The 288,358-nt window shown below is 47.6% G+C and overlaps 1 protein-coding gene across 6 annotated transcripts; it reads right to left on the reverse strand.

Annotated features, from left to right (window-relative positions):
* Positions 1-29,709: 29,709 nt before the first annotated feature.
* Positions 29,710-195,083, reverse strand: LOC119970409 (GRAM domain-containing protein 2B). 6 transcript variants are annotated; one of them, XM_038804983.1, is made up of 15 exons: positions 115,835-115,861; positions 112,544-112,566; positions 72,338-72,466; positions 61,224-61,305; positions 53,368-53,437; positions 52,596-52,699; positions 51,709-51,804; positions 51,547-51,618; positions 48,591-48,671; positions 45,952-46,057; positions 43,024-43,143; positions 42,583-42,673; positions 40,731-40,841; positions 32,031-32,124; positions 29,710-30,800 (listed from the first exon to the last, which is right to left on the reverse strand). In XM_038804983.1, exons 1-15 carry the CDS (start codon positions 115,844-115,846, stop codon positions 30,759-30,761), a joined length of 1,233 nt encoding a protein of 410 aa, XP_038660911.1. In that variant the 5' UTR covers positions 115,847-115,861; the 3' UTR covers positions 29,710-30,758. The 6 variants fall into 6 exon arrangements, with proteins under 6 accessions (XP_038660911.1, XP_038660914.1, XP_038660909.1 ...); XM_038804986.1 differs by lacking the exons at positions 112,544-112,566; positions 115,835-115,861 and adding an exon at positions 194,879-195,083; XM_038804981.1 differs by lacking the exons at positions 112,544-112,566; positions 115,835-115,861 and adding an exon at positions 157,690-157,817.
* Between the last annotated feature and the right edge of the window lie 93,275 nt (positions 195,084-288,358).

The raw sequence follows: 288,358 nt of genomic DNA on the forward strand, positions 1-288,358 counted from the left end.
AGATTTTACTCTAGTCGGGAATAATCGTTTTGACTGTTCATGAAGAGATACAGCCGCATCCTGTTCAGCATCACATTCCCAATAAAGTGAGTTTTTACTTATACTCTTACGACAATGTTATGCAAAAAGTAAATTGAATCTTTTAAAAAATAAATTTATTGTACCCAATTCACTTTTCCCAATTAAGGGGCAATTTAGCATGTCCAAACCATCTACCCTGCCCATCTTTTGGGTTGTGGGCAAAACCCACACAAACATGGGGAGGATGTGCAAACTCCATACGGACAGTGACCCAGAGCCAGGATTGAACCTGGGACCTCGGCGCAGTGAGGCAGCAATGCTAACCACTGCGCCGCCATGCTGCCCAAGTAAATTGAATCTTAAATGACTTCTCAGAATTGTTACTGAACACTTTGCTTCAACTACAATGCCATTTGATTTGCAGTCAGTGGACGTTTGGCTGGCCCACTGGATCCCCTATAAGTGGTCCCACCACAGCAGGGCTGGAAATTTCCAGCCCTTGTCAAAAACATAAGTTCCTCCCTTTTCACCCAGTGATCTGTTGAAAGTTTTATTAAAAGAAAAAAAGATTTGCACCATCCACAACCTCAGGACACCACAAAATGCATGACAGCAATTAAAGTATTTTTTAAGCATAAGGTGGGAATAAGGTTCAACCGCGCCCGCCTGGCAACTGAAAATTCTCACCCAAGGTCAATGGATATTTATATGATTCCCGTCCGTCTGTGGCGATCTTAGGGCGGGCGTGTCCAAAAAATCCAGTCCATAGTCATTGGTGTTCCATAGGAAGCATGCAGCCAATTTGCACACAGTAAGCTTTCACACACATGAGTGGTATAATAACTAGACATATTCTTGTAATGTTGACTGAGGGATACATTTGGCCAGGACATTCAGACTCATCATTAATATTTCACCGTCTAAATCAGCAAGGTGTGAAATTTTCACTGTAGCTTGAGTAACTGTGCCTGTGTCATTTAAAATCATGCATTCACTGAGTTAAGAACTTGCACTTTTCAAAAGTCACGGTCAAAACAATGGTCAAAGATTCAAGATTTTCCAAAATCTTCAATTTAAATGAGTGTTACAATAAGTAAACTTCATAATTAAAGTTTCTCTGTTAAAATGCAGCATGTTTGTAGCTCACAAAATAATAAAGTAGACTAAATACTACAGTATGCAAGTCTTGTGATTAGGTCATCATGTCAAATATAATTACATAATTAATAATAATGGAGATCTTTAACAAATTAGTTTAACAACCTTGAACTGGAGTTCAATGTCCTGCAGCTAGATTAACAAGATTACAGACTTTTTATGCTATTAGTTGGCCAGTGGCCACTAACCCCAAGAAGCTGCTGATTATATACTCTGGGTATGCACACTTCTTACAAATAATACACATAATATGGAGGATAAATACTATATTCATTTTCATTCCATGTGTCCTATCAATGTGTCTGGTACCTATACGTTCATAAAATAAGCACAACATATGGCTATGACTATGATGGACTGGGAAACATTACTGAAAGGCAATGGCAGGCATTCAAGAAACAAATGGGTGAACTCCAAAAGTTGTTTATTCCTATTTTGTGCAAGAGTAGAAAGGGAATTGTGGCCAAACCATGGCTTACAAGGGAAATTAGAGATAGTATTAGATTCAAAGAAGAAGCTAACAAGTTAGCAAGCAAAAGCAATAGCCCTGAGGATTGGGAAAAGTTTAAAATACAGCAAAGGCAGACCAAGGGATTGATTAAGAAGGAGGAAATACAATATGAAAGTAAACTAGAGGGCAACGTAAAAACTGACTGTAAACGTTTCTATAGGTATGTAAAGATTGATAAAAACTAATATAGGCCCCTTACAGTCAGAAACAGGGGGCACGACCCCCCCCCCCCCCCCCCCGGCCGGGACGGAGAATCGACCGGGGCTGGCGTCAATCCCGCCCTCGCCATGTCCTGAATTGTCCGCCACCTGAGATTTGGCGGGGGCAGGAATCGCGCCGCGCCGGGCCCCCGCGGCGATTCTCCGGCCTGCGATGGGCTGAAGTCCCACCGCTGACAAGCCTCTCCCTCCGGCGGGAATCAAAACACCTACCTGACTGGCAGGATTGGCGGCGCCGGCGGGCGTCGGGGTCCTGGTGGTGGGAGAGGGAGGGGGTGGGCGCGGGGCGATCTGACCCCAGGGGGTGCCCCCAAGGTGGCCTGACCCGCGATCGGGGCCCACCGATCGGCGGGCGGGCCTGTGCCGTGGGGGCACTCTTTTTCTTCCGCCTTCGCCATGGTCTTCACCATGGCGGAGGCAGAAGAGACCCCCTCCCCTGCGCCGGGATGACGTCAGCAGCCGCTAACGCTCCGGCGCATGCGCGGACGTACGCCAGCCGGCGATGCCCTTTCGGCTCTGGCTAGCGTGGCGCCAAAGGCCGTTCACGCCAGCCGGCGGAGTGGGAACCATTCCGGCGTGGGCCTAGCCCCTCAATGTGAGGGCTTGGCCCCTAAAGGTGCGGAGACTTCCGCACCTTTGGGGCGGCCCGACGCCAGAGTGGTTCACGCCACTCCAACACGCCGGGACCCCCCGCCCCGCCGGGTAGGGGAGAATTCCGGCCAGGGACATCATAACATGGAACAAAGAAATGGCTGAAGAACTAAATTCGTACTTTGCTTCTGTCTTCACAAAGGAAGACACGAATAATGTACCAGAGGTTCTGAGAAACACAAGTTTTAGTGAGGAACAGAAGGAAATTAGTATTATTAGAGAAATGTTTTAGGGAAATTAATGAGATTGAAGGCAGATAAATCTCGAGGGCCTGACAATCTTCATCCCAGATCCTTAAGGAATTTGCTCTAGAAATAGTAAATCCGTTGGCGGTCATTTTCCAAAATTCTTTGGACTCTGGAATGGTTCCTACAGATTGGACGGTAGCTAATATAACCCCGCTATTCAAAAAGGAAGGTAGAGAGAAAACAGGAAACTATAGATCAGTGTGCATAATGTCGGTAGATGGGAAGTTGCTGGAATCTGTTGGCAAGGATTTCATAGCACAGCATTTGGAAAACAGTGGTATATTTAGGGCAGCACGGTAGCATAGTGGTTAGCACAATTGCTTCACAGCTCCAGGGTCCCAGGTTCAATCCCCGGCTTGGGTGACTGTGTGGAGTCTGCACCTTCTCCCCGTGTGTGCGTGGGTTTCCTCTGGGTGCTCCGGTTTCCTCCCACAATCCAAAGATGTGCAGGTTAGGTGGATTGGCCATGCTAATTTGCCCTTAGTGTCCAAAATTGCCCTTAGTGTTGGGTGGGGTTAAAGGGTTATGGGGATTTGGTGGAGGTGTGGGCTTGGGTGGGGTGCTCTTTCCAAGAGCCGGTGCAGACTCGATGGGCCGAATGGCCTCCTTCTGAACTGTAAAAAAATCAGACAAAGTCAACATGGATTTATAAAAGAGAAATCATGCTTGACAAATCTACTGGAATTCTTTGAAGATTTAACTAGTAGAGTTGACCAGGGAGCCCTGGTGGATGTGGTTTATTTAGACTTTCAGAAGGATTTCTACAAGGTCTCACATTGAAAATTAATATGTAAAATTTAAGCACATGGGATTACCGGTAGAATCTTGAGATGGATAGAAAGCCGTTTAGCAGACAGGAAGCATAAAGTCAGAATAAATAGGTCTTTTCCTGGTAGGCAATGACTAGTGGGATCTGGGCTTGGACTGATCCCGCAGGGTTTGTGCTAGGACCTCTACTGTTCACATTATATATTAATGATTTGGACGAGGGAACTAAATGTAGTATTTCCAAATTTGCAGATGATACAAAGTTGTGTGGGAAGGTGAACTGTGAGAAGGATGCAGAAATGCTTCAGGGGATTTGGACGTGCTGAATGAGTGGGCATATGCACAGCAGATGCAGTATAATGTGGATAACTGTAAGGTTATCCACTCTGATAGCAAAAACAGGAAGGCAGATTATTTGAATGGGTGTAAATTGAGAGAGGTGGATACTCAGCGAGACCTTGGTGTCCTTGTGCATTAGTCGCTGAACGTAAGCACACAGTATAGCAGGCACTAAAGAAGGCAAATGGTATGTTGGTCTTCATAGTGAGAGGATTTGAGTATAGGAATAGGAATGTTTTACTACATTTGTATAGGATACTGGTGAGGCTACACCTGGAGCCTTGTGTGCAGTTTTGGTGTCCTTATCTAAGGAAGGATGTTCTTGATATGGAAGGGGTGCAGCAAAGGTTTAACCAGGCTGATTCCTGGGATGGCGGGCCTGTCATAGGAGGAGAGACTAAATCAGTTAGGATTACATTCATTGGAAGGGACGGCACGGATATGCAGTGGTTAGCATTGCTGCCTTATGGTGCTGAGGACCCAGGTTCAATCCTGGCCCTGGGTCACTGTCCTTGTGGAGTTTGTACATTCTCCCTGCGGTTCTGTGGGCCTCACCCTCACAACCCAAAAGCTGTCCAGGGTAGGTGGATTGGCCACGCTAAATTGTCCCTTAATTGGTAAAAAAAAGATTATATTCATTGGAGTTTAGAAGAGTGAGGGGGGATCTCATAGAAATGTCTAAAAAACTCTAGCAGAATTAGACCGGGTAGATTGTGAAAGAATGTTCCCGATGGTGGTGGTGGTGGGGGGGTTGTGGGCGGGCAGAACCTGGGGTCATAGTTGAATATAAGGAGTAAACCTTATAGGATTGAGGTGAGGAGAAATCTCTTCACCCAGAGAGTGGTGAATCTGTGGAATTCACTTCCAAAAAAGTTAAGTTCAGGCAAAAACATTGTGTAATTTCAATAAGGAATTGGATATAGCTCTTTTGGCTTTGGGGGGAAAGCGAGATAACGGTATTGAACTTGATGATCAGTCATAATCATAATGAATGGTGGAGCAGGCTCGAAGGCTGACTGGCCTCTTCTTGCTTCCATTTTCTATGCATGTTTCAATGTAACACCAATCTCATTCTTCACCTAGCAAACCACAGGCACACATTAAATTAAAACTAAATTACCCAATCTAATATAGAATATTTTATAAAACAAAGTTATTTCAACAACAGCTCAAGGGCTACAGAGGAAAATGTACTAAGGAGTCTTGCTAGCTTCAGTTGTTCTGTTTGAAAATTACAAAACTGTGCCTTCTTATGCATCTTTTATAGGATTTGTTCTGGCAACAGAACACAAATTTTAGTTACAAAGATCAAAGCAGTCAATCTGGCGTCTTTCATATATTTGCTAGCAACTTCAATCTGCATTGGATTTCATGACACTGAAAATATAGTCAACAAGAAAACCTCAAGTATCACAATCATTAGAACTTATCATAAAAAGAAATGTTACAAAGGGTAAGCTCAAAGGTATCAGGAATTCCCAGTGGCATCCATTACCTTTAAAACAGTAATGAGAGCATGAATACTAGTTGATAGAATACAAATCTTCAGGAATGATGTTTGCACTGCTGTGTAAAGGAGTTCTACGAATAAAGTATCTGCACAAAATCTTGGATTCGGTATTTGCAAAACAGTGTTAAGATTTGACCTTTTCAGTCAATATAGTTAAATAGCGCAGCCTCTTATATAATGCAGTAGCTTGAGGCTTGAAAATGGAGTGCATCCAATCTCAGTCCAGATTCACATTTAAATGAGTTTTGTATTAGTATGTTCTTTCATCAAAATGCAAATCACTGGAAATACTTGGTTTCTTCTCAGAACTAATTCACAAAAGAGGATGAAGAGGTGGAAATTATAGTTAATCATAGAATCCTTGCAGTGCAGAAGGAGGCCATTTGGCCCATCGAGTCTGCACCGACTATCTCAAAGAGCACCATATCTAGGCCCGTTCACACGCCCTATTCCCATAACTCCACTGTTGGACATTAAGGGACAATTTTAGCATGGCCAATCTACTTAACCTACACATCTTTGGACTGTGGGAATCGGATGAAACTCACTCAGACACAGGAAGAAAGTGCAAACAACATACAGACAGTCACCCAAGATCAGATTTGAACCCAGGACTCTGGCGCTGTGAGGCAGCAGTGCTAACCACTGTGTCACCCATAATGAAGAGTATGCAATATTGGCGAGAAAATACACAGTGAGAGGAAATATAAAGTGGTTTAATTGTTAGATCTGGATGAAATGCAGCCAAACTATTAAAATAAACTAAGGAGGCGATAGCAGAGCTCTTGACCATCATTTTCCATGCAGCAGCTGCAAAGACTCAATAGGGAAAGGACATTGTCTAAAGTCTATCTACTGTAGTGCACTGGAGAGGCTGGAAACTGCTAAACCGCTTGTGCAGTATCTTTGTCATGGAATGTAAATATCATGTTGAAATTAATGATATTTACTTATATGCAATTAATGAAATTGCAATTACATTAAGATACCTCAAGAATGCCATATACTTATGAGAAGAACGTGAGCTGTATTGTGCTTTAGGTAAAGTCCAAGTCAAATTGTTACTGATTACAATTTCACAAACTTATGAATGAAGTATTTGATCCTTTTTGCCTACAGGTGGACTGCTCATTTTGTCCATTGTTCAGAAAGGGAGAATGGGATATGCAGCAGTTACAGGCCATTCAGCCTAATCTTGATGTGGGCAAATTATTGCAAAAGGTGAAGGGACAGTATTGTCATTTAGAAAGGCATGGATTAATCAAGGACAGACAGAATTAACTTGCCATGGGTCTGTGATGTTTGATTAACTTGATTGAATTTTATGAGAAGGTCAACAGGAAGGGTCAATGCTGGTAGCACATTTGAAGCTTTCCACATTGATTTGACAAGGTCCCACTTGGCAGACAGGTCAGAACTGTAATAGCCGGGACCTTCGGTGATGGGGATATGCTGAGAGAATACAGGAAAGGTGACACTCCTCCTGGAAGTTGGGTTTTGACACTTTTAGCCCCAAAATAGGCTATTAATTTTCCAAACACAGCCACGGCAGCCCAATACAAGAGCAAAGTGCGATTTGGGATGTTGTACCTGGCCAAACACTGGGAAACCTTCTCGGGGAAGGACAATTATTTCACTGCACCAGCCAAGGTGGACGAAGCTGTAAGCAGGCATGGGCTGGGAAGGCAACAGTACTGATTATGAACTTCCTAAGGATAAAGGACAATTGACAAGGACAATTGGGGAGTTGAATGCAGGCTACGACAGATTGCACATGGCAACAGCAGAAACAAGTACACAAAGAACGGCCATCTTTGATTGGATTGGATTTGTTTATTGTCACGTGCACCAAGATACAGTGAAAAGTATTTTTCTGCGAGTAGTTCAACAGACCATTAAGTACATGAAAAGAAACTAAAATAAAATAAAATACATAATAGGGCAACACAAGGTACACAAGGCAACTACATAACACCAGCATTGAGTGAAGCATACAGGGATGTAGTGTTAATCGGGTCAGTCCGTAAGAGGGTCATTTAGGAGTCTGGAAACAGCGGGCAAGAAGCTGTTTTTGAGTCTGTTTGTGCGTGTTCTCATACTTTTGTATCTCCTGCCCTATGGAAGAGGTTGGAAAAGTGAGTAAGCCAGGTGGGAAGGGTCTTTGATTATGCTGCCCCCTTTCCCCAGGCAGCGGGAGGTGTAGATGGAGTCAATGGATGGGAGGCAGGTTTGTGTGAGCGGTGTTCACCACTCTCTGAAGTTTCTTGCGGTCTTGGTCCAAGCAGTTGCCATGCCAGGCTGTGATGCAGCCAGATAGGATGCTTTCTATGGTGCATCTGTAAAAGTTGGTAAGAGTTAATGTGGACATGCCGCATTTCCTTTGTTTCCTGAGCAAGTATAGGCATTGTTGTGCTTTCTAGGTGGTAGCGTTGACGTGGGTGGACCAGGACGGATTTTTGGAGATGTGTACCCCTAAGAATTTGAATCTGTTAACCATCTCCACCTCGGCCCCGTTGATGCTGACAGCGGTGTGTACAGTTCTTTGCTTCCTGAAGTCAATGACCAGCTCTTTAATTTTGCTGGCATTGAGAGATAGATTGTTGTCACTGCACCACTCTATTAGGTTCTCTATCTCCCTCCTGTATTCTGACTCATCATTATTCGAGATCTGCCCCACTATGGTCGTATCGTCAGCAAACTTGTAGATGGAGTTGGAACCAAATTTTGTGTGTACAGAGTGTATAGTAGGGGGCTAAGTACGTAGCCTTGCGGTGGTATTGAGGACTATTGTGGAGGAGGTGTTGTTGTTTATTCGTACTGATTGTGGTCTGTGGGTCAGAAAATCGAGAATCCAGTTGCAGAGTGAGCAGCCAAGTCCTAGGTTTTGGAGCTTTGATATGAACTTAGCTGAGATTATGGTGTTGAAGGCGGAGCTGTAGTCAATAAATATGAATCTGATGTAGGAGTCTTTGGCGTCGAGATGCTCTAGGGATGAGTGTAGGGCCAGGGAGATGGCATTTACTGTAGACCGATTGCGGTGGTATGTGAATTGTAGTGGATCAAGCCATTCTGGGAGTATGGAGGTGATGCGCTTCATGACCAACCTCTCAAAACACTTCATTACGACTGAAGTCAGGGCCACCGGACGGTAGTCATTGAGGCACGTTTCCTGGTTCTTCTTGGGCACCGGTATGATGTTGATCTTCTTGAAGCAGGTGTGGACCTCGGAGCGGAGTAGGGACAGGTTAAAGATATCCGTGAACACATCTGCTTCCTGGTCCGCGCAGATTCTGAGTGCACGACCAGGGATTCCGTCTTGACCCGTCACCTTCCGATGGTTCACTTTCAGGAAGGCTGATCTGACTTCGGAAGCTGTGATGGTGGGTATGGGTGTGTTATGGGCTGCTGGGGAACTTGACAGCGGTCGTTGGTTTCCTGCTCGAACCGAGCATAGAATGCATTAGTTCATCGGGGAGGAGTTCGCTGCTGCTGGAGATACTGCTCGGCTTCGCTTTGTAGCCCGTTATGGTGTTTAGGCCTTGCCACAACAGCCGAGAGACTGTAATGCTAGTCTGTGACTCTAGCTTGGTCTTGTATTCTCTACTGGCATCTTGGATGGCTTTGCGGAGGTGGTACCTGGATTTCTTGTATAGGTCAGGGTCGCCTGACTTGAATGCCTCAGACCTGTCCTTCAGTAGGGAGTCAATTTCGCGATTGAGCCATGGTTTCCGGTTGGGGAGAGTACGTACTACTTTCTTTGATGTTCCCCAAACAAAGGAAAAGTCTGGAGTGCAGGAGCCTGTCCACAAGGTGAATATGGCAACAACAACCATCTTGGATGACCCCTGGACAAAAAGAATCCCTGGAGTGCAGGGGTTCAGCCATTTGGTGAATATGGCAACAATGGCCATCTTGGATGGCCCCTAAACAAAGGTAAACCCTGGACTGCAGGAGCGCATCCACAAGGTAAGTATAGTTGACCCCGCAGGAGGGGTGGGGTCAGAAACCCCCCATTAGTGTAGTCACCTGGAAGGCTAGGGGACTGAGTGGCCCAGTGGAAAGATCCAGAGTCATCGCCTGTCTGAAAAGTATGAGGGATGATGTTATCTTCCTCTAAGAGACACACCTGTAGGAGAAGGACCGGCTGTGGGTAAGAAAGAGCCGATCATGTTATGGGACAAGGGCTGATGGGGGAGGAGAGGTGTTACTGCTTAAAAAGAGGTCAGCCTTTATGGTGACCAAGATGGTCACAGACCCAGGGAGATGGTATGTCATGATTAGCGGTGTCCTGGAATTCATAAAGAAAACCATGGCAGAAATCCCCGACATACACTCACACCGACTCATTAACTGTGTACTGAACCCACGGGTGGACAGATCCAGCCTGAATCGGGACAACTATCAAACATGGAGAGAGAGTTGAACATCTTCATGGAGCAGATGGGGCAGTGAACCCCTGGAGGTTCACTCATGCATGGGAGAAGGAGTTCTACTCCCAGGTATTCAGCTCCCCATGGAGGCTGGACAAGGCATTCTTTGAACAGATATCACAAGCCATAGACGGGTACGTTACCAACAACCAGAATGGAGAGGTCTCACCCTCTTATGTTCTGGGAGGCACTGAAGGTGTTGATAAGGGGGGAAGCTATTGTGTTCAAGGCGTGCAGAGATAGGAGGGAGAGGGCAGCTAGGCAACAGTTGGTCATCTCTATACTGGAGGTAGATCACTGCCCCGACTGTGGAACTACTGGCAGAGAGGAAAGAACTACAAACGAACTTTGACCTGCTGTCCACTGGGAAAGCAGTGCACAAGCACCGCCTGCCACAGGGGGACCTTATACTAGCCTGGAGACAAAGCCAGCTACCTGCTGGTCCACCAGCTGGGAAAGCAGACTGCTATGAGGGAGATAGTTCAGTAAAAGACAGGAGCAGCAAGCCAGTCACAGCACCAGAGCATGTCAATTAAGCCGTTGCAACCTCCGAATTGTACACCTCCGAACCACCGGTGGGGGGTCTCAAAGATGAAGCAGTTCCTCGCTGGACTGGACATGACGGTCTTGAGGGAAGACAGGGGATGGGGCCTGGAAGTATCATTAGAACTGGGGGAAGTCATGGAGAGAATTAACTCCATGCAGACAGGGAAGGCACCGGGGCTGGACGGATTCCCGGTAGACTTCTATGCAAATTTGCGCCAGCACTGGCCCCGCACCTGTGGGAAATGTTCGCAGACTCATGAGCAAGGGGAACTCTGCCACCAACGCTGGCTCAAGCCTCAATATTGATGATCCCCAAAAAGACAAAGACCCGACGGAGTGCAGGTCCTACAGACCCATCTCACTACTTAACACTAAAGCCTGGCAAAGGCCCGGGCAAGGCAACTGGAGAGCCACATGCCAGAGGTAGCTGCGGAACTCTGGCAGGCTTTGTCAAGGGAAGGTAGCTAACAGCGAACATCAGGCGCCTGCTGAACGTGACTATGACCCCATCTGGGGAGAGAACACCAGAAGGTATCATCTCCCTGGACGCAGAAGAAGCCTTCAGCAGGGTCGAATGGAAATAACTCATAGAGGTACTGAAGCGGTTTGGGTTTGGGTCAGGGTTCACCTCCTGGGTGGAATGACAGGACAGTGCTCCCGTGGCGAGTGTATGGACAAACACCACTCCGGATAATTCTAGTTGCACAGAGGCACGTGGCAGGGATGCCAACTGCCCCTACTGCTGTTTGCTCCAAATACAGATCCCTCACCTTGACCAGCCCCACTTCCCTCCACCTCCTGTACACACTATCCACTACCCCCCCAGCTCAAATCCATGATTCTCGCACAGCGGCGTTGGCACCGACATCCCTTAAACCCTAAAATGCCTCTTCAACTGATTCCATATCTTCACTGTGGACTGCACCACCGGCCTCCTTGAATACCTACTCGGAGCCATTGGCAACGCTGCCGTCACCATAGCCCTCAAACTAGACCCCTTACAAGATTCCGCCTCCATCCTAACCCACTCTACCCCATCTCCTTCCCACCTCCACCGCACCTTGTCCACATTCGCTGCCCAATAATAATGAAGCAAGTTCAGCAACGCCAACCCCCCTGTTGCCTCTGTAGCAGGGTCCTCCCCACCCTCGGCACCTTCCCTGCCTATACAAGGTCAGAGATGATTGTGTCTACTTTCCGAAAAAAGACCTTTGGTATAAAGATTGAGAGAGCTTGAAGATAACCAAGAACCCCCGCAGAATATTTATTTTCACCACTTGGACCCTCCCTGCCAATGTTAAGTGCAGTGTATACCGCCTCTTAAGATCCTACCTAGCCTCCTCCACCAGCTTTGTTAAGTTTCACTTATGGAGCCCCATCCAATCCCTCGCTACCTGAATCCCCAAATACCTAAACATATCCCTCGCTACCGTAAATGGCATTCCCGCCTAAATTAGCCCGCTGTGCCAGCTAATTCACCGGGAATACCTCGCTTTTCCTTACATTCGGCTTGTACCCTGAGCACCCTCCAAACCTCCCCAGCAGGCCCATTATCCTTTCCCTACTCTCCAACGGATCTGAAATATACAGGAAGAGGTCATTGGCATAGAGTGACACCCTCTGTACCCTCACAATCCCCCGCCGCTCTGCCGACCACCTGAAAGCCATCGGCAATGGCTCTATGGCCAACGCAAACAGCAGCGGTCACAGCGGGCACCCCTGCCTCATACCCATGTAAGTTAAAGCTTCATGAGCTCCTATCATTCATCCTCACCATTACCCTTGGTGCCACATACAGCAACCACACCCATGCCACAAATCTCGGCGCAAACCCAAGCCTTCCCAAAACCTCAAACAAGTACCGCCACTCCACCCAATCAAATGCTTTCTCCGCCTCCATGGACACCACCATCTTCGGTACCAGATCCAACGACGGATTAATCACCACATTCAACAGCCGTCTTATATTACTCGCAAGCTGCCTGTCCTTCACGAAGCCTGTTTGATCCTTTGCCACCTCGGGGACACAATCCTGCATCCTGCCCGCCAACAACTTAGCCAATACTTCCACATCCGTGTGCAATAGTGATATTGGCCTATACGACCTACATTCCATTGGGTCCTTCCCCTTTTTTGGGATTAGTGTGATTACTGCCTGCGTCATCATCTCCGGCAGCTCCCCCTTCTCCAGTGCTTCATTAAACATCCCCAACAGATGTGGTGCCAGGCCAGTCGCAAATTCCTTACAAAATTCCTCCGGGTACCCATCCGGCCCAGGGGCCTTCCCCGACTTCATACCCCTGATACTATCCAGCACCTCCCTCAGCCCCAGGGGCTCCTCCAACGCCTGCCTCTTTGCTTCCTCCACATAGGGATATTCCAGCTTGTCCAGGAATCGCCCCATGTCCCCTTCCTCTCCTCCCGGGTCTGCCTCATAAAGCTGCTGGTATTACTCCCTAAATGCTTAATTTCTCTTCCCTGGCTCTGACACCACATTCCCAGCCTGTCCGTATCTTCAATATTTCCCTGGATGCAGCCTGCCTCCGCAGCTGGTGCGCCAGCATGCGGCTCGCCTTCTCCCCATACTCGCTTTGCACCCCACTTGTCCTACGCAGTTGCCCTACTCCCTCCCTGTTGTCAGCCTGTCAAACTGCCCCAGCAACATTTTCCTACTCGCCAATCCCTCCACGGTGGGTGCCCTTGAATATTCCCTGAAAACTTCCACTATCTTGCTCATGAGACGATCATGTTCCTTTCCCTATCCACATGAGCCATAAACGAAATAATGTCCCCCCCGGACCACTGCCTTCAGTGCTTCCCAAAAATGGCCACCAACACCTCCCCATTCTGATTCAACTCCACAGACACCTGAATCGCGGCCCGCACCTTATCACAAAAACCTCCATCCACCAATAACCCCGAGTCAAACCTCCAACCCGACCTCTGCTCTCGTCCCGATCTAAACCGAATCTCCAGCCAGTGGGGCGCATTGTCCGAGATAACTATCTCCGCATACTCTGCCCCCTCCACCTCAATCAAAATCTCCCGACTCACTACAAAGTAATCAATCCTCGAATACACCTTATAGACGTGTGAAAAGAAGGAATACTCCCTTCCCCTGGGTTCTGAAAGTGCCATGGATCCACCATACCCATTCTCTCCATAAACCCTCCAGGCTCCCTTGCCATTCGGACCCTACCCATCGGCTGAGGCTTGACCTGTCCACCCTCGGCTCTCGGATTCATCAATGAATGAATAAGTGGAGGAATCAAACGTACTCATTTCTTCTTAGATCAAAGGATACAAAATAGATCCGGAAACAAATGTGGATACAGACAATTTCACTCTGTTTGCTAGCTTGTTTTGTCTGATTTTACTATCATTAAAAAAGCCCATGGGGGTAGCAAGGTGGCACAGTGGTTAGCACTGCTGTCTCACAGCGCCGAGGTCCCAGGTTCGGTCCCGGCTCTGGGTCACTGTCCGTGTGGAATGAATTGGGTACTCTAAATTTAAAAAAAAGCCCACGAACACCGTTTCTTGGTTTCTATGGTGACTGGTAAAAACTATCATGTCATCTCAATTCCACATTTTGGCCACCTGTGTTTAGAATGTTCGTGTTCTATAATCAAAAGACTGACACCTCAATTTTCACGAGTTTTATGAGAAATAATTTTGGTTGGATTGAAAATTGTTTAAAATGAAACAATATCTTTATTTTTTTATTATAAATGTTTTTTATTAGGTTTTTGAACAAAGTATATTTGCCGTTATGTACACAGGATATGATATATATATATATATATATATATAGAAGAGAAGGGCACACACACACAAATCACAAAGGGGAAAAAAAAGTAACAACACGAGAGAAATGCAAAATCAAATAAAGTAACTGGTAGGGTATTACGCACCCGCTCAACAGCAGCAACCCTGTACACTTGGCAAAATTATTCACACAAATAAGCAGGCATCTGTTTGTGGGCGGGGGGGATGCGGAGACCGGGGGGGGGGGGGGGGGGGGGGGCAGATATACATTTGGATGCCGGAGAGACAATTACGGTGGGCAATACTTGAATGGGTCTGGTGCCGGTGTCGTCCCTTGCTTCTCCCGGACGGATTTTGCTGCCGTTGTCGTCTCGTGCTCACTTCCGCTTCAGCCGGCCCTCCCCTCTTCCGCCTGTATTCTCCTTTTTCTCTGTTCCTGTGGATGCCATGTTTGTTAACTTTTCCCTGCTTCCCCCACCCCTTGGCTCTCCTCTATTGTTCCCTGTCTCTTCCCTCTCCCCTCACCGCCGTGGTTCGCCTTTCCTTCCTCTTAGATTTCGCTGTCCCCCCCCCCCCCCCCCCCCCCCCTCCCGGTCTATCTCTCCCTCTCACGCTTTGGCTACTTTCCCCTGGTTCTTGGCTACCTGGCTACTCTTCTGCTTGTTTGTTGGCCAAAAACAGGTCCCGGAACAATTGGGTGAATGGCTCCCACGTTCTGTGGAAGCCGCCGTCTGACCCTCGGATGGCAAATTTAATTTTCTCCATTTGGAGAGATTCCGAGAGGTCGGACAGCCAGTCTGCAGCTCTGGGTGGTGCTGCTGACCGCCAGCCAAACAGGATTCTACGGTGGCGATCAGGGAGGCAAAGGCAAGGGCGTGCACCCTCCTCCCCAGGAATAAATCTGGCTGCTCTGATACCCTGAAGACCGTCACTTTCGGGCATGGCTCCACCCTCACCCCCACCACTTTGGATACTGCCTCGAAGAAGGCTGTCCAGTACTCCCCAAGTCTGGGGCAAGACCAGAACATGTGGGGGTGGTTGGCCGCGCCTCCTTGGCACTGTTCACGTCTATCCTCCACCTCCGGGAAGAACCTACTCATAGGGTTCTTGTTAAGTGGGCTCTGTGTACCACTTTTAGTTGTGTCAGGCTGAGCCCTGCGCACATGGAGGTGGAGTTGACCCTATGCAGTGCTTCACCCCAGAGTCCCCACCCTATTTCAGTCCCCAGGTCCTCTTCCCATTTCTTTCTTGTTGCGTCCAGTACGGTGTCGGCCCTCTCTACCAGTTGGTCATACATGTCGCTACAGTTTCCTTTATGTAGTATGCTTGCGTCCAGTAACTCTTCCAGTAGTGTCTGTCGTGGCGGTTGTGGGTACGTCCTTGTCTCCTTTCGTAGGAAGTTTTTGAGTTGCAGGTACCTTAGCTCATTCCCCTTGGCTAGCTGGAATTTCTCTGTCAGTTCATCCAGTGTTGCGATCCTGCAGCACGTGTATAGGTCCCTGACTGTCAGTGTCCCTCCGTCCTGCCTCCACCTTTTGAAGGTGGCATCAGTCAGCACTGGTGTGAACCTGTTTGTTGCAGATGGGAGCCTTGTCCGACATTTTGGTCTGGCCAAATTGCTGCTGTAGTTGGTTCCAGGACAGGAGGGTGGCTGTCACCACTGGGCTGCTGGAGTATTTTTTGGGTGGGGAATGGGTGAGGGCCCGGAGGGAGGTCCTCCTGCAGGAGGCCTCCTCCGCACGCACCCATTCGGCTTCTGGCTCCTTGATCCATCCCCTTATTCGCTCGGCCGTCTCCGCCCAGTGGTAGAATTGTAGGTTTGGGAGGGCTAGCCCTCCCCTATGGATTTTGTTTTTTGTAGGACCTTCTTCGGGATCTTAGCATTCTTCTCCCCCCATACGAACGCTATGATTAGTTTGTCTAGTGCTTTGAAAAAGGCCTTGGGGATGTAGATCGGGATGGATCTGAGTAGGAAGAGGTACCTGGGCAGCACGTTCATTTTGATCGTCTGGACTCTCCCCGTGAGGGAGCGTGGGAGTGTGTTCCATCTTTGCAGGTCCTTTTTACTTCCTCTGTCAGACTGGTGAGGTTCCATTTGTGGATCCCGTTCCGGTCATGGGCAATTTGGATCCCCAGGTAGCGGAATTCGTGTTGGGCTTGTTTAAACGGCAGCCCCTCTAGTGCTGCCCCCCCCCCCCCCCCTGCTGCCCCCCCCCCCCCCCTCCCTGCGGGTGTACGGGGAAGATCTCGCTTTTGCTCATGTTGAGTTTGTAGCCCGAGAAAGCGCCAAACTCTTTAAGGAGCGCAATGATTTCGTCCATGCTGCTTTGTGGGTCCAAAATGTTGGGGAGCAGGGCATCTGCATAGAGTGAGACTCTGTGCTCTCTGCTGCCCCTTTGGATCCCCCTCCAGCTTTTTGCTGCTTTGAGCGCAATTGCTAGTGGCTCGATCGCTAGAGCGAACAGCAGCGGGGCAGTGGGCATCCTTGTCTGGTGCCCCTGTGCAGCTAGAAGTATCGGGAGTTGGTATTGTTGGTCCGTACGCTCGCCATGGGAGCGTTGTATAGGGGTTTTACCCAGGAGGTGAATTCTGTTCCAAGCCTGAACTGCTCCAGTACCTCTATGAGGTATTTCTAATCAACTCTGATGAAGGCCTTTTGTGCGTCTAGGGAGACGATCACCTCTGGTGTTCTCTCCCCAGATAGGGTTATTATCACGTTCAGCAGGCGCCTAATGTTCGAAGTAAGCTGTCTACCTTTGACAAACACGTCTTGTCCTCTGCGACTACCTCTGACACGCAGTCTTCTAGCCTTTTGGCTAGAATTTTGGCATCTGCGTTCAGCAGTGAGATGGGTCTGTACGACCCACATTCCGTTGGGTCTTTATCTTTCTTCGGTATCAGCGAGATTGAGGCATGTGCTAGCATGGGTGGCAGTGTGCCCTTAGCCAGCGAGTCTGTGAACATCTCCCACAAGTGCTGTCGCAAATCTTTTGTAGAAGTCCGCCGAGAACCGGTCTGGTCCCGGCATCTTCCTCGCTTGCATGGAGCTAATTGTTCATAGAATTTACAGTGCAGAAGGAGGCCATTCGGCCCATCGAGTCTGCACTGGCTCTTGGAAAGAGCACCCTACCCAAGCCCACACCTCCAGCCTATCCCCATAACCCAGTAACCCCACCCAACACTAAGGGCAATTTTGGACACTAAGGGCAATTTAGCATGGCCAATCCACCTAACCTGCACATCTTTGGACTTTGGGAGGAAACCGGAGCACCCTTGGAAACCCATGCACACACGGGGAGAATGTGCAGACTCTACAATGACCCAAGCCGGGAATCGAACCTGGGACCCTGGAGCTGTGAGGCAATTGTGCTATCCACAATGCTACCGTGCTGCACAATGCCGTCCATGATCTCGCCCAGAGCTAGTGGTGCTTCCAGGCCCCGTTTTCTGCCCTCCCCCGTGACTGGTATGTCTTGTCCATCAAGGAACCATTTCATCCCGGACTCCCCCATTGGGGGCTCTGAGGTGTACAGCCCTTGGTAAAAGGCCCTGAAGGCTTTGTTGATCTTTTCTGGTTCTGTTTCTAATGTGCCTCTAGTATCGCTGATTTGTGCAATTTCTCTGGTGGCTGCCTGCCATCTCAGCTGGTGTGCCAGCAGACAACTGGCTTTGTCTCCGTGTTCATATAGGGTCCCATGTGCCTGACGGAGTTAATGCACTGCTTTCCTGGTGGAGAGCAGGTCAAAGTTCCTTTGTAACCCTTTCCTCTCTGCCAGGAGCTCTACAGTCGGGGCCTCAGAGTATTTACGGTCTACCTCCAGTATGGAGTCAACCAGTTTCTGCCTAGCCGCCCTTTCCTCCCTATCTCTTTGTGCTTTGAAAGCAATGATTTCCCCTCTTAGTACGGCCTTTAGCACTTCCCAGAATGAGACCTCCCCGTTCTGGTTGTTCTCCGTGTACTCTGCTATGGCCCACAAAATCTTTTCGTTGAAGGCCTTGTCAGCTAGTAGGGCAATGCCCAACCTCCATGTGGGGCGTTGGGCCCTGCCTGTCTCCAGCCTCACATCCATGTAGAGTGTGGTCTGATATCGCAATCTACTTTGTCTATCCCCGGAAGCACCGTTTTCCCTACCATAAAGAAGTCAATTCTAGTGGATACGTTGTGCACTGGGGAGAAGAAGGAAAACTCCTTCTCCGCTGGGTGGGTGAACCTCCAGGGGTCCACTGCTCCCATCTGTTCCATAAAGTGACTTAGTTCCCTTGCCATGCTTGAGGTTTTCCCCGTTTTGGGGTTTGAGCTGTCAGTCATTGGATCCTGTACACAGTTGAAGACCCCCCCCCCATGATTAGACGATGCGTCGCTATGTCAGGGATTTCTGCCATGGTCTTCTTGATGAAGCTCGTGTTGTCCCAGCTGGGCGCATACACATTAACTAGTACCACCGGTGCCCCATCCAGGGCCCCGCTGACCATGATCTATTGCCCCCCGGGGTCCGTAGCCATCTTTGTCACCCTAAACATCGTCCATTTGCTGATCAGTATTGCCACCCCCCTGGCCCTCCTCCCGTAACAGGAATGGTAGGTCTGCCCCACCAGCTCTTTCTTACCCACAGTTGGTCCTGCTCTCTCAGGTGCATCTCTTGGAGTAAGACTATGTCTGCCTTCATGTTTCTTAGGTGGTTGAGGACTCGGATCTTTTCATTGGGCCATTGAGTCCCCTTACTTTCCAGGTTACTATCCTGGTGGCGGGGCTTCTGTCTCCTCACTCCTGTGGGATTAACCATATCCACTTGGTGGATGCGCCCCTGCCCTCCGGGGTTCCCCTTTGTTAGGGGGCCGTCCGGGATGGCTGTTGTCACTGCTCTCTCCATGCGGTCGGGCCCATCCGCTCCGGGGTTTCCCTTCGTCCAGGGGGCACTCAACATGGCCGCCCGCTGTGCGACCGCCATGTGGGTAGCCCCCTGCACTCTGGGGTCCCCCTTCGCCCAGAGACCGGACTGGGTGGATGCTTGCAGCGATTCCTGTTCCCAGCCCTTGGTTGTGGCACCTTGTAGCCCTATTGCTGTTCCTTTTCTAGCCTTGTTTGTCCCATCATCCATGTGTTCCCCCCCCTTCCTGTGCCCCCCCCCCCCCCCCCCCCCTTCCTGTGCCCCCCCCCCCCCCCCCCGGTCCTTCCCTTCTCCTGTATATCCTTCCTTTGTCCCTTTTCCCCCCTGTTCCTATCCCCATTTGCTCTCCCGCCTCTGTTTAGATGTCCCCTCCCCCATCCCCCTCGCCTGGCGCCTTCCCCCCTGTTGGGGGCGTGCTGCGGCCCTGCTTTGTTGCATGTCCCCGGTGCTAGCTTTCTTGCTAGCAATATCTTTGTTTATTACTGCTGTACAAAATTTCACGACACATCGGTTGAAAAACATTGCACTTAGGGTACAAGTAGTTTTTTTGAAGATGTTGCAACTCTGGAAAATGTTTAATTACGGGGAAAGATGGAATAGGCGAGGGTATTTTCAAGAGGAAGCCAGGAGCAGATTTAATTGAGGGGTATAAAATTATGAGGGGCTTAGCTGGGACTGACTGCACAGGCTGGGTTTATTTTCCTTAGCCAAGAAGTCAATAACCAGGGATCATGAATGTCAAGTAATTCATGAAAGGATTATAGCAGAAATTGAGGAGAAACGTTTTCATCCAGAGGGTGTTAGGGGTGTGGAGCTCACTGCCTCATAAGGGCTGTAGATGCAGAAAACTTGTTACATTTGGAAAAATATTTGGGTATGTACTTGAAGTAACCCGGATAGAGAGCTGGAAAGTAGGATAGATATTATGGACCAAATGGCTTCCTTCTGTATTGTAAATTTCTTTGTTTCTTAGAATTAGAAGCACTATTCTACAACTTTTCCTGACATACAATCACTTCTTTAAATAAATGGCCTCACTCAACCACTTCTTAAAAATAAGGGGGGGGGGGGGACTGAAGTAAATTAATGTAAAATGGGATTATTCCAGTTAATAAGCGTTGTAAATTTGATTGTTTAGTCTAATCACAACAAGCATTTAAAAAGTGATCAGGAAAGACTTCAAACTTTAAATATCATAATTGCAGCTTACATTCAATAACTTAACATTCAATGAGCAGCTTTTTGTCACCATGTCTAGAAAGGGAGTTATTTTAACAGATGCCATTGAACAGGTATTTGATAACAAAAAAACAAGTGCAGCCAAAAGCTTCCTGCACAGAAATGTATGCCAGACGGTTGTCCTTCCATTTTCTCATTGTAGGATCTCTGTTAATTGTAATTAAGGAAAGTGCAGTATTTCCTGATCAGGTGTTTTTCAGTCAAACATCTGCTCCTGCATACAAATATAATCCTAATTCTGCCCTGCTGCCTGGCAGAAGGAGTCAACAAGCATTAACTACTCAATAATGAGATGCTTTCAAGGTTACACTAGTCAGTACTCAAACAGAAATTGTATTTTTAAAAAGCAAAAACTTGAACAAAATAACTTCAATCATTCACGACAGCCAATTTCTTCCATTATGTAGACAGAGATTGGTTAACAAACAGTAAGTAGAGGAGGGATAAATGGGTAATTTTCAAGTTAGCGAATAGTAAGCAGAGAGCAAGAATAAATGGGTAATTTTTAGGTTGGATGTTGTTAGTGGAGTGCCATAGGATCAGTGCAGGGGCCTCAACTATGTACAATTTATATTGGTGACTTGGATGAAAGGGCTGAAGGTACGGGTCACAAAGATAGTTAGGTAAATAGGTTGTCAAGTAGTCATAAAGAGTCTACAGTGTGATTTAGGTAGGTTAACTGGATGCTAAAAATTTGACAGAGGGAATATATGTGGCAAAATGTAGGGTTTGTCCACTTCAGCAGGAAGAATAAAAAAGTATATTAACCAAATGAGATGGCAGAAGTCATACAGTAGAGAGGGATCTGGGTATCTTGGTACATGAACCACAAAAAGTTGATATGCGGGTGCAGCAAGTGATTAGGAAGGCAAGTAGCAGGCAGCACGGTGGCGCAGTGGGTTAGCCCTGCTGCCTCACGGCGCTGAGGTCCCAAGTTCGATCCCGGCTCTGGGTCACTGTCCGTGTGGAGTTTGCACATTCTCCCCGTGTTTGCGTGGGTTTCGCCCCCACAACCCAAAGATGTGCAGGCTAGGTGGATTGGCCATGCTAAATTGCCCCTTAATTGGAAAAAATGAATTGGGTACTCGAAATTTAACAAAAAAAGGAAGGCAAGTAGAATGTTGGCCTTTATTGCAAGGGGGAAATAGAGTAATAACAGAGGGATATTTTGCTAGCTGGACAAGGTGTTGGTGAGACCACATCTGAAGTATGGTGTACAGTTTTGGTCTCATTTAAGAAAGGATATAATTGCATTAGTAGCAGTTCAGAGAAGGTTCACTCAACTGATTCCTGGACAAAGGGGTTATTAAGGAAACATTGAACAGGTTAGGTCTGTATTCATTTGAGTTTAGAAGATTGAGGTGTGATTTTATTAACACAAGATCCTGAGGCAACTTTGACAGGGTGCATGCTGAAAAGATGTTTCCTCTTGTAAGAGGATGATAAAAAGGAGGCACAGTTTGAAAATAAGGGGTCTCCCAATTAAGATAGAGATGAGGAGTAATTTTCTCTTGAAAGTTGTGTGATCCTTGGGAACTCTCTCTTCCCTTTCTGAAGCTTTGAATTGGTTTCTTAAACAAGGAGTTTTTTTTGTCTCTCTCTCTCTCTCGCAACTCTGCATGAAAACATATTAAAATTGTAAGAATCTTTTTCATCTCCACAGTTCTGGAGTGGCTATGGAAGGAGCAAGGAGTTATGAGGGGGTTTGGGCCTAACAGAGTCAAAAACAACTGAGACAAAATCATTCTCACCCGCCTGCCTCAGTTCTCATCCACCTCCCACGGCCACCTAAGATCGGCTTCTGGAGTTGGTGGGCTTGACTCTATCTTGTCCTTGCCTCCAGGAGCAAAAATAGTCTAACGGGCCCTTTAAACTGAGCCAGGTCTGCCGAGTTGGAAAATTTACCTGCCTCAATAGCCTTACATTTTGTTTTGTTTACCAATTCATTTTTTCCAATTAAGGGGCAATTTAGCGTGGCCAATTCATCTACCCTGCACATCTTTTGGATTATGGGGGCGAAACCCACGCAAACACGGGGAGAATGTGCAAACGCCACACGGACAGTGACCCAGAGCCAGGATCGAACCTGGGACCTCAGCACTGTGAGGCAGCAGGGCTAACCCACTGCGCCACCGTGCTGCCCACTCGATAGCCTTACATAACTAGTTGCAAGATAACAATGACAAAATTTGAAGTAAACAAAAAGACAATGAATAATGTCGGGCTCATTTTGCTGGATACAGTTTTGCAGAGTTATCATTTATATTTGCCCAACTTGTTCGAGCAAGAACTCATCAGATTCAACTGGAGTTCCAAAAGGGGGCAGTATGTGCTACAAAGATTGAGCACTTAATTTCTCATTGCTTGCAAATCTTTATTTCAGCTTTTAGTGAGATGATAATTTCTATGAGAAGCTATGATTAAACTGCCATGTCTGGTTTATTTATATGCTCCTTTAATATCTATACTTGCCCATAACCATCACCCAAGTACCTTTGGGATACAGCAATATTAACAAGGCAAACATATTTCTTGGTACAAACACACACATGCATGTCCGGCAGAGGTTGAAGTGTCGCCTGAAAAACATGAGCTGGATTCTCTAATTTGGAGACTATGTCCCCACTCTGGCTTGGGAACAGTGACGTTTTATGCCAGGAAAACTGGAGCAAAATGGACACCGATTCCCTGTTTTGCTGGGGGTTAGCAGGTAGGCAGCGTAGAGCATCCGGCTCTAGCTGCCGATATGGCCTGGAGAATTGCCGGGAACGTGGCCGCGCATGCATGGCGGCGGCCTGCAGCGGCCGCGCATTTCTTCATGGTGGATGCCGCTTGCAGACCTGGCCCGTGAAATAGTTCCCTGCTTCGGCCTGCTTGCACGCCCCAGACCACCCCACCACAGTGCACCCAGCCCCTGATGAAGCTCCCCCCCTGCCCGTGGATCGGCCCTCCCCGACTGTGGCAGCGCTGTTCTCAGTCCGCAGCCACCACACCGAGTTCCCAACGGGTGAGACCACACATGTCCCACGCCGTCTGGAATTCGGTTGGTCGGGGGCGGGCCTCAGGCAATGGTCTGAGGCTGTGGATACGAGGCACGGCGGAGGGGGCGGTGCATCAAGGAAGTGGCGCTGCCCCAGATTCTGTCGGGAATTTGGATTCTCCGGGCCGTCGCCGAATGTCATTTCACCCTCGGATCTGCAGCAGTCAACAGATCCAATACCATTCTCCGCTCCCCATGCCAGCAGGAAAATGCAGATTCATGATAAGCATGCAATTAATGGACTGGAGGCCCAATTCTTAACCCCCGTCCTGGGTTCCATCTCTGGTCTGCCCTTCCAGCCCATGGCAAACTGAAGATCACCTTGACATGGTTATCTCAGGCAGCCCTCTGCTCAACAGCATCCTCCTGGTCTGGTTCTTTTTAATTCTGCCTGACAGCTGAAAGAGCAGTCCAACAAAGAATCAATGCAAAATCTGTTTCCCTTTCCTAACATCTGCTCCCTCAGTCAAAAACCTTTAAAACAGCAGATGGTACAAGTGTTAGAGACTTCCTCAAAAGCCAACAACACTTGTACTGAGTGTAATTTCTGGTCGCCACATTAGAGGACGGATGTAACTGGACTGGAGCGGGTGCAGAGAAGATTCACCAGAATGTTGCCTGAGATGCAACATTTAAGTTATAGAGGTTGGATAGGCTTGGGTTGTTTTCTCTGGAGCAGAGAAGATTGAGGGGTGACCTGATTGAGATGTACAACATTATGAGGGGCATGGACAGGGTGGATAGGGATCAGCTGTTTCACCTAGTTGAAGGGTCAGTTACGAGGGGACACAAGCGATGGTACTAATGAGGGTGGGAGGTTTAAGGGGTATTTGAGGAAACACTTTTTATCCCAGAGTGGTGACAGTCTAGAATGCACTGCCTGGAAGGGTGGGAGGTGGGATGCCTCACATCCTTTAAAAAGTACCTGGATGAGTACATGGCACACCATAACATTCAAGGCTATGGGTCAAGTGCTGCCAAGTGGGTTCAGGTGGGCAGGTCAGGGCCTTTCACACCAGTGCAGAGTTGATCGGCTGAAGGGCCTCTTCTGCATTGTAGTATTCTGTGAAAAGGCTTTAAATCCCTGACAGCCTTTGAAATGCTAAGCATCCATTCAATTTCAAAGAGCAATACCTCACTAGTCTATGATTGACAGTTTAACGGTTCAGGCACAGCTGGGGAGGCCGGGGTGACCAGTTGTTCCCATGGCTGAGGGCGGGGGTTCAGGATCTGTGTTGTTGGGAGGGGGGGCGGGGACACTTTCTGAACAGGCCACCCATTCAAAATGGTGGCCTGATACTGGGCTCCCAATGAAATCTGGCGAGCATACATTTGCATGGCTAAGGAGTGAGAATCGCACCTGGGCACCGCTCCTCTCACCAGTGGAGACCAGTCCTGATTTTTCGCTGGTGGAAGCACTCATAGCGGGATTCTCCGTTCTCCGGTGGCAATTTCGTAATTGCCGATCGGGTGGAGAATCCCTTTTGACACCGGGGGGGCGGCACCTGTTTGACGCAGGTTTTATATGCTCTGCCCCATCTGAAACGGTGTAATCATGCGCTTGGCATACGCCATTGGGACGGCTTCAGCACGTCAACTGAAGGCCTCTGCCGATGCTCCGCTCCCGATGGGCCAAGTTCTCAACCGTGCGGTTGATGTGTGGTCTCAGCAGTCAGGAACCCGGCATGGTGGCTGCAGACTGTGTCCAGTGCTGCCACAGTTGGGCGGTAGCCATGCTGTTGGCTGGGGAGAGGGAGGGGGGGCCTCCGCGAGGGCTGGAGGGCACTGGCCAAGGGGACACTATCTGGCAGGTCGGGTCCGCACATGGCTGGTCCAATGTTTTACGACGCGACCGTTGCAGTTCGTCGCCATGCACAGCCACGGACCCGACCATTCTCCATCCGTTTATTTTATGGGAGCTGGGAGTTTTATGGGGCACAGTTGCTAGCCCCTCACCGGACGCAGGATCGGTGAGGGGGGCACCGTCGATTTTCAAAACACCACAGATCCTCCGCACTTAGCCTCAGAAATGGAGAATACAGTCCCCAGAATTTCGGCCATGTTATCCCACCACTTTGAAAATATCTTCATATACAGTTGGGAAGGGAAAGATGGCAGCAGACATCAGATGGCGGGCCTGGGGGTGTTGCGTGATGTGGGCCGGCTCAAGAAGGAATATAGCTAATTGGCAGGGGAGGGTGGTTGGTAGTGCCCTGACCAGGCTGGTCACATGGAATGAGAGAGGACTGAATGGGCCGGTTAAACGGTTGCGTGTGCTCATGCATCTGAGGAGTCTGTCGGCGGGATCCTACGCTCCTCTGTCAATGCACTCACGCCAGCGGGTTTCCCGACTGCGTGGGCTGGCCACAATGGCTGGCTGCCGGATCGGAGGATATCACTGCTGGCGAAAGGGGCAGTGTAGGAAAACACGGCTGGTGGACTGGAGAATCCCGCCCTTGGTGTTTTTACAGGAGACACAGCGGAGGTTGGGGATCAGACGATGCTGAGGAAGGGATTGGTGGGGAAGGGAAGTGTTCCATTCAGGGATGGATATAAAGACGAGAGGAGGGTGGCGGCGTGGATTAACAAGAGGGTGCCTTTTGAGATCGGGAGCATGGTGCCGATCCAGGGGTGAGGGTAGGTATTTGGTTGCCAGTGAGAAACTGAGGGGATGCTGGGTGGTCGTGGTAAATGTTTATGCCCCAAGTTGGGATGATGTGGACTTTGAGGTGGATGGAGAAGATTCCAGGGGTGTGATTATCCGCCGGCTGGATCCTCAGTTTTGCCGGCGCACGGGGGTTTCTCGACGGCGTGGGCTGCCCCACAATGAGAAACCTCATTGACCGGCCGCGTAACAGAGAATCCCATCGGTGGGTTGAGGCAGAAATGTGGCGTGGCAGGGCGGAGAATCCAGCCCCAGACCTGGATACGCACCACGCCGGTCGGAAAAGAGAATCTCCCCTCTACTTTGTCGCATGCTTCCATCTCCCCGAATTCAAGGAAGGAGAAGGACCCTGTGTGGGTCATACCACCCGATATTATTACTGAATGGGAGGGCAGCACAGTGGTGCAGTGGGTTAGCCCTGTTGCCTCACGGCGCTGAGGTCCCAGGTTCGAACCCGGCTCTGGATCCGTGTGGAGTTTGCATATTCTCCCCGTGTTTGCAACCCAAAGATGTGCAGGGCAAGTGGATTGGCAACAATAAATTGCCCCTTAGTTGGAAAAAAATTGATTGGGTACTTTAAATTTATTTTTAAAAAATTATTGAATGGCAATGCCAAGCTCCTGGCGAAGGTGCTTGCATTGTGGATGGAGGACTGCATGCTAGGGGTGATTGAGGAGAATCAGATGGATTTTGTGAAGGGTAGGCAGCCATCAGCAAATGTACGGAGATTACGTAATGTGATTATGATACCCTCGGAGGAGTAGGAGGTTGAGGTAGCGGTAGACGGGGAGAAGATTTTCCATCGGGTGAAGTGGGCGTATCTGTTTTGGGGTGCTGGGATTGTTCGGGTTCAGGCAGGGGTTTGTGGATTCAGTCCGGCTGCTGTACAAGGTGGCGGTGGAGTGTGTGTGAATGAACCGAGTGAGTTTGGGTACTCTAGGATTCAACCCGGGACGTGTGGGTCACCTGCCCGTGCTCCCCAACGCTGTTCGCCTTGGCGATAGTGCCGTCGGCAATGGTGCTTAGGGCGTCGAGTAATTGGGCGGGGAGGGGGGTGGGGGTGCTGAACATAAGCTTTCGCTGTAAGCGGATGAATTGTTCATATATATTTCTGACCTGTTGGGCAGCATTGTGGCCGGTTTTCGGGATATAAATTGAACAGGTGAGGTGTTCCCGATCAATGCCAGAGGGCAGGAAAGTAGAGTTGGGGAGTTATAGTTTTGTGTGGTGGGGACGAGCTTCAGGTACCTAGATATTCAAATGGTGCGGAGCTGGGCCCATCTTGGCCTGATTGTGGAGGGGAGAAAGGCGGATAAGAGGTGGAACGTTTCGCCACTGTCGCTATGCAGACAGTGAAAATGATGGTGCTGCCAAGATTTCGACTCGTATTTCAGAACTTCCCTATATTTGTCCCCAAGTCTTTTTTTTTAAGTCAATGGGCTGATGTCTAGGATGGGAAACCCTGCGAGTGTTGTGGGCTTTTTTCCGAATAGGGGCAGGGCTGGCATTGCCAAATCTGACCAATTATTATTGGCCGTCATATTTTGCGATGGTGAGGAAATCGGCTGTGGAGGTGAGGTTGTCCTGGAGGCAGCATCGTATAGGGGAGCTAGTTTGAGGGCTTTGTTGCTGGCACCGTTGCCATTCGTCGGCCAGATACTCCACACGCCCAGTAGTGGCGTCGGCTTTAAGGGTATGGGGCAGCAATGGGTGGAGGAGATGGGAGGAGGTACTGTTCTATGTTCTATGAGAGGTGGGAGTCGGAACATAGGCTGAGGCCTTGCAGAGGGCGGACGCATCCTCAGCATGTGAGGATGCTCATCCAGTTTAACGTGGTGCATAGGGCCCACAGGACAGTGGAGAGGATAAGCAAGTCCCGGACAGCATGGTAGCATCGTGATTAGCACAATTGCTTCACAGCTCCAGGGTCCCAGGTTAGATTCCCGGCTTGGGTCACTGTCTGTGCGGAGTCTGCACGTTCTCTCTGTGTCTGTGTGGGTTTCCTCCGGGTGCTTTGGTTTCTTCCCACAGTCCAAAGATGTGCAGGTTAGGCTATGCTAAATTGCTCTTAAGTGTCCAAAATTGCCCTTTAGTGTTGGGTGGGGTTACTGGGTTATGGGGATAGGGTGGATGTGTGGATTTGGGTATGGTGCTCTTTCCAAGAACCGGTGCAGACACGATGGGCTGAATGGTCTCCTTCTGCAATGTAAATTCTATTATTCGTGGAGGTAGAGGATTGGAGTCGGGTGTGCGGGTTTTCGCAAATCACGTCCATATGTTTTGGGCATGTCCAAGATAGAGGGGGTTCTGGTAGGGGTTCTTGGACGTGATGTCAGAGGTATTGGGAGCGGTATGGTTCCTATTTGATGTGGGAGAAGACCGGGGAGGGGGAGAAAAGAGAGAAAGAGAGGTCGATGTATTGACCTTTGCTTCCCCCATAGCCCAGAGACAGATTTTGCTGGGGTGACAGGATTCGCGAGGGAGCCGAAAACCGGGGTGTGGGTGAGCGACTTGGTAGAATTCCTGAGATTGGTAAAGGTTAAATTTGCTCTACAAGGGTTGTTAGAGGGGTTCACCTGGAGGTGAAAACTGTTGGTCGATTTCTTCAAGGACAATTGAGGGGTCAGCAAGGGTGATTGGGGAGGTGGGGGTTGCTGTCAGGGAGGCTGGAGGGTTGATGTGTTTTCTTCTAATATTTGGTGTATATTTGTCAAATGCCTCGATTAAAAATATAATAAAAATAAAATCTCTTCATATTCAAAAGAAAATGTACACTGTAAACACAGCAACCGATTTCCACATAAGATCCTACAAACCCCACTCAAGATAAATGAACAGTTAAATCTGTTCATTGTTAGCATTGGGAGAAGAGATCCTTTATCTGCTCCCTTAAACATGTGAAGTCTTTTAATTTCTCTCTTTCCATCCCAGCTCCTGACCATCCAATGTTCCTCCCTTAGTCCCATAATTAAGATCAATCCATCCCAATCGTCTGTTGCAGATCCTACGTTGTTTGAAAAATATGAACATCTGTTCCTCAAAAAAAAATCTCAAACCTCTTCAACTTTCCAATTGACTTCTACCAAACCCTGGTTCAACACCTGACCTTCACTCCAATATATATCCGTGATCTTTTCAGTTGCATGTCCACCCTACTCCTCTCACTCCCCATTTTGGCTCCATTGTCAACAGTCAGCTATGCCATTGCTTTTGCATCCCTTTCTACAGAATCCTCATCTCAGAACACTTGAGGCTGGTTTAGCTTAGTGGGCTAGACAGCTGGCTTATGATGCAGAACAAAGCCAGCAGTGTGGGTTCAATTCCCGTACCAGCTGAGAATTCTGAATTCTCCCTGTGCACCCGAACAGGCACCGGAATGTGGTGACTAGGGGCTTTTCACAGTAACTTCATTGCAGTGTTAATGCAAGCCTACTTATGACAATAAAGATTATTTACATTTACATTTTCACTTCATAATCACAACTCTGCCATTTTAGTCTCCTAATCCTTCTTTTCTTGTTTTTCCTCCTGCCCAACATTCAATAGGTTGGAAATTGCTCAGGAATGTCTGTTGATGAGCAAGTTGCTGGAGGTCTTTTATTTTAAACCAGTTATCAGTTTTCAGACTTTTTCACACATTCCACATCATGAAAAAGCTGGAGTGCACATACAAATTAAGATGTCACACTACAAGAAATGAACCAAAAAATGTTTGAGTCGTTTAGTTTATGTGTAAAAATCATCTGGTTCAGTATATGCAACACCTTTTTAAGAACAGCATCTACATTTGCCAAAACAGAATTAATAATGGTTTAAGTATGACCCAAATGAAAAATTTCTACAGCATGCACTTACCTCTAGAAACAATATTATTTTAATGTGCTAGAATTTTATTTACAAAATTTCAAGTGAGAAATCATTTCATAGAAATGGTTTTAAAAGAACACTTCATTAATTACATTTTACATAAATAGCATCAGATTGCAAAAATTTGTAAATGCACTCAGTACAAGAACATATTTATAGTACTTCTAAAGTCATAATTTGCAATCCCCCTAGCTGGTCAAATTAAGCGGGGTAGATTTCCACCTTTAGCCCCTGGGTGATGCATTGCCTGGCCACAGTTCAAAGATGGAAATTTAGTGAGGGGGTGGGGGTGGTGATGGAGTTGCGTGTCTGTAACTATGCATGCTCAGTTTTATTACCATTTACTTTAATGGAAGGAAAATCTGTTGCACGCCAGTCAATTATATACCTTTTCCCAATTTTGTTCATAAACTGCTAAGACACCAAAAATGAAAACCTACTCCATTTTTTTTGAAAATACCACACTATACAATTGTTCAAATCAGACTATCGGGCAAGAAGAGAATACACATGTTCAACATATGCTTTACACAAAATATTCTAATAACTTTTAGATTATGGAGTGCTTTTAGAACCAATGACCAGACTACTCAGAGAAAGTAGTAGATTTCTTATACAGATCACCTATAAACCTCCTTGCATCACAAACCACTTTACTATTTTCCAAAAGTGTAAAGTTAATTTTTAGATATTTGCTGATCAATGGAATGCTATATTGCACAGATACGTGAAGAATACTTGCATATTTCTTTAGAAGGCCACGCAGAATTCTGATAAATGCAAGACTGAAGCTTAAACAATTGTAGACTCTGTCCTGCAGAGTTGACATTACATTCCAGAGATGTGTGACCTTGGAGAGCACAAAATGTACTGATGATCATAAGTAGAGCACCTCACTCTGTTCCTTCTAGAAGCTTCTGTAGATTCTTCTGTATCTGAAAGTAAAAGGTACAGAATTTGAGCAATGTATGGAGGAAAAAGTGCATAATTATTTTCTCACGATCTCCAATAGCAAATTTTAGTAGACAGAAATTGAATTTTGAACACAAAAGTAACCATAGCCCGAAGTTTTCAAAAAAAATCCCACACACACACGTGACTTTTGAAATACAAGTATACTAGACCCACTGGTTCCATCTACCTACTAGCTTCATCTCAAAACGAGGGATTTGTAAAACATGATTCTCTTTCATAAACAAGTGTCGACTCTGCCTAATCACAAGTGCCTTTTCCCAGGATAAACTAGCCAAAATATATAAAAATGGCCATTAAGTTAACCCATGAATAAAAATTTGCCACAACTCATTAGTAAATGTCCTAATCTGTTGTTTAAGCTCTGCATTCCATGGAAATGGTCTTCCACACAACTGGGGGCTTACGAGCTGGAATTAAAGCCACAGCATATCCTTCATGACAAATGCCAGCATTTTCCTTACAATTGCTGCCAGGTTAACTGGTCTATACAGTTCCCTGTTTTCTCCCCGTCTTTTCTTGGTTAGCATGATTCTCCATGAACATTGGTCTACACAGAATTCGCGACTGCAAAAAATCACCCCCAATAAATATTCCCTGTTGGTCAGAGAGACATACATTGTAGAAGATTGATCCAATTTTGGGCAAACTAACCAAAGCCAACTCCTCAAAAGACTCTTCAGAAGGAAAGATAATGCTAGTATTTCAATGATTACACAAATAACTCGCATTTACATTGTATTGTATTGATGTTTGTATGCTTCTCATCTCACTTCCATAGGATTTTCTTCATGTCCTCCTCTCCAAAGGGCAAAGATTTGTGACATACTGGCACAATGTGTTAGCACTTCACAGTAGCCATCTACAATGGAGTATTGCATTTAGCTGAAGTCAGCAGTTCATTTACAGGAAAATCTAATTCTATTTTCTATGGTGTCCAATGCCCATTCACCAGAAGTTGGAACCCTAACCCATTTCCCCCACCAGTATGTGTCACAGGCATACTAAAATCGCATGTTATAACCCCATTGCTGACCTGGCTGAACACAAACCACAGATATATTGCATTTCAGACTCAACTAGTCTGCCATCAAAAGATATCCCTTTTTCAAAATTCTCAACATTTGTCATTGTACTGTATAGTTTAAAGCATCACAATCCATACTCTGCTGCTCCAATAAATTCTAGCTCACCTTTTCCAATTTTGCAAGATTTTCTGACAATTCATCATAGATCACATCTGTATTAATGTGGAACTCTAATCCCATGTCCCGCTGAGCAAAAGAACTGTACAAAAGCAGAAGAAATTCATTGCTGAATTAATAAAACAAAGCAATTGAAACTGAAGACCAAAAGGCTGAATAGGGCACCTGGCAGAGTTTAAATTCACTCCTTCCACATACATACCACTAGTTACCAATAAACCAATGGCTGAGATTCAGCAAGGATATAAAATATAGTCAACATAATGGAATCACATGCTTACAGAAATATAAATCTTAGCTCATGGAAGAATTAAGAATTGGTTCAGGGAAAGCTTTTCATACCAGTTGAGATAATTCACTTATACTTTAAACAGTGGCAAGGGCCTAAATCAAACTTTTGCACAGAAAGTGCAATTTCACAAAATAGTCATTTAAAAGCCAATACGCTCCACAGTTCCAGCCTACAGACCTATATCATTTGCCAACTAGCTATTAGGGTGGGCCATATTCATGTTCAACAGGGGGAGAAAAACTGCCTATTATTAGCATGGGAAGATGCCTTTTCCCAGATAAGTCAACAAAAATATACATATGGGGGCGTGATTCTCCAAGCCCCGCCAAAGAATTGCTGCGACCGCGCCACCCGATTCTCCAAGGTGCGGAGAATCGGCGCTATTTGCAGCAGCACGTTTGGCGCGGCGCTGGCATCGGCAGGGTCACCGATTCTTCGGCCCGCATGGGCCGAGCGGAAATGGCAGAGTACCGCCGGTGCTGTTCACCCTTGGTCCCTGCCGGCAGGAACTCTGCGCGAAGGGTCAGGGGCGGCCTGTGGGGTGGGGAAAAGCGCGCCTTCACTGTGGGGGGCCTCCGATGGGGCTGGCCCACGATCGGGGCTCACCGATTGGCGGGCCGGCCTCCCCACTCCCCCACCTGGGCCTACTTTCTTCCACTTCTGGCCCCAGAACCCCCGCGCCATGTTGCGTCAGGGCCAGAGTGTTGAAGAAGTCCCCCACGCATGCACAGGTTGGCACGGCCCAACTGCGCATGCGCGGGTTGGTGCGGGGCCCATTTGGCGCTGGGAAGGGAGGCTGAAGCGGCATGAACCGCTCCAGCACTGTGCTGGCCCCCACAGCCCGGTGGGGGACAGAATCGGTCGTCTCCGTGCCCGTTTCCCGCCGTCGTGAAACGCGACAGCATTCACGACGGCGCGAACACTTCGTCTCCTTTTTGGAGAATCGCTCCCATGGTCATTTCAAGCTAATTCAGAACAATAACTCATTAGTAAATTTCCAAATAAAAACGCTATTCATTCTACAAAAAACAGTCATGGTCCTATACAATTGCCTGTTTGTAGCCTGGAATTAAAGCAATAGCAAATATAAAAGATTTTAAGAACTCAGACAGAGCTGGTTGGATTTTAAAACAACAGATGATATATTGTGCCAAGTAGTATTGAGGACCGCCAAATAGTATTGAGGACTATGGGTAAAGCTCTGAAAGAGCTGCAGGAAAAGTAGGTGAGGAGGCTAAAGGACTCCAGTTTACCAGCAATGAGACAATCTGGGATCCAACAGTGTTGAAATAGGTCTCAGGGTCCAGCAGCATCATCTCCAGATTTGGAAACACTTGTTGGTGTTGGATGGGGAGGAATCCTGGAGTATTGCAGAGGTGGTGGTCTGGAAGCATTGCATAGTGTCACACTGAAGTCCTGGATGTCAGAGTGTTCTGTGGGATAAAGACTGGGACAGTGTTGAGGAAATATATTTATGTTGGGGTGTGGGGTGGGGGTGGGGGGGGTGCGGTAGGGCAGAGCAGAGCAGGAGGACATTCATGAAAGAGTTGTTGGATTTGGCAGAATTGTGCAGCACAAAATTAACTGTCCTTCGCCATATTTCAGACCATTGGGTATTACCTTTCTCACGGTAAAAGTGTTAGTGCCAGCAATCCGGGTTCGATTCCCGACTTGGTTACTGTCTGTGCGGAGTCAGCGTGGGTTTCCTCCCTCCGGGTGCTCCGGTTTCTTCCCACAAGTCCCGAAAGACGTGCTATTAGGTGAATTGGACATTCTGAATTCTCCGTCAGTGTACCCGAACATGCGCCGGAATGTGACGACTAGTGGACATTCACAGTAACTTTATTACCGTGTTAATGTAAGCCTACTTGTGACACTAATAAAGATTATTACCCGGCACCCCACTTGTGCGCCTGTGCGTCCTTGGGCTGTTCCCACAATCCACTATACTATCCTTCACCTTGTCAAGAACAAGCTTCCTAGTGGAATGGAGGACAGAAAACTTTAACTTCATTTAAATCCAAGAGGAAAGCTACGCCGACATCGCTCGTCAAACTTCAGTATGCAGATGACATCACCATCGCCACTCTCTCAGAAGAGAATATCCAAGCCAATGCTCAACACCTTCGCAAAAGCATATTGAAAAATTGGTCTCAGCCTCAACATCAAGATTCAAGTCCTTACCAACTTGCCTCAGGGCAAGATCTGGTTACTCCCGCGATCAAGATGAAAGGAGCTACATCTAAGGTTGACATTGATGCGGGGATCCAACATTGCATCTAATGCAGAGATCCAACATTTTATCCAATGCGTGAGCACGTCCTTCACGCATGCCCGTGGTGAAATTTGCACTACACCAAGATCCTCATGTGCAAGGCAGTCGCTCAGAAACGTGGACTACTTACAGACGCCACCTCAAGGCCATGGAGAGGTAGCATCAACGCTGTCGGAGGTGGATTCTCTGCATCAGCTGAGAGGACAGCCATACTAACATCAGTGTCCATGAAGGAGCCAAGTGCAGTAGCATCGAGGCCATGATTGTCAAAACTAACTCTGTTGGGCTGGCCATGTGCTTAGTCAGACTCCGGACTGCCAAAGCAAATTTTCTTCTGTCACCTCAAAAAAAGGTTCCCAAACAAGAGGACAAAAGAAGTGCTTAAAGACAACCCTGAAGGCCTACCTCCGTGTTGGAACCAACAATTCTACGGACACGTGCTTGTAGGATTAGAATAGCGGTTTTAATATACTTACAACAGAGCCAGCCTGTTAGCCGTTGAACGTTCGGTGAACTGGCCGGCTGACCCTGTGGCACTGATCTTTATACAGCAGCTCCCGGGGGGAGGAGTCCTGGGCGGAGCCAAGGGAGAAGCCCCGTAAAACTCTCAAGCATTCCCAGAGCTACTCCCCCTGGAGGTCAGATAGTGCAACTGCACTTACAATATAGACATATGTATATACAGGTTATAATCCAGTGTGAATCACATTCACCACATTCACCCCCTGTGAAAAAAATAGAGTCCAGCGGGGGTGGTGGCTCGCAGAGTTAGTCTGTCCGGTGGACGAATTGTTCTTTTCGATCTGCGGAGCACCGGGGTTGCAGCCTCTTGCAGTGGCTGGGTGGGTGTTGAGAGCTGGGGTACGATGGCAGACTCCGGGGCGGGTCTCGTCCGAACTTTATACACCTCTGGCTCGACCGGAGACAGGCTGGTTCTGGCGCGTGGAACCGGTGGGGTGAGCTTGCTGGATCGTGGGCGCGAGGGGGCGGCAGCATAGGGAACGGGGTAAGGGGTTCCACAGTGGGGGTGGTGGGGGGGCTGGATCCAGCGGGTGCCAGGTCCCGAAGGGATACGGTGTCCTGGCGACCGTCCGGGAACTCCACGAATGCATACTGGGGGTTGGAATGGAGGAGGCGCACCTTTTCAACAAGGGGGTCAGTTTTGTGCCCCCCGACGTGCTTCCTCAGGAGGACCGGGCCTCGTGTCCTCAGCCACGCCGGAAGTGAGACTCCCGTGGTAGTGCCCCTAGAAAAAATGAAGAGACGCTCGTGAGGGGTTTGATTTGTAGCTGTACAGAGGAGGGATATGATACGGTGGAAAGCGTCTGGGAGGACTTCTTGCCATTGGGAGATTTGGAGTTTTCTAGACCGGAGGGTCAGTAGGACGGTCTTCCAGACCGTCGCGTTCTCCCTCTCCACCTGTCCGTTCCCCCTGAGGTTGTAGCTGGTAGTCCTGCTTGAGGCGATGCCCTTGTCGAGCAGGTACTGACGCAGCTCGTCGCTCATAAAGGACGAACCCCGGTCGCTGTGCACGTAGCTGGGGAAACCGAACAGGGTGAAGACACTATGCAGGGCCCTTATGACTGTGTGGGAGGTCATATCAGAGCATGGAATGGCAAAAGGGAATCGGGAGAACTCGTCGATGATGTTGAGGAAATAGATATTCTTGCTAGTGGAGGGGAGTGGCCCTTTGAAATCGATCGCAAGGCGTTCAAAGGGCCTAGAAGCCTTGACCAGGTGGGCCCTGTCTGGTCTATAGAAGTGCGGTTTGCACTCCGCACAGATCGGGCAGTCCCTGATGACCACTTTTACCTCCTCGTTGGAGAAAGGCAAGTTTCGGGCTCTGATGTAGTGGGCGAGCCGGGTGACCCCTGGATGGCAGAGGTCCACGTGGATGGCTTTCAGACGGCTGATCTGCGCGCTGGCGCATGTCCCGCGGGATAGGGCATCCGAGGGCTCATTGAGCTTCCCTGGTCGATATTTAATATCGTAACTATAGGTGGAGAGTTCGATCCTCCACCGAAGGATTTTATCATTTTTTATTTTGCCCCTTTGCGAGTTGTCAAACATAAAGGCAACCGATCGTTGGTCGGTGATGAGGCTGAACCTCCTACCTGTGAGGTAGTGCCTCCTGTGACTAACAGCCTCCACGATGGCTTGTGCTTCCTTCTCGACTGAGGAGTGTCGGAGTTCTGAAGCGGATAGAGTACGGGAGAAAAATGCAACGGGCCTCCCTGCCTGATTTAAAGTGGCTGCTAGAGCTACCTCTGAGGCGTCGCTCTCAACCTGAAAGGGAGTGGATTCATCCACCGCCCGCATGGCTGCTTTGGCGATAGCCTCCATGATGCAGCTGAAGGCCTGGCGCGCCTCAGCAGACAGGGGAAATCGCATGGCCTTAAAGAGTGGACGGGCTTTGTCCGCATATTGAGGGACCCACTGGGCGTAGTATGAAAAGAACCCCAAGCACCGCTTGAGGGCCTTGGGGCAATGAGGGAGGGGGAGTTCCAAGTCTGGGCCCAGGACTCCGTTCTCCACGACGTAGCCGAGGATGGCCAGTCTGTGTGTGGAATACGCATTTCTCCTAGTTATAACTGAGGTTTAATTTCTGTGCTGTTTGGAGAAAACGGTGGAGGTTGGCGTTGTGGTCCTGATGGTAACATTGTCCAGATACGGAAACGTGGCCCGCAGCCCGTACTGGTCTACAATTCGGTCCATTGCTCGTTGGAACACCGAAACCCGGTTAGTGACGCCGAAGGGAACCCGGAGGAAGTGGAAGAGGCGGCCATCGGCCTCGAACGCCGTGTAGTGGCGGTCCTCCGGGCGGATTGGGAGCTGGTGGTATGCAGACTTCAGATCCACCGTGGAAAATAGCCGATATTGGGCGATCTGATTAACCATGTCTGCAATTCTGGGGAGGGGATAGCGTCTAGGAGCGTAAAGCGATTTATGGTCTGGCTATAGTCGCCGACCATGCAAAACTTTTCCCCGGTCTTGACGACCACCACCTGAGCTCTCCAGGGACTATTACTGGCCTCTATGATCCCCTCACTGAGCAGCCGTCAGACCTCCAAACGGATAAAGACCCTATCTTGTAGGCTGTATCGCCTGTTGTGGGTAGCAGGAGTGAGATCGGCGAAGAGAGGAGGGGGGGGGGGGAGATGCGCAGCGTGGCTAGGCTGCAGATAGTGAGAGGGGGCAGGGGCCCGCCAAAGCTGAGGGTGAGGCTCTTGAGGTTGCACTGGAAATCCAGGCCTAAAAAGGGAACAGCGTCTTACCAGTTCTGGATGTATAAAGCTCTCGGTGCTCCCGGAGTCAAAGAGGCATGGCGTGCTGCACCCGTTGATCTGGACCTCCGCCATCGAACTTCATAGGTGCTTGGGGCGGGATTGATCCAGGGTGACCGCGCTGAGTTGCGGTCCGCGTGGTGAGTGCCCGAGGAAGTCGTATTCTTCAGATGAGCTTTCTGAGCATGCCGATGCAGATGGGGCCCGTGGATCGCACGTGGTGAGCGGCGAGGAAGATGGCGGCCCCCATGAGTCGCACGTGGCCGGCCGCATGGTGGGGGTTTGCCAAGATGGTGGCCCCCATGGATCGCACGTGGTGGGAGGGGGTGGTCGGGGCGTTGCGGTGTAAGAACCGACCGGATTCAGCTGTGTGGAGATTCTGTGGCTTACCCTCGCGTGCAGTAGGCTGAATTTTTGTTCCTCCGTTGTTCCAGCAGTGCTGGCTTCTGCCAGGTAGGCTTTAAAACATCTCAGCCAGTGGGAAAAAATTTCCTTAGCCTCTGCATCCTGTGGGTTGGGTTCTAGGCGTCCGGGCTGGAGGGCTGCTTCCATGATTTCTTCGACTGTTTCCTAAGTATAGTAAATTGTTGGAACCAACAATTCTACGGACACGTGCTTGTAGGATTAGAATAGCGGTTTTAATATACTTACAACAGAGCCGGCCTGTTAGCCATTGAACTTTCGGTGAACTGGCCGGCTGACCCTGATCTTTATACAGCAGCTCCCGGGGGAGGAGTCCTGGGCGGAGCAAAGGGAGAAGTCCTGTACAACTCTCAAGCATTCCCAGAGCTACCCCCCCCTGGAGGTCAGATAGTGCAACTGCAATTACAATATAGACATATGTATATACAGGTTATAATCCGGTGTGAATCACATTCACCACACTCAGGAAATGAAACGCTTGGGAAACCCTTGCTCAGAGGAACCCCCTGACTGAAGGGACATTATTCTTCAAGGGCACCCGATGGCAAGAGGAGACCTGGAAAAGAAGCCCAAGAATCCTGTGATCTAGAGTCCAATGACTGATCCCACCTCCAGGAAACACCTGCCAAGTGTGTGGTTGAAGATGCGGCTCTAGGATCGAGCTCATCAGCCACACAAGGATTCCCAGAACCCAAGACCAGTAACAGAGTTTCTGAAGTGGATATTCATACTCGTTAGTTAAAGAGTCATCACTACACATTTATTCATAGGAAAATGTCTCATGGGGATTCAGAGGTGCAAAGAAAACAGACAAGCCAAAAAAGATTTAGCAGGAGTGACCAAAAGGTTAGTGAAGGAGGTGGGTTTTAAAAAGGTCTTAAAAGGGGTTCTGTAAATGTGGAAAGATTTAAAGAAGTAATTTCAGAGACTGGGTCCTAGGCAACTGAAACCACTGTGACCACGGAGGAAGGGGAATCAGGGGTGCATTACAGGCTGAATAGGGAATGGAGGGATAATAGCTGGAGAATGTTAGTTTGGTAGGTGTGAGGCTATCTACAGATTTAAAGACATTAGACAAATGTACATCAGTGGTCAACTTTAATCTGTGTTCTGGTATGTGCCGAGAGCACATTTTAAATCGGTATTAGATTGTTATGGAGGTCAGTTTCATCACACTATGCAGTTTAGCTTTTCTTCCCAAGCAAAGTGGGAACTCATGTTGATATACATTTTCACAGGCAGTCCTCAAACCAGCATCTTTCTATACAGACCACTCCACGTAAAGCTATATTCAACTGCATTTGGTGTGTGTGTAAGGAAGAGGAGGAGCCCAACCACACTGCGCAAACACAGATTTCTGGTGAGTCGTCACAACCAGGAATTCTGGTCGCTTTTCCCCCTCTGTTCCATAACCCAGGAGTACAATTACGTGGTTGCATAGTAGCTTTGCCGGAGATTGGCTAACTCAGCACAGATCTTCCCGATTTGTATAGTTCAATATCAGGCGATATATTTGATACGAAGCAGCATCACATTTTAGCTTTGAAAGTTAATCACAAAAGTTGGAGGTGCACCAGTTTTGCCAGGTGTGCGCTTTTGTAGCTGCAATGTTGGCATGGTGCTCACCAAGCATTACACCATTTTAAAATGGAGTTTAACTGAAAAATTCTCTAATCACTACATGATTTTTTAAAAAACACACATTTGTGGATAGGCCAATTCTAGCTCTTCTGAAAACATGGGGCTGGATTCTCCAAAATTGGGGCTATGTTTCCACTCTCGACTTTCCTTAAAAAAGTCAAGGGCGATTCACTTACCTGCAGGGAGCTAGTAGGGCCCTGGAGTGCTTCTTGCAGCTCTGGCTGCTCTGGCTGATCGCTGCCCCGCCACCCATGAGGACACCCCACCCCCCAGTGCTCGACTCCCCCCCCCCCCTCCCCCACCAGAGTGGCCGTGGACTGTGTCTGCAGCCGCCACCCGAGGTCCCCGACCGGCAATACGTGGCTAGAACCACGCTGTTGGGAACTCAGCCAGTTTTGCCCCAAGAATCGCCGGGGGGGGGGGCCTCTGGCAATGGCCCCCCAGGCACACTACACGTGAGTGATTCTATGGGGACCGAAGAATTGTGGGAGCGACGCCGGCCATGATTCCCGCGTAAACATTGATACTCCACTCCCGCACTAAACGCGATTTTGCCGCGGGGCGGAGGAGAATCTTGCCCATATTGCTGGAAATAACCATTAGCAATATTTCCAACTGAAAGCTTCCAATTAAAATCTAGGCAGTGAAGAGAGGTTACAACAGTTTATCAAACATATCAACCCAGTTTACAGTCACTACAGCTTAACCAATGAATATCTCAATTACAAAAGCAGAGCAAATAAATTGCTTCGCCAATGAAAGCGAATACTTACTCTTTGTGATGTGCATGGTATTCTGGCAAAGCTCCCAGTGAGGCTAGTCGCTGTTCCAAAGCAATTATTTTTAAGCCCATGTAGAAGGATGACAGAACTAGCACAATGACTCTGTAAAATAAGTGGTTCTTTAGCAATCAGTTTCTGGTTCTTGGTACGAGACAGAGTCCCACATTTCTGTAGCCAGCTACATTTTCCAATGTGCAACGGCAAATAAATTCAATATTACATTTGCAGAAAGAAGTTTTCAACAGCTTCTATACCTAATGCATAATCACATTTTATGTAACTAAGATTAGGGGTGTGATCCAATAGCCACTCTGCGGCCAAAAAGCAGCTCGCCGCAGCCGATAAAAGCCAGGAGACCCCGCTCCTGGGATCTACTTGGCTCGCAATGCCTCGTGAGATCCAACGTGATCTTGTGAGATGTTGCGAAGTAAATCCTGCCCATTGTGGGCGGGATCACTTTGGCAAATCTGCATATTACAGCAAGACCGTTCATCTCACTCTAATGTGCAGATTAGAGGTACACGAGGCACTGGGATTCATCCCCTTTGCCTCGGAGACTTCGGGCATGAGCCATTCAGCACTGGTATCCACAAACCAATGGACCGGCACTCCTGGGGGTCTCCCAGCCGAATGCCCTTTGGGCAGGGTGGTGTCCTGGCACTGCTGGTGCCACCAGGGCACCCTGGCAGTGTCAACTGGCACCTTGGCAATGGTACCTGGGTTCCAGCTTGGCACTGCCAAAGATGCCATGTTGGCATTTTTTGCAAGCTTACGATCAGCTGGGGGTGCCCTGCGTGTTTGTTGGGGGGAGGGGGGGGGGGAAGAAAGAGAGAAAGAGAGAGAGAGAGAGAGAGAGAGAGAGAGAGAGAGAGAGAGAGAGAGAGAGAGAGAGAGAGAGAGAGAGAGAGAAATAAAGAGTCGCTTCAGGGGTCTTGAAATCGGGATGCTATTTAAAAATAATGCCCTGATTTCTTGCTACACTGGAGTTCCAGCGAGCAGAGCTGCCCGTACAAAACGGGACGGCCTCGACTGTGCGTTCCATGCGGAGGCCCCTTTTACAATGCTACTCGAGTTGTATAGCCATGTGTTTCTCTGCTCGTGAGCGCCAGGAAACACTCGGCTAAATGCTCACTGCATGTTCCCAATTAATTGAATCATGCCCTTAGATTTTGTTCTTCAACAATTTTAACTCTGCTAATTGTATGAACTGACTTCACCTTGTTTGAACCAAAGGTTATTTCTGTTATTGAGAGAATGGTCCTTCCTTTGGCATTAAAAAGACTCAAAATTTAGCAAGTTCAACTTAAATGTGAAAGATACAACTCACTTTATACACAGCAGCCATTCTTGCAAACATCATCGTCTCCCAAACGGGATGAGTACATGAGGAAGAACTTCCAGGGAGAATTAATAACCTCCCACACTAATTCTCACCACCATGGTCACTCAGCATTGACATCAAGTGCTCCAAGGTTGATACTGACTAAACTCCTACTCTATTACCTCCAATTACAGAAAATGTATCAGTTACTGCACAAATTTACCATTTACCCTTCAGAGGGAGATTTTTAGTTTGTGGGTAGCTGGGTATTGTGGCCTGAAGCCTATTGGAATGGAAAATGACCAGGTACAATAGGACCCTTACAGACAGAAGTACAAAAAGATACATCAGTCCAGGTTGGGACAAATCCAGGTCCCAGAGGCAAAGGGTCCTAATAAAATAGGACATCCAGTCTATGTGAATTTAAGGATGTCTGATGACAATAGATGCAAACCATATCAAATGTATCTATAAACGAGCAGCTCTTTCTATCGTCATTAAGTAATTCAAAACAATACTCACATAATCAGATAGAGCACCAGCAAGGTATTTACAGAAAGATACTGGACACCATTAGATTTCACTCTGTGCAATAAGTGTACCAAGGAATGTCCTGCAAGTGTAAAGGACCAGAACAAAACTCTCAAAAACCAATTGCATACCTATGCAAACGATGCAAGCAGAAATGAGAAAAACAAAGACCTGATCATTTTCTTTCTGAAATAGCAGCGATAATCAATGTCCAAAGCTGCAGTAACCAAAAGGCAGCTGCTTTTCAAGAATCAAGACAAGAAAGGAGCAAGTGACAAAATCTCAAATATTCTATTAAAACTTGCTCTAAGTTTATTATATTAGTGACGAAAACACAACTGAACCGCATTCAGGAACTTTCAATTATTGCAGGCGCTTTAAATTAATTTCTGGTCACTAATTTGCATATATCAACCAGATACCAATACTTACTCTTGTCATGACAACTTCTTCTCTTTACTTCAGGCATTTCTTTAATGTGAACATCAGCAAGCACTGGAATTTCGTCATTTTTTGCAATTTTCAATAAGGTTTGGGTTGAACTGGTAAACTCTGTTAATGACAAAGTTAATCATTTATATTTGGACATGTTGCAAAGAAACATCTGTGTTCTAAGAAAGTAGAATGGCACAGTAACCCGTATGCTCAACCTTATACAAGAGGCATTTTACAGCATTGATGGTGTTGTAATGAAGAATTTAAGTGAATGCATTCAGATCATTAATATTCAACACCTTGCCAGCCAAATTATTTAACATGCATTCTTACTTGCGCAGTAAATATCAGAGCTGTTCCAGCTCCAAGTGCTTGCTGAGCATAGAACTATTCCAGTTACTAGCTCTCAATTGCAACAGATATAAAAATCATAATGTTAATGTTTTCCAGCTCCTTGTATTAGTAATGCATGTGCTTTAAAATCATTCTAATGTTCACCAAGGTGTACTGCGTTTTTATTCCTCATTAAGTTTCAATAGATGTTTTAATGCTCACAATTTCTGCATTGACATTTAACACCATAATTACACTACGGTGCCTGGATAACGTCCATACATTTTTTTAAAATATAATTTTTATTGGAATTTTTTACAGAAAATATAAAACGTAACGACAAACAATGAAATGCAACAAAATAACCCATAATAACTGTATCACCCCCAGACCATATCGATGCATGTATCCCATCCCCCACCCCCCCCAACCCCAATGAACAGAAGAACTTAAAAATAAATTTAAATTAAATAAACAAACATAGTCATCGTCGTCCCCCCCCCACCTTTTCCCTCCCCCCCACCTTTCCCTCCCCCCCCACCTTTTCCCTCCCCCCCACCTTTTCCCTCCCCCCCCACCTTTTCCCTCCCCCCCCACCTTTTCCCTCCCCCCCCACCTTTTCCCTCCCCCCCACCTTTTCCCTCCCCCTTCCCCCCCGGGTTGCTGCTGCTACTGTCCCCGAACCCTATCGTTGAGCCAGAAAGTCGAGGAAAGGTTGCCACCGCCTAAGAACCCTTGTACCGACCCTCTCAGGGCGAATTTGATCTTCTCTAGCTTAATGAAACCCGCCATGTCATTGATCCAGGTCTCCACGCTTGGGGGCCTCGCATCCTTCCATTGTAGCAAGATCCTTCGCCGGGCTACTAGGGACGCAAAGGCCAGCACACCGGCCTCTTTCGCCTCCTGCACTCCCGGCTCCACCCCAACCCCAAAAATCGCGAGTCCCCATCCTGGCTTGACCCTGGATCCCACCACCCTCGACACCGTCCTCGCCACCCCCTTCCAGAACTCCTCCAGTGCCGGGCATGCCCAGAACATATGGGCATGGTTCGCTGGACTCCCCGAGCACCTGACACACCTGTCTTCACCCCCAAAGAACCTACTCATCCTCTTCCCAGTCATGTGGGCCCGGTGCAGCACCTTGAATTGGATGAGGCTAAGCCGCGCACACGAGGAGGAAGAATTAACCCTCTCCAGGGCATCAGCCCATGTCCCGTCTTCGATCTGTTCCCCCTCCCACTTAGCTTTCAGCTCCTCTACTGACGCCTCCTCCGCCTCCTGCATAACCTTGTAGATATCAGATATCTTCCCCTCTCCGACCCAGACCCCCGAAAGCACCCTGTCGCTCACCCCCCTCGCGGGAAGCGAAGGGAATCCCTCCACCTGCCGCCTAGCAAATGCCTTTACCTGCAGATACCTGAACATGTTCCCCGGGGGGAGCCCAAATTTCTCCTCCAACTCCCCCAGGCTCGCAAACCTCCCATCAATAAATAGGTCCCTCAGCTGTCTGATGCCCGCTCTGTACCAACCCTGAAATCCCCCATCAATGTTCCCCGGGACGAACCTATGGTTCCCCCTTAACGGAGCCTCCATCGAGCCCCCCACTTCTCCCCTATGTCGCCTCCACTGCCCCCAAATCTTGAGGGTAGCCGCCACCACCGGACTCGTGGTATACCTCGTAGGAGGGAGCAGCCACGGCGCCGTTACCAGGGCCCCCAGGCTTGTATCTCCACAGGACGCCCTCTCCATCCGTTTCCATGCTGCCCCCTCCCCCTCCATTACCCACTTGCGCACCATCGACACATTGGCCGCCCAATAATACCCCGAGAGATTGGGTAATGCCAGCCCCCCCCCATCTCTACCCCGCTCCAAGAAGACCCTCTTCACCCTCGGGGTCCCATGCTCCCAAACAAAGCTCATGATGCTGCTAGTCACCCTTCTAAAAAAGGCCCTAGGGATAAAGATGAGCAAACACTGAAAAAGGAACAAGAACCTCGGGAGAACTGTCATTTTGACGGACTGCACTCTACCCGCCAACAATAGCGGCCCCATGTCCAACCTTTTAAATTCCTCCTCCATCTGTTCCACCAGCCTGGTAAAATTAAGCTTATGGAGAGTCCCCCAACTCCTGGCCACCTGCACCCCCAGGTATCTGAAACTCTTCACTGCCCTCTTAAACGGGAGTCTCCCAATTCCCTCCTCCTGATCACCCGGGTGTACTACAAATACCTCACTCTTGCCTAAATTTAACTTATAGCCCGAGAAGCCCCCAAATTCCGCTAACAGCTCCATCACCCCCGGCATTCCCCCTTCTGGATCCGCCACATACAACAGCAGGTCGTCCGCATACAGCGATACACGATGTTCCTCCCCAACGTCCATACATTTTAACTAACCAAATCTCCTTTGCCCAGTTATTTAACAAAATCCTACACAGTTAAAAGAAGTCACCTTTTGAATTCTAAAAAGCTAGGCAGATACTCAAGGTGAGTGACTAGTTTCGTTAAAATTAAATACTGCTTTATTTGACAATGTGACCACTAAATTATCAAAATGACTCCTTATTCTGATGTAATAACAAAACAGACCAACCTTGAGAATTTTCTGACTCTGGAGTTTGAGATCCAGAGCTACTAGATTGCTCTAATTCCCGCCTTCTACATACTGCAAGATCAGACAAATCTTCTATATTGAACTCCTTTTTAAAAAATAAAGGACATTTTATCAATTTTATATTCGTTTGCTTTGTGATTGTATATACTCATCAATAGAAATCAGTCCGTACACAATTTTAAGGTCTAGTCTTCATATGTAGCCAGCAATTGCAGCACATGGAAACCACAGATTAACTACAAAAAGAGTCACCCAGACTCGAAACAATAGCTCCCCTTCTCATTCTCAGATGCTGTCAGATCGGAGATTGTCCAGTATCTTTTGTTTCAGATTCCAGCATCTACAGTAATTTGCTTTTAACTTCTGTCACTTTCATGTTCAAACTAGTGACGAGCTTCTTGTGATTTACTGTCCTTTCATCAATTTGAGAATACCTGGTTTAAAAATCAATAGCATATAAATAGACACCACTATTGCCAGTCAAATTGGAGATGGTTAGACAACCTCTGCCAATCTCAAACAAGATCTCACTGTTGAAAGTGACTGGGATTGATTTTATGCACATAATTATCCTGGGCTCACTAATTTTCTTGGGAAATCATCCCCATTTTCACTCATAGAAATTGCTGTAGTTTAAGTCACGGGTTCTGTTGCCTCAAGTTCCTAGAACCTTAGAGTCAGTGTTTGCTGCAATATAGACTATTTGCTGTGGGTACTGCTGCAACTCTTGCCCTGCCTCATTGGCTGACACTTGTCTGAACAGACACTGATACAAAACAGGATCCCATGATATTAAACAACTCACTATGTGAGGAAGCAAGGATTGAGATTTATTTGGGGGAGGAGGGAAGCTCTGGAAATCATTTGGACTATAGAGAGATCGCCTTGTATGGTCCTGAAAGGAAAATAATTGATAGGATTAATGGAATGGGGAAGGCGGAGGAAGAAAGTAGTTTCACAAAGTGATTAGGAACAGACCAGCTCCATTACATAGTAATAAAAATAAACCCATGTCTGGCAGAATGGATAAGCAGGAATGCACTTCCAGCCAATCTGGATTTGGAACTAAATAGTTTATTGGCACCTTCAGATGGAATACTGCTGACCTCAGTATAGACGAGCAAATCACAGTCTTAGCATTTTCTTGCTAATGGAGAATACAGCCAGGATTTACCATTTTTGGTGATCCACTGAAATTAAAATACATGTTTATATCAATTGAAAGTGACCAGATAAGGATTTGTAGGATCAAGTTTGTATGTAATCAGCTTGAATTTATTCAGAGAGACCTGCCCAGTCAAACATAAACGTTCAGTGTATACCATTTACTGTACGTGACAAACCACTAGTATTCACTCTAACTGCAGCTGTAATCTGTATACTCGGTTCTAATATATACAACCTCATAGCAATATAATAACTCAACTTCTACTCATTCGCCTGTGGGTAGCAAGATCATCAGTTTCTGTATAAAAGTTTGCTTTGTGACTGTCAGGTAAAATAACTTTCCAGATGGCATTCATCTTTGTCAAATACTTACTGCCTATGTAGGCAAATGAATGAATTATTATCCACTGCTGGCCGAGTATTTTATTTTCTAAAGGATAATTTATAACAAAAATAGCTGCAGGAGTGACGATAGCTTTTGCAGCAAGAAAGTCAGAGATCTTCAACCCAGAAAAGGCCCTTGGGCCATTGTGTCTGTCCTGGTCAAAAACAAACACCACAATATTCTAATCCCATGGGCACTTGGTCCATGGCATTGCAAGTGCACATCTAAATGCTAGGAGGGTCTCTGCCTCCACCACCCTTTCAGGCAGAGTTCCAGACTCCCATCACCCTGTGGGTGAAAAAGATTTTCCTCATATCCCCTTTAAATCTCCTGCCCCTTACATTAAATCTATGCTCCCTGGTCACTGATCCTTCCACCAAGGGGAATGTTTCTTTCCATCTACTCTATGCCTCATATAAATTTATACATCTTAATCAGGTCTTCACCCACCGCACCCCCCTCCAAGTCTCCTCGTTTCCAAGGAAGACAACTCCGATATAACCAATCTCTCTTGATAACTAAAACTCTCTTTCCAACATGGGATTCCTCCGGGTGCTCCGGTTTCCTCCTATAGTCCAAAGATGTGCAAGTTAGCTAGATTGGCTATGTTATATTGTCCCTTGGTGGGGGGGTTAAGGGGATAAGGTAGGGAATTATGTCTATATAGGGTGCTCTCTCAGTGGCCGGTACAGACTCGATGGGTCAAATGGCCTCCTTCTGCAGGGATTCTGTGTTTCTGTGATCTGTGCATCAAAAATGCTCTATGCTTAAAATATTTTGACTTCCTGTGATAATTTTTACATTTTACCAGAGTAAGGTTTGAAATTATTTTTACGAGGCTTCTCTGGAAAATTCCCTCAATTGGTTGTTATGCTACACGTCTCTCCAACTTAACACTTGAAAATATACACCAAAACACTCAAGAAAGATCTCCTATACATCACTGTTATTCAATATAAATGTAATAACCAGCTCCTTATATCAGTACAGCTAAATTTCACAAGTCATGATGCTCCGAATTAAAACATATAAAAGATCCATTCAGGGGGTATTAGTTTCCACTTACCAGAGGCAAAGATATTGGACGCTCAGCTCTAAAACTATTTTCAAGAGAGGATGGGTTTGGACTGAGATCATCCGATCTAACCTATGAAAAAGTACAACACTTGTCAGAATATCGTTGTGCAGAGATGAAACGGTTTTCCTCAAGCTAGATAGAAGAACACAATAGCATGTTTGTTTGTTCCGCAAAAGTGCCAAAATAGCAAGTACCCATGCCCTTACCTTTAATGGTACAAGTTTAATAAAATAGCAAAGAGCAAAATTTAATTTTTCCCAATGTTATAATTAGAAATAGGTATAATGGCCGGGATTACGTGTGAGCCTCATTCCTATCAGTGTTATTTCTATCAGCGTTCAGAATAAATTGGACTGTAACATCTGGCGCCAAACTCCACAAATAAATGCAGAAATCTGCAAGTTGCAGAGCTCCAGAAACGTAGCACATTATCAAGAGACTTGGCATTAAAATACACAAATGGTACAAAGATTCAGTGGTTACCTACTGACCAAACCAAAATAAAAGTTCTGTTTTGGTTGTATCAGCACCATGAACAAAAATTTGTATTTTGCCAATGTTTTTTATTATTACGAATGTGGTTAATAATGTGATAACGATGCTGCCTCATAACCCCGAGGACCCGGGTTAGATCCCGGCCCCGAGTCACTATCCATGTGGAGTTTGCACATTCTCCCCTGTCTGAGACCCACACAACTCAAAGACGCGCAGGGTAGGTGGATTGGCCACGTTAAATTGGGGGAAAAAAATGAATTGGGTACTCTAAAACTGTATTAAAAGCAAAACAATAATGATCAGATTATCTGTTTTTCCTGATGTTGATTGATGGAACCTTGGTTTAACTTCTCAAGTGCCAGCCTTGGTTTTATTGCACCAACCCTTGGAGTGGGATTTGCAACTGGGAACTTATAGTTCAGAGGCAAGACTGCGACCAGTTGAGCCATTGCTGACCCACTGGTGCCGTCACATGTTAATTTTTAATGACTTAAGCGCGAGCGAGAACACCAGTACCAGTCTCTATTGTTCACCACACAACTCACATTCACACTGAAGGAACCAGATGGAAGTGGATTTAAACGAGGATTGGAAGTTTTGCATACTTTTAGCCAGAAGAAGTAATCTCCAGAATAACCCTCACCATGAAATACTTTGATTGAATCAGCATCATGAGGTCCCAGTTGCAAATCCCACTCTAGGACTTGGTACAATGAAACCAAGGCTGGCACTTAGAGAAGTTAAATCAAGATTCCTTCAAATCAACATAAAAAAACCAGATAATCCGATTTGATGATGACCTCATGATGCTGATTTAAAAAAAAACAGTTTTAGAGTCCCCATTCTTTTTTTTCCAATTAAGGGGCAATGTAGGTGGCCAATCCATCTACCCTACACTATCCCACAGAATGGATGTCGGAACAGTCCTTGCTCCCAACTATATAGTGAGCAATTCAGGAGTGGAAGGCGAGCAAGGATGAGGAGCAGGAAATAAGACCTCAGGTGACTGCAACCTCATTCACCATGAAGTGTCCTGGTCACAATGCTAATATCACAAAATAAATACTCCCGAGTTTATAAATCAAAATCAATATTGCATACAAATATCACCTAATCACCCATGTGTAATCCTCAAGTGCCTGCCTTCTCTGTACCTTTTATTTTCCAAGTGCTCTTATGGTGCATTGCATGACTGTAGCGTGACTGAGAGGATGAGACTGCAGATGGCCAAGAAGGATGCACCTAGAAGACATGCCTGAACTGCTAGGTGGAAGCAACCTGAGACAGTGGCAGCCCGTCAGTGGTAGGAGGATGAATGTGGTCATCCTAAGAGAGGACAGCGAACCAAGCCACTGCCACTCCCCTGGATGCAGTGCCTCAGGTGAACCTAGTAATCTATTGCAGGCAATCATGTGACACTCTGCAAGGCCTTTTGAACACTAATCCACAGCCATCCTACCAGTTTGAGACTGCATGGCCCCAAGCTGACCTTGCAGGAATTCATTCGGAGCTTCCACTGCAGCATTCAGACATTTAGTGGAAGCTGCATGTGCTACAATGCAAGCTCCAGCATCATGGTTGGCTCCACAAGTACATTGTTGGAGTTGGCCACCACGTCCATGTTGGAAAGAACAGGTTCCAAGCTCTGAGCAAAGCCTAGTGCCAAATTAGTGCTGGACTGCTCTGTGCTCCTTGACACTGATCACACAGATTTTCTGGCAGGCTTCCCAAAGCACCAAGCATTTTGTTCTGCATTTTTATCAGCGTGCTTCTGCAGGATACCCTATTGAACAGCTCAGGAGTCCTTTTCAGCAAAAATGTGTAACCTCATCCTCCGGTGAGCTCATTTCATGCCTGCCGTTTATTCGTCACACTATTTCAATGTGCTCAGAAAATCTTTGGTACTGAACTCCTGGGGGTTGGTCAGAGAGGGCACAATCGGAGGCAGATGCCGAGTTCAGCAGGGCCTTTACATCTCGGCTGGAAATGCCGTTTTAAGGGTGGGCCTCTAATACTTGTCAATCAGGATCCCTGGATGAAAGTTCTTGAGGCAGTTCAAAGTTACAGACCAGATTCACAATGCAAATCAATACAAAAGGGGAAGTAGATGTTTTTTTATACACAGAACTATTAACTCAACCTTGTGGGCCCACAAACAATGCAGCAAGAATCTGCAGAAAATTTATTTGCTCCACTCTTGCTGGAAATGCACATGTGCCGGTCCAGAACTTCCAAGTTGCCCAACATATTAGGATATCTGATGGAGTCAGGAAGGTGCTCGATGGACAGGCAGCTACCAACCACAAGAATGGCTGAGTTAAAGGTTGAAAAGCACTATAGCCATGGAACCAGGTAATGAACCAGATGAAAATCCTGACATTCTTTTTCTGATACCCTCTTAAAAAGAAAAATAATCTGATCCATAATCTTATCAATTACTTGGACTCACCTCCAGATGCATACACACAGATTTCAGAAGCTTATAGGTTGCATCTCTGGACAGCAATGAAACAAACATAAACTGCAACAAAAAAAGTTTAAGAACATTATTAAGATCTTATTAAGACTTGCTGTACAAGTGGCAGAATTTGTTGCATGACTAGATACTCACCTTCTCGATTTCTGTTGATATGCATAGAGCATTTGGTACCAGCAAGGCAGTTTTCTGTTTCTTAATCTGAGTCACAGTAAAGGCAGGTATCGCAATCTAAAAAGCAATGTAAAAAAATGTTAGAAACTGTAAATTCATCTCATGCCAGCTTTCAATTCTTCTGATTCTGTGATACTTCATACTTCTCTGATTCTGTGCTACTTAGTTTTGTTTTATAAATTTAGAACATCCAGTTTTTCTTTTCCAATTAAGGGGCAATTTAGCGTGGCCAATCCACCTACCCTGCACATCTTTTAGGTTGTGGGGGCGAGACCCACGCAAACACGGGGAGAATGTGCAAACTCCACACGGACAGTGATCCAGGGCCGGGATCGAACCTGGGACCTCAGCGCCTTGAGGTAGCAGTGATAATCACTGCGCCACCTAGATACTTCAGAGTTATAGAAAATTACACAATTGCACTTTAAAATCCAAATACTGGAAAAAGGTCCCATCTCCAACCTGTGCACCGATCTAGCAAGGTTCCATCCCGGGAGCAGGACGGTTCAAAATTATTCCTTACATCTTTTGGGATTATTCAAAATTTTTGACAAGGCAGACAGCTATGGGAAAACCCAAAGCTAAGGAGCTAAGTGTATCTTTCCAAAGAAATACAATGACTTACCAGAATGCAAAGCTTAAAATGGAAGATAATGCAACTGTTAACAATTTTAGAATGCTAGGCTTAAATTTTCCTCAATGATCTTCACCCATTAAAAAAAAAATCTGATGCAGAATCAGGCCACTAAATTCCTTGCTCAAGATAAAGGTTTACATGACATTTCCAATTAAATATAGTCATAATGGCCAGGTCTGGCAAAGCCTTCTTTTCTCCCCGATATACATACCTTAATATCTCTTCCAAAAACTTTGGAATTAAAGCAAATCCAGTTTTCAGACACAAACAATTTCCCTTGGTATAGTATGTCCTTTTGTAAAGCACATGTAAAACCTACAAATAAAATTAGTGCCGGTATTTAGAAGAAAGGTTACTTTTGCTTCTTAAATCATCAAAAATGCTATAATTTGATACAGCATAGGACTTGGACTTTTTTTGCTTAAAAGAAAAAGTGCAAGCACTTCCAAAACACTTATACCCAAATTGATCAGGCTTTGTGTTGGTGATCTTAAATAGTTTTCCAGTTGCTGGCAGTGCTGAGTTAGCTGGTAGGCTGAGAGCTGCAGTAGCAACAGAGAAATTGGTTCCATGCCGCTGAGCTTGGAGTTAGCGGTAGGGGTAGAAAGAAGGGAAAACCAAGGTTTATAACTCTTGATTTATCCAATGACTCCAGCTGAAGTGCAGCTCTGCCAGCAATGAAAGGCAGGATTAAATTTATGTGACCCCACAATGATTGAATAGGCTTTAAAGTGCACTATTTGGATTCATAATAGTCACTTAAGACAAGGTACCTAGAAACACCCAGCGCCCATGGAACCAGATACTGTAACAAAAGCAGCACAGGGTAGTAATTATGCAGATTGTAAATTTGATCTTTTCTTAGTGTGAAGGGAGCGACCTCACCTTTACTTGGAAGGAGGAATTGTGCACGTGTTGAGCCAGTCACCTATTTGGGAATTTATAACAATTGGTCAGTTACAAAAGGGGAGTTGTCCACTTACTTTGCTTTAAGAATTCATCCTTTTCAACATGCTTAAAGAGCTTGTGGTAGGTTGCATTAGTCTTCGAAGGCTTAAAACAAAAGACAAAAAGTAAATAATCACATGTACATCTCCTCCTCTCTGCTCCTCCAAATTAAAGAGGAATACATGAAAGCAGTTGTTATTTGGTTATACTAATTTCCAATGTTTCCAGGGCAGCACGGTGGCACAGTGGTTAGCACTGCTGCCTACGGCACTGAGGACCCAGGTTCGACCCAGCCCTGGGTCACTGTCTGTGATACATTCTCCTTGTGTCTGCGTGGGTGTCACCCCCACAACCCAAAGATGTGCAGGTTAGGTGGATTGGCCACACTAAAATTGTCCCTCAATTGGAAATAATTGGGTACTCCAAATTAAGAAAACTAATTTCCAATATGTCCCAGTTTTCTTTTTCTTTCCATTCTACAAAGGATGGCAGATAAGCAGCTCTTTTCACTATTTTTAGTAATGATTTAGTTGGTAATTTAGTCTTGCACCATTTTGGCATTTAATCTCTGCCTGCCTTTCATCATATCACAGACATTGGGCAGAATCTTAATTTGGTAAGTGACAGTTCCAGTGTAAAAACCAGTGCGAATCCTGCCGGCGGCAGGAAATGGTAAGGAATATAGAGTTTCCTTAACAAATTATTTTCCCCCCTACATGAAATCCATGCTGTGCCCGTGGCAGCCTCCCACTGATTTGTTCGACCTGGGATAACAATCTCTGCAACGAGTGGGGATTTCCATACGAATGCTTGTCCAGCACTTGTTCCAGATCTATGAGGGGATGGCTACCAGGAAGCCTGTGCCTAGATTGTCAGAGGGAACCCTGATCAAACTTTTGGATGGTGTGCAGCAGAGGCAGGATGTTAGAACATAGAACATAACAGCACAGTACAGGCCCTTCTCGATCCACAGTCACGCAAACATCCTTCCAGCAAAGTGACCACCCCCACCTGGGAGGCAGTGGCAGCCTTTTCCAGTGCCAGCTCACTTCAGGGGCGAAATTCTCCGACCCCCCGCAGGGTCAGAGAATCGCCCGGGACCGCTGAAAATCCCGCCCCTGCTGTGGCAGAAATTCTCCGCCACCCGGGAATTGGTGGGGGCGAGAATCACGCCCCGCCGATCAGCGTGCCCTCTGCGCCGATCGGCGAGCCCCCCGCGGCGATTATCCGGCCCGAAGTCCCGCCGCTGAGAGGCCTCTCCTGCTGCCGTGGTTTCAACCACCTCTGGTGGCGGCGGGATTAGCGGCGCGCGCGGGCCACCCGGGGGGGGCCCCCACGGTGGCCTGACCCGTGATCGGGGCCCACCGATCGGCGGGCGGGCCAGTGCCGTGGGGGCACACTTTTTCTTCCGCTGCCGCCACGGCCTCTACCATGGCAGAAGAGAATCCTCCAGCGCGCATGCGCCGGTGGTGACGTCAGCGGCAGCTGACGCACCGGCGCATGAGCGAACCGGTGAAGGCCTTTCGGACAGCCCCGGGCGTCAAAGGCAGCTGGCGCCAGTTTTGGCACCAGTCGGCGTGGCGCCAACCACTTCGGCGTGGCGCCAACCACTCCGGCGCGGGCCTAGCCACCAAAGGTGCGGAGAATTCCGCACCTTTGGGGAGGCCCGACGCCAGAGTGGTTGGCGCTACTCCGCTACGCCAGGACCCCCCGCCCCACCGGGTAGGGGAGAATCCCGGCCCAGAAGAGCGCAGATCACCAGAGCTGCAAGATGATAAATTACCTTCTTCACATGGCCAGGGTAAATCTGCCTCCTCCAGTGTCTCGCTGCACCCCCTCACACATCCAAGGTGATCTCTAACCTAGCCGCCTCACGGTGCATACACCCATCATGGACTCTCTGCCCGCACCCCCTCCTCAATTCCCATTGTTCCCCACCCTCCACCAGTAGCTACTCTGCTCCTCACATCCCTGCTTCCACATGCCATACCTTACCACCATCTGAATTGGCAGGACACCCACCTACACTCTCCCCATCTGTCGCACTGCAGGACAAACTTGTGCAGAAACAGCTGTGAGCAGGCGTAGCCAGCCGGAGTCAAGCCGAAACCTAGATGCCTCATGCCCTCAAGGGGAAAAAAAGGTCCTTCTGTTGATTGGCACAGAGCATGACCACACCTGCATAGAAGGGGCACCAGACAAGAGGGAGAACCCTCAAGACACAGTCATAGTTCAAGCATCACAAAGCATTCGCTCTTCATTTATCCCCCGTCATGTGCTGATGCCAACTCCCTTCCCTTGCAGGGCAATCAGTTGACCAACTTAGACCATTCTCACACCCTCTGGACACTACAGACCCGAGTAGCTCAGAGGGAGAATTCTCAGACATCAGCATAAAAGAGGTGCCACATCTGTCACCCACACCCTCCCCCCTGCACCTTGATGAGATTTAGTAGGCAGGGTCACAGATGAACGGCGAAGAACGTGACCCCAATCAGTGGCATTGAAATTTAGTTCTGCTGATTTAAGTGGTGCAATTGACTAGTCAAGGAAGGGCGAGGCAGCTGATCAGGCAATGGGTTCCTTGTGGCAGACAAGGTACACCTGATTTGTGTAAAGACTACAATTACCAAGTCAAGCTCATCATAAGACCACAGAAGAAGAATTAGGCCACTCGGCCCATCGAGCCTGCTCCGTCATTCAATCATGGCTGATATTTTTCTCATCCCTATTCTTCTGCCTTCTCCCCATAACCCCTTAACAATCAAGAACCTATCTATCTCTGTTTTAGAGACACTCAGTGATTCGGCCACCACAGCCTTCTGCGGCAAAGAGTTCCACAGATTCACCACCCTCTGGCTGAAGAAATTCCTCCTCATCACGGTTTTAAAGGATTGTCCCTTTAGTCTGAGATTGTGTTCTCTGGTTCTAGCTTGCCCTACAAGTGGAAACATCCTCTCCACGTATACTCTATCCAGGACACACAGTATCCTGTAATTTCGATAAGATCCCCTATATCCTTCAAAATTCCAACGAGAACAGAGAACAGTCCTTAACCGTTCCTCATATGACAAGCTTTTCACTCCAGGGATCATTCTCATCAACCTCCTCTACACTAGTTTAAAGGCCAGCGCATCCTTCCTTAGATACTGGGCCCAAAACTGCTCACAATACTTCAAATGGGGTCTGACCAGAGCGTTGTACAGCCTCAGAAGTACATCCCTGCTCTTGTACTCTAGCCCTCTCGACATGAATGCTAACATTACATTTGCCTTTCTCACTGCCGACTAAACCTGCACGTTAACCTTGAGAGAATCTTGAACAAGGACTCCCAAGTCCCTTCGTGCTTGATTTCCTAAACATCCTTCCAAAGTGCATAACCTTTACACTTTTCCACATTGTATTCCACATTTTATTCCATCTGCCACTTTTTTGTCCACTCTCCTAGCCTATCAAAGTCCTTCTATAGCCCCCCTGCTTCCTCAATATTACCTCTCCCTCTACATATCTTTGTATCATTTGCAAACTTAGCAAGTGTCTTCAATCCCCTTCTTCCAAATGGTTAATGTATATTGTGAAAGGTTGTGTCCCATCACTGACCCCTGAGGCACACCACTAGTCACTGGCTGCCATCTTGAAAAAGACCCCTTTTCCCCACTCTCTACCTTCTGCCAGTCAGCCAATCCTCTATCCATGCCAGAATCTTACCCATAACACCATGGGCTCTTAACCTATTTAACAGTCTCCTATGTGGCACTTTGTCAAAGACCTTCCGGAAATCTAAATAAATCACGTCCATGGATTCTCCTTTGTCTAACTTCCTTGTTAATCCTCAAAGAAATCTAACAGATTTGTCAGACACGATCTCCCCTTGACAAAGCCGTGTTGAATCAGTCCTATTTTATCACTCACTTCTAAGTACTCTGTGATCTCATCTTTAATAATTGACTCTAAAATCTTACCAATGACTGAAGTCAAGCTAACCGGCCTATAATTTCCCGTCTTCTGCCTCCCTCCCTTCTTAAACAGTGGTGTTACATTAGCCACTTCACAGTCCTCTGCAATCCTCCTTACCTCCAGTGATTCGCGAAAGATCACCACCCATGCCTCCACAATTTCCTCAGCTATCTCTCTTAGAACTCTGGGGTGTAGTCCATCCGGTCCAGATGATTTATCCACCTTCAGACCTGTCAGTTTCCCCAGAGTGATGGCCACTACACTCGTCTGTGCTTCCGATTCTCCTGGAGCTCTGGCATCCCACTGGTATCTTCCACCGTGAAGACTGATGCAAAGTAACCATGGAGTTCCTCTGCCATTTCTTACTCCTTGCCACTTTGTATGCTTTTTCTTTTATGCTGTCCTTGACTTACTTCATCAGCCATGGATGCCTTGTCCTCCCCTTAGCATTTTTCTTCCTACTTGTGTTGAATTTCTGTTGTGCCTCCCTAATAACCCCCCCCCAAAACCTCTGCCATTGCAGTTCCACTGTTTTCCCTGCTGGGCTCCTTTTCCAATGAACTCTGGCCAGCTCCTCCCTCATGTCTTTGTAGATACCCGTATTTAATTGTAGTACCGTTACATCGGATTCCAGCTTCTCCCTCTGAAACTGCAAGGTAAATTCCATCATATTGTGGTCACTGCTCCCCAAGGATTCCTTCACCTTAAGTTCCCTAATCAAGTCTGCCTCATTGCACATCACCAAATCAGAATTGCCTGTTCCCTAGTAGGCTCTTTCAGAAGCTGCTCCTAAAAACATCTCAGACATTCCACAAATTCCATTTCTTGGGATCCATTACCAACCCGATTTTCCCAGTCCACCTGTGTATTGAAGTCCCCCATGATTATTGCAATATTGCCGTTTCTTTCTCCTCATTTTATTTTCTGCCTCACATCCTGACTACTGCTCGGAGGCCTGTACCTAACTCCCATCAGGGTCTTTTTACCTTTGCGATTCCTCAACTCTACCCGGAGATTCTCTGCCTTCTGATCCTATATCGCTTGAACTTCATTCCTTACTAACAATGCAACCCCACCCCCTTTGCCCATTCTTTTGAATAGGACACATATCCTTGCACATTTATATCTCTACCCTCTCATTCAACTTTGATTTTCTAATTCTCTATACGACTGAACCCGCCCCACCACGATTTAGTTTAAAGCCCTATCTACAGCCCTAGTTATATGACTCGCCAGGATTCTGGTCCCAGCATGATTCAGATGAAGAACCTCCCGTCGGACCAGGTCCCCTCTTCCTCAGTACTGGTGCCAATGTCCCATGAATTCAAACCTATTCCTCCCACATCAATCTTTGAGCCACACACTTGCCTCCTTAATCTTATTGACTCTGTGTCAATTAGCTCATGCCCAAAGGGCACCCTCATTCTTCCAGGTCACAAGGGCTGCAGAGTTGCCAACCTCCCCATCAGCTACAGCCATCCACCCTTAAACTAATTCCTGACACTCAAATCTTACTGACCAGTGGATTTGAACTTCCAGACAGCTTTCCCCCTTTGTCCTCACACTTGCTTCCCAAGTGTGGGAAATCGCACTGCAGGCATCCTCCTCCCCCCCCCCCCCCCCCCCCGGAGGGGGTCTTGGGCCTCATTACGCAGATATGCACCCCATTCCCGAATCTCCCACTCCACCCTTACAGAATGGTCACTCATGGAACTCAGTTGCTCCCAATGTGGAGCCTCAGCTTCCATTATGGAAGGGCACTCCCTCAGCAGCAATCTGGACTCAAACCCAGCAAGGACACGGGACGGGATGCCCATATGCCAGCCTTCAATCCTCTTTAAACCTAGGGACACCCCGACATGAAGGGATAAGGACTGCAAGTGACTCCCCACAAATTAACCCCCCCCCATCATTGCAAAACTGAACTCCACCCCGAGCCCAGAGTTGAACTTATCTAGGTCCCTCTCATTCTCTGTGGCCCCGGAGCATTTAATACCCTGGATGTTGATGGCCGCCTGAGCACTCGGTCCCCAAATGGAGGACGCCAGGTTCACGTTTATATCAACTTGTTGTAAATGGGGTTGCTGTGATATCACGCTGACATCCGCTGAATATTCAGTGAGCGGGAAGTCTCTGAGTGAGTGCTCGCTAATATATTAAAATGAGGTTTGTGGGTTCCTGCAGCATGTTTCGCTTCATTCCACTAAGGGGTTGAAAATCGGAAATGGTGATCTTGCTGGTGAGTTTTGCAATTTCCAATTTTCTCCCCGGATTCTGCGTCCTATTATGATCCCGGACCAGGCCCCAACAGTTGCTCGGATACTCGACAAAAACACTAATATTTTATTTTAATTGTGTAAGACTGAGGAAACGGCACCTTGCTCCAGGAGTGATTTCACACAAAATAGGATATGGTATATTAGAACAAACATTACTAACACAGTATAAAATATCTTAAACACCATACAAAAAAAAGTTTACAATAACAATGCTAATCAATTAACCCCTTAACTGTCATCTTTACTCCCATTCAAACAATGAAACCATCTCAGATCCCAATCTACTTTTAAATACAGTTAGCGCTCAGGAAAACATGTTGAACAGAAGATGAATATTCCACTTTGAGAAAGAGATATTTTGAGACTACTTTAAGGAAAGAGACCAGATTCCCTGTCGGAATAATGCAGAACCTCTGGCTGCACGTCTTCAGAAACTGCTTCTCAGCTTGCCTTCCACCCAGAATAACTTTGAACCTCAGAGTTCAAAGCAGCCAGAGCAGCGGCACCACTGCTGGCTCTGATGTTCAGCAGGGAGGGTCAAAGTGCAGAGAACAATAGTCATAGGGGACTCTATAGTCAGGGGCACAGACAGGTGCATTTGTTGAAGTGAAAGAGACTCCAGGATGGTATGTTACGTCCCTGGTGTCAGGGTGTCTCAGAACAGGTAGTGGGCATCCTGAAGGGGGAGGCAAACAGGCAGAGGTTATGGTACATATTGGTACTAACGACATAGGTAGGAAGGGGGATGAAGTCCTGCAGCTTCACGTTCCACGTTAATTAGTTTACTGACCTCTTACTGAAGTGGACATACCAGGAGGTACAGTTTGGAAAAAACTATTTGGTAGGTGTTGTCAGGTGGATGTACCTTTAAGAAATGGGTGTTTATCAAATAGCTGCAGTGATGTCAGTGTGTGGGTGGAGCTGGGTTGTGTCTGTCTGTCACTTTCGTTTTGAGCTGTGAGCTGCAGTGCGTTTAGTTTTGTTTTCAGAATTAGAGAGCTGCATTCACAACAAAAAGATGTTATGATCTCTCTCTGCAATCTAAAGAATGTCTCCAAATTACTTGATGATTTCCAAGTAATACCTGTTTCTGTAGAGAATTTAAACCTGCTGTCTTTATTTAAAAAGGGTTTAACTTGTGGATGTTTTTTTGGAAGGTTATTAAGGGTTATCTATAGAGGACTGTATCTTTTGCGGGGGGGGGGGGGTTATCAGGATTGGTAGTTGATAAAATGTTTACTGTGTGTTTATAAAATGTTAACTGGATTCATAGAATAGACTTTAAAAAAAATATTTATAAAAAATACTTTTTAGATCTCGGTTGCATCATACTTGTAAAGTGGGCCCTTGTGCTCCCCATAACCAAAATCTATTAAAAGTTGTGGGTCAGGTGAACTCTCATGATATACTTTGGGGTTTTCTAAACCCTGGCCCGTAACAAATGTAATATGGTGCAATATTGGATTCTCCGTACAAGTTCAAAATGTTTTTATGTAAAAATTGTCATCTCTGAGCATTTGGTATTTTAGCTCAGGAGTAAAAAAGTGGCAGAGGTCAGAAAAAGGTTAACTAGATTCCCACACAGCTGCATAATCTGGAGACACCAAAAGGGGAAGGAAAGACAAAAAAAGATTAGAGCACATTAAAATACTCACATTGAATGTGGACTTTTTTCGTTCAAGTTTTGTTTCATATTCTGTAGGGCTGGGTGGAAATACCGTATCATAAGTCTTTGATCTTAAAAACAAAATCAATTAAAATTCTTGATTAGCAGGTTACTGGTTTGTTTAGATCAGGGGTGGGCAAACTTTTCCGTGCAAGGGCCACATTCAAAAATTCACAATTTTAAAGGGCCGCATAGTATTAATAGTCCCGGTTGTAACCAATTAGCGTGCGGCATATACCTCAGCGCTTCCCCTGGCAGCATCCTGCCTTTAGCCCTCTTTATCTCTACTTTTCAAAAATGGCGCTTCACCCGGTTATGATTCTGGGCGCCTCATATAGAACATAGAACAGTACAGCACAGAACAGAACAGGCCCTTCGGCCCTCGATGTTGTGCCGAGCAATGATCACCCTACTCAAGTCAACGTAGCCACCCTATACCAGTAACCCAACAGCCCCCCACATTAACCTTATTAAAAAAAAATGTTAAAAAAAAATTTTTTTTAAAATATTTTTTTTTAAATGACTTGATCTTGGTGGGCCGCATAAAGACCTTTGGTGGGCCGCATGCGGCCCGCGGGCCGTAGTTTGCCCACCCCTGGTTTAGATCAATATACAGCTGCCTTCAAATTTTATAGCAACACATTTGCTTAGTCCTTACTGGAGAGCAGGTGACTCTTGCAGCTCATGTCATAATAATGAAGATGTCCGTTTAGAATAAATCTGTACTTTTCCAACACCCAAATTCTTGTATAATTAGAGCACTGTTTCACAAGGGTAAGAGCTAGAAGGGATATTGCTGGGATGGCAGGGAGAAATAATCTCCTCAGCCTTGAAAAGGCACAGAAGAGATTTTCTCAAAATTCAAAAGATAACAATAGGCATAGAATCATAGAATTTACAGTGCAGAAGGAGGCCGTTCAACCCATCACATAGGCACCGGCTCCAAAGAGCACCCCACTTAAGCCCGCACCTCCACCCTATCCCCGTAACCCAGTAACCCCACCTCACCTTTCTGGGCACTAAGGGGAATTTATCATGGCCAATCCACCGGACCTGCACATCTTTGGACCGTGGAAGGAAACCGGAGCACCCGGAGGAAACACACGCAGACACGGAGAACGTGCAGACTCCGCACAGACAGCGACCCAGTGCGGAAATCTGGGACCCCAGAGCCGTGAAGAAACTGTGCCAACCACTGTACCACCCACTATTAGCCAGCTATTGGCAATTTTCAGAGCAGCTGGTCTTCAGGAGGAGAGGAGGAGGACGCAGTTTGAAGGGAAAGTTTTGAAGAAAACAAAATAGCTCCCCACTTTCTCAGTCAGTCCCGACTTGCTTCCACTCCAAATTGATGGGTTCTGAGATGGCTGATAAATTAGTGCACGATCTGCAGACTCTGCCATATGCCCGGCAGGCGTTGCTCGAAGGGTTGTTTGGAAGTTTCTGAACTCCATCTGCTGTCTCTACTTCACCGTTGCACATTCCAAATGAGGTGTCGATGTGATCGATGCCTGCCTGAATTAGACTTCTCCATTTTAGTCAGTCATAGTCAGGACTCCATGAACCAGCAAGGACATTGGACTTCTTCAGGGATGCTTTGAGGACTTTCCAAAAGCATTTCCACCATCTTTGAGTCTCCTGTGCTGACCGAGCTCCAGGTAGAGTAACTGCTTAAAGGTGTCATGGTAGGAACATGTCCCACCCAGCAGAGCAAGTGGAGTGATTCGTGCCCAGCTGCTGGGCATATTGGCTTGGGAGAAGACACTGCTGTTGGACCACTTCTCTTGCCACTAGATTTGGAAGATCTTGTGAAGGCACCGCCGACGGTATCTCCAGTACTTAGAGATTTGAACATCCTACAGCAACACCTCAAATAAAAGAACCCACAGAAGCACGCGTATATGGGAACATGGGGATCACTGCCATCCAGTAACTATGACCGTAGTCTTGGGTGCAAGTTCCTGGTCCATGAGTACTCTCCTGCTCAGTTTGCTGAGCTGGCACACCAAAGGTGATGATGAATTATTGTCATCCATGTCTGCGTTCATCAAGGAGGCTCCCTAGATCTGGAAAATGGACCACATTTTCCAGGATCTCGACAATGATCTTAATTATCAGGGAAGGTGTGCTATGGGAGCTGGTTAGAAGAGACCCTTTGTTTTTTGGGTGTTTAATGAAAGGTCCATTTTGCCATACACTTTGGAGAAAATTTCAATGACCTGGAGCTCAATTTCTGAGTGAGCACACACATGACCAATTCCATCACTTTCATTGTGAACAAGGCGCCGAGGTCCCAGGTTTGAACCCAGCTCTGGGTCACTGCCCGTGTGGAGTTTGCACATTCTCCCCATGTTTGCGTGGGTTTCACCCCCACAACCCAAAGATGTGCAGGGTAGGTGGACTGGCTATGCTAAATTATCCCTTAATTGGAAGAAATGAATTAGGTATTCTAAATTTAACAAAAAAAAAGTCCCATGTTGTTGAACCAATACGCACATGGTGAAATGGACAATCACAAGTCAGAAGATCCAGGACTAAGTTGGTAAAAGGACGACATGGAAAAAAAAAATCAGAGGGTTCACATCTTGATTTTACATTCAAACTTCAATGAGAAAGAATAAAACACAGCAACTTACATAAATTCTGGCCTCAATATAACAAAGTGATACTTAAACACTAAAAGAAAAATTCTTCAAACTTTTCATTGAAATAAATAATTGCTTGAGTTTGCTGCAATTTATATAATGTTGGATAAACTTGTTTCATCCATTTTCAGTAACCTGGTGGCCCTTTAATGATCTTGGACTTTTATCACACAAAATATATATTCTGGCTTGCTGAGTCAAATTATCAAAGCCAAGGCAGCACAGTGGTTAGCACCGCTGCCTTACGGCGCAGAGGCCCCAGGTTCGATCCCGGCTCTGGGTCACTGTCAGTGTCGTGTTTGCACATTCTCCCAGTGTTTGCGTGGGTTTCGCCCCCACAACCCAAAGATGTGCAGGGTAGGTGGATTGGCCACTCTAAATTGCCCCTTAATTGGAAAAAATGAATTGTGTACTCTAAATTTTTTTTTAAATCATCAAAGCCAGATTTCAGCTGAGAATCAAAAGGCCATTATGCCACTAGTCCTTTTTTTAAAAATTAGACGAAACAATGAATTTGTATGGGTAGACATTACAGCTGTCCTCTCACTTAGCTGGCACTCATCTCATGTGTTTCAATTACATCGGGTGGAATTCTCCCATCCTGGACGGATTACCGCAGTGCAAAAATGGAGTGCTTCCCACTCTGGAGGCTGGTGGGAAAACACAATACTCCGGCTCAGATCTCAATTATGCAACCGTTTTGTGCCTATTCCATAACGGGGCATCCCATCAGCAGGGTGTAAATCCATTTCATGCCAGCCTCCCATGGGTTTTCTGGTCTTTCATGGTGAAAGTTCAAACTGATGCAAAACCGAATTCTGGGCCTCCCACCAAACTTCATGGGAGAATTCCCCTGGTCATTGAATCCACCGGCAGGGGCATGGGAAAATTCCACCCATAATCTACAGAAACTATAGATAGCAAGATGCACCGAAAACAAGGGAACCAATACAACTGCTGTAACACCTGGAAATGGAGTGCATCATCCTCTAACAAGACGTTAGTCATGCGGTGCAGCTTATAATGCACGTTTCACTTCAGCTAATTTAATTTGAGAAAAGGAAATGTTAAACCACAAGATAAATATGTACAACTGGACATTAACATGAAAGCTTCCAAATGAAACACACAACACTTGTCAGTATTTATTAAATTAGGTCTACAATTTGCTTATTTTAAAACTTAATTTGCAGCACTTTATTAATTCAGCAAGTTTCGTCACGTGCGCAGTGTTTGATCTTCTTCAAATTACATCAGTCACATTGTCTGCTCTGTATTTAATAAATGTTACTTATATTAATTAATAGTAAAATTATGTTGGGGTTGTGGCAAGTTTAGAAGTTATTTATATTTGATAATCCTCAAACTGACTGTACACCTATATGCAAATTTACATGCAACCATATCAAAAAAAAAAATCAGTGGTTGGATTTTCCTTTTTTAAGAGAATATTTTATTGAAGCATTTGTAATTTTCACAATTTAACATATTGACATTTCTAAAACAACCGCGCGGGTCGACGCACAAAATACCCCCCAACCACGTCCCTCACTTCTCACACCCTGTCCTCAATTACCCATATACTAAGCTCCCTGTCCTTATTTAACATTACCCTGCCTCCTGTTTTCCTCCCCCGCCCCCCACCTTTTCCCTTTTCCCCCCTTACTGCTGACGTTCAATTTTTGTTAAAGAAATCAATGAATGGCTGTCAACTCCAGGCGAATCCCTGCATTAATCCTCTCAGAGCGAACTTGATTTTCCCCAGACTGAGAAACCCTACTATATCGCTGACCGACACACCTGACTTCAGGGGCTCAGAGTCCCTCCATCTCAGCAAGATCCGTCTCTGGGCCACCAGGGAGGAGATACCAGGATATCGACCTCACTCCCCCCCCTTTGCCCCCAGATCAGACACCAAAAATATTGCCATTTCTGGACTAGGAGTTATCCTAACTTCCAGGACTTCTGACATAACATCCGTAAGTCACTGCCAGAATTCTCTCAGTTTCGGACATGCCCAAAACATATGAACATGGTTGGCCGGGCTACCCCCACACCAGTCCTCCACCTCCTCGAAGACCTTACTCATCCGGGCTACCGTTATGTGGGCCCTGTGGACTACCTTGAATTCAATCAAGCTAAGTCTAGCACAGGAAGAGGATTATTTACCGTTTTCAAGACTTTTTCCCCCCAGTTCAGTTTCCAGTTCCCCTCATAGCTCCTCTTCCCACTTCCTCTTCACCTTTTTGATAGGGGGCCCCTTCCCACTCTAACAATTTCCGGTATACCTCCAAAACATTCCCACCTCCAACCTCTGTTTTTGACAGCACTTTATGCTGTAGTCCCCTCGGGGGGAGGAGAGGAAAGCTTGAGACCTGCCTCCATACAAAGTCCCGCACGTGAAGGTACCGAAACCCGTTCCTACCTAGCAAATCAAACTCCTCCTCTAATGTCTCCCAAGGTCGGAAAGCCCTTCTGGATGAATATCCCCAAACCTCTCAATCCCCGCCCTCTGCCACACCTTAAAGCCCCCATCCAACCCCCCCGCCCCCGGACAAACCGGTGATTATCACAGATCGATGACCACACTGTCGCTAGTCTCATATGCTGCCTCCATTGCCCCCACTCTTAGGGCTGCTGCCACCACCGGACATGTAGAGTACCGGGCCAGCAAGAACGGCAGGTGTGCTGTCAGTAAAGCCTCCAAACTCGTAACTTTGCAGGATGCTGCCTCCATCCACTCCCAAACCGACCTATCCCCCACTACCCACTTCCTGACCATTGCTATGTTGGCAGCCCAGTAATAGTTATAAAGCTCAGGAAAGCCAAGCCCCCTTCTCCGCGGGTCAGTTCCAGGAGTGCCCTCTTTACTCTCTGGGTTTTACCCGCCCATATAAACCTCGATATCGCTGCATTCATACATCTGAAAAAAGTCTTTGGGACAAAAATCGGGAGACATTGAAAAAAGAAAAGCAGTCTCTGAAGGACCGTCATCTTCACCGTCTGAACCTTCTCCGCCAGCGTCTGTGGGAGCATGTCCAATCTACGGAAATCCCTTCTCATTTGATCCACTGCTTTGCCCAAATTTAACTTGTGAAGCTGCCCCCAATCCATGGCCACTTGAATCCCCAGATACCCAAAACTCCTCCCAACCACTTTAAAAAGGTAGCTCCTTCAGTCCCCTTCCCTACTCCTGTGCCTGGATCACGAACATCTCGCTCTTTCCCATAAAATAGGCTGAAGATCGCCCAAAATCTCATAATACCTCCATGATTCCAGTCATCCCCCCACCGGGTCTGTGACATAAAGCAGCAAACCGTCTACAGAGAGAGACCCTGTGTTCCACCCCCCTCCCCCTCACTATACCCGGCCAGGCATTCGCTGCTCTCAGGACCATTGCTAAGGGTTCTATGGCCAGGGCAAACAGTAATGGGGTGAGCGGGCATCCCTGCCTTGTCCCCCGACATAGACTAAAGTATTCCGACCGAACTCGGTTAGTTCTTACATTTGCCATCGGGGCCCATACAATAATCGGACCCACTCCACAAATCCCTGCCCAAACTCAAAACCTGCCTAAAATATCCCATATACTTCCACTCCACCTGGTCGAAAGCCTTCTCCGCATCCATGGCGACTACCACCTCAGCCTCACGCCCCTCCGCTGGCATCATAATTACATTAAGAAGCCATCTAATATAGGATGTCAGGAGCCTGCCCTTTACAAATCCCGTCTGATCCTCCCCAATTATCTCCGGGACACAATCCTCTATTCGAGTGGTCAGGATCTTTGCCAATAATTTAGCATCTACATTCAAGAGGGAGATTGGCCTGTACAATCCACAGCTCTCCGGATACTTGTCTCACTTCAGGATGAGAGAAATTGATGCCTGTGATAACGTTGGGGGGGGGGGGGGGGTTGTGGAGAAAGAGAGAGAGAGGGAAGCGAGAGCGAGAGAGAGTACTCCCAGCTCCTTGGACATGTTAAAAGCCTTAACCAGGAGCGGCCCCAGTAACCCAGAGAACTTCTTATAAAATTCAACTGGGAATCCGTCAGTCCCCAGTCCAGAATTGATTCATGCCCTCCTCCCCAACCGGGGGTTCCGACTCGTATAGCTGGCCATAACATTCCCGCAACACTTCATTCACTGCCCCCGGGTCTGTCACCATCTTCCCCCTTGCCTCCGGTTTCCTCAGTTGATGCGCCAGCATCCTGCTAGCTTTCTCCACAAGCTCATTGTTTAGGTAAAAATTGTACATTGAGAAGTTAAAATTAAGGGTCTCTCTGTTTTAATTATGCTTGCAATAATGTCATTGGGATTCTGCAAAGATCTGGTGCAGCTTGCAATGTGATTGGAAGATTCTGCAAAGTTCTGATACAAAAGTGCAATAAACTAACAGTTTACTGTTGAGGCACCTGCTATTTTTGTAACTGAAAACAAGGAGTTGTGGACATCAGTTATCGAATGTTTTCAGAGGAATGTGAATGGAAACGAATTGTTGCTAGGGAGACCTAACTGGTCACGTCTGTAACCCCTCAAGCTAATGAGGAACATGTATAAAAAAGGCTAACTGCCACTGTGAAATTGAGAAGGTGACTGCGAGCACTGTGGAGTGCCGGCTCTTCTCCAAAAAGCTTTTGCCAATAAATGGACTTGACGCAACTCTTTGGTGTGGACAGGTTATTACCCACTTCACTCAGATTGCCCATTTTACCCTCCTCAGCTGACCCTCCGCCTTACCTGTGGCAAGTAGCCCAAACTCCATTTGAAGTCTCTGACGTTCCTTCAGGAGCTCCTCATTTAGAGACTCCGAATATCTCCTGTCCACCTGTAAGATTTCTACTACCAGCTCTGACCGCTCAAGTTTTATCCCGGTGGGCTTGAATTGAAATACATTCCCCTCTTAATAACCACTTTCAGTGCCTCCCAGACCACCCCAGCTCAATCTCTCCCATGTCGTTGGTCTTTATGTACCCCCAAATGGCCTTTCTCACAGATCTCTTCATCCGCTAACAGCCCCGTATCTAATCTTCACGGTGGCCGCTGGGGCATTCCCGTGCCTGCCCGTAAGTCTATCCTGTGTGATGCGTGAACGGAAACCATAATTGCCGAGTACTCAGTGCCCTCAACCCTGCTATCTGTTTTATCTAGCACGAAGAAATCCATTCTGGAGTACGCCTTATGTACATGGGAGTAGAATGAATATTCCCTGCTCCTTGATCTCTCAAATCTCCACGGATTTACCCGTCCCATGCGCTCCATGAACCCCCCCCCCCGCAGTTCCTTTGCAACTGCTGATAGTTTCCCCGACCTAGCATTCGACCGGTCGAATCTCGGGTACAGGACTGTATTAAAGTCACCACCCATCATCAACTAGTGAGAGTCAAGGTCTGGGATCTTTCCCAGCACCTTCCTGACAAACGTGACATCATCCCAGTTTGGGGCACATACATTCACCAGCATCACTGCCATTCCCTCTAGCTTCCCGCTAATCATGATAAATCTGCCTCCCGGGTCTGCCTCTATCTTCCCCACCTCGAATGTCACCCTTTTGCTAATCAGGATAGCCACCACACCTTGTTTTAAAGTCTAGTCCTGAATGAAACACTTGCCCGACCCATCCCTTCTTTAATCCAAGTTGGTCTCCCAGCTTCAGGTGTGCCTCCTGTAACATGGCCACATCCACTTTTAACTGCCTCAGGTGTGCGAACACATGGGCTCTCTTAACCGGCCCATTCAGTCCACGATCATTCCACGTAAGCAGTCTGGTCGGGGGGGGCCCTTGCCCCTGCCCTGTTGATCAGCCATGACCTTTCCTAGGCCAGCTTCTAGCCCGTGTGCCGCACCTCGACGGCGACCACCATCTGATCTCCAGTATCCTAGCTGTCTCTTGCTCGTCAGCAGTACCAAACCGTCCAGCCCCCACCCCTTCCCCCCAATTTGTCTTTCCTCAGCTCTCACCCCACTTTGCTCCCGTGAACTAGCTATCCAGCTAGCCCATCAGCTCCCACCCTCTGGCGTCAAAAAACCTGCCATCTGCCAGATTCTATCCACCCTAAACATAGCACAAGTACTCAACACAATAACAACAATCCCCAAAAGCAAACACACCATCCCCCAACACGCAGGCAACAAGGCCCATCCCTGCCCCTTTAACCGATTCTTATCAGTCCCATCACCTTCAAACAGAATCAAACATAATAGAAGCTTCAAGCAGCTTAAGCAAAATTATGCATGCAAGAATCAACCATCTTTCTTACAGAAAAAACAACCCCCCCACCCCCCCCGGCGCAACGTAAAAAGTTTTTTCCTTTGTAACCCAGTACATAAAGCAATAAATCACAATCAAATAACACAAGAAAGAAAAAAAACCCCTTCCTAAACATCGCAACTTAACTCAGAATTAGAAAGACTGAAATTTTAAAGAAGACAAAATAAAACAGAACTATTTTTCTCTCTCCCCCACCTTTATCCCTTCCCCCAAACTCAATCCACCAGTTTGAATTTAAAAAGTCCTTAAACCAGATTATTGTCCTTCATAAAAGTAGCCACCTCTTCCGGAGAGTTGAAGTACAGCTCCCGGTTCTCGTAGGTCACCCAAAAACGAAGCGGATATAGCAGTCCAAATGTAATGTCTTTCGCAAACAGGGCCACCTTCACTTTGTTGAAACTTGCTCTCCTCTTGAGAGTTCTGGTCCCCAATCTTTGTACACCAGGATCTCTGATTCTTCCCAAGTGTACCGTTTCATCTGCCTGGCCCACTTCATGATACGCTCCTTGTCAAGGAATCAATGTAGCCTCACCACGATGGCACTCACGACCCTGGGGCTTATGTATGAGCACCCCACGTGCCCGGTCCACCTCCAGCGGCTTGTCAAACACATCGGCCCCGACCATCTCCTGCAACATCTTCCCTCTGGCAGCCAGATGATTTGGATATTTCGCCTGAGAGACCGGTTCTTCAAGTCGTCTACTTTATCCAGCAGTCGTTTCGTGCTGTCCTGTAGTATGCTAATTTCCAGAGCCATTGCAGTGGACTCCTCCTCTCATTCAGTCACCTCCTCCTGCAACTTTTGAATCTCCTGACCCTGGGTCATAATTTTCTCCTCAACCCGGTCACACCTTAAATCAAGGCTATCGCCTGGGTCATGTCTTCTGCACACTCCGTACGATGCCGGGCAAATTTCTCATCCAGGTACTCGACCCATTGCTCCATCGACCTTTGAGCTGGCGTGCTTTGTCTCGTTACCATTGTGCTCGATGGCATCGGAGCCTTGCTTTCACTCATCTTTTGGTTTCTTCTTTTTTGACTCTTATTTGGACACGATTCCATAAACTGAGGGTCACCTCCTTTTCCTCTCCCTTCGATCAGCTTATGTTGAGAAATTTCCTGAAAATTCCGGCTTAAAAACCATTAAAAAACCACTAAGGGCGAGAGCTGCTGAATGTGTGACCCTTTACTCCATTGTCGCCACCGGAACAGATTCTCCTTTTTTGGGACTATGTTCCCACGACATGGGAAAACTGAGGTCTTTTACACCAGGAAAACTGGCATCAAAAGACCACAGATACCTAGTTTTGCTGGGGGCTAGCAGGCAGCCGTCAGAGCTCGCAGCTCTAGCTGCCAATACGGCCCTCTGCACTTCCGGGTCAGACGACGCGTATGCGCGCGCCGGCTGCCTCCAGCGGCCGTGCCGTGCTCAATGATGTACTCAGCCTGCGGACCAGGACTGGCAAAATAATGCCCGCATTGGCCGCTCGCATGCCCCGGTACGCCTGCATTGCCCCCAGCCCCGAATGAAAACCCCCCCTGCCCGCCGATCGGCCCTGCCCCGACTGTGGCAGCCCTGGACTGAGCCCGCAGCTGCTGCGTGAGTATCCTGGACGGTGTGAGCACACGTAAGCCACGCCGTCGGGAATTTGGCCAGTCGGCAATGGAGCATTGCGGATTGCGGGGCGGGCCTCAGGCAATGGCGTGAGGCGGTGCATACTCAGCGCAGTGCACGATTGTCCGGGGGGGGGGGGGGGGGGGGGGGGGAGAGAAAGAGAATTGAAGAACTGGCGCCGCTCCCAATTTAATGCGAAACGGATTCTCCGACCTGTCGTCAAACTAGATTTCGGCGTAGGGGAGCGGAGAATCCAGCCCCAGATATTTTCGCAACCATTCTGGTCTTATATTGACAACTGGAGTACGACTTGTGGAAGTACACATTCCGTTCCAATTTTTAATTGGCAGTATGCCGATGTTAAAATCTTCCCTAATAAAATGAACATACTTGTATTGTTTTTGGTTGGTGGGGTAAGGGAAGAGATTAAAGTTTCTATAGGACACCAAAAAAAATTGGTCTAACATTAAATTGGCACCATGACAGAAATTTAAAACATGGAATAGAATAAAGTTTCTATTCTGCAAGTTTGGTTGTTTCCATGACTATCGTAACAAAATATGGATCTCTTACCTGGTTAGATAATTTCTCTTCTTGGTTTCAAAAATTTCTGCATCCAGATTCAGAGATTGGAGCTGCGGATTAAGCAGCTTCCCAGTTTTCTTTGTTTTTTCTTCCACCCCTGCATTTTCCGGCTCTGAACTGCAGACATATTTATAGTCAGATTACAGATTAGTCAGTAGAAAATAATTTTTTAATTAAAAACAAATACAGTTCTGTGCACATTACCATGGCAATTTCATCATCAGGCTCTCTAAAGTTCTGGTTCACAACTATCCTGTTATAATGCCATCCATTGGTTTCCTAAACAGTGCCGTGCTTTATGCATAACAAGATGAGCCACAATAAAATTCTTTTATAACAGCATGATTTTCAATCTGAGAAGTTGGCATCTGTGAGCCAAATGCTGACATAATTCTAATAAATCGGAGACAAGCTAAAAGTTATTTTTAATATGGAGACTCAAACGAATGGTACAAGCTTTGGTATATGGATCTTGCACTACCAGCCACACTCCAAATGTCCTCATCTAGAATTCAGACAGGTCTATATTGAGCAACCACTGCTGGAAAATTACCAGGAATGGAATCCCTTCCCATTTTCTTTCCATTTCCCAGATGTGTTGAGGAGATTCCATCTGTGACACCCCAACATGTTTGTGAAGTCAGCTTGCTCAGCACAGGCAAGTTCACCCTCGTTTTGAGTAATCACATGCATTTATAAACAGAGCAAAGGTTGGGAGTCCTGAAGGAGCTTCAGGATATCTAAAGTAGCATCTCACCAGCAATCGGATTTGATACTCATCAGATTTGAAGTCAAGAATATGCAAGCAGTTAAGCAAATATGAAAGCACAGAATAAAAAGTTTGCAAAGACTTCATTGATCCTAAAGGTAAAACATTGATGGCAAGTGGGTAAACTACACAACTAAGCCATAGGGACGAAGAGATCATGTGGTTGATTCATAGCTTTTGCTGAGGCCACAGTTGCAGGTTGTTTTACAACCTGGCTCCAGTGCCCAGGAGCACCGGATTAAAAAAGGGCTGATTTTCTGACTGTTCACCAGTGATCCTAAAATGAACTTCTGTGGATGTCAGGTTTGACAGTCATGTCCTTTGCATTAGAATAACAGGAATGCTGGAAAATATGACTCACCTTGAAAACTGGAGATTTAGCGAGGCATTTGAAGACAACTGCTGCTCTCAAATCACATCATTGCAAGTCAGTGGCCAAAGAAGGGTGGGGGTGGATTTTGGAAGAGGGTAAACAAAGGATCTAACTGAAGTAATAGAATTTTGCATGGAAATCATTTTCTGTAGTTATGTTGTAAAAGTTAATTATAATATTCCAGATTTTTTTTTTAAATGGATGTCTAGCCAGATATGATCAATCGATTTAGGGGAGATGGTGGCATAGTGGCATTGTCACTGGACTAGTAACCCAGTGTAATGCTCTGGGGACATGGGGTTCAAATCTCACCATAGCAGATTGTGAAATTTTGGGAATTAAAATTTAACGATGACCATGAAACCATTGGCATTCCTTCAGGGAAATAAATCTACCATCCTTACCTGGCCTGGCTTACATGTGACTCCAGACCCACAGCAATGTTAATGTCCTCTGAAATGGCCTAGCTGCTAGCAAATCACTCAGTTAGAGGGCAATTAGGAATTGGCAATAAATGCCAAAAAAATACAATAGCTTCCAAATAGAAAAGGTTGTAGACAATAGCTTAAAATGTATTGAAGTAATTATACTAATGCAAGGTTTTGTTCAATACTTGCTAAGAGAAAAACCTATCCATTTACTCCTGCTATTAAATATCATACCAGTTACAAAATGAAATTGACTATTGATTTTTCTTGAAAATGCATTGATTTTAATTATGCTCGCGAGTACCAGCCTAATTTTGTAACAGAACTGTATTGGCAAAGGGAGAAAGGACTAATAATCTCATTTACATTTAGCAGGAATGAGCAGCTGCATATGGCAACTATTTACAGTTGCAGTCTGAAAATGGAATTATCTGCAATACAGAGGGCAGTATGGTGATTAGCACTGCTGTCTCACAGTGCCAAGGTTCTGGGTTCAGGGGAGTGGACTTAGGTCAGATGCTCTTTCAGAGGGTTGTGTAGACCCAATGGGTCGAACGGTCTCATTCTGCACTGTAGGAGTTCTATGGTTCTAACTACATTTACTATCCTATCTGAGGTTCGTACAGACAAAAAAAATCCTCAAACGCCCCAAACTGCATTCAGTGCCACAACTATAACATAAATTTATTAATTTCTGTCATGAAGCACAAAAGTGCCAGCACAAAGGTTTTAGACGATCCAATACTCTTTATTCCATGGTCCTCTACTGTAATAAATCCAAAGTAAACTGCACTGGTTTTATAAAAGTGTTATTGGTATGCTGTGAAAATGATTTAATGACAAGTGAGCTCTTTTGCATAACAATAGAATTTAGGTCAGTTTGATTTCAGTACACTTCTGTAAATGATTTCTGTACTATTCTGTAAATGACAATCACGGCAGGAACAAAAACCTAATTGTATTTGCCACCATCTTAAGAAACATTAATGTGGATCTAATTTGGAAAATGACATCTCAGCTTGTTAGAATTTGAGTGTTGGCTTCAATCTGTTTCATCTCGACAATTCCTCAAGTCAGTAAAGCAGTTGAAAAACACCCATAGTTAGTTATTCCAGTCAGGCAGCTTTCTTGTTGCTGCTCATTCTCTCTCCTTCCTTTTCACATGCACACACCTTGACTAGCATAGCAACCAGCTGGCAAATGAACCCGAAAAAGGGCATTTAAAATTAAACGTGCCTGATAATTAATGCATCAATTGTCCCATATATGAATTCCCATTCCAGTGACACCCTGCGGCCCACCGCACTGCAAATTGCATTGACCAGTGGCAATTCTGCTTTCCAGGAACCAGTAGGAATACGGGGGGGGGGGGGGGGGGGAGTGAAGGCAGAAACTTGAGTCAACATGAAACTCTGACACGACCTCTGCAAAAGTACAGCTCTTCTCTCCTGGAGAAGTGTTTTGTTGCTTATAATGCCTGTCGAGAAAAAGGGCCGAGATGAAAGGAAACCTCGGCGCCTGTACAGTAGCGAGCGAGGGCTTCATGGACTGAGCCAAGTTACCGAGCTTTGAGCACAGTTCCTTCAACTTTACCAAAAGGATTATTTTTAAAATGCAAAAGATTAATAAAAAAAAGACATAATCTTTCTCTATAAATGGTTGTTGATAACGAAGGGGCCGCCGATTTATATTTGGGGATGTTGCAGCTCACTGCCTGTAGGCCTATTCCGCACAAACATCAGCAATGCAGACTTGCACCAATTTTACATCAGACACTCGCGCCGTGAGCAAATATTAGAAACAACAGCAACAAAAACACTCCCACCTCCCCGCGATCATTGAAGTTGCTCCGATCCAGGGACTTCAGAAGCAGTCTGCACTTCTAAAAGTTTGAAATTCGCCTTTACTTCCTGCTACATGCTGGGCACTGTTGCATCACATCAAGCTTCTGTAACCCGACACCACCTGACACACATCCTGCTTTCGGAGAGGTCACAGAACTCAGCAGGAATTCAATTAGGTCAAATGCTGAGGCCCCGGGGCTTTGGGCATTATCAGGCTGCCATCCCAATGCTGCCGGGAAACCAGCAGGCATTGTAACATTCCCCTCCAGGCCAGTCCCAGGCCCAGACTGCCTTTACATGACTAAGAGACACGAAATTCACACCATTCAACTAATCGAAATTAGAATTCTTTAACACATTTGGGTCGAAAACTCAATCTTTCATTGCGTGGATTTAAATCATTAGATGTTTTATGTGGGGGAGGGGTGGAAGAGAGAGAAAGAGAACTGATCCATTCTGATGAATAGACTACATTGTTTTGCTCATGTCTCTCTCCGCTCCCTTATAATTCAGCAAACATCTTCACAAGGCTGACTGACATGCAGCAATTGTCAAATCATCAGGCTATTTTACTGAAGAGTCACATGGACTTGAAACGTTAACCCGGTTTCTCCCTCCACAGATGCTGTCAGACCTGTTGGAGATTATCCAGAATTGTCTGTTTTTATTTAACTGGATGGGTTTTATAGGAAAATTGTCAACCTCTCTGGCAAAACGGGTGGCCACCGAACGTGCAACTCCTGCTTATACACATTTAACAATGCTGGCCGTGGACTGGGGTGAGCACAGTAAGAAGTCTTAGAACAGCAGGTTAAAGTCCAACAGGTTTGTTTCAAATCACTAACTTTTGGAGCACTGCTCCTTCGGAAGGAAGGAGCAGTGCTCCGAAAGCTAGTGATTCAAAACAAACCTGTTGGACGTTAACCTGCTGTTGTAAGACATGTAACAATCACAGCGACTGCTTTTCAAAAAGAGTAGTGGAGTTATCCCATGACCTGCCCAGTATTTAGCCCTCAACCCGGATCATAAAAACAGGTTATCCAGTCATTGTCAGATTGCAGTTTGAGAGAGCTTGATGTGTGTGCAAATTGCTGCCATGTTACCTATAGCAGTAACTAACTACACTTCAGCAGTACTTCTTTGACAACTTTCAGACTCTTGAAAAGGTCCTATATAAATGTAAATCTATTTTTCTTTGGTACAAAATAGCAGAGAAAAAAAATGTTTTGCTACCTGCAAAGTAACAATGTTAGGCATATAGAAATCAGCAGTTTAACATGATGTTTTCTTCCCAAATGAGGCAAACACTACAAGTTAAGTCGTGAACACTCAAAAAAATCAGGTACAGCATCTCTATTTTGCTACCAAATTACAATGAGAAAGATTGCAAACAACTTCAATTTAAAAATGATATTTTACTGCCCGGCTACTGAACAACAGTACATTAAACTCAATAATAACTTTCTATAGGGAAAACAGTTTTCTCTTGGCATTTTGCAGTATAGTGAATGTTCTCATTATAGATTGGGTTCTGATGATCATAAAATATTGAACGTTTTGTTGTACAAGGCTTGGCCAGCACTCGTCCTTACAGACAGCACAGAGACCCATTGTTGAAAATATACGTCCTTTGTCAAAGGAATTTTTTTTTTTTAAAAAGCAGTAGCTTCGGCTATTTCACCAACTAACTTGACAAAAGTTGACCCATTTCAACATCTCTTTCATTATAAGAAAACAGTCAATATTGCCCATTAATCAGGTAGAAAAACAGTTCGTGCAAAAGAGTTTGTACACCAAGAATACTAGTGCATTGTAAGAAAGCAATCTTAAGACAGCTATTTCAAAAATATATACTGAAGATAGAAAAAGGGTTTTTAATTGTTAGGCAGAAGATTTAAATAAGGAAATACAAAGATAATCTAGTGGTGGAAGTTGTGGGTTAGATCGGTTAAATCCAAATTTAAAATGGTCACACAAAGTGGAACCCTTGCAATTTGTAACACTATCATACTGGATTTAGTTGAAACAAGGTTAGCCCTCAGCAATTAAGGTCAAAACTCTTGAAAGAAACTGTATCAGGCATGAGTCCACTGACACGCAATCCCCATTGCTTTCTTAACAATCCCCATTGCTTTCTTAACTTCAGCCTGATATCTGATACTTTACCCCTAGATTTTGAACTCTTTGAACCTCCCATAAAATAACACATGAAATATCCCCAGACACGTCTCAGGAGTGTTACAAAACAGAATTTGAGACCAAGCCACACAAGTTATTTGAGCAGATGAACTGGTCAGGAGTAGGCTTTCAGGAGTGTCTAAAGGAGGAAAGAGACACAAAAAGAATGAGTGTGTTTCAGAGCTAAAAGCATCAGCAGCTGAAGGTTCGGCCACTAATGATGGCATGATTAACATAAAGATATGTGGAAGAGGCCAGAATTGGAGGAGCACAGTTGTCGCCAGAGGGCTGTAGAGTTAGAGGAAATTGAAGAAATAGGGGAAGGGCGAGGCCCTGGCAGGATTTCAAAATAAGGATGATAATTTTAAAATTGAGGCTTTACGTAGCTAAGTGCAAATGTAGGTCACAAAGAGCATACAGTGCAGAAGGAGGCCACCCGGCCCATCGAGTCTGCACCGATCCACCCAAGCCCCCACTTCCACACCACCCCCACAACCCAATAACCTCTCCTAACCTTTTTCGTCACGAAGGGCAATTTATCATGGCCAATCCACCTAACCTGCACGTCTTTGGACTGTGGGGGGAAACCGGAGCACCCGGAAGAAACTCACGCAGATACGGGGAGAACGTGCAGACTCCGCACAGACAGTGACCCAGCGGGGAATTGAACCTGGCACCCTGGTGCTGTGAAGCCACAGTGCTATCCACTTGTGCTACCATGCTGCCCACAATAAAATTACTGTAAAAAGACCCTTGTCGCCACATTCCAGCGCCTGTTCGGTGAGGCCGGTACGGGAATTGAACCAGCGCTGTTGGCCTTGTTCTGCATTACACGCCAGCTGTTTAGCCCGCTGTGCTAGCTCACTCAAAGAGAGGTGATGGACAAACAGGACGTGGTGGAAGTTAGAACACGGGTATTTTAGATGGCATCCTGTTTACCAAGAGAAAAATTGGAGGGCAGCCAGCAGAATATTTGAAGAGGCAAATCTAGAGATACTAAAAAGATAGAGATAATGGTTTTAGCAGAGGAGTGAATATAGTTGCAGATTCAGGAGACATGGAGGTGAAAATGTGTACGTGGCTAAGAGTTCATCTCAAGGCAAAATATGTCAATGATATGGATCAGCCCAAGGAAGTTATCAGGGAACAGGATGGATTCGGTGGCTCGGGTAAAGAAATTTGTGACAGGGTCCAAATGCGATGGGAAGGATTTTGTGATGGTAATGGCACCAAAACCATTGGTGTTCACCATCATTACTCCATCCAAACTCTCAGCACCTTTTGGAAACAAAAAGATTTAAATCCTGATGTGCCCATCAGTGATTCTTTGCTTCTCCAGCGGGTGTAATGGTGAAAATATAATTAGTGGGACCGCCCTGTACCAGTTACTGTCTCTGCAAAAACCTTCAGAAAAAGTTGGGCCTTACAATCATTCAATAGCATACGCATTTCATCATATTTACCACACGAAGCTTATTTTATATTTGTGGAATGTCACATTTCTCCATAATCATAAAATTCCACATCAACATCAAGTTTCTCTAATTTAGCGGTGAATTTAAAAATAATTGATTTCACTATCTGCAAGTTTAAATAAAAACTGAAGGATATTAAACACTTGTTGGCTTGATGTGCAACTACTTCAATGTAATTGGTTGTTTACCTGCTTGCTGAAATCACTGCCACTGACTTGGCACCAGATTGAAGCTAGTCATGGAAGGGAGGAGGAGTCCATGTCACAGAGACTGCTAAATATTTGTGGACATTTTCAACGAATGTTGTCATTTCACCACTGAATGCAAAATCTGGGGCAATGGCTTCAGCCAATATTTATCACAAGAAATTTCATTTTTTTAAATAAATTTAGAGTACCCAATTCTCTTTCTTCCAATCAAGGGGCAATATAGCGTGGCAATTCACCTACCCTGCACATCTTTTTGAGTTGTGGGGGTGAGACCCACACCGACACAGGGAGAATGTGTAAACTGCACATGGACAGTGACCAGGTGCCAGGACCTAACCCAGGTCCTTGGTGTTGTGAGGAAGCAGTGCTAACCACTGTGCCACTGTACTGTCCTGTGTACCCATACAGGCGCTACAGTGTGGCGACTAGGAGATTTTCACAGCAACTTCATTGCAATGTTAATGTATGCATACTTGTGACAATAATAAAGATTATTATTATTAGAATAAATTTCTAAGCACCAATATGGAATGTGTCAGGCAAGTGGTTAGAAAATTTAGCAATAGTGGAGGCATTAGAGAGTAGCTGCAGTGAATTCAAGCTGGCTGTTGTCAAACCGATGCCGACTGATACTCTAGCACAGCATTGAATGTTCTATTGTAGGAGGTGCGTGTGTTGTATTGCTGGAGTTGCTAACATTTAGATTAGCCATTAAACTGAGATTCCATCTGCCCAGTCAGAGGTGTGGACATAAAAGATCCCATGGCACAAAGTGTGCAGGGGACTCTCTTTCCCCCCCCGCGGTCAATATTCACCCCTCAAATCAACATTACAAAATCCAATTACCTGGTTTGCTGTGTGCAAACTGATTCCCACATTTCCTGCGTCCATAATTTAAGTACTTTCAAAGTCATTTGCTGTAAATGCATTATGGGACATCCTGCTGTCATGCAAGGTGTTATATAAATGCAAATCGTTATTTCTTGGTTTCCTCCTGTCACAGAAGCATATCCAATATAACCATGTCAAACTAGCCCAAGTTGCTTCCCGAGAGCTCCAGCCTCAAACTGGTTCCCTGCAGTATGGCATGGCTAAACTTCAGAGAGAATTCTGGAATTCTATGATAAATAGACTTTTAGCTGGCAGTATTGGAAAGCAGTGACTAAAAGATCATCAGAAATGCAATGAATAGTTTCTGCAACCTGGGAGAATATTTTTGATCCAGGTTTCTCTCTTAACTGAAGGGATAAAATTACTACTCGGAACTAGGTGTTTCAGTGGAGGAAATTCGGGTTATTCTTCATAACTTAGCCAGTAATTGTGTATGAGATTCTGGTCACGTTAGGTCATGTCATGTTCTTGGCAGAGATCACATTTCACGTAACACCACTGCCTCAATCTGATTATTGGCAGGTTAAGTACTTTCCTCTATCTATTTTTGTGACATTTACTATTTGCGGGTTAGGGCAATTTGACTTTCGGACTTTTTGCTTCGTACGGACTTTGACCGTTGATCATATTATTGTCAAACATTTATAAACAAGACAGCGTGACGTGTGTAAATGGCCATACTGAGACATGGCAATAGAAAACAGAATGTACACTGTTATTTTTATTAACAGCATCAATCTTTTCCAAAGTTCTTTTGATACAGTGGGGAGCTGCAAGGCAGAAAGTGCCAGGTACAATCCAAACCTGGAGACAGAAATGGCACAATCATCCCAACCTCGGGAAGGGGTAGCCCACAAAAACGCCAGGTTTCGTCCCTTGACATAGTTAACCTGCCCTTGTCTGATGCTATGTTATCTTCCAAAGTCAAAACCACGCCAAAACACTAAAAATAGCTACTTAGGCACAACAACAAGAAAACCAAATGGCATGAGTTAGTCCTCCAGGAAGAGGAGCTGACAGAAGATAGGCACGGGTGGAAGGGGGGGGGGGGGGGGGGGAGGGGGGGGAGGGGGGGGGGGGAAACACACACACACGACGATTGTCATAATATTCTTAATAGCAGAGTAAAGCTCGCCTTTATTAAGCTATGATATTGCACATACGTAGGATTCATCATTGGATTAGGAAAAGAAGCAAAGTATATTTTTACATTATAAAGCCTAGCCATTATTAAGTACATGGTAGCACAGTGCTTAGCACTCTGTTTCACAGTGCCAGGGGCCCAGGTTCAATTCCCTGTTTCGGCCACGGTCTGTGCGGTGTCGACAAGTTCTCATGTCTGCGTGGGTTTCCTCCAGTGCTCCAGGTTCCTCCCACAAGTCCCGAAAGACATGGTTCTTTTTTTAAAAATAAATTTAGAGTACCCAATAATTTTTTCCAATTAAGGGGCAATTTAGCGTGGCCAATCCCCTTACTCTGCACATTTTTGGGTTGTGGGGGCAAAACCCACGCAGACACGGGGAGAATGTGCGAACTCCACACGGACAGTGACCCACAGCTGGGATCGAACCTGGGACCTCAGCGCCGTGAGGCAGCTGTGCTAACCAGTAGGCCACCGTGCTGTCCATCGAAAGACATGCTTGTTAGGTGATTTGGACATTCTGATTTCTCCCTCAGGTATATTCGAACAGGCGCCAGTGTGGCGACTAGGGAATTCTCACAGTAACGTCTTTACAGTGTAAATGTCAGCCTACTTATGACATTAATAAAGATTATTATTCTTAACGTAAAGGCTAGATATCCATCTTTATCTCTTACGTTTGCCTCACAACGTGGACCGAACATTAATATCTTTCCATGAATGAAATTTACTGCACAGGAGGGAGCCTACACAGCCTACTGTATCTGCATCAGCTCTTTTACTACAAATAAAAATAATTTTGCTTCTCCACTCTCTCCCTAGTGCCCTGCATCATCCTTGGCTTCAAATATTTCTTTGACATCCTTTTAAGATGATCTCGTAGTAAATGGGGTTTGAGAAATCCGCTGCATAAAGAAATGCCTCAAATCAACTCTTGGTGTCTGTGACAATTTTTAATTAATTAATCTTTGTCACGAATTCTCTGCTTCAAGGAAAAGTTATTGTTATTTCAAGTTTTTTCTCCTAGCTGCTGTTTACTATTCCCGCCATTTGCTTGTTAAACATATGCTGCTTGCTTCACTGCAGCTTTAATATCTTTCTGGTAATGGGACACAAAATTGTATACAATACTTTGAAATTATGAGCTGACCTATGTTTTATACAAGTTTGTAATTAACTACCATCTAGGCCTTCAAATTATAAAACCGCATTCATTTAATTGCCTGGGATGTTAATGCCATTGGAAAAGCTGTAATTTACTCAGTCATTCAAGATGTTAGTTGATCATTTATTTGGACCGCTCCAGCCAAGGTAGTGAAGGAACCCCAATAATTCTGTTCAGTAAAAAAAATAAATTATAAATCCAGCCAGTGAAGCAAAAGCAAAAGTCAGGATGGTGTGGTGACTTGGAAGATGAAGGGTTTCCACGCTACCCTCATCTTTCTAGGTGGTGCCAGCAGTTTGAGGGTTTGGTGTTGAAGGAGGCTCAGCAATTTGCGGTTGTCCTTTTCTATGATTTGACCACTTGTACTCACTTTTGACGAATTATATTTTTGAATAGGTAGATGCTGTTCTTCCATCTAGAATGGTTAGCATCTTTATATTGAGGGTATACTCCAGTCTCTATTTTCTCCCAAATGTGTTAACTAATTTTTCCACATTCTATTTGTGTGCCAACTGTTATCTTTTGACTTCTTAACCCTCCTTATGGAGAATGAATGTGGATTCTACACTGATACCTGGAGTACATCACTTTCAAACATTCTCCAATGAACATCAACATCCATTTACCTAAAGTGTTTTTCCTGTGCCAATTAACTGTTTATTCAGTCGGCTATATTTTTGCTCAAACTCTCACTACATTCAGCTTATCGTACCAGTCAACTAAATATAAAAATTATTTTATTGACACCTTAGTGACAATTCATCCATGGCTAGAGGTGGCAGCTCAGTTGTTAAGTCAGTGAGGGGCCTCACGGTAGCATGGTGGTTAGCATCAATGCTTCACAGCTCCAGGGTCCCAGGTTCGATTCCCGGCTGGGTCACTGTCTGTGTGGAGTCTGCACGTCCTCCCCGTGTGTGCGTGGGTTTCCTCCGGGTGCTCCGGTTTCCTCCCACAGTCCAAAGATGTGCGGGTTAGGTGGATTGGCCATGCTAAATTGCCCGTAGTGTAAGGTTAATGGGGGGATTGTTGGGTTACGGGTATACGGGCTACGTGGGTTTAAGTAGGGTGATCATTGCTCGGCACAACATCGAGGGCCGAAGGGCCTGTTCTGTGCTGTACTGTTCTATATTCTATATCTCTGAACTTGCATTCTAAGCATAGAAGAAAAATTTAGGAATATTTGCTTTTTGCATGACCAATTTGTCGAGCAGTCAGTCTCGAGCCAGAGTGAAACGGTGCAAATCAATATGGAATAGTTTATTTAAGAACCACGAGCAGAAATGCCGAACTTCTGCAACTACTACTGGGTGGTTAACATAACCATGATTAGGAAGTGGTAATGGGGGAGGGGTCGGCATGGGAGTGGTTGGAGGCAGCGTCATGTAAAGGCACTAGTCTGGAAGCATTGGTAACGACACCTCTGCTGTTTACGCCGGCCCGATACTCCACAAGTCTGGTAGTAGTGGCGGCACTGAGGATCTGGGGGCAATGGAGGAGGTACAAGAAGGTGGAGGGTGCGTCGGTCTGGACCCCGATTTGCAACAACCACAGGTTTGTAACAGACAGGCTGGATGTCGGGTTCCAAAGCTGGCAGAGGGCGGGATTAGAAGGATGGGGGATCTGTTTATAGATGGGAGCTTTCCCAGCTTGAAGGCGCTGGAGGATAAATTGAAACTGCCGCCAGAGAAAGGTTTTAGATATTTGCAAGTGCGAGACTTCCTGAGAAAACAGGTGCTGGCTTTTCCGCTGCTACCGCCACGGGGGATACAGGATAGAGTAGTTTCTGGTACCTGGGTGGGGGAGGGGAAGTTGTCGGATATCTACCAGGAGCTGTTGGAGGCGGAGGAAAACCCGGTGGGGGAGCTTAAGGGCAAGTGGGACAATGAGCTAGGAGGAGAGTTAGAGGCGGGTCTATGGGCGGACACCCTAAGCAGGGTCCATTTCTTCTCTTCATGTGCCAGGCTTAGCCTAATACAATTTAAGGTGGTCCATCGGGCACACATGATGGCGGCGAGGATGGGCAAGTTTTTCGGGGTAGAAGATAGATGTGTGAGGTGCGTGGGAACCCCAGCAAACCATGTCTACATAGTTTGGACATGCCTGAAGCTCAGGGGTTTTGGCAGGGGTAATAAAAATTTTGCAAATACCTCAATAAAAATATTTTTAAAAAAAAGAACCAGGCTCAGAAGCAGACAATTCAGCCCCTCGAGCCCACTCTACCATTCAATACGACCCCTTATGAAAATTAAATGAAAATCGCTTATTGTCACAAGTAGATTTCAATGAAGTTACTGTGAAAAGCCTCTAGTCGCCACATTCCAGTGCCTGTTCGGGGAGGCTGGTACGGGAATTGAACCATGCATCTGGCCTGCTTTAAAAGCCAGCGATTTAGCCCAGTGTGCTAAACCAGTCCCTAATACTAAAACTTATACTAAAACTATGACCACTTGCTATAGATTACTTTACAAAGAGGAAACATCCTCTCAAGTCTACATTGTCCATCCCTTTATCGTCTTATATACCTCAATTAGGTCCCCTCTTATTCTTCTAAACTCTAGCGAGTATAGGTTTAAACAAACTGCTCAATCTCTCGTCACAAGACAAACCCTTCCTCTCTGGAATGAATCTAGTGAACCTCTGAACTGCCTCCAATGGAACTACATCCCTCAAGTAAGGGGACCAAAACCATACACCATACTCTAGGTGCGGTCTCATTAATGCCTTGTACATTTGCAGCAACACGTCCCTACTTTTATATTCTTCCTTTAGCAATAAATGCCAAAATTCCATTTGCCTTCCTTATACCTGCATACTAGTTTACTGTGGTTCATGCACAAGAACACCAAGATCCCTCTGCACCAAAGCAAATTTTCTCTCCATTTAGATAAATTGACTTTCTATTTATCCAACCAAAATTATTTAAACTTAAAAAAAAAAGACATTTCTGCATCAGAGCCATTCACCATGGGGCGCGATTCTCCCAGAGAGGGAGAAATCGTAAGGCTGGCGTCAAATCCGGGCGGGTTTGACGCCAGCCTCCCCCTCCCCGACCGGGAACCAATTCTGGTCCCCGGTCGGGGCTAGCATGCCGCCGCCATAAACTCCGGCATCGCGGGCTTAACGAATTTCGTTAAGCCCGCTTGCCAGAGTTTGCGCCGGCTGACGCGTCACATGATGTCAGCCGCGCATGCGCGGATTGGAAGACTCCAACCCGCGCATGCGTGGATGACGTCATCGCGCATTTGCGCGAAACCCGCGCATGCGTGGGCCGGGATGCCCCTCAGCCGCTCCGCGAAGTGATACAGCGGGGCGGCGGAAGGACAAAGAGTGCGCGGGTATCGGACCCGCTGCCCGCGATCGGTGCCCACCGATCGCGGGCCCATGGCACCGCCGTGGTACTGCCGTGCCAATCGGTGCCATGGTTTTAAAAATCGGCACTTTACGGCCGTTTTTACGAACGGCCAGACCAGGTGTGTTTGCCGTTCGTAAAAACAGCCGTAAAGGGCTTGGAACTCGGCCCATCGGCCAGCTGAGAATCGCTGCTGGCCGTAAAAAAAACGGCGGCAGTGATTCGTATCGGGAGTCGGGCGTGGGGGGGGGGGGAGAATAGCGGGAGGGCGTCAGACTAGCGTGGCCGTAAAATTTTACGAACCCCGCTATTCTCCGCACCGTCGTGAGTGCGGAGAATTGCGCCCCATGTCTTTTGTATTTGGAGAAATAAAGTTTTCTGTCAACTGGCTACTGGTTAATGATATGGTAGTAGTGGTTCAGAGGCTTATGGGTTCAAGTAACCGGTTAAACAAAGGGCATGTAATCTTTCCAACAAAATAAGCTGGCATCTGATGGGAGTTAAGAAGGCAGACAGCTCAGTGCATTTAAGAGTCCAGCTGGGAGCATATCATTTGGTTAGACATCAACCACTTAATGTACTGGCTTTGCTAATATATTTTGATCAGAAATATCCAGAAATCTACAATTGTAAATATACTTCAGGTGATCTACACAATTCCTGAATTGCACATTTCATTTGTTATTAAAAAGGGACACATTTTACGAACCAAATACTAAAAATACAAATCTACCTGGCATTTCTAAACTGAAAGATATTTGTTATCCTATCTAATCTAGATAGACACCTGATTAACTACTAATAACATATGGTTCTTCACCATCATCAGAAAATAATTTATAACACTAACCTTGAACTTATTAAAAATGACAACCAATACTGACAATATGGAAAAATGAGATCCAACATTGCTTCAATAACCTGGGCCATTTTTATTTTTTATAATTCAGTCTCCCTATCTCAGAAGTTAATATTTACTTCAGCATTTTATCTTTTCTGCTAGGTTTCCCCACAAACATTATCCCAGGTCCATTTCAAATGTTCTAGCTCCAATCCTTTCGTCATCAAAGGCTGTGCACTTGCTTTGGTTCTACACTCAGGACTCCAGTACTACTTACTGTTCCTGGCTGAAGAATTACTTCCAAAGTTAAGGTGATTCAGTGAAGAGATACAGCAGGGTGCTGCTGAAGACTGGAAGGACAACAGCTGAGAAATCAGATGTTCTGAGCTTTGCTCCAAAAGGTTAATGGGGAGTGGTAATACATATGCAAGTTAATTGAACCACTATTTTTGTTGTCATCTCAAAGGTCTCACCACTATTCTACAGGAGCAATCCAGTGGGTGTGTGTGATTCAGATGCCATGTTACTGCCCCCCTCCCCCATATCCATCAAGCCCCACCATTAAACACAATAAACAAAATATTCATTGACAACATTTTCCTTACAACTACAGTAAGCGGTTGATGTATATCACAGTTTGTCTTTCTTTTGGGAAATACTTTTGAAAAATACATAGTTCTGACATCACAGCTCTCCATCCCAGCTATAGATATGGAGAGCTCAGGCAGGCATATAAATTGGAACAAGGATCTAGAGGTCAAATAAACAGTATTTTATCTTCTTCTTCAGCGATCGCTTGCTAATGAGTATGTCCACCCAAGAAACCCTGTGTTACTGATCATGGGTCCTATGGGTCTTTCCATGACTGATGAGCCCGATCAGGGAGCTGCATCTTGGACCACACACTTGGCATGTGTTTAATATAGTAAGAAAATGTGAAGTTATGCACTTGGTAGGAAGAATAAAGGAACTGAATATTATTTAAATACTGAAAGACTGGAACACAAAGATTTGGGGGGGCTTGCGCATAAATCATAAAAAGCTAGCATGCACATTCAGCAGGTCATACGGAAGGCAAATGGATGTTGGCCTTTATTTAAAAAGGCATGGGGTATAAAAGTAGGCAAGTCCTGCTAGAACTATACAAGGCACTAGTTAGACTATACCTGGAATATTGTGAACAGTTTTGGTCCCTTTATCAAAAGGAAAAATATATTGGCATTGGAGGCATCTTAAAGAAGGTTTAATAGGTTGATCCCGGTTATGGAAGGCTGTTCTTACAAGGAGAGGTTAAGCCTTTATGTATTGGCGTTTAAAAGAATGAGAGATGACCTTATTGAGACATAAAGAATCTCAGAAGGCTTGCCAGGGTAGGTACTGAGAGGTTGCTGTCCCTTGTAGAAGAGTCCAGGACCAGATGGCATAATCTTAGAATATGAGGTCGCCCATTTCAGACAAAAAATCATAGAATAGAATCCCTACAATGCAGGAAGTCATTTGGCCCATCAAGTCTGCACTGACCCTCTGAAGGAGCACCCTAGCAAGGTCCACTTCACCGCCCTATCCCCATAACCCAGTAACCCTACCTACAAGAGTCAATTTAGAATGGCCATCCACCTAACATACACATCTTTGGACTGGAGGGAGGAAACCGGAGCACCCAGAGGAAACGCACGTAGACATGGGGAGAACGTACAAACCTAGAAAATGGGTGAGCCTCCACTACCATTCAATATGATCACAGCTGATCATGCAAATTCAGTACCCCACTCCCGCTTTCTCTCCATGCCCCTTGATCCCTTTAGCCACAAGGGCCATGACCAGCTCCCTCTCGAATCTATCCAACGAACTGGCCACCAACAGCTTTCTGTGGTAGAGAATTCCCAAGTTCACAACTCAGAGAAGAAGCTGTTCCACATCTCAGTCCTGAATGGCTTATCCCTTATTCTTGGGCTGTGACCCTTGGTTCTGGATGTCCCCAATATCAGGAAAATTCTTCCCGCATTTGGCATGTCTAGCCCCATCAGGATTGTATATGGTTCTATGAGATCCCCTCTCATTCTTCTAAACTCTAGTGAGTACAAGCCCAGTCGATCCAGTCTTTCTTCATATGTCAGTCCGGCCATCCCGAGAATTAGTCTGGTGACCCTTTGCTGGAACCCTCAATAGCAAGAATGTCCTTCCTCAAACTAGACCAAAAGTGCACACAATACTCAAAGTGTTGCCTCACCAATGCCCTGTATAACTGCAGCAAGACATCCCTACTCCTATACTTAAATCCTCTTGCTATGAAGGCCAGAATGTCATTAGCTTTCCTCACCACCTGCATGCCAACCTTCAGCGACTCTTCCACCATGACACCCAGGTCTCGTTGCACTTCCCCTTTTCCTAAATTGCCACCATTCAGATAATAATCTGCCTTCCTGTTTTTTCCACCAAAGTGGATAACTTCACATTTACCCACATTATATTGCATTAGCCAAGTATTTGCCCACTCAGCCAGCCTATCCAAGTCACCCTGCAGCCTCTTTGCATCCTCCTCACAGCACACATTGCCACCCAGCAGTGTCATCTGCAAAATAGGAGATATTGCATGCAATTCCTTCATCTAATCCATTAACATATATTGTGAACAGCTGGGGTCACAGCATTGAACACTGTGGTACCCCACTAGTTACTGCCTGCCACTCTGAAAAGGACCCATTTATTCTCACTCTCTGCTTCCTGTCTGCCAACCAGTTCTCTATCCACATCAATACATTACCCCACCATGGCCTTTAATTTTGCTCATTAATCTCTCATGTGGGACCTTGTCAAAAGCCTTTAGAAAGTCCAGATACACAACATTCACTGGTTCACCCTTGTCCACTCTACTGGTCACATCCTCAAAATATTCCAGAAGATTTGTCAAGCATGATTTCCCTTTGGTGAATCCATGCTGACTTGGACCAATCCTGCCCCACTTTCCAAATGCTCAGTTATTTCATCCTTAATAATTGACTCCAGCATTTTCCCATCACCAATGTCAGGCTACTCCACAGTGACCCAAGGTTGGAATTAAACCCGGGCCCCTGGTGCCGTGAGGCAGCAGTGCTAACCATTGTGCCACTGTGCCTCACTTCTCTCCGAGGGTAGTGAAGCTGCAGTATTCTATACTGCAGAGAGCTGTAAAGTGTGGTCATTAAGTATGTTCAAGGCAGAGATTTTTAATTAGTATGGGAATAAGACAGGAAAGGAATTGAGCATTATCAGATCAGCCATGATCTCATTGAATGCGGGGGGGGGGGGTAGACTCAATGGGCCGAATGGCCTACTTCTCCTATGTCTTATGGTCTCATTGTGGACTGGGCAAGACTGGAGGCGGGGTGTCACCGAGTATGATAAGTGAAAAGAACCTAAAGGAATCTGGGTAATCAGTCTACGTGTGTGAAAGTGGATGGAGCACAGACTGGAAGGATTAAGTGAAGTGCTGGAAGAAGCCAAAAGAGAGCAATGGAGCAGCAACTAGATCACGATTGGCTTGGACATAGGAGCACTGAAAGAGTAAGTCAAGCATCATGCTTTCATCATTGATGAGTGCGCTGGGCTTGGAAGAAAACAGGGCTGAAAGCACTGAGGGTACTTTGCAAACAGCAGTGTAGGACTAGCAGTTAGAAATGGACTACTCGAACAGGTTGTAGGTGTGAACAGGACAAGGACAACCCCATTCAAGTTGCTGCAGCAAAACATGGAATGGACAGTAGTGATGTGAAGCAGAAGCACTGAACCACAGAGAAGAAATTCTGTAGAGACAGAGTAGCTACAGAAGGATGTGAATCTGTTTTTCTAAGGAGCAGGCTGTAAGATACATAGCATAATCCAAGTGTAGGAATTGCATTTCTCGAGTAAATCCTGCTTGAAGTACAATGTTTGTGCAAGACCTCAGTGGAAGCATTCTCACCTTGGAATCAGAAGCCTGTGGTTTCAGGTTCTGCTCCAGAGACTACAGCACTAAATTTAGGTTGATATTGCAGCACATGATTGAAGAATGCTGCACTAGCAGAGGAGTGGTCTTCTTCAAACCAAAGCGCTTCCTGCCCTCTGGGGTGGATGCAAAAGATCTCAGGGAACTATTTTGAAGAGGAGTATGGAATGTCAAGCTCAAGTGGTTCTCTATAGCCTCCCCGGGAGGCCTCACAATGATGGATCAGTGTGAGAACAGCAGTTGATTGTGGAATTTAGTGAAAATAACTCACTTCTAGGCAACGGTTACACCTTTGTTAAAATTATCATACCCATGTAAATTTTCAAGGGTGGTGAAAAACTTAGTCTTCAATCCAACAATGCAGAAGGGCAAGTTTAATCCTATTGAAAAGGAATGTTTGTCTTCTAAAAACATCGAAGTCTATTAAGAAATACTTCATTAACAATATTACTTGCTTTAGACTTTGTTTTAAGTACACTTTCTAAATACCTCCCTTTCCTGGAAGCCACATTGGGAGTGTCAGTCAACTTATGTATTGGCCCTTTGTATATTTATAGAGGTGATCACGGTAACAGTGGTTAGCACAGTTGCTTCACAGCTCCAGGGTCCCAGGTTCGATTCCCAGCTTGGGTCACTGTTTTGTGTGGAGTCTGCACATTCTCCAGGCGTCGGCATGGTTTCCCTCCGGATGTTCCAGTTTCCTCCCGCAGTCCAAAGATGTGCGAGTTAGGTGGGTTGGCTATGCTAAATTACCCTTACAATCCAAGAAGATTAGGTGGGGTTACTGGGATGGGGTAGCATGCTTGGGTAAATGCTCTTTCCAAGGGCAGGTGCAGACTCAATGGGCCGAATGGCCTCCTTCTGCACTGTAAATTCTATGATCACCATGAAATGTATTAAGCAATAGGTGCAAGGGTAATTTTCAAGGCACCCAACCCCTTATTCATAAACACCACTTAAATATAAAACAATGTGGCATTTTATAAGGCACATGCAACTTATCTAATGTTATTTGAATGAAAAGTGATTTAAGCCAAAACTAAACTTGAAACTTAAGTCGACAATATCAGTGGGTTTATACATTATCAAGTTTTAAAATCAGACCTTCTTTGGAAACAATGCTGCCTTCAGCAACTGCAAGTTAACGCTTTGGAGGGAATAAGTCGTACTTACTTAAATGTAACGTTTTTAGAGTCTCTTTTGCTAGGAAACCTCGTAGACTTCAGTTCCTCCCCGGGAACACAGTTGTGGCTTTGCTCAATCATTAGGATTCTTTCTTGGGAATTATTTCTTTCACAAAGTGTCTTTGACAGCGTACAAAGCTTCCTTAGACTTCAGTGCGCGGGGAGGGGAGGGACGTTCTTTGTTCCAGGCGGACGTGAGTAGATTTAGCTAGTACTGCTGGGCCCTGTCCAAAAAGTGAGGGCCGCCTTCCCTCCGTAAAGCCGAAGAAAACTGCTCGGCAACAACTACGCGACTGGGGCAACTGTTGCAAACTTTCTCAAAGCATGGCCGGAAACTTTATTTTCGATGCAACTGCAGAATCCGCCTATCGTGCAGAGGGAACACCTCCAATTGTGCAGTATTAAGTACGCCCCCCCCCAAAAAAAATCAATCGCAAAACCAACTCCTGTTAGTTCCGCGGGCACACATGAATGCAGACAACTCACGAATCTCTTGCAGCTATCAATGATGTAGCACATACTGTGAATTATTTAGACAGGATATTACTTCACCAGGTGCCCACACATTTCGATAAATGAGACGGTTGATTGCACGGTATCAAGTAACACTGCGGGGAAATTGTATTGTGATCTCGCAAAAACAGCAATCCAACAAGTTCACAATCACTGAGCGGCAGTTTCCCCTATTGGGGCTCTATTAGGAGGTATTGACCCCCCCCCCCCCCAAACCTTGGAACAAAGGCACTTTTCTTGGGAGAGTCCCTTTGATGTTATCATGGCTTTCTCTTTCCGAGTAGTATTTTAGTTAATTGAAAATAATTTAAGTTTCTGCAGTGTATCAGCGTCATAACATTTGAGGACTGAATGGGGCCAAGTTAAAGACTTCATGCCTTCTTCCATTTGAAGAAGTTCTTTAATACCGCCTGAGGATTCGGCCTGTTCTGCAATGTCCCGAACTATTATCCCTGTGCAGAAAAGCACTGAAGGTAAATGTCACATTATTTATTCACCTTCGGCTTTTCCCGACAATTTGGAAAAGTAATCTCAAACCAGTAGAAGATTTCCTCAGCATAACATACACTGAAATGGCGGACACATTTATGTGTGAATGATCTCTTCATAGTTTTGGTACAGTGCGCAGAGGTATTCCCTCCACCTATCCTACCCAGAAATTCTGGGTTGGGGCACTGGAGTGAGCTGCTTAGCCCTCTAGTGGGTGGAATACATTATAACTCCTACTTGTAGTGCTTATTTTGGGAATGGCGGTTAAATGGGACATTTCTATTTTTCCTGAGTACCACTTGTGATGTTCTCGGTTTCTTGGTAAGGATGGCTTTGATGTGTAGTGTCCAACAAAGAACATCAAGCCACATTGATTAATAAAAGTTAATTTATTAGCACCGCTTATAACGAGAGTCTTCCAAAGTACAAAGGCTGCTAAATAAACTCTGCGATAACTACAAAATACACAACTACCCTCGGGTCTAAACATCTTCCTGAATCAAGGGTGTCACGTGACCTATGTGACTGCTCTTGATCACCCTCTGGTGGCTAGATGTATTTACATAAAATTGTTTACCCTTCGTATGCCATACAATATCCATATTGTTACACCGTTGTGAATGTTTCCATTGCACTGTTCTTAGTGTCCACCCGCTGCTGGTGAAGGGAGGAACTCTTTAAAAAATACCATCAGCAAGGAAGTGGTACTGAGGAAATTCTTGGATCTGTGGGTGACAAATCCCTTGGTCCTGATGAGCTTTTACTAGGGTCTTAAAATAAATGACTAGTGAGATAGTTGATGTGTTGGCTTAAAATTTCCAAAACTCCCCCCATCCGGAGAAGATTCCACTTGATTGGAAAATAGCAAATATAACTATTTTGTTCAAAAGGGAGGCAGACAAATAACAGGACATTGCCTTTACCTAACGTTTACCTACCAGACCATTTGGCCTAATATGTTTTGGGGAAAATGTTTGAAACAATTATTAAAAAAATTATAGCAGGGCACTTAGATAAATCCAATGGAATCGGGCAGAGTCAACATGGTTTTGTGAGAGGGAAATCATGTTTAATTAATTTATTGAAGTTCTTTGAAGAAGTAACGTGCTGTGGATAAAGAGGAACCAGTGGATGTCCTTTGATTTACTGTGTTTGGATTTCCAGAAGGCATTAAAGTGCCACATCAAAGGTTATTGTGGAAAATAAAAGCTCATGGAGTAACATATTGGCATAGGAGATTGGCTGACTAACAGGAAGCAGACTAGGCATAAATAAGTCTTTTTCTGGTTGGCAAGATTTAACGAGTGGTGCACTACAAGGATCAGTGCTGGGGCCTCAACACTTCACAATTTATATCATCAATTAATATATTGATACGATGCACCAGTGTTTGGGATGTATGGCTTGCATATCTAGCATCCACTAGCACTAATATTCATATACCACATTATGCATTTTTGTAATAGGTAGGCCATCTTTTTGGCTTGACATCAGCATCCTGGTTAGTGATGAATATCACTCCTGTTGCTCCTGCATAGTAGCAGCTTGAAAAAAATAGCTCCACCTGTTGCTCTTATCAAGCAGTATGCCCCATCTGCTGCTCCCACCAGCATTTGCTGATCCTAGCTATTCCTAGTCTCCACCTATGCTCATTCTACTTCCTGACTTTCTGCATCAGGATGTTTTCTCACTGATGCTATTCTTTATTAATAGGGTCACCCCTCCACCTTTTCCATTCCACCTCTCTTTTCAAAATGTTGTGAACCATGAAACATTTATTTCCTGACCTTGAACACCTTGTAACCACGGGCTTGATTCTCCGCTGTCGGGATGCTCCGTTTGGCCAGCAGCCCGGAGGTTTCCCAATGGTGTGGGCCTGCCTCACAATGGGCAACCGGCGCAATGGAGCCTCCCGCCAGCGTGCTGAACCAGAAATCTGGCACGGCAGGGTGGAGAATTCAGTCCCATGTCTCTCTAATGGTTATTAGATCTAAATCATTTATCTACATTTGTATCGTTAGTTCATCTATTTTATTGCGCAAACTCTGCGCTTCAGAGTTTTCTTTCAACAAATATTTCCTGAATGGACCTTATTCTCTGGTACACTATTATCATTAAACTCTGTCCCTTCCAGTCCCATTCAACTTGTCTTTGCCAAGATTGATATATTTCTCTATTTTATCCTTGAATTTTAAAATGTCTCTTTACCCTCCTCATCTTCTGTTAGTTTTAGGCCAGTTTTCTCTATTCTGACCATATGTTCTAGTATAATCATGTTTGTATACTGTCCCTTCCTAGCACACTATGGCTACCATTACTTATATTGCTACACCACACTATTACCTTGTCCTTTCACTTAAAGCCTATCTCCACAGCTTGAGTTGTACAACGTGTCAGAACACTAGTCCCAGTGTGGCTCAGGTGAAGACCGTCCGAACAGTGCAACTCTCTTTTCACCAGTGTCCATGAATCAAAACCACTTCTCCCACACTGATCTCTGAACCACACATTACATTTTTTGATCTTATTTACCCTATGCTAATTTGCTTGTGGTTCAGTAGGAATTAGAGATTATTACCTTTTTGGTTTTGGTTTTTAATTTAGCCCTTATCTGCTTTTACCTCTCAGTAGAAGAGCTTCCTTAGTCCCACCTATGCCGTTGCTACACTTGGGTACCATGACAACTGGATCTTTCTCCCTTCCGCTCCACGTTCCTTTCCAGCCTAGAGATATCCTTAACCCTGGCACGTTAGGCAACATAGCCTTTGGGACTCACACTCTTGGTAGAGATCAGGATAATAATAATGATCTTTATTGTCACAGGTAGGCTTGCATTAATACTGCAATTAAGTTACTGTGAAAACTCCCTAGTCGCCACATTCTGGTGCCTGTTCTGGTACATAGAGGAAAATTCAGAATGTCCAAGTTACCTAACAGCACGTCTTTTGGGACTTGTGGGAGGAAACCAGAGAAACCGGAGGAAACCCACGCAGACTCAGGGAGAACGTGCAGACTCCACACAGACAGTGGCCCAAGCCGGGAATCAAACCTGGGACACTGGAGATGTGAAGCAACAGTGCTAACCACTATGTTACGGTGCCGTCCTGTCCATCTACTACAATTACAGGCCTTTTTATTCCCCTCCCCCCTCCACACACTTGAATGGCTCCCTGGACCACAATGCCATGGTTAGGTTGCTCGTCCACCCTGCAGTCCCTACCCACATGCATACAAAATGCAAGAACTTCAAACACATTGGACAATTGGACAATTGTAAGAGCTGAGGCTTCTCCAATGCTACCTTCTGAATCCCCATACTAGCCTACAACTTACAGTTACACCCTCGTGTTTCTGAATACAGACCAAATCAGAAGTACTTCATCTCGAGACTGCCTCCTGGTACAAAATGTCCAACTAACTTTTCCCCTGCCTGATGCATTGCAGTGTCTGAAGCTCAGACTCTTGCTCATCAACTCCTTGAACTGTAGATGTGGTTGCCACAAATCACATTGGTGTCCAGCAGCTCCCACATACACCACCTGCCTTGTCATCTTTATGGTGTTTTGTTTAACTCATTTAGTTTCAACTTTAGAAATATCACTCCACTGTTATCTGTAGATATATTAAGCAGTTTAGTAGTTTATACTGAATGTATAAAATACATTTATACATTCAGTATAAATGTACTGAAATACTTATCTCACTGGTACAGTTTTAAACTGCCACTCCTGTTTTGAAGGATAAAACCTTTTTGAAAATCACCTTCCTGCTCACCTTGTTAATGTATTTGAACAGCTACCGGAGGCTGAACAAGCAGCACATCCTTTCCCATCTGCACTGAATTCCCACCTGCGCTAAATTCTTAAGTTGGCACTTGTTCCTTATCACACTTGCGCCTCATTGTCTCCACTTTATGCTCCAGTCGTGTGGATTGTAAAACCTGTCTGGTTTTATAGTGTTCGGAAAACAAAGGTAGCTTTAAGGGATTTATAGTTATATTGGTAAACATTAAAAATAAGGTACAGTTTTAAGTGCATTTAAATAATGTTTCTGTGCCTGGAAGGATAAAATGTGAAGTTAGATTATTTTCTTAAAAATTTCCAGTACCCAATTATTTTTTTTTCCAATTAAGGGGCAATTTAGCATGGCCATCCACCTAACCTGTAATTCTTTGGGTTGTGGGGATGAAACCCACGCAGACATGGGGAGACTGTGCAAACTACACACACACAGTGACCCAGGGCCGGGATTCGAACCCTAGTCCTCAGTGCCGTAGGCAACAATGCTAACCAATGTGCCACCATGCTGCCTGTGAAGTTAGATTCATGCTGGACAAAGGTGTTTGTATGTGTGGGGGTTGGTTAAGTTACAACTGTGTTTCTATTGTACTTAGAGTGGGCTACAACGTGAAGAATAAATAAACCAGCAGTGGTTGCTTAGCATCTAGGACCTTGTAAGGTAGAGAAACTTTGAAGTTTTAGTTTAGCTAATTTGATTGCAATTTGAGATTGGTAGTGACAGAGAAGGCAACTCTCACAAATCTACTAGAAGCTGTTGGTTTTAGAAGGCTATAGAAGGAACATCTCTCTCAGGCTTGCTAGATGAAAAGCCATACTACGGAGTGATGGTGAAGAAAGAATGCCTTAAATCCAAAGTTCAGCCAGTTAAGGGAACTAGAGAATTGAAGACAACTATGGAAGACGTCTGGTGTTAAGTGAACAGAAACAAAGGTATGTTTCAGCAGAATTCAAAGAAAAGTAAACAAAGCTTTCTGAGTTAAAGAGACATTTGCAGTATCCAGATTTACAGTGGGAAAAACTGGTCTGGATTTTGAAATGCAAACGACTAAAGTGTGTTTTGCGGAGTGAAGTTTGGAAACTTTCAGGTGACAATCATCTGGGGAATTCTAAGGAGACGTGCACAAACATTCATTTGGGGTTCAGAGTGTGTTTGCCTACAGTCATTTTGTATGTTTAAAAGGGACTTTGGGCGAGATTCTCCCAAAACGGGAGAAATCGTAAAGCTGCCGTAAAACCCGGGCGGCCCGACGCCGTAAGCTCCGGCAAGACGGGCTTAACGAAAATCGTTAAGCCCGCTTACCGGAGTTAGCGCCGGCTGACGCGTCATATGACGTCATCCGCGCATGCGCAGTTTGGAAGACTCCAACCCGCGCATGCGCGGGTGACGTCATCGCGTTTTTGCGCGAAACCCGCGCATGCGCGGGCCGGGTTGCCCCTCAGCCGCCCCGCGAATGGATACTGCGGGGCGGCGGAAGGACAAGTAGTGCGCGGGCATCGGGCCCGCTGCCCGCGATCGGTGCCCACCGATCACGGGCCCATGGCACCCTTGGCACGGCCGTGGTACTGCCGTGCCAATCGGTGCCATGGTTATAAAAAGCGAGTTGGTGACGCCGTTTTTACGAACGGCAAGACCAGGTGTGTTTGCCGTTCGTGAAAACGGCGGAAAGGGCTGGGACTTCGGCCCATCTAACAGCTGTGAATCGCTGCCGGCCGTAAAAAAACGGCGGCAGCGATTCGGGTCGGGACTTCGGCGGGGGGGTGGGAGAATAGCGGGAGGGCGGGAAAAATGTCGGGAAGGCCCTCCCGCTATTCTCCCACCCGTCGTGGGGGGCGGAGAATTTCGCCCTTTGTGTTAATGAGACCATTGTAGATTAAGATATACTTCATAATCCATGGTAATCCTGTGCATAATTGTTAAAATTGTTAAAATGGGGGGGCATCATAATCCAATTTTTTTCATCTTTAACAAATGTTTTTTCCTTGCTGTTCAAACTACTTAGCCATCCTGTGACTTTTTTCCTCCATGTTTTGTTTCAAGATGGAGGTGTCCCCTCTCCAACTTTTAAAACCTTGAACTTAAGAAATAGGAGCCCCTCTACAGGACACCTGTGGTGGCTTCTTCACCCAGACAGGCTACAGGATGTCTGGACCTGGCTGGTACCCTTGTTTGCTGCTAGGAGATTGTATCCAGGCACCTATCAGCTGTAGGAACCTGGAAGTCAATTAGAAAATGCCAGTCAGGCTCCTTTAGTTGGCCATAACTTGCTCTTGCTGAACCTTGTTAACTACCTGCTGCATGCGGGTTGGTAGCCCTGCTATTCCCTCGCATCTCCAATCCAGTCCTGGCGGGCAGCGAACATCATACCCCAGGTCTCTTTCACATTTGCTAATTTCTCTGTACCTTTTCTAAAATCTTAACATCCTTTCTAACAAAATATCCAAGCTCATGTCTCCAGTGTTTTATCTATGTTTAGCATAATTCACTTGCCACATATCTATTAATAAAGCCAAGGAGCCTGTATGGCTTTCCAACAGCCTTCGCTACTTGTCTTATCACCTTCAAAGATTTATCTGCATATATCCCAAGGTCTCTCTGTGCTTACACCCCCTTTAAAAGTATATCATTTATTTAATGGTGCCTTTCCCGATTATTACTATAAAATGTATCACTTCACATTCCTCTGCATTAAATTTCATTCACCATATCTCTTCCTATTTTATCAGTCTTTCTATGATCTCCTGAGGTCTCTGACTATCTCCTCACTGTCTGATCGCTTTCTGAGTTTTGTGTCATCTGTACAGCTATCCTCCCTATACTCAAGTCTAGGTTAATATATGAAATGAAATGAAAATCGCTTATTGTCACGAGTAGGCTTCAAATGAAGTTACTGTGAAAAGCCCCTAGTCACCAGATTCACAATAGTTCTAATAGCACTGCTTGGATGCACCACTATCTACTTCTCTCCACACTGCAATATAACCTTTCACCACTACTTTCTACTTGTCTCTGAACCAATTTCATATTCCCACCAACACTGTACCTTTAACCCCCTGGGTTTTCAATTTGTTAATTTTGCTGATTAATGTTGCTGGTAAGTATTAGCAAATTACAGACTTTAATTCCTGTTTCTTTTCCCCTAGATTACTATCTTTAAAATTCTCCCCATCACCACCATTAGACTGACTGGCTACTTTTCCCCTTTAACAAACAATTGCAAACCTTTAGCACCACCCACATATGAAGAAGATTGCAAGATTATAGCTAGCATGTCTGAAATTTCTATCCTTACTTCACTTAGATGTTGGAGGATGCTTCCCCTCTCTGGCAAATTTCGGTCTGGGATAAGAATCACAGGATAAGTGTACTTCGATGTGGAATAATTTCTTCGCTCAAAGGCTTGTGAATCTTTGGAACTCTATATCACAGTGTGATGTGGATGCTCAGTTGTTGAGTATATTCATCTCAGAGATGAACAGATTTTTAAATACAAAGAGGTTCAAGAGATGTGGGTGTAGAAGGTGTAAGATGAAAGATCAACCACGATAATGACAGAATTGGTTCGAGGTCCTGACCAGTTTTTATGTTGGGTTCAAATGCAGAGTACTCATTTAGTACCTAAAGTATGCCCTGTCTCCGCAGATCATTTTGGTCCTTAATTGCTGTACCACCCTTTCTTTGATTACTGTTTTACCAAATGTATGTTTATAAAAGAGGATTGCTTTTTATGTTAGTCGCAAATCTATTCTTAAACTCTCTCTTTGCCCCCTTATTTTCTTTTTTCATTTCCAGTCAGTTTGGTCCTCTACTGTATTATGAGCATTACAATTGCCATAATTTTACTTTGCTGTCTGATTTTAATTTCTAGATTTTCATTATCCAGGAGTTCTGGTTTGCACACATCACCTTTCACCATCATAGGAATGTATCTACTCTACCTGAGCTGCCGCACATATCTTTGAAGACCTCCCATTGTTCACTTATTTGTTTTGTTCACTTTAAAATACTTGACGAGGAGAATGATCATTTATTCTTCCAAATGATTTACACATTGAGTGAATGATATGTACAGGTTGGCAAACAGTTTGCTTAGTGATCCCATCATAGGTTAGGGATCGAGCTGAGTCTGTGCTGAAATTTGGGATGCTGAAATTTGGGATGCTGAAATTTGGGATGCACAGACAGAATCGAGATCCTCCCTAGAAAGGGAAATATCGTTCCAGGCACCTACCAAAAATAGGGGGCTCTTTTTTTTCTGCACCTTGGGAGCAGCAAATTTTCTTGGCCAATTAGTGACGACAGATTTCCCACTGAGTGGCAAAGAGAACATGTAACCAGCAGGAACCCCAGCCTCGGGTGTTTTGCCTGCCAATTTATGATTCCAATCCACTCCACTGTAATTAGCCCTCAGTCAGTGAAGTATTTCTTTGATCTTGTCCTTTTCCAAAACAATTTTAAACTTGTTGATATAACTGTTGTTCCCCGGATGCTTCCCAATTAAAACATTCTGCATTTTCCCCACACTATTCCACAGAACTAAATCCAGCATTCCTTTCTTTCTCATTGGGCTAGATTCTAGAAACAATTTCTACTTCCTTAGGAACACCTCCATTATCACTGCTCTGTTGCTTTTGCATCTTTCTGTACTTTGCCTGAAAATTTGCTCCTCCATCTCCTCACTATTTGGTACCCGATAGAATGCACCCAGTAGCAACGATTGTTCCTTAATTCCAACCAAATAGATTCAGTCTTCAATCCCTCACTATTTTCAGTGCTCTAAAGGTTTATTTGACCAATGATGCCCCCTCTTTTCTTGCTTTACTATTTTTCCTATATATCTTATATCTAAGATTAAGTTCCAGTCCTCCCCGTATTTGAGCCAGTTTTCTGCTTTTGCAACTAATCATAGTTTCAAGTGGTGCAGTTCACCAACCTTATTTACCATGCTATGTGCATTTATTTCCACGCAGTCCAAACTCATCTTAGTCTGCATCACTGCCTGATCCCTTTATTTCTGAACCAGTCTTTTTTTTTTTTATAAATGTTTTTTTATTGAGTTTTCATATTTTATATATGACAAATTACAAGTTATTAGAGAGGGAGAAAAAAAAAAGGAAAACACAAAAATTTAACATGAATATTTACAGGTAAGCATCTTCATAACAATAATTGTGGCCGCCCCCTTTAGCCAGCATACATATTTTACATTAGCCAATATGGCCGAGGCACATGTTTATAGGCATTTATTTATAGTTTGGTTTTGGGCCTTGGCTTGCCATCAAACCCCCATACCGAGCCCGTATCCCCCCCCCCCCCCCCCTCCCCCCGACTACCTTCCCCCGATTCCCGTCCATTTTCCCCTGGTTCTTGGCCACCCGACTATTCTTCCTCATGTACGTTGGCCACAAACAGGTCCCGGAACAGTTGCATGAATGGCTCCCACGTTCTGTGGAAGCCGTCGTCCGACCCTCGGATGGCGAATTTGATTTTCTCCATTTGGAGAGATTCCGAGAGGTCGGACAGCCAGTCTGCAGCTCTGGGTGGTGCTGCTGACCGCCAGCCAAACAGGATTCTACGGCGGGCAATCAGGGAGGCAAAGGCAAGGGCGTCCGCCCTCCTCCCCAGGAATAGATCTGGCTGGTCTGAAACCCCGAAGACCGCCACTATCGGGCATGGCTCCACCCTCACCCCCACCACTTTGGACATAGCCTCGAAGAAGGCTGTCCAGTACTCCACAAGTCTGGGGCAAGACCAGAACATGTGGGCGTGGTTGGCCGGGCCTCTCTGGCACCGCTCACATTTGTCCTCCACCTCCGGGAAGAACCTATTCATACGGTTTCTCGTTAAGTGGGCTCTATGTACCACTTTTAGTTGCGTCAGGCTGAGCCTTGCGCACGTGGAGGTGGAGTTGACCCTATGCAGTGCTTCGCTCCAGAGTCCCCACCCTATCTCCATCCCTAGGTCGTCCTCCCATTTCCTTCTTGTTGCGTCCAGTACGGTGTCGTCCCTATCTACCAGTCGGTCATACATGTCACTACAGTTCCCTTTCTCTAGGATACTTGCGTCCAGTAGGTCTTCCAATAGTGTCTGTCGTGGCGGTTGTGGGTACGTCCTTGTCTCCTTTCGTAGGAAGTTTTTGAGCTGCAGGTACCGTAGCTCGTTCCCCCCAGCTAGCTGAAATTTCTCTGTCAGTTCGTCCAGTGTTGCGATCCTGTCGTCCGTGTATAGGTCCCTGACTGTCAGTGTCCCCCCGTCCTGCCTCCACCTTTTGAAGGTGGCGTCGGTCAGTGCTGGTTTGAACCTATGGTTGTTGCAGATGGGAGCCTTGTCCGACATTTTGTAAAGGCCAAATTGCTGCCGCAGTTGGTTCCAGGATTGGAGGGTGGCTGTCACCACTGGGCTGGTGGAGTGTTTTTTGGGTGGGGATGGGAGTGCTGCCGTGGCGAGGGCCCGGAGGGAGGTTCCCATGCAGGAGGCCTCCTCCGCACGCACCCACTCGGCTTCTGGCTCCTGGATCCATCCCCTTACTCGCTCGGCTGTTGCCGCCCAGTGGTAGAATTGTAGATTCGGGAGGGCTAGCCCCCCCCTGGATTTTGTTTTTTGTATGACCTTCTTTGGGATCTTAGCATTTTTACCCCCCCATACGAACGCCATGATATGTTTGTCCAGCGCTTTGAAAAAGGCCTTGGGGATGTAGATCGGAATGGATCTAAACAGGAAAAGGAACCTGGGCAGTACGTTCATTTTGATCGTCTGGACTCTCCCCGCGAGGGAGAGCGGGAGTGTGTTCTGAACCAGTCTTTGGTGTTATTTGTGTCTCCTAGTAATCTAACCATCTTGTTTCTCCTCACAGACATTTCATCCCAGTGCTCATCTTTTGATTTTTCTATTAAAATGCGATATATTAAATGTGATTTAAAGCTGTACATTTATGTAAGTTTTCTTCATATAAAAAAAGAGACTCTTGAGATGTTAGGTTTCTAAAATTCATTCATAGGATGTGGTTGTCGCTGGCAAGGCCAGCATTTACTGCCCATCCCTAATTAACCTTGAAATGAGTGGCTTCGGCCCTTGCAAAAGGCATTTTAGGAGTCAACCACATTGCTGTGGGTCTGTATTCACCTCTAGGCCAGACCAGGTAAGGATTGCAGATTTTCATCCCTAAAGGACATTAGTGAACCAGATGGGTTTTTGTGACAACCAACATGGTTTCATGGTCATTAGACTTTTAATTCCAGGTTTTCATTAGGTGGGAGCTGAAATCTCGGTTTTCCAATGCCTATCTGGTTGAGCTTCAGATAAAGTTGGAAGCGTGTCCACAGCGGAGTGACCAACACATTTCCTGGTGGCGAGCACCTATTTATAATTTATTTTCTTACCATGAATATTCATTGTTTGGGAACACCAAATTAAGTTCTACCGTCAAGATCAAATCAATGGCTCATGGGAAACTTGTACTTCATGTTTCCTAACTGCATTAAGATGTGCTCCAGGCAAGGTTCTGAGGTGAAGTTTGGTTTTGTCTAAATCAGCCACAGATGGGCGGAATGAGAGGAAGGTGGAAGGTCTGATAGCAGGGCGAGGGGCTGGTGGAGACTGTGGCGCTTGGGCCCTCCAATGGCAGTTAGTTTGGCAAGAGGGTGGGGTTGGTCCTTGGGTCATTAAATGGGGACACAGCAGGCACTAATACATTTGGGGGTGGGGGTAGGTAGTCTCTGCAGGGAGCCAGGTTGCAGCCTACATATCCGTTGTTGCAGTGGTATCATCCTGTGTCCAAAAGAGGCAGTTGCACCTAACATGGCAATTCAACAGTCAAGGAAGATCTTACATGGGCAGAACGGTGGCCTAGTGATTAGCACAGCTGCCTCACGGCGCTGAGGTCCCAGGTTCAATCCTGGCTCTGGGTCACTGTCCATGTGGAGTTTGCACATTCTCCCCGTGTCTGCGTGGGTTTCGCCCTCACAACCTAAAAATGTGCAGAGTAGGTGGATTGGCCACGCCAAATTGCCCCTTAATTGGAAAAAATAATTGAGTAATCTAAATTTATTTAAAAAAAGGAAGATCTTACATTTGAAGCAGGGCAAGTCCAGCAGGTCAATTGTCCCTGAGGGGGCATCGAGGGAAAGCAAATGCAGGTGGAGGATGATAGAGCAAGAGGGAGGTCCCGGATGATGACAAGATGGGTGAGGATGGGGTGAAAGTGGAAGGTTCATGGTCAAGGCTGATGGTTGGATGCTTCAGGACAATTGAGGGAAGGAGCAGGGTAATGTTAGGAGGATTGAGGGAGATGGCAGGAAGCTTAACGGCGACTGCGGGAGGTTGGAAGTGGATGGGTTCCAGCTGCAGGATCATGATGTTAGCGTCCATTGACATAGCTGCTGAAAAGCTGCTATCTTTCTGGAGCTCAAGTGATGCTGGGAAACCTTTACCTTGTAGGAGATCAGGTTATTGTGGGAGGAGGTCATTGTTCAGTAGGAGGAGTTCTAGGTGTGACCCATGAAGGTTCATTCTTATTGGTCAACTGCAGCTGCTTTAGGAATGAAAGCCAAGTCACCACAAAAGCTCAAAGCGTTCCTTCCCTTCTTCGCACAGCGCAGTTTGTGGATTTACAACATGTCTCTTTCTGAAACCTTGGGCAATGGAAGAGAGAATTTGCCAGATTCGGGCATTGGCTGGACAGCAACATAGACTACAAGCTATCAGCCAGCACCAGCAATGGGGAGGGTGGCCAGGAGGGACCAAGCCAGGGCTATTTTTGTCTCCAAAGAGCTTCAGTAGATGTTCAGAATGCACACCAACTACCTCCAGATGTCTAGCGACAATGTCGGAGAAGGCTTGGTTTTCCCAAGAGACGGTTACTGACCTGGGCATGCCCCTACTACAAGGTCTGCAGCTCCCTAGATTTGGAGGGCACCTCATGCCAATTGCCCTAAAGGTAACTGCAGCCCTCAATCTCTACCCCAGTGGCTTATTTCGGGTCACCAAGAGGGATATGTATAGCTTTCTTCAGATTGCAACACATGGATTCCCTGTTCAGAAGGTCCAAAAAATTCATCAGATTCTCAACAGATGCTGATTGCGAAGCTGCTTTAACAGTTGGCTTTGGGGCCATCCCATGATTCCCACAGGTCTACTTTCAATGAAGTATTTATGTGAAAGATATGAATACCCAGTTTGGACCAGAAGGGCTACTAATGTTACACCCCTCGGTTATGCTATTCTATACAGTAGATATAAAGATATGATACAACAATATGATGTTTAGACTGCTTATGGGAGCAACTGGTATGAGTGAATTAAGATGATATAACTTAGATATTATGCAGTTTGTGCCTGGGTCTTCCAGAATACTAGCGCGCATGCCAGTTAATTGGATATCTTCCACAACCAGTTGATGCATTGTGTTTTTTTATTTTCATTACTTATTTTATTACCTTCATTTAAATTATTTTTGTTCATGTTGGTTTTGAAAAATGTGTCCCTGTAACTAGTGCTTCTTATGGAGGCTGTCTACATTTCCCACATGGAGTGGATTAAAAGGTAACTGTCCCCTTTGAAGTTCAACCAGTAGTTTGTTTTAGATGGAACCTCCCATCAAGTTTGATTACATGGCATAATCCAAAAGTATAAATGACCATATAAATTAACATACAAAAATAAAAACAGATAAAGCTGCAAACACTGCGCTTTTGTGAAGAAACAGCAGTCAATATTTGAAGCTGTTTTCCCTTTCTCAAGATAAGTTACAGTCAAAATTCAATTGGTAGGACCTGGGGTGCCAATTCAGATTAAAGCAATAAACACTTTAATAATGATTAAGGTTAATAAATTGCAAGCAACTATATGGATAGGTCCTTGAAATGCTATGTTTAAAAAAAAAATGAAGAAAACTTTGCCAACATTTTCCAAAGCCAAATCTTGCTGGTTCCAGTTTAAATATTAAATTATCCCAAACTATTTAAAACTGTGGGATAAGTTCCTACTTCTGTCATATTTTCCTACAATCCATTTAGTGCTGCTATGTATGGCAAAGTGAATATTTTGGAGCTTAGAATTGGCTTCAATTCATATATTACATGGAATTGAAGAAAATATCTGGTATGAATTTACAACACTCACCATAAAGTTCCAGAATTAATTTATTAATAGTATTGGGATTAATGCTGTGCTTACTCAAAGAACTTATTCAACAAGCCTGCCAGAGATTGATTAAGGATGGAAGATACATCTGAATGGTCATTAGGATTTCCTGCCCTCCTGTAACCTGGTTTAATTTTCCCACCAATGTTAGATTTTAACATTCATTTCTTTTTTTTAAGATTTAGAGTACTAACTAATTTTTTCTAATTAAGGAGCAATTTAGTGTGGCCAATCCACCTATCTTGCCTGCGCATCTTTGGGTTGTGGAGGTGAAACCCACGCAAACACAGGGAGAATGTGCAAACTCCTCATGCACTGTGACCCAGAGCCGGGATCGAACCTGGGACCTCGGCGCCCTGAGGCAGCAATGCTAATCACTGCATCACCGTGCTTCCCCTTTTAACATTTATTTCTGCTTCATGCTGCCTCTGATCCCTGTTGAGAATGTATCAGCATAACCAGCAGAAATTGCAACATGATGATAAAATGAAACAAAAGCTTCTGTCGAAATAAGGATTGGGGTAGGGAGTGATAGAAATTGACTATTCTAATCAGCTATACCCATGAGCGTAAGGGGAGATGATAGACGTTTAATTGAGAACTCATTAAGAATAATTAACTATAATCATATTAGGCATTACTTCAGTGCAACAAATAGCTGGGAACCCACTAAGGGTTAATCTAGATAACACTCACTAATTTCTTTCTCAGGTTTTAAATTTTGCAAGCAGCTTGAAACTGCAAGATCTCTGACGTCAACGAGCTAAAAGGCCCCATTGTTGTACAGTACAAGTAGTCCTGTTTCTATGGAAACAGCCAGTCTAGAGATATGTACCAGGATTCTCCGACACGGTGCTGGGTCGAAGAATCCCTGGTGGAACATGACAATCGCGCCCCGCCGCCCCAACGGCGGCTTCCCCATTCTCCGGCGCCGATTCTCGGGCTCCCGCGGGATTCCCACCACACCAGTCGGGGGCCATTGACAGCGCCCCCCCCCCCCCCTCCCCCCGGCGATTCTCCAGGCCCCGATGGGCCGAGTGGCTGCGAGTTTGGCCGAGTCCCTACGGCTTGGGTCACTCAGGTTCCACATAGCGGGACCGGGAAGGTGAGTCTGCAGGGGCCATCCTGGGGGGGGGGGGGGGGGAATGGGAGACCCTACGGTGGCCTGGCCCGCGATCGGGCCTACCGATCGGCTGGCGGGCTGGTTCTGTGGGTGCGAATTTTACTCCGTGCCGGGCCCTATAGGGCGCCGCCATATTGCCTGGGGGCCGGCGCGGGGAAGGGAACCCCCGTGCATGCGCGGAAATACGCCGGCCGTAGCGCACATGCGCGGAAATACGCCAGCTGTTCCGCGCATGCGTGGAATCATGCAGGCCGTTCTGCGCATGCGTGAACTTGCGCGGGCCATTCTGCACCAGCTGGAGCTGCGTGGACCACTCTGGCGACAACCTAGCCCCCTAGGAAGGGGAGCATTCCCCATTATCGGGAACCATTGATGCTGGAGTGGATGGCACCGCTTTATTGCCGGCGTGGGGACATAACCCCATTATTGGAGAATCCCGTCCATGATTTCTCAGCAAAAACTGGACCTTGACAACCCCTGCCCCCGGAAGCAGATGGGTGGTGGCTAACTGCCAAGACCTGCCTCACTTCTTTGGAATAACATCCTGGTTCTTTGCTCATAGTGAGACCACCTATCCCTGACCTCTCATCCACACCCTCATGCTCTATGCCCCATCCATGTCAACTCCTGCTGCCCACCAATTGCCATGGCCTATTATAACTCCAATGCTAACTTAATGCCAATTTATGCCAACCCACTTTGCCCTTGCACCCACCATGTCAACTTATCCAGTATCCACAATGGACAGGCCTCAAGAACCATTTTGAGATTAAATAAAATAAAGTTTTGAATATCTATCAAGGCCTTCACTAAATTAAAATAAAACACTCCCATTTGTGAAAGCCCATACAAAACTTTTAATCCCCCCCACATACTTAATCACTTTTAAAAGCACACCAACTTATATTCATCATTTACTTAAAAGAGAGCTGATCACTTAATATCCACTTGAGCTATTAATCAAATTGTAATCCTAGGACTCCTCTGGGATAGTTATAGAAGGTGGAAAGCAGGCAACCATTAGTAATGTGCGATAAATGTAGAAAATCCATATATAGATTGTGCTTTATATATATATATGGTGCAGCAATGTTATTAAAAGCCTGGGTTAAGATATCAACATCTGTTACAGTAATATTTAAAATAGATCATGGATTGACCTACAGGCAGGCGGTGTGTCTGCAATAGGTGCAATTAAGATGCCGTAAATTTGAGATCATCATTCATTCCAACCATGTATGTATTCACAAAGACTGGCCTAGTGGAATTTTGTTATGACTGCTGGAGATTTACTGGAGGGCAGATAATTTGAGACATTTAGCAGAATTCTTTGTCAGCGGGATCCTCTGGTCCACCGGCAGTGCATCCACACTCGCGGGTTTCCCATCAGTGAGGGGTGGCCACAATAGGAAAGCCCATTGGCCAGCTGCGGGAACAGAGAATCCCACTGCTGGCGGGGGCTCGCCATGCCAGAAAATGCAGCTGCTGGACTGGATAAACCCGCCTATTGTGTTTAGACTTAGGTAAGCAGGTCATGGGATCTGATTGGGATCAAGTGATGCAATTAATGACAAATGGCAAAACGTAGGGTGATGTCAACATGCATCTATTGTAATTGTGAGGCTAGCGGTGGGATTTTCCGGCCCTTCCCACCAAAGGGATCTTCTGGTCCTGTCAAAGGCGACTCCCCTCAGTGGGACGAACAAGCCACAAAACCGCTGTAGACGTCGGCAGGACTAGATTAATTTAGGGGATTTAAATAACTTCACAGTTTGCTAGTTCTACAGACCTCTCCCACCCTTCAAGAACATTTATATCCACTCTACTCTTGCAACTGTGAAAATGGTGTCAGCTTGATCTTGCCCCACTGAGTTCTGATTTCTTTTACGGGTCAGTCAAACCCTATGGTTTTATCCCTCCCGGTAAAAATAAGATCTGTTGGCAATGGGGTGCTGGACTTCCAGATCTGGGTCTTGCCCACCATTTTGGCAGGTCCATGGATATTCACAACTCAGCAAAAAAGCAGGCTCAAATCATTGTTCGATAAACTCTTTCAATTTCAGTGAAGGTGTTATGTGCACAGATGATAAATATCTAGTTCAGATCACAAAGGGATTATAACCCAGGGGGGCAATGCTGTTGCTAGTTAGATATTGGGTACTGTGGGGACAAAGTTAAACTTGTACTTTCAGGTAGCTGTACTTGTGAGTTTGTCTAAAATAAGGCCCTATCTCATTACAGTATTCTGTTAATTAAAGTGAATTAATGCAAAAGGCCCAGTCAAAGCTCTTTATCGACTGTTAACTAGGCAACCAAACTATTTTTATTGTTAAACCATAGGAAAAACCTGAGCCAGTCATTGTAGTTTATAATCTCTTTCTGATTCTGGACTCTTCAATCCATTTGTATTTGTGAGAAGGCTTTGCTTAACATTGCAGATGAAGTGTAAAGGCAGCATGAATCCAGTGTTACAATTGACCCCGATACCAGAATGAAGCAAAGCAAGGCTTCCTGGTGGAGTTAACGTACTCCATTCCACTCTCTGATTGACATGGCTGGTTTAGTGCAGTGTACAGCAGTTTTACTTTCATACTGACACTGAACTCGAAGTAGTTCAGTAGTGAAGCTTGTAAGGGCCAGTTATTTTCTAGACCTGGTTCCTAAACATGACCCGACACTATTATGAAATAGATGTTGTTGAAGCTACACCTGATGGTGTAATCCTTAATGCTACTAAGGTGGGGCAAAACATTTGCCACAAAAGACCCCATGGACTACTCCACCCACTCTTGTTTACCACTACAAAAAAAACTAATCAGAATTAAGGGGAAGAACGGCTCTGTTTTTGAGACACCAATGAGGTAATGACTGGCTCCAACTGGAGAGCTCCAGTGTAATGTTGGTCTCCGCATTCAGCCAGCTCTTCATCTTTGTTTACAAGCGCACAGGTGTGGAAAATCTGATTTTGCAATGTTTGTTGGACGGAATGCAAGCAACTGCTTCAGAGCTGTGTGGGCAAGTCCAAAATGCTCTGCTCAAATTGTATGTGGAGCCAAAGGGCCATCAAACCTTTCTTGTTGGATACCAGCTTAAGTCACCCATCGGATGCAAACTCCACAAGATAGTTTGCCTATTTTAATGGAAGTTTGTTTCATGTATCAAGACAGCTGTACTACTTTAGCGTTTCACAGTTAAAAATCTTAATTAAACTGGGGTCAGAAATGGCAGCCTACAGCAGTGTTTTCCAAACTTTTTTTCACAGGACCCACTTTTACCAACCAGCCGACCATCAGGACACACACCAGCCATCCAACCTTTGCGACCATGCCACGTTTGCTTACCTTTAATGCAAAAGGCGTGCCTGGCTTGGTCCTCGTGATCTCACATGAACCAAGTGTAAAGGAGGAGAGGACAATGAGCATATCAGGTGCAGACTCCAGGCAGTTCCTTTGTGACGTCTTCATCTTCACAGAAATGAAAAATCCAACCTTGCACATGTAGGTCCTCATAAAGGATAAAACCATACCTCAAGAAATCATATTTATACTGCTTTGTTCCCGGGTTAAGTTTCTTCTTTGTAGGCTGTTAACCAGAGGCTCTCGAGGAGGGGGCGGTGGTGGTGGTTGTGGGGGCGGGGGGGGGGGGGGGGGGGGGGGGTGCATATCTCAGCAGATTAACTGTCAGGTCCGCACAGGCCTCATTCCCTCAGATAAATCACTGAGAGGAGCCGTGCTGGGGACGGGGGATGGGGACGGGATGGGTGCGGTGGGGAGCAGGGGGCAACACACCAAGCCTCGGGCACAGGTGCCCCAGGAATTTGATCAAAATACCCACAAGAGGGAGACCTCCCAACCGTGGGGATGGAGCGGCCTCACCTCCCCCTCAAGAGCCGGGTCTCACTCACCCCGAACGCCTGCCGCAATACCCACCGGACACCAGCTGACACTCGGATATCTCCACACAAACGGGGGTGATCCCCGAGTCATGGACATTTAAGTTCCTCGCTCCACCCCGCTAATCACTCCCCATTGCTGACACACGCTCTAAATTGGAGCCGTGGATATTTTCAAACTTGGCCACCATTCTCAAAGTAAAATATGGGAGTTCTGATGAAAAAGTGTTCCTCCATGTCAAACACAGCTTCGAATAAGCACAGAAGGCACCAAGAACACAGAATGTACACTGGGTGGGGGACTGCAATGTCCATCAGTAGCACTGAGTTGGCCAAATCCTGAAGGGCATTGCTGGCAGACCAGATGTATGGCAGCTGGTGAGAGAACCAACAACATGAGGGGGGAAAATAGTTAACCATGTTCTCACCAGTATTCCTGTTGCAGGTGCATCTGTCCTTGATGGTATTGGCAGGGGAAACAAAGAACAAAGAACAAAGAAAATTACAGTACAGGAACAGGCCCTTCGGCCCTACCAGCCTGCGCTGATCCAGATCCTTTATCCAAACCTGTCTCCTATTTTCCAAGGTCTACTTCCCTCTGTTCCCGCCCGTTCATATACCTGTCTAGATGCCTCTTAAATGATGCTATCGTGCCCTCCTCTACCACCTCCGCTGGTAAAGCGTTCCAGGCACCCACCACCCTCTGCGTAAAAAACTTTCCATGCACATCTCCTTTAAACTTTCCCCCTCTAACCTTGAAATCGTGACCCCTTGTAACTGACACCCCCACTCTTGGAAAAAGCTTGTTGCTATCCACCCTGTCCATACCTCTCATAATTTTGTAGACCTCAATCAGGTCCCCCGTCAACCATCACACAGTATTGATAAAGATGAAGGTCCAGCTTCATCCCTCTTCCATATTGTATGGACTACCACCATACTAGTGAGGATAGATTCAGAAATGACTTAACAGTACAAAACCAGGCATCCACGAGATGCTTTAGGCCGTCATTAGCAGCAGAATTTGAATTAATCACAATCTGTAACCTCACAGCCCAGCATGCGCCTCACTCTACCATTACTATCAAATTTGGAGCCCTCCCTGGCTCAAGGAGCAGTGTGGAAAAGCATATGAGGAGCACGCGGTCACAAATATGTCAGGTATACCTAAAGTTGAACTGGCAACCTAGTAGTACTATAATACAGGACTAAATGTACACTAATCATTAGAAGCAGCATGTTATAGACAGTGTTAAGCGATCCCAAAACCAAAAAATGGATCTGATCAGCCATATCCAGTTGTGAATGGTGTGGACATCTTTAATAACCGAGGAAGGTTCCAGAAACAACCCCATCCTCAATGATGGTGGACCCCAGAACTTGAATGCTAAAGACAACGTAAAAACCAACCCCAAGGCTAACCTCGAGCGTACTGCCAAAATTTCACCAGCACATCTCCTGTCCCACCAGGGGCGACAACACTCTTGACCACTGCTACTCAAAAATCAAGGGCGCCTACCGTACCATACCCCGACCGCACTTTTGAAAATCAGACCATAAGACGGTGCTCCTTCTCCCAGAATACAAGCAGAAACTCAAGCGGGAGAAGGTCGTGCAGTGCTGGTCTGAGGAAGAGCTCTGATGTGACTGCTTGGAGACAGCGGACTGCTCCATATTTAAGAACTCAGCGACCAACTTAAATGAGTATGCCACCACCGTCACAGACTTCATCAGCAAATGTGTGGGCGACTGCGTGCCAAAGAAAGCTGTACGTACACTCCCCAACCAGAAACCATGGCTCAATCGCGAGATTGACTCCCTACTGAAGGACAGATCTGAGGCGTTCAAGTCGGACGACCCTCACCTATACAAGAAATCCAGGTACGACCTCCGCAAAGCCATCCGAGATTCCAAGAAAGAATATCAAACCAAGCTAGAGTCACAGACAGACCCTCGGCGGTTGTGGCAAGGACTAAACAACAAAACGGGCTACAAAGCGAAGCCAAGCAGTATCTCCAGCAGCAGCGCACCCCTCCCCGATGAACTCTATGCTCGGTTCGAGCAGGTAACCAACAATCCGCTGCCGAGTGCCCCAGCAGCCCATAACTCACCCATACCCACCATCACAGCTTCCGAAGTCAGATCGGCCATCCTGAAAGTGAACCCTTGGAAGGCGACGGGCCTGGACGGGATCCCTGGTCGTGCAGTCAGAACCTGCGCGGACCAGTTGGCAGAGGTGTTCGTGGACATCTTTAATCTTTAATCTCCACTCCGAGGTCCCCACCTGCTTCAAGAAGACTACCTCATACTGGTGCCAAAGAAGAAACAGGGAACGCGCCTCAATGACTACCGTCCGGTGGCCGTGACTTCAGTCGTAATTAAGTGCTTCTCGAGAGGTTGGCCATGAAGTGCATGACTTCTATACTCCCAGAATGCCTTGACCCGCAGCAATTTGCATGTCACCGCAACCGGTCCACAGCAGACGTCATTTCCCTGGCCCTACATCCATCCTTTGGGCATCTCGACAACAAGGACTCCTACACCAGACTCCTGTTTATTGACTAGAGCTCTGCCTTCAACACCATAATCCCAGCCAAGCTCATGTCAAAGCTCCAAAACCAAGGACTTGGCTCCCCACTCTGCAACTGGATCCTCAACTTTCTGACCCACAGACCACAATCAGTAAGAATGACCAACAACACCTCCTCCACAATAGTCCTCAATACCGGTGCCCCGCAAGGCTGCGTACTTAGCCCCCTACTCTTCTCCCTGTACACACACGACTGCGTGGCAAAACTTGGTTCCAACTCCATCTACAAGTTTGCTGACGATACGACCATAGTGGGCCGGATCTCGAATAACGACGAGTCCGAATACAGGAGGGAGATAGAGAACCTAGTGGAGTGGTGCAGCAACAATCTCTCCCTCAATGCCAGCAAAACTAAAGAGCTGGTCATGGACTTCAGGAAGCAAAGTACTGCACACACCCCTGTCAGCATCAATGGGGCCGAGGTGGAGATGGTTATCAGTTTCAAATTCCTAGGGGTGCACATCTCCAAAAATCTGTCCTGGTCCACCCACGTCGACGCTACCACCAAGAAAGCATAACGGTGCCTATACTTCCTCACAAAACTAAGGAAATTCGGCATGTCCACATTAACTCTAACCAACTTTTACAGATGCACTATAGAAAGCATCCTATCGGGCTGCAGCACAGTCTGGTATGGCAACTGCTCGACCCAGGATCGCAAGAAACTTCAGAGAGTTGTGAACATAGCCCAGTCCATCACACAAACCTGCCTCCCATTCCATTGACTCCATCTACACCTCCTGCTGCCTGGGGAAAGTGGGCAGCATAATCAAAGACCCCTCCCACGCGGCTTACTCACTCTTCCAACTTCTTCCATCGGGCAGGAGATACAGAAGTCTGAGAACACGCACAAACAGACTCAAAAACAGCTCCTTCCCCGCTGTTACCAGACTCCTAAATGACCCTCTTATGGTCTGGCCTCATTAACACTACACCCCTGCATGCTTCATCCGATGCCGGTGCTGATGTAGTTACATTGTATACCTTGTGTAGCCCTATTATGTATTTTCTTTTATTCCCCTTTCTTCCCATGTACTAATGATCTGTTGAGCTGCTCGCAGAAAAATACTTTTCACTGTACCTCGGTACACATGGCAATAAACAAATCCAATCTAATCCAACACAAAACCTTTACAGCCATCTTCAGCCAGAAGTGCAGAGTGGATGATCTCCTCCTGAGGCCCAAGCATCACAGAATCCAGCCTGCTGCCAGTTGTTTCACTCCCTGTGATATCAAGGAAAAAGGCTGAAAATACTGGATTCAGCAGAGGATATGGGTCCCACAACATTTCAGCTGTAGCGCTGAAGATTTGTACTCTAGAACTAGTTGCACTTCCAGCACCAAATTTATTACTGGCACATCCCCAGGAATTAGCACAGGCAGTTCACGATCACGAGCCCCAAGCCCAAAAAGCAGGATAATCCGATCTTTAGCCCTTAGCATGTTAAAAATTAATTATCAGTACAGGACCAACTTTTAGTATTTCTAGAAATCTGCATTGGAAATCTATTTTTTAAAATAAGAAAGATTCATGCACTGGCTACTGTATACCATTTCAATTAATATTCCCTCCCACATGGGTTTTTACAATTACAAAGATAAGCCTTAGCACATGATTTAAAACTGCTTCAAATAGTATCGCAGTAAACTGTGTACTGGGCATCAATAAAGAAAAAAATGCGCTCTTCAAAGAAAATGTTTGCAATATGGAAAACAAATTTCTTTATTCTTTTGTCATTTTACATGAGAGTTTAAGTTTTATTTTCTCATCAGAACCCTTGGTTCTTATAGCATCTGAACCTATGGTTGTTTGCATTTTAAGTTTAAATTTCACTAACTAATTTCTGGTTTGTGTGGTCCTCTCTCATAGAATATCGTGGGGGATAATTTTCGATCGCAATAGTCGTGGGCAGGATTGCTGATGCAGGTGTGAAATCCGGAGAGAATCCGGAAACTCTCCGGTGAAATCGTGCTTCCTGATTTTCCACACCTGTCGCCAGTGATGTCACAAGGTTCATGCCCACACAGAGCGAGAACCTTGTTTTAATATTTTTTAATCCATTTCAATGTAATTACCCAACCACCCCGGCACATGATTCTCCCCTCACTGAATCTTCAGCCCTCACCGACACAATGTCACGATGGTGAGATTCACAACAGCTATTTGAAGGTGGGAATCAGTTAAGGGGATCCCCTTGAGGGCGCATGAGTAATTATAGGCCCCAGGAGGAGAGGAACATATCCAGGCAGTTCACTGGTACTGTCCCCTGGCACGTCCCCATGGCACTGGTTGGCACTGACTGGATGGGACATGGCCATGTTGGTAGTACCAACCCTGCAGTGTCAACCTGTGCCGCAGAGCAGTGCCGGGGCTGACCCCCAGGAGCCACATCGTTTCAGTTATGTCTGGTGAGGAGGGGGGGGGGGGGGGGGGGTGAACGCAAAGGCCATAGATGGAGGAACTTGCAGGCTCGGTGAGTGGGAAAGTTCCAGTCACATGGGAAAGTGGGCAGTGAGGGGGGAACTTGCAGGCACGAAGGAGAGTGGCAGTAAGGGGGGGGAATACCTCTGTGGTGGGGTCAGGGTGCAGCTCCTGATGATTGTGTGAGATTGCGGGTGTGGGAGTATTGACAGCAATACCTCCATGGTTGGGGGGGAGTTTGGGGTTGGGGGGTGGAGTTGATCTTCAGTTCTGATCGGAGTGACCTTTAAAGATGATGTCCTGATCTCTGTGGAGCTGGCCTTGCCTTCTATCTCAGGCCCTGTCCCGCCAGACTGATGGTGCAAACGATGCCCAGAGAGGCTCAAGGTCTGGAGTGAGAACTGGTCTGTGCAGCTGGAGAGCCACATGGCAGTTTTCAGTTTAAGCCTAACATGAAAAAATATGGTAAGATTATGTTATATATATATTACCCTTTGAACCAGCTGAATTGATGAAATAAACAATAGTCTCCTTTTAAAGATGACTTAATTGAATGAGTAATATAAATAATATTTGTGAGTCCTTTGTACTTAGTACTCAAATGGTAAATTAAATAAAATACAGTAAAGATAACTGACTATATAATGTAATAATTAAATAACTTATAACTTCTCTCTCTCTTCTATGTCTTGTCTGTTCACTCTCCTGAAGCACACTCTCTCAGAAAGAGTGGGAAAGTCTTTCTTGTACCATCTGATAGTGAGACATCTAGTGTTGAATTGACTGTACTACATTTACATACATTGATCCTGTATATTAATATACAGAGATCACTACAGATTCCACCCACATTTTCTGTTCTCAAATATTTTTATGGTTTGACTTTAATAGGGTTGGTGCACGAGGGACCCAAAGCCAGTGACGTATGTGAAAGCCGGGAACCAAGTGAGATTTTTAACTGCTGGACTTCATTCACTTATTACCTATTGGCTTCCAAATGAATCCACTACCCGGCAGTGAATGTTCCACCTGGCCCACAAGGAAGTTGAAACATATTTGAAAGTAACTTAACCTGCTGGTCTTCCTCTAGCTCTCCATCCAGCTTCTGGCTGATTTGGCCCGGTGGGGAAGAAGCCATCACCGCTTCTCCACTCAAACTCAAGATTAACATTTTAGTCTGCCAACACCCTCATCGTCCCTCCATGGCTTTGGGCTGGTGTACTTACTGTCTACAGTTTAAAATAACACTTGGCCGGGTGCGGGCAGGAAGCTAGTGGGAAGCTCCTCAGGCTGAATTTTTGAGGAAAAATGGTTGACGTGACCCAGATCTGGAAGTCTCATTCCCGTTCCGGCAGATCTTATTGTGCCGACAAGGGAAAAGGGGTAGGGTATGAATCTTGTGTTGCGTTCAAAGACATACACTTTTCGTTGTTCCAAGGGTCTTATCCACAGTGTGGGAGTCACAAATTTATGGAGGAGGCTTAATCACTCGTGAAAAGTGAAAGGTCATTTTAAGTGTCATGATCTAAAGTTATTTAAAACCTCAGCCGCTTCAAAATGTAAGTAAACTTTCAGTTGGAGTAAAAAAAAAGGACTCTGCTTTTGGAGTGTATTGATTGACAGACCATCTGGAGTAGCTTCGAAAAATCGGTGAGGATCTGTTCCTGCAGTTTTACGAGACTTCATTGTTGACATTTCCCAAAGGTTGTAATTATGAAAGTTTGACTTGAGTTTCAAAAGCTCCAAAACTGCTTATCCCAGTGGGGGCTGAGTTTGAATTTAATTGAGGTTGGCCTTCTAACCTTTCCTGCCTCTGTGGCTGCCTCTATACTGCTTCTGGAAATGGCAGGCCTGACTCCATTCCATCCTGGCCTCCCTGAAGCAAATATATGGTGGGCAGAAGTCCTTTTCAATGAGACACGATTGACATGTTGGGAGATTCCCCGGCTTGAACTACCTGCCTCAGTGGGAAAAACCTTGCCCCACCATTCTATTTTAAATACTCCACCCTCCCACGTTCTACTGGGCAGGGAAATTTAAAATTCCCCTCATTCACAGGTCATCAACCCATTCATTTCTATTCTGTGATTGCATTACCTATTGATCTATTGATCCTCTCCTCCACTTCTTCCATCCCTTTTATCTGTTTTTCTCACTATTGATTTTTAAGTTCTGATGAGAAGTACAGTGCTGAATAATAGCCTGTCTTTTCTCATTGCAGATGCTGACTAACCTGCTCTGGATTTCCAGCATTTTCAATTTAAATTTTCTCTTTTGCAGTGCTGGGTCTCATTTACCTCATGTTTGTCTTTGCTGTGCAAATCTAAATTGTGTACTTTGAACTTTGCATAAGGCTTTTTATGTTGTTGCTTTTCTGTTTATGTGACAGATTTATCAGATGTGTGTTCATGCTGCTTGAACTATTGCTTCATAAAATGAACAGTGCAAATGACTAAATAACCTGAGAATGAAATGATATAATATGAAAAGCCACTTTGTCACGTATTACTGTAGAGAGTTTCAATCCATATTGCTACAAGTTGAGATCTGCCGTATGGAACGATTCAGGTTCAGTGAGGCCTGTTGCTTCTTTTGATTTGTCCTGTTACCTGCCTTCTTACAGAAGTTCATTCCCACTGCTCTGTATCTATCTGGTAATACAATAGTGGACTAAGGAGTGTAAATCTGACGGTAGAGGGGAATGGGAGCGCAATCCCCTGGTAAGGTTTATAACATGGAATGTGCGAGGGCTCAATGGACCGGTGAAAAGATCTCAGGTTTTTGGGAATTTCAGGAGTTTAAAGGCGGAGGTGGTCTTTCTGCAGGAGACGCACCACCGTGTGAAGAACCAGGTTAGGTTGATGGGTGGGTCAGGTATTCCACTCGGTGTTTGACTCAAGTCATGGTTGGTGGCCATCCAGATGAGCAAGAAAACGGGGTTTGTGAGTGCGAAGGAAGTGAGGGATCTGGGTGGGAGATATGTGATGGTGAGCGGGGTATTGGAGGGGACGCTGGTGGTGTTGGTGAATGTATACGCTCCAAATTGGGATGATGTAGGTTTTATGAGGTGGTTGCTGGCAGTGATCCCGGACTTAGACACGCAGCCAGTTGATCATGGGAGGAGATTTCAATTGTGTTCTACTGCCGAGAGGAGATAGGTCGAGCCCCAGGTCAATGGGTAGGATGCGAATGGCAAAGAAGCTGGGAAGGTTCATGGAAACAATGGGTATGGTGGACCCGTGGCACTTTAAGAACCCCGGGGGAAGGGAGTACTCCTTTTACTCACATGTTTATAGGATGTATTCAAGAATTGACTTTTTTGTGGTGAGCCGGGTGGTGTTGGTAGGGTGGAGGGGGCAGAATACGCGGGGACAGTAATTTTGGACCATGCATCCCACTGGCTGGAGATTCAAAGAACAAAGAAAAGTATAGCACAGGAACAGGCCCTTTGGCCCTCCAAGCTGGTGCCGACCATGCTGCCCATCTAAACTAAAATCTTCTACACTTCCTGGGTATCCCTCTATTCCCATCCTAGTCATGTATTTGTCCAGATGCCCCTTAAATGTCACTATCGTCCCTGCTTCCACCACCTCCTCCGGCAGCGAGTTCCAGGCACCCACTACCCTCTGTGTAAAAAGACTTGCCTCGTGCATCTCCTCTAAACCTTGCCCCTCGCACCTTAAACTTATGCCCCCTAGTAATTGACCCCTCTACCCTGGGGAAAAGCCTCTGACTATCCACTCTGTCTATGCCCCTCATAATTTTGTAGACGTCTATCAGGTTGCCCCTCAACCTCCGTCATTCAAAAACAGCTTCTTCCCCACTGTCACCAGACTCCTAAACGACCCTTTTATGGACTGTCCTCATTAATACTACACCCTGTCTGCTTCATCCGATGCCAATGCTTATGTAGTTACATTGTATATATTGTGTAGCCCTATTATGTATTCTCATGTACTTTCTTGAATTCTGTTCAATTCCCTTTCTTCCAATGTACTGAATGATCTGTTGAGCTGCTTGCAGAAAAATACTTTTCACTGTACCTCGGTACACGTGACAATAAACAAATCCAATCCAATCCAATCCAATCCAGTGAGAAGAAACCAAGTTTATTCAACCGCTCCTCATAGCAATTGCCCTCCATACCAGGCAACATCCTGGTAAATCTCTTCTGCACCCTCTCTAAAGCCTCCACATCCTTCTGGTAGTGTGGCAACCAGAATTGAACACTATACTCCAAGTGTGGCCTAACTAAGGTTCTATACAGCTGCAACATGACTTGCCAATTTTTATACTCAATGCCTCGGTCAATGAAGGCAAGCATGCCGTATGCCTTCTTGACTCCCTTCTCTCCACTTGTGTTGCCCCTTTCAGTGACCTGTGGACCTGTACACCTAGATCTCTCTGACTTTCAATACTCTTGAGGGTTCTACCATTCACTGTATATTCCCTACCGACATTAGACCTTCCAAAATGCATTACCTCACATTTGTCCGGATTAAACTCTATCTGCCATTTCTCTGCCCAAGCCTCCAAATGATCTAAATCCTGCTGTATCCTCTGACAGTCCTCATCGCTATCCGCAATTCCACCAACCTTTGTGTCGTCTGCAAACTTACTAATCAGACCAGTTACATTTTCCTCCAAATCATTTTTATATACGACAAACAGCAAAGGTCCCAGCACTGATCCCTGAGGAACGCCACTAGTCACAGCACTCCAGTCAGAAAAGCACCCTTCCATTGCTACTCTCTGCCTTCTATGACCTAGCCAGTTCTGTATCCACCTTGCCAGCTCACCCCTGATCCCGTGTGACTTCACCTTTTGTACCAGTCTACCATGAGGGACCTTGTCAAAGGCCTTCGGTTTAGATCGGGATGGGAATAGAGGCCGGGGTAGGGCAAGGGGGGTGCAGTACGAGTACGGGTAGAAGGCGAGTCGAATGTTAGCACATCAACTATGGAGGCAGGCCGTGTCCAGGGAAATATTGAGGATATGGACAGAGATAGGGGAGGTGGTGACGGAGCCGGGGAGGATTATGAGATGTTTAGGGAACACTATAAGGAATTGTACTGGGTGGACACTTGGGATGAAGAAGGGGACATGTGGTGTTTTTTCAATAGGCTGGAGTTGCCACAGTTGGAGGAAGAGAAGAGGCAGACGTTAGAGGAACCTTTGGGGCTGAGGGAGGTATTGGACCGTATAAGGGGGATGAAGTCGGGAAAGGCCCCGGGGCCTGATAGCTCCCAGCGGAATTTTATTAGGAGCTTGAGACGGACCTGGCACCGCATCTCTTGGAGGCATTTAATGAGGCGTTGGAGAAGGGGGAGCTACCAGAGATGCAGGCAACAATCACATTGTTCGAATCTGGATCGTACGAATCTGGATCGTACAGGGCCAATTTGGGCGGTGTGGTGGCACAGTGGTTAGCACTGCTGCCTAAGGCACTGAGCAACCGGGTTCGATCCCAGCCCTGGGTCACTATCCGTGTGGAGTTTGCACATTCTCCCCGTGTCTGCTTTGGTTTCACCCCCACAACCTAAAGTTCTGCAGATTAGGTGGATTTACCATGTTTAATTGCTCCTTAATTGAAAAAAAAATAATTGGGTAATCTAAATTTTAAAAAAAAGTACCGGCCCATATCGCTGTTAAATACCGATGTAAAAGTGTTGGCTAAGTTGTTGGCGGGAAGGCTGGAAGGTTGTGTCCCGGGAGCCGCGGAGGGCCTAACAGGCTTCGTAAAGGGATATAAATTAAATGTAGGGAAGAGTGAAGTGTTCCCGGTGAACGAGCTGGGTCGGCGACTCAATTGAAAGAGGTTACCATTCAAGGTAGCGAGAGGCAGGTTTAAATATCTGGGGATTCAGGTAGTGAGAGAGTGGGATCTAACAAAGCTGGGGGAGGAAGTCAGGGAAGATCTGAAGAGATGGAACAAGCTGCATCTGACTCTGGCAGGGAGCATTCAAGTGGTGAAGGTGAACGTTTTGCCGAGTATGCTCCCCGGGCTGTTTATGTTTTGTGACCATTTGTATAAATTTGGAATAAAACACATTTTAAGAAAAGAGTGTAACTCTGAACTTCCCCTGTGATATGGTCTGTATCTCTTTATCTTAAATATGTCTACAGAAACCTGACCTCATCGAAAACTCTGCTGTCCATGTGCTAGCATGCACCAAGTCTCAGTCACCAGTACCTGTTGTGTTTGCTGACTTATGTTGGCTCTCAGTCTACCAATTGCTCAAATTAATAATTATCAGTTTGTCATCCTCAGGTTCATATCATTTCATGGCCTCTCCTGTCCCGATCTCAGTTCCACAGCATTCTGAGAAGATTCTGTCCTTTCAACGCCTGTGCAATCCCTACCCCCTTCCCTTCCCCATTGGTGGATATACTCTCAGCCATCAAGGCCCACTGCTCTGATTACCTCCCCAGACCTCTGTACCTTTCACCAGTCTCCTTTAGGGCCCTCCTTAATATATCTCTTTGACCAAGATTTTAGTTGTTCCTCCTAATATAAAAGGCATAAGAGAAATAGGAGCTGTGGCAGCTTGAGCCTCTTCTTCCATTAAATACGGTCAATAGCTATTCCCATTTCTTCCCTTTGACTCAGTGTCAAAGCATAATCAGTCAAACATTGACTGAGTGTTTCTGGATAGTTTCCTACATTAAAGGTGCTGTATAATTGCAGATTGTTGTTGGTGTTTGAGCGAGATATCCTCTGGTTGGTTCATAAGCTTCTTTATTTCACAGTAGTTAACAAAATAAAAAGATGTAACTTTCTGTTTCTGGATTTTTAATGAACCTGGAAAGATAGATTTGTCTCTGCTCTTTGTCCTGCTAAAAGTACTAAAGTTATTTGTCACTTGCATTCATTCTGCTGCCTTGACTGATTGGTTTCTGCTATCTACTCCTAATCCTTAAAAATACTTCTTTCAAAGGCAGCAGAGATCATTAAAATGGTCAAAATCAGGATTCTGGCCAGTTGCAGAATGATCAGATATTTATTGCAGCATTGTTTGGGATATGTGCAAAATCACCCACTCCATCTGAATGTGACTTGCCTCTGATCTGCTGCTAAATGGACAATTTAGCTTGGGGGTGTGGTATATATTAGGTGATTTGTGGTAAGTCCCTGTACTACAGGTATGGGCCAGTAGGCGGAGTATAAATATGTGTGCTCCACGCACAGCAGCCATTTTGCCAGCTGCTGTAAGAGGCCACACATCTTAGAGTATTAAAGCCTCGATTGCATTCAACTCTCATCTTTGTGTAATTGATCGTGCATCAATTTAATACACTAAAGTTTTCAGAAGGTGGACCTCCGCATCAAGCCGGATCGCCTGCAGCTGGATCTGCAATCAGGCAATGCCAAAAAGGACTTTGAACATTGGCTAGCCTACTTCAAAGCTTACATTAAGTCTGCACCAGACCCAATTCCGGAAGCTCAGAATATTCAGATCCTCTACATGCGGCTGAGCTCCAACGTCTTTCCGCTTATCCAGGACGCGCCGATCTACAACGACGCCATGGCGCTACTGAAAGAAAACTACGCTTAGCGGACTAACACGCTTTACGCCAGACACATCCTCTCCTCTCGTAGTCAACTCCCTGGTGAGTCAGTCGAAGATTTCTAGCGTGCTCTAATTCCCCTAGTTAGAGACTGTGACTGTTAGGCCATCACGGCCATGGAACACTCGAACTTGCTTATGAGGGATGCTTTTGTTATGGGGATAGGGTCAGATTACATCCACCAGCGCCTTTTAGAAGGGGCCACGCTCGACTTTGCAGCAACCAAAAAGCTTGCGCTCTCACTGACAATCGCCTCGCGCAAGATCCAGACCTACACCCCCGGTGTGCGGCCCCCTCCTACGCATCATGGATTCCGCAGACGGCCGCCCCATCGGGGACCCCACTCAGCCAACCCCACACCTGTGCCACAAGCCTGCCAACCAACCCTGGGAGCCCCAGATGTTACTTCTGTGGGCAGCCAAAAGACACCCGACAACGCTGCCCGGCCCGGAGCGCCCTTTGTAAGGCCTGTGGCAAGAAGGGGCACTTCGCTGCGGTGTGCCAGGCCCGCTCAGTCGCCGCTATTGTTTCGACCCCCCCCCCCCCCATCGTATGGCCAGTGGCCGCTGCCATCTTCCCCTCCTCGGCCCGGGGACGCTGCCATCTTGTTCAACCCCCACCACGTGCGGCCCGTGGGTGCTGCCATCGTACCAGGACCCATGCCCCCCGGGCACCCCATCGCCTGCCACCATCGACGACCATCCGCGTCCCGCCTCAGTCACGATTGACCAGTCTCGCTCTCACAATCTAGCAACCGCCTCTACAAATGTGAAAATCGATGGGCACGAGATCCCCTGTCTGCTGGACTCCGGGAGCACTGAGAGCTTCATTCATCCCGATACGGTAAGGCGCTGCTCCCTCACAGTACACCCCGCCAATCAGAGAATCTCCCTGGCCTCCGGGTCCCACTCCATGGCGATCCGGGGTACTGCATAGCCACTCTCACTGTCTAGGGCATGGAGTTTACCGGCTTCCGCCTCTACGTCCTCCCCAGCCTCTGCGCTGCCTTACTGCTCGGCGTGGATTTCCAGTGCAAACTCCAGAGTCTAACATTGAAATTCGGCAGGCCCCTACCACCCCTTACTGTGTGCTGCCTGGCGACCCTAAAGGTCAACCCATCTTCCCGATTTGCAAACTTAACCCCAGATTGCAAACCCATTGCCACCAGGAGCAGACGGTACAGTGCCCAGGACAGGACCTTCATCAGGTCCGAAGTCCAGCGACTGCTTCAGGAAGGCATCATCGAGGCCAGCAACAGCCTTGGAGAGCCCAAGTGGTAGTGGTGAAAACTGGGGAGAAACACAGAATGGTCGTGGACTACAGCTAGACCATCAATAGGTATACGCAGCTCGACGTGTACCTCCTCCCACGCATATCTGATATGGTCAATCAGATTGCACAGTACTGGGTTTTCTCAACTGTGGACCTAAAATCCGCCTACCACCAGCTCCCCATCTGTAAGGCGGACCGTCCATACACTGCCTTTGAGGCAGATGGCCGCCTCTATCACTTTCTCAGTGTTCTCTTCGGCGTCACCAACGGGGTCTCGGTTTTCCAACAGGAAATGGACTGAATGGTCGACCGGTATGGGCTGCAGGCCACCTTCCCGTACCTTGACAATGTCACCGTCAGCAGCCACGATCAGTAGGATCATGATGCCAACCTTGCCAAATTTCTCCGCACTGCCACTCTCCTCAGCCTAACTTACAACAAGGAGAAGTGTGTGTTCAGCACGAACCGCTTAGCCATCGGCTACGTAGTCCAGAACGGAGTTCTGGGGCCCGATCCTGACCGCATGCGCCCCCTTATGGAACTCCCCCTCCCCCACTGTCCCAAGGCCCTCAAACGTTGCCTGGGGTTCTTTTCTTACTACGCCCAGTGAGTCCCAAATTATGCGGACAAGGCCCGCCCACTCATCCAATCCACTCTTTTTCCCCAAACGGCCGAGGCTCACCAGGCCTTCAACCGTTTTAAGGCCGACATCGCCAAGGCCGCGATGCACGCAGTCAACGAGACGTTACCATTTCAAGTTGAGAGTGACGCATCAGACGTCGCTCTAGCCGCCACCCTCAACCAGGCAGGCAGGCCCGCGGCATTCTTTTCACAAACCCTTCATGCCTCCGCAATTCGGCACTTGTCCGTCAAAAAAGAGGCCCAAGCCATCGTTGAAGCTGTGCGGCATTGGAGGCATTACCTGGCCGGCAGGAGATTCACTCTCCTCACTGACCAACGGTCGGTAGCTTTCCTATTTAACAACACGCAGCGGGGCAAGATCAAAAATGATCGAGCTCTCCACCTACAACTTGTATCGCCCCGGTAAGCTCAACGAGCCCCCCGATACCCTATCCCGAGGTATATGTGCCAGCACACAGGTGGACTGACAGGAAGTCCACCTCCGGGGTGTCGCTCCCAACTTGGCTTGCAGCTCCAGGACCCGTACTCCTCCGTAAGCACATACGACTCCACAAGGCAGACCCGTTGGTTGAAAGGGTACAGCTACTCCACACCAACCCACAGTATGCCTACGTAGCATACCCTGACGACCGCCAAGATACTGTCTCCCACAGGGACCTGGCACCAGCAGGTTTCACACACATGTATCCCTCCGGCCCGGCGCCACCCTCCTCTTCCCCGGCGCACCCAGCCACAACTCCCGCCCCAGGAGAATCCGTCCTCCCCCTGCCCACGCCCGAGGATGACGAGGATTTCGGCATGCTCCCCAAGTCACCGAGGACCAGACCGACACTGGAATCACCGCCAACACTGCGGCGCTCCCAGCGGCAGATCAAGGCTCCGGAACGACTGAACCTGAAACTTGATCGGGACTCCTAAAACATGTACTTGTATATAGTTCTCCTCCACCCCGCTGGACTCAAATTTTTTTTCTCTCTGTATTTTAAAACATGTACTTGTATATAGTCTCCACCACCCCCGCCGGAGTCAATTTTAACACGGGGTGAATGTGGTAGTCACCACTGATGTATATATTAGGTGATTTGTGGTAAGGCCCTGTACTACAGGTACGGGGTAGTTCCCTGCCTGCTGGCTCCGTCCAGTAGGCAGAGTATAAATATGTGTGCTCCTCGTACAGCAGCCATTTCGCCAGCTGCTGCAGGAGGCCACACATCATAGTGTATTAAAGCCTCGATTGCATTCAACTCTCGTCTTTATGTAATTGATCGTGCATCAGTGGGTATCTGGGAAATTATCTGCTTTCTCACAAACTCCTGCCCAAAACATGCAATGAAAGATATTGCACCTGGGTCTACTTTGCAGAAAAAAAAAGACGACATAATCATGAAATGGAACACTGCAGATCATGTTATTGTGGTGACTATTTAAGTTGCATTACAAAAATGCTTTCTAAACACAACTGTTACAGCGATCTGTCAAATTTCTAAAATCAGTCTCTCACTGGCAGAAGACATGATTGTTAGCATAAAGCAGAAGCTTTATATTTCAATGGACATTTCTTCACCAAAACTTACTGATCCTTGGCTAGTGCTATATAGAACAATGTTTTGTCAAAGTTAAGAATTACATTAAACAATGTTTGGTAAAAATTCTAATTTTGCTATTTCTCCAAAATCTCCACTCATTTTTGACCAGCGTTACAGTAGGAAATCTAAACAACCTCCTCAGATACATCTTTACAAAGGAAGACTTGATCCAGCAAGAACGCATTTTTTGAGCAATCAAAAGATATACAGTCCAACAGTTATTTTTAAATTTGTGGCCTTCATTTACATGTATATTTCTCTGAACGTCATTCAGCCCAAGTCCATTACTTCTACCTTCCTGTGCTTCTCTCATTTCCACCCCCACCCCCTCGAGTCCCTTTTGTCTGGCTTTTCCCCTTTGTTATATTTCTTTGTTGCCACAAAGAGAAAGGTTTGGAAGTGCCCACTCTCTGGATTCTTTTAAACCATGGTGAGAGGTTTATTAAGGGTGTTGCTCATACAATCACAGATGGTGATCTGCCCATAGCCCCTGTAAGCACTCTGCTGATATCACTACACATCACATGATGCTAAACCAGCAGGAATGTATTCTCTGCTGCACAACACCCTTCCTGACACTCAATTATAGCACATTATTTTCTGCTCATTTCCTGCCTCCACACTAATTCCTTACTCATCTGTCCCTCAGGAAACATTCCTCAAACTCATTTACTGCCAACTGTTTGGGTTTTGACCTTACATTGACTACGGTACATCAAATGTTTATCTAGTCAACCTGGAGATTTAACTATCTGTCACCAGTAACGGATTACATCAAGCTCTATCAAGCCTCACTCTCATCACCCTTATTCTAGGATTATTGTTTTTTAAAAATGTATTTTATGACAAACATGAATCAAAACCGGTTACAGCGAACAAACATCCTGGGAAACATGCTTTCCAACAATCAACTATACAGTCTGTACAGATTTTTCCCCTTTTTCACCCCGCCTCCCCCTCAGCGAATAGCCCCTCAAACACGGTCACAAACATCCCCCAGCTTTCCTTAAACCTCCCTGAAGAACCCCTTAACTCATACCTTAACTTCTCTAATCGCAGGAAGTCGTACAGGTCACACAACTAAGCCGCCACCCCGGGTGGCGATGCCGACTGCCACTCCAGCAAAATTCGTCGCCGTGCAATCAGAAAGGCAAAGGCCAAGACATCGGCCTTCCTCCTCTCCATGAGTTCCGGCTTCTCTGAGACCCCAAATATCACTGAGGGTCCGGGTCCACCTCCTCCTCCACCATCCTGGCTAAGACTGCGAACACTCCCGTCCAGAATCTTCCCAATTTTTCGCAACCCCAAAACATGTGCGCGTGATTCGCTGGCCCTGCCCACACCTATTCTAGAACTATTTTGGAGAATCTACAACCAACTGTCGCCTTCAATGTCTTCTCCAGCCTCACTTCCAAAAACATAGCAAGTCATTCATGAACTTCTTTGTCGCTCAGTTTTAGATTGTCTGGTTCGTTGTCTGTGCCCTGTCCCTCTGTGCCCAATTCCTGATCTCGTACCTTTCTCTAACTTTATTCTTATCTCCAACTCATAACCTCTCTAAGCACACTTTGTCCAGGAGACTCGCCTTGACACCAGCCTTGGAAATAGCTCTGGAGTTGGAAACACCAGGCTCTGACATTGACTGCCACGTTTCATAGTACCTTTATTGGAGTTGGACCTCTGTCTATCCCAGGCAGGTCAACAATAACAACTTATATTTATTTAGCACCTTTAACAGAATCGAATATCCCAGCAGCATTAAAAAACAAAATCTGACACTGAACAACATGAAGAGATATTGGGTGCGATACTCCAGTTCCCCAGCCATATGTTTCCCAACGACGCGCCGGTCGCTGGTGGCAGGATTCTATTTTCCCTTCATTTGCCATGAGAATTCCCAATATAACCATCTGACATCACTGAGAACCCGGTGGGCATGGATGGGCTGCCGGCAGGAAAAGTGAATTGCGACGACTGGAGAATTCTGGCCATTGGATCAAGTGACCAAAAGCTTGGCCAAAGAGAGAGATTTGGAGTGAGGCAACTGATAGCTCAGCCACCAGTGGTGGAACAATTCAAATCAGCCAGGTGTGTAAATATGTCACTGGCTTGTAGAGCAGAAAAGGATCACAGAGATGAGGGGCTCGTGTGCCGGCGTCGGGGCAGCAGCGGTTCCGGGGATTCTCCGGCCCGGCCCCGGGCTGAGAGAATCCCGCCAATGTTCCAGGCTGAAGAGTACCCATTAGAACTGGGAAAAGCCAGAGATGCAAAAGATTTTAAGCAAGTTCAGAAATATGGAAAGGGATGGGATTCCAAACTTGTTACATTTTCAAACCTTTTCCAGCTCTGATGAAAGGCCATTGACCGATAACACCAACTTTGCTTCTTTCTCCACAAATGCTGCATCAAACCCTGCTAAGCATTTTCAGCACTTTGTGTTTATTAACGGAGAAACCGTTAATGCAGCAGCCTGGTACATTTAATTATGGGAAAGGCCCTTTTAGTGTTAATCAACTTAATAAAATAACAGGAACAAAGTCAGGGACAAATTAAAAGTGCTCCTGGTAAGGGCACTGCCCAAAAATAACAAAGAGCAATGGAAACATACACAACATCAAATCATATCAAGAGAGATCGATAAAGCAATCCAACACCTGTGGCACCCACCAGACACGGAAAGCTTTGAGGGTGCTCCTGGACACCACATGCTTTCTCTCCAGGAATACCCGGCTGTGAACCCGGCCTTGGAAGAGGTGCAGACAGTCCAGCTGGACAACCCCCTCAGTCACCCGCTGCCTGGACCTATTGATGGCAAGTTTTGCTAGGCCCAGGAGCAGGCTCTCAAGGAGGTCCTCCGCCTTCCCCAGCCCTCTGGGTGCCCATAGATCAGAAGCGTGGGATTGAAGTGCAAACAAAACTTCAGTAAAAGAAAACCAAAAAGGTAGTGCAGCCTAGAAAATTCAACGTACACATGGTTCACAGACACCACAAGACAGCAAATATTGGCAAGGTCTTTGCAAGTCCATGAACCAATGCAAACCGTGATTGCAGGGTACTGCTGAGTGCTTGAAGCTCCACCCCAGGTCCCCAAGATTGAGGGGAGGAAGCTTCCGTAGAGGGACCCCCAGTGGGGACATCTGAGGCAAGACGGCAACGAGGCATGCCAAAGAGTGTCTGGAAACAGGCGAGGGCAAGGAGGTGAAAGGTGTGCAGCAGCCAGTGCAAAAAGGCACGGAGGGTATTTCCGCGACGTGGCTAGGATTGTGGAGCAACGGTTCCTGAAGGAGGCTTTGGGGCTTGGGGCCAATGTGGAATTCCGTCCGAGCAGGAGTCTGCTCAGACATGAGGCCACCACACACCTGTGCCTTCTCGAGACCGTGAGTGCCCTTGGGTTCGAGCACAACCATTTTGAGGCCTTGGATGACATCAGCGCCTTTTGTCAGCCTCCCGATGATATGAAAACTTCCTCTGATTAATGAGCCAATTTACATCCAATATCCTGCAGTTGAGTGGTGACTCAGGGATGAAATAGAATCGCATGTCTGTCCGGCAACTTTGGAAGGCTGCCAATGAATCCTATTGAGTTTGCCAGTGGCCTTTGGGGAGGGTACCTTGTAATCAGGCACTTTGTGCCCGATCGGCCTGGCATCGAGCAGGGGGATGGCCATTGAAATCCATTCAACTGCTCTTGCCTCTGATCCCACTATCCCCCACTCGTGACCTCCATGCTGTTGATTCTGTTGGGTCACCTCGTGGAATTGATGGGAGTGCATGGCTAGTTCGCCGTTTTTAATGTTGCAATCCTGGCACAACGAAATGCATGCTCTCGTTGTGAGCAAGAGCATCAATTACTAATTGGTGAAAGCTTCAGGCATTATTCTTAATAGGCATTATATGCAAACCAGTTTCCAACCGTGGTGGGGAGGAAAAGGGACTCTGTGCTTGAATTCTCTGGGTTTTTTGAATAAACCTATGTTAAAGAAAGATTAGCTCAAATCTCTTCTGTGCTCAGTGAATGAGAAGCATATTATAATACCCTGACAGGAGGGTGAGAGCCCTGCAAAATCCCGGCTGAGGTAACTCAGCAGAGATCAGAAATTAAACTTAGGGCTTTTCTGGTTTAGATGGTTCATAAACACTCTGGGGCAGTAAAATGATCCATTGGAACATTTCAACATTGAATTTTTTTGTTAATCTACTTGATTATGGTGTAATATCATGAATAAGATTTTAAAATCTAACTTGTGCAAAGGGTTCTTTTTGGCAGAATTGCAATTGAAAAATTGATCTGAAACTGTCAAAAGAAATTAAGGTTGACAGGAGGAGTGCTGATGCACATAACCCTGTTCTCCGTCAAGATAATATTCTTCAGAAAGATAAATATAAACACATTTATTTTCTTCAGGAAGAGGTGCACTTTTAATGACACTGATTAACTGCTCTCATTGGTCCAGAGGATTAATCTTGCTTAATTTTCCTTGTTTTTTTGATGAGTTGCCGACTGTTCAGTCTTCCTTATTAAATATTAAGAATGCTCATAGCTGCCTTGCAAATGCCAGGTTATTTGCATAAGGGAGTACAAACCAGTGCATGATTAAATACTGCCCTGTATATTTAATTTGCATTCGGGGAGCCAGACATGGTTTATTGATCATTATTAAATGATGTGCTGTGTTTATAAAAAGATAATTAGGTACATTTGCAAAACCACATACAATATATTTATAATCCATTAAATATCAATGTAAAAAAATATTTCTGATGGGATATTATGTCAGCAGTTTACATTAGAGCAGTGATTGATTTGTTCCCACACTGACTAAACGCCCATGAAAATAACAAAAATCAGTCTAATTCCTTTAAATGTTGCCAAGATGCATTTCTAAAAAGGAATGAAGCATTTACTTCTTCACATTACTAGTAGTTTTGCATCAGGTATATATATGAGAAATTTAGTGTACCAGCTGCTTAAACATATTTGAATAGAAACGGTTTAGCAATCTAAATACAAACAAGAGGAGCAGTGATTCCAAATTGTTGGATGCATACCCCTGTGTGTGTGCCATATATGTACACATTGCGTGTGTATAAAGAAAAATTAAATTACAGCGCTTCCTGATAGACTGGTGCAGGCGCAATAGGCCAAATGGCCTCCGTCTGTGCCGTTACAAATTCAGTGATTCTGTGCCTTGTGCTCTGACTTGTGTTCTATCTGTTGTATCTTTCCCAGGGACAGGTTGGCAGGTCTGTCCCAGAGGGAGAGGTCTATGTGGCTTTCTGACTCCTCCCGAAATGTGGAGCATGTTTGCCCCAGCCAGGAGTCTCTTCGACTGTCCTCCCTGCACTCTTTCTCCCAAGTACATCACACCTGTTGGGCAGGACTAGTGTCCGTGGACCTCCTTCACTACCTCTCATGAATCCCTACTATCCAGCTCCTTATCAATTGCACCATTTTGTTTCTGAACCTGTGTTTTCCTCAGGGATGTGACTGTATGCTGGATAAAACTGCCCATAAAATATTCTCCTCCTTATATGTCAGAGTCTCTCCAACTCAGACCTCAGCTTGCTGTAATTGTGAGCCGGAGAGATTTTAGATGGAAACATAGCCTGTAGACGTGTTCACTCAGGCCAGTCTTATTGTCCACAAGCTCCCACATTCTGCAGTACAGGGATAAATGACCAAGATTTGGGTATGCCTTCCTTTTGTGCTGCAGGATTCTATGATTCCAAGAGAGTGGAGTGATGTGACCATCAATTCACTCGAGACACGGGAGGAAGTGAACTGTGGCTTTAATAGACTTACAACTAGGGCAGCACAGTAGCATTGTGGATAGCATAATTGCTTCACAGCTCCAGGGTCCCAGGTTCGATTCCGCCTTGGGTCACTGTCTGTGTGGAGTCTGCACGTTCTCCCCGTGTGTGCGTGGGTTTCCTCCGGGTGCTCCTGTTTCCTCCCACAGTCCAAAGATGTGCAGGTTAGGTGGATTGGCCATGATAAATTGCCCTTAGTGTCCAAAATTGCCGTCAGTGTTGGGTGGGGTTACTGGGTTATGGGGATAGGGTGGAGATGTTGACCTCGGGTAGGGTGCTCTTTCCAACAGCTGGTGCAGACTCGATGGGCCGAGTGGCCTCCTTCTGCACTGTAAATTCTATGATTAACTGAGCCTGCCTGCGACCAGAAGAACTGAGGGCATTATACATTCACCACATTCACCCCCTGTAAAAAAAATTAATTCCGGCGGGGGTGACGGGTCTACAGATTGAGCCGGTCCGGTGGCCGAGTCGTCCGCTGGGATCGGCGGAGCACTGGGGTTGGAGCTGCTTCGGATGGCTGTGTGCTGGCGGGCGGTGTGGATCTGAGGGTGAACTCCGGGGGTGGTTCATTCAGAGCTTCATTCCTGACCAATGCGACGGATGAAGGGGGGCACAGGAAACCTGTAGGCGTGGGGGCGCAGGGCCTGGGGGGTCGGGAGCGGTGTAGTGTGAGGGGTACCTCGGCGGTGGTGGTGGATCTTGCAGGCACCAGGTCTCGGAGGGAAACGGTGTCCTGACGGCCGTCGGGGTGTTCTATAAAGGCGTAGTGTGGATTCGAGTGTAGCAGTAGCACCCTTTCTACTAGTGGGTCCGTTTTTTGTGGCCGGACGTGCTTCTGGAGGAGAACCGGGCCCGGTGTCCTCAACCAAGATGGGAGTGAAGCCCCCGTGGTAGTGCCCCTAGGGAAAACAAATAATCGCTTGTGAGGGGTCTGATTAGTGGCCGTACACAGGAGGGACCTAATTGCATGGAGCGCGTCAGAGAGGACTTCCTGCCAGTGGGAGGTCGGGAGATTCCTGGACTGGAGGATCAGTAGGACGGTCTTCCAGACTGTCGCATTCTCCCTCTCCTCCTGCCCGTTCCCCCTGGGGTTATAGCTGGTAGTCCTGCTCGAGGCGATGCCCTTGTCGAGCAGGTACTGATGCAGCTCGTCGCTCATGAAGGACAAACCCCTGTCGCTGTGGACGTAGCTGGGGAAGCCGAACAGGGTGAAGATACTGTGCAAGGCTCTGATGACTGTATGGGAGGTCATATCGGGGCATGGGATAGCAAACGGAAAGTTCTGTCGAAGTTCTGAAGCGGAGAGAGTTCGGGAGAAGAAAGCTACTGCTCTCTCTGCCTGGTTCAGAGTGGCGGTGAGTGCGACCTCTGAGGCGTCGCTCTCCACCTGAAAGGGGACGGATTCATCCACCGCTCACATGGCGGCTCTGGCGATGTCCTCCTTGATGCAGTTGAAGGCCTGGCGGGCCTCTGCTGACAGTGGGAAGAGTGTGGTCTTAAATAGTGGGCGGGCTTTGTCCGCGTACTGGGCGTAATAGGAGAAAAATCCAAGGCACCTCTAAGGGCCCTGGAACAATGAGGGACCGGCGCATACAGTCCGGGTCAGGCCCCAGGACTCCGTTTTCCACGACATAGCCGAGGATGGCTCGTCTGGTTGTGCGTAAAACGCATTTCTCTTTATTGTATGTGAGATTGAGTTTCTGGGCGGTTTGGAGAAATCGGTGGAGGTTGGCGTTGTGGTCCTGCTGGTTATGGCCGCAGATGGTGACGTTATCCAGATACAGAAACGTGACCCGCAGCCCATACTGGTCTACCATTCGGTCTATTGCTCGTTGGAACACCGAGACCCCATTCGTGACGCCAAAGGGAACCCGGAGGAAAGGGAAGAGGCGGCCATCTGCCTCGAACGCCATGTAGTGGCCGTCGTCTGGGCCGATTGGGAGCTGGTGCTATGTAGACTTCAGATCCACCGTGGAGAAGATGCGGTACTGGGCGATCTGGTTGATTTCGGGGTATTCGGGGTAGGGGGTACGCATCGAGTTGTGTGAACCGGTTAATGGTCTGGCTGTAATCACCACCACCCGGAACTTTTCCCCGCCCTTGACAACCACCACCTGAGCTCTCCAGGGGCTATTACTAGCCTCTATGACTCCCTCACGTAGGAGGACGTGGACTTTGGCTCTGATAAATACCCTGTCCTGCAGGCTATGCCGCCTGCTGCGAGTGCCTACGGGTTTGCAGTTATCAGTGAGATTAGCGAAGATTGGAGGGGGGTCGATTTTTAGAGTCGCTAAGCTGCATATAATGAGAGGGGGTAGGGGTCCACCGAAGCTGAGTGTGAGGCTTCTAAGATTGCATTGAAAATCGTGCCCGAGTAGGAGGGGGGCTCAGAGGTCTGGGAGTACGTACAGCTGGAAGTTATAGTAGTTGGCGCCCTGTATTGTTAATGTCGCAACGATGCGTCCTTGTATTTGAACCGAGTGCGAACCCGAGGCGAGGGAGATTGTTTGCCATGCTGGGAAGATAGGGAGCGAACAGCGTCTTACCAGGTCTGGATCAACGAAGCTCTCAGTGCTCCCAGAGTCGAAGAGTCACGGTGTCTTGTATCCGTTGACCTGAATGGACATCATTGAGCTTCTGAGGTGCTTTGACCGCGACTCACTCGAGACACGAGAGGAAGTAAACTGTGGCTTTAATAGACTTAAAAAAACACCATGGAATCGGTCCTCAAACCTGATCGACTAGATCTCGACCCGCAGGCCGCAGAAGCAAAGGAACTCTTCCTACACTGGCTTTGGTGCTTCAAGGCCTACTTGGCTGCGTCGACTACCTCCGCTACTACTGAAGAGCAGAAACTCAGTCTCCTGCACGCAAGGGTGAGCCATCGCATCTCTACGCAACTCGATAGTACCGACTCGTACACTGAAGCCCTCGCTATACTCGACCGCCTATACGTGCGGCCTGTAAATGAAGTTTACGCGCGGCATATTTTCACTACCCGCCACCAGCGCCCCGCAGAGTTGCTAGAGGACTATCTGAGCGATCTAAAAGCTCTTGCATGGGAATGTAACTTTCAGGCTGTAACTGCCTCCCAGCATATGTAACTCGCTGTCCGTGATGTGTATGTTGCAGGTGTCCGGTTTAACTACGTGCGGCAGCGTCTCCTCGAAAAAGGGGCCCAAAACTTGGAGGACACTGTAACGCTAGCAACCTCGCTGGAGGTCGCGTTTCAAAGTTTGAACTCGTTCCCCGCTGACCACGCGACCCCATCGTGGACCCCCGACCAGAGACTGCCCCAGGCCTGCGCTGCGCGGCGACCCGCCCACTATGGAGCGCCATCGTGCCATTTCTGTTGTCAGCCCCAACACCCACGGCAGCACTGTCCGGCCCGCAACGCGACCTGCAGCAGCTGTGGTCGAAAAGGACATTTTGCTAAGGCATGCTTGTCTAAACGTAAACCCTCTAACTTTCCCATTGTCCAGAGCAATGGCTCCTCCAACTCACAGGCCCGCAGACCCCGCAATGTTGCAGCATGTCTGCCGACTCCGTCTCCGCCCGACATGTGCGACTCATAGGGGCCGCCATCTTGGCAATCCTCCCCCACGCGGCCAGCCATGTGCGAGTCATGGGGTCCGCCTTCTTGGGCGCCATGTTCCTCGCTGCCCGCCACGTGCGATCCACGGGGCGGTCATCTTGGATGCCATCGTCTTCATCGCCCGCCACGTGCGATCAACGGGGGCTACCATCTTGGCCATCACCCGATGTTCATCTCGACGACTATGACATCTGCAGACAGTCATCACGGGGCCACTCCAGCACTGCTGATCAAGCCACCGACTACCCGCAACTCACGCAGTCACTTTGGACCAGTCGCGGCCAAAGCACCTCAGTTCTTCTGGTCGCAGGCAGGCTCAGTTGTAAGTCTATTAAATTGACCATCAATTCACTCGAGACACGAGAGGAAGTAAACTATGGCTTTAATAGACTTACAACTGAGCCTGCCTGCAACCAGAAGAACTGAGGGCAGACTCACAAGACTGCAGCACTTTATACTTCTGGTAGTGGGAAGGGCCATGGGCGGAGCCATGGGTGGAGCCAAGGGTGGAGCCCTGTACAAGCTCCTCATCTCCCCCTGTTGGCAGAGCCGTGCAACGGCTCACAGACGGAGCCCACAAGGACACAATGATACATAGTGTGAATTAAGCATTATACATTCACCACATGGAGTTTGGCAACTTTCATCTTTAAAAGTCCCCACAGCATTTGCACAATGATACCAGAATATGAGAAACTATTCTCATAGTCAGATAATTGACAATAATTTGAAAAACTGCAACAGAAAGACATCACCAAGGAGAGAAAGTCTGGGGCTTGCAGAGGGGAGGCAGAGGTTTAACAATAGGATTACTCACCCAAACATTGAATGCACAAAAATTTGTCATTCTGCTTCAGTGCCTAGTTTACTGAGCAACTTATGACTTAAACATTGGGCAAGATTTTCAGCCCCGCTGCAGGGGGATGCACTGCAGCAGATGCAGCGAGCTAGTCTGTGATTTTGGCTGGGCCAGAAGATCCCATCAGCAGGCGGAATTGGAAAATCCTGGCCATTGTGTCTATACTCAAACAAACAATCTAATCTCTCACCTTTATGGCAAGTCATGCTATTAAGTACTATTTAAATTGTATATGTGTATTATAATTCGTACATTTTAAATGATGCTCGGGCATTAATGAGGTTGAAATATTAAACATGTATGCTCATCGGGATACATGGGCATCTGGTAGACCTGGAAGTGGGTACACAATCTAACTATATAAGAATGAGGGCAGCACGGTGGTGCAGTGGTTAGCACTGCTGTCTCATGGAGCTCAGGGCCCTGGTTCGATCTCGGCCCTGGGTCACTGTCCGTGTGGAGTTTGCACATTCTCCCAATGTCAGCGGGGTTTCGCCCCCACAGCCCAAAAGATGTGCAGGGTAGGTGGATTGACCATGCTAAATGGCCACTTAATTGGAAAAAATGAATTGGGTACTCTAAATTTATTTTTGAAAAAGTATATAAGAATAAAGGGTGAGATTCTGTGATCCTGAGGCTAAGTGTTGACGCCGTCAGAAACGGCATCACGTTTCTTGTGCGTCAACGCGGCCTCAGGAGCAGCAATTCTGGCCCCTACAGAGGGCCAGCATGGCACTGGAGTGGTTCACGCCTCTCCAGCTGCTGATCCCGCACCAAATGGGCGCCACGGGATCCGTGCATGCGCAGTGGCACTGCTGCCAACGCGTGCATGTGCAGTTGCTTCCTTCAACACGCCGGCCCCGACGCAACATGGTGCAAGACTACAGGGACCGGCGCGGAAGAAAGGAGGCCCCCAACCAGAGAGGCCAGCCCACTGATCGGTGGGACTACGCCACATCGGAGGCCCCCCCCCCCCCTCCCCGGGGTCAGAACCCTCCTCCCCCCCAGGCCGCCCCCGACCCTTCCATGGCGAGTTCCTGCCGGCCGAGAGCAGGTGTGGATGGCGCCGGCGGATCTCGGTTTTTCTACTACGGCCGCTCGGCCCATCCCAGGCCGAGAATTGGCGTGTCGGCCGCGTAGAGCGGCCCCCGACTGGTGCCGCACCAACCACGCACGCCAATGGCGCCCATGCTGGTGTCGGGGCGGTGTGGCGCGATTCACACCGGTCGCAAGGATTCTCCGGCCCGGCCCCGGGTTGAGAGAATCCCGCCCAAAATGTCCAACTGTTGGCCAACTCCTCCTTGGAAGAATCTCAAACAAACGTGGTGAGATAATACCTTGGTTCAAGGCGCACATCAAATTACTTGAATTAAGTTGGGTGGGGGGTGCTCTTGCCTCCCAGAAGTAGATCCCATGTCCCTGCCTACACTGTCTTCCTGCCGAGACCATAACTCAGACATGAGTTAACCAACCTTAACCGTACGGTAGCACAAGTGGTTAGCACTCTGGCTTCACAGCGCCAGGGGCCCAGGTTTGATTCCCCGCTGGGTCACTGTCTGTGCGGAGTCTGCACGTTCTCCCCACTGTCTGCGTGGGTTTTCTCTGGGTGCTCCGGTTTCCTCCCACAGTCCAAAGACGTGCAGGTTAGGTGGATTGGCCATGATAAATTGCCCTTAGTTACCAAAAAGGTTAGGAGGGGTTATTGGGTTACGGGGATAGGGTGGAAGTGAGAGCTTAAATGGGTCGGTGTAGACTCGTTGGGCCGAATGGCCTCTTTCTGCACTGTATGTTCTATGTTATACATTCCAAGAAAAGAATGCAACAAATTTCCATCATAAATCCTCGATTTTATTCCATATTTAATTTATTTTCCGACTATATTTGTTCCATGTGAGTTATGTTTTGAGACACTACATGTTATTACTAGATAAGGAAAAATGACAAGCGCCACACAGAGCTTGGGGAAGATGAAGAAACTCGAAAGCAAAAGGTTGACAGCGTGAAAGAAAGATGGAAGCATCAGTGTAGCAAGTTGGAGACCAAGTTTCTTTGAGCAAGCTGTGGCCTTGGGTGGGGGTGGGGGTGGGATGTGGTGGGAGAGTCACTCATTGTCATACACTTTGTGTCTTACCAAGGGACCTGACAGCGGCATGTGATGTCTGCTGAATGTTAGCCCCTGGATTGTCCTCTCCGGTAACTCCCTGCAGCCTCACTCACATGTGTCCCAGGATCCACTTCAATCCTGCGGCTAGGCCTCAGTGTATTACTGGCAGCAACTACCAGTCCAGCTGGCACTGCTGGCAATGAGAAACTGCTGGCCTCAGATTGATCAGCGGATCTTGGGGTGGTATTTCCATCCCACTGGGCTTTTGATTGCATAGGCACCTAATTATATTGGGCTTCTCCCTCGGAAACAACATAGGATTTCTATTGATTCTCCAACCAGTGCCAGGAGACCTGCGTCGCTTGAACAAAATCCAGTCCAATGTTTCAGCTGGACAACTTTTCATCCGAGCTCTGATCTGGGGCAGGATTCTCCCCTACCCGGCGGGGCGGGAGGTCCTGCCGGATGGAGTGGAGTGAACCACTCTGGCGTCGGGCTGCCCCAAAGGTGCGGAAGTCCACGCACTTTTAGGGGCCAAACCCTAACATTAAGGGGCTAGGCCTGCGCCAGAGTGGTTGGTGCCCCGCCGGCCGGCGGGAAAGGCCTTTGCCACCACGCCAGCCAGGGCCGAAGGGACTTCGCAGGCCGGCGGAAGTCCACGCATGCGCCGGAGCATCAGCGGCTGCTGATGCCATCCCCGCGCATGCGCAGGGGAGGGGGTCACTTCCGCCTCCGCCATCGTGAAGACTATGGCAAAGGCGTAAGGAAAAGAGTGCCCCCACAGCACAGGCCCCCGCCGATCGGTGGGCCCCGATCGTGGGCCAGTCCACCGTGGGGCACCCCCCGGCGCCAGATCGACCCCCCCCCCCCCCCAGGACCCCGGAGTCCACCCACGTCGCCTAGTCCCGCCGGTAAGTTGGGGGTTTGATCCACGCCGGCAGGACCGGCATGACAGCGGCAGGACTTCGGCCCATCGCGGGCAAGAGAATCGACAGGGGGGGCCGGCGTGATTCCCGCCCCCGCCGAATCTCTGGTGCCGGAGACTTCGGGACATGGCGGGGGCGGGATTGACGCCGGCCCCTGACAGTTCTCCGACCCGGCGGGGGGCCGGAGAATCCCGCCCCTGGTTCCTGACCCAACAGGGGCTGTGCTATTCTGACAGGACTAAGTTCTCACGATTCCATCCATTAACTCTGTGACTGGGATTTTCCAGTTCCCCATGAGGCTGGAATCGTTTCATACCGGATGGAAAATTTAATGGATCAGCAAAAGGTCCGTTGACTTCAGGTGGGAAATCCCAGTTTGAGTTTCTTTCTCCACAGAATTGACCACTGAATGTTTCCAGGTTTTTCTGTTGTTTCAACAATCTTTGTTCATGGGAAATTGGTATTGTTAACTTGTGGATGGGTTTGCTGGTGCTGTTAGAAGATTTAACTAGTTTGGCAGAGGGAGGGGACACAGAGCGTTAGTACAATAGTGATTATATTAGGGGATTTCATCTTATAGAATCATAGAATACCAACAGTGCAGAAGAATGAAATTTGGCCCATCGAGTCTGTAACGACCCCCCCCCCCCCCCCCATCCCCAGAACCCCATCTAAACTTTGGACACTAAGGGGCAATTTAGCATTGGCAATCCACCTAACCTGCACATCTTTGGACTATGGGAGGAAACTGGAGCTCCCGGTGTAAACCCATGCAGACATGGGGAGAATGTACAAACTCCACAAGGGCAGTCACCCAAGGTCAGAATTGAACCCAGATCCTAGTGCTCGGATTTTCACAGTAACTTCATTGCAGTGTTAATGTAAGCCAACTTGTGACACTAACAAAGATTATTATTGTTATTGACTGAGGATTGTGCAGTTGTGGATCTTATCTTAAATACTTCCAGCCATTTGGAGTGGGTGGATACCAATAGTAGAAACATCGTGCCCAAAAATAGCCCTACGTAACTTATATGAACTGACACCTATGGCCTCCTGGCCATTCCCAAGAGTGTAGACGGGCGGAAGCAGGTAATGTTTGCTCTAACTGGCACTGATCGCAGTGCTTCACTACTCTCTCAATATCGGCATCAATGCCTCGCCACCAAACATAGCTTCTGGCAAGCATCTTAATTTTTACACATCCAGATGGATACTATGCAACTCTGCCAGGAGCAATTCCCTTCCTGGCACAGGGAGGATTACTCTCATTCCCCATAGGATGATGCTGTCCTCACAGCTTAACTTGTCTTTCCTAATGTGGTGTGGCTTCAGAAACATTTAATTCTGCCAACCCACTAATATTTTGTGTCTTATCTTTGATAACATCGGGTCTCTGCTGGTCCAGAGTTTTATTTGCTGTGCTGACACTGGCAAAGTGCCAAGAAAATTCTCTACCATCATGATTCCTTGCAGTACTGGGTGGTGCACTCTCTGGCAGTGGAAGGCGACTAAGGGCATCAGCATTGGTTATTTGTATCCCTAGCCAGTGAACAAATGTGTATTCTCAGGCAGATAAGATCAATACCCACCACTGAATCCTGGCCGATGCAATCGGGAGAATTGCCTTAATAATAATAATAATAATAATAATAATAATAATAATAATAATCAAGTAGGCTTACATTAACTCTGCAATGGAATTACTGTGAAAAGCCCCGAGTGACCACACTCCGGCGCCTGTTTGGGTACACAGAGGGAGAATTCAGAATGTCCAAATTACCTAACAGCACGTCTTTCGGGACTTGCGGGAGGAAACCGAAGCAGCCAGAGGAAACCCACGCAGACACGGGGAGAACATGCAGACTTTGCACAGACAGTGACCCAAGCTGGGAATCGAACCTGGGACCCTGGAGCTGTGAAGCAATGGTGTTACCCACCGTGCTACCGTTCTGCCTTGTCCTCCTTAAAAGACTCAACAGTGGCTTGTGGTGCGTTACAACAGTCATATGCCTTCCATAGACATACATGTGGAATTTTCTCACTCCGTACACAACAGAAAGTCCTTACTTTTCTATCTGTAGAAAAAATTTCTCAGCTTCTGAAAGGGTACTTGACACTTGCGCAATGGGCCTCTGAGACCCATCATCCATTCTGCGAGATAAAGTTGACCCAACAAGGTATTGGAAGGCATCACACGTCACACCAACCTCTTGGATGGGTCAAAATGTACCAGCAGGCAAGATGAATGTAATAGTTGCTTGACATTATTAACTGTTTCTCTCTGTGGCACTTTCCAGAACAATCTCTGGTGTTTCTTCAGTAACACGTGTAAAGGAGCCAATAGTGTTGACAGATTTGGAAGGGAACGCCTGTACCATTCCCAGAAATTATTTATGCTCTGAGGTGTTCCAAGGGGCCATTGCCTCCTTTATTGCCCTTAGTTTGTGCTCGATAGGATGCACTCCCTGGGCATCCACATTATAACTGAGGTAAGCTACTTTGCTGGCCTGGAAAGTGCATTTTTCTTCTTTTAGGTGAACTAGCCTTCAGAAATCTTCTCAGTAATTCTTCTAGATTAGTCAAGTGTTCTTTTTCGGTTGCACCAGTAATCAATACATAATTCAAATATGCAACGAGATGCTGTAAGCCCTATAATAAACTTTCTATGGTTCTTTGAAATATTGTGCAAGATGATGAAATGCCGTAAGACAATCATTTATACTGATATAATCCTTTATGGGTGTTAATAGTCCCCTTTCTCTGGAAGCATCATCCAACTCTAACTGTTGATATGCATGACTCATATCTAATTTTGTATATGTCTGTCATCCACCTAGTCTTACATATAAATCCACTATCTTTGGGGTAGGGTATCTGTCCAGCTTTGCTGCTTGGTTAACTGTTAATTTGTAGTATCTGCAGATGTGGACTGTTTTATCTGATTTTACAACAGGCACAATGGGGACTGCCCATTCTGCAAACTCAAGTGGCTGGATGAAACCCAGAGTTTTAGGTCAGACTCAACTTTATCCAACAAAGCATAGGGCACCTGTCAAGCCCTGAAAAATTTGGGGTGGCTTCTGGGTCTACATAAATTTTTGCCTCTAAGCCTTTAATTTTCCCATGTTAATCTTGAAAAGTGTCCTGATACTTCCAGATTGCTTCAGACAGGCCTCCTTCCTTAATTCTGAATATTTCCAACCAGCTGAGTTTAATTTCTTGGAGCCAGCCACATCCCATTAGACTTGGTACTCGGCCAGATTCCACGATTGACGAAAGTTGGGCAGATTGTTGCCCCTGGCGCACAGGTGTTTTGGTCGTCCTCACTATCCTAATGGCCTCCCCCATGTAGGTAGCTAATCTAGCTGATGTGTCCTTCAAACCCAGAGGCTGTACCCTTTCTTGAAGATATTTTTAGTTCTTCTCCCACACTACCTGGCTGGTTGGTGGCGATGAGCGGCCTGATGAGGTGCCCAACGAGCAGGGATTCTTGGGCGGGGAAGATGGCATGTGCCGTGTGGCATTAAATATGACGGCGCCCATGGGCCGCACGTGTCCTGAGGCGAGCAAAGTGGCGGCGCCCACGGGCCGCACGTGGTCTGAGGCGAGGAAAATGGCGGCGCCCACGGGCCGCACGAGGTCTGAGGCGAGGAAGATGGCGGCGCCCACGGGCCGCACGAGGTCTGAGGCGAGGAAGATGGCGGCGCCCACGGGCCGCACGAGGTCTGAGGCGAGGAAGATGGCGGCGCCCATGGGTCACACGTAGGGGGTGCAGGGACAATAGCGGCGATCGAGCGGGCCTGGCACACAGCAGCAAAATGTCCTTTTTTCCCGCAGGCCTTTCAGAGCGCGCTCCTCGCTGGGCAGCGCTGCCGGGGGTGTTTTGTCTGTCCGCAGAAGTAGCACTTTGATCCCACGGGGTTGGTTGGCTGCCACGCTGCGCAGGCTTGGGGTTGGCTGGGGGCGGTCGCTGGTGGGGTCCACGATGGGGTGTTTGCTGGTGGGGTCCACGATGTCCAGGAAGGGGGCGGTCGGGGGCGTACACCTGGACATTGCGGGAGGTGACTGTGAGTGAGATTGCGAGTTTCTTGGTCGCTGCGAGGTTGAGAGTAGCCCCTTCTAAGAGGCGTTGGTGGATATACGCTGATCCTATGCCCGTAACAAAAGCGTCTCTAATCAGGAGTTCAGAATGTTCAAAGGCTGAAACGGCCTGGCAATCACAGTACCTCGCCAGGGCATGAAGGGCACACCAGAAATCGTCCACAGACTCACTGGGGAGTTGATGCCGCGTGGACAGGAGGTGCCTGGCGTAGATTTTGTTGGTCTGCTGAGTGTAGTTCTCCTTCAGTAGTGCCATGGCCTCAGCGTAGGTAGGTGTGTCCCGGATGAGGGGAAAGATATCGGAGCTTAGCCGTGTGTACAGGATCTGGAGCTTCTGTGCCTCTGAGGGTGGTTCTGTCACAGATCCTATGTATCTTCAAAGCAGGTTAGCCAATGTGCGAAGGCTGACTTGGCTTTGTCTGCTTAACATAGAACATAGAAAAATACAGCACAGAACAGGCCCTTCGGCCCACGATGTTGTGCCGAAATTATTTCCTAGATTAAGAACAAATTAATCTACACCCCATCAAAAACACGCAAAAATTAACATGTATATTTACAGGTAAGCATCTTCATAATAACAACTGTGGCCGCCCCCTTTAACCGGCATATATATTTTACATTCCCCAATATGGCCGGGGCACATGTTTAAGGGCATTTATTTACAATTTGGTTTTGGGCCTTAGTTTGCCATCAGACTGTCGCTTGCGGCTTTGTCCTTCCGTTTTTTTTGGAATAATTTTTATCAAGTTTTCAACAACAAATTTTTATCACAACAGAGAAAAACAGTAACCCCTCCACTCCAATACAAAAACAATATATTAACAAGAAAAAGAAATAAGCGTAAAACCATGAGAACAAACCCCCATAACGAACCCGTAGCCCCCCCCCCCCCCCCCCCCCCCGGCTACCTTCCCCCGATTCCCGTCCATTTTCCCCTGATTCTTGGCCACCCGACTATACTTCCTCTTGTTTGTTGGCCACAAACAGGTCCCGGAACAATTGCATGAATGGCTCCCACGTTCTGTGGAAGCCGTCGTCTGACCCTCGGATGGCGAATTTGATTTTCTACATTTGGAGAGATTCCGAGAGGTCGGACAGCCAGTCTGCAGCTCTGGGCGGTGTTGCTGACTGCCAGCCAAACAGGATTCTACGGCGGGCGATCAGGGAGGCAAAGGCAAGGGCGTCCGCCCTCCTCCCCAGGAATAGATCTGGCTGGTCTGAAACCCCGAAGACCGCCACTATCGGGCTTGGCTCCACCCTCACCCCCACCACTTTGGACATAGCCTCGAAGAAGGCTGTCCAGTACTCCACAAGTCTGGGGCAAGACCAGAACATGTGGGCGTGGTTGGCCGGGCCTCTTTGGCACCGTACACATCTGTCCTCCACCTCCGGGAAGAACCTACTCATACGGTTTCTTGTTAAGTGGGCTCTATTTACCACTTTTAGTTGTGTCAGGCTGAGCCTTGCGCACGTGGAGGTGGAGTTGACCCTATGCAGTGCTTCGCTCCAGAGTCCCCACCCTATCTCAGTCCCCAGGTCATCCTCCCATTTCTTTCTTGTTGCATCCAGTACGGTGTCGTCCCTTTCTACCAGTCGGTCATATATGTCACTACAGTTCCCTTTCTCTCGGATACTTGCGTCCAGTAGGTCTTCCAGTAGTGTCTGTCGTGGCGGTTGTGGGTACGTCCTTGTCTCCTTTCGTAAGAAGTTTTTGAGCTGCAGATACCGTATCTCGTTCCCCCTGGCTAGCCGAAATTTCTCTGTCAGTTCGTCCAGTGTTGCGATCCTGCCGTCCGTGTATAGGTCCCTGACTGTCAGTGTCCCTCCATCCTGCCTCCACCCTTTGAAGGTGGTGTCAGTCAGTACTGGTGTGAACCTATGGTTGTTGCAGATCGGAGCCTTGTCCGACATTTTGGTCAGGCCAAATTGCTGCCGCAGTTGGTTCCAGGATTGGAGGGTGGCTGTCACCACTGGGCTGCTGGAGTGTTTTTTGGGTGGGGATGGGAGTGCTGCCGTGGCGAGGGCCCGGAGGGAGGTCCCAATGCAGGAGGCCTCCTCCACACGCGCCCACTTGGCCTCTGGCTCCTGGATCCATCCCCTTACTCGCTCGGCTGTTGCCGCCCAGGACTTGTCTATCCTTAAGTTTTTCAAAATGCCCAACACATCTTCCTTCCTAACAGGTATCTCCTCGAGCTTACCAGTCTGTTTCACACTATCCTCTCCAACAATATGGCCCCTCTCATTCGTAAATACTGCTTGAGGGTGCAGCTGCAGGCGATCAGGCTTGATGCGGAGATCCATCATTGTAAAATCTCTGCGTAATATATTGATGCACTATCACTTACGACAAGACGAGAGTAGAGTGTATTTGAGGCTTTATTACGCAGAGATCTGTAGCCTCCACAGCTGCTGCAGCTCGGAGAGCCCACACATTTATACTCCGCCTACTGGGCAGGGTGAGCCGGCAGGGATCTACCCCCATACCTCTAGTGCAGAAGCCTTACCGTAATACACCTCATATGCGATATATATATACACAACAGTGGTGACTACCACAAACAGGTTCTGAACTGATGATCAAGCGCGATTGTTGATTTTTTACCTCGTCGCCAAATGTAATATCTTGGCTCAACTAGTTATGAACGAGCCATAAGTGTTTATTAACACAACTATTTACAGGATGATGCAGATTCAATGCTTCTAGCCATATCTCCAGGATCTAACTGAGCAAAAGCCCGCACTCTGCTTGGATGATCCTGGGTGTTAGTTACTGAATGGATGTGCAAGTCACATGACCCTTCAGATGATTGCCCCTCACACACCCGTCCAACAGGTATTTTTCGCAGATGGGGTGGAATCTTGTGCTCTCCCTCGTGCTGAGTTTGGTGGACTACAGAATGTAATCAGGTGGGATAATGGTGGTGAGATCCTGCCACCTTCCCATCGTAACCTCGATTAAGTCTGTGGCAGGAAGTCCCATGATGGCCTTCCCACCTAATCAATTAAAGCGCTTAATGCCCATTTAAGGACCTCATCTTTTTGCTGTTGGTATTAACCCTATGGCAGGCATGGGGCTCACCAAGTTGGGAGCATGACAAGCAAGCCCTGATATGTTTGCTTGAGGGCTCTTGTGGAGGGAGTGGGTTCCCTCGGTCAAAGGAAATCAGTATCTGATCGGGGAAGCCAGCATCGAGTAAAGGGTGGCTTGCTGAAAGTCACCCCCTGCGCTTGCTGCTAACTACCCTCAACCACTCAGCCATGACCATCATCGCACGGCCTCCCTTCTGCAAGCACTCACCTGTGCCTGGATCCTGCCTCGAACCAAGGCCTCGAATGAATGTAGTACCAGCAGCAGCCACTGCCTCCTCCATGGAATTGCTGAGTACAAAAGAGCTGCTCGTCTCCAATTGGCTGACAACTCTTGGTGGTCGGGACTTCCACCTCTCTGGTGCTTGATCCCTGGGGTGGAAGACCCACCATTGATCTGTCAAGTGCCTGAGTAGCACACAATGTGGTGAGCCTTCCTGAAAAGAGGTGCTCGGAGTCCCAAAAGATGTGCTTGTTAGGTGAATTGGACATTCTGAATTCTCCCTCAGTGTACCCATTCAGGGCCAGAGTGTGACGACTAGGGACGTTTCACAGGAACTTCATTGCAGTGTTAATGTAAGCATGCGGGGGTAGCATGGTGGGGCAGTGGTTAGCACTGCTGCCTGCAACGCTGAGGACTCGGGTTCGATCCTGGCCCTGGGTCACTGTCTGTGTGGAGTTTGCGCATTCTCCTCATGTCTGCGTGGGTTTCACCCCCACAACCCAAAGATGTGCGGGGTAGGTGGATTGGCCACACTAAATTGCCCCTTAATTGGAAAAAAATAATTGGGTACTCTAAATTTATATATAAAAAAATAATTTTTTAAAAATGAAAGCATACTAGTGACACTAATAAAGATTATTATTGTTATTACCTCACTGGTGGCTGAATAGCTTTACCGCTCTGACAATGAATGTAGGCACCATCACAAGGACCTCCTGCTCGGACCTCAAAAGTGAATTGATGTTAGACTCCTGAATCAAAAACTGTAAGCAAGAGAACATAAGAGTGGGTGATGAGGATGACCCTCAATCGTCTCAACATCTGGGACAATGACCCATCTGCGAGCTGTCCAAGGCTGAGTGTTGCAGACGGGCATATTCCAAGGTCCAGGACCATGTGGTGAGGAATACACTAGAAACTGGGACAGCTGCCACAATGGTTCAATGGGAAAAAACCACTCTAAAAGTCCTCCCACTATACTGTACTAAGCGGCTATGAACCATGTAAAACCACTCGGGTTGTATGCACCAGATAATGCTTGACATGTTAATGTACATTGTAAATATAACCTGTCATGGCACATGTAGTGAGGGAGGTCATGTATTGCACAAAAGTAAATTGATCTGTATAGCACATTTGTATTGTCAAATTTGAATTGTTATGTAATGTACTTATACAAATCCTTTGAATAAAGTATCGAGGGGCAATGTTCTTCTAGGGCGAGGGTAGCCCATTTCAGGCCAGCGATGGCCCCAGATGTGGGGTTATCCTGACTCTGAAATTTGGGGGACGGGATTCTCCGTTCCACCGCACCCGCTTTCTGGTGCGGCACGCCCCCCCCGGCAGCGGGATTCTCCATCCCGGCATACAGCCAATGGGGTTTCCCATTGTGGGCACCCCCCATGCTCTTGGGAAATCCGCAGGCGTGAGTGCGCTGCCGGCAAAATGGAGGATCTCGCCGACGGAGAACCCAGCCCGTGGTATTCAAATTGATTTTACATTTCTTTCATGGGATGTGGCATCACTGAGAACGTCGGCATTTGTTGCCCATCCTAATTGCCCTCAAATTCTATGGCTTGCAGGGCCATTTCAGAGGGCAGTTAAGAGTGATTGTTGTGGATCTGGAGTCACATTTAGGCCAGATCAAGTAAGGTGGGCAGATTTCCTCCTTAGAAAAAGAAATGCAGCACAGAACAGGCCCTTCGGCCCACGATGTTGTGCCGAACCTTTGTCCAAGATTAAGAACAAATTAATCTACACCACATCATTCTACCGCAATCCATGTACCTATCCAATAGCCGCTTGAAGGTCCCTAATGTTTCCGACTCAACTACTTCCACATGCAGTGCATTCTATGCCCCCACTACTCTCTGGGTAAAGAACCTACCTCTGACATCCCTCTATATCTTCGACCATTCACCTTAAATTTATGTCCTTAAAGGATAGGAGTGAACCAAATGGGTTTTTAACAACAATCGACGACAGTTTCATGGTCACCATTTATTCAGACCAGCTTTCAATTCCAAGTTTTAAAAAAAAATTATCTATCCCTTAAATTTAAATTCCACAAGTTGCTATGATGAAACTTGAACACTTGTCCCAGAGTATTGGCATGGATCGCTTGATGACTAGTCCAGTGACATTACCACAACGCCATTATCTCCTTTTGTCACAATATTAGAGTTGCAGCAATGCATATCTTCATGGCAAGTGTAGTGAAGCACTTTATGTACTGTACTGAATGAAAGTGACCTGTATTACACTTATATACTGTCAAATTTAAACTGTTATGTCATGAATTTTAACAAAGCATCTTTTTGGGAAGAATATGGTGAGACTCAAATCCAATCTAATTAGTATGTCCAACATTAATAATATAAAATGTAATAAAAATCAAAATGGTATTAATTCTGAACATGCAAGATTACATTAAACCTTCATTAAAAAATAAGAATGACAGATACAGTATGCTTCTTCATTAGTTCCTGAGAAGGATTACGTATATCAATTTAGACTAATTATTTTTTCGATAATGTATTCTATGTGACACACCATGTTACTTAAATGGACATTATTGTAAAACATCTTCTTATGATTTTAGGTTAAAAGATTGATATTTGACTAATGGTAAAATGCTGAGCATACTATGATATTTATATCCATTACAAAATCCACACATGATTTAGGAGCTGAAATCAATTTTGTGGCATCAAGATCATGCCTCGAGCTCCATTCACATTCCCCACATCTAGAAAGTTGGCATGCAATAAAATCCTCACTTATATAAACTGCAACCCACTCCCCATGCTCCCCAATACATACATAGACCCCCCTCCACCACCACCACCACCATTCCTCTCAATCACAATGAAGTAACAGGTTCTGGATTTCAATAATATTTTTTGCTCCACGTCTTGTCTTCTGTTGCTTTTATAGCTTCAGTCAGATACAAGAAATGTAGATTGCTGAGTGAATGTGTAATAAGCATGCGATGACTGATATATGCCGCAAAGGAATGTAACTGATTGCAAGATTGAAATGTATCAAATAGTTTATTCCCCTTCTCTTTTCCCATTTCACATTCTGATGTAATTACTACCAGGTCAACTCCATTGCCACAACTGTCAGAAAGTTGCTGTACATCAAAAATATATTTTCATATCCTGAATCTTCAGAGGTGTAAACAGCTCAGATAATATTAAATCAGCTTTCGATCAGAAAGTAAGCATGTATGCACACCCTCGAGTAGGTGCCTTTGTCACTGCATGATGCCTTTATATGTGCAAAAGTCAATCTCAATTGCAGTGAAATCCCACTCTAATGCCCCTTCAGATCAGAGATCTATTTGAAGTATAAATAGGTTTGTAATATCCTGTAGCTTTTAATTCTTTGGAATTTTCCCCATAATATTGCAGGCAACACACAAACTACAGAGCTGCTATTCAAATTCTCTTAAATTACGATGCATTTAAAGTTTTCAATTGAATTGGTGCTGTAAATACTCCTCAATTTTATTGTGAATGCACGGAGGGTATGGATTGTTAAACATTGGCCCAGATTTTGCACTGATATTAATGATGAGGCAAACACTAATCAGGCAGCAACTTGTTTGCACATATGCAGTTAAATGCAGAAATTCAGAAGTTGTTGTCAGAGATGCTCCTTTCTTCCTCCACAGGGTGCAGGGTTGCCATGATGTGGAGATGCCGGCGTTGGACTGGGGTGAGCACAGTAAGAAGTCTTACAACACCAGGTTAAAGTCCAACAGGTTTGTTTCAAACACGAGCTTTCGGAGCACGGATTCACCTGAAGAAGGTGCAGGGTAACAGTTCAAACTAATTGACTTAACATTGAAGTTAATGCAATAGTGTGAACTTGGGGCACTTACTCATTAGGTGCATGCTGAACATACTAGGTACAGTTTGGGCTGGTGCACTTTTTTTTAATCAGCGTGGTAAGTTATAATTACTTAAAACAACCTCTCTGGCCCTGAAAATGTATTACTTCAAGAATGGAGAACAAATCCTGCAGAATTTGATTAGTGTTGGAGATATTTTTACTTTTCATGCCTATCCCTTTATTCTCTCTTACCCATCTTTCTTTTCCAAACTTTATTTTGCTCTCTGCATATTATTTGTAATTTCTGCTGGTAATTTGTAATTCCAAACTTTATTTTGCTCTCTGTATATTATTTGTAATTTCTACAGGCAGATATTTATCTAAAGATAAAGACATAGTTGAGCAAGGGTGAGGGTTTAAAGTCTTAAAAATCAGATTTCTGACCCATGCCTTATAGTAACTCACCTACTTCTGACTCTAAGTGAGGCTGGAAGGTAGGTAGGCAACCTTCTTGCTTCAAGGAGACAGATTGGCATTTAAAAATGATAATGAGACTGTGAGCCTCAGTGCAATTCATCTTTTCAATCTTAACTGTGCTCGGTTTTCCAGAGCTGGGAAACACAGCAGCTACTACATGAGGGATCCAGAGTATGAGCGGGTTTAGCCTACCTGCTTGATCCAGCTTGCATACTTGAGGAACCCCTGCAATCGGGTACCTTTTCCTCCTACCATACCACCAATTCACTCAAGCAGGCTTCTGAATTGCCTCACTGCTCAGGTCCCGGAGGTCTCTTCAGGCCTCAAATTCACTCCAAGGCCTCCCCACAGTCCTTCCCCCACTGAGGCCTCTGACCTGCATAGGATTGTCAGACCAACCACTTGCCTCCTCTCTGGCATAGGTTTACCTAGTCGTGTAGCCTTCATCAGATGGCTCCCCACCTAACTGGAAGCCAGCCTGTTGATTAGGCTTGACTTCTCTGTGGGCAACTGACTGCTGATGTCCATAAGACCATAAGACATAGGAGCAGAATTAGGCCACTTGGCCCATCGAGTCTGCTCTGTCAAACCATGAGATCAACCTGCATGGGGTGCAGGGGACTCCTAATGTCTGCTTTCTCTGTGGCTTTCAGTTTGCCAACGCCTGGTGTGTCATGAAGGTAATTAAGAATTCAGCACTGTGTTTCTCAGCAACGTTTCTCAGCGACGGTTCTTCAATCTGATTGGTTGAAACAACTCTCTGTATCTTTTCCTATTTTTGGACACTACAGCTCTGAAATAAACACCTAAAAACAGCAAGTTTATGTACAAAATCTCATGAAAACTCTGTTGGCATATGTCAGTGTACTAAACGGTAAGTATCGTTCCTTCATCACTTACTGTAAAGTCCAGGCCAATTTAATTTGTCACATGGTGATCACCACCACTAAGTGAATAGTTTTATATGCTATACAAATTATGTTGCTCTGCACTATTTCCAGATAAAAGAGCATTTAAATGCTTAGATATAACATATTAACATTAATGGCATAAATTAATAGTAATTTGCTAATCAATAACACTTGCAGTAAAGGTCAATTTATAATGAAGTTGCTGGAGCAATGTGACAGAATGATGGCAAATGGAGAGAAATGTCAACGAAAGCAGGATATTCACAGGGGATTGTAACCCTAGAGGCAGACAGTGTCTGAACTAATGATTTTTAGACAAGTAAGATGGTTGCTTCAGCCTTCGTCAATAAAAACATTGTCCTAGAGACAGGATGATTTTTGTCTGCTGTTTCAATAATTGCTACTTCTTTTGGAACATCTTTTTCTGTTGTCAAATTATCCGTTTAATGATTATAAATGATATTGATATTGGTTAGTACAACCCTGACTGACCAGGCAGCAGGGGGATTGCAGTTTCTAATATTAAACATATGTGGGCACTTGATGAACTGAGTCTTTTTATGTTTTGTAGATTCAGGACAGTTATTCAGTGTCCTTCTTCTATCACGTAATTAAGTGCAGAATGTGACTGGGAGAATCAATTAAAGATTGCATTCTGGAGGAAAATATGCGAACAGCTCATGAAATACCAGTCTCAAACCACTAGGAAACATCACCCCACTGGCTACAGATTCAGTATCAATAGTCTGTAATGTGAACAGACTGTCGAGTAGTTTTGTTGGCCTAAATGAATATTTATCATAAAATCAGCCTTTTGTCCCCCAGGTGCAAAGCATGCTGCAGTGTTCAGTAATTTTCAATACGAAAAAAGAAAACTCAACTAGATGGCATAGTGTTTGCCCCATTTGCCTTTCTTGATCTATCTGCTCTGCGTCTCAGGGTGACAAATTATATTTCTGTGCACCCACAAACCACACTTCTATGCCATCTAGATTTGCTTTATTTTTTCCATCCTTCAAACAACTGGACACAGAATAGAATCATAGCATCCCTACAGAGCAGAACCAGGCTCCCACCCTATCCCTGCAGCCCTGTAACCTCACCTAACCCTGGACATTAAGGGGCAATTTAACTCACCTTCTGACCCCCCCAAAGCCTGTCCACCATCGACATGGCACAAGTCAGGAGTGTGATGGAATTCTCTCCACTTGCCTGGATGAGTGTAGCTCCAACAACACTCTAGAAGCTTGGCACCATCCAGGGCAAAGCAGCCCACTTGATTGTTCCCCCTTCCAGAAACATTCAAACCCCCCACCACCGATGAACAGTGGCAGCCATGTGAATCATCTATAAGATGTACTGCAGGAACTCGCCAAGGTTCCTTAAGTAGCACCTTACAAACCCACGACCACTACCATCTTGAAGGACAAGAGCAGAAGATGGCTGGGGAATCTCACCACCTGGAGGACCTCCTCCAAGTCACTCACCTCCCCGACTTGGAAATACATCGCCGTTCCTTCACTGTCGCTGGGTCAAAATCCTGGAACTTCCTCCCTAACAGCACTGTGGGTGTACCTACACTTCAGGGACTGCAGCAGTTCAAGAAGGCAACTCACCACCAACTTCTGAAGGGTAACTAGGGATGGCAATAAATGCTGGCCTAATTAGTGACGCCCACATTGCATAAATGAGTTAAAACAAAAATTAACATGGCTAATCCACCTAACCTGCACATTTTTGGACTGTGGGAGGAAACTGGAGCACCCGGAGGAAACCAATGTAGACATAGGGAGAATGGGCAACCTCCACAGAGACAGTCACCCAATGTCCCTGACACTGTGAGGCAGCAGTGCTAACCATTGTGCCAAAGTGCTGCCCATTGCAGGATATATTTCCACCTGCAGCCCAGGATCAAATAATAAATTGAACATAAACTTGTGTAAGTTTATAAGGTCAATCAAACTATTACATAATAGCTGTGCGTAACGTTTACAAAACTCACAATTTAATTAATATAGAAAATTCACTTCCATATTAAAATATTGTTGTGATGGTTCCACAAAGTTATACCAAGATTGTATGGAACTACTGTATTATTTTATGTCACGTGGCCATTTATATTTTAAAGACTTATTCATCTGACAGAAAAAAAATGCGCAGAGCATAATTTAGATGCATTTTGCAGACTGTCACTATCGCATTTCTTTTAAAATGGAATCAAACCATTGAAAATACCAGTTGTTACTAAAGCAGAGAAGAAATAAATAAACTGACCTTGAAAATTTTCTGTGTAAATAAAAACTGAACTGACAGTAGCATACAGTAACTGGGAAAGATGTTTAAAGAATAGGATTGCTTCTATAATATGCCCTAGATAATGTTCACTGTTATTCTGGCAAGTAGCTTTCAACCCATTTTCCTCCCTTTTTGCTTCCTCGACTAAAGACAGTGAATTGTGCTAGTATATGGATTCACAGGTATTGTATTCACCCTACTATAATTCTCCACTCTTCACAAGAATCTAAACAGTGGGTGCAGCCATGCTTAACTTGACCCACAATGACACATGTGCGCACTCTCCTACAAGAGACAGGATAACAATCGAGGATGGAATTTCCCCTGCTTAGTCCTGGGACACTAAGGCTAATTTTCAGCCATCAACACCATGCTGGTTATGATCAGCTGACTTGGCACACACAAGTAAACAATAACTATTGTCTGTGCCGAAATTGCAAGGTGATCTTGTATACTCATGTTCACATAGTGAATATTGGGACACGGATTGCTTCCCCTTGAGTTTGCACGTTGCATGAACCTTCGAGCTGGTTGTCTATTAACAAATGGTGGAAGATTTCAACAGTGCTTTTTACAAAATGCAGTTATTCTTAACATGGATTGCTGTTACATAAAAGCTTTGAAGATTGGCTGGATCTATTTTATTACAAATGCATTGGGCATGAGAAATATAACTTGTTTCTGAACCTATTCAAACAGAATTATTGTATAAGGATGATGCACTATTAGCACTTTGCTGTCACTAAAGATAGAACTCATTGTTAGTAATATTAGCAGATAAATGCTTAATATTTTGTCAGTCAAGTCTTGTCTGCAATATTAACAGAAGTATGGGAGCGTTAAGTATTTGTTTAACATAAGCTGGTTAAAACAGTAGGAAGAGAATTGTCATACAAATTAGTTCATCCACTAATAACAAGTCATATCCAGCCATAAATGCACTTCTTAAAAGTTTTGTCATAATGCAAAATAGATTTCTTGCTGCAAGTACAGGGCCTTAAAGAATGTCTACTGCCTAGGTTCAGTACGAACACTTGTAATGATCCAGACTATTCTTTTTGTACTAAAGAATTTTCTCTTTGAATTCAGACTTTTCAGAAGGGATAAGCACTAGTGATTGGTTGAGTTATGCATTAAATTTGACATGGATTTGAAATATAATCTTGTGTTTAAGGTTGGATGCTAGAGTAATCAAAATGTGATGGCTTTGAACTTATTTTGATATAAACTTTTCAAAAAATGTGCAAAACTTACCTCGCAAACAGAGATTTTATACTCTCTGTTGGACTGAATTGGGAAGATTTCATGACAAAACTAGTTCCATCAAGACACAGAACAGGATCTTCCAAAGAAACACTTTTGACCATTTTCTTAAATTGACAATAGCAGGACAAAAAAAATGAGTACGGTCTAATTCCTGTTCCGCAGAAGGTTGGACTTCACATGATATCTGCATGGAACTTATGAGGTAGAACAGCTCAACCCAGCCCAGCCCAGCCTGCCCAGTCCAGCTGGTTCTTATCAGTTAATGCATGATATATTTATTATTCCTCCACTGTGACGGCTGCTTAGGTCACCTGATAAGCATGTTTCTATAGAAACCATTACTTTCTTCAGTAGTTATTTTGTTGTACATTAACTCTACATTAAATAGCAAATTAATCTTTATAAATAACCTTGAGCGGGTACAAAAAAATTCATGCCATCGTGGCCAGCAGTTTTCAGCCTTTTCTGCCTCTGTGAACGAAAACAATAGTACTTGCTTCTAACTAATTGGCTCAGTTCTTCTAACACAATGGATGTTGAGCGTGATTGCTACGCTCAAAATCTATAAAAGCGGCCACAAGCTATTTGACAGACAAAACCCTGCAGAGCTGACGGCTTCCAACATGTGTATTGAAAGAAATACAGGCAGCTCCATTTCAACATAAGTTGATGCAGCCTAGTAATTCTGAACATACAAAAAAGCTCACTGATCCATCCAGTCTGACCTGTGCAGGCAAGGTTCAGCCTATGTGCACCATCAATCCGCTCCCCAGTCACACAATCTCCTGGGAGAGGCAACAAAAGAAAAGAGAAAAAGTATCTTCGATCAATTCAGGACAAAAGCTCTGGGAATATCCTTTCCGGCATCCCAGAGCAATAGAAAAAACTCCAGAGGATAGTAATAATTGTGAACATTAGTGTTTGCTGGGTCCACATGTCTTCTATGACTTTAATTCAACTAGCTACCTTTGGAAGGCCAAGAGCAAATCAATACTCAGTGCATTTCTGCAAATCCATTCCTGAGTTTGCTGACTCTTGGAAAAAATAAATGCTTTCTGGAATGTAACCTAACTCCATGCCTCCATAGCTTGTATACTTCTCAGCCGTCCCTGTGTTATATAATCCAAATAACTAATCCAGAATCTACTCTTTTAGATTTACGCTTGGGCTGACAAGTGCCAGGCAATGACCATCACCAATAATAAAGAATTTAACCATTGTCTCTTAACATTCAATGGCATTACCATTGCTAAATCCCCCACCATCAACATTCTGGGGGTTACCATTGACCAGAAACTGAAGAGGACTAGCCATATAAATTCCGTGGCTACAAGAGCAGGTCAGAGGCTTGGAATCCTGTGGCAAGTAACTTCAAAAGATTGTCCACAATCTACAAGACACAAGTCAGGAGTGTAATGGAAAACTCTCCACTTGCCTGGATGAGTGCAGTTCCAAGAAGCTCAATACTATCCAGGACAAAGCAGCCCACGTGATTGGCATCACATCCAAAAACATTCACTCCCTCCACCACCAACACACAGTAATAACAGTGACTGGTAGTAACAGTCTCTGGTTGTTGCAGTTCAATTTTCCCGTCGGCAGTGCAGCCCCAACAATGGGTTTCATGGCACCATGGTTGGTTATAGTAGGAAATCCTATTGACAATCGGCAGGAAGATAGAATCCTGCCACCAGCAAATGGCGTACGGCTGAGTAACACACGGCTGGCAGACCGGAAAATCCTGTTCAGTGTGTACCATCAGCAAGATGCACTGCAGGAACTGACCAAGGTTCCTGAAACAGCACCTTCCAAGCCAACCACCACTATCATCTAGAAGGACAAGGACAGAAGACACATTGCAACCCCAACACCTGCAAGTTCCCCACTGAAACACTCACAATCCAGACTTGGAAATATATCGCCGTCCCTTCACTGTCGCTGGGTCAAAATCCTGGAAAACGCTCCCTAACAGCACTGTGGGTGTGCCTACACCACATGGACTGCAGCGGCTCAAGAAGGCAGTTCATCACCACCTTCACCACATTGGAACTCAAGGGCAATAAGGGATGGGCAATAAATTCTGGCTCAGCCAAAGAAGCCAACTTCCCATGAATTAGTAAAGAAAACGTAATTTTAAACAACCTTATCCTGATTTTAGCTCCCTCTGCCTCGTCAAAACTGAAGGAAGTGGTGAGGTGGACAGCTAAAATGAGGCCTGTTACTTCAAAATTCTGATCCTGCTGCCTTCCACTTTGGTTCCAATGTTGACATATTCTTTTGAGCAAAAAAGCATGAAAACTGTGGGAATGAAGCAGGGTCTTGTTTAAATATGCAGATGAAGTTCCAATATGTTGATTGGGACTCAACTGCAATATGAGTTGGAGGGTTGAGCTGGAGAGCATTAATTGGTTCCTTTCAGGCCACACTTTAATGAATGGATTCTGCAGATATTTATGCTCCACATGAACCATCTCCCTATTCAACATAATTTATTACTTTTTCCCACAGTACTTTTGATGAATTAACTGAAGAGAAAATTGAATAGCTTCTGTCTGATTGGGCTAAATCTTTTCTGGTTTGTTTTGTATAAAGTCGATTTAGGCGATATCGACTGACATTTCTGTTCCACGTTTTAGTGAAGAAATTGACATGAATGTGAAAACTGCTGTTTTTTGTAATTACGTTGACATGTTTGATAATATTATTAGGAGAAGGAATCTCACTTTGTTGGGTGTTTGCCCGGCGACCGGAGAATCCCGCCCGAGGTCATTGTATTTTTCCATTTCACGCGGCTAACCTGTGGTGTTCTTGCGGCGGGCGGGAGAATCCAGCCCATTGTTCTTTATGGGTCCCCATCAATAATTATGCACATGCCTTTAGAAAAAAATTAGATTCTATGCTGACACTTTTCAGAACTGAAGGAAGCAAAATTTCCAGGTAAGATGCCCATTTTCATCTCTTCTCATTCGCTAATGGTTAGTTCAACTGGAAAACCTTTCCCCCACTGGGGTAGGCAGCTTCCCCTTACGTGGGTTGGGGGGGGGGGGGGAGGAAAGAGGGCCATTAAACTGGTAAACAGCGGTTTTCCAGTTAACGTCGCCATTAGAGCTAGTGAATCGCGGGGTTCATTCATTTCATTTCAATTGGGCTCCCGCCGCCGGACCGACCATGAATCACTGGACCCGCTCCGCCGGCGCAATCCCGATCTCACGCTCACTTTGTGAGATCCAGATCTACATATTTAAATTACCTTAATGGTTCATTTAAATACCTTGACACCGGATTCACCTGACGCCCGGGACTCAACAGGCACGCCAGTGAGACCTCACCAAGGTGCCTTTTAATACTGATCCACACAAATGTGAACCAGGCATAATGGCACCTGGAAGGGCTCTCAGGCCATTGGAGGTCCTTGGCTGGTCTGGGATAAGCCAGGGTAGTACCCTGACACTTCTCCTGGTAACTGAGTATATTGGCACTGCCAACCTGGCATCCCCTGGAAGTGCCACTTGGGCAACCTGGCATTGCCAGCCTGGAACCCTGGCAGTGCCCCTAGCACATATGGGCAGCATTCTCCCCTACCCGGCGTGACAGAGGGTCCTGGAGTAGGGGAGTGGCGCCAACCACTCCGGGGTCGCGCCTCCCCAAAGGTGGGGAATTCTCCCCACCTTTGGGGGCCAGCCCCGCGCCGGAGCGGTTAGCACCAGAAGACTGGCGCAAAAAACCGGCACCCCCGGCAGCGGGGCTGGCCGAAAGGCTTTCACCGGTCCGTGCATGCGCCGGCAGTGACGTCAGCGGCAGCTGGCCGCTGACGTCACTGCCGGCGCATGCGCAATGCGGGGTTCTCTTCCGCTTCCGCCATGGTGGAGGCCGTGGTGGTCGCGGAGGAACATAGTGCAGCCAGGGCACTGGCCTGGCCCCTGATCGGGGGGCCCCGATCGCGGGCCAGGCCACCGTGGGGGCACCCCCCAGGGTTCGATCGCCCCCGCCCCCCCAGGACCCCGGGGGCCTGCTCGTGCCGCTGAGCCCGCTGTTCCAGAGGTGGTTTAAACCTCGGCGGCGGGAGAGGCCTCCCAGCGGCGGGACTTCGGCCCATCCCGGCCGGAGAATCGCCGCAGGGGCCTCTCCGATCGGCGGGGCGAGATTCCTGCCCCCGCCACTTCCCGGGTGGCGAAGAATCTCTGCCACGGCGGGGGTGGGATTTTAGGCGCCTCCAGGCGATTCTCCGACCCTGCGTGGGGTTGGAGAATTTCGCCCCTGTAGTGCCACTCAGGCACCCTGTTTAAAGCGATGGTGGTACAGTAGTTAGCACAAATGCATACCAAGCTTTAGAGGTGAATTTGATTCCTGGCTATTGCAACTTAATCCTTACAAACCCCAGGATTGGAATCAATATTTGGTGCTGTTCAAAGGAATTTTGAATTAAAACCACAAATGGATATAATTTATGTTGGTCACACTACTATGAGCATGCCTGACCTCAGCCAATCTTGGAAGCAGATCCTGGCTTGGTTAGTACTTGTATAAGAGACCACCAGGGGCTATATTATTGTATGTGAAAGTGTTTGTGAGATTGTGGAAATGCGTGGAAGAGAAAAGGCTGCTTACAATAGCAATGCGTCGGCTTGAATATTGAACTTTAAGAGAAGCCTTCTGGTAACATTTATGTCTGATAATTAAGCTAATCTATCACCAGATCTGTGAGGTGTGGTTATTTTACAAGAATACAAAGGTGTTAGTTTACTTCAGTGGTAGCACTTGTCGCTCTGAGCCACAACATTGTAGATTCAAGTCCCTCTCCGAGAGGGAGGCATTGAGGGAGCGCTACATTGTTGAAGCTGATGTCTTTCAGGTGGGATATTAAACCAAAGACCCATCTGTCTATCCAGGTGAACATAAAAGATTCTAGGGACAGAGATCTATCTTAGTGACTTGACAGGTTTTCATCCCAGACCCAACACTACCAAAACACACAAGTAGGTCTTAATCTCACAGTTGTAGTTGGTGAGACATGCAGTGTGTAAACCTGGCTATCATATTTGCCTGTAAAACAGCAATGACTATATTTCAAAGTAATCCATTGGCTGCAAAGCACTTTTGGAAATCCTGATGCTGTGCAGGGCAATGTGTGAATACAAATTTGTTTTCCCTCCATAGAATGAAAGTTCCAATTAAATAATCATTAGAAGACATCTTGGTAACCACTTCATGTTTAAAACCTGAAGGTAAAGAGTGAGGTTGGTTGTGTATTCTTGCTGTTCCAATTGCACCAGCTTATCTAATGACTTTCGTTAGCTCACTTGTTATGCCCTTTGTCCTGTCAGGAGACAGGAAACATTGACCTTTTGCTTTACTGCAACTCTCCCTCTAGGGTGCTGATGGAGACAAGTACAAATGTATGTTGTGTTTCTTTATCCATGCAGGGTCATACATATGACTGTGGCTTTTGAATGATGCATAGCATAAAGATAATAAATACAATGAGGGCAATTTTAATATACAACCTCAAGGGATATGGAAAATTGATAATACATTATGATACATGAAGCTGCAGGCAAATATTTGCCCATTAGAGACTAATCTTGTAGCTTGTTTGCACAAATTCTCCTTGAAATCAAACTGCAGTCACCTCGGAGTAAAAGAAAGATAACAATTCTAGCCAGCACTTATAAATAAATCACATGAAAAATTGTCTATAATTTAAAAATTAAGTTGTCTGACATAACTAAATTTAAGAGGAAAAGGATGCATTTTGTTTTGTTAGCATATTTTGAGCTTTTTCTTAACTTTTTGCTGTTATTTCTAACTGACCCAGTATACAGATGAATATTTTTGATTCTATACATAATGTCATGGTCACAGTAGAGATCAATAACTTTTTCTTTAAAGGAGACAAAATTTGAAATTCCCAGTATTTGCAAAAGAGTGATCAACAAGTGTGTTTGGTTTACAACAGAAGGATTTTACTACACAAGAATCAACAAAACAAACACTAAATACTATCTATTCTATACTCGACATTCAGAATTAACATGAGTTAAGCATTAATTAACAGGCTATTTGTGGTAGAATATAAATTATTGTTATGATCATAGCAGATGCTAGCTGCAAACCAAATCCCAAAGGAAAATTTTGTTTATGGGCCATATCCCTTTTTTTGTATTCTGAAAACAAGAAGAAATTTACTGATCTTAGTAGAAAGGAGCCGGGTAGCACTTTTGTGATTTTAAAAATTAAAAGTAAAAAGATTTACACACAAGAAGAAAACTTAAGCACATAAGATTACATTTGCACTGTTAAAATCGGTCTTACAAAAAACTCGGTGCTTGGCCAGACACACAAATGAACACCTTCCAGGCAACACTCTCTTATAGATGTTTAACTATAAAAACCCAGTAATATTACCAAAGGCAAACTGCTCACATTTTAATAAGGTATACCACACAAACTTTCAAAATCTCTTCTACTATGCTGTTGTCATACAAAAAACCTTTGGAAACAAGATTGTTATTTGCAGCGCCAAGACTTTTCTGGTTTGACTCATGGCTCATTTAAACTGCACCTTCTCTAAGCTCAGATCTGTATCTAGGAGATCATCCTCACACAACCAACTCTTAAGATCTCCATAGTAACTCTAAAATACCTTTTTTTCCATTTCAGTTCCATTGTACTCACACCTCTTTGTAACTCAAATCCTTCCAAATATAAAATCTTTCATGTTTCGTTTTTGTTTCTGATTCCAGGTCAATAAAAGATAGGAAATGATTTGACCAAAAATGTCTCATGGCTGGATTATTCCACCCCGCCTACTCACCATGGGCGAGTCGCAGACAATGGAGAAGTCCACTGACCTCGAGCAGGATTCTCCAGTTGCTGGGCGGAATTGCTTGGAATTCACAGCAGCAGAGCACTGGTCCATTAGCATAGACAACATTTTCTGCCTCTCGATGCTGGAAACGCAACAGCGATCGGGCGGGGATTCCCATGTCCGGCTGAAATCAAACTTAATTCCCGGCACCGAACCGAACGCCATGTTCTGGTACCTCATTGTTTTTTAAAAATGTATTTTATTACAAACATGTATCAAAACAGGTTCCAGCGAGTAAACACCCCGGGAAACATACTTCCCAACAATCAATGATACAGTCTGTACAGATCTTTCCTCTTTTTCACCCACCCTCCCCCGCGACGAACAGCCCCTCAACACGGTCACAAACATCGCCCACCTTTCCTCAACCCCCCCCCCCCCCCCCCCCCCCCCCCGAAGCGTCCCTTAACTCATACTTTATCTTCTCTAATCGCAGGAAGTCGTACAGGTCACCTATCCCAGGTGGCGATGCCGACGGCCTCTCCAGCAAAATTCGCCGCCGTGCAATCAGAGGCGGAGGCAAGGACAAGACATCGGCCTTCCTCCTCTCCATGAGCTCTGGCTTCTCTGAAACCCCAAATATCACCACAAAAGATCCACTCCCTCCTCCACCATCCTGGGCAAGACTGCGAACACACCCGCCCAGAATCTTCCCAATTTTTCACAACCCCAAAACATGTGCGTGTGATTCGCTGGCCACCGGCCACACCTTTCACACTCATCTGCTACCCCCTGAAAGAACCCTCTAATTCTTGCCCGAGTCATATGAACCCTGTGCACCAGCTTAAGCTGTATCAGGCTCATCCTTGCACAAGAGGTAGTCTCAATTACCCTACGCAGTGCCTCACTCCATACTCCCCAATTGATCTCCCCTCCCAACTCCGCTTCCCATTTTTCCTTGATCTTCACCACCCGCTCGCCTCCCTGCTCCCCAGCCACTTGTATATATCCCCAATTCTTCCCTCCCCTTCCATATCCGGAAGCAGCAGTGGCTCCAGCAGGGTGCATCTCGGCAATGTAGGCAACCCCGTCCAGACCTTACGCGCAAAGTCCCTAACCTGCAGATACCTGACCTCAATCCTCCTCGGCAGCTCTACCCTCTACCTTAGCTCCTCCAGTCTGGCGAACCCTCCCTCCAAATACAGATCCCTCACCTTGACCAGCCCCACTTCCCTCCACCTCCTGTATACACTATGCATCCTCACGGTTCAAACCCATGATTCTCGCACAGCGGCGTTAGCACCGCCATCCCTTCCACCCTAAAATGCCTCCTCAGCTGATTCCATATCTTCACTGTGGACTGCACCACTGAGCTCCTTGAATACCTACTCGGAGCCATTGGCAATGCTGCCATTACTTTAGAAGATTCCTCCTCCATCCTAATCCACTCTACCCCTTCTCCTTCCCACCACCACCCCACCTTGTCTACGTTCATTGCCCAATAATAATGAAGCATGTTTGGCAATGCCAACCCCCCCTGCTACCTCTGTAGCAGGGCCCTCCCCACCCTTGGCACCATTCCCGCCCATACAGAGTCAGAAATGATCGTGTCCACTTTCTGAAAAAAAGGCCTTTGGCACAAAGATCGGGAGAACTTGAAAGATAAACAAAAACCTCGGCAGAATATTCATTTTCACCACTTGGGCCCTCCCCGCCAGCATTAAGTGCAGTGTATCCCACCTCTTCAGATCCTCCCTCGCCTCCTCCACCAGCTTGGTTAAGTTCCACTTATGGAGTCCCGTACATTCCCTCGCTACCTGAATCCCCAAGTACCTAAACCTATCCCTCGCTACCGTAAATGGTGTCCCCCCACTAAATTAGCCCGCTGTGCCAGCTAATACACCGGGAACACCTTGCTTTTCCCTACATTCAGCTTGTATCCTGAGAACCCTCCAAACCTCCCCAGCAGGCCCATAATCCTTCCCATATTCTCCAACAGATCCGAAACATACAGCAAGAAGTCATTGGCATAGAGCAACACCCGATGACTCCTCTGTCCCCTCATAATCCCTTGCCACTCTGCAGAACCCCTGAGAGCCATCGCCAATGGCTCTATGGCCAGCGCAAACAGCAGCGGTGATAACGGGCACCCCTGTCTCGTACCCCTGTGTAAGTCAAAGCTTTGTGAGCTCATATCATTCGTTCTCACCCTCGCCCTTGATGCCACATACAGCAACCGTACCAATGCCACAAATCCCGGCCCAAACCTTCCCAAATCCTCAAACAAGTACCGCCACTCCACCCGATCATGGCCTTCTCCGTGTCCATGGACACCACCACCTCTGGTACCAGAGCCCCCAACGGATTCATCACAACATTCAACTGCCATCTTATATTACTTGCGAGCTGCCTACCCTTCACGCAGCCTGTTTGATCTTCTGCCACCAACCCGGGGACACACTCCTCCAACCTCCCCATCAACAACTTAGCCAGTAATTTCACATCCATGTTCAATAGTGATATGGGCCTATACACCCCACATTCCACTGGGTCCTTTTCTTTTTTTGGGATTAGTATGATTACTGCCTGCGTCATCATCTCCGGCAGCTCCCCCTTCTCCAGTGATTCATTAAACACCCCCAACAGATGTGGTGCCACGTCCGTTGCAAATTCCTTATAAAATTCCACCGGGTTCCCATCCGGCCCAGGGGCCTTCCCTGCTGATACCTCATTACTGGCGGCAGCTTGCAAACCGTAATTTAAATTCATTTACATTTCATTTGCTGATTGGATCTAGTTTGCTATGGGTCTCCATGATTCTCTGCCCCTGTTAGGCAGCAATCACGTAGGCATGGCTCACAACAGGTATATACAAGGCACGGCTGCTGAGCGGGTGAGAGGAGGTAAGCAAAGTTTTAAAAAACATTAAAGTTGTGGCACTTTCTAGGGGGCGGCTGCTAGGGCCGGGGGAGTAGCGGGGAGTGACATAGTGACAGCTCCCTGGATTCAGGGTGTCCCCCTTGGGATTGGGGTGGCCTGGCTCAGGCTGCCATTGCTGCAGTATTTGTTTTAAACACGCCCATTTGGTACACGCACCAGATTGCTCCATCTGCTGACTGCTCACTGTGTTCTGCAAATGTTCACAGAGCCTCTGGTCATTTGAGAGCCCATCCAGGTCATCCCTCTGTTATATTCTGTGCACTGGCCAAAGTAATTTATGAAGTACAGAACATCTATTTTAAATTATTTATTATTAAACAACTGCATGCTAAAGATAACTAAATTAAATAAAATAATAAACTACTGATATTAATTAACTATTGTCGAGCTACTGCAAAATACGTCCATCCCCCAGCAAGACCTACTCCCAACTCCCCAGCCACAGGGTCACATGGTGGGTTTATACCGCCACCTAGTGGTTGGAGGTCATGGATAACATTATGTACAAACTTGCTTTATGCATATCATCACACCCTCTGGAAACCCTCAGACCCCAGCTGGCCCATCATCGGGATGGGTGTGGCCAAACTCAATCAGTGGCACACCATGTGCTGTAACCCCAAACAAAGGAGACATACACCATGGCCTTTGGAATCCTCCCTGGCACACTCAGGGCAGGGACTTCACCAGTAACACTATCAACTAGTCCACTCCACAGGACCAGCTGTCTACAAGCCCTGCCTGTCTACCGCGCTCCTACTCCCATCCATCCTGCCCCTGGACAGGTTGTCACACCCCGGACCCACATCACACTGCAGCTACACTCCCAGAAGATGCATATTTCCTTGCCACATCCCCATCTGTAGGACCTGCCCACAGGCAAGTCTCTTGGCATGAAGGTGACTGGGGCACACGATGAGCCTCTTCACCGCAAAACCAGGAACCACCCTACTAGTGGGATAACATACGGCTCACCCAATGAGGACACCTATAGTTGACCCCACTGGGGAAACAGGAAAGGGCCACAGAGGCCATCGCGGCTTGGGTTGCGGCATCCACTGGTGCCCATGTTGCCAAGGATGGGTGGTGAGGATAGAGACTCCTCACATCACTGATGGGGTTATTCACTGATGTAGACAGGGGTGCAGTGTGGAAGGCAACATGCCGGGGGGAATGGCTGAGGGTGTGGGCAGGTTTGGGGTGCATGTGAAGGGCAGAGCTGATGTGCAACTCAGGGTCACCATGCAGCCTGTTAGATCTGGACTAGCAAGGGAATGCTCATCTTGCTAACATGTCTTCTCTTTTTCCCTCTGCAGAAGATGGATTTCAAACTTCAGTCAGGGAAGCTCACAGTCTGCCTGGCTGCAACTGCTGTCATGGATGCTCAGAGGTTGGAGGTACAGGGCCTACTCATGGAGGACCTTGCACAAGAGGAGCCTGCCCCAAAAGAGCAGGGGCGGGCTTTCAGGAGAGGTGGTCATCCAAAAGCTGAGAGGGAAGAGTGTGAAGGAGACACCACATCAGGCCACGTTTCTGCTGTCAGCACCTGTCATTTGAGAACCTGCCAAACCACATTTGCTGTCAAAGACTCAGGCTAAGCAGGAAGACCATGTGACATCTGTGCTAGATGGTGGCGCACCTGGCATCACGGAGGTATGTAGGATAACACCTGCTCCCTGTGGCCTTCAAGGTGATGGTCACCCTGTACGTCTTTGCCTTCGGGTCCTGCCAGGTGCTGAGCGGGGACCTGTCTGTGATCTCTCAGACATCTGTTCGCAGGTGCTTCTGTGCTGTTACGGATGTTCCATTTGCCCCAACAGTGGACTATATCCCCTTCAGTATAGACCAAGCCCACCAGGAGGATTCGCTGCCATCTCCGGCATGCCTTAGGTCCAGAGGGTGATAGACAGGTCACATGTCCTTCTACGAGCACCGGCCCATCATGGGGTGCCCTTCATAAATAGCAAGGGGTTTCACTCCCTGAACATGCAGATGGTGTGTGATCACCAGCTGCACATAATACTAATCCGCACCTGATACAGGGCAGTGCCCATAACTCGTACATCTTGATGCACTCATCAGTTCCCGGCACCTTCGAGGTGCTCTCTTAGGTGAGGGGTTGGTTATTGCGGCCGTGGATAATGATGTCTTTCCGGGTGCCCCAGACCTAGGTGGAGAACCACTGCAACAACACCCATGCAGCAAACCAGGAGTGTTATTGAGCATTGCATTAGTGTCCTAAAGATGTGGTTCTGATGCCTCTGGTGGGGCTCTCCAATATAGCCCCAGGAGGGTATCCAACATTGTGGTGGCCTGATGCGTTGTTCATAACATCACGCAGTAGAGAGAGTCATGCTGGAGGAGGAGGAAGAACGTCAGACCTCTTCTGACGAGGAGGGTGAGGAAGGTGTCCAGGACAATCCGGGCATGGAGCTCCGGCTGGCATGGCAGGCTGTCCAACGTGTGATCCAGGGCAGCCGCATGCGGGAAAATCTAATCACCATCAGATTTTTAGAGGCCTGGCCACCGGCCGCTCCATACGTTCCACAACGCCCCCCTCCCCCTCCCCCCCACCAACCTCCTTCCCCATAGTTTCTCACATCCTCCCCTGTCCCTCCACCCTTCACTCCATCCCACCACCATCAAAATGGGTGGTGTAAAATGGGTCACCAAAAATGATTCCCAAGGATCGCCTGATATTTTTTTCCATCTTTCCTCTGAGTAATTTTTGCTGCCTTGAACTGATCTGTCCAAAGAAAAACATTCACATTCTGAAATTTAATACCTAACCAATACACAACTACAATGTTTCATTATGATATTTGGAATGGCTGTGGGATCAACACTGATGTAACGCTACATATAGGTCTGGGTCTGCTCTGTTTATAGCAGCATTTTGTATAAGGCGGTATGACAATGAGGATCTCTCAGATGACAGAGCCAGCATAAGGACATTTGATGTGGAGTAAAAGCTTTGTACTGCCTCATACAATTCAAGTTACGTGCCCTTTATGAAAAGAAAAGGGTGTTGCCTTGGGGCAACACGGTAGCATGGTGGTTAGCATAAATGCTTCACAGCTCCAGGGTCCCAGGTTCGATTCCCAGCTGGGTCACTGTCTGTGCGGAGTCTGCACGTCCTCCCCCTGTGTGCGTGGGTTTCCTCCGGGTGCTCCGGTTTCCTCCCACAGTCCAAAGATGTGCAGGTTAGGTGGATTGGCTATGCTAAATTGCCCGTAGTGTCCTAAAAAAGTAAGGTTAAGGGGGGGGGGTTGTTGGGTTACGGGTATAGGGTGGATACGTGGGTTTGAGTAGGGTGATCATGGCTCGGCACAACATTGAGGGCCGAAGGGCCTGTTCTGTGCTGTACTGTTCTATGTTCTATGTTCTAAAAGGTAGGAATTGGTAGAGAGGTGTATTTTTAACTCTTCAGTGAATCCCGTTTAAATTGTGACTGAAGCAGCAGTACTGGAACTTCCCTGGTCAGTGGATTCTGCCCGACTCTCGAATTTCGTACCGTGAAGCCAGGCGATGGCTTCAGAGTTTGAAGAGTATCATCATTACCACATAACCCAACTCAGTGGGAAGCATTTACCAACCAACCCGCCGTGTGTTTTTTGGCAGTTGAGACGGCCCGCCAGCGGGATTTACCAACCTTGCCGCTGTTAACGGGAATTTCCGGTGACTGCACCGCTCGTCGTCAGAAAACGCGTGGAACTGGAATATCCCGCAGTTGTGAACAGCCGGCAGATTGTGCCCATGATTTTTTCCTATGTGTATTGAAATATTTTGCTGTCGATTTGATTTAAAATGAGACAATGCCTGAAAAACGTGGATGGCTGATGCACAGTGTGGTAGGCTATATTAGGGGTATCGCGGTACCTAGGTGGGATGTACCTTATACTGTAGTATGAGTGGTAGAACCTGCCTGCTGGTTCCGCCCAGAAGGTGGAGCATAAGAGTCTGTGCTTCACCCACAGGAGCCATTCTGTATCGGAGCTGCTGGGGTAACTACTTGTTTATTAAAGCCTTCAATTGGACTACAATCTCGCTTCAGTAGTGATTGATCGTGCATCACACAGTAAATGAGGTATTGTCTGATTTTGGACATTTATTTTGAATTTATATGCTGACGCGATAATAAGATTAATTATATTTCTTTAAGGCTGGATTCACGTATCTATACTGATAGAGCATTGGGGAATGTGTTTAGGTACGTGGGAAAGCACACAGCGTGTTGAATCCTCGGACTGATTCAGCAGCCTTTTGGTACTTTGGAACTCAGAGTTAAATCTCGGCTTCGAGTTGGAAACGTCCGATTGGACATAACCATCGATTTCACTGTTTTTTGTGAGAATTTACAATATACAAGGTGGAATTATTTTGTTGTCATGCAACATCATGGTTTTAAGTATGCAGAACTGAATACAATTTACCGTCATAGGTGAGGAAGATCAAATGCATTGGGAGGGATTCTCCGTTTGGCGACGCCAAAATCAGGTTCGACGATGGGCCCCTAAATAGAGGGACCCCGCACAGGGACCTCCTAAATAGAGGGACCCCCCCACCTCACAGACACCCCAGAAAAAAGACCCCTGTCTGGAAGCTAAAGACCATTCCAGACAGGGGCAGTGAAACAAATTACTGTTGTAACACTTACCTGGAGCCTCCACCTGTCTATTCCTGGAAAGAGAACAGCTGTTCTAAACCCCAATGTTTACAAACATCAACCACATCAAAGAGAGATGAATGCATTCCAGTCACTAAGTGCATTCCAATCACCCAGCAGACATGGCGCCCAGTTCCCGTTCGTAAATACTTGCAGTAAATCGTGCCCACATGACTTCCGCTTGAGAGGGGCCGGGCATCGCGAAAGGGCAGAGCATTGTGTGTCCAACCAGCTAAGTAGACTTAAATGCATGCAAATGCCAGTTTTGCATGTCCCCGCTGGTGTGGGGTGCAAACCATGTTTTCGTCGTCAGGGTGAGACAGGAGCATGGTGCCCGAATCACCACCGGTGCGAATCTTGATTTTTGCTGGACGCCTGATTCTTACACTGATCAAGATTCACGTTTCCACGGTCTGAGGCAGAGAATCCAGCTTTTCCAAACAAGGGTTGGAAAGTTGGCCTTACGGGTGAGAACATTCTCTACCTTACGTTGACAAAAAAGAACCCAATTTGCTGAACTCTGGCTAGAAGCTCTGTACTCGAGTGTCTGATCACACCCTTGATCCTGGCTTCACATCTTGAAGCTGATGGCATCTAATCTCAGTGCCCTGTTTCAAATCCTACATCCTACCCATCACTAAGTCTTCACAGCTTTATGCCTGTAATATTCATGGTCTCCACACTTCCCCACTCCCAGTACTGAAAATGTCATTGTGATCTTAAGATAAACATTTTCATGCATTCTAAATTCCATCCCACATAAACGCCAGCCTGATAAAATGCTGCATCCTATTTTGTGCCAAATAAATCTCCCCTATAATCTTGCAGCACTCACTGGCCCACTGTCAACCCCCACCCCCTCAGAACAAATGTTTGTCATTGTGATTTTACACTCTTTTACTTAAATCTCTTCTTTTTCTTCAGTCTAGTGTCATGCCCAGAGGTTTCTTTGAAACGAAATCTCACTGCCTTCAGGTGATGTCCCGGAGGACTGGAGAATAGCCAATGTTGTTCCTTTGTTTAAGAAGGGTAGCAAGGATAATCCAGAGAACTATAGGCCGGTGAGCCTTAGTTCAGTGGCAGCGAAATTATTGGAGCGAATTCTTTGAAACAGGATCTACTCCCATTTGGAAGCAAGTGAATGTATTAGCGAGAGGCAGCACGGTTTTGTGAAGGGGAGGTTGTGTCTCATTAACTTGATAGTTTTTCGAGGAGGTCACAAAGATGATTGATGCAGGTAGGGCAGTGGATGTTATCAATCTGGACTTCAGTAAGGCCTTTGACAAGGTCCCTCATGGCAGACTGGTACATGAGGTGAAGTCACACGGGATCAGAGGTGAGCTGGCAAGATGGATACAGAACTTTCTAGGTCACAGAAGGCAGAGAGTAGCAATGGAAGGGTGCTTTTCTGATTGGAGGGCTGTGACTAGTGTTGTTCCACAGGGTTCAGTGCTGGGACCTTTGCTGTTTGTAGTATATGTAAATGATTTGGAGGAAAATGTAACTGGTCTGATTAGTAAGTTTGCAGATGACAGAAAGGTTAGTGAAATTGCGGATAGCGATGAGGACTGTCAGAGGATACAGCAGTATATAGATCATTTGGAGACTTGGGCGGCGAGATGGCAGATGAAGTTTAATCCAGACAAATGTGAGGTAATGTATTTTGGAAGATCGTTAGGAATATACAGTGAATGGTAGAACCCTCAAGAGTATTGACAGTCAGAGAGATCTTGGTATACAGGTCCACAGGTCACTGAAAGGGGCAACACAGGTGGAGAAGGTAGTCAAGAAGGCATACGGCATGCTTGCCTTCATTGGCCGAGGCATTGAGTATAAAAATTGGCAAGTCATGTTGCAGTTGTATAGAACCTTAGTTAGGCCACACTTGGAGTATAGTGTTCAATTCTGGTCGCCACACTACCATAGCGATGTGGAGGCTTTAGAGAGGGTGCAGAAGAGATTTACCAGGATGTTGCCTGGTATGGAGGGCATTAGCTATGAGGAGAGGTTGAATAAACTTGGTTTATTCTCACTGGAACGAAGAAGGTTGAAGGGCGACCTGATAGAGGTCTACAAAACTATGAGGGGCGTAGGCAGAGTGGATAGTCAGAGACTTTTTCCCAAGGTAGAGGGGTCATTTACTAGGGGGGATAGGTTTAAGGTGCGAGGGGCAAGGTTTAGAGAAGCTGTACGAGCCAAGTTTTTTACATTGATGGTAGTGGGTGGCCTGGAACTTGCTGCAGGGACGATAGTGACATTTAAGGCGCATCTTGACAAATACATGAATAGGATGGGAATAGAGGGATACGGATCCTGGAAGTGTAGAAGATTTTAGTTTAGACTGGCAGCATATTCGGCACAGGCCTGAAGGGCCGAAGGGCCTGTGCCTGTGCTGTACTTTTCTTTGTGCTTTGTTCGAAATCAATAACTCCCCTGGATACCACCCCTAACTTCTCTCTTTGTGCAATGTCTACCTTCCCTGTGTTATCAGTTTTATCAGCCATGTCTCAGTTGATGCCAATCTTGCCTCTGCGTCTGAAAGTTGCGAGTTTCGGTCTGCTCCTGAACTTCAGCACAAGTGCCAAGGCTGATTTTGCATTATCAGAGATGCTGTCTATTGGATTAGACTTTAAACTCAGGATGCACCTACCCTCTCAGGTGGGTGTAGAAGACCCAATTAAACTATTCAAAAGAAGAGTTCGGGAATTATATGCTTTACCCTGGCTAGCGTTTCTCCTCAGTCAACATCACAAAAAAAAGGTTATTTGGCCATTAACATATTGTTTTTAGTGGGAGCTTGCTGTGTACAACTTGGCTGCCGGCTGTCTTATATTGCAACAGTGAGCGTAAAGCATTTGGGATGTGCTAAGGCTATGAAAGATGCTATATAAATGCAAGTCTGTTTTTTAGCCGCATTAGGGCATTTGGCGATGTTTAAGGTGCAAAATATTTTGTTGTTAACTGTTTTTTGGCTTTGTTCCTCCTGTGAAATTAGATCAGATAGCTCATTTTGATGTGCTAACTGGAATGTTCATTTGAGTAGCGCTCCATTCAATTTAGCTATCTGGCAGCAGTGTGTTGTGTGAAATAGTTTTAACAGCGTCGAGCCAGTGTTTTTTTTTAGGAATGTCTTTATAAGTACCTTGCTGCACATTGATGTTAGATAAGAATGGAATTTCTGAATTGCTACATTATAATGGCTGGTGAAAGCTAGATTTTTTCGCAAAAGAATTGGCTCCTCATTTTATCATTAATGGGTAATATAATTATAAGATCTCTCTGTTGCCACAGCAGTGAAATTCAGTTAAATTAAAGGTGATAAAAGGCGGGGATTGTTTTTCTCTGAGGCTCCTTCGTCTGATTGGTTTTCGTGAAAGTATTTCAGATTTAAAAAGCTGACATTCTTGCTGTAAATTTTTTATATCTGAGGCAAGATGTTACATTATTCTAAGTGAGAGGTTATTCAAGCAACTGTTCTAATTGGGAAAGAATGACTACTGAAAGTTCTGATGCCGTTGCCTGCACAATTTGTTTATTTTACAGTGTCTGCAGTGACAGGCAAGCATTTGTGCCCTGAAAAGTAACTCTCCTTTTCTTTAGTCATTACAGGTAGTATGGAATAAATTACCAGTATGGGTGATGGAACAAAAAGCCTCTGTGGGTTTCAAGGAGGAATAAGGCAGATTCTTGTCAACAAATAGGAATCAGAGTTATTAGAAATGCACTCAGGAGTACTATGGATAGGTGAGCTCGATGGATCAAAGGTCATCGTCTGCCTGAAATAAATACTGGAGATGCATAAATAGATTTTTGCATGGAATATATACAATGAAAACCATGAAATAGGTTGAAATGTAATATTAGTATTTGTTGCTAAATGATCTATTTTGATTTGTGATTCTTTGAAATGCATAATTGGTGGCTTTTATGTCCTATTTGCTAATCTATCTATGATTTGTTACTGTTATGTGAACATGAAATTGAAACCAATAGGTATACATGTGATACAGAATATTTTATGGATAGAGGTAAGCATGATGCCTGAGATGTAATGCAGCAAATTTGCCCTAGACATGCATGTTTTATGGATAATAAGATACCTCCTGACAGTGTTCACAGTGATTCAGGGAAAATGGTTTTCTGTAAGAATAAGAATACTATCAACAGAGTGTGATAAAATGTGAGAGGAAGTAAATCTTCAAGGAAAATTCAGAAAGCTTTTCCTATTTGACTAGCAGATCTCCTGTGACATTGTTCACACTGAATCTGAGGAGATGCTCTTCCAGAACTATAAAAGTGTTTATGTCATGTAGAGGATGACATTGGGCCACTGATTTACGATGAGTGGCAATGACTCCTCCTCTTGCATGTGCCAATCATAGTGACATATCTGCTATTTCCATTAATTGATACTGTCCTGACCCTGGATAATGAATCAAGATGAGGAGCCGGAATCACCAGCATCTGCCCCACTGCACTTACACTGAGGATTTCTGACCCTAGATTTGTCCCAGTTTTTCTAGTGATAAAGGATATATAACAAGATTCTATATCTCCACATAATGGCAATAGCGACATACGATAATATCCCAATGTAAGGGTCCTTCCTCTTATTTCCCCTTATTTCCATTTTCTTTTCTTTTGCTGGTATCATTTTGATCCATGGGCGATTAACGGACATAAATCTTTAAGTCAAGTTGTGGAGATGCCAGCATTGGACTGGGGTAAGCACAGTAAGGAGTCTTACAACACCAGGTTAAAGTCCAACAGGTTTTGAAGCACTGCTCCTTCCTCAGGTCCTTATCTTTGACTTTATATATATATGTTTCTGGAACCTACCTCTTCATTCACCTGAGGAAGGAGCAGTGCTCTGAAAGCAAGTGATTCAAAACAAATCTTTTGGACTTTATCTGGTGTTGTCAGACTTCTTTAAGTCAAGTAGCAGAGAGAATGAGGGATTCCAAAGTTACATGAGGGAACACTCTGCTAGTCTCTGCTAGTTTGAACAAGAGCTTCAGACTTTCCGGCACCAGAGCGAGAAAGATGGAGTAGGACTCGGTTCGATTGATTGGCCGAGGGGGCCAATGAATTGGCCCAAAATGCCATATTCTGCCTGGTAGCAGATAGTGATTAGATCATGTCCCAGTGGAATGGTTTTCAGAATCCCAAGGAGCTCAGTTTGACTCCTGGACACAGAAAGACAAGGATTAGCCTTTTCTTCCTCTTCAGAAAGGCTGTGAGTGCTGTAATACTGAAGCTGCAGAGAACCTTGTTCAAATCTGGACAAAAGAGATGAGTGCCAGAGGTGAGGTGAGAGTGACTGGCCTTGACATCAAGGCAGCATTTGACCGAGTATGGCATCAAGGTGCCCTAGCTCAACTCGAGTCAATGGGAATCAAGGGGGAAACTCTCCACTGATTGGAGTCATAACTGGCACAAAGGAAGATGGTTGTCGTGATTGGAGGTCAATCATCGCAGTTCCAGGATATCACTGAAGGAGTTCCTCAGGGTAGTGACCTCGGCAGAACTATCTTCAGCTGCTTCATCAATGGCCTCCCTTCCATCATAAGGTCAGAAGTGGGGATGTTTGCGGATGACTACACAATGTTCAGCACTATTTGCAACTCCTCAGATAATGAATCAGTCCAAGTCCAAATGCAGCAAGACCTGGACAATATCCAGGCTTGGGCTGGCAAGTAGCCAGTTGCGTTCACGCCACACAAGTGCCAGGCAATGACAATCTCCTACAAGAGAGGATCTGCCCATTGCCCCTTAACATTCAATGGCATTACCATCGCTGAATCCCATAAAATCAACATCCTGGGGGTAACTGTTGATCAGAAACTGAACTGGACTAGCCATATTAATACTGTGACTACAAGGGGCACTAGGGAAGGTCAAAGGCTAGGAATCATATGGCAAGTAACTCACCTACTGACCCCCAAGCCTGTCCACCATCTACAAGGAACAAAGTCAGGAGTGTAATAGAAACATCTCCACTTGCCTGGATGAGTGCAGCTTCAACAGCACTCAAGAAGCTCGACACTATCCAGTCAAAGCAGCCCGCTTGACTACTACCCCTGCCACAAACATTCAAACCCTCCATCATTGACGAACAGTGGCAGCAGTGTGTACCATCTATAAGACGCACTGCAGTAATTCGTCAAGGTTTCTTAGAAGCACCTTTCTACCACCTAAACTACCATCCAGAAGGACAAGAGTAGCACATACCTGGCAACCCCACCACCTTGAATTCCCCTCCAAGTCACTCACCACCCTGACTTGGAAATAAATCGCCGTTCCTCCACTGTGGCTGGGGCAAAATCCTGGAACTTCCCCCTAACAGCACAGTCGGTGTAGCTACATCTCAGAAACTGCAGCGGTTCAAGAAGGCAACACACCACCACCTTCTGAAGGGCAACTAACTGCTACATGACAGACTGTAGCTTTAACTAGACTTAGGAGATCTCAGGTAAACTGTTATGGGAGCAGGTGTGATGAATGAGGTAGAGGAGAGATAGGCAGCATTTTTGTCTGAGGAGAAGATCACTCCATTTTCATCAACTGATGTAGCCAAACCCATAGCTATCTGTAGGTGCTACTCAAGCTCTCTTACAGTAGGAGGTCTTGCTTTTCCCACCAGAAAGTTCAATTAAAGCTATGGTATTAGAGAATGGGATAGGTGGAGATTATATCCCAGTTCCATTGTATAAAGTACAAGCGGAGTTATTTTGTGTCAGGTCAGTGGACAAGGTAGACTTACTTTTGGGGAATGATCTAGCAGGAGTGAAGGTTGTAGCTTTACCCATGATTACAGAGAGCCTGAGGAAAATATTGCAGATCGCACATGAGATACCAACGGTAGTGCATGTGGGAATTCAAATTATTTGGCCATTACATGGCTCAAAGAAAGAAATGTTGAAAGACGTTAATCACATATCAAATGGCAATGGTAGTGAATCTGATTCTGCTGATACTGATTAAATTATCCCGACAAGAATGATTCCTCACAGAAACCTGTCAAAAATAAAATCTAGTAGAAATCAGATTCTGAGAACTCAAAGACCGAAGGTCGTCATAAGAAAGAGGAGTCCAAACTTAATAGTAATAACAGTGATGAAGAGTCAGGCGAGAGTTCTGAATTCAATTTTGGTTCTGATTATGAAGTAATGATAAACAACTGCACCGAATAGTTCTGTTCCTAACTGATCTTGAACAAATGGCAAGTAATTCTTCCAAAACTAGGAAAGAAGATAGCAAATTGGATGAAGAAAATTGTTCAGGATCAAGCCAGCAAGGACTATGAAGTGACTATGAATAGCTGATTAACCCACACTCTTTCAAAGTGCCTCTTCAAGGTAAAGGAAGGAAATAGCAAAAAAGTTGAAGTAATCAGTAATCAATTCCATTTGAAAATTAAGAGGAAGGTGGATGGAGAACCACTTCAAAATTCTGCCACCACATCTGTTAATAAAAACCAGAAAGTTCAAGGAGCCAATAACGTGCCATCCTCTGATCCTGAAAGTAAAGAAAAAAAGTTTAAATCTTGAAAACACAAATGTTTTCAGTCATTATTTGTTTATGTTAACATGCGGGCAGTTGTTTGGGAGTTGGTGGGAGGACGGGATCGTTGTTATTGATATGGGGATTGACATTACATTCTTTACTACTTATTGTTTATTGTTGGTGGGTGTAAATTTGGGAGAAAATGCGAAAAAGGAGGAGAATAAAAAAAATTTAAAAAAAAAGTATTTTCAAGACTGATATAGAAAGATTTAAAATCAGTAATGGAATCAAGGGTTACGGGGATAAACTGGGAAAGTGGAGTTGAGGATTATCACACCGATCAGTCATGATCCCATTGAATGGTGGAGCAAACGCGATGGGCAAAATGGCCTCTCCTGCTGCTACTGTTTTATGGTCCTTCCATGGGGCACCAATGAAACTGGAGATGGAGCATGGTAAATTTAATAAGCTCACGGGGAGTTCACACCGAGTAAAATCAGAAACAAAGTTTTATTTACATAAACAATATGTACACCACCCGGAAAATCTTTACTGAGTTCCACTCTGGTCGGTGTCATCCTGGCTGACCTTTTATATTTTGTTTAATTGAGATACTCCGCCCCTAGGGAGCTCGTACTCCACAAGGAGCATGGGGAAGACAAGCATTCCCACTCTGTATTAGTGGCATCTGGTGAGATTGTCTGAAAGGTGTACAGGCAATTTGCTCATCTTCCTTGTCAAAGGTTCAAAACTTTTCCAAAGGATGCAATGTGTGGTTGATGTGAACCTTTGATTGCCTGTACACCTTTCAGACAATCTCACCTGATGCCACTAATATCTTTCTAACATTCTGATTATAAACATTCTTTTTTGGTAGATGCAATTTACGATTAGATACAATTTACCCTGACTGGGTAAAGTGCAGATCCACTGAGTTTCCAAAAACAATTACTTTACTGTAATATTCCGCACGGGACCTACAGAGTGGGAATGCTTGTCTTCCCCGTGCGATCAACAAGGCAAAGACCACCCTGGCTGGTCCGGCACCCTGAATATGACCTCCCGAGGGCCCGGCTCCAGTTTCACGTGCACCACTTTAGAAATTACCCTAAAAAACCCCTTCCAGTAATCCTCCAGCTTTGGACAGGACCAAAACTTATGAACGCAATTTGTGAGTCCTCCCCACCCCCCGCCATGTTCACACACATCTTGTACCCCCTCAAAGAGCTGGCTCATCCTCGCCCTCGTGGGGTGCACTCTAACACCACCTTCAGCTGTATCGGCCGAAAGCTTCCATAGCTACCACAAGGCGATGTCATGATATGCAGACATGCACATAATGAGATACAAGCAGGCAGCTAATGAGTACAGAGAACAGTACATAACCAATCAACAGGCAGAACACTTGGGGGTGCTTTCCCACTATAAAAGGCATGAGGCACTCACACTCCGCCTCTTTCCACTGGTGACATCTACAATGTGAGTCAGGGTGTATATATCATATAACTCCTACAGCACGTGGCTAAGAGCTAGTCTGGTTCAGTCAGACAGATTAATCACACTAGGTTAGCAGAGAGTCGAACTCACGAGGTAAAGGCACTCGCTCTCCAGAGCACCTCACACCAGAACCCCTCCTCCATACCCTCTCCCACTCTTCCTCCCACTTTGCTTTGATCCCTTCCAGTGGTGCCTTCTCCTCTCCAAAATAGCTCCGTAAACCGCCGACAGTACTCCCTTCTCCAGTCCCCCTGTCGTAAGCACATCCTCCAGCAATGTGGAGGCCAGCTCCACTGGGAAGCTCTGTATCTCCTTCCTGGTAAAGTCTTGAACCTGCACGTATCTAAACATTTCCCCCTGCTCCAGCCCATACTTTGCATCCATCTCCTTCAATCCTGAAAACTGACCCCCAAGAAACAAATCTTTTAGCGTCTTAATCCCTGTGGTGAATGAGATTCGCATGGTATTATAAGTTACCAATATCACTCTGTTCCCATTGTATATATGTACCGATATTGCAAGTGCAGTTGCACTATCTGACCACCAGGAGGAGTAGCTCTGGGAGTACTCGAGAGATTGTACTGGGCTCCCCCCTTGGCTCCGCCCAGAACTCCTCCCCCTGGAGCTGCTGTATAAAGATCCGTGCCTCAGAGCCAGCCGGCCAGTTCATCGAAAGTTCAACGGCGAACAGGCTGGCTCTGTTGTAAGCATATTAAAACCGCTATTCTAATCCTACAAGCATGTGTCCGTAGAATTGATGGTTCCATCAATCCCCTTCTTCCTTTTCCGGAAATTTCTGTCCCACTTCCCTGGCTCAAACCTGTGGTTCCCCGAGTCAGCATTTCCCTTCACCCTGTCCCCAACCCGAAGTGTTGCCTAAAGTGCCTCCAAATTCTCAATGAAGCTATTATTACTGAACTCCCTGAGTATTTCCCCGGGGTCATCGGGGAATTTTTATTGAAAAATTTTGAATTAATACAACAACAACGAACCATAATAAATACCAAAAATAACAATAATATTAGCAATCATAAACATTCGCCCCACCTCCATGAACAACACAGCATATTAATAACAACGCAAATTAACACAATATTAAGTTACATAATAGAAACTACAATAAGGAACACCCCCCCTTGCCCCCCCCCCCCCCCCCCCCCCCCCCCCCCGGGTTGCTGCTGCTATTGACCAAGATACCTATCTTTGAGCCAGGAAGTCCAGAAAAGGCTGCCATCATTTATAGAACCCTTGTATTGATCCTCTCAGGGCAAATTTGACCCTTTCCAATTTTATAAATCCCGCCATGTCACTGATCCAGGTCTCCACACTTGGGGGCCTCGCATCCTTACACTGCAGCAACATCCTTCGTCGGGCTACTAGGGACGCAAAGGCCATGACACCGGCCTCTTTTGCCTCCTGCACTCCTGGCTCTACCGCAACTCCAAAAATCGCGAGTCCCCACCCTGGTTTGACCCTGGATCCAACCACCCTCGACACCGTCCCCGCCACCCCTTTCCAGAATTCTTCCAGTGCTGGGCATGCCCAGAACATATGGGCATGGTTCGCTGGACTCCCCGAACATCTGGTGCACCTGTCCTCATCCCCAAAGAACCTACTCATCCTAGTCCCGGACATGTGGGCCCGGTACAGCACCTTAAATTGGATGAGACTAAGCCTCGCACATGAGGAGGAAGAGTTGACTCTCTCCAAGGCATCCGCCCAAGTCCCATCCTCTATCTGCTCCCCGAGTTCCTCCTCCCATTTAGCCTTCAGCTCCTCCACTGACGACTCCTCCACCTCCTGCATTACCTTATAAATGTCAGACACCTTCCCCTCTCCGACCCACACCCCCGAAACCACTCTGTCCATCGTCCCCCGCGAGGGCAGCAAAGGGAATCCCTCTACCTGTCGCCTAGCAAACGCCTTTACCTGCAAGTATCTGAACATGTTCCCTTGGGGAAGCCCAAATTTATCTTCCAGTTCCCCCAGGCCCGCAAACCTCCCGCCAATAAACAGGTCCCTCAATTTACTGATGCCCACCCTTTGCCACCCCCTAAATCCCCCATCCCTGTTCCCTGGGATGAACCGATGATTGCCACCCAATGGAACCTCCATCGAGCCCCCTGTTTCCCCCCTATGCCGTCTCCACTGTCCCCAGATTCTTAGGGTCGCCGCCACCACCGGGCTCGTGGTAAACCTCTTAGGGGAGAGCGGCAACGGCGCCGTTACCATGGCACCAAGGCTCGTACCTCTACATGATGCCATCTCCATTCTTTTCCACGCCGCCCCTCCCCCCTCCACCACCGATTTATGCACCATTGACACATTGGCCGCCCAATAGTACCCCAACAGGTTGGGCAGCGCCAGCCCACCTCTATCCCTCCCTCGCTCCAGGAACACCCTCTTCACTCTCGGAGTCCCATGTGCCCACACAAAGCTCAAAATACTGCTAGTCACTCTCCTAAAGAAGGCCCTGGGATAAAGATGAACAGGCACTGAAAGAGGAACAAGAACCTCGGAAGCACCGTCATTTTGACGGACTGCACCCTCCCCGCCAACGACAATGGCAGCATGTCCCACCTCTTGAACTCCTCCTCCATCTGATCTACAAGTCTGGTGAAATTATGTTTGTGAAGAGTCCCCCAGTCCCTGGCCACCTGCACCCCCAGGTACCTAAAGCTCTCCCCTGCCCGCCTAAGCGGGAGCCTACCAATTCCTTCCTCCTGGTCTCCAGGGTGCACCACAAACACCTCACTCTTGCCTAGATTTAGTTTATAACCTGAAAAGCTCCCAAACTCAGCTAGCAGCTCCATCACCCCCGGCATCCCTCCCACCGAGTCCGCCACATACAGTAACAGGTCATCGGCATACAACGACACCCTATGTTCCGCCCCACCTCGCACCAAACCTCTCCACCTCTCTGAATCCCTCAACGCCATCGCCAGCGGCTCGATTGCCAGTGCAAACAACAAGGGGGACAGGGGGCAACCCTGCCTTGTCTCTCGGTAAAGCCGGAAGTACTCCGACCTCCTCCCATTCGTGGCCACGCACGCCATCGGGGCCTCATATAGCAGCCTTACCCATCTAATGAACTCTTCACCAAATCCAAACCTCCCCAACACCTCCCATAAGTACCCTCACTCCACTCTATCGAAGGCCTTCTCCGCATCCAGCGCCACCACTATCTCTGCCTCCCCCTCAATCGCCGGCATCATGATGACATTCAACAATCTCCGCACATTTGTGTTCAGCTGCCTTCCCTTCACATCCCCTGTCTGGTCCTCGTGTACAACCCCTGGCACACAGTCCTCTATCCTGGTGGCCAGGATTTTTGCCAGCACCTTGGCATCTACGTTGAGCAGAGATATGGGCCTGTATGAACCACACTGCTGGGGGTCATTGTCCCTCTTTAAAATTAACGAGATCAGCGCCCGCGACATCGTCGGGGGCAAAGTCCCCCCTTCCCACGCTTCATTAAGTGTCCGCACGAGCAAGGGGCCCACTAGGTCCACAAACTTTTTATAAAATTCCACCGGGAACCCATCCGGCCCCGGTGCCTTCCCTGACTGCATCTGCCCGTTCCCCTTAACTAGCCCCTCCAGCTCAATCGGCGCACCCAACCCCTCCACCTGCTCCTCCTGCACCTTCGGGAAAGAAAGCCCGTCGAGGAACCTCTCCATTCCCCTCCTCTCCACCGTTGGCTCCGACCGGTACAGTTCCCCGTAAAAGTCCTTGAAGACCTCATTCACCTCTACCCCCTTCCGCACCACATTCCCACTCTTGTCTCTCACTCCAGCAATTTCCTTAGCCGCATCCCGCTTGCAGAGCTGATGAGCCAGCATCCTACTCGCCTTTTCACCATGTTCATACACTGCCCCTTGTGCCTTCCTCCACTGTGCCTCCGCCTTTCTAGTGGTCAGCAAATCAAATTTAGCCTACAGGCTGCGCCTCTCCCCCAACAGTCCCTCCTCTGGTGCCTCCGCGTACCTCCTGTCTACCTCCAGCATCTTTCCCACCAGTCTATCCCTCTCACTCCTCTCCCTGTGTGCCCGGATGGATATCAGCTGCCCACGAATCACTGCCTTCAGGGCCTCCCAGACCACCCCCACCTGAACCTCCCCCGTATCATTCACCTCAAGATATCCCTCAATACTTGCCCGGACCCTCCTACACACCTCCTCCTCCGCCAACAACCCCACATCCAACCGCCGCAACGGGCGCTGGTCCTGCACCGCCCCCATCTCCAACTCCATCCAATGCGGGGCATGGTTGGAGATTGCAATGGCCGAATACGCGGCCTCCTCCACTCTCAGAATCAGTGCCCTACTCACCACGAAGAAGTCTATCCGAGAGTAGGCCCTATGTACGTGGGAGAAGAAAGAGTACTCCCGTGCCCTCGGCCTCACAAACCTCCATGGATCCACCCCACCCATCTGGTCCATAAACCCTCTCAGTACCTTGGCCGCCGCCAGCCTCCTACCCGTCCTAGAGCTGGACCGATCCAGTGAAGGATCCAACACCATATTGAAGTCCCCCCCCCCATGATCAGACTTCCCGCCTCCAGATCCGGGACCCGTCCCAACATACGCCTCATAAAGCCCGCATCATCCCAATTTGGGGCATACACACTAGCAAGTACCACCTTCTCGCCTTGTAGCCTGCCCCTAACCATAACATACCTACCCCCCTTATCCGCCACCACCTCCGATGCCTCAAACGACACATTTTTCCCCACCAGAATCGCCACTCCCCGGTTCTTCACATCCAACCCAGAGTGGAAAACCTGCCCCACCCATCCCTTCCTCAGACAGACCTGGTCCGCCACCTTCAGGTGGGTTTCCTGAAGCATTGCCACATCTGCCTTTAGCCCCTTCAGATGAGCAAGTATCCTCGGCCGCTTCACCGGCCCATTCAATCCTCTCGCATTCCAAGTGACCAACCGAATCAGAGGGCGTCCCGCCCCCCTCCCCCGTCGACTAGCCATAGCCCGTCGACTGCCCGCCCCAGGCCAGCACCCCCTGCCCGAACCACTCCCCACAGCGACAACACCTCACCTCTGTCCCCCCAGCCCCCACCCGCTCCTTCCTGACCCTACCAGCAGCAACCTGGTATTCCCCTTTCCCCCCCCCCTCCCTTCCCCCCCAGGCTGGGAACCCTCCTAGCCGCGAACCGTCCTCCATTGTACTTCCGTGGGTCAGCTAACCTCTGCTGACCCCGGAAACTCCCGCCAATAACCCGACCCCTCCCAAAGTGGGATCATCCTCCAATCTATCCCTCCTCCAGGCACCGCTCCAGCGCGGGGAGGAACCAGTTAAGGCCCCGCCTCCCCCGTCATCGTCTCCACCCCCCCAGCCCCGCAGCGCGGGAAACCAGAGGAAAGCCCGCGCTTTCGAACTGCCCCACCACACCCTTCTTGTGCAGCTCCCAAATACCAACCCCACTCCATACCCCCAACCCGACATAGAATACAAAAAACCCCCTCAACCCTCCCCGCAAGATACAAAACTCAAACAATGCCCCACAGCAAAAAAAAATAACAGAACAACACCCCCATAAATAACCATATCAAGATTGAAAAAGTACAAAAAAAGAGAACACAGCAACAGCAGAATCCGGCAATAAAGTATTACAACCGACACCCAACCCCTAGTTCAAGTCCAGATTCTCCATCCGCACGAAGGCCCACGCCTCGTCCGGGGAATCGAAATAATAATGCCGGTTCAAACAAGTTACCCACAGGCGCACAGGCTGCAACATTCCGAACTTTATCTTTTTCTTGTAAAGCACCTCTTTCGTCCGATTAAACCCGGACCGCCGCTTAGCCACCTCCGCACTCCAATCCTGGTAGATCCGTATTACCCCATTCTCCCAATTGCTGCTCTTCACCTTCTTGGCCCAGCGCAGCACACACTCCCGATCACTGAACCGGTGGAACCTCACCAGCACCGCACGCGGGGGTTCATTCTGCTTGGGCCTCCTGGCCAGTACTTTGTGGGCTCCCTCCAGCTCCAAGGGTAGATGGAAAGACCCGGCCCCCACTAGCGAGTTCAGCATCGTAGCCACGTAGGTTGTCAGGTCCGACCCCTCCAGCCCCTCCGCAAGGCCCAAGATAGGCAGATTTTTCCGCCTCATGCGGTGATCAAGCTCCTCGAAGCGTTCCTGCCACTTCTTGTGGAGTGCCTCGTGTCCCTCCACCTTACTCACGAGGATCCCGGCCTCCTCCTCTCGTTCAGTGGCCTGCGTCTGCAACTCCTTGATGGCAGCACCCTGGGTCGTCTGAATCTCCGAGAGCCTTCTGTTCGTTTCCTGCAGAGAGCTCAGTACGTCAGCCTTGAAGTCTGCAAAACAGCGCAGGAGAGCAGCTTGTTGCTCCAGGGCCCACTGCTTCCACTCCTCTGGAGCTCCGCCGGCCGCCATCTTTGATTCCTTCCCCCGTTTTTTCTGGGGAGCTGCTGCTGTTTTTTCCCCCTTTCCACTCCGAGTTCGAGTCATGGACTGTGGGGAAAATTGATCAGCACACCTTCTCCCACGGGGAGACGTCGAAAAATTTCCGTTTTGGGCTCTAAAAAGAGCCGAAAAGTCCGTTTAAAACGGGAGCTCCCAAATGTGCGGCTTCCTACGTCATCGCCGCCACCGGAAGTCCGTTGCTCGCACCTTCAATCTCGAGCTCCTAAACAAACTCTTCTTCATTTTGACCCACTGAGAATCAACCCCTCTGACCCAGCTCCGCACCTTCTCCACATTCACCGCCCAGTAATAATACATCAGGTTCGGAAGACCCAAACCCCCTGCTTGCCTTTCTCTCTGTAGCAGCACCTTTCTAAAACTGGCCACCTTCCCTCCCCACATGAATGAGGTAATCATTCCTTCAATCTCTCTAAAAAATGCCTTTGGCAGGAAAATCGGCAGGCATTGGAAAATAAACAGATATCGCAGCAACATGTTCATTTTAATCACCTGTACTCGACCCGGGTAGTGACAGAGGGAGACCATCCCACCTTGCCAGATCAGCTTCCACTCTCCCCACCAAACTAGAAATGTTGTACCTGTGGAGCACCACCATCCCCCCTCCCCGCCCCCCACTCCCAGGCAACCTGCACCCCCAGGATCTAAAGTGAGTCCCTGCCCTACGGAATGGCAGCCCCCCACCTATGCCCCCACCCCTGGCCAAGACACCACAAAATATTAGCGTGGAACAATTATTAGAGAGGAAGGAAGCCTCCGAGATGAAATGGCTTGATGGAAGTCGTGAATCATCTGATTGTTTCACAAAGTGAACTGCTTGTACCAATAAAGTATTGGGGGCTCTGGAAGAATGGCATCTTGTAATATATTACTATATATGTAGAATAAGGAAAATCATTTTTTCTTTCTTTTATTTGTTCTGAATTAATGTTGTGAGCATTGATTGTTAAAGTTTCATTTCGACAAAATAATCTGTTAATTGTATAAATTAAAGGGAAGGATGAATAGATGGAAGGCATTCATCATTTGAGCACATGTAAAGAGAGACGTATTGACAATAGCATGGTGAGTCGGTTTGGGAACTATACATTTGTAATGTTTCAGTTTACGAATAAAGTTAAACTGACCAAAGATTTACTTCTGGCCAGATAAAAACAAAATAGTGTGGATCCTGCAAATCTGAAATAAGAACAGAAGTGCAGGATAAACGCAGCCAGGTCTGGCAGTGTCTGTGGAGAGAGAGAAACAGAGCTAATGCTTTGAGTCCATATGACCCTTCTACAGAATTGAAGAGGGGTAGAAATGTAATGAATTAAATAGGTGGAGAGGGAAGATGGGACACAAAGAAGGTCAGAGATAGGTGGGGTTAAGTAGACATTTCTAAATGTGTCACGGATCCGTCACACTCCCTTTTTCTATATCCATGACACCTTTGCCAATTTCCCCTTCATTCTGATCTTCAATTCTGTCCCATCTCCCTCTCCAACTGTGTAATTCATTACATTTCTATGCCTCATCCGTTCTGCAGAAGGGTCAAATGGACTCAAAACATTAACTCTGCTTCTTGCTCCACAGATGCTGCTAGACCTCCTGCATTTACCCAGCAATATCTGTTTTTTATTTAACTTCTGGCCCCCCTCCTTCACCAAATGGTTGTTAGAAATTTAAGACACATTGGGCTGGATTCCCCACCGCCTGCCGCTGGTGGCAGAGTTGTCGATGTGGTGGAGAATCTAGCATCAGCCAAAATACAGGGGCGGCGCTCACTGGCAGTGGCATCGAGGTTTTTGCCCCGTCAGAGTGATGGGATGCAAATTGGTCAATTTGTCCCATTTGACCTATTAACGTGCTGGACACTGGGTTCTCCTCTGGGCCGGGATTCATGTGGGCGAGAATTGGTGCAGGTACTTCCTAACATTGCCCTGGCGCTGTGGATCATGGGTTGGCCCAAGGGGGTAACATTTTCAGGGTGTTGCCTCCAAAGTCCATCAGAGAGCCATATCAAAGACAGTTAAGTGCTCTCAGTTCCTCTTTTTCTCTGCAGAAACCACTTAACTGCCTTTGATGTGGTCCAAGAGCTGTCAATCATATCTCGATGTTTATAAACCTTGTGGTTAGTTTCATTGCAGGCCACTGGAAATGCATTAGAGAGTGAAGAGAAATGAGATTCAACATTCCAGACAATGAACAGTGTGTGCAAGCTGTCAATCACAGTTAGTAAAATCAATTTCACATTGATGTGAATGAAAGACTTGCAGATCAAAAAACTGAGGGGATAAAAACCCAGCTGATGCGGTTTTCCCTTTCTAGTAATTTACAGGTGTTGCTTTCTCTGCCTGAACCAGCAGGAGTATTGCACAGATATGTTTTAAAGCAGTGAATATCTTCACTGTCTCTGTCTGGACTGCTTTCTAGCTTCCAGACAGGGGTCTCTGTAATGGGGTTTCCAGGCCGGAGTCTTTCTTATGGGGAGGGCCCCCAGAAAGAGTAGTCTGTAATGGGGAGTTTTCAGGCGCTGGTCTCTCTTACAGGGTGGTCTCTGGTGGGGTCTCTCTTATGGGTGGGGGTCGCAAGTGGGGGTCTCTCTTATGGGTGGGTCTTTCTTATGGGGGGTTTCTGGTGGGATTTCCCTTCTGGAGGGTCTCTGTAATGGAGATTCCTGATGGGGGAATTGGTGGGGGAGGGGATCGGTAACCCTTGCACTGTGGCAAGGGGGGGAACCCAGAAAATTCTGTGCTGAGAGGGGGCAGAATTATGTTGCGGAGGGGAATGGGCCCAGCTGTCAGAACTCACTACCGGGCTGCCCGCTCAGATTGGTGGCCCGATGGCAGATTTTATGATGGAATCCTTCGCAATCCCCACCGTGCATAAATTTGCATGGAAGGGATTGGGAATCGCCTCTGATTTGTGCTTTCAGCACGAGCGCAAATCAGAGGCGATTCATCTCCGACGGGATTCTCCGAATGCCAAAATAGCTTTCTGCGGTTGGCCGGAAAATCCGTTTTTAGGCTGAAATCTCTGCCCCCTCAAAAACGCCATACTCGAGGAGTACGCCGCAGGAATTTGGGACGACCTCAGAAAGTCACCTGAGGCCCTCGCCCGATGTTCCAACTTTGATGGCCCAACTTCCCAATGGGGTCGATCACGTGCCCTCTCAATTTTCGGGAACCTTGCATGGCGGCTGCAGACTTTGTCCAGCGCCGCCACAGTCGGGGACTGGGGGGGAGCCATTCCGCTGGCAGGGGGGCTTTGGCGGGGACTGGGGGTACTGGTCGGGGGTGGTCCAGGGGTGGCGAAGGGGGTTACAGGGGTCAGTATCTGTCAGGCTGGGTCCGTGTGCGACTAGCACCATGTTGTATGGCACGGCTGCCGCAGGATGCGGCCATGGACCCGGCCATTCTGTATCTGTATCTGCAGGTAAAGCCGGGGGCTTTATGTGGTGCAGCTGCGAACCCCCCACCGGGTGGAGCATTGGTGCGGGGCCGGCGCCGACTTTTTGGTCGTAAGACCAGGCGCTTCCTCCGGATATAGCCACAAAATCAGAGAATCCAGCCCATAGTCTCCCAAACAGGGAATTCCAGCCATTGTGTTTAGTCAAGACAGCCAAATTGTCCAAACAGATTTCAGGTGACTCATTACCACACTGCCCTCTTTCCAGCAGGAGAAAGTGGCTCAAAACAGGCGGTAGCAGGAAATAACAAGAGTGGGGTAAGCCTGAATGTCTTCATCCCTCATGGACATAATGTTGACCAAAATGGAAAGGAGCATCACTGAGATGTTGCCAGCTGCTGGTTTTGAAGTGATTGATAAGAGAGTATTCTCACTTCTTTCTCATCTCTTCAAACTGAGTGACTGCAGATTTACATCTCCTACCCTTCACCACAATCCAACCCTTATTCCTTTTTCATTTCAGACACTCCAAACTGGAACCTGCCCATGCAACGGAGGAAGTGGAAGAGCAAAATTAAGTTGAAGAGACACCATCATTTGATCTCAGGCATAGTGACCATGGCATGGGTTGTTGGGGCTAAGACAGAGATAGCGTGCTGTGAGTTACTCATCAAGTATACAGGAGTTTAGTGCAGGGGACAAGCATAGCAGACCTCACCAGAGGGTGAGGTCACACTGTTATATTACAGAGGTGTAATATATATATTACTCGTTTGTCTTGCCGAGTTGTATTTAACTTGATGATAAACAGCCAAAGTCTTCCAGTTGATGACAAATTATTGATTGAGTAACAAAATAATATACTTGTGAGTTCTTTTACCTTAAAACTTTGACTAGTAATAGAATTAACTAAGATTAAGGGGCCGGATTTTCATGGAATCTGGAAGACTGCGCAAACCTTTAAAAATGATGGGTGGGACCTGGATGTGGATATCCTATCCCATTTCAGACAGATACAGTTTTTGTGAGTAATGATAGGAAATGGGCATGATTCACACAATAGGAGAACTTGAACTGAGCAGAGCCATTTGAAATTAGTGACGAGGTCAAAAAGACCCAATTTTGGCTGTTTCAAGGGGCTGGACCCACAATGTGGGAATCACACATTTATGGTGTAGATATAAATGCTATTGAAGGACCGGTAAGGTTTATTTCTGTGTCATGAGCTGAAGTTTGATTTTAAATACCCTGCTCTTTAAACCTGAAAAAATAGGCTTACACTGTCCATGAGAGTTTGAAAAAAATACTTCTTTGACTGGTCGGCTATCTGGTGTAGGTCTGAAAAACAACCACCTGTTTGGGACGTTTAAATAGGGGTCGTTGTCAACATTTCCCCATGGTAATTATATTAGCTGTGAATTCTGAGTTCACGGTTCTATTGACAGCCAAACAGGCTATTAAATGATTAGTTGCTTTTGATGTGGGGCTTGAAGAAAAGTTGCTTGCTAAAGAGATTAACCACTTGGGGAAATTTAAAAGTTTTGAATGGATTTCATGAATGGAAATTTTTCTGTGTGGGAATGAGAGGTGTATTAAATTGTTAGAAGTTTTTTTCCATTTCCATATGGTTCTTGAGTTCTACCTCTGGTGGACATTGGGGGCAGAATTCTCCGCAAGGCCCAACGCCGTCGTGAAACCCGGAGAGGTTTACGACAGCATCGGAGGCCGCTCCTGGCCCCCTATTCTCCCCCCCCCCCGGGGGGCAAGGAGGGCCGTGCCGTAAATCTCGGCTGCTGGGCCTTGTCGCTGGCGTCAAGGCCCAGTGCGCCGAGAATGACGCGGCCGGCGCACCTAATGACGCGGCCGGCGCACCTAATGACGTCAGCCGCGCATGCGCAGGTTGGCCGGCGCCAACCCGCACATTCGCGGTTGCCGTCTTCCCGTCCGCTGACCCGCAAGACGTGGCGGCTTGATCTTGCGGGGCGGCGGAGGGGAAAGCATGCATCCCTTTGCGACACCGGCCCAACGATCGGTGGGCACCGATGTGGCCAGGTGTGGTTGCCGCCAGCGTGAACCGGTCGGGAACGGCAGGCCGCTCAGCCCATCCAGGTCGGAGAATCGCGGGTCGCCGTGAAAAACGGCGGCCCGCGATTCTCCGAGCGGCGTGTCGCAAAACGCGATACGCCATTTTGGGGGTGGTGGGAGAATCGTGGGGGGTGCCAGAGCGTCCCTCCCGCAATTCTCCCACCCGGCGTGGGAGCGGAGAATCGCGCCCTGGGTGTGCGTCTATGGACGTGGCAGAAGGGACAGAAGGGGGCATGGGATCTGTGTAGGGGACTTGACGGGGAATTTGAGAATGGTGGGGAGCATGAGGTGGCAGGGGATTTTGAAGGGGTATGGGTGAGTGGGGGGCATAAGTTGGCATGGGTGGTGGTTGGGAATTGAGGGGGTGAGGAGTGAGGACTAGTGAGCCTAACAGGTTCTAAAACGGTAAGTCCCAGAGAACCAAGACAGGCCTTCTAACCAGCCCACATCAGTACTCAACTGCCCCCATTGCCATCTAGGGTCTCCCTACGGGGTCAGTGGATCTCACTCAATCCTATCCCTGCCTCCTTGGACCAAAAATAGAGCCCTTAAAATCGAGTTGGGAAACTTCCTGACTAGAGCTACCTGCCTTGATATCAAAACCCTGGCTCATGTCTTCAGGGGCCTGGAACTGTAACTTGCTTGAAATGCTGCTGTATTCACCATTGACACTTCAAAGTTTAACTTTTAGTATTCATTTGCTGCTGCAAATATTTAACTTGCACTTTTGAATAAAAGCACCACCTGAGATTATAATTACTCTTATCAATGCTGTAAGATCTAACGGGGCTTGTGAAAATAAAATGCAGCCCCTGGCAGTTAGCACAGCTACAATGTATAATATAGAATAATAATAATCTTTATTAGTGTCACAAGTGGGCTTACATTAACACTGCAATGAAGTTACTATGAAAAGCCCATGGTTGCCACACTCAGGCGCTTGTTCGGGTACACTGAGGGAGAATTCAGAATGTCCAATTCACCTAACAAGCATGTGTTTTGGGACTTGTGGGAGGAAGCCGGAGCACCCGGAGTAAATCCATGCAGACTCAGGGAGAACGTGCAGACTCCGCAAAGACAGTGACTCAAGTGAGAATCGAACCCGGGTCCCTGTCACTGTGAAGCAACAGTGTTAAGCACTGTGCTACCGTGCAACCCGCAAATATGATTTGCAATCTAAATGTCCAGTTAGCATTGTTTCATTTAAATAGGAGACCTCATGTGTTCTTGATTTTTGTCAAACAAAATTACCTTTTAAAGGGTGAAACCTAACTCTTATTGCAGAAATTAGGAAAAGCAATATGTAAAAAGAGAGGTCTTGAACAAATGTTGCATCTTAGCTATTTAATGTATCCTGGTATAGGAAGTATCTTATTAATTAGTTTTATTATATTGTGGAATCTTCATATTCTTATTGCGATCAGGACCATGTACACCGATAGCATAGTTATTTAAAGTGCTTATAGACTAATTAGGCCGAGAAGCCTTGCCAAATTAAGGATGCCTCTATTTAAAGGTATGTGAATTTCAGTTTCTATGATCTCTAAATCCTGAATTTCGTGTTTCGGCTAAATAAAGTATCCATTAATATTGAAAACAAACAGAAATCTATTTTCTGCTCATTATTATTTACCCCCTCATTAATATTTTCCCAAGCATGAGTTATAACTACAGAAATCCCTGTATATATGATAAACAAAAGTGAATAATTACAAATGTCAATGAAGGAATATTGCCTTGATGTAAATTACGACTTATTCCTGCGGTTATTGTAATTTAGCATTTTTCCTTCCCCTATTTATGCTAAGAATAAACCTCACCTGATTAAATCCTTCCTGGGTTTCAGAATAGCAAAAACTTTGCACTTTGCTTTGCAGTTCATCTTCTTCACAATGGCCTTCACTTTGGGCTTGCTGATCCCTGACAGTTTTATAATCAACGGTCCGTAATAAACTTCATAATAATTAGAGAGCGATACAGCAGCAGGTGACTGTGTCCTTGGCAAAGAATTTTCCACAGCTCCCTGATCTGCTTATGGCGTTGTAAATCCTTTGTTTTGATTCACACACAATGAAAAGTTCGTACGTTGCAAACTGTGAGCCTGTTTTCCAACCTCCATAGTGTGGTGTTATTTTAGGCTTCGATTTCAGTATTGCTATCCTTATCTGTGAGGTATTTGATTAATTGGTCTGATCCATATTTGTTGATATGCTGTAGAAATAATGTTGCCTGTCACCATTTGCGTTATCTTCTTTAATTATTTGCATCAGATATGTGCCTATACGACTGCTTGAACCGGTCCATATTCAAGACCTTAGTGGCCAAAATAAAACGAGTATGTCACCACTGTCACAGACTTCATCAGTAAATGTGTAGAAGATTGCGGGCCAAAGAAGGTAGTATGTGCATTCCCCAACCAGAAACCATGGTTTAACTGGGAGATTCACTCCCTATTGAAGCCAGGTCTGAGGCGTTCAAGACAGGCGACTCTAACCTATCCGAGAAATCTGCAAAGCCATTAGGGATGCCAAGAGACAATACCAGACTAAGCTAGAGTCACAGAATAATGACACGGACTCTCATCGGTTATGGTGCAAGGCTTAAACAATATAATGGGCTACAAAGCAAAGCCAAGTAGAATCTCTGGTAACAGAGCACCCCTCGCCGATGAACTCAATGCATTCTAATCTCGCTTTGAGCAGGAAACCAACAAACCATTGTTTACTGTCCCAACAGCCTCAGACACCCCATATCTACTGTCACAACCTCAGAATTCAGATCGGCCCTCTTGAAAGTGAACCCTCAGAAAGGAACGGGTCCTGACGGGGTCCCTGGTCGTGCACTCAGATCCTCCGTGGACCAACTGGCAGATCCAGCAGAGGGCAGCAGAGCAGAGCTACTGATCAGCTGTTCTGGGGAAATTTGCATACGTGCAGTGCGGTCAGCCTAAGTTGAAGGTGAACCTGCGAAGGAGACCCAAGGAGTTTGAGTGAAGGCAAGCATCCAGCAGAGGGCAGCAGAGCAGAGCTACTGATTAGCTGTTCTGGGGAAATTTGCATACGTGCAGTGTGGTCAGCCTAAGTTGAAGGTGAACCTGCGAAGGAGACCCAAGGAGTTTGAGTGAAGGCAAGCATCCAGCAGAGGGCAGCAGAGCAGAGCTACTGATTAGCTGTTCTGGGGAAATTTGCATACGTGCAGCGTGGTCAGCCTAAGTTGAAGGTGAACCTGCGAAGGAGACCCAAGGAGTTTGAGTGAAGGCAAGCATCCAGCAGAGGGCAGCAGAGCAGAGCTACTGATCAGTTGTTCTGGGGAAATTTGCATACGTGCAGTGCGGTCAGCCTAAGTTGAAGGTGAACCTGCGAAGGAGACCCAAGGAGTTTGAGTGAAGGCAAGCATCCAGCAGAGGGCAGCAGAGCAGAGCTACTGATCAGTTGTTCTGGGGAAATTTGCATACGTGCAGTGCGGTCAGCCTAAGTTGAAGGTGGTTTGTGGAGGGGCTGTTGGCAAGTGACAGTTAAACCCGAAACACTTCGTGAGTGTTTCCCACCCTACCTCCTCCTCTAACCAACCCCCCACCCCACGGTGGTTGGGAAGCGGGAGCAGGGGCCTGTCGTGAAGGTGAGTGAGTGCCTTTAAATTTGCTTAACTTTCAGCGGGAGCAGGGTTTGAGGTAATATCAGGTAAGCTCTTCCTTTCTTTTTCTTTTTCTTGTTTTTTTTTAAATCTAGAGGTGATGTCAGGGAAGGCAGTACAATGCTCCTCCTGCAGAATGTTTGAGGTGAGGGACGCCATCAGTGTCCCTGCTGATTTCATCTGTGGGAAGTGCACCCAACTCCAGCTCCTCAAAAACCGTGTTAGGGACCTGGAGCTTGAGCTGGATGAACTTCGGATCATTCGGGAGGCAGAGGGGGTCATAGATAGGAGCTTCAGGGAAGTAGTTACACCAAAGACTGGAGATAGATGGGTAACTGTAAGAGGGACTGGGAAGAAGCAGTCAGTGCAGGGACCCCCTGCGGTCGTTCCCCTGAGTAACAAGTATACCGTTTTGGATACTTGTGGGGGGGACGACTTACCAGGGGTAAGCCATGGGGTACGGGCCACTGGCACGGAGTCTGTCCCTGTTGCTCAGAAGGGAAGGGGGGAAAGGAGTAGAACATTAGTAATTGGGGACTCAATAGTCAGGGGCACAGATAGGAGATTTTGTGGGAGCGAGAGAGACTCACGTTTGGTATATTGCCTCCCAGGTGCAAGGGTACGTGATGCCTCGGATCGTGTTTTCCGGGTCCTTAAGGGGGAGGGGGAGCAGCCCCAAGTCGTAGTCCACATTGGCACTAACGACATAGGTAGGAAAGGGGACAAGGATGTCAGGCAGGCCTTTAGGGAGCTAGGATGGAAGCTCAGAGCGAGAACAAACAGAGTTGTTATCTCTGGGTTGTTGCCCGTGCCACGTGATAGTGAGATGAGGAATAGGGATAGAGAGCAATTAAACACGTGGCTACAGGGATGGTGCAGGCGGGAGGGATTCAGATTTCTGGATAACTGGGGCTCTTTCTGGGGAAGGTGGGACCTCTATAGACAGGATGGTCTACATCTGAACCTGAGGGGCACCAATATCCTGGGGGGGGAGATTTGTTAGTGCTCTTTGGGGGGGTTTAAACTAATTCAGCAGGGGCATGGGAACCTGGATTGTAGTTTTGGGGTACGGGAGATTGAGAGTATAGAGGTCAGGAGCACAGATTTGACTTCGCAGGAGGGTGCCAGTGTTCAGGTAGGTGGTTTGAAGTGTGTCTACTTCAATGCCAGGAGTATACGAAATAAGGTAGGGGAACTGGCAGCATGGGTTGGTACCTGGGACTTCGATGTTGTGGCCATTTCAGAGACATGGATAGAGCAGGGACAGGAATGGTTGTTGCAGGTTCTGGGGTTTAGGTGTTTTAGTAAACTCAGAGAAGGGGGCAAAAGAGGGGGAGGTGTGACGCTTTCAGGTGGGAGTTTTCTATAGGCCACCTAATAGTTCTAGGGATGTAGAGGAAAGGATGGCGAAGATGATTCTAGAAAAGAGCGAAAGTAACAGGGTAGTTGTTATGGGAGACTTTAACTTTCCAAATATTGACTGGAAAATATATAGTTCGAGTACATTAGATGGGTCATTCTTTGTACAATGTGTGCAGGAGGGTTTCCTGACACAATATGTTGACAGGCCAACAAGAGGCGAGGCCACATTGGATTTGGTTTTGGGTAATGAACCAGGCCAGGTGTTAGATCTGGAGGTAGGTGAGCACTTTGGAAACAGTGACCACAATTCGGTGACCTTTACGTTAGTGATGGAAAGGGATAAGTATACCCCGCAGGGCAAGAGTTATAGCTGGGGGAAGAGCAATTATGATGCCATTAGACATGACTTAGGATGTGTTGGTTGGAGAAGTAGGCTGCAAGGGTTGGGCACACTGGATATGTGGAGCTTGTTCAAGGAACAGCTATTGCATGTTCTTGATAAGTACGTACCAGTCAGGCAGGGAGGAAGGGGTCGAGCGAGGGAACCGTGGTTTACCAAAGAAGTGGAATCTCTTGTTAAGAGGAAGAAGGAGGCCTAAGTGAAGATGAGGCGAGAAGTTTCAGTTGGGGCGCTTGATAGTTACAAGGAAGCGAGGAAGGATCTAAAGAGAGAGCTAAGACGAGCAAGGAGGGGACATGAGAAGTCTTTGGCGGTAGGATCAAGGAAAACCCAAAAGCTTTCTATAGGTATGTCAGGAATAAAAGAATGACTAGGGTAAGAGTAGGGCCAGTCAAGGACAGTGGTGGGAAGTTGTGTGTGGAGGCTGAGGAGATAAGCGAGATACTAAATGAATACTTTTCATCAGTATTCACTCAAGAAAAATATAATGTTGTGGAGGAGAATGCTGAGACCCAGGCTTTTAGAATAGATGGCATTGAGGTGCGTAGGGAAGAAGTGTTGGCAATTCTGGACAAGGTGAAAATAGATAAGTCCCCGGGGCCGGATGGGATTTATCCTAGGATTCTCTGGGAAGCCAGGGAAGAGATTGCTGAGCCTTTGGCTTTGATTTTTAGGTCATCATTGGCTACAGGAATAGTGCCAGAGGACTGGAGGATAGCAAATGTGGTCCCTTTGTTTAAGAAGGGGAGTAGAGATAACCCCGGTAACTATAGGCCGGTGAGCCTAACGTCTGTGGTGGGTAAAGTCTTGGAGAGGATTATAAAAGATACGATTTATAATCATCTAGATAGGAATAATATGATTAGGGATAGTCAGCATGGTTTTGTGAAGGGTAGGTCATGCCTCACAAACCTTATCGACTTCTTTGAGAAGGTGACTGAACAGGTAGACGAGGGTAGAGCAGTTGATGTGGTGTATATGGATTTCAGTAAAGTGTTTGATAAGGTTCCCCACGGTCGGCTATTGCAGAAAATACGGAGGCTGGGGATTGAGGGTGATTTAGAGATGTGGATCAGAAATTGGCTAGTTTAAAGAAGACAGAGAGTGGTAGTTGATGGGAAATGTTCAGAATGGAGTTCAGTTACGAGTGGCGTACCACAAGGATCTGTTCTGGGGCCGTTGCTGTTTGTCATTTTTATAAATGACCTAGAGGAGGGCGCAGAAGGATGGGTGAGTAAATTTGCAGACGACACTAAAGTCGGTGGAGTTGTAGACAGTGCGGAAGGATGTTGCAGGTTATAGAGGGACATAGATAAGCTGCAGAGCTGGGCTGAGAGGTGGCAAATGGAGTTTAATGTGGAGAAGTGTGAGGTGATTCACTTTGGAAAGAATAACAGGAATGCGGAATATTTGGCTAATGGTAAAATTCTTGGTAGTGTGGATGAGCAGAGGGATCTCGGTGTCCATGTACATAGATCCCTGAAAGTTGCCACCCAGGTTGATAGGGTTGTGAAGAAGGCCTATGGTGTGTTGGCCTTTATTGGTAGAGGGATTGAGTTCCGGAGCCATGAGGTCATGTTGCAGTTGTACAAAACTATAGTACGGCCGCATTTGGAGTATTGCGTACAGTTCTGGTCGCCTCATTATTGGAAGGACGTGGAAGCTTTGGAACGGGTGCAGAGGAGATTTACCAGGATGTTGCCTGGTATGGAGGGAAAATCTTATGAGGAAAGGCTGATGGACTTGAGGTTGTTTTCGTTAGAGAGAAGAAGGTTAAGAGGTGACTTAATAGAGGCATACAAAATGATCAGAGGGTTAGATAGGGTGGACAGCGAGAGCCTTCTCCCACAAATTGGAGGTGGCTAGCACAAGGGGACATAGTCTTAAATTGAGGGGTAATAGATATAGGACAGAGGTCAGAGGTGGGCTTTTTACGCAAAGAGTGGTGAGGCCGTGGAATGCCCTACCTGCAACAGTAGTGAACTCGCCAACATTGAGGGCATTAAAAAATTTATTGGATAAGCATATGGATGATAAGGGCATAGTGTAGGTTAGATGGCCTTTAGTTTTTTTTCCATGTCGGTGCAACATTGAGGGCTGAAGGGCCTGTACTGCGCTGTATCGTTCTATGTTCTATGTGTTCGCAGACATATTCAGCCTCTCCCTACTCCGTTCCGAGGTTCCCACCTGCTTCAATATCGGTGCCAAAGAAGAACCAGACAACGTACCTTAACGACTACCATCTGGTGACCTTGACATCGATCATAATGAAGTGCTTTGAGAGGTTGGTTATGAGACACATCAACTCCATACTTTGAGAATGCCTTGATCCACTGCAATTTGCATGCCACTACAACCGGACTACAGCAGACATTAGCTCCCTGGCTCTACACTCATCCCTAGAGCATCTTGACAACAAGGACTCCTACGTCAGACTCCTATTCATTGACTACAGCTCCGCCTTCAACACCATAATTCTAGCCAAGCTCATATAAAAACTCCAAACCTAGGACTTGACTCCTCACTCTGCAACTGGATCCTCGACTTTCTGACCAACAGACCACAATCAGTAAGGATAAACTAAAACACATCCTCCACGATAGTCCTCAATACCGGGGCTCCGCAAGGCTGCATACTTAGACCCCTACTATACTCCCTATACACACATGGCTGTGTGGCAAAATGCGGTTCGAACTCCATCTACAAGTTTGCTGATAACACGACCATAGTGGGTTGGATCTCAAACAACGATAAGTCACAGTACAGTAGGGAGATGGAGAACCTAGTAGCATGACAACAATCTCTCCGTCAATGTCAGCAAAACTAAGGAGCTGGTCATTGACTTCAGGAAGTAAAGTACTGTACACACTCCTGTTTGCTTCAATGGTGCCGAGGTGGAGATGGTTGACAGCTTCAAATTCGTATGTGTGCACATCACCAACAATCTGTCCTGGTCCACCCACGTCAACGCTACGGCCAAGAAAGCACAACAGCACCTATACTTCCTCAGGAAACTAAGGAAATTCGGCATGTCCACATTGAATTTTACCAATTTTTACAGCTGCACCATAGAAAGCATCCTGTCTGGCTGCATCATGGCCTGGTATGGCAACTGCTCAGGCCATGACCATAAGAAACTACAGAGTCGTGAACAGAGACCAGTTTATCACGCTAACCTGCCTCCCATCAATTGACTCTGTCTACACCTCCTGCTGCCTTGGGAAAGTAGGCAGCCTAATCAAAAACCCCTCCCACCTGGGTTATTCTCTCTTCCAACCTCTTCCATCGGCCAGAAGATACAAACGTCTGAGAGCATGCAGTAACAGTTTCAAAAACAGCTTCTTCCTCACTGCACCTACTTGTAAATGACCCTCTTATGGACTGATCTGGGGCGGGATTCTCCCCTACCTGGCGGGGCGGGGAGTCCCGGTGCTGAGGAGTGGCGTGAACCACTCCGGCATCGGGCCACCCCAAAGGTGCGGAATCCTTTGCACCTTCAGGGTCTAGGCCCACCCCGGACTGGTTTTCATTCCGCCAACTGGCAGGGAAGCGGCTTGGCGCCATGCCAACTGGCGCAGATTTGCACATGCGCGGGAGCGCCAGCGTGTGTGATGGAACCATCAATTCACCAGACACGTGTTTCCGATATGAATCTAGGCTTTAATCGACTTACTTCAGAGCCAGCCTGTTACCTGTTGATGAACTCTTAGTGAACTCAGGCTGACTCTGGACAAGGGTATTTATACAGCTGCACTAGGGGGAGGAGTCATGGGCAGAGCCAAGGGTGGAGCCCAGTACAAGTTCCTGAGTACTCCCAGAGCTACTCCCCCTAGTGGTAGGATAGCGCTACTGCGCTTACAAAGACAGTGTGAATTATCATATATATTACATTCACCACATTCACCCCCTGCAAAAAAAATCAAGTCCGGCGGGGGTGGTGGCCTACAACATCAGTCTGTCCGGTGGTCGAATTGTCCACTGTGATCTGCGGAGCACCGGGGTTGCAGCCTCTTGCGTTGGCTGGATGGGTGTTGTGTGCTGGGGTACGATGGAGGACTCGAGGGAGGGTTGTACCCGAGCTTCATACTCTCCTGGTTCGACCGGGGACTGGGGGCGCTGGGGGCTGGCCGGCGCGGGAGCACGGAACTGGTGGAGCGAGCTCGTGGGCTCGGGAGCGCGAGGGGGCGGCAGCATGGGGTGTAGGGTGAGAGGTCCTTCTGTGGGGGTAGAGGGGGCACTGGATCCGGCGGGTGCCAGATCCCGGAGGGATACCGTGTCTTGACGGCCATCAGGGAACTCGACGAATGCGTACTGGGGGTTGGCGTGGAGCAGGCGCACCTTTTCAACAAGGGGGTCGGTTTTGTGCGCCCTGACGTGTTTCTTCAGAAGCACGGGGCCCGGCGCCCTCAGCCATGCCGGAAGTGAGACCCCCGTGGTAGTGCCCCTGGGAAAAATGAAGAGCCTCTCGTGAGGGGTCTGGTTGGTCGCCGTGTACAAAAGGGACCTAATAGCGTGGAGCGTGTCTGGGAAGACTTCCTGCCACTGGGAGACTTGGAGCTTTCTAGACCGGAGGGTCAGTAGGACGATCTTCCAGACCGTCGCGTTCTCCCTTTCCACCTGCCCGTTCCCCCTGGGGTTGTAGCCGGTAGTCCTGCTCGAGGCAATGCCCTTGTTGAGCAGGTACTGACGCAGCTCGTCGCTCATGAAGGACGAACCCCGGTTGCTGTGTACGTAGCTGGGGAAACCAAACAGGGTGAAGATGCTATGCAGGGCCCTAATGACTGTGTGGGAGGTCATGTCGGGGCACCGGATAGCGAATGGGAAACGAGAGAACTCGTCTACGACGTTTAAAAAGTAAACGTTCTTGTTAGTTGAGGGGAGTGGCCCTTTGAAATCAATCGCGAGGCGTTCAAAGGGCCTAGAAGCCTTGACCAGGTGGGCCCTGTCTGGTCTATAGAAGTGCGGTTTGCACTCCGCACAGATCGGGCAGTCCCTGGTGACCGCTTTTACCTCCTCGTTGGAGAAAGGCATGTTTCGGGCCCTGATGTAGTGGGTGAGCCGGGTGACCCCCGGGTGGCAGAGGTCATTGTGGATGACTTTTAATCGATCGATCTGCGCGCTGGCGCAAGTCCCGCGGGATAGGGCATCCGGAGGCTCGTTGAGCTTCCCGGGTCGATACTTAATATCGTAATTGTAGGTGGAGAGTTCGATCCTCCACCTCAGAATTTTGTCGTTTTTAATTTTGCCCCTTTGCGAGTTGTCGAACATGAAGGCAACTGATCTTTGGTCGGTGATGAGGGTGAACCTCCTACCTGCGAGGTAGTGCCTCCAGTGACGGATAGCCTCCACAATGGCTTGTGCTTCTTTCTCGACTGAAGAGTGTCGGCGTTCTGAAGCGGAGAGGGTACGGGAGAAAAATGCAACTTGTCTCCCTGCCTGATTTAACGTGGCTGCACGAGCTACCTCTGAGGCGTCGCTCTCTACCTGAAATGGGGTGGATTCATCCACCGCCCACATGACCGTTTTGGCGATGTCCTCCTTGATGCCGTCGAAGGCCTGACGTGCCTCGGCTGACAGGGGAAATCGTGTGGCCCTAAAGAGTGGGCGGGCTTTGTCCGCATATTGAGGGACCCACTGGGCGTAGTAGGAAAAGAAACCCAAGCACCGTTTGAGGGCCTTGGGGCAATGGGGGAGGGGGAGTTCTAAGAGGGGGCGCATAGGGTCTGGGTCTGGGCCCAGGACTCAATTTTCCACAACATAGCCGAGGATGGCTAGTCTGGTTGTGCGGAAAACGCATTTCTCCTTGTTGTACGTGAGGTTCAGTTTCTGTGCCGTCTGGAGAAAACGGTGGAGGTTGGCGTCGTGGTCCTGCTGGTCATAGCCGCAGATGGTGACATTGTCCAAGTACGGAAACATGGCTCGCAGCCCGTACTGGTCCACCATTCGGTCCATTGCCCGTTGGAACACTGAGACCCCATTAGTGACGCCGAAAGGGACCCGGAGGAAATGGAAAAGGCGGCCATCGGCCTCGAATGCTGTGCAGTGGCGGTCCTCCGGGCGGATTGGGAGCTGGTGGTATGCAAACTTCAGATCCACCGTGGAAAGGAGCCGGTACTGGCCAATCTGGTTTACCATGTCTGCAATCCTGGGGAGGTGATACGCGTCGAGGAGCGTAAATCTATTTATGGTCTGACTGTAGTCGACCACCATACGGAATTTTTCCCCGGTCTTAACGACCACCACCTGAGCTCTCCAGGGACTATTGCTGGCCTCTATAACCCCCTCACTGAGCAGCCTTCGGACCTCTGCTCTGACAAATACCCTATCCTGCAGGCTGTATCGCCTGCTATGAGTGGCTATGGGTTTACAGTCCTTTGTGAGATTGCCGAAGAGAGGAGGGGGGGAATTCGCAGCGTAGCGAGGCTGCAGATCGTGAGTGGGGGCAGGGGCCCTCCGAAGCTGAGGTGAGGCTCTTGAGGTTACATTGGAAGTCTAGGCTTAATAAGAGTGGCGCGCAGAGTTCGGGCAAAACGTAGAGTTTGAATTTCGAGTAGCTAGCGCCTCGGATTGTGAGTGTCGCGGCGGTGCGCCCCTGGATCTGGACCGAATGGGAGCCTGAAGTGAGCGAGATAGTTTGCAGCACGAGGAAAACAGGTCTGGATGTATGAAGCTCTCCGTGCTCCCGGAGTCGAAGAGGCATGGCGTTTTGTACCCGTTGATATGGACCTCTGCCATCGGGTTTCGTAGATTCTTTGGTCGTGATTGGTCCAGGGTGACCGCGCTGAGTTGCGGGTAGTCGGCGGCTCGATCAGCTGTGCTGGAGTGGCCCCGTGATGAATGCCCTCTGAGTTCATATTCGAATTCTTCCGCAGAGTTGTCCGAGCGCGGAGATGCCGATCGGGCCCGTGGATCGCACGTGGCGGGCGGCGAGGAAGATGGCGTCCAAGATGGTGGCCCCCATGAATCGCACATGGCCGGCCGCGTGGTGGAGGTTTTCCAAGATGGCGGCCCCCATGGATTGCACGTGGCTGGAGGGGGCGGAGTCGGGGCATAGGCCGCAGCGTTTCAGGCCCCGCGGGCCTGCGAGTGAGGGGAGCGATTACTTCAAGTCGCTGGGGAGTTGGAAGCTGGGGCCCTTTTTAGCGAGGCACACTCTTGCGTAATGGCCTTTTCGCCCGCAGCTGCTGCAGGTCGCGTTGCGGGCCGGGCAGTGCTGCTGCGGGTGTTGGTTCTGGCCGCAGAAATGGCAGGCTGGAGCAGCATAGTGGCTGGCTAGAGCAGCATAGTGGCTGGCTGGGGCAGCATGGTGGCTGGGCGGATGCGTAGCACAGGCCTGGGGGAGTCGCTGGTCGGGGGCCCATGATTGGGTCGCGGGGCCCGCGAGGAACGAGTTAAGGCTGCAGAAGGAGACCTCCATCGTGGTAGCAGCTTCCACAGTCATTTCTAAGTCCTGGGCCCCCTTTTCCAGCAGTCGTTGGCGCACATAGTTAGACCTGAGGCCCGCTACAAAAACATCGCGTACAGCAAGTTCCCTGTGTTCAGCCGCGGTAACCGCTTGGTAATTACAGTCATTGGACACATTTTTGAGTTCCCTTAGAAATTCGGTGAGTGATTCTGTAGGCCGCTGGCGGCGAGTCGTGAACACATGGTGAGCGTAAACTTCATTAATAGGCCTTACATAAATTTTATCGAGAACTGCTAGCACCGCAGTATAAGAACTGGCCGAGTTTAGTTGCGTAGAGATTCTGTGGCTCACCCTCGCGTGCAGTAGACTTAGCTTCTGATCCTCTGTCATTTCGGCTGTGCTCGCTTCTGCCAGGTAGGCCTTGAAGCACCGCATCCAGTGGGAGAAGATTTCTTTAGCCTCTGCATCCTGCGGGTCGAGTTTAGGCGTCCAGGCTTGAGGGCCGATTCCATAAGCGATCTTTATTGTTCTTAAGTCGATTAAATTGATGGAACCATCAATTCACCAGACACGTGTTTCCGATATGAATCTAGGCTTTAATCGACTTACTTCAGAGCCAGCCTGTTACCTGTTGATGAACTCTTAGTGAACTCAGGCTGACTCTGGACAAGGGTATTTATACAGCTACACTAGGGGGAGGAGTCATGGGCGGAGCCAAGGGTGGAGCCCAGTACAAGTTCCTGAGTACTCCCAGAGCTACTCCCCCTAGTGGTAGGATAGCGCTACTGCGCTTACAAAGACAGTGTGAATTATCATATATATATATTACATTCACCACAGTGTGCTAGCGTCATCCCGACGCATGTGCGGGTGGGTTCGCCTCCGCATAAGCCATCGCGGAGGACAGCGGCCAATGTGAAGGAATAGAGTGCCCCCACGGCACAGGCCAGCCCGCAGATCGGTGGGCCCCGATCGTGGGCCAGGCCACCGTGGGGGCACCTCCCAGGGCCAGATCCCCCACCCCCACCCCGAGAACCCGGAGGCTGCCCATGCCGCCAGGTCCCGCAGGTAAGGACCTACTCTAATTTAAGCCGGCAGGACTGGCAAAAAATCAGACGGCCACTCGGCCCATTGCGGGCTAGAGAATCACCGGGGGGGCCGCTGCCAGCGGTCGCCGACCGGCCTGGCGCGATTTCCACCCCACCAAATCCCCGGTGCCGGAGAATTCGGCAGCCGGCGGGGGTGGGATTCACGCCGCCCCCCCCCCCCCCGGCAATTCTCAGACCCGGCGGGAGGTTGGAGAATCTCGCCCCACATCTCTCCACGCACCTTCTCTGCTGTGCAGCACTACACTCCGTATGCTTCACCCGATGTCTATGTATATGTATTTACATTGTGTATCTCTCATATGTCTTTTGTTTTTCATGTATGGAACGATCTGCCTGGACTGCACACAGTACAATACTGTATCTTGCTATACGTGACAATAAATCTAATTCTGAATCTAATTAAAACTTGAATTCAGAATGCATTCATAATGTCATACCTTTCAATGGAGTCACAACTTTGGAACAGCTTCAGAAATGCCACATCTCAATTTACAGTACCTGGATGGGGGAAAAAATCATAACTAGCTCAAATAATAATTTATCAGTTAAAATGTTAACAAGGTAAATGTGAAGAAATTAAAAGTCGAAACCAATACAGAAGAAAATCAGGAAAAAAACAAAACAATCGGAACGTTAGCCAATTAACTTTCTCAAAGGATTTCTTCACTGTGTTCGTTACTTCCTCAGATTAATGTATACAGTAAAACATCTATCAATACTGAAAAAGAATCATTAAGTTTGCCCAGAAAACTAATTGTTTATCCTTGCTACATTCCCTTGAGAAAGCTTTTCAGTAGAGAGTTTCGTCGGTAAAATGGGTGGATTAGCTCTCTAACATAATTCTTTCCTTAAATTAGCCATCACAATCACCTCCTGTGACCCTGCAATGAACCTAAACTACCTGTCCCTGAGATTTTCCTGTAAAGATGGTAATGCTAAGCATATATGGTGATCCACAGACAGAAAGAGATTGGGACGATGAAAATCACACAAAGATGTAATTCTGCAATGCACTTTTACTGAGGATTGTTTCCACTACTTGAGAGCTGACCGTTATGAGTATTTAAAGCCTCTTTATCAAATAATGGATTTCCCACAAAAATGTCATACTGTAATAGAATTATTATACAAAAGAAGCTATTTGGCTCAACATATACACGGGCAGTAATCCTACCCAATATGCCCACCATGTTCTCATTTTCCTTCATCTCCCTTTCCTTTAACCATCTATCTAATCTATTCTAAAATATGAATTTAGGGTTGAATTTATTGCAGTGTAGAAAACATGTCAATCAGGCCTAATTCATAGTATGAATGGCCCCACGCCAGTCTCCAAACCCAAGGCAACCTTCCCCAATTAAGTGGGAGGGTGACATAGAATTCCTGCCATTGGTGCCATTAGATCCATTTAACCAATTGACACTCAATTTAGTTAGTGGTGGTGCAGTGATTAAATGGAGGCTGCATGGTTTTCCTGTTCCCTCAGAAGGCCATCCGGCAATCCCTGTCATATTTACCAGTCATCTCCTGTGGAGTTCCCCTGTTATTCGGCAGTCCATGCCCAATTGAAGGACCTGACATTAGATAGGGAGTGGCTAGCACCCTTTCCTTGCCTTCAACCCGCTTCCTCCTCGGGTGACCCCCCCAACCTGCTCTCACTCATTTTTGGTGTGGGGTTGCGTGATGATCCTGGGCCTCTGGTGGGTGCAGTGTTGCCAGCAGTCACCATTCCCGCTGGCAGCTCTTGGTGGGAGTGACTGTCAAGGACCTGAATTGCCATTAAGGAACACATGTGGCCACTTGCGTGCCTGAAGGGCTCTTGAATCCGATGAGCTTCACCCACGAAACACAAGGATTCCCCACTAGTTCTCCGACCTATGTGCAAGACTCCTGTCACCTGACAAAGTACCAGCCTCTATTTATTTTGCAATCAGTAGAACGGATAATATGAAAGCCTCACAATCCTCAGTGTAAACTGAAATTGCTGTTCTTCATCCTCAACCTTTTACAACTAATCTTCTAGCTGTGTTTTCTTGTTTTCTATGTAATTCTCTTGCTGATAGAATGGGTCTGCAGCACATGGTGAGGGAACTAACAAGGGGAAAGAACATCCTTGATGTCAGCCTCACTAATCTACCTTTCACAGATGCATCTGTCCATGAGAGTGTTGGCAGGAGTGACCACCATACACTCTTTGTAGAGATGAAGTCCGGCCTTCTCATTGAGGAGACCCTTCATTGTGTTGTGTGGCACTATGACCATGCTAAGTGGGATATTATTTGTATAGATCTAGTAACTCAAAACTGGACATGCATGAGGGACTGTGAAGCATCGGCAGCAGAAGAATTATATTTAACCACAATCGGTAACCTCATGATCCGGCATTTCCGGGATCAACCCTAGTTCAATGAAGAGTGCAGGAGGGCCTACCAGGAGCAGGATTAGGCATACCTAAATGTGAGATGTCAACCTGGTGAAACAACAACTGCCACCTGGATCCTGCCACATCCAGTCATGAATGGGGGCAGCACGGTGGCGCAGTGGTTAGCGTTGCTGCCTCACGGCGCCAAGGTCCCAGGTTCGATCCCGGCTCTGGGTCACTGTCCGCGTGTAGTTTGCACATTCGCCCCGTGTTTGCGTGGGTTTCCCCACAACCTAAAAATGTGCAGGCTAGGTGGTTTGGCCACGCTAAATTGCCCTTTAATTGGAAAAAATGAATTGGGTATGCTAAATTTATATTTAAAAAAATGAATAGTGATGGATAATTAAACAACTCACTGAAGGAGACGGCTCCACTAATATCCCCATCCTCAATGATGGAGAAGCCCAGCACATCAATGCAAAAGTTAAGTCCAAAGTATTTGCAAAAATCAGTAGCCAGAAATGTTGTGCAGATGATCCATCTTGGCCTCCTCCGGAAGTCCTTAGCATCATAGATGAAAGTTTTCAGCCAATTCGATTCATTCCAAGTGATATCAAGAAGTGGCTGAAGGCACTGGATATTGTAAAGGCTATGGGCCCTGACGATATTCCGGCAATAGTACTGAAGACCTGTGCTCCAGAACTTGCCACACCCCTGGCCAAGCTGTTCCAGTACAGCTACAACACTGGCATGCCAATGTTGAAAATTAAGTATGTGCTGTTCACATAAAATAGGACAAATCCAACATGGCCAAGTACTACCCCATCAACCTACTCTCAGATAGTGTCATCAAGGGGCACATGCACAGCAATAACCCGCTCACTGATGCTCAATTTGGGCTCTGCCTGGGTCACTCAGCTCTTGACCTCATTGGTTCTAACATGGACAAAAGAGCTGAGCTCAGGAGGTGAGGTGTGAGTGACATGCCTTTGACATCAAAGCAGCATTTGACTGAGTGCAGCATCACGGAGCCCTTGCAAAACTGGAAACAATGGGATTAAGGGAAAAACTCTCCGCTGGCTTGAGTCATACCTATCTTAAAGGAAGATGTTTGTTGGTGGTCAACCATCTCAGTCCCAGAACATCACTGCAGGAGTTATTTTTTGAGAAAAAATTAGAGTACCCAATTTTTTTTCCCCAGTTAGGGGGCAATTTAGGGTGGCCAATTAACTTACCCTGCACATCTGTTTGGTTTGTGGGGGTGAGATCCACACAGACACAGGGAGAATGTGCAAACTCCCCATGGACAGTGACCTGGGTCCGGATTCGAACCCGGGTCCTCAGCGTTGTGAGGCAACAGTGTTAACCACTGCGCTACCGTGCTGCCCTATCACTGCAGGAGTTAAAGAACAAGGGTAGTGTCCTAAGCTCAGCCATCTTCAGCCACTTCATCAATAATCTTCCCTCCATCATAAGGTCAGAAGTGGGGATTTTTGCTGATGATTGCATCAGCAATTCTCAGATATGGAAGGCCATATACAACAAGACCTGGGCAATATCAAGGTTTGGCTGATAAGTGGCAAGTGACATTTCCGCCACACAAGTGCCAGGAAAAGACCATCTGCAACAAGGGAGAATCCAAACAAGGGGGGTGGGGGGTGAACTGCCAGGGCCGGGGGGCGTAGGGCTGACGGGAGAACGGGGCCAAGGTGATCCCACACGGGACTGGGACAGAGTCCAGATGTGGACCACCATTGCTGCACCCTGCAAGGCAGCCACCTTGCTGCGCACCACAGTGACAATCTACCCACCCCCGCACCCCACCCTCTGCCATACACCCCCACCCGGCTGCTACCCGCTGGCGGGGCATCAGGCAGCCCACCCAGGGCAATGTCCACTATAGTCCCTATGGGGCTGCTGGATGGGGACCATGGAGCTACCGCTGGCAAGGGCAGACGCACTGTGAGGCCTCCTGTGCCAACCTGGGCCACATGTCATGCCCATCCTGGCCCTCTTCCACATCCTCCTCATCGGATGAGGCAAGGCATTCATCCTCCTCCTCCGGCACGTTGCCCCTTTGCTGCGCGATGTTGTGGAGGATGCAGCAGGACACCATGATGAGGGAGACTCTCCCAGCACAAAATGGAGGGCCATCCAGAGCGGTCGAGACACCTGAACCAGGATCTTCAGGATGCCGTAGCACTGTTCGATCACACCCCTGCTCGTAGCATGGGTGTCATTGTAGCGGGTCTCCGCGTCGGTCTGTGGCCTCCGGCTAGGCATCAACAGCCACGACCGCAGTGGTTAACTCCTGTCACCCAGGAACCAACCCCTCACCCGGGTTTGCGTCCCAAAGAGGTCAAGAATCGGTGAGTGTGCCAGGATGAATGCGTTGTGCACACTGCCCAGGTATCGAGCGCAGACATGTATGATGTGCATCTCATGGTCACACAACAGTTGCACATTCATCGAGTGGAATCCCTTTCGGCTTGTGAAAACTGGCCTGTCATGGGCTGATGCTTGTAGGGGGCATGCATCCTGTCGATCACCCCTGGTCCTGGGCAATTTGGGTGATGATGGCAAACCCTGTGGCCGGGCATCCTGGTGGGCTTGATCCACATTGAATTTGATATATTGTGCCGACCGAGTATTTAGGGCTCCCATGACAGTGCGGATGCACCTGTGCACTGAGGTCTGTGAAATTCCAGACAGGTCTCCACTCGGCACCTGGAAGGACCCCATGGCGTAAAGGTTCAGGGAGACCATCACCTTGACGGCCACCAGGAGTGGGGTGTCCTCCCCACATCCCTGCGGTGCTAGGTGCGCAATCTGGCAGGTATATCGCACTGTCTCCCTGCTCAGCGGGAGTCTTCAACGGTCTGCCCGGTCCTCTAATGACAGGTGCTACCGGTATACTCGAGTCCTCATGCGATGCCTCCTTCCTACTTCCTCCTCCTCGACCTGTTGGGCGGTCAGCTCTCCATCCTCACTGGCTTCCCCCTGTTCCTCTGGGGCAGGCTCTGCTGTTGCAGGTTCTTCCCAAGCAGCTCCTGCTTGTGCAAGCTTGTTGCATCCCCAAGGCTGTGCCGGCAAGGAAGATGGCAACCATTCCAGGTTGGATTCCAGAATCCCTTGTTTGCAGGGGGTGAAATGCAGACATGTTAAAATGGTGCATTCTCCCATGCTCAACCAGGTCCAATGGGCTACACTGTGGCTCCGGCCTGTTGCCTGTCCCTCTCCCCCCCTCTCTCCTCTCCCATCCCAACACCCACCTCTGGTTTTACCCATTGGCACTCTGCCTTCTACACCACAACCCTAGCCCTCTGGCGGTGCCCGGGGACCTTTGGCCTCAGCACCCATTCCTTCCGGCAGGGGTACTGGTAGCTAGTACTGCCCTTGCGAACAGTAATGTGGCCCCCATCAGGCACCCTCTGGTAGGGAAGACCGTGGGCGTTGGGTAAGCCGCGTGATGCCCTGCCGATGGGTTCGACTGTGTGTAGGGGGGGTTTAGTGGGGTGGAGGTGGGGTGGAGGGGGAGGGGTGGGGGGTGGGGTTGGGTGCATCCATACGGTCAGTGTCACTCTGAACAGCCATTGCGCCTGTTTCCTGATTTTTAAAAACACAAGTGAAACTCGGCGTCAGTAATCCCTCCTGGTGGATTCATATTATCACGGAAGCTCTGGAGGATATTGGGTCGGGCCCAATAATGATATGCCAATGGCGTTTACTGTACGTGCAAAGTAGAATGCATTGACGCCGCTGTCAAGGCACCGGTGCATGGCATTCTGTCGGGCACTTGCCGCGGCCACGATTTTCGGCTGACGCGCGATTCTCCGCTTAATCGTGTTTTGCGATTCCAGCACCGCTGGACAGAGAATTTGCCCAGTGTTCTTCATCCATCAGTCCACTCGTTACCCCATTTGGCACCAACAGGAGGAACGCAAATGATAATTGCCTCCTGTTTATTTGTCTAATCAAGTGGATGCCAGGGAATTAGTTAAAGGCTATGTTTAATTATTCTCTATGTAAAGTAATAAAGTAGAATCATACATTTTCCCAGAAATAGTTCAGGTGCTATTTGCAGCTAAATATGCATGTATAAAGATTTCTACTGTGGTGTTTATGAACCAGATATCTGTGATTTCTCTATCCAGTGGACAAATGTTTTAACAAACTAATTTGTACCAGAGAATGTGTTGTATTTGAGAGAGGAAAACTAATCTTTTACTCCCTGTCACATAATTTTAACCTTTCCTTGCAGCTCTTAGTAAGAACCTCAGGGACATACTGAAGTATCTGGATTAATGTGAAGTTTCATCACACATAATCAGGAAACAATGAGCTCTTGACTTCCTTCCAACTGTTCATGCACAAACAGGCTGCTGTAAAGGGAAAAACACTTGAATGTTTGACAATAATAGTAGCTTTGGCACCAGAATGGCAAAGGATCAATTTTGTACCTTGATAATTCTGCTGTTCCAGCTAACCTAGCCAATCAGCGACTCGTGGGAAATTAGGTCATATGAGCAGCAGGCATAATCCTTTGCTTTGGCTCCGAGCAGGTTGATGAGTCAGCAGTATGATCTTCCAACCAGCTGTAAATGAAGTTTGCTAACCCCGCACAACATGATTATGCAGTTTAAAATACATTAGCTGCTTAAGAACTGTGAGGAAATCCACCATAATCCCAGATATCAAAAATTATCAAATTGCAACAGGTTAATAGGGAGGATAATTATCTGTGAAAAGGTTATTGAGGTATTTATTCTTTCAAAGACAAAATGTAAACCATTTTATTGACTCTCCTGCTTTGTCCATCATGCTGCTCTGTGTGTTCTATTTATCTCTGTCTAATTGCAAACGATGTTAATAAGATTCTTGTTCAGGCCAATCAATTAATCCAAACATACAGTAAATGTTTGCCAGATAGCTAATGTCAGACCTGCAAGTATCAGGGATTTGTTATGAAAGGGCACGTGGGCAGGTTTTCTTTCAACTTATATCATGTTTTTTTTTTATAAATGTTTTTTATTCAGTTTTCATGTTTTATATTGAACAAATTACAAATTGTTAGAGAGAGAGAGAAAAAAAAAAGAACACGCAAAAATTAACATATATATTTACAGGTGAGCATCTTCGTAGTAATAACTGTGGCCTCCCCCCTTTCGCCAGCATACCTATTTTACATTCCCCAACATGTTTATTGGCATTTATTTAGTTTGGTTTTGGGCCTTAGCTAGCCATCAAACCCCCGTAACGAGCCCGTAGGCCCCCCCCCCCCCCCCCGCCGCCGCCGGCTACCTTCCCCCGACTATTCTTCCTCTTGTACGTTGGCCACAAACAGGTCCCGGAACAATTGCATGAATGGCTCCCACGTTCTGTGGAAGCTGTCGTCCGACCCTCGGATGGCGAATTTGATTTTCTCCATTTGGAGAGAATCCGAGAGGTCGGACAGTCAGTCTGCAGCTCTGGGCGGTGCTGCTGACCGCCAGCCAAACAGGATTCTATGGCGGGCGATCAGGGAGGCAAAGGCAAGGGCGTCCGCCCTCCTCCCCAGGAATAGATCTGGCTGTTCTGAAACCCCGAAGACCGCCACTATCGGACATGGCTCCACCCTTCACCCCCACCACTTTGGACATAGCCTCGAAGAAGGCTGTCCAGTACTCCACAAGTCTGGGGCAAGACCAGAACATGTGGGCGTGGTTGGCCGGGCCTCTCTGGCACCGCTCACATCTGTCCTCCACCTCCGGGAAGAACCTACTCATACGGTTTCTCGTTAAGTGGGCTCTATGTACCACTTTTAGTTGCGTCAGGCTGAGTCTTGCGCACGTGGAGGTGGAGTTGACCCTATGCAGTGCCTCGCTCCAGAGTCCCCACCCTATCTCCATCCCCAAGTCGTCCTCCCATTTCCTTCTTGTTGCGTCCAGTACGGTGTCGTCCCTTTCTACCAGTCGGTCATACATGTCGCTACAGTTCCCTTTCTCTCGGATACTTGCGTCCAGTAGGTCTTCCAGTAGTGTCTGTCGTGGCGGTTGTGGGTACGTCCTTGTCTCCTTTCGTAGGAAGTTTTTGAGCTGCACGTACCGTAGCTCGTTCCCCCCAGCTAGCCGAAATTTCTCTGTCAGTTCGTCCAGTGTTGCGATCCTGTCGTCCGTGTATATGTCCCTGACTGTCAGTGTCCCCCCGTCCTGCCTCCACCTTTTGAAGGTGGCGTTAGTCAGTGCTGGTTTGAACCTATGGTTGTTGCAGATGGGAGCCTTGTGCGACATTTTGTTCAGGCCAAATTGCTGCCGCAGTTGGTTCCAGGATTGGAGGGTGGCTGTCACCACTGGGCTGCTGGAGTGTTTTTTGGGTGGGGATGGGAGTGCTGCCGTGGCGAGGGCCCGGAGGGAGGTCCCCATGCAGGAGGCGTCCTCCGCACGCACCCACTCGGCTTCTGGCTCCTGGATCCATCCCCTTACTCGCTCGGCTGTTGCCGCCCAGTGGTAGAATTGTAGATTCGGGAGGGCTAGCCCCCCCCTGGATTTTGTTTTCTGTAGGACCTTCTTTGGGATCCTAGCATTTTTACCCCCCCATACGAACGCCATGATAAGTTTGTCCAGCGCTTTGAAGAAGGCCTTGGGGATGTAGATCGGAATGGATCTAAACAGGAAGAGGAACCTGGGCAATACGTTCATTTTGATCATCTGGACTCTTCCTGCGAGGGAGAGTGGGAGTGTGTTCCATCTTTGCAGGTCCTTTTTTACTTCCTCCGCCAGGCTGATGAGGTTCCATTTGTGGATCCCTTTCCAGTCATGGGCTATTTGGATCCTCAGGTAGCGGAATTTATGTCGGGCTTGTTTGAACGGCAGCCCCTTTAGTGCTGCCCCCCGCCCCCCCTTGCTGGTGTACTGGGAAGATCTCGCTTTTGCTCATGTTGAGTTTGTAGCCCGAGAAGGCTCCAAACTCTTTCAGGAGCGCGATGATTCCGTCCATGCTGCTTTGTGGGTCCGAGATTTAGAGGAGCAGATCGTCTGCATAGAGTGAGACTCTGTGCTCTCTGCCTCCCCTTCGGATCCTCCTCCAATTTTTTGCTGCCCTGAGCGCAATTGCTAGCGGTTCGATTGCTAGTGCGAACAGCAGTGGGGACAGTGGGCATCCTTGTCTGGTGCCCCTGTGCAGCTGGAAGTATTGGGAGTTGGTATTGTTGGTCCGTACACTCGCCATGGGGGCGTTGTATAGGAGTTTTACCCACGCGGTGAACCCTGTTCCAAGCCTGAACCGCTCCAGTACCTCTATGAGGTATTTCCATTCGACTCTGTCGAAGGCCTTTTCTGCGTCCAGGGAGACGATCACCTCTTGTGTTCTCTCCCCGGAGGGGGTCATTATCACGTTCAGCAGGCGCCTGATGTTCGAGGTGAGCTGTCTACCTTTGACGAAGCCCGTCTGGTCCTCTGTGACCACCTCAGGTACACAGTCTTCTAGCCTTTTGGCTAGGATTTTGGCCAGTATTTTGGCGTCTGCGTTCAGCAGAGATATGGGTCTGTATGACCCACATTCCGTTGGGTCTTTGTCTTTCTTAGGTATCAGCGAGATTGAGGCCTGTGCTAACGTGGGTGGCAGTGTGCCCCTAGCTAGCGAGTCTGTAAACATCTCCCGCAGGTGCGGGGCCAGCGCTGTCGCAAATTTTTTGTAGAAGTCCGCCGGGAATCCGTCCGGTCCCGGCGCCTTCCCCGTCTGCATGGAGCTGATACTGTCCATGATCTCTCCCAGTGCTAGTGGTGCTTCCAGGTCCCGTTTCCTGCCCTCTCCCACGACTGGTATGACCAGTCCATCAAGGAAGCGGTTCATCCCAGCCTTCCCCGTTGGGGGCTCTGAGGTGTACAGCTCTTGGTAGAAGGCCTTGAAGGTTTTGTTAATCCTCTCTGGTTCTGTTTCCAACACGCCTCTGGTACCCCTGATTTGCCCAATTCCTCTGGTGGCTGCCTGCTTTCTCAGCTGGTGTGCCAACAGGCGGCTGGCTTTGTCTCCGTGTTCGTACAGGGCCCCGCGTGCCTGGCGGAGTTGGTGCACTGCTTTCCTGGTGGAGAGCAGGTCAAAGTTCCTTTGTAGTTCTTTTCTCTCCGCCAGGAGCTCTACGGTCGGGGCCTCGGAGTATTTACGGTCTACCTCCAGTATGGAGTCGACCAGCTTCTGCCCAGCCACCCTTTCCTCCCTATCTCTTTGCGCTTTGAAGGCAATGATTTCCCCAACTTATATCATGTTTAAGCATATTAGAGAACACAACATTTACAATACAAATTTAGGAGTTCGTCTTCCTTCATAAGGATTACAGTCCATCACATTTCCCTCTCCTGTCCCAATATCTCAGAGTGCAAATAATGTGAAGATGGCATCAGCCTTCCTATATTTGTCTCTTGCATCAGTGCACCGATTGCTGCTGGCAAAAGTCTCAAGAGTCCGACACTAACCTCTGAAGAGGAAGAGGAAACACCAGAGGGTGTAGCATCATATCGTTGCTCTGCATCCAGCACCAGCTCAGATACTTACACCTTGGTGAGGAAATCGTGCCGCGGAATTAAGGGAGCCACACACTGGTGAGGGTACCTAACAGTGACTGTGTAGCTGCTGGAGGCTGAGGTGAAACATGCCTGAGGGGGCTACACTGGGCCCTCACAGCTTTAGGAGATCAGAGGACAGCTGCCAAAGTCATTTTAGTAAAGCAGGCATAAGGAACAGCAGCCTGTCTCCACTGCAGCAGCAAAAGAGAGTGGCACACAATATCACAGCACCCACAAAATGATTTCTAAAACCCTCACTGGTCAGGTTTCAGTGCATATGGGTGAATTCATCATTTTTATTACTTGCGAAGGACAATAAGGTTCTATGTAAATAAGTGATGTGCTGTTTGAACATCCCAGAGAAGAACACTGGCTTATTTGCTGTGTGTAATAATGAATGAAGATGGGTTTCCTGGCCGGAATTTCTTACCTGTCTGGCGTTCGAGGTGATGGGACCGGAAGCACTGCCAGGGGAGATTGCTTTGTAAAGGTAATTTTGTGCTGGATGCCCCCCCCCCGGCATGAAATGCATCCTCTGTTGTCCTGACAGTATGGGTGGGGTGGGAATGAACCGGGCTTTGGATCCTTAGGAGTTGTGGAGGAGGCTGAGAGAGCTGGTTGCAACAATGAAAAGAAGGATTCTGTTATTCTGTTCTATGACAATGGCCTCAGCGCTTGTTGGGCACAGGAAGCTGGTTGGCATGGGGAAGACCAGTGAGCCTTCTGCACACCTGCTCCCCTGCACCATGTGCCTGGTCATGCTCATAGAGGAGGTCAGTGCCAAAGGGATGGCAAGAGTAGACCATCACGTGTGAACAAGAAGATATGGGCTAGTTTCAGTGTCACAAAAAGTTTAATGTTTGATATACCATTAATTCAGACACGAGCTGTAGAGTGAGTCCAAAAACTTTGGCTTTAATGAGCTAGATGTTAACCCTGCAGTCGACTTACACAGAATGGCCGACTGCCAGGTGCGATGGTACTTATACCCCTCCCCATGGGAGTAGCCACCAGCCTCTCGTCAGCCAATTGGCAGAGAGGCACATGACCAGCCAGAGCCAATGGGCAGCGAGTCCTCTGCCCCAATAGTAGCACACCTCTTAAGGTGCTGCAAGGTCTGCTAGCCATACCACCACATTCACCCCTTGTGGAGAAAGAAGCCGGGGGGGGGAAGGAAAAGTGTGGGGGGGGGGGGGGTCATCGGTGGTATGACTAGAGTGTGAGGTGCACTGGGATGACAGGTCCCTGCCCACTGGCCTGTAGTGGGTCATACAGATTGTCAAAAGGCGAAAACAAACTTTAAAACAGTCTAACAAACGTGAAAAACTCTGTACCGCAGCACAAGAGTCCAGTTCAGCACAGGAGTCCAATGAAGGCCAAATCTAGTGAGGTGTCAGATGGACTCTATCAGTCTGGCGGGTGCCCTCGGTGTCCTGCCGGACCGTCGCAGCGGTGCCGGTGAAGCAGAGTCGACGGTGGTCCGGGACTCCGGGAGCGGCAGTCTTGATCCTTCGTCCGTACCCCTGGTCGCTGCTAGTGATGCTCTGGCCGGGGGAGGGGGTTCCTGTGCGCTGGGTCGCGGGGGCGCCAGGGGCGCTGGGGGCGGTTGGGGCAGAAGGGGGGTGTTGATGGTGGGGGCTGTGGCCGCACGCCGGCAGGTGCCAGGTCTCGAAAGGAGACCGTGTCCTGCCGACCGTCGGGATACTCCACGTATGCGTATTGCGAGTTCGCGTGGAGCAGCTGGACTTGTTCAACCAGCGGGTCGGACTTGTGCACCCGCACATGTTTCCGGAGCAAGATGGGCCCAGGGGTGGCAGGCCAGGTCAGGAGCGGGGATCCTGAAGACGCCTTCCTAGGGAAGATAAGAAGACGTTCGTGAGGTGTTTGGTTAGTGGCCGTGCAGAGGAGTGACCAAATTGAATGGAGGGCATCTGGGAGTACCTCTTGCCAACGGGAGATAGGGAGATTACTGAACCGTAGGGCCAGTAGGACGGTCTTCCAGACCGTACCATTCTCCCTCTCAACCTACCTGTTACCCCTGGGGTTGTAACTGGTCGTCCTGCTAGAGGCGATGCCCCTGCTGAGCAGGAACTGACGCAGTTCGTCACTCATAAAAGAGTATCCCCGGTCGCTGTGTATCTACGCGGGGTAACCGAACAGGGAGAAGATGGAGAGGAGGGCCTTGATGATGGTCATTGTGGCCATGTCGGGACAGGGAATGGCAAAAGGGAAGCGGGAGTATTCGTCGATGACGTTAAGAAAGTAGATATTGCGGTTGTTGGAGGGGAGGGGACCCTTGAAGTCCATACTGAGACGTTCGAAGGGTCGGGAGGCCTTTGCGAGGTGCGCTTGCTCGGCGCGGTAAAAGTGCGGTTTGCACTCAGCGCAAATGTGGCAATCCCTGGTCACGGTCCTGATCTCCTTGATGGAGTAGGGCAGGTTGCAGGTCTTGATAAAGTGATAAAAGCGGCTTACCCCTGGATGGCAGAGGTCCGTGTGGAGGGTACGGAGGCGGTCTATCTGCACGTTGGCGCAGGTACCGCGGGACAGGGCATCAGGAGACTCATTGAGCTTCCCAGGACGATACAAGATATCGTAGTTGTACGTGGACAACTCGATCCACCACCGCAAGATCTTGTCGTTCTTGATCTTGCCCCTCTGTGCGTTGTCAAACATGAAGGCCACTGATCGTTGGTCTGTGAGGAGGGTAAACCTCTTGCCGGCCAGATAGTGCCTCCAGTGTCGCACATCGTCGACTATGGCCTGGGCCTCCTTTTCCACTGAGGAGTGGCGGAGTTCGGAAGCGTGGAGGGTCCGGGAGAAAATGGCCACGGGTCTGCCCGCTTGGTTCAGGGTGGCCGCCAGAGCAACTTCAGACGCGTCACTCTCGACCTGGAAAGGGAGGGACTCGTCAACAGCACGCATCATGACCTTTGCGATATCCGCTTTGACGCGGCTAAAGGCCTGGCGGGCCTCCATTGACAGTGGGAAGGACGTGGATTGGATGAGGGGGCGGGCTTTGTCAGCATAATTCGGGACCTACTGGGCGTAATAGGAGAAAAAACCCAGACAGCGTTTGAGGGATTTGAGAGTGCTGGGGAGGGGGAGTTCCATCAGGGGGCTCATGCGCTCGGGGCCTATCACTCCGTTACGCACTACGTAGCCGAGGATGGCTAGACGGTCGGTGCTAAACACGCACTTATCCTCATTGTAAGTTAGGTTAAGGAGTTTTACGGTACGGAGGAATCTTTGCAGATTGGTGTCATGGTCCTGCTGGTCGTGGCCGCAGATGGTGACGTTGTCCAGGTACGGGAAGGTTGCTCGTAACCCGTACTGGTCCACCATTCAGTCCATCTCCCTTTGGAAGACCGAGACCCCATTTGTGACACCGAACGGAACCCTAAGGAAGTGGTAGAGGCGCCCATCCGCTTCAAACGCAGTGTACCTTCGGTCACTCGCGCGGATGGGCAGCTGGTGATAGGCAAACTTGAGGTCCACCGTGGAAAAGACTTTGTATTTCACGATCCTGTTGACCAGGTCGGAAATACGGGGGAGGGGGTACGCGTCCATCTCCGTAAACCTGTTGATGGTCTGACTGTAGTCAATGACCATGCGACTTTTCTCCCCGGTCCGGACCACCAGCACTTGGGCTCGCCAGGGACTGTTGCTGGCCTCAATGACTCCTTCCTTCAGCAGCCTTTGGACTTCGGACCTGGTGAAGGTCCTATCCTGGGCGCTGTACCATCTGCTCTTTGTGGCGACGGGTTTGCAATCTGGGGTGAGATTCGCAAACAAGGAAGGGGGGTCCACTTTAAGGGACTCGAGGCCGCAGACAGTAAGAACATAAGAACATAAGAACTAGGAGCAGGAGTAGGCCATCTGGCCCCTCGAGCCTGCTCCGCCATTCAATGAGATCATGGCTGATCTTTTGTGGACTCAGCTCCACTTTCCGGCCCGAATACCATAACCCTTAATCCCTTTATTCTTCAAAAAACTATCTATCTTTACCTTAAAAACATTTAATGAAGGAGCCTCAACTGCTTCACTGGGCAAGAAATTCCATAGATTCCATAATTCCATAGTAAGGGGGGGAATAGGGCCGCCGAATTTAAAAGTTAAGCTCTGCAGGTTGCACTGGAAGTCCAGTCCTAACAATGCCGGTGCGCAGAGACGGGGACAGATGAGGAGTTTGTAATTTTTGAAAACTCTCCCCTGGACCGTGAGGTCCGCCACATAGCACCTGGTGATCTGGACAGGATGCGAACCTGAGGCTAGCGCGATTTGGTGTTGGACTGGATGAACAGGGAGCGCGCAGCGTCTTACCGCTTCGGTGTGGACAAAACTTTCTGTGCTCCCAGAGTCCAGTAGGCAGTCTATCTCGTAGCCGTTCAACAGGATCTGTGCCGTCATCGTGGAGAGCGTGCAGGGCCTCGACTGGTCCAGCTGGATTGCAGCGAGTCGTGGCAGGAGCTCGGAATCTTCCTCTCCTGTGAAGTAATTGTTGTTGGGGCCCCAAGATGGCGGAGCCCGCGGCCCGCACTCGGCGTCAGGATCCCAAAATGACGGCATCCACAGGGCACTCGTGGTGGCTGGGAGCGGCGGCAAGGAGGTCCGTGGACGATCCGGGGCCCGAGGGGCGTGCGGGGGGGGGGGGATCCGTGGCCGCTGCGCGGGACAGCAGCGACTGACTTGGACTGGCAAACGGATGCATAATGGCCCTTCTTTCCGCAGTTCGTGCACACTGTGGTGCTTGGCCAGGCCGCAGGAGTAACACCGGGGCCCCGTGGGCTGATCGGGGCGCCCCGCAGCGCAGGCCTGGGGGGGGGTCGGAGTCGGCGGGGGCGAGCGGGGCAGCATGCCACTGATTCCAGGGGTCGCCATGCAGCCGGGGTCGTAAGTGCGGACGTTTCGATCGGCGACTGCTAGTCAAGATGCGAGGGTCCGTGCCTCGGTAAGACTGATGTTGTCCTTTTCTAAAAGTCTTTGGCGAATTTGCGCAGATTGCATGCCAGCAACAAAGGCATCCCGAACCAAAAGTTCAGTGTGCTCAGCCGCTGTGACCTGTGGGCAGGCGCAATTTCTCCCTAGGACAGTGAGAGCCTCATAAAATTCATCGAGTGACTCCCCGGGGAATTGTTGCCTTGTTTCGAGTAAATGCCGTGCGTAAACCTGGTTTACCGCCTGACGTAGTGTTCTTTGAGCAAATCCATCACAACGTCATAATCTTCTTCATCCTCGATGAGAGAGAACACGGTGGTGCCCACGCACGAGTGGAGGATGTGGAGTTTTTGCTCCTTCGTAGGTCGGGCGTCTGAGGTGGCGAGGTAGCTGTTTAGACACGCGAGCCAGAGTCTAAATGTTGCAGCGGCGTTCGGAGCATGCGGGCTGATGCGGAGGCAGTCTGGCCTGATGCGAAGCTCCATTTAAAAAAAACTAGCTCATTAAATTGATATACCATCAATTCAGACACGAGCTGTAGAGTGAGTCCAAAACTTTGACTTTATTGAGCTAGATGTTAACCCTGCAGTCGACTTACACAGAATGGCCGACTGCCAGGTGCGATGGTACTTATACCCCTCCCTGTGGGAGGAGCCACCAGCCTCTCATCAGCCAATTGGCAGAGAGGCACATGACCAGCCAGAGCCAATGGGCAGCGAGTCCTCTGCCCCAATAGTAGCACACCTCTTAAGGTGCTGCAAGGTCTGCTAGCCACACCACCACAATGTTCTCCTGCAATTGGCCATGGTGAGTACAGAGTTGGCATGGAGCAGTGTGAAGATGTGTATTTGGGAGGTCATTCCTCATCACACTCGGGGTGTAAGAATGTGTTTGCCAACTGGCACTGAAATCTGTGCCAGCCAAGGCTGAGAGATCTGCTTACTCGGTCCGAGTGCATTGGAGAGTGAGGTGTGCCACTCTGTTATCTCCGTAACCTGGCCAATGGGAGGGTGGGCCAGGCTGGATTGATGCTGCAGGGAGAGGGAGCACTAATGCTGAATTCTCCTCTGCCCTTTCAGGAAAAGCGAAGCCATCATTTGGCAGAACACTGAAGAACAGGCAGTGGGGAGCCCAATATCCTGGTCCTGACCCGCTGGACGATGAACACCCAACAGCTAGAATGCCACTGTGGAGTTTTTTCCACTGGCTGTGGTGAGGCAGGTCTCTCGGTAAGAGTGCAGTGCACAGATAGAAGAGGAGTACAAACACGGTAGGATCTCTCATCTTAAACAGAAATATAAAAACAAGAGGGGCCTACAATCAAGATGGTGCCACGCTTCAGTTCTCCATTGTCTCAACAGCCTGCTTAGCATGCACATTGACTGTGTGATGATTGAATGTACTGACATATTGTCCTCCTGCAGATGTGCCATCTACACATGGCTCCAGTGACACCGAGGACCCTCCCTTTGATTCTTGAGGTGGAGACACTGACATCTGCATCCATGTCACATCCTCTCTCTGAACCCAGGTCACACCCACTCTCTGAATCCACATCACACCCTCCCCCTGAACCCACGTCACAAACTCTCTCTGAACAAGGCACCAAAGCAGATACAAGTATGTTGGTAGGCATTAGTTTGTCAGCTCTGATTGTATTGCACAGTGGTTAGTGCACATCACACTTGCATGAGGAGCTGGCAGAGGCAGAGAGTGTTCAGAGTGGTGGCAGTCAGAGGACTGCTGGAGACTGGGACCATGCTGAGTTCAGCTAACATGCAGGGCCTCAATTGCAGTCGATGGCACCCTGGATATGGGGAAGCCAATAATTGCCGTGAAGCCTGGCTGACCTCATCTGTCGGAAATGAATGAATGTCATTAACCGTCTGAAGAGAATGTCAGCAGCTGCACAGATCCCCCTTAGAGCCCTGAAAATAACTGGAGGCCTAGACGTTGAGGCTTACTGTGACCTTAAGAACGATTAGCTTAGGGTGGTAAGCCGCAATGTTGGAGGTGATCTCCGGCCCAATCATCTAGCATATGGTGATGACAGTTCCCTACAGACACATAGCACCCTTTGGCACTAGAACTCGGATATGTTAAGGTAGTTGGACTATTGCAGACTCTGACTGCAGGATAGTGGCATCTTCTGTGGATCATTCTGCCTTGAACTCCCTGCTGGTCCTGGACCACCCACGCCTGTGCCTCTCCTCCTACAGCTGTTACAGACTCCTGGTTAGATCCCATCAGTAGCTAAGATAATGGGCCAGAACAGCAAAGTGTATGTGTTTGTTTGTGTGAGTGAGAGAGATATGAGTGTGGTGTGTGTGTGAGAGAGAGAGGGACAGGTGAGTGAGTACGTGTGTGAGTGAGAGGCGAGTGCGTGCGTGTATGTGAGGGAGCGGTGAGTATGTGTGTGATAGTTATGTGAGTGTGTATGTGTGTGAGGTGAATTGTGTTGAAAGGGAGGTGACTATGTGTGTGAAAAAGAAATGAGTATGTGTGAGAGAGATGAATGTGTGTGTGTGTGATGAAGGGTATTAATAACTGCCGTAAACGGTACCTGACCTTTAATACCTTGCCCCTTTAAGAGGCTTGGAACCCTGGGGAACTCCGCCTCTGGCTACGCCCCCAGGAAACGGTACATAGGATAAGGCTCCATGTGGTGAGCACACTTCTCTCGGATGCTGTTCAGTTCTCTGTAGATTAAAGCCTTTTGATTACCGACCTCGTTCTCGCGTCGTAATTGAGGGTGCCTCAGTGTGTGTATGTGAGAGAGAGGCGAGTATGTACATGTGCGAGTGAGAGGCGAGTGTGTGCATGTGCGAGAGTGTTAAGTGTGTGCATGTGTGCCTCTGTGAGAGAGAGGTGAGTGTGTATGTGTGTGAGGTGAAATGTGTGTGAAAGAGAGGTGAGCATATGTGTGAGCGGTGGGTGTGTGTGAGAGAGGTCTGTATGTGTAAAGAGATCACGTGATTGTGTGTGCGTGAGTGAGGTGAGTGTGTGTGAGGAAGACGTGAGTTGGTTTGTCTGAGGGAGAGATGCGTCGGTGTGTTTGAGGGAGAGGTGTGTGTGTGAGACAGAGAGAGAGTTGATGGAGCATGTAAGTTCATGTGTGTGTGAGGGAGAGGTAAGTGCTTGTGTGTGAGGGAGAGAGGTGAGTGTGCGTTTGTGAGAGAGAGGTGAGTGTGTGTATGAGAGTGAGATGAGTATGCGCAGGTGAGGGAGAGAGGTCAGTATGTGTGTGAGGGAGAGGTAAGTGTGTACGTGTGTGTGAGTGAGGCCAGTGTATATGTGTGTGAGAGAGAAGTGAGTGTGTGCATGTGAGAGAGACAAGCGTGTGTGAGAGAGGTGAGTGTGTGTGAGAGAGAGGTGAGTGTGCACAAACGTGAGAGAGAGGTGTATGTTTGAGAGAGAGATGTGAGTGTGCGCATGTGTGAGAAAGATGAGTGTGTGTCTGAGAGGTAGAATTAAGTGTGTGTGTGTGAGAGAGAGGTGAGTGTGTGTGCAAGACAGTTAAGTGGGCGTATGTGTGAGAGAGAGAGGTGAGTGTGTGTATGTGTGTGAAAGCGAGAGGTGTGTGTAAGTGAGGTGAGTGTGTGTGAGAGAGAGAGGCTAGTGTGCGTATGTGTGAGAGTGAGATGAGTGTGTGTGGGAGGGAGAGAGGAGTGAGTGTGTGCATGTGTGAGAGTGAGGCGAGTGTGTATGTGTGAGAGTGAGATGAGTGTGTGTGGGAGGGAGAGAGGAGTGAGTGTGTGTGCATGTGTGAGCCCGACCTGGTATTCTCTGGGGCCTCCACGATTCTCTGCCTCCGATAGACAGGGTTCCCGACAGCCTGCGGTTCATTTGTGCTTTTAAAAATCCTGAAACCGGCGTGGCGGCTGCTGAGGGAGAGAGAGGAGGTATGGAAAGTGTCCAAAATTGCTGATAGTTGTGCCGCTGGCTGGGTGGCATCTGCCAGGGCCGGAGGGGAATAGCGGGGGGGGGGGGGGGGGGGCAGGAGGTGGGCTGTGGGAGGTGGACGGACATGGAAGACCATTGCCATAGCTGGCAAAACAGCCATGCAGCTGCACACTTTGAACTTAGTGCCACGGGTCGTATAGTTGTCCCCCCTAGGCATCCCCTCTGGCTGACCTCCCGTTCCCCACCCCCGGGTGGCCTCTGGCCCCAGCCGACCCATCAGCTGTATGGGCATGCTCCAGAACAACCAGTGCCATCTTGTGGGCTGGGATTAGTGTGTGTGGGGAGTGTAATGTGATGATGAGGTTGCAGCTTGTCAGCCTCCAAAGTGTCAATCATGAACTTGGTGAATCCTGCACCGTTTTTCATTGGAATCGATTGTGTTCCCACCCAGTTTCGGTGCTAGCCCTTCAACAGTAACAGAATTGGTCCAGGTGCCGCAGCTGTTGAAGTAGGGTGATAAGAGGTGGTTTGAATATGCGGAATGCTGTTTTGCTTCGTTAGCGGGGCAAATTCTTCACTGGAGAACGGCGTCTTGTTATCTGTTACCAGGACCTCATGGATCCCATGGGTGCGAAACGTGCCCTGGAGCTTTGCTATTTTGGCCCCTGGATGGTGTTGAGGCCATCTTATACCCCTCTAGCCACTTTGAATGGGCATCCATGATAACAATGATAACAATGAATATGGACACCATGAAAGGTCCCACGAAATCCGCATGTAGACGCAACCATGGGTATCCTGGCCATCTCCAGGCATGAAGGGAGGCTGCCAATGGGAGCTTCTGATGCTCCTGGTATGTCGGGTAGCTGCGCATGACCCTCTTGAAGTCCCCATCGATGCCAGGCACCAGACATAACTACGGGCCAACATTTTCATTTTAGAGTTGCTCAGTTGGCCTCTGTGAAGATCCTGAAGCAGGAATTCCTGGTCCTGCAGTAGGATGGCCATGCGACCTGCCCACAATATGACGCCGTCTTCTACTCTGAGTTCTGAGAACTTCTAGGAAAAAGGCCGGAGGTTACAGGAAGGCACCCCTTTCTCCACCGCTCAACAGCATGAGGCAAAGCTTCGCCAATCCTGGATCTCGCTGCATCTATGCCCTCACCTGAGTAGCCGCTACAAAGAACAATACAGCACAGGAACAGGCCCTTCGGCCCTCCAAGCCTGTACCGACCTTTGCCAAAACACGAAAGAACAAAGAATACAGCCATTATTGGCAAGGTGTCCATAAAGTTGAGAGTTGCAACCACCTCATCCACCACTAGGGTGACAGTACACTCATGGGCAATGGTAGATGGTTGAGGGCACCAACATGGACAATCTGCACAGATGCTATTGGCTGGGGACAATTGGTTACCCCATGACTCTTGGGGAATATGTGCTCCCCTAATGAGGAGGGGTGGGGGGCAATCATTAACCTTTCAGTTGTATAAATAGAACTGGCCGGGGTGGTACCGCTAAAGCGAGAGAACCAGTAGGGAACTACTGGTGCTGTGTAAATATTGTTGTAAATAAAAGTTACTTTCTGTTTGACTCTACAAACTCATGCTGGACTCCTCATTTCCCTCATAAAAGTGGGATTCCCTTATCCTCCCTAAAAAATCCAAGCAGTGGCTTGTGGTCTGTCACAATGGAGAAATGCCATCCATAAACATACTGGTGGAACTTCTTGACATCAAAAATTACCGGCAAGCTCTCTTCCTTCATTCGAGCATAACATCGCTCTGCGTCCACCAGAGTCCTTGAAGTGAACGCAATGAGGAATTCCTTGCTGTCATCCTATGATGACGGCACCGCCCCGATACCATAGAGGGAGGCATCCCATTTCAAGATTAGAGGCCGAACCGGATCATAATGCGCGAGGAACTGCGTGGACGACAGATGTTTTCTTTAATACAGCAAATGCTTGGTCCTGTGAAGTGCACCAGAACCACTCCTGGTCCTTCCTCAATAATACGTGGAGCAGAGCTAATAAAGTGGGCAGGTTTGCAATGAACTTCACATATTAGTTAACCAGGCCTAGGAACGAGCGGAGTTCAGTGGCATTCTTTGGGGTCGGCACCCCTTTTATAGCCCAAACCTTGGCCGGGATTCTCCCCTACCCGGCGGGGCGGGGGGCCCCGGCGGGACAGAGTGGCGTGAACCACTCCGGCGTCGGGCCTCCCCAAAGGTGTGGAATTCTCCGCAGAAGTCCGCGGATGCGCCGGTGCGTCAGCAGCTGCTGACGTCATACCGGTGCATACGCAGGGGAGGGGGCTCTCTTCCGCCCCCACCGTAGTGAAGGCCATGGCGGGGCAGAAGAAAAAGAGTGCCCCCATGGCAGAGGCCAGCCCGCCGATCGGTGGGCCCCGATCATGGGCCAGGCCATTGTGGGGGCACCCCCCGGAGTCAGATCACCCCGCGCCCCCCCCCCCGAGGACCCCGGAGCCCGCCAGCGCCGCCAATCCCGCCGGTACCAGAGGTGGTTTAAACCACGCCATTGGGAAAGGCCTGTCAGCGGCGGGACTTCGGCTCATCGCGGGCTGGAGAATCGCCGCAGGGGGCCCGCCGACCGGCGCGGCGTAATTCCCGCCCCCGCCGAATCTCGGGGGTTGGGGAATTTGGGACACGGCGGGGCGGGATTGACGCCGGCCCTGGGCGATTCTCCGATCCCCCGGGGGGTCCGAGAATTCCGCCCCTTATCTTCCACTGTAACCTAAATGGGTCACTGCTCCAGCAGCGAACACACACTTGTTCCTCTTTAGCTGGGCGCCTACTTGGCAAAACCGCCGGAGCACTTCCTGTAGGTTGTCCATAAACCCCTCCTCTGTGGTGCCTTGATGAGCACGTTGTTCAGATACATGGCCACTTTTGGCAATTCCTGCAAGATTTTCTCCATTACCCGCTGGAAAAACGTCGGGAGTGTTTATGATTGCAAATTTCCTGCATTCCGAGTCTAACTCCACCTGTAAATAAGAATGGCTCGTGTCAAGCTTCATGAAGGAGCATCGTCCAGCCAGTTTTGTATATAAATTCTCCACCCTAGGAATCGGGCACCAGCCTAGGCCTGAAACTCTCTCCAGAGTCAGACAAGTTTGTCGGGCTTCATTACTGGCACCATGGGTCCATCCCATTCTGTGAACTGCATATGAATGAAGTCAGCGATCTATTCACCAGAGACTGTACCGCCGTATTAAAATGATACCGCTGCACAATTACGGAAGACTTGGGGGTCAGAGTATTCAGAAACCAAAGCGGCTAGCTTTTTATGGGGTTTGGAATCCAGTACAGCTGGGTAAGTCGGCCTTTTTATGATCCCAAAAGTCTGGGCTCCGCAGGCAATCAGGAGGAGGACTTTCTTACGGTCTTCCCCAAAATCCCGTTTTCCTGGAACTAATATGTCATACGCACCTCATACTGGCTCCAGTCGTCCGGACTTCCAAACTTCCTGAAAAGCGACGTTTTGAACTGTTATGACCCTAGTTCCCAGGATAGCAAATTACTGGTGGCTATGCAGTTCAATAGGCAAGTCTGGAGTTTCCTTTTTTCCTCATCGCCAGTTTTGTAACTTGAGGAAGCTAGCGATAAAAGGTTTATTTAACTATATACAATATTCGGCTCAATGCAAGAACACGCTCCCAGTAGAGTCCTTGCTGGGAGAACTAACCACACCAAGCCCTGTTTTGGGCCGGCTTTCATATTTGTTTGTAATGAGCTCCAGCTGAGCGGCCTCCTGTCAAGAAGCTGATACTCCACGAGTCCTATGAGGAGATCAACAATGGTTTCCCCGTGGTCCTCATGGGGTTATAACAGCTGTAAAATTCAGCTGTATGAACTGGAAATTCCTGTGTTTATGAATGATGGAAAACATTTCCATGACGGAGGTACGATTTTAGGTAGAACCCATTCCTGCTAAGACTTCATCTTAACGTAAATGACCCTTTAAGTCATGGTGGGGTTGCATGGAGATCTTCTGTACCATGTCATTCCCCCACATTAAAGAGAATGCTGGGAAGGAGGTCTCCTGGACTATCCCACAAAATTCTGCTCATTCTCTTGGAATGCTTGAACGGTGTGCAGACACGCTAAGTGCTGATAAAAGTTCTCTTCAGGGCTTTACAAAGCGAACAAACAAATGATGCCAGAGGGGATCAATTACCTTCCTGACAAAACTCACTGTCTCGATTGAGAGGAGATGTTTGGAGTCCGCTGGGCTAGGTAAATCGGACTGTGTGGTGATTGTCCCTATAAGTGCAACACAGCAGAGTAAGGGTCACCTGGCCTGGGTGACCAATTGGGACTCAGAGTGGGGAATCATCCTGGGAGAAGGGTTCTCCGAGGCTGCAGTATTTTGGAACTAGCTGCAAACATGCTGCTGCCCTTGAAGATCATTAAATAAATCCTTTTTTGTTCAACTAATAAAATCTCTGAAAGTGCACCATTATAGACTGCATTAGTAAACCAGTGCAATCTGGCAGCTTCAAGCCACTTTAACTAATATCACCTCTTTTATTTCCAGATTTTAAAACCCGAACGGAAATACTCAAACCTTCATGAGAGGATATGAACTCACATTCTGAATTCCATTTATTAAACAGGTCACTAAGGAGAGTACATTTTTAATGGTGGTGTTCCATAAAGTGGGTGTGAAAATTGTAAGACATTACTCGAGAGAGAGAGAGCTCTGTTCTGTGCCATTGAGCACACTTTCTGTTAACTAACATGCAGAAGAGAGCAGGTGAAGGGACGACAAATGAAGGGGAAAAAGAACAAGGCATTTGTTCAGCATAATCTGAAATTGATATTACCCATTCAATTCCTTAGATTTTAATATGTAATATGAATCAAATGATGCTTTTAGAAAGCTGCAGTTGAAGTGTAGCATATGACAGAATACATCCCAGCCTAAATCAACTATTTAAGATTGCAGTCAAATGTGAAGCTGAATAAATTCCTGTTCATGTCCTCCAGCGATTCCCTTAGTTTTTAGATTTTCTTTTGGAACATAACAAGTGAAGTGTATTAATGAGTCCATAATACAGCAGTGACTGCCAGCTTTGACAGATGGAGCATTGATGTTGTACTAAAAAGAAAGAACTTAGCTTCATGTAGTGCCCTTCACAACCTCAGGATATCCCAAAGTGATTTAAAAACAATAAAATACCTTTGAAGTGTCACCAGTGAAATGTAGGAATTACTGTTCATCTCCATTAGGCTGGTACATTTCACGAGGAGTAGAAATAGAAACTAGAGTAGGCCGTGCGGCCTCTCGAGCCTGATCTACCATTCAATAAGGTCAAGGCTGATCTTCTTCCTCAACTCCACTTTTATGCCCTACCCCTCAGACCATTACTGTGGACATTAAGGGCAATTTAGCATAGCCAATCCACCTAACCTGCACATCTTTGGACTGTGGGAGGAAACTGGGGCACCCGGAGGAAACCCACAGACACGGGGAGAGTGTGCAGACTCTGAACAGACAGTGACCCAAGCCGGGAATTGAACCTGAGGCCCTGGAGCTGTGAAGCAACTGTGCTAACCAGTGTGTTACCGTGCTGCCCTAAAAGGCTGATTCTCCATCTCAATTCCTTGCTGAACTAATCCCATTTCTTAATATATGCTTAAGTAAGTACTTTGCTTCATGAGAGAGACGCATCAGGTGGACATAATATTGTAAAATGAGATGAAAAGTTATGTGACTGCATTTAAAATAAATAGGAGAATTTTTAAATAAACTAACTAAACACACAAATGGTAACAGGCATATTTTGTCTGTGCATTTTAAAATAATCTAGATGAGAAAGCTGAGACTATTAAAAATATTTAATAGCTTGTTAAAAATTGTTTAGTACCAGAGGTCTGTCAGTTAGCCAATGTGATTGTTACAGTTAAGAAGGGAGATGGAATATATCCAAGAAACTATAGACCAGTCAGCTTAATTGCAATGGTTGGAAAAACAATGAAATCCCTAGTCAAGAAAAAATAGAAACAATTTCTAAACCAAGCATACAATAATGAATAGTTCACATGTATTAAAAATAGAAGGTCTTGCTTGATTAAACTCATTAAATTATTTGACGAGGTAATAAAGAGAGTAGACAAAGATAATGAAGTAGATGTCATTTATCTAGGTTTCTGAAACCCTTCAATAGAGTATCATATAATTGACTAATGCAGGGGTTCCCAAACTGGGATTGAAAGGGCTACCAGGGTGTCATAGAACTGGTGGCTGCCAAGTGACCAGAAAATGCCAGTTTGAACTCAGGAACAATTGACCAAGTTTAAAAATAATTACAGAAATGAAAGAGACCAATCAGAGCAAGGCCTCTTGGACCACTGGACGCTCATAGGCTGACTAGTCAGTCTATCAACATCCAGTGCTCTGAGAGACCTTCCTCTGATTGGTTGGGGCAGATACAGTTGAAGGTTCTGTATAGGGCGCACTTCATGAGGGCGAGGATGAGCCGACTCTTTGAGGGTGTGGAGGAAGTGTGTGAGCATTGTGGGAGGAGCCCCGAAAACCGTGTACACATGTTTTGGTCCTGTCTGAAACTGGAGGGGTAATGGATAGAGATCTTCAAGATTATCTTGTGGGAGGCGCACTGAGGTTCGAACCAGGGCCCCGAGAGGCCATTTTCGGGGTTTCGGATCAACCGGGGCTGGATGTAGGTGCGGAGGCAGATGCCTTCGCCTTCACCTCGCTGATTGTTTGAAGGCGGGTCCTGTTGAGGTGGAGGTCAGCTTCTCCGCCCTGTGCCCCGGCATGGCAGGGGGATCTGCTGGAATTTTAAATGTTCGAGAAGGTGAAGTTTGAACTGAGGGGGAGGATAGAAGGGTTCTACAATTCATGGGCATTGTTTATCTTGCACTTTCGAGAATGGATGCCATCGAACATTAGGGGGGGTGTTAGGGTAGGTTTGAGTGTTTGGCTTATTGGTGATCATGTATGGGATGACCGTGGATTCTCTTTTTCTTTCATGTTTTGTATTTGTGATGTAGGGGGGAGGTTTGGGTTTGTAGAATAAAGGGCTTGTTAGTCAGGGATTGATATTGTATTTGTAATTGTTGGTTATCTGTTGTTGGCTGTATATTTGATGAAAATGTGGAAAATGAGGAGGATAAAAATATATTTTTTAAGAAGGGTATACGTAAACTATACGTAAGAGATCAGATGAGAAAACACTAAAATCATGTACAAGCAACCTCTCTCTTTGATTTCCTCTGGCCAGTCTGAGGGGTCAGCTGACTTTAACATTCACTTATACACTAGTGAGACTCCTAGTGGTCAGTCGGGGAATTACAACACAATCATTATATCACTACAGCGGTCAATAGCGAAGATCAAAGGTGAGGTAAGTGGCAACGGAAAAGAGGTGGCAAAGAGTGTGATAGAGGATGGGCGAGTGTGTGAGGGAGGGATGAGTGTGTGCGTGAGAGAGAGAGGAGTGTATGTATGTATGTGAGAGGGGGATGCGTGTGTTGGGTGTGAGAGGATTATAAGTCTATTGGATATGAGAGAGGGATGTGTGTTTGTGTGTATGTATGTGAGAAAGAGGGATGAATGTGTGTCTGTCAGAGAGAAATGTGTGTGTGTCTGAGAGTACGAGAGGGATGAATGTGTGCGTGAGAGAGGGGTAAGTGTGTGTGAGGGAGGGGGGTGAGTGTATGTGAGAAGGGGCGAGTGTGTGAGTGAGAGAGGGCTGTAGAGGGATGAGTGTATATGAGAGAGGGAGGGATGAGTGTGTGTATTAGTGAGGATGAACTATGAGTGATGAGTGGGTACGTATGAGAGAGAGGGATGAATGTCTGTAAGTGAGAGATTGATGAGTGTGTGTGAGAGAGAGGGGGTTACTGTGTGTGAGAGAGAGGGGTGAATGTGAGAGAATGAGATGTGAGTGTGTGTATGTGTGTGAGGGAGGGAGAGGTGTGAGCATTTGATATGAGAACTAACTTTCCAGCATCACTCCTCCCATTAAAATTGACAAAAGGTAAGACTTAAATATTATTTTAATGAAAACTTTCATTACTACCTGATTACCTACTGTCAAAGTGGGTACCACTTCCAAGGGTTAATGAGATCCAAACGGTGACGTCTCGTGCTGGGGGATCCGGCACCGGGGGGTGGGGTGGGGGGGGGGGGGGGAGGGTGGGGGTGCCACGGTGGCCTGGCCTGCTATCGGGGCCCACTGATCTGCGGGCGGGCCTGTGCCAGGGGGGCACTCTTTCCCTCCGTGTCGGCCTCTGTAGGGCTCCGCTATGGCCGGCACAGAGAAAAACCCCATGCGCATGCGCAGCAACATGCCGGCGGTTCTGCGCAGTATTATTGCTGCCATGTAGATCATGAGCTTTGTGCCGGATTTGAGGCATTTATCATCAAAAACTCTTTTCCTCAGTTGGCTGAAGGCTACAAGGCAATATTGAGTTTCATCGTTGATGTCTGGTCCCGTTGAGAGGAAGCTTCCAAAATAGGAGAAGGATCCACATTGTCCAATGGATCGCCATAGATCTTGATATTCTGGGGCAGCATTGCTCGCTGGGAGCAGGCTGCTGGAGGACCTTTGTCTTCTGGATGTTTAGCCTAAGGCCCAGTCTTTAATTTGCCCTTCCGTGAATGCATCAACAATAGTTTGATATTTTAATTACCAGCTCTACTTTCCTGCCTTATCCACATAATCCTTGATTTCTCCGATTAAAAATTTGTCTATTTTAGCTTCAAAAATGCTTACCGAACAAACATCTACAGCCCCCTGTGGTACAGAATTCCACAGATTTACTACCCTCTGATAGAAGAATTCCCTCCTCACCTGTGTCTTAAATGGGTGGACTCCTAATCTCCTTCTGAGATTATGCGTCCTAGACTTGCCCACAAGGGGAAACAACCTCTCAGCATCTATCCTGTCAAGCTCCCTGAGAATCCTGAGCTGGATCTCCGATCCCTGAAATCGCGTTTGCGACAGGGCGGAGAATCCCCGAATGTGATGAAATCGGGGGCAACGCCGCTTTCGCGATGCTTCACCCCATGAGAGGCGATATACTCTAGGTGTATGCCGCGCCACGTATCCATGGCCTCAGGCTGTTGCCTGAGGTCCGCCCCGCGCTGCTCCGTCACTGAACAGCTGCGTTCCCGACGCCGTGGATCCATGCCGCTGGCTGGAGGGGCTTCCATGTGGGGCTGGGGTGTTATATTACCATTCGTGGTAACATGTTGTGTTCTTTGTCTTTTCTCCCAGAAAGATCTGATGTGTTGTTGACAAAGAATCGACCAATCAAAAGATTGAAACAAAACTAATTTATTGTAAAACTATTAATTAAATGAAGTGTGCACACTCTACTGAGCTACAGTTAATAATAAAGTAATATTAAATCTGTCTAGCAGTACTCAATAATCTAAATAGTCATTAACTACACTATGACCTCGCCTCATGTTAACTCTATCTAATCTAATCCTCTCCTAATGCTGTCACCATGCTTTCTCCTAGTCTACTCCCAGAATTCTCTCATGATCTGACTTAAATACAGATAAGCAGTGGTGCTCTCTATTGTTTAACTTACACAGAGATGTAATAATTACCCCTTCACTAACCTGTCTATATACATATCATTACATGGGGGACTGGTGGGGGTTGGCAGGGGGGGTGGCCTGTGGAGTCGTGGATGATTGGTCGGGTCCGCACACGGCCGGCGCCATGTTGTACAGTGTGTCCACTGCAGGTCGTCACCATGCGCATGCACGGCCAGGGGCCATTTTTGGCGTGGGAGCTGGGAGTTTCACCTGGCGCCGCTGCTAGCCCCTCGCCGGTTCCGGAATCGGTGAGGGATCGGCACTGATGGTTTAGTTGTATAGCGCTGGCAAATTCTCCGTTTGAGCTGGCACTTAGCTGCTGAAATGGAGAATCCAGCTCGAAGTGTTGACACCAGTGCAGAATTCGTGGAGTTCCACGACAGCAAAATTGGCACCGCACCTGGACCGATTCAGCTACTATGAAGGGGCTCGCACCGGCGCCACATTGTACACCATCGATTCCAATGAGAAACGGTGCAGGATTCACCGGATTTGTGATTAACACTAAGGAGGCTGACAAGTTGCAGCCGCGTGTACACACTTCACTCCCCACACACACCATCCCAGCCAAGAAGGTGGCAGCAAGACGCGCATCCACGCTTCATGGATGCCGAGTTGGGGACCTTACTGGAAGGGGTGGAGAAGAAGTGGATAATCCTGTTCCCTGGCCTGGGAAGGAGGCTGCCAGCCACCAGCATTCGCCGTGCCTGGGCGCAGGTGGCAGAGGTGGTAAGCGCCATGGATAACACTTTCCGGACCGTACAGCAGTGCTGTAACAAAAACTGCACAACCTCCTCAGGCTGGCCAGGATGAGTAGGCAGCATTGTGTCCCTGGCACCAACCCCTCCCACACGCCCGTAGCCCTACCCCCCCAACCCGGAGGGCGGCCGAACCCCCACCCTGCACCAAATGCCGACACCCATATCAGCTGCCATGTCCGGGTGCCCTGGCCACTTGGGCACCAGTTACTCACTCCCTGGGCTGCATGCGTATGACTATCTAACACTGCCATTTTCTGTTTGCCCCCCCCCCCCCCCCCCCACACCCCCAGTAGAAAGCTGCCCACAACTGCTGGGAGTGGTAGAAGACTGGAGGGGGACCGCTGGACCTGTGACCCTCACCATGGACGTTGTTGGTGGCCCTGAGGAAAGCAGGGTCACTGGGGTGGAGTTTGGCCGCGGGTGAGGAAGTGAGACCCTGCTGAGTTGCGGTTCCCCGTCTCACGTGTCTCAACTCTCCCCCGACACTAGCCCCAAACCACCCTCACCCCCACATCACCCTCCCCCCCCACACCGCCTTCACCCCCACAGCGGCCTCACCCCCACCCGTCCCCTCCACCCCCCCGGCTCATGGTCTAATCAGGCGTCGTGTCTCTTGTCTTGCAGGAGCAGCTGGAGATGGAGGGGGGGGGGACCCATCTGGCATTTCCCGCCCCCAGCCATTGCCACAGCCGGAACTCCCCACCCCCTCCTCCCCCTGAGCAGAGATGCTGAAAGCAGCTAGGAAGCCAGCCCTCCACACAATATGCAGGTTGCCCCGGAGCTTGAATCTGACCATGACACTGACTTTCCATCACAGTTATCTCCCACACCCTCCACCATCTCAGAGACACTCACCTCGGTTGGGCACTATAGTGATGAGGCTCCTGAGACGCTACCTGATGCAGATATGAATGATGCGCAGCTGACGGTCACATGTCAGTTGCATGTTCATCAACACAAACCTCTTTCTGTTTGTGTAGAGGGGTCTGTCATCTGCAGGTGCTCATAGGGCGACATGCAACCCGTCGAACACCCCCCTGGACCTGCGGCATCCCATTGATGGTGGTGAACCCCGCTGCCCGGGCATCCTGGTGGACTCGGTCCACGTTGAAATGGATGTATTGATCCGCCTGGGCATATCGGGTCTCCGTGAAGGCCCGGATGCATCTGTGCACCGAGGTCTATGAGATCCCGGACAAGTCCCCACTCTGCACCTTGGAGGACCCCGTGGCTTCAAGGTGATCGTCACCTTAACGGCCACCAGGAGCAGATGTCCTTCCCCCATACCCCGCAGTGCTAGGAGGTGCCATGATCTGGCAGATATGTCGGATCGTCTCAGCCGTAATATTTGATGGCATGCCTGGTCCGGCAGGTCCTTGAATGATAGGCACAGCCAGTACTCACAAGGCCTCATGCGGCACCTCTTTGGCACGTCCTCATCCTGTTGGGTAGCCAGCTCTCCATCCTGGGCTGCTGCCACCTGTTCCTCTGGGGCAGGCTCCGCTGCTGCCAACTCCACTGTTACACGCTCCACTGCTACATGCTCCACTACTACATACTCCACTACTGCACGCTCCACTGCTACAAGCTCCACTGCTACATGCTTCGCTGCTGCAGCTTCTTCCTCCTCAAGCAGCTTCAGCTTGTATAGCTGCAGGGCACCCCCAGGGCTGTGGCGGCTAGTCGGAAGGCCAGCAATACTTGTTGAATTCCAATATCCATTGTCTGCAGGGCTGAAAGGCTGACATGTTAGTACGGTGCGTACCTCCCAATCCCAACCAGGTTGAATGGGGTACATGGTGGCCCAGTTGGCTCTGCCCCCGCATGTCTCCCTCCCATCTCTGCACCCCTAGCCCCATTGTTGCCTGGCACCATGGGGGGGGGGGGGGGCCTCTGACTCTGGCACCGATCCCTAACGCCAGGGGTACCATCAGATGGCACTGCCTTTGCCAGCACGCTCCTCGGCCCCTGCCCAGTGCCCCTGTTGAAGCTACAGTGGGCGTTGCGCTGGGTGGGCTGCCAGTGGGTTGCGGCTGTGTGGGGCGGTGGTATGGCGGCACCCATGCAGCCAGTGTCACTCTGCAGAACCAGGGGTCAAGGTGGGTGGTCAATGGGGTGCGTTGCAAGATGGCTGCCTTGCAGGCCGCCGCAATGGCAGTCCATGCCTGGACACTGCCCCAGTCCTGTGGGGGGTCACCCCGGCCATATGGCCCATTTCCCCTTCATCCTCCCTCCCCCCAGTCGCCCGGCCAGTGTCCGGTTTGGCACCCACAGTCGCACCTTTCTGTATCCTATCTCCCTCATCAGTCACAACATTGGTTTTATGATTTTTAGAAGCACAAGTGAACCGCACAGTCGGGAATTTGGCCCATCGGAGGGGGAGAATCGCGGAGGCGCCGCAGAATACTGGGTCAGGCCCGCTAATGACACGGAAACAGTGTTTACTGTACGTTTGTTCCGGAACGCATTGATGCTGCTGTTGAGGTGATGGATAATTGCGATTTGCCGTCAAATCGGCACCGGCGTTATTGTGGCGTTGGAGCTGATTCTCCGCCCAATCATGTTTCCCGATTTTGGCGTCAGCCAACGGAGAATCCAGCCGCATGTTCGTTAAAGTTAATTTTAAAGCCAGTGAAATTTTTGGGCAATATTACAGTGGATATTTCGACTGAAAAAGAAAATAATTAACATTTTGTGTTAAGTTTAGTCTGTATCTACCATGCAACCACTGGAACCTTTTATCATTCCATACATTTGAATAGAGAACCAAATGTTGCAATGATCTCTCCTTGCAGTTTATGGGGAAGCAATACATCTTGGATAACAACTATTGGATTTTCTTGTTTAATTTGGATATGTGCTTGTCTGAACTTACTGTCCAATTTGCACGTACATAGCTTCACCGCTATTTAATAGTAAATTCTGGTGCAATCAACCTTTCTTTCTTAACAAAGTGCTTTTCAGCACTATGCAATGTTACACACGATTGGTACCTGTACCATTACTCCAAATGCGTATGGTGATTGTTTTATGCCACTTAGCTGGTTTCTCAAATTCAAACTCATTCAATTCTATTTATGAGTTAAATGTTTTTCATATTTTTATGCTGGCTATTACTGCTTAATTTTGTTAATTAACAAATGTATCCGCCAACTGCAAATGTCTACAAACTCCATCTTTTAATTTGTTGTTTTGTTGTTGCAATCTGCTTTCCCTACATTGGTGGTCTTTCTTAAGCAGTTACTCTTATTTCCCAATGACATTTTATGTCGTGTTATTTGCCTCCGGAGCATGCTTCTGGCTGTTGTGACAAAAAACTTGCAATTGTGCAATGATGCTCCATTAAGAGCTCCATAGCTGGTCAGTGAAATGACATTTTCAATTTTGGTCTAGAGCCATTACTACAAATTTTGTGCAATTTACAGCTGAAAGAACAGATTTTTTTGTCATTTATACTGGTTAAGAGGCTCATTGGCAGCTTGAGAAGTGTGAAAGGAGCTTTATTACAGGTACTTGCTGATTTGACCAGATTTCTGTCCTTCCTGTTAATGGAACATGGTTATAAAAAATTGAGCATAGTAAAATTGCTCTGGCCGACGATTTTGATTGGTGGTTGTTCAAGTCTACAATAAAGGTTATTAATCGTTTTATACAAAAAGAGGGGGAGACACCTTTGTTTCTTAGGTATTCTAGTTTCTCTTGTGCCTGTACCATTGACTTTGAAAATATAAATTTTCATTAAGAAAACTTTCCATTATAACACAGCAAAACCACAACACAAATACAACTCCGTATATACCCACCCTCCCAACACCACCCCCTCAAAATGAAAACAAAACTTAACCAAACATGGGGAGAATGAACAAACTCCACACAGTCACCCAAAGTGGGAATCGAACGTGGGTCCTGACGCTGTGAGGCAGCAGTGCTAACCATTGTGCCATCATGCCGCGGAAATGAACGGCTGCATCCCGGGTAGAACCCTTCTGACCACACCCTCATGTCCTTTTCTCAGTATAAAAACTCCATAATGCCACTCAACCAGGACGAGGCACTGGGTGGAATCGGAGTCCTCCACCCAAGCAGAACTCACCTCCGGGCTATCAGCGAGGCAAAAGCGAGGGCATCCGCCTTCACCCCCCCATCTGCGAGTCTGAGATGCCGAAAATGGCTATCAACGATCAAGCTCCAGCTCAATCCCAAGAATCCCTCACATAGTGCTGAAGAAGGAGCCCCAGAAGCCTCCCCTAACTCGGTCAGTGAACGGACCCTATCCAAAAGAGAGGACGAGGGTTCCAAGGGAAAGGAAACAAACGTCACAAGGCCCAGTTGTGGGTCACCCGGATTCCCAGATCATGAAAGCTTGATGGCCAAGAGAAAGAGCAACATCCCCAAATTGATTCCCTTCCCTGGAGAATTCACCGGAAAGTATTCGCTTTTGTCCAGATTCAACTTATACCCAGAGAAGGAGCCAAAACTCCTAAGTAGCTTCATTATCTCCTCCACATTGGAGAGTGGATCCATTATGTATAACAGTAGATCATCTCCATCCAAGGACACCCTGAGCTCCCTCTCACCCCTCTAACCCACTCTACCCTGTAGATGACCTCAACAATTTGGCCCGATGTTCAATTGCCAAGGCAAACAAAAGTGGGGACAATGGGCAATCCTGCCTCATACCACTATTCAACTGGAAGTATCCCGAGCTCAGAGCATTCATATAAACACTTGTGGCAGGGGCCCTAGATAGAAAATGGATCTAAGATATATACTTTGGCCCAAAACCGAAACTTCCAAGGATCTCAAGCAGGTACCCCCATTCTATCTTACCAAAAGCTTTTTCAGTGTCCATTGAAATAATCATCTCTGGCTCAGGGACCTGAGAGGGAGACAGAATGATATTAAATAGTAGGCGCATGTTGGCCAATAGCTGTCGGCCCTTAACAGAACCAGTCTGTTCCTCCAGTCTGTGTGGCCACTGTAAACTTACGGTGAACACAGCTTCCCGGCTCAACCGATATCCCATGTCCCGCACAGAAGATCTCTATGCGAATCTCACAGGTGGACTCTCGTTCACAAAGTTGGATATGAGTCACTCCTGTCTGCAGCTGCAGTTGGACCCTGCCTCCCGACCATATGTTACTATCAATACGCACAGGGGCCTGTATGAGTAAACGTGATTTCCCTTTGCTCTTTATTCAACGTGTCATTGAGAGCAGCTTGCGAGGTTTGCCATATGTCGCTGTTTACTTAGACAAGGTCTTGATTACGGGAGTTTCGGAGAGAGAGCATTTTGATAATTTGGAGGCTATGCTTAAATGGTTGGAGTCCATTTACATCATGCAAAATGAGACTTTTAGGCGAACAAAGTAATCTACCTTGGCTATCGGATGGACTGCGAAGGTTTGCACCCCATCGCAGAGAAGACGTGCAAGATCCAACAGGCCCCCGCCCCGACGGACGCTTCAGGTCTTTGTTCTTTTCTTAGCCTTGTAAATTACTCTGGGAAATTTCTCCCCAATCTGGCGACCATACTGGCCCCGTTGCACCTTCTGTTGAAGATGAATCACACCTGGATTTGGGGTCGGCTGCAAGAAACTGCTTTTCAGTCGGTAAAACAACAATTATCGTCACCTCGGTTACTAACCCATTAGGATCCTGCAGAGCCTTTGCTCATCATGAGTGATGCATCACCCTTTGGCCGTCCTGCACCACACGATGGAAAACGGAGCTGAGTGGCCGATAGCTTTTGCCCCCAGCACGTTGACTGCAGTGGAAAAGAAGTAAGTGCAGATTGAAAAGGAGGGCCTTGCGCTGGTCGTTTTGGTGAAATGCTTCCACCGGTATCTTTATGGCCGGCACTTCACTATCATGACCGATCGTAAGCCTCTGCTTGGACTTTTCCGAGAGGATAAACCGATTCCGCCCATTGCTTCCACGTGGATCCAGCACTGGGCTTTGCTGCTCACTGCCTACAGGTATTCTTTATAGCACAAACCAGGGACCTAGATTGCGGATGCTGATGCTCTGAGCCGGTTGCTTTTGATGACCGGCCCCTTGTTGACCTCCATGACAGGTGAGGTGGTCGCAACCCTGAATTTCATGGACTCATTGCCTGTCATGGCATCATGGGTCTGTGAGTGGACCCAGGCAGATCCAGTCCTATCCAAGGTTTGGTACGTAATCCTGTATGGTGGGCAGCATAGACACTCCCAGGCGAGTCGCGGGCATTTTCCTCCAAGCTATCAGAATTCAGCGTTGAAGATGGTATCCTCAGGGCAGCATGGTGGCGCAGTGGATAGCATTGCTGCATCATGGCGCTGAGCACCTGGGTTCGATCCCGGCCCCGGGTCACTGTCCGAGCGGAGTTTGAACATTCTCCCCGTGTTTGCAAGGGTCTCAGCCCACAATCCAAAGATATGCAGGGTAGGTGGGTTGGCCATGCTAAATTGCCCCTTATTTGGAAAAATAAATCATTGGGTACTCTAAATTTATTTTTTTAAAAGATGGTGGGGAACATATGTGGTCGTCCCAGATAAAGGGCAGGATTGATACTAAAGAACTTCCACAATTATCATCTGAGTGTGACCAAAATGGAAATGTTGGCACGGACTTATGTTTGGTGGCCAGGCCTCGACGCTGACATTGAGAAGATTGCCTAACACAGCTCCATTTGTCAACAGGTTCAGAAGCATCTGCCGGTCACGCCTCTGCATCATTGGGAATGGCCAGGGTGTCCTTGGCATGCTTACATGCAGATTTTGCCAGCCCTTTTCATGGATCAATGTGCCTCTTATTGATTGAAGCCCAAGTGAAGTGGCACGAGGTGCATAGGATGGTGGGAACAACGTCCCGCGCAACAATAGAGAAAATGCGTTCATCATTTTGCACACATGGCCTCCCCGAGGTGCTGGTCACTGACAATGGCACTCCTTTCACAAGTGAGGAGATCACGGGGTTACTGAAGATGAACGGGGATACAACATATTCACACCGCACCGTACCACCCGGCTTCCAGTGGGTTGGGGGAGCAATGGTGCAGATGTTAAATCCGGTCCCCAAGAAACAATCTACCGGGTCCATGGTCACTAGACTCGCTCGTTTGTTTTCTTACAGGACCAATCCACATGCGGTGACTGGTGTAGCTCCTGTGGAACTCCTAAGGGGTTGCAGACTTCGTACCCACCTCAGCATGGTTGTTCTGGACATTTGGCGCGAAAGTACGCCAAAATCAGAACGGCAGTGGTATGGCCCGTTTCGGCGGGGGCGGGAATCGCGCCGCGCCAGTCGGTGGCCATTGGCAGCGGCCCCCCTGGCAATTCTCCGGCCCGCAATGGGCCGAGTGGCCGCCCGTTTTCGGCCAGTCCCAACGGCGTAAATTACATCAGGTATTTGCCGGCGGGACCTGGCTGCACGGGCAGTCTCCGGGGTCCTCGGGTGGGGGGTGGGTGCGGGGGGATCTGGCCCCGGGAGGTGACCCCACAGTGGCCTGGACCATGATCGGGGCTCACCGATCCACGGGCGGGCCTGTGCCGTAGGGGCACTCTATTCTTCCGTGTCGCCCACTGTGGTCCTCCACAATGGCCTACGTGGAGGTGAACCCCCCCCCCTGCTCATGCGCTGAGATGACATCAGCACACGCTGGCGCTCCCGCGCAAGCGCCAGCCGGCGGAGGCCCATCGGCGCCGGTTGGCGTGAAGCCAAGCCCTTTCCCTGCCGGCCGGCGCAGTGCAAACCACTCCGGCGCCAGCCTAGCCACTGAAGCTGCGGAGTGGCCCAACGCCGGAGTAGTTCACACCACTCCTTCGCGCCAGAGTTGCCCGACCCGCCGATTCCCGCAAAATCCCGCCCCTTATGCTTTCTTTCCAGCAAAACAACTCTCACCTTATTTTTAACAGCCACAACACCAAGGCCTGGTTTTAGACAGGCTTCAGGACAAGTAAAATTACCCCCTTCATTTCATACTAAATTAAGACACAGTCCAAAAATATAACAATCTTATAAACCTCATATTTATAACACATTCCTGAAAATAACTAATCTACATATAATAATTTTTACTGTCACAAGTAGGCTTACATTAACACTGCAATGAAGTTACTGTGAAAAACCCCTAGTCGCCACATTCCAGCGCCTGTTTGGGTAATGAGCCAGTACGGGAATTGACTCCATGCTGCTGGCCTTGTTCTGCAGAACAAACCTGGGGCTGGATTCTCCCCTACCCGGTGTGATCCTCCATTGAAGTTACCATGGCAGTTCACTGGGATGTCCACTGATTTTCAGCACCGATCTCTTTTTCATAATATTTAATTTAATGGTAATGAATTTAATTTGGGAGTTTTTATTACAAGCAACCAATATATCTGCAATTTGAATGCATGGTTTGCTGAGTTAATGGTATGAAATAAAAGATAGGCACCTGCAAATAAGCAAATATTTAAACATCATTTGCTCTGTAATTTGAGTGAAGTAAGACAGACTACGCATTATGCTTCAGTGTCAGGTCACAAGCAATTATTTGCTATTTTCTTTTGATCATGATTTGATGTATTTCCAAGTGATATTCTGTGTGGTAGAATATCTCAATTTGCATGATAACTAATAGAAGTATAACCAGTGTCCCAAAAAATGGTCAAGGGATGTAGTCTGTAATTTCCAACTATTTGTGGATCTGGCCAGAAGCGGGACTTTTCTGATTGTGTTAGGAAGTTAAGGGCAGGTACCTTTTCTGTGGTCGCGTGCATTAGTTGTCTATGAGTAAGGTTTTCGATTTGGTTTGTTTGTTCCAATAGAAGTCATAAACATAAAATATTGTTGTGTGATCATTCAAGTTGGTTGCTAGGATTCAAATCTCTTTTTAAAAGTGATCGGTCTCTCAGGAAGAAACAATTTTTTATAACTTCCTCCATCTGTCTCTTTTAGTTCTCTTTTTTAATTCCATATTTCTTTCACTATCTTAATTCTGTTAAAACTGGGGGGTGAATTCTCACAAAACGGGGTTATGTCCCCACACCGGCGTAAAAACTCTGGCGTTTCACTTCCTGAAAAAAATAAAGGGCGCGATTCTCCCAGACAGGGAGAAATCGTAAGGCTGGCGTCAAAACTGGGCGGGTTTGACGCCGGCCTCCCCCTCCCCGACCGGGAACCGATTCTGGTCCCCGGTCGGGGCTAGTATGCCGCGACCGTGAACTCCGGCATCGCGGGCTTAACGAATTTCGTTAAGCCCGCTTGCCAGAGTTTGCGCCGGCTGACGCATCACATGACGTCAGCCGCGCATGCGCGGATTGGAAGACTCCAACCCGCGCATGCGCGGATGACGTCATCGCGCATTTGCGCAAAACCCGCGCATGCGCGGGCCGGGATGCCCCTCAGCCGCCCCGCGAAGTGATACAGCGGGGCGGCGGAAGGACAAAGAGTACGCGGGAATCGGACCCGCTGCCCGCGATCGGTGCCCACCGATCGCAGGCCCATGGCACCCTTGGCACGGCCGTGGTACTGCCGTGCCAATCGGTGCCATGGTTGCCAAGATCAGGGACTTTACGGCCGTTTTTACGAACGGCCAGACCAGGTGTGTTTGCCGTTCGTAAAAACGGCCGTAAAGGGCTTGGACTTCGGCCCATCGGCCAGCTGAGAATCGCTGCTCGCCGTAAAAAAATGGCGGCAGCGATTCGTGTCGGGAGTCGGGCGTGGGGGGAGGGGAGAATAGCGGGAGGGCGTCGGACTAGCGTGGCCGTAAAAATTTACGACCCCCGCTATTCTCCGCACCGTCGTGAGTGCGGAGAATTGCGCCCAAAGAGCTTACCTGCTGGGGGCTGGCAGGGAGCTTCACGCAGCTTTGGCTGCAGATACGGGCCCCCGCACTTCCGGTCCCGGGTCCGCGCATGCGGACGGCGGCGGCCTCCAGCTGCCGCGCTGGACGCGATGGCGGACTCGGACTGCAGACCAGGACCAAGAAACAAGGTCCCACTGTCTGGCCCGCACCGCTTAATCTGACCTGCCCGATCGCTGCTCCAGCCGCCCATAAGACCCCCCCCCCCCCAGTGCTGGATCCCCCCACCCGCACCAGGGCGGCCACGGACTGACTCCGCAGCCACCGATTGGGAGTCCCGACCGGCCAGACGTGGTTAGAACCACGCCGTCGGGAACTCGGCCGATTGGGACTGGAGTATCACTGGAAGGGCCTCTAACAATGGCCCCCCAGCTTGTGATTCACGGGCGAGTGATTCTCCGGGGACCGGAGAATCGCGGGAGCGGTGCCAGGCACGATTCTCACGTAAAGGTTGATTCTCCGCCCCCGTGCCAAACATGGTTTTGGTGTGGGGCTGCCGGAGAATCCAGCTCCAGAAGTCTAGCCCCGAGGATCTGGATGCTGCAAAATGTTTAATGACCGAATGCAAGTGGTGAGGGAAGGTAACTGCATTTTCAAATTCCATGTTCCACTATATACACTACTACCCTCACATATTGCTCAATGTAAGTCATCCTGTCACCCATTATCAACAATGTCCACTAATCATGAATCATACTCAGCATATATTCATTCACCTCAATCTTGGCACTGTTGCAACCATCGCATCCACATCTCACAGTTTGCACACATTGCCAACTATTCAGCCATGATGGTCGCATCATAAGAACATGAGAAATAAAAGGTGCAGTAGATCATTTGGCCCTTCAAATACCATTCAACAGCATTATGGCAAAAAGGTGCAGTAGATCATTTGGCCCTTCAAATACCATTCAACAGCATTATGGCAGATCATCAATCTTCACCTTCCCACATTATCCCAATATCCTTTAATTCCCTAAGTATCCACAAAGTGATAGACTTCTCTCTTTAATATAGCAAATGACTGAGCTTCCACAGTACTCTGTGATAGAGAACTCCAGAGATTCACACTGCTTTCAATGAAGATTTTTTTTCTCACTTTAGTCCTAAACGATCAGCCTCTTTTCCCAAGACTGTGACCGTGTGTTCTAGATTCCCCAGCAAGGAGAATCATTTTCTCAGCATCTACCTTGTCAAGATGATGAGATCATGAGAAGTAGGAGCCGGATTAGGCCATTTGTCTCACTGAGACTGCTCTGCCTTTCAGTAACATTATGGCCTGAACTCCAATTTCCTGCTTGCATCCCATAACTCTTAACTTCCCTGTTGATCAAGCCCCTTCAGAATTTTATATGTCTCAATACATCATCTCTCATGGAATATAATGGAATACAATGGAATATAAACCGAGGGTGAAATACTCCATTTAGGAGCACCTGATTTGTGCTCCCACTGGAAGTGCAAAAGAGGAAGTGATTCCCAATCTTTAGGTATGTAAATGTATGTATGGAGAGGTTTGCGAGGGATTCCCTAGGGACCTCCCACAAAGACCCTCTGAATAAAGAGATCCCCCCACCTTGACCCTCTAAATAAAGGATCTCCCACAGTGACCCCTTGAATAAAGGGACCCACCCCCCCAGAGACCCCCTGAATAAAGAGACCCCCTACAGATCCCCAGGAAAAATGACCCCGCTTTGGACACCCCCAGAAGAAAGTCCCTGTCAGGAAGCCCCTGAGAAAAGATACCCCTGTCAGGAAGACCCCCAAACGAGAGACCCTTGTCTAGAAGCTAGAGATCAGTCCAGACAGGCTTTAGCACTCACCTGGGCAATACACCTGCTGGTTCAGGCAGAGGCAGCAACACCTGTTAACTCCTGGAATGAGAAAACCAGTCAGCTGTGTTCAAACCCTCTCAGGTCTTTGATCTGTAAGCCATTCATTCACTTCTCTCTGATACTGATTTTTTGAGTCTGTGATTGACAGCTTCTACTCACACAGCTGCCAGCCTTGCTCCATTCATCTTCCTTCATCATTGTGTAATGCTGAAGTGCTCAAACCGCAATGTTTATAAACATCAAGCTTAGATTGACATCTCCTGGACCACTTGGCCCACCAGTAGTAATACTTGCCCATGTGACTCCCTGCCTGGCACTGATCCCGTTTTCTTCACCACAGCTGGATTCTCCGCCTCACCAGGAACTCTGCACACGGTGGCACACGGCAGAGAATTTCATCCGAAGTCTACTTAATCTCTTCAAATAAACTACCAGTAAGGAATTGGTTTCTAATGTACACTGCCCTCATTACAAAGTTGGAGGAAGACACTTAGTATGTTTTATGACAATATAAAATCCTCTCATATCCTATCTCTGTATCTCCTTCTCTGTAATCATTACCAGCCCTACAATCCTCCACATCACTGTTATCTCCTCCATAGCCTACAGCCCTCACTATCTTTGTAACTATCCCCAGTATTACAACCCTCATTCTTTCTGTAGCTCCTTCCGGCCCCTACAACCTTCCCCATCTCCATAACCTCCTTCAGGCCTACGACCCTTCCTCCTTTTGCACCTCCTCCAGCCCTGCAACTTCCCCCTCGTGCACCTCATGCCCTACCATCTTAACTCCCTCTGAAACCTCCTCTATGCCCTATAATGCTCCCTCTCTCTGTAACCTCTTCCAGTCCTACAACCCTCCTCTCTCTGGAATCTTCACAGTGCTTAGCATTGTTGCTTCACAGCGCCAGTGTCCCAGGTTCAATTCCCGCTTGGGTCACCGTCTGTGCGGAGTCTGCACTTTCTCCCCGTGTCTACATGGGTTTCCTCTGGGTACTCGGGTTTCCTCCCACAAGTCCCGAAAGACGTGCTGTTAGGTGAATTGGACATTCTAAATTTTCTCTCAGTATACCCGAACAAGCGCCGGAGTGAGGCGATTAGGGGATTTTCATAGTAACTTCATTGCAGTGTTAATGTAAGCCTACTCGTGACACTAATAACGATTATTATTATTAATAGGATAATCCCCTCATGTTCTCTGACGTTCATTCATGTGGGCATCGGTGGCATTTGTTGGCATGGTTGAGGCATGGGCAATGGGTGGGACATGAGGCGGCACAAGGGGTGAAGGCTAGATGGCCTAATATTCAACTATACAACTGGGATGAAGTCCCAGAGCACTAAAGTGGGCCTTTTAATCAGCCTGCCACAACACGGAGCAACCTTTTGTTTACTGCCAAACTGTTTCTGGAGGTGGCGGACTTGTCACCAGCACGCATCCACTCACTCTCCATCAGAACGAAGATCCAGTTATTCAGATCAATTTTCCCGACGTGGGTTTGTTGAGCCAGAAAACCTCTCGACTCAGCACACTCACCTCAGGAGCAAAAGTGTCCTAAGTGTCATGTGAGAGTACCTTTAAGAAATAGGTGTTTATAAATGGGTGTGTTTATAAAAAACTGCAGTGAGAGTACCTTAAAGAAATGGGTGTTTATTACTGCAGTGACGTCAGAGAGTGGGTGGAGCTGGGCTATCTGTCAGCTTTTTACTTTTGTATTAGGCTGATTGCTGCAGGGTGTGTTTTAGTTTTGTTTTCAGTGTTGGAGCTGAAGCCAGACAGAGCAAGTGCACTGTTGATCTCTCTGCCATGAAAAGACTATCTCTTGATCATTTGCTGAATTCAGAATTCTAAATGTTCTCAGTCGTGAATGTAAACCTAATGGGCTTCTGTTGAAAGGTGTTTATTTTGTCTTCTGGATGTTGTTTGGGAAGTTATTAAGCATTATTTAGTGTTGTATTCTTTGGGGGTTGTATTTAAATTAATGGTTGCTAAGATGTTCACTGTATGTTTTAAAAAGGTTAACTTGAGTTCATAGAATAAACATTGTTTTGCTTTAAAAAAATACTTTTCCATTCCTGCTGTACCACACCTGTAGAGTGGGCCGTGTGCTCCCCATACCACAATCTAGTAAAAGTTGTGGGTCAGGTGAACTCCATGATACACTTTGGGGTTCTCTAAACCATGGCCCATAACATATGTGATAGAAATCTATATTTTTAAAATTAAAAACCCACCTACAACCACTAAAAATATTACCAACAGTTATAACCATGGATCCATAGAACAGTTACAGCACAGAAAGAGGCCTTTCAGCCCACCATGTCTGCGCTGGCCAAAAGAAAACAAGCTTCCAGCACCCAGTCCTTGGCCTTACAGTTTACAGCACTTCAAGTGTAGTTCCAGGCACCTTTTAAATAAGTTACAGAAAATTCCAAACACCCACCACCCTCTGGGTGAAGAAAGTTATCCTCATGTACCCTCTAATACTTCTACCAATCACCTTAAATCTGTGCCCCCTGGTAATTGACTTATCCACTGTAGGAATCAGAGCATTCCTGTCTACCCCATCTAGGCACCTCATAATCTTATACACATAATCTTGTACTCCTCAATCAGGTCACCTCTTTCTTCTCTGTTCTAAGGAAAACAGCCCCAGCCTATCCAATCTCTCCTCATAGCTGCAATTTTCAAGCACTGGTAACATTCTTGTAAATCTCCTCTGCACTGTTGCCAGAACAATTACTTATTTTCTGTAATGTGGTGACCAGGACTATATATGCAATTCCAGTTGGGGCTTAACCAGTGTTTTAACCAGCATTACATTCCTACTTTTGCATTTAATATCTCATCCAATAATGGAAAGCATTCCATGTGCTTTCTTGACCACCTTATCCATCTGTTAGCCACTTCCAGGTATCTGAGAACATGCACCCAAAGGTCTCTCTACTTAACCCCTCTCAATATCTTCCCATGTATTGCATATTCCCTTGCTTTGTTTAGCCTACCCAAATGCACTACCTCACACTTTTCTGGATTGAATTCCATCTACCATTTTTCCACAGGTTCAACAAAACCATTGATATCATTTGAGAGACAGCAACCATCCTCTTTGCTGTCAATATTTGTGTCACCTGTAAATGTTTCAATTAAGCCACTCACCTTTAAGTGCAAATCATTAATATATACAACAAACAGCTAGGGACCCACACTGAGCACCGTGGCACGTGACTGGAAACTGTTTTTCATTCGCAAAACAATCCATCAACCATTACCCTTTGTTTCCTGTTGTTGAGCCAATTCTGGATCCAAAACACCACATTCCCCTATATCTCACGCGCTTTTACTTTTCTGACCAGTCCTCCATATTGAACTTTGTCAAATGCCTCACTAAAATCCAGGTAGGCAACATCCACTGTACTAGCCTCACCAATCCTCTTTGTTACTTCCTCAAAAAAATGTATTATATTAGTAAGACACAACCTTCCCCTAACAAAACCATGCTGACTCTCCCTGATTAATCAGTTCCTTACTAAACAATGGTTTGTCCTGTCTCTCAGCATTTATTCTAACAATTATCCCACCACCATAGTCAGACTGACTGGTCTATATTTATTTGGCCTATTCTTCACACCAATTTTCATACCTGTATCTAGTGAGGATTGGAAAACTAACCCCAGAGCATCCATCATTTCCTCCCTGGCTTTCTTTTTAAAAAAATTTAGAGTACCCAAATATATTTTTTCAATTAAGGGGCAATTTAGCATGGCCAATCCACCTAGCCTGCACATCTTATGGGTTGTGGGGTGAAACCCACGTAAATAGAGGGGGAATGTGCAAATTCCACACGGCCAGTGACCCGGGGCTGGTATCGAACCTTGGACCTCAACGCCTTGAGGCAGCAGTGCTAACTACTGCACTACCGTGGCGCCCTCCCCCTGGTTTCTTTAACAGCCTGGGGTCCAATCCATCCGGCCTTATCCACCTTCAAAGTTGTCAGTTCCTCCAGTACTTCCCCTCTCATTGTGCTCATTGTATCTAATATTTCATAGTCCTCCTCTTTCACTAGAATGTCTACACCATCCCTTCCCCTTGTGAAGACAGAGTCAAAGTACCCATTAAAAACCTTGCCCATATCTTCAGCGTCAGCGCCCAAGTTACCATGTACATCTCTGATCGGTCCTACCCTTTCCTTCGGCATTCTCTTGCTTTTAATGTATTGATAAAACATCTTTGGGGTTTTCTTTGATTTTACCTGCCAATACTTGTTCCATATCCTCTTTTTGCTTTCCCAATTACCTTTTTTGCTTCACCCCTGTACTTTCTATACTCCTGTAGGCTTCCTACAGCATGAAGTCTTTGTGACTGTCATAAGCTTTCTTTTTCTGCTTTATTTTACCTGTATGATTCTAGATAACCAGAGAGCTCTAGATTTGTCTGGACTGCCCTTTTTCTTTGTCGGGACAGGTCTACACTGTGCCCCATGAGTCTTGCTGTTGATTGCCTCCCACTGATCAGTCACTGATTTCCCTCCAAATAGCTTTAAACAATTCACTTTCACCAGATCACCTCTCAGCTTCCTAAAATTTGTCTTTTGCCAATTTAGAATTTTTACTCCTGCTCCACCTTTATCCTTTTCCATAATTATGCTAAATCTAACTCTAATACGGTCACTATCTCCAAAAATGTCACCACTGCTACTACATCCACTTGCCAGCTTCATTTACAAAGGTTAAATCTAGAATTTCTCTCACACTCCGGCTTGTTATGTGCGGGTTAAAAAGATTTCTCTTGAATCCAGTTCAAGAACTGAATGCCCTCTGTGCCTATTACACTGTTTGTATCACAGTTGATATTAGGGTAGTTGAAGTCCCAACTATTATTGCCATATTGTTCAGCTCACAGAAATTTGCCTACATATTTGCTCTTCTATCTCCCTCTCACTAATCACACAATTAGAATGTAGAGCAGTGATAACTACCTCTGCAGGGAATCTTTATACAACATAATATACATACTCTGTCTCTATACCTGAATATTCTCGCCTTAGTCACTCTGCAGTGATGATTATTATTTGTTGAAGTGCCAAATGGTGTGTTTATTGTTATTGGGTAAAAAATTGCAGTAAGTGCTTCACATTTCAGTTATGCCCGAGCATTAAACAATGTTGCTGCGTTTCTTTGATTAATACATTGTTGAAATATCTGAGAATGAACCATATTTATGGTATCTTAGTATAATGAAACAATCCCCTCCTAGACAATTTTACGGTTGATACCCATCTGGTCTATTGCAACATTTAAACACACAACAGAGCTTCTTCGCCATCTAGTGTCCATTTAGCTGCAGTTATATTTTTCAGCATGGAGGCTGGCATGGTAGATAAGTATAATTAGTGTAACGTATTTAGAAATTCCTGCCTTTAGAAAAACATTGTTCCAAATATGGATAAATTCCTTACAAAGTATACTCGCACCAATTTAACTTAAAAATCTTATGAATCCAGGTCTTCAAGTGACACTGCAGCTGGAGGGGAGCTTTACCTACTGATATCAGGGCTCTAAATTGCGTTTAGGACCTCAACATAATCTTGTGTTGCCAATAAGAAGATTGAATCATATGCACGTTCCACTGTTTGGTTCCAATTACTGAGAGATCTAACCAGCCATCCTTAAAGTGATCACAGCTCTGGAAAGGTAATGTCATAGATTCTTTGAAAAATATGTTTGTGGGGGAGGAACCTGAATATTCCTCATTGCCCCATAAAAAGTCATCCAGCTAGCTCACTACTCTCCAGCCACAATTCTCACTCCCCCACTGGCAAGCTGATGGTGAATACTGAAAAGTGACAAATCATACAAGTACCCTTGACTTGACAGTAGAAATAGCTAAGTCGCCTAATCAATTTCGAAATGTAAACAGAGCCGATGCTCAGGATGTGGACATTAGGGGCAAGGCCAGACTTATTTATCCATCCCCACTTTCTCTGATAATACAGTAGCAGCCTTCTTCTTGAACCACTGCATGTTCTTTGTTGCAATTTCATGCAACTGAGTGCCTTGTTCGATCACCTCTGAGGATAGTTCAGGGTAACTACATTGGTGTGGCTCTGGAGGTGCATTGAAGCCAATCTATGTAAGACAGCAGCTTTCCATCCTGAAGTGACGTCAATAAGCCAGTTGTGATTTTGCATTCGGACTGCTTTGTGATCACTTTTAATGATCCCAGATGTGTTGAAACCTGAATGTAAATTCTGAAACTGTCATAGTGGGATGTGAACTTGTGGGGTTACATTTTACGTACCCTCACCCAGGTGTGGTGTGAGCAGTCAGGTGGGCAGCCCTGTTTTAAAGAAAATCTTCATAGGGTAGGAAGGAAGGGAGTCAATCTTTGTGGTCTGCCTTTTGGGGATCGCAACGTTGGTCCCCCTAAGAAAGAAGTCCCTCCTTCTTCCCACTGGCCTGCTGCCTTGAACCCATCGCTCTCAACTACTGCCCCCGCCTCCCTCTCTTCCCCGCCCACGATCCCGAACTTACTGTTTCCTGGGTCCTAGGGCTGCCTCTGCTCGTCGCTGTCCCAGCAATGATCACTAATGCAGTATTGGCACTGCTGGGACCGATGGAGCTGCCAACCAAATTGGATTGGCTGACAGCTCACGTAGGCAGGACTGAGGGGTGGAACTCCCACAATGCCTTATAGCTGTGGGGTGGGACAGCATGGAGATGGTCGGCTCTATGCCAACTTTGCTCGTGGGTCAAAGTGGGGGCAGCCACAAGCCCCTGCTCCCCCCCCCCCTCCCCATAATACTCAGCCCCTGATATCTGGATTGTTATCCAAGCCTCCGAATCGCTCCTCCAGTATTCTACACAACTGTACTTCCAATTTACGTGGTCTTTTTTTGTATCAATCGAAGCAGTATAGTATATAATGATGCTCTTGTTTGATGATATTGATGCTAAACATTTGTACTTAATTATTGAAACAAAGCCAGAATGTACAGGGCAACATTAGAAGTTGAACAATTGATTAGTCATTTACTTATTTTAAAAATAGCAAGAACAACCAACAACTGTTGTTCTCTGAATTTGGTTTTGACCTGAACTCTGAAAGAATTGGTAAACTGATTGCAGTTGGTGACACTGACCCTCTGGCGTTCTGTGCATGTTTGTTTTTATCCACAATCCTATTGCCTGAGCTTTGGGTAGTTTGCTGAAGTATCTTTCTTCAGGTTAATCGGAAAGGAATTTAAAAGTTAAAGCCTGATGCAGTGAATGCATTATGAAGAGAATCGTGCTGCTGCTATGCCACTCCGATCATTATATTGAAGTCTAAGTTGTTAAAAACTGGCTTCAATGCAGGAGATTGGCGAGGAGTGTTGATTTCAATAGTGGGTGGAACAATAATAAATGCTATTTAACTCCTTCCGAGCTAAGATGATGGAAAGGGGGCACAAAAGGTCCAAGAAAGTATGAAACAACACAATTTCTCAGTTCCATAATTTCCTCTTTTGCACTATTCAAACGTTCTTAAACCACAATGGTGCAAGTCCTCAGGAAAATCTGTGTCAATATGTGAAAACCAACAAAGCATAAATCAGGTTCCTGCCTACTTCCCCAGAAGCACTCTTGGTGCCTTCATTCTAAGAAAATCATCCATGTCACTTTTGTTTGGAGGCGAATAAAGAGCGATTGAGCTGGCTCCTTGGAGACTAAACTATTGCATGCCACTATGGCCCAAGACAGCAGTCAAGAATAGAAGCAGACTGCAGGTGCACTGAAGTTTCTGCTATATTCAGAGTTATTATCAATTATGCTTTTGATATCTTGAAGCAGTGCTACACATGTTTGGGGCAATTGGGGGCAGCTTCACGTACAATCTTCCTTCAGAGCTTTCAATCTAATTTTGTCTGCGTCATGCCTCTATGTGCAGGCCTATGACTAGGGTAGCAGAACAATGTGAATAACATGATGAAAGTGCTCGTGTGAATTAGTAATGCCAACACTACAGTAAGGAAATCACTTATCAGGCATTCAATCCAAATGAATTTCAAAGGGTGTCAGAGTTGGCAGAGATGAGACAAACCACATCTGTCAATTAATGATGCCCAAATCAGCTTATCCTACACTTCAATGCTTTACTTTTCAAACAGTAACTTGTATTTATATAGTTCCTTTAATCTAGGAAATGATCTGAAGACACTTCATAGGACGATAATCAGAGAAAGAAACTGGATAACAAGCCAAAGAAGGGGCTATTAAAATATTGGGATAGGTGGCTAAAAGCTTGGTCATAGAACCAGATTTTAGGGAGATTTGGTGAAGAGATTTGGAGACAGAATTCCGGAGCTTGGAACCCAGGTGGCTGAAGACACAGTTGCCAATGGTAGGCTGAAGAGCATGGGGGCCGCACAAGAAAACAGAATTACAGGAACATGGGGACCTCGGAAGGTTGTAGGGCTGGGGAAGATAAATGGAAAGGTCATGAAAGAACACAAGAATAAAAATTTCAAGATAGAGGCGTGTTGAAAAGCCAATGTGAGTCAGCCACGTAATGTGGCTAATGGGTGACTGGGACATGGTGTGGGTTAATAGACAGACAGCGGCATTTCATTTGAATTCAAGTTTATGGAAGGTGGAAAATGGAAGTTGGTCAGGAGGCCATTGGAATACTTCATGAATGTGATAAAAGCATGGATGAGGGTTTCAGCAGATGTTCTGATGCAGTGTAGGTGACAGGTGGTATTATTGGAAGGAGTCAGTGATCATTGTGATGGTGAAGATATGGGGTCAATAGCTCAGCTTCGGGGCGAATACGACAGCAAGCTTGCAGTTGTCTTATTCAGCCTATAACAGTGGCCAGAGAGGGAGATGGAATCAATGGTGAGGGAACAGTTTGTGGTAGGAGCTGAAGAAAATATGATTTTTGAAGTACCTCATTATAATCAACGAGAAGTAACGGTAGCACAGAGGTTAGCACTGTTGCTTCACAGCTCCAGGGTCCCAGGTTCGATTCCCGCCTGGGTCACTGTCTGTGTGGAGTCTGCATGTTCTTCCTGTGTCTGCGTGGGTTTCCTCCGGGTGCTCCGGTTTCCTCTCACATGTCCCGAAAGGCGTGCTATGAGGTAATTTGGACATTCTGAATTCTCCCTGTGTGTAGCCGGAATGTGGCTGGGGGCTTTTCACAGTAACTTCATTGCAGTGTTAATATAAGCCTACTTATGACAATAAAGATTATTATTAAATACTTAGAGCACATTTGGCGCATTTGGTGGAGTGTTCCTTAGCAGCTACAACGTCGAGAATCATCCCACTATTCACCGGCACTGTGGGGTACTCCATGGGGTAATTTTGCACATCCACCCTGTCAGAAGGGAAGCTTGCCCACATGTTTGGAGGAAATTATACACCCTCTGCTGTAAGCATCTGACCATGTCTGAACTGTGCTTCTGGTAGGCAGACTGTCCAGAAAATCTATAAATCATAAAACTGGGCTCTCTGTGTTACTGTTGTACTTCATTATCTGTATCTGATATTATATCTCAGGTTAAACTCAAATGAAACGCTGTGGTACCCATAAACCAACATCCTTTCAGCGTGACTTTCATCTTCCTGATGCCTTGGGCAAATAGACACATGAAAAAAAACTGAATGTAAACAGTAATAAATAAACATTTTAGTTGAAAAACACAGTCTTCATTTCCAATCAATTCCCAAATTACACTGGCAAACACTTAGCTGTCAACCTGGCTCATCATCACACTATGCACTGATATGCTGATCGCTCTCCCAGACAACCGCTAACAGCAGCAGCCTTTCTCCCTAGGAAGAAACTAAGATTTAGTTAACGCAGGAATTCAAGTCCAGGGCTTAGAAAATATACATGAAATATGCCAATTTTACCCTCGTGATCGGCTATCAGCTGAATCCCTCATTGAATTGCCCAGCTTGACTCTCTCCCAGACATTTATTATTCAAAATATAATATTAGTTATATTCACTGGGAGACATAATGACAGCCAAACACTGTTATTGTGGATCAGTTGTCACATTTGGAAGTCGCAATGCATTCAATTGGACTGTTGCCCTGCTGGAGACTAATGGAAGTTTGAATATTTGAAAATTAGTATGCATAGAAGAAACACAAAAGGATGGTGCAGTGGCAATCAATTATTTTTTTTTTACCTTTAACAGAATATCCATATCAATAATACATTTAAGAAATGAAAACAACATGAACTAGAAAAAGAATCAATTTCTTTATAAATGGTCACAGCTGATGTAATGCACATTCTTGTTCCACATTTTGTTCTTATTCCCCAGGCAATCATAAATTGCCAATTAGATGCCAAAGGTAAATTACAGTTCTTGAAACCAGTTCATTAAAAAACATGAATTCTTCAAATCGTAGTGTGTTCTGAGAATCCCAATAAGTGGAGCAAGTGAAGACAGCCTTTAAGCTGATGTAAGGGTGTATCGTCATAATTTTGTTCATTTAGGTCCAGCGCAAGCCTGGTTAAAATGAAAAAATGGTTACAAATTTCAGCTAGTCAGACATAAAATGATTACATTTGTTTGAAATGAATCTGGTTATATGAATTTGAAAAAAAAAAGACCAGAACAAATGCTTTGGAAAGAATATAAATAAAATATACGCAACTGTGTTTAAAATTCCAGTGGAAAGCTTCATATCCTGTGAGTGCACATTGGAACCTTAGGAGTGCCCCACAATTTTCTGAAAGCTCTGAAGAATGAAATTCCCTTCATTCATTTTATAATTGCATTTGCTATGTTTGTTTTTATTTCATGAAACTGCACTACATTATTTCTAGTAGGTGGGGAAATAGAGAAGGCATCTAAATTAATGGAGAATAAAGAGATTAGTAATCAAATGGTTATTGAAAATGCGGAGTGCTGAAATATTTATAAAGCAGCAGATGAAGCTGGAACATCTCCAAGAATGCATAAGAAAAAAACGTTTATGTAGGGGAGCTGTTGATGAATGTTTTCAGCTCTTTCAGTACAAGAACAGTATCTTAAGGTTGGGAATGAGCTGCAAGTGTTTAAATATGTGTGTTGCACAATCCCGGGAATTATCAGCTTGTTAAACTGGCCTGTGCATTAGGAGTGTATTGCAGTCTATTTTAATTGAAACAATTTCTGCAGCACTTAACAGGAGTAATGGCAGGAACTGCAAGCCAACATTGGTTTATGAAAGGCAGATTTGGATGAAGAAACATTTTTTTACAATTCTTTGAAGGATATAATGGAAGCAGGGCATAATGACAAGGTAGTGGATGCTATATCTGGAATTTCAGGAGGCATTTTATCAGGTGTCTCGCAGAGGACTTATATCTAAAGTAAAAGCCCTTGGGATAGAGTACGATGCAGCAAATTGGATAATAAATTGGCTAAATAATAATAAGGAACAAAGAGTAGTGATCAGTGGTTGTAGTTCTAATTAGACAACAAGGACCACTAGAGTGCCATAGGGATCAGTACCAGCATCTTTGCTGATCACTGTATACATTTATAATGTCTTACAGGTGATACTAAGTTGTGTGGGAAAGTAAGATGTTTGGGCTTGACATCAAAAGAGACGCACAGCACCATTGCTGAAACTTGCAGTTGTGTTACTGATTTATTCATTCTGCACTATTTTTGAATGCACATGGGGATAAGTGAGAGAAAATGTTCATTTTTATCCCTTTTAAATCGTGTAAAATTGTGTAAATTTAGCAAAGGTAATGCTGGACTCGACAAATAAATCACAAATAGAGGTTTCAGACAAAGAAATGAAAGGTATTGTTGCTAAAAATGACAAAATGGATTTAAAAAGGGAAAAACTATCCCCTATTAAATAAGATGAACGAACAGAAAATGTAACAGTTACGCAAACGTTAAAAGGATGATTACAGTTCAGGAGCCATCTGCAAAAGGAAATGAAATGCTGATGCAATGTCACTGATAGGGAGTGAAACAATTGGCCGTTCCTGATAATAGTGTACATCTGTGGCTATGTATGGCATCAGTTATGACTAGCGTTGATCAAATAGTCACTCAGCATCAACAACAGCTGTAATTATATAATGCCTTCAATATAATAAATTGTCTCAGGATGCTTTGCAAGTGACAACAAAGAGATGAAGTTTAAGGAATTTCCTAAAGGAGGAGAGATTTAGGGAGGGAATTCCAGAGTTCAGTGCCTTGGCAGCTGAGTTCACGGTGGCTAATGGTGGAGCAAACAAAGTTGTGGGTGTGCAATGTGCGTGCCATCAATGTTGGGGCCCATATAAAATACAGGACCAGCACCACCTGCAATATTGCACCCCAGTGAATCTTGAAAGATGGGGAATTAAGGGTAGCAATCAGAGGGAAAAATAGAGGAGATAAATGGCACAATACAAAACCCCCCAGAGATTGATGCCTTCAGATTGGAAATTAAAATGCTAAATATACTTCAAACTAGATTAGGAGGTTGCCCTTCAAAATCTCAGTGAGCATGGATTTTCCTTCTACGACAAATAATATAAATTTGTGCATTTTAATGTGTTAATTTATCCACTAAATTATGCAAATCTTCTGAAACTAGAACAACCGTTCTTAGTTTTTCTCGAGTAATATGTGGGAAAAAGTGTTTTAAATGTCTAGGTGGGGGGAGGGGGTGGAATGGAGTGTCTTCCAGGCATGTATGAATGTTTTATGATGGTAGTTTTAGTATTTCATAATTGGTGTGTTGAGGTGTAACTCATCTGATCTACCAGCAGCAACCATAAAGAATCAAATTATATTAATAAGGATACAGGAAATTTCTGTATGCAGACTATTCCCAGTTCACCTTTAATAACAATACACAATTATTCATGCAGGTCATTACTTATTATCTACTCAGTTAGTAAAATAAAACAATAAAACATGTTTGAACCAAATGGAAGTCAATTTCCTCAATAATCTAGCCTGTTTACCTATTCTTTTTATTATCTATGCATGAATGAAAACGAGTACTTGAACAGTATTAAAAATAACATTTTTCCCTTTATTAAATATGTCTGTAGAGGTAATTACTAAAGCAAATGATTTGTGAAACGCTGGAATCTACTGTACCAGAATACAACAAGAGATTAGGATAAATGGTCGGCACAACATTGTGGACTGAAGGGCCTGTACTGTGCTGTACTGTTCTATGTTCTAACAAGACAGCTGCCCTCAAACAATCACAATCTAAAGGTTACAGTAACTTCATAAACTATTGCCTCAAAATCACAGTGAGATATTAATTACAAACATGCTAATACATTCATAAAATCACAGGTCCCAAAGTTAATCCTCACAAGAGGGGAGCAGTTAAAATCTAGAATCTACTTCGCACCTGTGGTGATGATCCCTTGAAGGGCAATGCAGCAGAATAAGGGGAACATGGCCTGTGTGACCAGTCGTGACTCATGGGGCAGGATTTATCAGCTGTTCATGCCGGCAGGAAATTCCAGCCCCACGCACAAGTTTCCCCGTGAAGAAGGGTGCTGCCAAAGGGAAATGGGTGGGAATGATAGATCCCGCTAGCAGGCCACCACCCCCTGCTGAAACAGACTCGGGGTGGTGGGTACATCCTGCCCTGTGTGTGGGATCATCCCAGGGGGTGTAGTCGTTTTAGGTAAAGATATATTTTGGAGTTGGCTACAAATATTAGACTGCTGTACAATTCTTATTAATAAATACTTTTTTGTGTTCGCTAATGAAGTCTGTGAAAGTGGGCATCACAGCACCTCTTGAATTAAAGATTATAATAAAACAACTAACTCAGTTAGTTGGTGTGTCTGATGAGAGTATAAACGTCCTTGACATAATTAGCCAAGTGGCACAAGCACCTCTCTAAAGGCCAGTCAGCTCAGAAATGCTTCCTAGGATTGGCCTCAGAAAGTGATCGATACAGTGCAGCATGGTGGCACAGTGGTTAGCACTGCTGTTTCACGGCGCCAAGGGCCCAGTTCGATCCCAGCCCCGGGTCACTGCCCATGTGGAGTTTGCATGTGTCTGCGTTGGTCTCACCCCTACAACCCAAATAAGTGCAGAGTAGTGGATTGGCCATGCTAAATTGCCCCTTAATTGGAAAAAAAAGAATTGGGTACTCTAAATTTATTTCAGCAAAATTTAAATACACGTTCAAACTCAAGGGCGGGATGCTCCGTTCCTGAGACTTTGGGCTGGATTCTACGGTCACCGACGCCAAAATCACGTTCGGAGAATCAAAGTTCCCGACTAAATTTGAGTACGCCGCGCCACGTATCTACAACCTCAGGGCATTGGCTGAGGTCCGCCCTCCGATGCTCTGCCCCCGACTGACCGAGTTCCCAACAGCAGCGGGACAAGTGTGACCTCATCTGTCGGGACCTCGGCGTGGCGGTAATGGACTCAGTCCAGCAGCAGTCTGGGGAGGGTCGATCCACGGGCAGGGGGGACTTCATCAGGGGCTGGGGCACTGTGGAGGGGTGGTCCTGGGTGTGCGAGCCGGCTGAAGGGGGGACTATTTCGTGGGCCGGGTCCATGAGCAGCCTCCACCATGCTGCAGGCTGCCGCTGTGCGCATCCACGGCCACGGACCTGGCAATTCTCTGGGCCGTATCGGCAGCTCGAGCCAGGTGCTCTCGCTGCCTTCCTGCCAGCCCCCAGCGGGGAATCGGTTGCCGTTTTACGCCGTTTTTTTCTGGGTTAAAACGCAACCGTTCCCATGCCAGCGTGGGGTAGCCCTAGAATCTGAGAATCCAGCCCCAAGTGTTGACACCAGACAGACTTTGTGGACTTTCACGACATCAAAACTGGTGCCGAATCTGGATCGATTCAGCAACTGTGGAGGGGCTAGAACCGGCGCCACGTGGAACACAGTCGACTCCAATGAGAAATGATGCGGGATTCGCCGGGTCTGTGATTGACACTTGGGAAGCTGATAAACTGCAGCCGCGTTTACACATTACATTCCCCACACTAACTTATCCCAGCCAAGACGATAGCACTGGTTGTATGGGTTGGCTTGGGCCAGCGGGCACCTGGGGTAAGGGGATAGTGGAGCGGGGGGCAGTGGGGGAGCTGGAGGACACCTATTCGACTCATGGCCCTAAATTCACATTCGGCGGTCAGCGGTGTGCACAGCTGCATGGTTGTCTTCAGCAACCAACCATCTCCAAGTCTGATGTGCTGTCTGGGGTCACACCTAGAAGGAAGGGTAGGACATGTAAATTGAAGAAGTTAAACACCAGTTAACTTGGCACGGGTGCAGCACATAGGTTAGAGGTAGGGAATCAGGGCCCAAAAATTGTATAGAGTGACGATTAAACACCTTTGCACCAACATTGCGACCTGCCTCAATCCTCTTACTGAAGAGTGTGAGAGATGGGCTGACTGGGTGCAGAGGGTGTGCCAGTTGTTGGAGTGGGGGGAAATTGGGGGGCTGGTGGTGAGGGATGTGGGTGTTGGAGGATGATATGGGCCAGGGCCACCCAGGACAATGGGACATTCCAACTGGGGTCACGCTCAGAGGGAGCAGCGAACGGGGCCCGAAGTGTCAGGGCGTCTTGTAGTTCGGCTTACCCAGTGACTGACACATCAGGGCTTAGCATCCCCATAACCGCAACCCCACGACCCCACCCCCAGCCCCACAGAGAATATATGGACCCGTGAGATGGAATGGCCTGAACACATGCAGGGATCACCCGGGCGGACTGTGGAATGTGATCCTGAAGGCAGGAGCCAGACTTTGTCAAATGATGAGGAACACCAGAGTCATCATCTTCCTCCGGCATGTGGACAAGACCTGCTGAGACGGTCAATCCAGGGTCAACACACTGTAGTGATGCTGGTAGGACCAGCTGGGGTGTGGGGATGGAGCGAAGGAATGAGGAACAGGAGAAGATGTGAGCGGCTATCGGGGAGTATGTCGAGGTTGGACAGGGTGGCGGAGCTGTCGGTGGACAGGCCCCCTTGTCGGCGAACTTGGAGGTAATGAGGTGGGCCTGCATGCAGCAGCCCTGAAGCACAGGTTGGGCGGCCTGCTGCGGCACCTCGGGTTCCTTGCCCTGGTCTTCCTGGCCATCCTCTCAGCAGATCAGGCCTGGCATTCTTCCTCCTCCTCCATCATGTCCCCCCCCCCCCCCCCCCCCGCTCTGCTGCGCAATGTTATGCAGGATGCAGCAGGCTACCACGATGTGTGAGCCCTCCAAGAGCTGTATTGAAGATCCCCATCAGTGCCGTCAGGCATCGGAAGTTCATCTTTAGTATGCTGATGCACCGCTCAATTATGTTCCTGATTGCTGCATGGGCGTCATTATAGCAGTTCTCTGAGTCGGTCTGGGGCCTCTGGACAGGCGTCATTAGCCAAGACCTAAGCGGATAACCCTTGTTGCCCAAGAACCAATCACTCACCCGAGGGAGCACTTAAAGGTGCTGGGTTTAGATGAGTGCACCATGATGTAGGCGTCATTAGCACTGCCCGGGAATCATGCGCAGAAGTGCATTATATGCGGCTGGTGGTCACACATAAATGCACACTCAGGGAGTGGAAACCCTTCCTGTTTGTCATGATATCAGACATGCACAAAATGAGATACAGACAGGCAGCTAATGAATACAGAGAACAGGCCATAACCAATCAGCAGGCAGAACACTTGGGGGTGGTTTCCCACTTTAAAAGGCACGAGGCACTCACACTCCATCTCTTTCCACTGGTGACATCTACAGTGTGAGTCAGGGTGTATATATCATATAACTCCCACAACACGTGGCTAAGAGCTAGGGCGAGATTCTCCGCAAATGCGGAGAATCGTAAAGGCTGCCGTGGGACAGGCCGTGACCCACGGCAGCCTTCACGCCCACTTCCGGGGCCGGTTCTCCCCCCGGGCGGGGCTAGGAGCGCGGCCCCGTGCGTCACGGCGGCACGGCCTTGACGACGGTCGTCAAGGCCGCACGCCAAGCATCACGCCGGCTGACGCGGCCAATGACGTCGACCGCGCATGCGCAGGTTGGACAACGCCAACCCACGCATGCGCAGTTGGCGTCTTTTCCCTCAGCCGCCCCGCAAGACATGGTGGCTTGATCTTGCGGGGCGGCGGAGGGAAAAGAGTGCATCCGTTATGGATGCACGGCCCATGATCGGTGGGCACCGATCGCCGGCCTATGCCCCCCTTGGCATGGCCGTGGTACTGCCGTGCCAATCAGGTCCCCAGATACCCCAAACGGACATCTGCCGCCCGTTTCACGACGGCAGCGAGCAGGTGTGTTTGCTGCTGTGTTGAAACGGGCGTTAAGGCCCGGCCGCTCGGCCCATTGGCCTCGGAGAATCGCCGTAAAAAACGGCGAGCGCCGATTCGTGGCGTGGGTCAGGCGTGGTGGAGGGGGGGGGGGGGAGAATAGTGGGAGGGCGTGAAAAATGTCAGGAGGCCCTCCCGCAATTCTCCCACCCAGCGTGGGGGGCGGAGAATTGCGCCCCTAGTCTGGTTCAAAAGGGGAGATGTCATGATATGCAGACATGCACACAATGAGATACAGACAGGCAGCTAATGAATACAGAGAACAGGACATAACCAATCAGCAGGCAGAACACTTGGGGTAGTTTCCCACTATAAAAGGCATGAGGCACTCACACTCCGTCTCTTTCCACTGGTGACAACTACAGTGTGAGTCAGGGTGTACATATCATATAACTCCTACAGTATGAGGCTAAGAGCTAGTCTGGTTCAGTCAGACAGATTAATCACACTAGGTTAGCAGAGTCGAACTCACAGAGGATTGAGCTAACTGTGTGACAGGTTCAATAAATTATATTGAACTAACTTCAAGGTCTGGAGTATCTCTCAGGTAAATCTGCATCCAGTTGCAGCCCGTGTTATCTTACTGTGCTTAACACGACATGATACCAGGAGACTGCAATCCGAAGGTGATTTACCTCAATCTGTTCCGTGACGACCAGCAAGTGCATCCCGGCACCATGGAGAAGATCCAGGCTTCTCAACAGTTGCGGACCTCTGGCAATCTCAGTGCCAACTGGCGGACTTTCAAGCAAAGGTTTCTGCTGTACATTAAAGCCTCGCACATCGAGGGTGCGTCTGATACAAGGAAGATTGCGCTTTTCCTCTCAACTGCGGGGGATCAAGCCATCCAACTCTTCAACTCGCTGAACTTCACCGAAGGCCAGGACAAGATAAAGTTTCAGACCATCATGGACAAGTTTGATAGTCATTGTGAAGTGGACACCAATGAAATCTTCGAGCGCTATATGTTCAAACAATGCCTACAAGGTAAAGATAAATCTTTCAACTCCATCCTAACTAATCTCCGCCTACTAGCGCTGTCCTGCAACTTTGGTGATATTGCTGACTCCATGATCGGGGACCAGATCGTTTTCGGAGTTTACTCTGATCCTCTGAGGGAGCAACTTTTAAAAATCAAGAATATGACCCTGCCAGTCGCGATTGAAACATGTACAGTGCATGAGCACGCCAAAAACCGGTATTCTCAATATAAATTTGGGTAGCACGGTAGCATGGTGGTTAGCATAAATGCTTCACAGCTCCAGGGTCCCAGGTTCGATTCCCGGCTGGGTCACTGTCTGTGCGGAGTCTGCACGTCCTCCCCGTGTGTGCGTGGGTTTCCTCCGGGTGCTCCGGTTTCCTCCCACAGTCCAAAGATGTGCGGGTTAGGTGGATTGGCCATGCTAAATTGCCCTTGGCGTCCTAAAAGTAAGGTTGTTGGGTTACGGGTATAGGGTGGATACGTGGGTTTGAGTAGGGTGATCATTGCTCGGCACAACATCGAGGGCCGAAGGGCTTGTTCTGTGCTGTACTGTTCTATGTTCTATGTATAAATCGGCTGAAAAGGAGAAACTTGCCTCCCACGAGGCAGCGTGTGCAGGCCATTGCCTGGATGCAGCGCCTCAGCCTTGATGAAAGCGGCCATTTTGCGCGCTCTTCCCTTGCCCTGCACGATTCGACTGGGCCGATGAAGCGGCCAATCACCACTCTGCGCAGGTGCCAACGTCTTCCGACCGCACTGCGCATGTGCTACAACCCATGGAACGTAATTATGTCATGACGTGCCCAAACTGCAGCACCGTCCACTTAAAGAAACACTGCCCACAAGAGGCAGGCGATGTTTAAATTGTGGAAAGCCTGGACACTATGCAGCCGTACGCAGGTCTGCGCCACCAGTCAGGCTTCAATCCCGCCTATCAAGGCGCCGTCGTCCCCACCACCACCTCTCCGGTGGTTGACCAGGAGCAGACGCAAGCCCCAGAGACTGGACTTACGAACACCTGTTTTGTTTGCTATGTTCTGTTTTCGCACCTTAGACACCTGTTTTCACATGTACATATGTTTCCATCTGCTGGGGCAGCACGGTGGCGCAGTGGGTTAGCACTGCGGTCTCACAGCGCCGAGGTCCCAGGTTCGATCCCGGCTCTGGGTCACTGTCCGTGTGGAGTTTGTACATTCTCGCTGTGTTTCCGTGGGTTTCGCCCCCACAACCCAAAAATGTGCAAGATAGGTGGATTGGCCACGCTAATTGCCCCTTGGAAAAAATGAATTGGGTACTCTAAATTAAAAAAAAAAATGTTTCCATCTGCTACTGTATGTAAATAAGTTAGTTTCTCGGCCTACACATACAAATACTTTCACATAGCCCATAGAAAAACATTTCAAAAGGGGAGATGTCATGATATGCAGACATTAGGGGCAGCACGGTAGCATGGTGGTTAGCATAAATGCTTCACAGCTCCAGGGTCCCAAGTTCGATTCCCGGCTGGGTCACTGTCTGTGTGGAGTCTGCACATCCTCCCCGTGTGTGCGTGGGTTTCCTCCGGGTGCTCCGGTTTCCTCCACAGTCCAAAGATGTGCGGGTTAGGTGGATTGGCCATGCTAAATTGCCCGTAGTGTCCTAAAAAGTAAGGTTAAGGCGGGGGTTGTTGGGTTACGGGTATAGGGTGGATACGTGGGTTTGAGTAGGGTGATCATTGCTCGGCACAACATCGAGGGCCGAAGGGCCTGTTCTGTGCTTACTGTTCTATGTTCTATGTTCTATGCACACAATGAGATACAGACAGGCAGCTAATGAATACAGAGAACAGGACATAACCAATCAGCAGGCAGAACACTTGGGGTAGTTTCCCACTATAAAAGGCATGAGGCACTCACACTCCGTCTCTTTCCACTGGTGACAACTACAGTGTGAGTCAGGGTGTACATATCATATAACTCCTACAGTATGAGGCTAAGAGCTAGTCTGGTTCAGTCAGACAGATTAATCACACTAGGTTAGCAGAGTCGAACTCACAGAGAATTGAGCTAACTGTGTGACAGGTTCAATAAATCATATTGAACTAACTTCAAGGTGTGGAGTATCTCTCAGGTAAAGCTGCATCCAGATGCAGCCCGTGTTATCTTACTGTGCTTAACACGACACTGTTGATGAAGGGCACCCCCTGATGAGCTGGTGCTCGTAGGGGACCATGTGTCCCACCGATCACCCCCTGGACCTAGGGAATGCCAATGATGGCGGCGAATCCAGCTGCCTGGACATCCTTGTGGGCTTGGTCCTGACTAAATGTTATGTATCTGCTGACCAGACAAATAGGGGATCCATGACAGCGTGGATGTACCTATGTGTCGATGTCTGAGAGATTCCAGACAAGTCCCCATTTGGTGCCTGGAAAGAGCGCAAGGTGTAAAGGTTCAGGGCGCCGGTTACCTTGACGGCCACCGGGATATTCCTACGGTCCCAGATGCACCATCATCTCGCACAGATGTTGCACAGACTCCCTGGTGAACCGGACATGCTTGGTCTGACAGGTCCTCGAAGGATTGATGCTGACAGTACAAACGTGGCCTGATCTGGGGCTCCTTCGCACCTCCTTCTCGGCCTGTTGGACGGCCGGTTCTCCTGCCTCACCAACTGGCCTCTGCTTTTCTGTGTCAGGCTCCTGTTGTGCAGAGTCCTCCCCAAGCAGCACCTTTGTCTGCAGTCTCAGTTGTCTGCAAAGGTGGCTGCGGCCAGGTAGATTGCAAGCTGTACTCGATGGAGGGGAGGTAAAGAGAAGACATGTTAGCAAGATAAGTATTCCATTGCTCATCCACATCCAACAGGCTACATGGTGACCCTGAATTGCACTTCAGCTCCACCCTCCACACGTCCCCCAATCCCACCCCCTTGCCCTGGTCGTTTCACCCAATGTGTTGCCTTCCATACTGCACCACTGTCTCAAGCAGTGAGTGGCACCAAGGAGGCTCAATCCTCACCTCCTAGCCAATTCTCTGCCCCATCGTGAATCATGTTTCTGGCTTCATGGGATGGAGAATCCAGTCCAGTATATCAGCTGGTTCTCCTTTATCCACGAGTTATGTGGCCTGCGCTGGCGGCAGCATGCAAAACCACCATTTTCAGGCATTTAAATGCCATTAGCACCTCTGATCCAATATGCTCCAAGCCTCCTTGATGCTCTGCCAATTTTAATGCCATACTTTGGTCACTCGCTGGAGGCGATATTGACGTTTCGTCCTGCGCCGGTGGGGCCTATGCAAAAACCATCATTTACATGGATTTAAATCTAATTAGCGGGTTGGACATCATATGCTCCACCCTTCCACGATGCTCCACCCCTCTTAGACAGACCCCTAGCAGGTGCAATTTATAAAAGTAGGGCCTGGACGCCATGGCTGCAGGGGGGGAATGGGAGGCCAAAACAAACACTGAATAAGCCTGGAAAATTACCAGGCTTGCTGGGGCTGGCTGCCTGGGCCAGAAGCAGCAGCGGGGAACAACTTGGTGCAAAGTCTGTGACCTGGGTCAGACCGCCATTGCCGCAGTCTGTCTTTTAAATGCACCCCTTTGGTACTACTTACAGGCTCCTGGCTGTTCACTCTGCTGAGTGCTGCCTGTGTCCTTTAAATGCTCAGTAGGCCTCTGGCCATCTGGGAACCTACCCAGGCCTTCCCTCTGTACACCCTTATACCCCAGCTATTTCATCAAGGGGGTGGGCGTCGCTCAGCTCAATCAAGGGCCCACCAGGTGTTGGCACTCCTCAGAAGTGCTGCCCCATTGCAGAGGGATCAGGGGATCATCAGAGTTCATCTCAAACAGAGGAAACCAGCACTGTGGCCTTCGGAATCTGGTTCTGCGCCCCTCTCAGGGCAGAGGCCTCACCAGTGACACCTACTCCTCTGGATCAATAGCTGTCTCCTCTGGTGAGGTTGGCAGCATTGACCGCCTCTGCCACCACCTCCGAGATGCTGTTCAGGAGGGTGGGCTTGAGTCTGCGGCCCCACCCTGGGAAGAGGGGGCGGAATTCTGTGCAACGGCCGACGCCGTCGTGAAACCCGGAGTGTTTCACGATGGCGACGGATGCCGCTCCACGCCCCCTATTCTCCCCCCCCCCCCGGGGGCTAGGAGCGGCATTTTGTGTAACTCGGCCACAGGGCCTTGACGCTGGCGTCAAGGTGGCGCACCGATAATGACGCGGGTGGCGGCGCCTACGTTTCGTCAGCCGCGCATGCGCAGGTTGGCCAGCGCCAACCTGCGCATGAGCGGTTGCCATCTTCCCCTCCGCTGCCCCGCAAGATGTTGCGGTTTGATCTTGCGGGGCGGCGGAGGGGAAAAAGTGGGTCTCTTAGAGACGCCGGCCAGACAATCGGTGGGCACCGATCACGGGCCAGTCCCCTCCTGAGCACGGCCGTGGTGCTCGATCCCCTCTCTGCCATCCACAGCCCCAAACTTACCTTTCACGCTATGTTCACGTCGGCAGCGACCAGGTGTGGTTGCCGCCGGCGTGAACAGGTCGGGAACGGCAGGCTGCTCGGCCCATCCAGGCCGGAGAATCGCCAGTCGCCGTGAAAAAGGGCGACCCGCGATTCTCCGAGCGGCATGTTGCAAAAACGCAACACGCCATTTTGGGGGGCATGGGGGAATCGCGGGGGTGCCGGAGCGGCCCTTCCGCGATTCTCCCAACTGGCCTGGGCAGCGGAGAAATCGCGCCAGGGTGTCCCTCCGCCCTCGCTGCCATGGAGCTGTCAGTCCGGGCGCGATTCTCCGCTGCCCACGACGGGTGGAAACGGCGTGAAAACGGCCGCAAAGTACCGTCCCGGACAACCATGGCACCGATTGGCACGGCCGCACCACGGTGCCCACCGATCGCGGGCAGTGGGTCCGATACCCGCACACTCTTTGTTCCTCCGCCGCCCCGCAGGATCAGTCCGCGGGGCGGCTGAGGGGCATGACGGCCCGCGCATGCGCGGGTTTGACGCATATGCGTGATGACGTCATCCGCGCATGCGCGGGTTGGAGCCGTCCAACCCGCGCATGCGCGGCTGACGTCATCGTGCGCGTCAGCCGCCGTAACACTTGGCGCGTGGGCTTAGCGATGGTCGCTAAGCCCGCGATGCCGTTCTTCATGGGGCCGCGCTGCTAGCCCCGACCGGGGGGGCGAATCGGGTCCTGGGAGGGGGAGCGGAGGCTGCCGTGAAACACGGCCAGTTTCACGGCAGCCTTTACGACTCTCCGCATTTGCGGAGAATCGCGCCCATGTCTCCCAAACAGAGAATTCTGCTGAATAGCTTCTAACATGTTACCTATTATAGATGTTAGGCTAACTGTATGTAGTTTCCAACTTTCTGCATCCCTCCCTTTTTGAATAAAGGTGGTACATTTAATGGACATATTTTCCAATTTAATGGAACCTGAATCTAGGAAATTTTGGAAAATTAATTCAATGCATCAACTGTGATAGTGGCCACTTTTAAAACCCGAGGATCAAACCCATCAGGAATGGAATTGATGTCTGAGGATAGAAATTTTAAAACAAATGTAGGATCACTCAAGAATATTGCCCATTTACCACATCAGATCAGGGTACCTTTTTTCTTTTTTTTTAAATTTAGAGTACCCAATTATTTTTTCCAATTAAGGGGCAATTTAGCATAGCCAATCGACCTAACCTGCACATCTTTTGGGTTGTGAGGGCGAAACCCACGCAGACACGGGGAGAATGTGCAAACTCCACACGGACAGTGACCCAGGGCCGGGATTCGAACCCGGGTCCTCAGCGCCTGAGGCAGCAATGCTAACCACTGTGCCACCGTGCTGCCCCGGGTACCTTTTTTCTTATCAGAGACTGTCCTCAGTACTGATCTCGGGCGAAATTCACCGAAGACTTACCGCCCATTACCAGCGAGCAAAAGCGGCGCTGGTGACTCCGGCGTCGGGGCCTGCTTTTAAGGCCTAAATTTGTCGTCCCGAAAGGGCCAGCAGCGGAGTGAGGCTGTACGCGTCAGTTTCAGCTGCTGCGGAAGTGGCGTGTTGGAGGGGAAGGGAAGGGAAGGGGGGGGTAGAGGCGCTGGAGGGGGGGGAAGGGGGGGGTAGCGGCGTTGGCGGGGGGGTAGCGGCGTTGGAGGGGGGGTAGCGGCGTTGGGGGTGGGGGGGTTGGGGGGTGGGCTGCGGCGTTGGGGGAGGGTGGGTTGCGGCGTTGGGGGGGGGGAGCATCATCCTTTCCCCCCATCATCGCCACACCCACAGCAGGGTTCCCGAGAGGCCCTGCCCATGAGCCTCCCTTGTACCACCAACCTGACCCCACCTCTTGCACATCAAATCTGATACTGCTCCAGCACTGCCCTTTGATTGGCACTGCCAGGGTGCCATGGGGCTGTGCCAGGGCATTGCCGGGCCATGTCCCTCAAAGCCCGGATGTTACCCTCACCTCCGAGCCCCTGACGCTGGCAGGTGAAACTTCCTTCGACCCCAGAAACAACAGCGTTAAGCTATTTAAATTTAGTCAATATGGTTATCAGATTCACACCCTTGAGCTCCCCATGGCATTAAACCCCTCACTTAATATTCTTACCTCACTGACGTGACATGCATGAATCAGTCGAGGGGATCCCCCCAGGGGAGCAATGGTAAATATGAGATCCCAGCCCGGGAGTGGGGTGGGGGGGGCAACATGACCGGGCTGTGCCATGGACTACCCACTGTGCCATGGGTAGGCTTGCCCCGGCCATGCCAAACTGGCAGTATCACCCTGTGCCGGGGGAAGTGCAGGTGCGGATCATCTGGGGAGCCCCGTTTAGGGTGGGTGGTGGGGGGGGGGGGGGGGGGGGGGGGGGTTCCCATTATGTTTTCTGGTGGTGGGGAGCCCCTGATGATTGTGAGTGGAGGGGTGGGGGGCAGAGACCCTGATGCTTGTCCTCTGTATCCATTGGAGGGTGAGGGTGGGCAGTTACTTCTAGTTCAGATCGCTGTGCCCATTAAATGTGGCACCCTGTGGAGCCAACCTTTCCGGCTCTGTCACACTGCATGCCCCACCACGCCGCAACCCACCCCCCCCCAATGCCGCAACCCACCCCCCCCAACGCCGCAACCCACCCCCCAACCCCTCTCCAACGCCGCTACCAACCCCCCCTTCCCCCCCACCCCCTCCAACGCCACTACCCCCCCCTTCCCCCTTTCCCCCCTCCAACGCCGCGAGCCCCCCTCCCCTCCCCTCTCCAACGCCGCGACCCCCCCTCCCCACCCCTCTCCAACGCCGCTACCCCCCCTCCCCACCCCTCTCCACCCCCTCCCCACCCCTCTCCACCCCCTCTCCAATGCCGCTACCCCCCCTCCCCACCCCTCCCAACCCCTCTCCAATGCCGCTACCCCCCCTCCCCACCCCTCCCAACCCCTCTCCAACGCCGCTGCCCCCCCTCCCCACCCCTCCCCACCGCACTCCACCCTTCTCCAACGCCGCTACCCACCCCCCCCCGCGCACTCGATGTAGGTTACTGAACGGCGTCAACCATCATCAATGGTTGACGCTGTTATAAACCTACTTTGATTTTCGCCGACGTGACCCGTGGCCACGTCGGCGGGACTTCGGCCCATTCGGGCCGGAGAATTATTCACCCTAAAAATAACATGACATCCCGCCGGCGCCAGCTGTTCTCCTTGGCGGCCGGCGGGATTTGAACAACGCCGTTTTATGGCGGGTCGGATAATTCCTTACATGGCGGGTGCGGGAATAACACCCTGCGTGGGGTCGGAGAATTTTGCCCCTCATATCTGGGGTGGATTCTCTGATCCCCCGCCGGGTGGGAGAATCGCTGGGGGTCGGCGTGAATCCCGCCTCCACCGTCCTCCCAATTCTCCCGACCCCCCAAAAACCAGCGCGGCGTGTGTCACGCTGCCCGCCTCGGAGAATGGCGGGGTCCGGCACGACTCAATGGGCACCGGGGCCACCTGAATTCTCCGGCCCGCGATGGGCCGAAGTCCCGCCCGCCTGTAGCCGGTCCCGCCGGCGTAAATTAGAATGCGTCCCTTATCGGCGGGACCTGGCGGCGCGGGCTGGCTCCGGGGATCTTGCCCCGGGAGGTGCCCCCACGGTGGCCTGGCCCGCTATCGGGGCCCACTGATCCTCGGGCGGGCCTGTGGCCGTGAGGGAACTCTATTCCTTCCGCATCGGCCGTTGTGATACTCCGCCATGGTCGATATGGAAGTGAATCCCTGTGTGCATGTGCAGGGATGACGCCAGCATGTGCTGGCGATCCCGCGCATGCGCCAACTTGCGCCGGCTGGCGGAGGCGGTTGGCTTGGCACCAGGTCCCTATCCCGCCGGCTGGCGGAGCGCCAACCACTCCGGGGCGGGCCTAGCCCATGAAGAAGGTGCCAGAGGCCACCTTTGGGGTGGCCGACGCCGGAGTGGTTCAGGCCACTCTGTCCTGCTGGGTACAGGAGAATCCCGCCCCTGATATCTCAGTATAGTGGTTAGCACTATGGCTTCACAACACCAGGGTCCCAGGTTTGATTCCTCGCTTGGGTCACTGACTGTGCGGAGTCTGCACGTTCTCCCTATGTCTGCTTGGGTTTCTTCTGGGTGCTCCGGTTTCCTCCCACAAGTGGCAAAAGACGTGCTATTTGGTAATTTGGACATTCTGAATTCTCCCTCTGTGTACCCGAACAGGCGCCAGTATGTGGTGACTAGGGGCTTTTCACGGTAACTTCATTGCAGTGTTTGCGTAAGCCTACGTTTGACAATAAAGATTATTTTTTAAATTTTAACGGTGGTAATGTGGTATTCCCCTTAAATAGGTTGTGCTTTAACGAGGCATTGAGCGACCATGGACATGACTATTTTTTTTTTATGTATCTTCTCCCAAGATCGGAAAAATTATAAGAATGGAACTATAAGGATAAAACGATTCTCTAAATAAAACAGCAACTGACACTATAGGTGACCATCCTGATGAGAATATTGAGGGGAACTTGTAAATCCTTTTGTCTTATGTCCATGGCCTTCTACACTTGCTGCATTTCTGAGTAATTAGCTGGTGAAAAAATGGATGGTCCTTTTGGTGCCTCACCCACCCTAGCGTACAAGGGTCCTGAGGATCGTCAAAGGTTGTACAAAAGATCTAGCAAGGTTCAGGAGTCCTAAACTTATCTGGACATTTTGTATCTCTCATCCTGAAGATTAGGCTCAATTGTGTCATGGGCTCTATCAGCTCCATCGGCATCAAAATCTTTTATCTCAAAGACAATTATCTGACCTTGTTGAGGTATTGGGATAGGATTATCTGCTGTAATAAAGCAATTATTTCCGTTTCTCAAGGGAACGACTCCCTCAATTCCAACGATAGTAAATTGGAGCCTGACCATTAATGCTTTCGGCCATCCAACATGGTTATCAAGCAGGCATCATGGGCAAAGCATCACATATACAAGTTCTATGTGAGTCCCAATGTCTCCTGCTGAAAAATATGCATATGTGGATATTGGCCGGAAAAAGAATTGAGCATAACTGTAGGCACCTAGACTTGAATAATCCACTGGCACTAAGTGCATGAACAATGGCCATTTGATTAACGTACTCCAGATCAAATGGAGCCTGCAGAATTGCTCTCTGATGAGAATCAGCATTTTCCAATCTGGAGATAAGAGAATTGGGAAACAAAATATATTAAACTATTTTTTATCTACACACTGTTAGAAGGACAGAAAGAAATATGGATGAAACATGCAACCTTTGAACATTTGGCGATGCAGAATGAAATGGTTGTTACTTGATAGAATGAATTTGGCTTTCCTCCATTGTTATTTCCTGCTTATTGCCTTTTCCAAACAATTCAATTCATTTTGATCCCTATTCAATTTTTTACCTGTTAATGTCACTTTATATTGTGGCTTTCAGCCTAATACTGTCATTCTTCTCTCACATCTTCATGCACATTAATTGTTTTTGCGTCACATCAGTCAGATAAAAGTCTTCACAGCTCCTTCTGAATGAAGAATGTAATCAAAACTACAATTGCAGTCACTGTAAAATAATGATTGACTTGATTGATAATGATTTTATTTCCAACTGATTCACCGCAATGATTTCTCCAAAGGAAGCAATGTCCAATTGGAATGGAGCTCTGATATTGTCACTTATTGTTAAACTGTCATATTTTCTCTGGCTGTAATAGGAATTCACTATGATATGCTTTGGACTTCTTCCCAATTAAACTCATTTCCACAGTTACGACAGATGGGTTCCTGAGTGTAATTTCATTGGACAGTGAGAAAGTATTAGTCCTTGGTAAAGTCGTGAACATAACTTGCATGTTTAAGGCGGAAGTAAGACAACACCAAAAACATCTCAAGATGCTGCACAGCACAGTTACCAAGGAAAATCTGACCGTGAGCCACATAAAGAAATATAGGAGAAGGTGGCCAAAAGCTTGCTCAAGGCAATTGGTTTTATGGAACAACTTGAAGGAGGAGGAGAGAGGTTGGGAGCAGGGAGAGGTTTAGAGAGGGCATTTCAGAGATTGGAGTTATGCAGCTGGAGGCATGGTCCTCAATGATGAAACTTTGAAAATCAGGCATGCTCTGGAGACCAAAATTGGAGGTGTGCCAAAGGCTTGGAGTGTTGTGAAGTTCGGGGAGGTTACAGAGAAAGGGGAGTGAGGCCATGGAAAGATTTGATACACAGGGATGCAAATTTTAACAGCAGTGCTGGGTGCTAACATAGGTCAGTGAGCACAGAGGTAATGGGTGTATGGGGCTTCAGGAGTTAGTATATGGACAGCAGTATTTGGACTAACTCAAGTTTGAAGGGTGGGAGGTGATAGGACAATCAAGAGAGCTTTGGAATAGTTGAGTCTGGAAGTAACAAAGTTATGTATGTGGGTTTCAGCAGCGTGATGTACAGAGGCATGGAACTAGTGCGATTCCAACTCATGCCCCGTCGGATTCGCTGTGGTCGGGATTGGCACTGGAGCGTCTGACAAGAAGGAGCTGCATTTAAGCACTGCACCCCCCACACCAGCTAAGAAGATGTCACCATGGAGAGCAGCTCCGAGATTCGCTGATGCAGAGTTGTAGACACTGCTGGATGCCGTGGAGGGGAGGCAGGACGCCCTGTTCCCCCAGGTGAGAATGAGGCTGCCACCCATAGGTGTTAACCAGTTCTGGGCGCAGGTGTTAGAGGCCGTGAGTGCCGTGGGCCCTATCGCCAGGAACGGGCTCAATGTGCATCGTATATCCCCCCCCCCCCCCCCCCCCCCCCCCCCCCCCAGGAGGAAGAGGCCCACAACCACAGGGATAGAGAAGGCCGGAGGGGGAGCACCGGACCTCCGGACCCTCACTGTAGCAGCGCAGTGGGCGTTGGACCTTGCCGGCGAGGTTGGAGAGCAGGCAGACACCGAGGCATTGGAGGCGCAAGTGAGCTCCCAACGAAATGCAATGTCCCTATGGCACGTGTGGTCCCCTTGACCCCCACCCCACCACCGCCACAACCCTGAGACTCACCTGGTGAAGAGGTGGAACCAGCTGGTGACCCGCGTACCCTGCTGCAACCCCTGAACACCCCGGAACACATGTCAGGGACGACACCGACCTTTTGTCACCGCTATCACCAGCACCCTCCTCCATCCCAGAGGCACTCATCTCGGCTGGGCACTTTAGTAGAGAGACTCCTGGGCATGATCTGGTATTCACCACACACATGCACGGTATATCAGGTGGAGATAAAAACCTCTGAGGGGCGATGGTGGGAGGGCGGCCAGGCCAGGGACTAGCTGCCATCCAGACAGGTCTTCTGGAAAGGGAGGTCCCATCAATGTTGGAGATGCAGACACATGAGGGGGTGTCAAAAACCATCCAGTACCTGCATGTGCAGTTGAAGGAGTCCAATCGGCAGTGCAGGTCCTGTGTGCCACCTATGACAACACTGCACAGGTGGCATCTGCAGTGGAGGTGTTGGGTGTGAAGGTATCAGCCATGGGTCAGGATATCTAAGGCCTAGGGCACTTTGTGCAGGCGGTGGTCGAGGCAGAGGACAGGGCGGCCATGTCACAGGCAGCCATGTACCAGAACAGCATGGACATTGCGCCAGCACTCCAGAGCTTGACGCAGTCACAACGTGTCATGGCTGCGAGCATTGACCTGGTACTGGCTGTCCTGAGCAAGTCTCAGAGGGGCCTGGTTGACGTGGCACAGTTCCAGAGGGAGGTGACACAGTCCCTGTGTTCCATGGTCATGAGCATGGAGACAGTGGTCAAAGCGATAGCAAGCCTCCAGCACAGGCAGCGTCAGGTGGTGGGAGAGCCACCGGAGCTCACTCTGGCCGCACCCCCATCCCAAGGAGTAGCCTGGGGGCTAACATGTACCCCGAGGGAGGAGGTGGCGATGGGGCCTATGATGGTGAGCCCTGCATGCACTGCAGCACCTCTGTATCCCCCCACCTGTCCCTGGCGCCTCCAATGTGCAGTGGGCAGAACAGGTTGGCACCACGCCATCTTTGACACCTGAAAGACTGCTGGCCTGGTCCCCCTAGAGGACGGCTGCCAAATGGGACGAGATATGCAGCAACATGCAGTGTGGGGTGCAGGTGTTGGAGGAGGACTCTGGCTTGGGCCCATCGGGCAATCGGAGGCCACCCCCAGGCTCACCCCTCAGAGGCGGTAGGGAACGGGGCCAGATCTGTGGGGGCGCTATGTGGTAGCGCCTACCCGCTGAGTAACCCATCACCACACACTGCTCAGTACCCAACCTGCACCACAACACCCCTCCTCCACAGGCCATGTTGATATACACAAGGCCTGATGCGATGACTCCGTCCCACCTCCTCCTCGGCATGTTGGACAGTTAGGCTCGCCATCATCACTGGCAGGCTCCTGTTCCTCTGGAGCAGGTTTTTTGTTCTGCTGGAACCTCCCTGGGCAACTCCTGCTCATACAGCCTCAGTGTATTCACTCAGGCTGTGGCTAGGCAGATGACAACCATTCCTGCTTCAGGACCAAACTCCGATCTCAACAGGAGGTAAAGGGCATACATGTTAGCATGGTGAGTTCTCCCATGCCCAACCAGGTCCAACGGGCTACAAGGTGGCCCTTGCTTGCTTTGCAACCCCTGCCCTCGCATGTCCCCACACCTCTCCCGTCCTCACCCTGGCTATTCCCCCGACACTTCGCACTCCGCACCGCACCCCTGGCTCCATCAGTGCCTCTGACCCCACCACCATGATGGCAATGGTACTGGTGGTTGGGGCTACCCTGGCCAGCAGTACACTCTGTGGCCCTGTCCTGCGCCCTCCTGTGGGATCCACTCTGGGTGTCCTCCTTGGGTAGGCTGTGTGATACCCCACCAGCAGGGTGGTGCCAGGTTGTGTGGGGGATGATGGGGATGGGCGCAGTGAGCCATGCTTGATGGCAGGTGTGCAGGCACGGCCCAACTCCTGGTTTCCCCCTGCAGTCAACCCCAGCCAGCGGCACAACTGGCAGCCCACCATTGAGCCTTTGGTAACTTGGCTTAACTCCTCTGTCTCCCTCATCGGCCAAGGCACCTGTTTCCCGATTTTAAATATCACAAGTGAACCACGCCATCGTGATGAGGCAAAATTAAAATTAATGGGAAATAATGAACTTAAAATGGAGTAGGCAGATTCACCACATTGGTTAGCTTAATATTCTGGCTGCCACCATTTTTGAAAGGGCCTTACCCCTGGATGACTGGAGAACCTACTTGTCTCACGCGGGCCTCTTTAGTTTGTAAATTGAGATCTTATGCTGCAGTTAAGATCGCAAATGCAGTTTTGACTAAGGGAATGCTTACAGTCTGGCCGATCTGCACCTCAACTCAGTGAGCTCACTTTAGATCCATGTCCCATGACACCCACTGAATTGAAAATTTCAATGGCCTTGTCTCAATTAAATCACAGCTGCCCTTTGAGGAAATTCCAGCTTTGTTTATTAAATCAATCCTGTTCTGCTAATCTTTTAAGCCCTAGTATTATTCTTGTGAATCTGTGCAGTACCCTCTCCAAGATCTCTCCGAGATAAAATCTACAGATGCTGGAAATGTGAAATAAAATCAAAAATTTTTGAAAATACCCAGCAGGCCAGGCAACATCTGCTGAGAAAAATGCAGTGCTTATGGGCTGAATTTCCTGACAGGCCACCAAGACTTCAGCTTTCGGCCCATTGGAAGATCCTGAACACACACATGTCCTCAACATGTTCTCACCCACCCCTCCCCCATGTTATCTTGTGGGGAATGGCCTCTCAATTGCTCTTCTCCTCGATCTCTGTCCTATTGAAAAAAATGAAAATCGCTTATTGTCACGAGTAGGCTTCAATGAATTTACCGTGAAAAGCCCCTAGTCGCCACATTCAGGCACCTGTCCGGGGAGGCTGGTACGGGAATCGAACCGTGCTGCTGGCCTGCTTGGTCTGCTTTAAAAGCCAGCGATTTAGCCCAGTGAGCTAAACCAGCCCCTTGAGGATGGTGGGTAGCCTCCTGAGGCTGAAGGCCCATTCTGAAGGCTTACAGTGATGACAGACTGGCAGGTGAGTACGAGATGCCTTAAATATGGATGCATCCTCAGTTCTCTGCATAGGAGTGAGAGATTAAAGAGACCTGAAGCTGGTATGGCCATTGGGTTGGAGGGAAACTCCCTCCTGAGGTTGATTCAGGGACAGGGCTGCAGCCTTTCCTCTTCATGACATAGTCATTGAGGCAATGCATGCTTCCTTCCAAAGGTGAGCCAAACACAGGAAATGTGAACTGTCCCTTTTCTTGTAATTGTAATGTATACAACCTGCGTCCAGGTGATGGGTTCCTCACTTAAATAATGAGACTGCATCCCTAAAATGTTTCCTCTGTCCTTTTGGAGTCTCCTGCCATGACTGAGTCCCGAATAGACCTGATGTTTCGGGAGTCTGATGGCAGGCATAAAAATGACATGTCCCACCCAGTGGAGTTGGTTTTGGCAGATTAGTGCCTTGATTCTTGGTAAATTGGTTTGGGAGAGAACCCTGCTGTTGCTATCGGATTTAGAGGACTTTTTGAAGACATTCCTGGTGGTACTTCTCCGGTGCTTTGCACAGCCTGCTTTGGTTGCTCAAGTCTCTGAATATGTATAGTTGTGTGAACAAATACAACAGTCTATTTGCAGCAAATTAGATGAACAGTCAGTTGACATATTTTGTAGGGTGTTGGTTACATAGATATAGAATTTACAGTGCAGAACAAGGCCATTCGGCCCATCGAGTCTGCACCGGCTCTTGTAAAGAGCATCCTACCCAAGGTCAACACCTCCACCTTATCCCCATAACCCAGTAACCCCACCCAACACTAAGGGCAATTTTGGACACTAAGGGCAATTTAGCATGGCCAATTCACCTAACCTGCACATCTTTGGACTGTGGGAGGAAACCGGAGCACCCGGAGGAAACCCACGCACACACAGGGAGGATGTGCAGACTCCGCACCGACAGTGACCCAAGCCGGAATCGAACCTGGGACCCTAGAGCTGTGAAGCGATTGTGCTATCCACAATGCTACCGTGCTTTGAGAGATTAATTTCCGTCTAAACATAGGGATCTCCCCAACTCCTCTTAGTGTCGGATTTTTCACTTTCATCTGAACAGGCAGACAAGATATTCAAGTTTAACACCGTATACAAATGATAGTACTGCAGCATGGAGTCCATGCTCGCATGTTCTGATGAAAGTTCAAATGGCTGGTACACAGACTCTGAGCTTCACAAATAGAGAGAAAGATGGATCAAATAAATAGGTTAGTCACCTCCTTGAATCTCCTCTCTTGCAGATGAGTTGAAATGTTGAGCCCCAGTGCCAATGCAGTGGCAGTGCATGTTGGGATTGGTGTGTTCTATCCTCTCTCAGGAAGTCATTGTGGTGATCTACCACTGTATATATATGTGTGTGCTTGCATTAGGGGATGTACGACAGTACCTGGTATTACAGGTTTTCCGGTAAGCCCCTGCCGGCTAGCTCCGCCCACAGGGAGCAGTATAAATATTCATAAGTTTCCCTGAGATGCCATTCTACAGCTGCAGCCGAAGGAATAGCAGCTCACGGTAATAAAGCCTCTCTTGTACCGATTCGAGTCTTTGTGTGCAATTGTTAGCACCACAGTCATCATATCTGAATATTTATTTCCTACACCCCAACTTTCTCCCTCAACTTGCATTTGCCATCTGGTACCAGAAATTGAGCTGGGTGTGCCAAACAACTGTGGCTCGCACAGACCCGAACACCCAGAAGTCAATGGCCGTGAGCATCTCAAGAGTCTTCAACATCAACTTCCATTGGCTTTGCCTAGGCCACCAGGGGAACATCTTGTTGATGTAATAGAGTTAGGAAACCTTTTTATTAAAAAATCACTACGGGTTGGCCACCTGGGTGAGAAATAAATGGAAGGTATTTATTACATTTGGCATTAAATAATCACCTTTGGGGCTTTGGTTTGTAGTGTGGTTTACAAGCAGCATTTCAGTCAGCATGGTTAGAATGTAATTGATACAGAGGTTGTCTCAACGGCTTGAATGTTCTTCAATGCAGGTTGAAGGGAATGTTGAAGAATGCAAGAAGGAATGCTTCGCTGAGGGGTTTTGTGTAAGTTCTCAGGGGAGGGATGTGAGAAGCTCAGCTGAACCGCTGAGCCATGAACTGAGCTTTAAGATTTCTAGCTGCAAGGCTCTAATGCGGCCTCTTTTCCTCTCTTTCCCCAAGGTCTTATTTGTTTGATGAGAACTGATGCTGCTGTTCTCTGTCCTCCAAATGCAAACTCTCTGTAAGGTAGAACTCTCTGTACACAATGCAGCAGAGAACTTGTGACTGCTTCCACTGCTTCAGGAGCTATACCCGAAACCAATCCCACTGGTTTTGGCCGGCTGCTTCAAGATTGTGCAGAGCGCCTGTGAGTTTGAGTTAAAATTCAGTGGAGGAGGGTATGATGTCATTGAAGCACAATATTGACCTATTTAATTAGGGCCCTGCTAGGCAGGGAGGGGTTGAAATCATTTATCATGTTTTTAAAAGAACATTTTAATGAACTAAATTAGCTGGTGCAAATTGATATGCTTTAATAATGAATAACCGCAAAATTGTCCAGCAATCCAGCTCAGTTTGTCACAGAATAACCTTGCACTAATTAGATCACAACGTTTACACATTTTGTCATTTCAAGGGTTTTTTGAATGAACTGTTCTCTGCTAATAATCCCTGAAGCAAGTGTTTGTTGTCAGGATGTTACCAAGATTAATGATAATTAAATATCTGAGGGTGTTCGCATGATGGATTATAATCTGTTTTCTTTATCTAACTTTTGCACTGTAAGAAGTTTATTATAAAAATACATAGCACTTTAAAAAACAAGAACGTTGATACCATTGAAAAGGAAATGCCTTTCAACTCTTTCTGCTGCTACTTCCACTGATCATGTACAATCGGACCTGTTATGGACCACATTCATTTGACCTCTAAAGGGACATTCTGCACAAATACTACTTGGTCCCCGAGGTTATCAAGTAAAACTAAGAATATTCATCCACTCGCACAGTTTGACCATTCAGCCTTGGCCTGCTGCCTTTCAAAGCCATAATTCTTCCCTCTCCCCAATCTGAGCAACTTCTGGAGCATCTACGCCTGAAAGACAACATAAATCTGACAGAGAGGTTGGAATAGGTGCTGAAGGACAGCACGGTGGCGAAGCAGTTAACACTACTGCCTCACGGCAGTGAGGACCCAGGTTTTATCCCAGCTCTGAGTCACTGTCCGTGTGGAGTTTGCACATTCTCCCCATGTCTGTGTGGGTCTCATCCCCACAACCTAAAAAGATGTGCAGGGTTGGTGAATCATCCATGCTAAATTGCCCCTTAATTGGAAAAAAAGAATTGGATACTCTAAATTTATTTGAAAAAAGGAATAGGGGCTGAAGCTAAATGGATCCCTCGTGCCGGGGTCAAGGATAATACGCAGTGATTGCAGGACAGGGTCTCAGATCGGGAGAACAATGTATGGAATCTGTTTGGATGGAGTGAAAAGGCAACAAAGGCCAGCGGACAGCAGGTGGAGTTGTTTATAGGCCACCTAATAGGACTGGTAATGTGAGGCATTGTAATAATCAGGTGATAAGAGAAGCATATAGCATGGCAATACAGTAACCATGGGTGACTTCAATCTGCATATAGACTGGTTAAACCAAGCGAGTACTAATGCTGTGGAAGACAAGTTTCTGGAGAGTATTAGGGATTGGTTTCTAGGGCAGTATGTTGAGAGGTCAACTAGAGGGCAGGCTTTTCTGGATCTAGTATTATGTCATGCAAAAGGGCTAATTAATAACCGTGTTGTAAAAGAACCTTGAGGGATGAGTGACCATAATATGATAGAATTTTCCATGGTTTACGTTCAATCTTAAAGCAGAGTGTTAAAGTCGAATGAAAGAAATTTTGAAGCCCTGGGGGCAAATTGGCTGGGGTGGATTGGGAAAATCCATTAAAAGATATGACTCTGCATCGGAAATAGATTGTCTGTAAAGACCTACTATATAACTTACATACATTCTCCAAGGTGCAAAAAAACAACTGTGGCTCACAAAGGAAGCTAAGGATCGCATAAGATTAAAATAAAAGGCTTATAAAGTTACCAGAAATAGTAGTAAACCTGAAGATTGGAAGGTTTTTTAGAATACAGTAAAGGAAGAAAATGAATAAGAATGCAATCTAGCAAAAAAACATAAAATATGGACTGTAAAAGCTCCCCTAGTGGTGTAAAAAGGAACCGTTTGGCCAAGACAAATGTGGGTCCATTACAGGCAGTCAGGAGAATTCATAATTGGGAATAGAGAAATGACAGAGAAGCTAAATGATTACTTGTGTCTGCTTTCACTAAGGAAGATAGAAGAAATGTCCTAGATTTCCTAGAAATTTCCAAGGGCGGCACAGTGGCACAGCGGTTAGCACTGCTGCTTCACAGCATCAGGGACCAGGTTCAATTCCGACCTTGGGTGAGTGTCTGTGTGGGTTTCCTCCGGGTGCTCCGGTTTTCTCCCACAGTCCAAAGATGTGCAGGTTAGGTGGATTGGCCATGCTAAATTTCCCCTCAGTGTGTAAAGGTTAGGTGGGGTTACGGGGATAGGTCAGGGCGGTGAGCCTTTGTGGGGTCCTCTTCTGGAGGGTTGTACCGATTCATGGGCCAAACGGCCTCTATCTGCACTATAGGAATTCTACGATTCTATCATTTAGAGATCCAAGGGACTTGAGGAATTGAAGGAAATTAGTATAAGGAAGAAGACTGTATTGGAGAAATTTGGTAAGTCACTGGGACCTGATTCCAGAGTGTTGAAAGAGGATACTATGGTGATGGTGGACAGAATTCTCCAGTCAGGCGATTCACTTTTCCCATTGGTGGCGCACCGTCACCCATGGATTTCCAGGCAGCATGGGATGGTTTTAATGGGGAATCCCATTGGCAAGCGGTGGGAAGATAGAATCCTACTGCCTGCGAACAGTGCGTCGTCAAAAAACATGTGGCTGAGGAACCGGAGAATCCCGCCCAGTGGATGCATTGGTGATTGATCATCTTCCAAAATTGTATAGACTCTGGAATGGTTCCTTAAGATTGGAAGGTAGCAAATGTCACCCCACTATTTAAGAAGGGAGGGAGAGAGAAAACAGGGAACTACAGACCTGTTAGCTTTACATCAGTAGAAGGGAAAATGCTAGAATCTATTATAAATTATGTGATAAATAGACACTTGAACTAATTGGGTAGTCAACATAGACTGACAAATGGAAAATGTTTGACAAACTTGTTGGAGTTTCTTTGAGGATATTGCTAACTAATTTGACAAAGGAAAGTCAATGGACGTGGTATATTTGGTTTTTCAGAGGCTTTAGATAAAGTTCCCCAGAGGAGGTTGGTTAGTAAAATATAAACATATGGGATAGGAGGCAGTATACTGGCATGGATTAAGGATTGGCTCACAGAACGAAAACAGAGAGTAGGAATGAATGGGTTATTCTCATGTTGGCAGGTTGTGGTTTGTGTTGTACGACAAGGATCAGTACTCGGCCCCAGTTATTTGCAACACATATCATTAATTTGGTTGTGGGGACCAAATGTAATATTTCCAAGTTTGTGAATGATACAAAACTAGTGGGGAGATGTGTGTTGTGAGGAAGATGTAAAGTGGCTATAGATGATTTAAATCATAGAATTATAGAATTTACAGTGCAGAAGGAGGCCATTCGGCCCATCGAGTCTGCACCGACTATTGGAAAGAGCACCCTACCCAAGCCGACATCTCCACCCTATCCCCGTAACCCAGTAACCCCACATTTTTAGAATTTAAAAAAAATTTATTTTTAAAAAATAAATTTAGAGTGCCCAATTATTTTTTCCAATTAAGGGGCAATTTAGAGTGTTCAATCTACCTATCCTGCACATCTTTGGGTTGTGGGTGTGAAACCCACGCAGACATGGGGAGAATGTGCAAACTCCACATGGACAGTGACCCAGGGCCGGGATTTGAACCCGGGTCCTCAGCGCCGTTGGCAGCAATACTAACCACTGCGCCACTGTGCTGCCCCCAGTAACCCCACATAACCTTTTTGGACACAAAGAACAATTTAGCATGCCAATCCACCTAACCTGCACATCTTTGGACTGTGGGAGGAAACCTGAGCACCCGGAGGAAACCAACACAGACGGGGAGACCATGCAGATACTGCACATACAGTGACCCAAGCCGGGAATCGAACCTGGGGCCCTGGAGCTCAGAAGCAGCAATGTTAACCACTGTGCTACCATGCCGCCCACTTTATTTTGTTTTAACGTCACCATTGCCCCCCCCCTCTCTTCAACCCATCCCATCCCCCTCAATGGGCACAATTCTACGCTCCCGACGCCGGGTGGGAAAATCGCGGGAGGGCCGGGCAAATCACGCCACGCCGCCCTGGCATCCCCCTCGATTCTCCCACCCCCCCACGCGACACGCCGCTCGGAGAATTGCCGCTTGCCGTTTTTCTCGGCAACTGGCGATTCTCCGGCCCAAATGGGCCGAGCGGCCTGACGACCCCGGCGGGTTCACGCCGGCGGCAACCACACATGGTCGCTGCCGGTGTGAACATCGCACGACAGGTAAGTGTGGGGCCTGTGGGGGGCAGAGAGAGGATCGAGCACCACGGGCGTGCTCGTGAGGTGACTGGACCGCGATCGGTGCCCACCGATCGTCGGGCCGGCGTCTCTAAGAGACGCACTCTTTCCCCTCCGCTGCCCCGCATGATCAAGCTTCCATGTCTTGCGGGGCAGTGGAGGGGAAGACGGCAACCGCGCATG

This window comes from Scyliorhinus canicula, chromosome 8 (genome assembly GCF_902713615.1).
Source record: "Scyliorhinus canicula chromosome 8, sScyCan1.1, whole genome shotgun sequence".
Lineage (NCBI taxonomy): Eukaryota > Metazoa > Chordata > Chondrichthyes > Carcharhiniformes > Scyliorhinidae > Scyliorhinus > Scyliorhinus canicula.

Coding starts and splice junctions, on each gene's coding strand:
- LOC119970409 (XM_038804981.1), bottom strand. CDS start 157,802: ATGGTCAAAAGTGTTTCTTTGGAAGATCCTGTTCTGTGTCTTGATGGA. Junction 72,467..157,689: donor ATAAAATCTCTGTTTGCGAG/GTAAGTTTTGCA, acceptor ATATGTCTGCAG/TTCAGAGCCGGAAAATGCAG. Junction 43,144..45,951: donor AGAGTCAGAAAATTCTCAAG/GTTGGTCTGTTT, acceptor TGTCATTAACAG/AGTTTACCAGTTCAACCCAA.